Here is a 268,858-nt window from a genome sequence, read left to right as displayed (position 1 = left end):
TTGCCAATTTCTCATTAGTACTATACTTATCTATCTCTAAAGCTATCCACCTGGCAGGCTTTTTCTTCTTTTTTTTCTCTCTTCAGCATTTAGCAACTAGTTAACCACACACTGGCCACTACATTGTATAGAAAGTTATTTATATCAGGTTATATAGGTATAAAAAGCAATGATTCAGGTTATCTTGACATCAGATTATATAGATATATAAAAAGTCATCATTTAAGTTATATTGATATCAGGTTATATAAACATATCAGGTTATATTGATATCTTTTAACTCAAGCTATGTAAGCACCTTGTATCTTTGATCTAAGTTATATAGGCATCCTCTGTTTTGTGCAAAGAAGCAGTGTATGCTCACAGCCACCCTAATTTTGGAGCTATTTAATAACTTTAATCAAAAGCACAGTACAGATGTACTGCTTTATTTATTGATGTTTCCTGCACAGCCTCGCACAGACAGAAGCTATATTCCCTCTGCCTCCATGTTGATAGATTTTCTTTTTCTTGCATATTTCCCCTTTTTTTTTTCAGAATAAATGTGGACTTATTCAGGAATCATGAATGCTCATATTGATTATAAGATAAAGTCACTACAATTATAACAAGTTAGACCAGTCTCAACTGTCTGAAAGTAAATACAGTTTTATTTTTTATGTGGAGTTATTGGCCTTGTCAGACAAACGTGCTGTAACTAAAATTCTAGTTAATTTTTAGGAGAGACAAACACACGAGAATAAAAGAGAACTTCAAGTATTTTCACGTTTGACAAGCTTTGCGGTCCTTTTGGGAGTGTAATGACTGTCTCATTGTGTGTAACATTGGCTTGCCTGTTGCATTGTGCTTAGGTGTTATGTGCACACCAAAGCTTCATTGACCCCGGCCTCTGTGCAGGAGGGTAATCTTGTCTTCTGATATGCTATTTTTAATTGTTTTCTAGACATTTGTTAGCAACAGAATGTCATCTATATATCCTAGACATGAAAACATGAAAGGAAAAAGCAGGTAAAAATATTGTTTTCCTTTATATTCACCACAACAACTTAAGAGATAAGTTGCTGTTATTTGCCAGTCCACATCTGGATCTCTTTGTGAAAAAAGAGCACACATGAAATAAGGAACTAATTTTTCAAGAGGGGGAACTATATGCTTACATGAATCATCTCTGAAATTAGGGGATTCTTCTGCCACGAGTGTAGTAAGGAAGCTAAACAGAAAATTTAAAAAGAGAAGTACTGACAGCAAAAGTTTTGAGGATTTGGGATCCTGTGATTCTGTGATTTGCTGCAGGATGTAATCGCTGATAGCCAGCCGGAGTCATGGGAACTCAGCACACAGAGAACAAGGCCACACTTCAACTACACTGATGAGATAATGTAACAGATCAGGGATAAATGCTGGGGCACTTCAACTTGTCTAAATGACTGAGATAAGAAAGCAGCAGCTTCTAAAGTGAATCAGTGTTTCCCTTGTGTAACTCACGCTCTGGCAAATGACACTGGCCAACAAAGAGCATGATGAATACTTTTTATTTGGGGAAGAAGAGACTGGGCAGTAGGTACGGAAGAAACATTATTGACCTGCTATTAAAGCAGGATCAACCCTTCTTACTGTCCGCATTTACTAAAGGAATCCTGAAAGAAGAATATCTAGCCTTAATTTGGAATGTGTAATCTTTCAGTGGATCCCACTTAGGACATGTGAGTTGACTGGGAAGGCAATTTCCTCACCTCATTTTCTGCAAGGAATCGCTCATGTTCTCCTGCTAGCAGAATACTGCCTATCTCCTTACTTGGCACACTTCTTGTCGAGAGGTTACAGTCACAGGGGAGGACTTGAGGAATGCTGCAGTTCCTTGTGCCAGCATCCAAGTAGAACCTGTGGAAAACCATACCAAAAATTCAAGTGCTTTATATACTTTAGATGCTTTACCATAGAATGGAAATATTTTCTGGCTGATGAGACAGTTACTTTTTAATGAGAAATTCAGCAAGGCATTTAGAAATGAGGGCAGAGTGAGAAGCTCTGGAGAATTTAGGATTTCTGGGTAACTGGAACTTCCAAACTGTCAAAATTCAGTCAGATGCTATTGCATAAATAGTATTATACTAACAAAAACACCATAGCACATATCGGCTTCAACGACTATTTTGACAGCAAACCTCCCTTGCTGTATTTAAGGGTGAGAATGAAAGGCTGCATGTCATTAAACATGGGACTGTCTCCTCCCATTTTTGGATGACTATGGCACATCAGACTGTTTTCTGTATTAGTACCAGAGCATTAGGCATGTTTAAAGGAAACACACATATACTGTGTTCCAACCACAGGGAGAGATGAAGTTATGTGTACCTCTCTGTAGCAGCCTGGTGTCTTCAGTCAGGTTTCCCATTTTAGAAGTTCCTTATTATTAACCCGAGAAGTTCCCTAGAGCCCCAAACGTGTTAGACGTTTCAGTGAAAGACAACCAGAGTTTGGTCTGTAGCCATTCACGAGCCTAATCCCTGTAAAGCACAGCTTCTTCCCCACTGATGCGCCTTGCGTTTTCCTTACATTTCCCCCACTCCTTCAGCTGCTGCTGCGATGCTGGGCAGGGACAAGGTTCGGAATGGGAGACTACATGAGACTACAAGAGAAGGGTTTTAATCTGACCATAGGCCAAGGTGTGATCTGGAAAACTGTATTTGATTCGGTCAGAAAAGCGCTGGAGCCCGGCAGGCAGTACGAGAGCACGGGACAGTCCGCGCCGAGCGAGGCAGCGCCTTCCCACGCCAGCAGCGGCCACTTTCCTGGGGGGGCAAAGGGCCGGGTGCTGGGTGCTGGGTGCTGGGAGCCTCGGGGGCCGCAAAGGGCCGGGTGCTGGGTGCTGGGAGCCTCGGGGGCCGTAAAGGGCCGGGTGCTGGGTGCCTCGGGGGCCGTAAAGGGCCGGGTGCTGGGTGCCCAGGGGCCGCAAAGGGCCGGGTGCTGGGTGCTGGGTGCCCAGGGGCCGCAAAGGGCCGGGTGCTGGGTGCTGGGTGCCCAGGGGCCGCAAAGGGTCGGGTGCTGGGTGCTGGGTGCCCGGGGCCCGCAAAGGGCCGGGTGCTGGGTGCTGGGTGCCCAGGGGCCGCAAAGGGCCGGGTGCTGGGTGCTGGGTGCCCAGGGGCCGCAAAGGGCCGGGTGCTGGGTGCCCGGGGCCCGCAAAGGGCCGGGTGCTGGGTGCTGGGTGCCCGGGGCCCGCAAAGGGCCGGGTGCTGGGTGCTGGGTGCCCGGGGCCCGCAAAGGGCCGGGTGCTGGGTGCCCAGGGGCCGCAAAGGGCCGGGTGCTGGGTGCTGGGTGCCCGGGGCCCGCAAAGGGCCGGGTGCTGGGTGCTGGGTGCCCGGGGCCCGCAAAGGGCCGGGTGCTGGGTGCTGGGTGCCCGGGGCCCGCAAAGGGCCGGGTGCTGGGTGCCCAGGGGCCGCAAAGGGCCGGGCGCTGGGAGCCCGGGGCCGCGCAGGGCCGGGTGCTGGGTGCTGGGTGCCCAGGGGCCGCAAAGGGCCGGGTGCTGGGTGCCCAGGGGCCGCAAAGGGCCGGGTGCTGGGTGCCCGGGGCCCGCAAAGGGCCGGGTGCTGGGTGCTGGGTGCCCAGGGGCCGCAAAGGGCCGGGTGCTGGGTGCCCAGGGGCCGCAAAGGGCCGGGTGCTGGGTGCTGGGTGCCCAGGGGCCGCAAAGGGCCGGGTGCTGGGTGCCCAGGGGCCGCAAAGGGCCGGGTGCTGGGTGCCCGGGGCCCGCAAAGGGCCGGGTGCTGGGTGCTGGGTGCCCAGGGGCCGCAAAGGGCCGGGTGCTGGGTGCCCAGGGGCCGCAAAGGGCCGGGTGCTGGGTGCCCAGGGGCCGCAAAGGGCCGGGTGCTGGGTGCTGGGTGCCCAGGGGCCGCAAAGGGCCGGGTGCTGGGTGCCCGGGGCCCGCAAAGGGCCGGGTGCTGGGTGCTGGGTGCCCAGGGGCCGCAAAGGGCCGGGTGCTGGGTGCCCGGGGCCCGCAAAGGGCCGGGTGCTGGGTGCTGGGTGCTGGGTCCCCGGGGCCCGCAAAGGGCCGGGTGCTGGGTGCTGGGTGCCCAGGGCCCGCAAAGGGCCGGGCGCTGGGAGCCCGGGGCCGCGCAGGGCCGGGGCGGGGCGGGGCGGGCGCGGTGCCGGCGCTGCCCGGGCCGGGGCCCGCCCGCACTACAAGTCCCGAGAGGCGGCGGGCGCGGGCCGAGCCGGCCCCGCTCCCTGCGCGGGGCTGCGTCCGCGGCGGCCGAGGCGATGCCGGCGGCGGGCTCGGAGGGGGAGGAGGGTCCGGCCGGGGAGCAGCCCGGCCCCGGCGCCCCCAAGCTCTGCGGGTACCTGCAGAAGCTGTCGGGCAAGGGGCCCTTGCGCGGCTTCCGCAGCCGCTGGTTCGTGTTCGACCCCCGCCGCTGCTACCTCTATTACTTCAAGGGGCCGCAGGAGCCGCTGCCCCTCGGGCACTTGGACATCGCCTCCGCCTGCTTCAGCTACCACCAGCCCGAGGCCGGCGCGGCCGCGGCGGGGGACGAGCCCGCCGCCTTCGAGGTGCACAGCCCCGGCGGCGCCGTCACCGTCCTCAAGGTAGGCCCGGGGCGGGCGGGACCGTCCCCGCTCCCGTCCGGGCCCGTCCCCGGTGCCGTCCGTGCGGGCCGTCCGCTGTGGGAAGGGAGGGGAGGGACTGCTTGGCAAACGCCGCGGGGATCGGCGGTACCGACCGCGCCGGCCCCCGCGCTCTGTTCGCTGCGTCTTTCTCCTTCGCGATGTCGTGTTTACACTGCTCCTCTGAGGGGAAGGAAATGCTTCTGAGCACGGGTTGAGCGCGTTCTTTGGAATCGTCTGGGCAGAAAAAACATTTCCGAAGAAATCTGGTGGGTTGGGGTTTTGGAAGTGTGGAGAGAGTTGTCGGGTTTCAGTTTTGGGGTGTTTATTTTGAAAAGATAATGCGTGGCAGGAGTCTGCGTCTAGGCTGCTTTGGGAGGAAGGAAGAGGAGGGAGAATTGTTTCCTCAGAGTAGCAGAGGCTGCTTATCGCATTGTCTGTTCAAGGACTCAGATTTTCGTAGGACGAGAGGTAAATGTTTGGATTATTTAACATATCTTTCCTCTATTGCCATGCCTAGGGGGAAAAACCCGAACAAACAGGGAAACCATTTTGACTCAGTAAAGAAGAAATAAATTCTTCCGAGTATCCATTCTTTTTGAGTTCTGTTAAGGCAGATTTGTGTCCTTCAGGGAACGTTCTTCTGCATAAAATGTAACTTTTCACATGCACTGTGTACTTTCTGAGCAACATTCTTAGTATTAGAGCATAATCCGTGAAGTGTTAAACAGCAGAACTTCCCATTGAGTACTGGAAAATACCTCTTACGCACCTAACAGTGGAGATGTGAGCAGTCATAACATCTGCTGGGACTGTGGAGCGCGGTTGTGTCAAGCTCTTCAGCATTCTGTTTTGATGAGTAAAAATGTCAAAATACAGACTTGTTAACGCGATTTACTAGAGAATAAGAAATCTGTTTACCTAGAACACTCATACAATAATAATTTTAACGATATTTGCTTAGGTAAAAGCAGTGTAATCAGTTGCATGCAGTCGCATATAAGAACTACCTTTGTATAGCTGTGAAAGATTTTACTGCTCTCGATGGATCTGCCTTTATAGCCCAAGTGTTATGGACATTAAAACTGCAGACTTGGTTTAAGCTTTGGTTTCAGTAGTTGGAGGATGTTTTGTTTTAATTAGCATCCAGTGAGTTGTGATTTCACATGGAAATCTTCAGAAAAGTTTTGTGTCGAGGGTGCTTTTTGAATGGGAGGGTTTTTATTGAGAAACACGGAATTTGTGATTAAGATTGCAGTGTGAAATGCTGTCTGCCACTTGTGTAATAAATAGTCTGTCAGACAGTACTTTGGCAGCAGCCTTGGGTGTCTTCTGCAGTTGTGAAGACACAAATCATATTCAGCACTGATGCACAAATGTAAGACATGGGAGGTTTCTTTTTCACGTTTTTATTGGTATCAGTTGGTCTGTGATGTTACTACTCTGCCTTTATTTTACGTGTTAATTGTTTTTCCGCTGCTCTCTAGGAAAGAATCTGCACAGATTGGAACTTTTTTCATGTTTCCTTTATGGGGATAGAGAAAAGGTGCCAGTTAAGAAAGTCAGATTTCTGCAATTAGCAGAAAAAGATCATTTTGTGTTGTGATGCCCTAAAGCAGCCAAGTGATTGTCCGTAAGAATGATGTTATGTTGTAGGTGTTTATATAGTAAGGAAGGAGTTAATGAAAATCTTAAGGGATATTGCAGGACCAGCTGGCATTTTGTGGCCATATCATTCACCAAGGAATAGGGTTTTTGCAGCTGAAATTAATTTTCTTCTGTCCAATATGATAGTTCTTTAAGGCTTTTAAAAGCATCCTTCAGCTGACTTAGGTATATGTAGAATTGCAAATTAGTTCAAGATGGTAAATGAAAAAAACCCCAAACAACCCAACCCCTCTCCCTCCCCCTCCAATCCAGCCCCTGTTAAAAACAAATGTGATTTAGTCTATCAAGAAAACAGTACACACGGAGCACGAGGAATAAAGTCAAGTCAAATGTATTTATTCTTCAGCCTGTAACTCACATGCTTTGTTTTCCTCAATTTGCTGCTTGTTCAAAATTTCCGTATCTTGTGATCTGGCCTTTCCCATTCAGTGTTATAGACTGGGAAGAGCAATAAAAAATTAGCTCCTGGAATTCCAGATTGAAATCGTGATGGTGTTGAGGAATGCACTATTTCTTATAATGCCTCAACTTCTTTTTAGTGTAATTACTCCATCATCTGGATTGCTCAGCCTTTTGTCAGGTAATGGGAGCTGAGAACTCTATGATGTACTCTAGCTTCGTTTCCCAGATAAGAATTTGGAAAAAATATACTGCAGCCTTGACAGCAAATAAAGCAAAATGTTCATATTTTAGAGCTGTAGATAACCAACCTGCCACTGGTGTTATTATGGTTTTTCTGTACATTTCCAGCAGGTACAATAGAGCAGAAGAAGCTAAGTGTGTGTAAAAATCTTTTCCATTTAAATATATATAAAAGATACCATCCCTTTAGGTAAAGGAGCACAGAAAATTGTGTCCTTTATGAATTAGGGATAAATTACATTTGAGAATATTTTCATGGAAAGGCATGCAAATACTGATCCTGCAGATACATGCTGTAACACAGAATGCTGCTAACTCAATCAAATGAACATTTGGCCGTGTCTGCACAGCAAGCCCTCGCATTAAGGGGGGAAATAATTAACATTATGAATATATATAAATGAACAAAGGCAGCATTTCTCATTTATTTTTAAAGCAGTGTCTTGTAGTGATACATTTTGCCTGCTTCAGAAACAAAGGAGCTCTGGCCAGTGATGCTGGGCTGTGTATCTGGTCACTTACTGTGGGTAACTTCTCTGTGAACAGTGGTGGATTGGGAGGGGAACAGAAGTTGCACAGAGTTGTGACGGAAAACAAATTCTCTGGCCTGTTGGCCAAGTGTGAGCATTCCAGACCGTGCAGATTTCAGGGCCCTGATGCTTGAAGATGCTGCACGCCAAACTTGCCGAGCTGAGAGTGCTTAGGAGTGGCTGCTGTAATTTGTCAGTGATCTCAAAGGGCGCAGCAGTGATCAGTGATGTTGAGCTTGAACAGTTCTGCCGCAGGGCCTGACACAGCACAGGAGGGAGCTCAGCACTGAGGGTGGTTTGTTGTCTGAGCTGATGCTTTTTGCTCTAAACTTTGCTGCTTAGTGGTTGGAGTGCTTTAATTAAAAGCTGGGCTGCCCTCCAGAAGAAGCCATTTGGCTCCAGATTTGGTGTTTGAGCATAGCAGGAATAGTAAATCTGAAGAAATGCAAACTTTCTGGTGATGTTCCCTTTTTACAAAGTAGCTTGAGGGAGAGTTTGTCTTCGTTCAGAAACGTAGCAAGAATTTTCATGAGATTTCTCAAAATGTGAGGTCTGCTTGTTGCATTTCTTTCGACTCTTCCTTTAAAGTTTTTAATGTTGGCATATGTGTTCCACCGGTGGGTCCAGACAGAGGATGACAGTGCATGGATGTTTTCCCCAAGTCATTCTCTGTTTGTGTCATTCTCTGTTTGTGTCATGTCTGCATCAGAAGGTGACAGTTCTACATCATTCTTAGTGGGAGAATGTTATAAATGCTTATTATGTAGTTGGCTTTTCGCAAATATTAAAATGAATACTATATGTATAGTTGTACTGTATTACCTGTTATTAATAGAGTTTAAAAAGATGATAATTGTATATTTTCTGATTGTAACATAGTGTTAACAGTAAAAAGACTAAGTTTTTTTCTCTTTGTATTATCTAAACTGACCAAACCAGAAGGTATGGAGGGTCCATACCTGCGTTCCTGCATAAAGACTGCTGTTTCTTATCCAAATGAGGATAACCAAAAAGCTCAGGAGAAGAATTTATGAGAACCATGTTACCAGACAAAGTGGAGTCACCTACAGATGGATCGACCAGATAAAATGATTGGGGGAGAACTGAAACGGATCAAACCCGAAGAGAATGTTTGAATCATGCATTAGGATCTCTTGAATGTGTAACTCAGTGATCCTTAAAACATAGCATTTAGAAGAGTAAAGGTGTGCTTTCTGGTGAGGCACCCCAGCTGGAAACTTTTGCTTTTCTGTCCCCTAATTGTCTATTTTTTATTTTTATTGAACGTAAACATTTTTTTAAGAAAATGAACCTCGTTTTTCACAGAGAATATAGGGGACTATTTTTAATTAAATTATAGTAATTTTCCATTGTTTAAGGTGCAAACTACGTGGTACTGTATGGCTCTTCACTTCAGAGCGTCTTTTACTCCTACTGTGGCTGTAAATCCGCAGCAGTATGCTTACAGTAATTCCTTATTTCTCACCAGTTCGGGTGACATTCAGGGTCGTTTTTCTTCTCACAGAAGTGCATCCATTGAAATGTGACTGCGTGGTGCTGCAGTAAGAATGGACCTTAGCAATACTTTAGTAGCTATAAGGATCTTTTGTGGGATTGATTGCTGCTCTCCCTAATTAAACGTTTTGGCTCTCATGGTGGGCAGTAGCCAAATACTTGGAGAACTCATGAGAAATCGGGCAAGCAGGGAAGTGTTCCTTTCTTTGATACGTTAAGTGAATTTAAAAAAAATGTTTCCAAATTTGTGCTCTTTATGATTAGGGGAAGAGGAAGACTTAAATATTCTGTGTGTGATTCTTGGTTTTATTTTGTTTTGGTTTTTTAAAACAGTCTATTTCAAACAACAGCTTCAATGATTAATTTTGTTTAAACAAAACTAATTTCAACAGAGATTTTTACTTGTAAATAACTGAGATACGTGTAATAAACTCACCTAAAACTGTTCAAAGGGAGAGGAAGAGTCCAGAAGATGAGGACTGTGTTTGGGAGGAGAGGAAGGCAAGGAGCAGCAGGAGGGCACTGAGTAATTCTTGGGGAAATCACTTAAGCAGGGGCTTGAGAACCTTGTACTGCTTTGCCTTTCCACTTTCTGCTGAAGGATGAGCCCTGCTGCCTGTCCCTGTGTGCAGCAACAGCATTTCCCGGGAGCTGAGGGCATCTGTCCAGCTCAGTAGAGCACGTGTGCAGCTGGGAATTGAAAAACAGCAAGGAGCAGCTCAAATAAAATCCATTCACTGTTCTCTGAAGGTGATTGGTGAGATGGTAACAGGACAAATTGTGGGAGAGGTTCATTAAGTTCAAGAAGTCACGGACAGAAGTTAATTGTAGGTGTAACTTAGACTGACTGCAGGTGGGTTGTCTCATTAGCCGTGTTGTGGTAGCAAAGAGAACCACGTAAGTACTGCGTCCTGTGTTAGTGGAAGCTCTTTGAATTCTTGATGGTTTTCTGCTGGAGCACAGTAAAATATTGCTTTACGTGGCCTGTGTGCAAGTGTCTCTAAAGGAAGTATAAGCTCTTGTAAATTTACCAGAAGTGAAGACTTACCACTGGCTAAAGCTCCAAAGGAAATACTTTAGTGCTAGGTGTAGAAGGGGAGACGTTTACTCCTGGCAAGCAGTGACTGTAGTCTGTACACTTAAAAACCTCCTCCTGTGGTGGTCATTCCCAAGCTGCCAGAGGTGGCTGTGGGGATTGGCATTTCCCAGAGTCCAGTTCTTTGACCTTCTAAACTATTCTTTACCCTATGTATTTTTTTTTTTTATGAGGGAAACGGTTTTCTGTGGTTTCCTGTGAGTAGGCAAGAAAGAGTATATGAAGCTGATTTCCATTTCAGATTAGAAGTATCTTGATTACAGATCTTTCTTAGCAACTGACTCTGCAGTGTCCTCATGTATCACTTGTTTGTTTCACTGCTTGATTTATGAATGTTTATTTGATGTATATATCTTGTATCCTACCATATGCATAATGGACTGAAAGGAGCTGGAGCAACAGCTCCAGGAATAGCTGAGGTTTTCTGCTTGATCTCCTTGAATGGTGCTTTGGAGCACTTGGCTCTAGGGTGTCATGGATGTTAAAGCTTGCAGGGGTACAAAGAGCCAAAAGGTAAAATAAAAATCTGTCTCTTTCATTGCTAAACTGAGATCATAAATTGCTGAGCCAGAGAGAGCACCCTGGGGAAGCATCAATTTTTGTTTGCTGTGCTGTTTGTGCTTTGTCTTGTCATTAGCTGCTGTGGGGGCCAAAATATAATGGCCAATGAATCTTCAATTTGACTAGACCAGAAGCTTTCTCTTGTGAAAAATGAAGGCAATTCTGTGCCATTACTGTGCTTTGTGCGCACTTACTATATGCTTTTTAAAGGAAATGTGTCTTGTTGCTTTTCATTCTTTTGCAGCTGTGCTTGCACAGGTGCCCTCCTTAAGTTGTGATGAACAGAACAGAAAACTGTTTGAAATTAGGTTGTCTTTAAAGAATAAACATACTCATCTTTTCCACTAATAGTGTAATCATGCACTTTGGGAGAAGGTAGGAGAAAGGCTGGCTAAGAGATAAGCACTCCATATGCTGACCACCCAAAGGAGTTAGGGGAGTGTCTTCTCATCAGTGTTAACTTTTTGTTACTGAACAGTCCATGGTACCAGGTCAGGTGCTTGTCCTGAGGATGTATGTTGGAATAACAGTAACTCTTCTCTGTGAACATCTGCAGTGTCAGATACCTTCACTTGTCCCTTCTTGATATTTGTATATTGTCATTTGACTTGCTTTGAAATGACTTAGAGCTCTGATTCAAGGTGTGTGTGAATTCTTCCTGACTTACTGCCGTTCATGTTTTTGACTGTAGTCTTGTAGGTTAGGCATTAATGTTGAATTTTGGTGTTTTGTTTTGTTTTAAAAATGATTTTTCTATAGAAGCTAGTTAGCTCAAGGGATCATCAGGAACAGTGTGTAGATTTAGTCATTAAAGTATGAGGCGTTGCAATGAATTATTCATTTGGTGGTTTCTGCTGGTAAGAAAGCAAGTTAAAAGAAAATGGGAATCTTCCTGAATGTGTATGGGATTTTTCCCATAATATGGATTTGTAGTTATATGCTTAAACAGTGTTTTTTTGTGTAAAATAAAAGATACTGATGCACTTTCTAAAGTTTGAGTGTAAAACTGAAGACAGGGAATGCATGAGACCACTTCCAATGAAAAATTCTGGCATGAGAATCATGGATGTCCATGTGAGCACAAGGTGCACCTGGTGCATTGTGGTTATTTCTTTTCAATCACACTGATTCTGAGTGATGATACCGTGGTGACGTGCTGATTATCCGCGTTGGGTTTATTGTTGCCCCTGGAATTGCTGTGTCCGTGTACCAGGGGCAGGCAGGGGTCTCACCGTTGCTCTGTTCCGTGTCCCGCAGGCTGCCACGCGGCAGGACATGACCTACTGGCTGCAGGAGCTGCAGCAGAAGAGGTGGGAGTACTGCAACAGCCTCGGCGCGGCCCCGCGCGACAGCCGCACGTCCCCCACGCCCAGCGACTTCGCCAAAGGTCTCGTGGCCAAAGACAGCCCTGGTACGTTGGAAACTGGGGGAGAAGAGAGGGCACAGCTCTCTTCAGGGTCAGTTCATCAATCCAAGGTGCTGCACTGGGGGAGAGAACAGTCTTAAGAGAGCTTTTGCACATCTGTTTATCAAGTAACTCCATGTAAACCACACATATGCTACAATTACTTAATGTAAATGTAATTTTATATGTGATTTCATGTCCTTTACAAAATCTGTTGATTTCTTGAAAAACAGATTTTTAGAAATTGTCTCTTAGTGGTTGCAATATCTTAAAGTTAGTATGGTAAATATCCTGAGATGTAAATTCCAGTTTTTAGTGGGAACAGGTATATTTTGCATTCTGAATGACCATACTTTGTTCCTGAAAAGATACGGTGTGGTGGATCTATCTGACTGATAAGATTGCCTTTCAAAACTGGAAGACAGTCTGCACAGATATTACATAAGTGAAATTCAGTCTCTGAAATACCTTTAGGCAAGGAAAATGTAATTCTACACTAGTGTTAGAGTTATAAAAATGTCTGTGCATTATACAGTTATTCTGCATTTCTTACTACATTACAGAGGCACTTGTGATTTTTTTTATTCCTCAGTCCCTACAGAAATGGATTTTTTGCTGATTTCTGTTATCCATAAGTTATCCATGAGTAAAATCCAGTTCTGTGCCAAGTTAGGCATTAGTAAGGCTCTCCTGGGTTTAGGCCGAGTCTTGGGGTCAGACAAGTCATCAACAGATGTCACATTTAGTTGGCGTTGCTTTGCTCCTGCTGTAAACCCAGCGGTGTCAAGCTGTTGCTGTCACACCTTGTCCCCTCCTGATGTTCAGGTCCTGTTGCAGTGTTGTCCTCTAACCCAGTTTGCTGCTCTCCTTGGAGAGAATGTGCTGCTTGTGGCTGCTTGCTCAGCACAGCTGGCCGTGCATGTGTTTCCTGGGGCTCCGCTGGGCCTTTCAGCCCCTGCAGGCAGCCCCTGCTGAAAGCAGAGCCCCACTCCTCCCTTGAGCTGCTGCAGGGCTGACCCTGGCAAGTGCTAGTGCAGGGTCGGCAGGCAGCAGCAATCAGCCTCGTCTCCAGATCAGTCGTTTGGCCAGTGTGGTTTCCAGAAGTGGTTTACTGTAGGGACAGGTGAGTGGCAGGATTAGCCCAAGAGAATTGCCGGGAATGCCAAGGGGGATGGTTTGAGAGCCCTTTTTTAGCAGCAGCCAGGCTGGGGAGCAGCTTGTCAAGTCATGTGTTCCAGAGCACATGTATTGGTGGCAAAAATCTAAGTGTTGCTAAAGGGAACAGGCTTTGGCCTTCAGCCTCTTGTTCTCTGCTGCACAGGCTCCCTTTTTTTGTTGTGTTTAACTGACCCTGTGCTGAGTAGGTTGAGTTCAAATGTTAGCCAGAAAGGAGGATCTTTTTTCATTTCTGCTGGGTTGATGAGTGGAATGTGTTCAGAGTACAGTCAGGTGATTGCACAGCTGGTGGACAGGAGGAAACAAGGCACAGTGACTAAATACAGGAAGGCAGAGTAAAGCAGCAGGCAGACTTGCTGTCTTGGCAGCAGAGTGTTGGATCACATCAACTCTAATCTGTAACTTGGCCACAGAATCTGTTCTTGTTTGTGCGGCTTCCCTCGGAGCTTGGTACAATGTGAAACGAGCCTCTGTCACTGCAGCACGTGCAGATGCTGTTCCCTTATGTTTTGCATCACATCCAGTCATTTCATCACTGATCTGGTATTTTTCATTAAGTCATTGGGGGCTTTCTGGATGAGCCAGCTGAACCTCTTCATGTGATTTTTTTTGTTTGTTTTATTAAATTACTGTTGTTGTCATATCCAGCACAGGGAATGTCAACATAACACGCATGGGCTGAGTAGGCCCATCCCTTCCAGGGGCAGCCTGCAGTTAAACTGCATTAGGTAGAATTTGGAGCTGCATCTAGGGTATCTCATTTTGTAGGACAAATCACAGTGATGACTCTTACCATCACATGAAGTATTTAGGTAGGGATTCCTTTTGGGGAAAATGTAAATGGTTAGAATGATTGATGCTTGTTCCTTCTTTTTAGTAAAGTACTCTGAGTTTTTTCTAGAGTTACAAGATTCTGTAAGGCTTTTGTTTCATGCTGATGACTAAGTTATATGTCTTGTAGCTTTTTTTTTCCTTTTTTTTTTTTTTATTTTGAAGAAGTGAATGTGCATGCAGTGATGTGCTTTATACCAGAGCATAGAAATTGTTTTATTTTGCTAGTGCTTTAGTACAGATACTATCACTAATGTTTTAAATGGGGAAGTAGTCTGTCTTCAATCCAAACTCTGAACTGCTTACTGCAGTCTTGCCTGTCTGTCCTCCCCTGTCCTCTCCCTTCCCAGTTCAGAAATCTGAACTAACTGGGGTATGCATGGAGCTAGATACTGCTTTGTGGATCAGCCTTGAAAGGTTTTTAAGAACATTCAATGTAGTGAAAAGTACTTGCAAGTATTTTTCAGAGTGGGAAAGTTAATATTAACAAAAATTGCACTGTAGGATTTGTCATGGAGGTGCCTTACTACCATGGAAGTCAAGTAACTTATTAATTCTTTGTAGGATGTGGGATTACTATTTTTCTCTTGAAATTGATTGAATGTTAATGTAGTTTCTATAATTTCAGTTCTTAATTGGCATTAATAAAACATGCAGTGCCATGCATTTATAAGATTGTTGTGTTTTGAAAGAAGTACCTAAACCAGATTTTTATTTTTTACTTGGGGGTTGCATGAGCAACCACACTCATTTGTTGTGCTGTGTGTGGTGTGCAGTCCATGCCTCTAACCAAGCTCCTGGCTGGTGTGGGCAGGGGATGATTCCAGTGAGCAACCTCAGTGTGCCACATTCTGACAGCTGGCATGTCTGGGAGGGGAAATGCACTTGTTGGGAATTCCGCTCTTGAGCAGTTCTTTTGCCTGGGCCGTCCTCTAAAGAGACTTTGCAAGATTAAACAAGCTGTAAGTGTAAAAGCAGAATGGTAGTATTCCACCCTGGCTTTGAGTATCCATAAGTGTTTGGTCTGTGTGTTGTGGGTTGTTGTTTTTTTTTTTCTTTTGGGATGTTTGAGTTTTCTGGAGGTGAGGAGGTGGTGGTGGTGGTTAGGTTTGGTTTGGTTTTGCTTTTAATTATTATTTTGTAGTTAAACCCTACTTATTATCTTTCCTCTTCATTAGACAGTAAGTGTGATCCCATGTTTAATTTTATCCAGGCTATTTTAGCTGAACTTTGCTCAGTCCAAACAGCCACAGTACAAAAGAACTTGGAATTCCCTTTGGCTGATAAGGCCCTGAAGCATCTGTTCATAAAAAGCAAGGCAGTGTAACTTGTACCTCTATTTGAAACACGATATGATACATTTCTGTGTCAGATACTGTTTTTCAAGGGTTTGAGATTCCTAGTGTCAGTGATCTTTAATACTTCATATTCTTCATTACAGAATGTTCTTTCTACTTTTAATTTTTGATACTTGATAAAAGCAACCCTCTGCTGAGTAACTGGAGGGTATGGTTTGCCTAAAGGTGGTCTTGCTGCTGCTACCATGCAGAGCAAAGGCAGAAAGACTCCCCAGTGACAAGAGAGCATTGTAATTTCCTAGGATTTTATTTAAGTCAGAGCCCATCCAATATGTTACTTTCTAATATAAATAATGAGTCAAGTCTGAGGGTGTTGTCAAAAAATCTTTAATCTACTTTAGTACTTTGTGAATTATATCAAGAGGAATCTGAAAATTGCATTTGAGTTTGTTTCACTTGCCTTTTCGGAGGATTTGTAGAAGGCTGTAAACCGCTTTATGCTTCTCTCTAATGGTTTTGCTATTCACAGTATGTTCTGTATTCTGGATTTTTTACTCCCTCTGCCTGCTGAAGGGAGAAGGCAGCTCTCTGGACTAATGGAAACACTGAGGTAGCACAGGCACTGCAGGTGGTGCAGTCTGTGTTTGCCAGGCTGGTGTGTTGGAGCCCCGGCTGGCTCCTCTGGCTGTTGTGAGCCGTGACTCAGGGCTGGGCTGGTCCCTGTGGAGCCACTGGGAGCCTGTGGGGTTTGCTGGGGATGCAGGACAGTGCTGAGGCCTGCGTGGCCTGGCTGTGGACCCCCTCTTCCCCCAGTGCACAGCAGAGTTGGCTGGGATGGGCTGAGGAGGAGCTGCTTTCAGGAGTCCTCCCTGGTGCAGGAGGTGTCCAGTTCCTGCAGAGCTGTGCCAGCGTTCCTGGTTCTGGCAGTGCCCAGCCTGGGCTGGCACAGCGCTGCCTCAGGTCTGGAAAGCTCACTGACTACAGTAGTGTCATGCTTTTAGGATGAATAACTTACAGGATGAAGCACACCCTGAGAACTGGGTCAGTGGTTTTGTGACACTGTTCTGGACTTAATTCTGATTGGCTAATTCGTAAATCACTCATGAAATAATGCTGTGTGAGCATCACATAGGTCCTGTCTTACCAAAAGTATGTGGCTGTGGTGAGATCTCACTAAGAAATTTGCTATTTTTAAGGTTCATTTGAACTGAATGTTTTATAAAGTTATGTTGCATTTTAAAGTAAAACCTGAACAACGTCACTAGCAGACTTAGCAGGATATGACTTTACATAACCATTATTCTTTTACTTGTTGAAGTTTATGCTTATTTTTTTCTCTTTTTCCCCCTTTTTTTTTTTTTTTCTTTTAATGTAGATTTGAGTATCCTAAGTCAAAATGCTTCAGCAGAGAGAGCTAGAAATATTCTAGCTGTGGAGACTTCCCCTACAGACCTGGTGGGGGAACAAGCAGCTTCCCAGCCTGCACCAGTCCAAGCAAGTGCCATCAATTTCTCACTTAAGCAATGGAGTACTGAGATCAAGTAAGTTGGGAACCTGGGAGAAGGAGTTAGCAAGAGGTTGGTAGTTGCTGGCCAAGACTATTTCTTACATCGATATGTGGTCAGTGGAGCTTCTTAGAATGATGGGAGGTGATGGGGTGGATTTGTTTGTAGTATTGTATCTCTTCAACTAAGCTGTTTATTTACTGTTTGAAGATCTAAGGGAACATCATTGTGTAGCATCACTGATATCTGAAAGGGAGACTTAAGTCTTGTACAGCACTTCCAGTGATGGCTTTGCTCCCTGAGCCCCAGCTGTTGTTGAGGCTGAGTTGTATTCTTAGTCACTGCTGCTTCTTCATGGAGCTGCCAATTCCCAGCATTGTAGTCGTCATAGTACTCAATGCATTGGAACTATTTTTAGTGATGAAAATCAAACCAATATAAATCCTTACTTTTTGTTTTCTTCTTAAAAGAAATGAAAGCATAGGGCACAGATTTGAGGTGGATGTAGTTTGAATTCCTGAGCAAAAATGTGGCAGACCCCTTCTGAACAACATCAAAACCCCTCACTCATAATGAATTTACTCTTTAGTATTAATTACTTTAAGGAAAGCAATCCCGTTAGTTTTCAGCTCTCCTGTTGGGTTTCTTTCTAAAGAATTTTGTGCTTTGCTTTGCTTTGCCCACATAGATGGATTTTCCACTCTTGCTTAAAGCATGTCACAGTGCTAGCACAGACCAGTTCACAAAGCAGAGCTGTAGCTTTGGTTAACCAGACCATGTCCTTCTTGAGTTGGGAGGAAAATGTTCATTTTCATCCGCAGTGCCAAGTTAAACAGATCCCTTTTAAAGCTTTCTGGTTTAGCACAGAGTTCTGAGAGGATACCAGATGATGTTGATTTTGACTTTTTTTCTGGCTGCGGTTTTTGTTTTTTTCCCAGTGTTGTGGTTGATTGTTTTCTTCCCTTCCCCAGCAGTTCTGTGCCATTTGGGACAGGGTGTTGTGCTGGCCAACAGCTGGCCTGAAGGCCTCACAGTTATAATTAATCCCAATTTTATAACTGAAAGGTAACTAGTTATACAAGTACCTTAGTTACATGGCCGGTGAGGATTGTTGGTGGCGTGAACAGCCATTGGCTGTTTGGCTGGGGGTCAGCTGGTTCAGCCAGTAGGGGTTGAGCGCGGCTGGTTCAGCCAGTAGGGGTTGAGCGCGGCTGGTTCAGCCAATAGGGGTTGAGCGCAACTGGTTCAGCCAATAGGGGTTGAGCGCGACTGGTTCAGCCAACAGGGGTTGAGTGCAGCTGGTTCAGCCAATAGGGATTGAGCGTGGCTGGTTCAGCCAATAGGGGTTGAGCGCGGCTGGTTCAGCCAATAGGGATTGAGCGCTCGGACCCTCTGATCTGTGTAAGGAGGAGAGGACTGGGTGTAACGGGGCTGTTACACACAGCCCCTGGTGTGTTGTGTGGCATTCCCCTCTCTGACATCAGAATGAAAATGGGGATCGTCTGACAGCCTTTGGGATACGAGTGCCCTATCCACTGTCTTACTGCATTTGTGCTTAGGTACAGCCCCAGTGTTACGGGATGGAGCAAAGTGTGTCTAAAACTGCAGGGAGTTCCCTTTCTTGCCGTGAGCACATTTTTGTTTTGTATTTATTGATTTGTTTTAAGGTGTGTAGGTGTCTCAGTCCAAGCCTTGTCTTTCCTCCTGAACACATTTACAGTGCGTCTGACAGAGAATATATTGCTATAACAGCTGTATTTGCATCCTAGATAGCAGTTGAGATGTAATAATGAGGGAGAAAAAACAAAAATATGTCTTGGAGTTAAGCAATGCATATATTTATAGTATATACAGTTGAAATATGCTTGTTATTTTTAGAAATATGCTTTCAAATAATATTTGATATATACACACATTTGGGCTTGATTTTTTTTGTTTTTAAATTTTCATACTCTCAGCTACTTATTTATGCAGAATATAGATTTGGAAACATACTGAATTATAGTAACCTCCAGTTACATAACCATAAAATAAGACTTAAACCCCAAACGTTTAAAAATAGAGACTCGTTAGATCATATGATTGGCTCTTGCGTAGGTTGTCCTATTTTACTTAGGAAAATAAATACTATTTTCAAATTTATCTATTTAATCTTTCATCTCATTTTAGTCTATTAGAAAGCAGTAAAGGAATGCTGCATGAGTGCCCTGAACAAACCTGTGCAAAAGATTTACAAAACTCAGCATCAGCCATGATTTTTCGTGGGCCTTACAGCAGTTCTTTAAAGAAGCTTTTCTGGAATTCACTTGATTTGTGGTCTTTTCAAGCTTTAGAAGATGGTGTTCAGGCTTTTCAATGTTGAGGCTGAGAGAGTGCAGAACAGGCAGTTTGGAGTTGCCTGGTAAGGGATCAGCCGCCATTTGGACAAGAAATATAGAGATGCCAGGGTGCACTTCCTGAGACACTCACAGATATTGAGTGCCCAATCCATCATCAGGAAATACATCCATCATCACCCAGTTTGATCTACTTAATTTGCGTGGAACCTCTGATCAAAGAAATTAGGCTTCTTGCCCCCAACAGGAATTGTGATTCTTTCTGGAAGAAAATTAAATCTGTAGCATAAATGAATCTTTGCCAAGCTTGTAAATTGATTGCTGAAATAGTTCTATTAATAACCATTACGATTATTTTAAAATTATAAATATTTATCAGTTCATGAGATTATAAAAGTTGTGCACTGCTTAATGATTGGTTGAGAGTTCATGTTGATGTTAAAACTTGAGTAGCTGAAAGACAGGCTTGGATCATCAAATGGTCTTGAAAGTGTAATAGGCGTTATTTTGTGCTTAAGTTTTGAAGAGAGAATGGTGATGATGGAGTGAAAGCATCTTTGTGAGCTTGCACAGACTGTGTGGAAAATGCCGAGATACTAAGTATATTTCCAGTTTTACACCTAAAGTATTGAACTGGTTCTGTGGGTTGATTTGGAATGTCCTTGTGTAGTTGAACAAAGGCTTTGCAAATACTGAGCTCTGTTATTACTCATGGACATAAGAGTGGACATTCCGTGATGGTTGGGGGGAGCTGGGTGAGGTAATCTCATCCTGCTGGGAAATGTATTGTTCTCCTATAGAATTATCTGGCTGGAATTCAGAGGATGCCCCTGAAGTGTTCTTGCAGATAATTGGCCATGTTCCACCGTAGAAGAGAAAAGCTGCAAAGGAGTCTTGTCATCAGCATTTCAGCTGCAGCAGGTCTCTTGGATGATCCCAAGTTTCCCATTAATCCCCAACATGAAACTATAACTTACATGTGTTTTGACTGCATGCTGTTCAGTTTAATGCTTGGCAGTTACCCTAAAATTCTAAACCACAACTGATAATAAAGAGACACTGCTTGTAAATCCTAAGTTTGTTTTGTACTTGCCCATTGCAAAAACAAGGCTAAAACATGCAAAAGACCGTGGCATTAAAGCAAAATAATTCTTCTGTTCTTGAAATGTAGCACTGCTGATTGCAAGTGCTGTTTGGGAGTGTATGCCTTATTTTCTTTGAGCTTTTATTTGGTGTTGGTTTGGTCTGTGTTTTTAGCCTATTTTTAGTTTGCACTGTTTGAACTGTGAAATGACCCTTATAAAAAGAATGCAAAATGGAGAAATATTTGTCACTTTTTCCTGCTGTCTTTTTCGCAGGAATTCCATGTCCTCCTTAAGAAAAGGAAGTAACGAAAATCGCAGGAGTGTATTTTACACCACAGAGGAGTGGGAACTGCTGGATCCAACCCCAAAAGACTTGGAGGACTCAATGGCTCTGGAAGAAAAGAGGAAGCATCTGGCAGAAGGAAATAAAGGTAGAAGTGGAGGAAGGAGGGGGATCATATGCCTTAGATTGTTTAGCATAGAGTACTGTGTTATGCCTGTCTCTAGGAAGTGAGTGGAAGCTTACCTTTTTCTTCACAAACCACACCCACAGCTCTGTAAACTATTTTTTAAAAGATCGATTCCTTGTCATGTGTTTGGGGTCCCCTGCCGTTCAAATACAAGAGAATAAAGACAAAGCCTTGTTATCCACTGTTTCTGGTTTCCTGAGCTTGCTAACTGGTTCCTTTTGTCACGTGAATTGCAAAGTAACAAGGCGAAGGGAAATGCTGATGTTTGTAATTACTCACTTGAGTGTCACTCGCTGAAGCAGAATTACCTTTAGACTCTGTGTTTGTACCCGTTTACATTGGCTTCCTTCTAAAACGGGGCAGAAACAGGGATGGACATGAAGCAGTAGCTCATCTGTATGTTGTAACTAGTTCTCCGATTTGACCAGTGTCTGGAATAACCTTGTCAAGACATTTTACGTCTCTTTAAGAGCACTTGAGGTGACATCCAAGTGATTTAATCTGTTAGAAAACATCCTGTATGTGGAGGTGAGACTTTACATGGAATCCTCTTACAGGAGCAGCAGGCTGTGATATCAGAGATGCTTTTGCTCTCATTATTTGAAGCAAAGCTTGCTTGGCCATACTTAAGGATACTTTTCGTTTTCTGTATTGAATTGTTAAATTCTCTTCATCTCTTATATGAAGAGGGGAGAAGGTTTTGAGGTTTTTTTTGTTCCCCTCAAAGGAAGCAACTTGGAAAATGAGGCATGTTTGACACTATTGCATTGAGTGGTTTGAAAGCTGCTCAAAGTCTAATGTTAATGAGTATATTTTTAAAAGAAATCTGAATGCTTTGAAATGCCTTTTTGCTAAGTGAACTCAACTAGAAGAAATTGTTTTATGCAGGACTGACTAGTTCAGCTTTTCCATTTGATTTTGGCCGCATTCCACACAAAGCAAGGCGCCCGTTGAAAGATATGATTGGATCGAGCAAAAACCGCAACAGCAGCGACTCTTCCCCAACAGAGTGGTGCTCTGGCAATGGGAACAGACTGGTCTCTGAACTGCAGCTGAAGTATCAAAGCCAGCAGGAAGAGTTGGAGAAGCTAAAGAAAGATCTTTTGAGCCAAAAGGTAATTATACCTTCAGGCAAAGTGCACAAAAACAAATGGCTCTGGCAGGTGATTGTGAGTTTAACCTTTCTGGCCATCTCACTGAAAGGATGGTTCTAAATAAACCTTTGTGAACAAAAACTCTGGAAACAAGAAGGACCATCTTTTACATCTGTTGAAGATAAGATCCCTGAATTGAACTTCCATTTGCACATTGTTCATTCAGTTGGTTTATCTCTCTTCCTTATTCTTTGAACTTAACTTGATCGGTGTCTGCCAGGATCCTGGCTGATAGTCATAGCATCTTCTTCTGTATGTGCATAAAATATCTGAGGACCTTCTCCTTCCAGATTCTCTGTCTTTTGATTCTTTCAGTGCTAGTGCAGTGGGTGGGAAATAGACCTGGCTTCTTTCTCTCCTCAGGAGGGGTTTTGTAAGAAAGGCCTAACCATAATGTTTGTGTAGAGACTGCAGTCACGTGGTGGTCATGCTTATGTGCCCTCATAACTCCAGTTAATTCAATACCTTGGTTTTATCTACAAGAACTTCTACTCATTTTAAGAAGAAAAGTGTTTTAGATCTTATTGGAGCTGCTCCTTCTGCTATTTGTATTTTCCTTTTTGTGAGGTGATCAAAGGGAAACCAAAGAAGGAGTCTGAGCCCCGTATTTTTACTCATTTTAGGTGTTACCTCTCTTAGGAGTACATTTGAGCTTCTGAGCCTGCTGCTGTGAGAAATCTCATTGGTCTAGTGCACCACTGCATCCACAGCTGCTTCTGTTTAAATAAGAAGCAAAAGAAAAACAGTGTCTTAGGTAGTCATTTCTGTGGCATGATTTTCTAAACAGCCTTTCAAAGACTTCCTTTTTGGCAAAGCAGCTTTTGTTTTTTACCTCCTTTTATTTTCTCTGCATCCGTTAGAGAAGAGAGCTCTTAGTTACCTTTGCTTTTTCCATTCTGTAAGGTTTTCCTGTTACCTTTTGGAGCTTAAGCCTCTTCCTGTTCATCCTACAACAGGGCTGCTTGTAAGCAAGGCTTTTTTCAGCTTCCAAGTAACAGCTGAGCCTCAGCTGTCCACTTCTTAACCTGTTGTAGTCATTTCAGGCAGGATCCTTAGCTCAGTGAAGGACACTGAAGCCATCTATGTCGGCCAGTCATTGTAGGGTGTTAGCCTGCTAGCAATCATGTTGTAAAGTGTTCCCTTTTTTCTTTAAAACACCAGCATGGGGTCTCAGCCCATTCCAAAAAACTTTATTTTGCTTGATGTTAGATTTCTAAGCTGTAAAATTTAGAAACTTGAAATTTAATTGCGTTTTTTTTGCTTTTGTTTTTTTAATTGTCAGGAACTTGTTCGACTTCTGCAGCAAACAGTCCGATCTTCCCAATATGATAAATACTTTGCAAGCCGCCTTTGTGAGGGGGTTCCCAAAGATACGTTAGAGCTGTTGCACCAAAAAGATGACCAGATTTTGGGCCTCAACAATCAGCTTGAAAAGTTAAATCTGGAAAAAGATAGTCTCCAGCAGGAAGTCAAAAATCTGAAGTGTAAAGTTGGAGAACTCAATGAACGGCTGGGAATGTTGATGGAAACTATTCAAGCTAAAGATGAAGTCATCATGAAACTCTCTCGTCAGCTCAGCGAATGTGAGGACAGCACATCCTCTCAAAGTGGAGCAATAAATTCACCCACAGCCACCTGTACTAATAAGGAGCTACAGGAACTGGACAGACTAAAAGTAAGAGCACTGTCTCTGTCTTGATGCATAGGGGAATCTCTTCTCCCTGTTAAGGTACTTTTTAGTCTGCCACACTGTTTGAGGTCACTACAGCAGTTCCCCACTACGCTCATCAACAGAGGCTTTCTCAGCTTGAAACCTCCACTTTGAGCTGTTATGTGACAACCTAACCAGAGCTAACTTGCTTTGGGCCATCTCTAGTGCAGGGTCCTATGCTTTGGGTAAATTACTCATTGGTGTGGAGCAGATGGGATGTGAGAAATAATCAAAGGAGCAGCAGTGATTAAGGGTAAGAGGAAAATATAAGCATGGAGGAAAATAAACAGAAAGCTTGCTTTGGCTTTTTTAATTTTAAATATCAAAAGTGAGGCAACAAAGAGCATGTGGAAAAGCAAAGGGAAGCACTGAGGAGACAAAAAAGAGGAGTATAAGAACCTGTTTTATTGAAGCTGCTACAACTCCTGCTAATGCTTTATTTTTATTGTTTAACATATGTCTCTGAATGTGTCACAAGTTCTTAGTGGAGTTACTGAAGTTATCCACTTTGCTCTAAACAGGCTTTCTTGCATTTGGGTAAATGTTGTATTTCAAATTGATTAACTTCCCAAAGAATTTAGAATGTAAGTCAGTCACTTAAAATATGCATAAACATACATAATTTTCTTTCTTATATGTGAGCCTAGTAAGTTTTGAAATACAAAATTGAAACTAGGAGTCAGTGGTCTTGGCAGAAAGCAGACAGAGCTTCATAGATGCTGGTGAGTGTGAGGGTCCTGTGGCTGCTGGGAGCGTGCCAGCCTCATCCCACAGGCTCAGCTTTCAGAGGCAATGTTTGTAGCCAGGATCAGAGTGGATTAGGCAGGGAAGCTCATTGCTGAGGATTTATCTTTCTTTGTGGAGGCAGATATGAAACTTGTGCTTTTAATGAGGGCTGGTGAGGGTAGTGAAAGCCCGGGGCATTCATCCCCTCTTTTTTGTGTTGCTGTGGCCTCTAGGATGGGCTCAGCCTGCGTGTGCCTGTTCTCCCTGCCTGTCCCCTGCCAGCAGCAGGCTGCCTTCCGCAGGCAGTGGAGCACTGGGAGGGATGCAGGTGAGGCACAGCACTACCCCGTGCTCATATTTGGCATGTGTGTTTCATTTACATGAAGTCCAAAAACAAGATTTGATTTGAGCCTGATATTTTTAATTGTAAGTCCTATTAGTAGCTGCTGTTTCTATGCTCTAAGGTAATCTTTGTCTGATACACATAATCCACTTTGTTTTTTGGGGTTTTTTTTTATCAACAGGACAATCTTCAGGGTTATAAAACCCAGAATAAATTTTTAAATAAGGAGATTTTGGAACTTTCTGCTCTCCGAAGAAATGCAGAAGCAAGAGAAAGAGAATGGCAGGCAAAGGTCAGCATGTTCTCACCTGGCAATATCTAAAGCGGTTTTCCATACTTAAGCTGTAAATTTACCCAGGAGATGGAACAATTTAAGTGTATTAAATATGATAGCTTAAAAAAAAATGCTCTCTCAGTCCTTACAGACCAATCTTTCTGAATGGATTCTTGAAAGAAGTACTTGCTTTTAAAATTGTGTGACCCGGTGGAACGTTTTGATAACTTATGAACAAAGGCATGTACATGTCTGAAAACATTGTTTCCTCAGAACTAAGGCTCTAAAGATTATTTTTAAAGGTCAGCGACAGGATGTGTAAGGATTTGATAGGTTATTGAGTAGAGCTTTCTCCTGAGCACGAAGAATGATTATGGTATGGTGTGTGTAATTTCTATCTGGGTGAATTTGAGTGTGGAGATGTTGCAGGTAAATAATAAAGATTTCCAGTGTTTGGGGTTTGGAAAAATGCACTCATCTGTAACTAAGGTTAGATACCTGTTGCTGTGGTTTGGTAGGCTTTGCTTTTGGTTTTTTGGAAGCCATGCACTCAGTGGCCAGGCTTAACTAATGTATTTTTGGCACAGAGATTTGTTTACAATTCTTACATGCTATTACCTAGCTGATATGCCACTTAAGTTGTTCTTGTTCAAACAAGCACAGACTAAAGCTGCTACACTGCAATCATTTTGTTCTTTTAAGGTATTTCATACAATGCAGTGATAATTAAGGTTTGCTTAGATTTTCCATATGCAAAAATACATGTGGTGGAAAACATCTGGTCCACCATGCTGCCTTATGTTTCCTGGTGTTACAAAAATGGGAAAGTTAAGCTGGCTGTTAACATAAACCAGTAGAATGTACAATAAACCAATAGAATAGCATTAACATAAACCAGTAGAATGTACAATAAACCAATAGAATAGCATTGAGCCAGGCTTTAAAAGAAGTAGTACAAAGTAAGTGTCGGAAGATTTATATAATATATTGTTTTCTGCAGTATACCAGCTTAGAAGCCAAACTCTGCCAGATTGAAAGCAAATACTTGATCTTGCTTCAAGAAATGAGAACTCCTGTTTGTTCTGAGGATCAAAGTCCTGCTCGTGAGGTCATCACACAGTTACTGGAAGATGCCTTGAAAGCAGAACCTAGTGAACAACCAGAACAAGCATTTTTCAAACCCCACCTGGTCAGGTAGTTTGGTCCTATTAAATTAAATGTGTGTGTGTCTTGGCCAGTGGGCTCTGTTATAACACTGGGAAACAGACAGTGAGAATATATTTGCCGGTTTGGGTTATTTATTGTATTTTCCTTCGTTTATGAGGGAATAGTCATGGAATCCTTTTAGCTGTATAAATACATTGTGTCCCAGGGGAATGCATATGGTGCAGGTCGAGATGCAGATTGAGCTCTGGGTGGTGTCTTCTGGAAGATAAGTGGCCACGAACTGCCATGACAAAGGGCACGAGGCCCGGCCCGGTGGCACCGGCCAGGTGAGGGACACGGGGAGACACAGGAGGACTCAGGAGGAGGAGCGAGAGGAGCTAGACTTTGGAAGGGTGGACTGTGAGGGGATAAAAGCCCCGGGATTCCTTTGGTGAGGGCGCTTCATGGCACCTGCTGTTTCTGTGTTTCCGCACCTTGAATAAAATGTTTTGTGGAGACCACGACTGCCAGGGGAAGCCTGGGGTGGAAGCTGTGAGGAAAGCTGGCCTGGCTGTGAGGGTGGGGTGTGCAGGAGTCGAGCAGGGACCACCAGGGGGCTTTGGCCCCGGCAGTGACAGTCTCTGTTGGGAGTGTGGCTGCCAGGGAGACGCTGGAATGGTCACACTGGGAAGTTTCACTGGCACGTTTATTCGTTAATTGAGATACAATATCAAACTTAGAGAGGGAGGTATTGCCCTGCAGTTGCTGCAGGCGAGCTGGTGAAGAGATGGGTACATTCCAACTCGACCATGTTATTAAATACATTGCTTAATTTGTGTAGTAATATGTACAGGAACATGGGCACCAAGTCTTTTGTATGTGGAATTGTACAAGTTATTGTTAAATAAATAATATACTTCAGAAAAATGTTTATTAAGAAGAACTTGAGAGCTATGGGGAGTGGCTTTGAAGTAACTTTATGGTGGAAACTCGAGAGCTTCAGGGCTACTGAACGTATTTTTAAAACCTTTTTTCTTCCTCTCCATTTCAGTGAATATGATATATATGGTTTTCAGACTGTCCCAGAGGATGATGAGGAGGAGAAACTAGTAGCAAAATCACGAGCTTTGGACTTAAGATCACTTTCACTCAGTGAAAATCTGGAGATCTCCACAGGAGTGAAATGGGAAAACTATCTTGCAAGCACGATGAACAGAGAGATGATGCGCTGTGTGGAACTGAAGAACCTTATTCGGTCTGGAATTCCGCATGAACACCGTTCCAAGATGTGGAAGTGGTGCGTCAGTCTCCATGTTAAAAAGTTCAAGGACAGCACCGTTCCTGGCTACTTCCAAACCTTGCTTCAAAAAGCTCTGGAAAAACCAAATCCCGCATCTAAACAGATTGAGTTGGATCTCTTGAGGACTTTGCCAAACAACAAACATTACTCCTCGCCAACATCCGAAGGGATCCAGAAGCTGCGAAATGTGCTGCTGGCATTTTCCTGGAGAAATCCTGATATAGGATATTGCCAAGGGCTGAACAGGTAAGATTTTGCTAATCTTGGGTGATAACTATGCAGTAAACACTTAGTGAGCCTTTCAAATCACATGTGTAGCAACATGGCTTCAAACAGTAGTTTGCCTTATGGGTTGTATGCTCATAATTTATAATAATCAAATAACTATCACATTTTTTAAACCAGTGAAAAAAGAAGTTGACCTGGAAAATAAATTTAGTAAAGTCAACTTGGCATCAAAACTGGATCTGGAAAGAACTCCTAAGAAATGAGCTACTTAGATGTAGTTTTACATTGACTTCGTGTCAGTTGTAGGGGATTGTGTTGCTTTTCTGTGCAAGAATTTTTAAAGTTTTTTTTTTCTTTTAAAACAAGCAGAAAAAAAATGTTTGAAAGCTTTTTTTTGTATTGTTAAGGCAGCAAATTTAAGTATTTTCCACTGATGTCTCCAATCAGAATTGCAGAATTTCAAGGGGATTTTTGTGTTAATGCTAAGAAAAATGGTGATTCATTTGCAGTTGGCCTTACCCCGAATAGCTTTGCTGCTTGGAGATCTGTAGTAAAAGAAGGTGCTACTTGAAGCAGGTGTATTGGTCTAACACACCCTCTCTCATACCCGTGATGTAATACTGTAGATATCGACTTGTGCACTATTTTATGTACCAGAATAGGCTTTTGAACTTAGAGCAGCTCTGTCATTTGAGATAGTACTGGAGAAGTAGTGGAATAGAAGCAGTGAGTAACGTAGAGGTGGTGAGGCGGTGGTGGTAGCAGTAGTAGTAGTGTGGAAACCTCCACCTAACACCCTTAGAATAAACATCTCCTTTCTAAACTAGACTGTAGCCCTGGTTTGTGCCTGAGATGTTTGGTTTTCTGAAATTCATTTCCCAGGGAATTGTCTGTAAACAAGAGGGATGGTTTTGTAAAGGCAAATTTGTTTCCATATTTTCCCTGGGAGGGACTTCTTCTTGATGTCCCTCTGGTCTGAACAATGTGATTGAAGAGGTTTGTCTTCTTGTCACCAATCAAACTGGTCTGTGTAGCATAGTGTAAAAGGGGAGGCACATCCCAAGAATAAAGGAGTCGTTTCAGCCTTCTGAAGTCAGAGTCTTTGTGTCATTGTGGTGTACTACAGCATCATCAGACTCTGTGTTTAGAGAGCTCTTAAAATTGGCAACACCACCACTTCAAGAAATTCTTAGAGCAAGTTTTTGTCTTTTTCTGTTTTCTTATTTAGCTTATTTGGTGTGTCTGAGAAGGCATGGCTTTGCCCCATCTTAAACTTCACTAAGTTTTGCTGTTCAGTGCTCTGCTGTTAATACATTTATCTCTGCTGAACAGAAACAAATACTTTACTTTAATGGTTCTTAACATAGTTTGTGATACTATAATAATCTTCTCCTCCAAATAAACCCTGTTTTCAGGTTGGTAGCAATTGCACTTCTGTACTTGGAACAGGAAGATGCTTTTTGGTGTCTAGTAACAATAGTGGAAGTTTTCATGCCTCGTGATTATTATACTAAGACACTGCTGGGATCCCAGGTATGTGCTCTGCTGGGATAAAGCCTGGTCCTGTACACTGCAGCCAGTCAAAAGCTTTCCTCTGCAACTGTCTGATAGGCCTCTTTGGAAGGGGATGGGAGTGGAGTTAACAGGGGTGGGTTCCAGGCACTAGGACCCTTGTTTGGACAAGGACTCTTAACAGTGAGATAGTTGTTCAGTGTCCTGCTTGGAGCAGTCCTTAACCCCCCTTCTCACGGATAGCTTCACAAGCCTGAGCTGTGTTATCATTGCTCACATTTGGGGGGTGGTGGTGCTGGGCTCTGGGGGAGGGCGGGGTGGGAGTGCATTTGCAGTGCTGGGGGCAGCTAGAAACACTCCAGCTGTGTGTGAGGAGTCCTGTGAGGCTGGGGCTGGGTTTGGAAGCCGACAAGGGCAATGCGGGTAGCAATGTAACTGTGTGTGCTTTGGGCGGATCTAGCTTGGAAGTGTGAGCTAGACAGTCCTGGGTTTCCTGGTTACCTGTGGAAAAACTTGCACTTACAGATTGGTAACAGCCTTGCTCCGAATGGTGTGCTGGAAAATTGGGACAATAACACCCTGTTTGTCATCTCTTTAGGTTGATCAGCGAGTGTTTAAGGATTTATTGAGTGAGAAGCTTCCACGACTGCATTCTCATTTTGAACAATATAAAGTTGATTATACTCTTATCACTTTCAACTGGTTTCTTGTGGTTTTTGTGGACAGCGTGGTTAGTGACATCCTTTTCAAAATCTGGGACTCCTTCCTCTATGAGGGACCAAAGGTGAACTGAATGGGCTGAGTTTGTTCATTTGTTAGCTGGTAACAAAGTACTGTGGTGTTACTGAGTGCGGTGTTCAAGGAAGGTTGTTTTGCAAAACTCCAGTTCAAGTGACTGGTAGGGACAAAACAAGGGAGGAACTGTGCATAAATAACCATTCAAAACATTTTCCAGCTTTTGGAAATAGGGACTGGGGCAGGGAAAGGGAGATACAGAGGGAGATGTGATTGGTGGGCTCAAGTGCAGCCTGTGCATGAGGAACTCTTGTTGGGAGTTAATAAAGATGATAATGAGGCTCAGTGTATTGTGTACTTACAAAGTACCAAATGTTGTATGGATCTTTTTCAGGTAATATTCCGATTTGCCCTGGCACTGTTTAAATACAAAGAAGAGGAAATCCTAAAGCTGCAGGATTCGATGTCTATTTTCAAGTACCTTCGCTACTTCACACGCACCATCCTTGATGCCAGGTGGGTAACTCACAGTGGGGTGGCACTGAAAGACTTGTAGTGGGCCATGGGAGATGTCTGTCTTGTGGCTTTGGTGTTGTTTTCATCTAGATCCTAATTCAGATATAAAGCAACTAGAGATGCAACCAGCTGTTAGGATTTGTCATGAGCACTTTTATCCAGCAGGGACGAATCAGAAGTGACGTAGGCTTAAATAGTAATTTTGGGGTATGAACGAGATTGCCTTGCTTAGGTGTTGTATCATGGTAGCATCATGTCAGAATTTCAACCACAGGTGAAGTTTCCCTCTGCATTGCAGATGTAGCTTGTTAGTAAAGTGTTTTATGATAAATAAAAATACATCCTGGCTCAAGCCATAAGGACGTGAGCCATGTCCCCCACGGCTTAGATCTCTTATGCACAGTTAATGCACAGGCTCCTGCCACACAGTTTCAGCTGGTTTTAAGATACACTTGGAAGCAGAGAATAAATACAAATTAGATGCTTTTCTGGTCTTCAGTCCTTGCATAGGACTTACAGTTTGTAAATTAGGCTCTAGTGTTTTTCGATTCCTAGTTTCAAGACTGTAGAGCGGCAGGTTAATCTTAAAAAGAAGAGTCATATTGGGATTGATTTAATGTCTGAAAATGTTCTGCACATCTTTTGAAGCTCACTAATTTTCAATTTAGAAACAAATTGTATATTGAAATGTTTCTTTTTAATGTAATAAACTTCACTTAAATTTAGGCTTATACTTTGACTCCTGCTGCAAGAGCTTTATTATTTTTACTTCTTGTGTTTCAGTTTTGACTGGAGAGAAGTTAAAGCTGAATAATCCTTCAAAGGGATTGATCCAGAGAGACAAAAATTACCTTTTTTATTCTTACCTAATTCAAACAAAATTTTGATATTTAATCAGAGGTGAAGATACGGCTTTCAATTCCTTTTCCACTTACGGAAATGATGTCTTGATTCTCCTGTCTAAACTTTCTCGTGCTGAAATAACCTGCTTTAAAGAGTTCTAAAATTGCTGAATTTGAACAAAATGAACTAATTAGGGATTACTGGGAGATGGGGAGTTCAAGTGAGGACAGAATTCAATACATCAAAGATGTTTGCAATACAAATACGCCCTGTGCTGATCTGTAAGTCTGCCATTTGGGGTTTTAAGAGTGGAAGCAGTGCAGTGCCACCTAGGGAATATGGATTTGCCTGCTAGGACAAGACAGGATTCCAACTGCCTGGTTTCTTACTCTGCCATGTTTGTACACGTTTTACATCATCAGCATTTGAAAAGTACAAAAGCACCTAGAATGGAGTCTTTCTTGATGTGGACAAAAAATGATCCCATTGTAGAGGAAAATTTCAGAAATATTCTTTTGTATAGAATTCATGTGTGTTCTGAATGGGTTAAAATCATTCTGCACAAAGTTTGTAAGTTCAAACTCTGTAGTAAGAGGCAGGTCTCTACAGATACGTGCAAAATTATATTCTAGTTACAGGATGTCATAGCTGGGTTTTTCTAGAGCCATGGCATGTTGTGCACAGGTAGAGAAGCTGCTGGAATATGTTCTGTGTAGAAATAGCAGGAAATCATTCCTTGATCCCTCAAACATACAAACTTACCATTAAATAAACTGTCCAAATAAGTTTTCTTAACATTTTTTTCTGATAATTAAAATAGAGTAAATTAGATATTCCAGTTCCCCTTTTTTCCTTAGTAAGCGATGAGGTGTTTTTGGCTGCAGATCAGCAATAGTGATGTGGTTGGATGCAGTCTTTTTGGACTGATTAGACTGACCAGTTGCTAGGTTTGCTGGGACTGCAGGATGGTGTAAACTCTGGAAGGGGGCTGGATCCTCTGTGCTGCTTTGCATTGTGCCCTGACGGGTTTGGCTTGACACTGGCCCAGGGCTCTCTGTGCTCCAGCCAGCAGAACCTCAGGGCATTCTCACAGTGTTGGAAACTTGGGCTTGTCCGTGTCCTGTATTACCCACGTTTGTGTTGTCCCTGCCTTTTTCTGGTCTCTTTATTGTTAGGTTATCTTGGTTAACTGGAGGGCTGAGTGGTTCGGGATTGAAGGAGCTGCAGTGGGTTCTATGGAGGAAGTTATCAAATCTGTGACGGGTAACTGGATGTACCAAGTATTCAGTGTAGCCAAGGAAGCTCTGACCCAAGCTTATGTCTTCTGCTCCGCGTTTTCAAGGCCGTGATCTCTAGAGCAGAGTTTACAGGGGGCTTGGGGAACTCTTGAGCATTTGATTACACTTCATCACTTGAAATAACCTTAAGCCTGAATGCTTTATAGAAATTTCTTGAAATATTGGTAACATCTCAGATGTATCAAGTGTGAAAGAAACCAGAGCTATGTGACATATGGTAAAAGTCGATGTAGAAGTTTGAAAGTGATTTAAAAGTCCAGCAAATATGAATGATTGTCTTCTACCATTGTGTAATCTTGCAGGAAACTGACTGCTATTGCTTTTGGAGACCTGAACCCTTTTCCCTTACGGCAGATCAGGAACCGCAGGGCCTATCACCTGGATAAGGTGCGCCTGGAGCTGACGGAGCTGGAGGCCATCCGCGAGGACTTCCTGCGCGAGCGGGAGACCTGCGCAGAGAAAAGAGACCTCATCAGTGATGATGAGGAGGATAGCTGAAACTGCTTAATATAAACTGTTCTTTGGGATCATGACCAAAGTGAGTTAACCTCCAAAACACTTTATTAATCCTGTCAAACAGAATGTAAACTTGTTGCTTTTGGAAATATGCAGGACAGATTTCCAAATCCCAGCACTTTCAGAAATACCACTTTGTATGGAGGCCAAACACTTCTGTTTACATTTATGTTCACAGAATCATTTGTAGAGCACTTACTATCTGTCTCAGTTTAGTCATTTAGCTGAATTGACAGTTGTTTTCCCACAGTGCACCATTAATGCCTGGATGTGAAGCAATAAGGAAAGTCCATGCTCTGTTACATTCATTGTCATTCTGAGTTTAGGGGTTTTTGGATGTAATCATGTTTTTTGTAGTGCAGGCTCAATGTGAGAGGGCATCATATTTCTTGGATTCAGGTTGGCTCACTCTAGCCTTTGTCTTTTCCTGAAGTGTCATGCCATGGATCACCAAACAGAACACTTGAATATATGTACTCTAAAGTAAAGATAAAATAAGTACCTATTTTTGTCACTGACTCTCGAAACAGTGATAGCAAACATAATTTCTACTTTTCAGGGCAGCTGTGTTGATAAAGATTCTCATTAATGCAAAGGGGTTTATAGATCAAACTCTCTTTAATCAATTTTATTTGTATTCACTTTTTTGATAGCAATGGTTCAAAAGGGCCACAACCCAACTCCAGATATTATGGAAGAATGGAGTTTGTCGCAGGAGTACCGTGCTTTAGGAGCTAATTTTTTGCATATCTCTTGAAGGTTTGTTTTGTTACGGGGTTTTTTGTTGTTTTTGTTTTGTTTTCTTTTAATGTTTCTTCCTCTTCAGGACCTGAGGTGAAATCTTGCTCTTTAAGAAGAGACACAGCATTCTTTCTGCATGATTGTAGAACTATTGTACAATAATGGTAGGCACTGGGTTCGTAAAACAAATATTTACCAATCAATCAAAGGAACCTAAAGGTCACAGCGTGCACACAGGAGCTGAAGATCCTTTTCCAAAAGAAAAATGCAATATTCTCCTATTCTCCTAATGTACTCAGCTTTAGTGTGAGTGTTGGATGCACTTCCTGCAAGACAGCTGTAAGGAGCAACATCTGGGCTATTGAGCTGTAGTGTTTCTGCTGTGGAAGTGTGACTGGGGACCATTCTCTCTCATTTAGTGACTAGCAGTGCTCATAAATGGTTCTGGGGAGAAGGAGGGTTTCTCTCTCGCTGGCTGTTCTCTGGACTTTTGCAGTGTTTTTTTCTTGAACTGTTGGATCTTCAGAGGGTTGGTTTGACTGTAATGTGTCATGATAAAACTGGGACTCAAATACTAGGCAGTAAATCACTGGGCTCCAGGGAACTGGTTAATTGGCAAAGAACAAAACTAATAATTAGGAAGAATCAAGTACATCAAGCTTGTATTTTATGTGTTTTGTTTTGGTTTTCTAGAAGTAGTAGTACTTTATTGGGTATCATCATGTAATCGTTTTAGTCAACTTAAGTGTGTGCAGAGAGAAATCCTGCTTCTGTTTCACAGCACTTTGTAAAAACTTTTATTTTAGATAATGTAGTTGTAGCCTTCTCCAAGTAAGCATATTATAAGTTAGTTTAGATGGAAGGGAACTATTTAATCGGAGGTGAAGTTGTAACTTAGAGGACTACTTTTGATATAAAATTTATGCTTCCTTTATGACACATAATTTTTACCTAGCCAGCAAATCCTTGCCAATGGGGGACTGATGGTGTGATCATCTTGATTTACATGTTACTAGTCTTCTAAAATGCCCCCTAAATTGTCTGTGGTAGGCAGTAGCTGGGGTTTTTTTCTAATTCCCTAGTTACTTTTGCTTGTGTGCTGGAGGGCAGGGTTTTGATATTATTGCATGTACTGTATTCTTTTCTTACTTACAATCAGTATTTGAATACAAAAATGGGACCAGGTTTTCTAATTTTCTAGTTATGCTGTCTTGGTTTTGAAAGAGCTGGTCTCTAAATCAATATGTAATGTAGGCTTTTTGTTTGTATGTTTGTTTTAATGTTGTTTTCAAGTGTTACATGAATTTTTTTTTTAAGGTGACGATCTTCCTTTCAGTGACCACAAGTGAAATAGTAAGGTGAAGAATTTAGATACTTGTACTTACCCTTGTTCCTATAATCCATTTTTCTTTGGCTTTGAGTCTTCACTATGAACTAGTCCAATGACTTCAGGAGATGTTTTCAGACTGATTGCATTGAAGTATTTGGGTTGTGAAGATAAAACTAACTTCAAGGCAACAGTTCAGGAAGTTCTTTAGCTGACGAAAGATGACCTGCAATATTACAGGACCATTTATGTTAGAGTTGTACTGATGGTTCAGTTTGTGTGCATGTGTTGTTGTGTTTCATTCTATGAACTTGTTTCCAGTTACACAGTAAAAGTAAGTAGCTGTTTCTTCTGCCACCCATGACTGTTAGGAACCCTGTGCAAGTTGTGTTGTCTCTGGGTATTTTTTCAGCTTGCAGATATGAAATGAATCAATGCTGTTACGCTCAATTTCCCAGCAAGCTGTTGGCTTCATTTTGCTAAGCCTTGCTACTTATTTAGTGATGAGCTAAAAGGTCAAAAAATTGCAGGGGTTTCTCACCTCTGGCCACTAGAAGTCTCTGCGGAACAAAAATAAGATGCGTACAGCAGGAAGTAACATCAAGGGAGCTTGCCTTGCTTGCTGTTGCGAATGTGGTTGTGTGACTTAGTTTTCTAGTGGTGCTTAAATCTGGTTACCTTGTAGAGCAGTAACTCATCAGGGACATGCAGGATACACAGGCAGTGTTTAAACCTGATGAAACCAGGCCAAAGTACAGTGTGCCTCAGTAGCCTGCCAAAGCTGAACTGCATGGAGCCCAAGACTTTGTGTCTGTGTGTGAACTTCTGAAGTGGTGCGTGAGGTTTACCATTCACGGCAGCCAGGCAGTGGGCAACTGACCTGTTCATGCACATAACAACTGCCAAGGCAATATTTTAACTTCAAGACCACGTGCATAAGGTGCAAAGAGTTCCTCACCCATGGTTCCCAGAGTATGTGATGTAACCCAGACTGCAAAGTTGCATTGTGCAGAATATTCCTCCAGCTCTGTTCATGTATGCATGACTTCCCGATGAAGCTTTTCATTTGCTGTTTAAAAGGATCTGTTATCTTCTGTTAAGTAAGCAAAAAAAATTGGTGCACTACACCTCTAGTTATTAGAACTGCACAGTATTTCAGCTTGACCTGTACATGTGTACAGGTAGTGTTATCAGTGTTATCACAGTGCTTGGTGGTGTTCTTTTTACCAGCTATGTAATCAATAAAAAGGATTTTTGTGTTGCGCTTTCGGTGTCTTCTGTAAGATATCGTCCCCTTCCCCTCAGTGTTTGTAAACATGGTAAGATATTTCAGCAGAAAGGGAAAGATTTTTTTTTTCTTCCTTCTAAAACATCAGAAATGAATGAATGGTCTTAAATTCGACAGAGTTGTGTGTTCAGACACGTAACTGAGAAATGGCAAATGGGTTAATTTAATGAAATTGTGTAGCTGTTTAAGTGACTGCTCCCTGAAGTGCCATGTTAAAAATCAGCAATATGCGGTACAAGACATTCGAATCACAAATATAAGTCATATTATCTTCATCAAGATTGATGTAAAGAAAAAATAAATTGTTTATTACTTTATAGATTGCTCTGGTTCTTCTTTTTTTTTTTCCCCATAACAGATGGAAGTATCTGTAGGTGTCATCAGAACAAGCTGGTGGTAGAGCTTGTATTTTTGTCTGATAACGAGGTCTGAGAGAATCTCTATAAAGGAACATACATGTAAATTTGGCTTTGAAGCATGAAGATGGGAACCGTAGACATGTTGCATGTAGGTGATACTGACTGGGTAAACTTGTCATTGGCGTCCTTCATTTCTTGGGAGAAGGTGGAGGGGGAGGGAGACAAAATTTGCATGAGCGTTCATGGGAATTTTCTGAGTGCACACACTTTCTGGGAAAGATATTTTACAAATTATTTGTATAATATCTCCTGACCCCAAAAGCTTCTTTAGGAGGCTTGGTACTGTTGTTCTGACACAGTCTTTTGTAGTCAAATAAATAATCTCAGCTGTTTTAAAATTTAACTAAGTACTCAATTAATTTGGAAATCAAGTCTCAACATCTGTCTTTCAGATAGGAATTTTTCATTTTGGAATTGCTTGATTCCCTTAAAGAGGTTTGAATACCTCAGCTACTTCAAATATGTTACTTAATAACTAAATGTAAGGGAGGAAAAAATAAGAGTTAGGACATGATTGTAATTGCATATCCAAGCATATCTTTCATAGCAGAGGTGAATAGTGCACAGTTCTTGTCCTCTGGCTCTGCTACAGAATGGCAAGCTGTTATAGGAGTAGATACTGACACAGCTGGAAATCTGTTCAGAGGGGTTACAAAACAGGATAGAGATCAGCAGCTGAGGCAGAACACAGCTATGGCCTAAGGACCTCGTGTCCTGTATACTGAAAATTTTAAGTCAGAGAAATAAACAGAAAATTCTGGGAAGAGTGCATGAAGAGCAATGTCCTCACTTGGATACTTGGCATGTTTAGCTTGAGTAGGTTGTGTTGCCCTAGGCAGCTGCTGGGGCCTATAAAAAACAGCTGAGACTCCCATTTGCTCCTTAGAGCGAAGCTTGAAGCATCTGCTCTCAGTGGGGTTGCAATAAGGATGTGAGTGTGGCTGATGTGTGTTAAAAACCTGGTTCCTAAGAAATGCGTAACTTCGGATAAACACAGCTGGCCTACCCTGAACTGAGATCAAATCGCTGCAGGGTCTCACTGTGCTCTGGGTGCCTCAGAGATGCAGAGAACACACTGAATCTGCTATTACAAGGTATCAGGTGTTCCTTCTCTGGGATTTTCAGAAGTGCTAAACATAACTTCCTTATCTGCAGCTCCTTGACCTCGACAGAAAGCAGAATCCATGTAGTGCTGAAGCTTTAGGAATTCCCACACATGAAGTATGTTCCCTCAGATAATGAAAAGGAAGGGTGTGCTCTGCCTTGGAAACTCCTCCCCCCCACCCGGGTAATGAGGTAGAAAGTTCAGTCAGAAGTTAGCAGAGTGGTGTTTTCACTGTGATGGTCTGCTGTAAAAGCCACGTTTGTCGACAGTTCAAGGATGCCCACCTGTAGCGCTTACTTTTCAGAGCATGAGACTGGAAAGCAAAACTCAGGACTATATACTGAATGTGATTTTAAAAAACACAATTATTAAAAATATACATCTTCAGTAATTAAAACATTCAGTACTAGAATATGCCTGGTAAATTAAGGTGACTTTGGCCAACTAAGATTCCCCTGGTCTTGGGCTGCTGCATGCTGGCTTTGTCTCTCAGACACCACGTACCTTTGGTGTGTGCAAACCAGCTAGGTTGTGCAGTGAGTTGTCCCTAAGATGTCAGGTTTGAGCTGATGAATGGAATCAGTGATGCCTTCAGGCACTGTGATTGGTGATTAAACTCTGGAATAAGCTATTTGCCTGTTTTAAGAAATGCAGGTGGTGTTTTTCTGGTTTTTTAATCCTGGAACTCCCCCTTTGGAACAGAAGGTATGGGTTTCCTACTTTGTCACTTCTAAAGGAGGCTGGCAAATGCGTGGCTGCAGTGTTTGCTGGTGCTGCCTACTTGAAACTCTGCTCAGGTTGGAGTTTTCTTTTCTGTTCTTGTCCTGTATGCACATAAAGGCTTATACCTTCATCCAAAGATGTTACAAAAATGTCTTGAGATAGTGTTTTAAGGGTGAATAACTACAGAACCATGAAAGAGCAATATCCTACCTAGACGGAACCTGTATTTGGGCTTACAAACAAACCCCATGGACATGGCAGCAGGGGTGGGATTCAGTCGACCTTTGCTGCTCTTGGAAACCTTTATTCAAAGCGAGGTTATTCCGGGTCTAGGGAGAGCTTGTCCCAATTTCAAAAGCAGCTGTAGCCTCTCGGAGTGTTTTGTTCCCTTCCTTGCAGCTGGGAGCAAACAAAAGCAGTGGCCTTCCTCCTGTGCCCTTTGCTCTAGAATTTTGTAGCATGATTGCTGTGGCTTCCATGTGATCATATCCCATTGCAGAACTAAAGGTGAGAAATTAAATATCTTTATTTCCCTTTGAGGGAGTTCTGAATGCTTCCACTGCCCTTTGAAACATTTACTGTAGCTCCCATTTCCTGTTCTCCACCCCGCGTAGTATCAGATGCAGCCACTTTCCTTTTGGAGTTGGAAGAGCCGGGTGGAACTTACGGGCTGTGAACACCACTCTCAGGGTGGACAATCAGGGGCACAGTTCAGTCCTCTTGACTTGGGACAAGACAAGTTTCTTCTTAACTGCGATAATAAAAACCACTGCCTTTTAGGTACTTGCCTAGAATAAAATCACTCTTACATTTATCTATCTTCACACCTTACTACAAAGGAAAACATCCGGCTTATTTATGTATGATAACTTGCCATTAATATTGAGTTACCATGATCACATAGAGGATTGGAAGTGAAGGCAACCTGGCACTTGTAGTTTATTTTGAAGGTGTGAACAGTCCCACATCATTTCTCATTAGCAAATGATGGATATTAACTTGCCCGGAAGAGATTTAAAGAGACCTAAGAGTGTTTGCTGCAATTAATGTGTGCCAGATAAAGCCGGAGAAAATCTAGTTTTACAGGTTTTGGGGATGTCTTTATGATAGGAGAGTGAACAGATGAAGGATGTCATTGTTGGAAGCCAAGACTTGGGCTACGGCAGCTTGGGAGGCAGGGACGGTAGAGGTTTGTGACAGTAGTGCCTGTGAATGCAGCTTGAGGTGCCCGATGAGGTCTGGGAACCTGCGCTCTTCCTGTGTCACAGTGGTTTCTGGAAACAATGGGCAATTTCACAGGGTAAGGGTGGGGTTCAGACCACGAAGTAACCAAGCGAAGCTTGTGTTTCGGCTCGTATAGAATACAGAAACAAGGCTTGTACAACTTAAGTGCCTCTCCATTGGATTTGCCTCCTCAGTCTTATTTTCTTGGTATTGCTTTTACAAATCTACTAAAGCAAGGAAATGGGATTCTACATCGGAGCTGTTTCCCAGTCCGCCTGGGTGAGCTGCGTTGGTCTGGAAGGCTTTGGACTGGCCCAGCTCGAGATGCCGGCATCCCACGGGGCCGGGGTGTGCCGGAGGCTGCCATCACCCCGCACACACCACTGGTAGGGCCGGAGCCATGGCTCCGGAGCCCCCGCGCCCACCCGCCGCCCTCCCGTGACGGGGCTGCCCTGGGCGGAGCTGGGGCCGGGCCCCTCCCTCAGCCCTGCCTCCGGCTCGGCCCTGCCTCCGGGCCCGAGGCGGGCCGGGCCCCGCGGCTCCTCCGCCCTGCCCGACCCTGCCCGGCCCCTCGGCCCCGCCAGCCCCCGCCCTGCCCGGCCCCTCGGCTCCTCCGCCCTGCCCTGCCCGGCCCCTCGGCTCCTCCGCCCTGCCCTGCCCGGCCCCTCGGCTCCTCCGCCCTGCCCTGCCCGGCCCCTCGGCTCCTCCGCCCTGCCCTGCCCGGCTCCTCCGCCCTGCCCGGCCCTGCCCGGCCCCTCGGCTCCTCCGCCCTGCCCTGCCCGGCCCCTCGGCTCCTCCGCCCGGCCCTGCCCTGCCCGGCCCCTCGGCTCCTCCGCCCTGCCCGGCCCGGCCCCTCGGCTCCTCCGCCCTGCCCGGCCCTGCCCTGCCCGGCTCCTCCGCCCGGCCCGGCCCCTCGGCTCCTCCGCCCTGCCCGGCCCGGCCCCTCGGCTCCTCGGCCCTGCCCGGCCCGGCCCCTCGGCTCCTCCGCCCTGCCCGGCCCCTCGGCTCCTCCGCCCTGCCCGGCTCCTCGGCTCCTCCGCCCTGCCCGGCCCGGCCCCTCGGCTCCTCCGCCCGGCCCGGCCCCTCGGCTCCTCCGCCCGGCCCGGCCCGGCCCCTCGGCTCCTCCGCCCGGCCCTGCCCTGCCCGGCCCCTCGGCTCCTCCGCCCTGCCCGGCCCCTCGGCTCCTCCGCCCTGCCCGGCCCGGCCCCTCGGCTCCTCCGCCCGGCCCTGCCCGGCCCGGCGCGTTCCGGAGCGGGGGGACGCGGTAAGTGCGCGCTGCCCTCTCAGCCGGCGGCGCTTCCGCAGGTTCCCTCTCCGTGTTCCTCTGGGTCCGTCCCTTGCGCTGAGCCTCCCTCACGGCGCTCCCGCTCCGTTTGCCGCCCGTGCCGCGGTTCGGGGGCTGGGGTGTCGCGGCTGTGCGGCTCCCCTGGCCGGGCAGCGCCGGGGCCGGCGGCCGGTCCCTCCCGCGGGGCTGGCGGGTTGCGGCCCCTCGGCTCCTCCGCGGTGTCTGCGCTGGCTCAGTGTGCCCGCAGCAGCCAGCCGCGGGGAAAGGCGGCTCCCCGCAGCACCAGCAGCTGTCCTTTATCCCCGAGCAGGTCCCTCGGGGCCGGGCAGTGCAGCGGTTCCGCGGGCGCCGCTGTTGGTGTTACACGCCGCTCGGTCTGGCGCCGTTCTGTCCCAGGCCGTCGGCTGCGCTTGGTCCGGGGCTCGGGCTCAGCTGCTGATAGCGCTCAGCGAATGCTGTGCGACTTTCGTGGTTTGTCCGCAAGGTTATCCGCCTTTTCCCTCACTTGGCTTTCTTTGCACCTGTTGCAGAGCCAGTGAGCCCGGGGGGTCTTGGAGCAGCACACCACGGCGTAGGGGGCTGGCTTGGCTCGGCCTGCATCCTTGTGCAGGACAGTCGGGATGGAAGATGTGAGTTAGAGGGCAAAAATCTGTGGCGATTTCTCCTGCTTTGGCTGATCAGTCACCAGCTGCAAAAGGACCGAAATCACGGTGCTCACCTGCTTAACGCGTGAGGGAAAAGCTCAATCCTGACCCTCTTCTGAAACATCCGCTGGTTTAAGACTTTCCTGTGCCTTTCCATTGTTCGTGCAAGAAACGCGGATCGCGGAGGGAAGGTCTCCCTTGACTTCGGGGCAGCGATGTGCGTTGTGTGCGGCAGGCTTGGGTCGTTCGCCACGCACGTAGTTACTGCAGGGCAAATTTGGGAGCTCCGAAAAGGAGCCCTTGAGAGTTAGTGGCGGGAGCAGTGATTCCGTAATGGGGCTGAATTGCTTAGGTGCTGGGTGTGTTTTGTGGTGCTTTTAGAGACGCACAGGTAGTAATGGTTGCCTCAATTTCCTGGCAGAAAAAATTTTAGGCTGCCTTTGTTTTCTGACAGGAAAATGTTTCAGTGAAAATAAGGGTCTGCTGAAAGTAATAGAACTTTTAGGAGTCCTCTGCTTATTTGAAAGCAGAGGGTAAAACACATTTGGGTTGTTTGGGATTTTTTTTTTCTGTTGAAATTGCTTAGTCTTTTGTGGGATAAAAGAAAAGAGAAAGAAAGGTGAAAAAAAGTGAAAGAAAAAATACTTTAATGCTTATAAAAATCTGTTTCGTTTTAGCATAAAACTAGAAGACAATGTAACTTTAATTTGTTTAATGGGTTTGGGGTTTTGGGGGGGGGATTTCCCAGGTCATTAATTTAAAACAGTCTGGTTTTGATTCTAAATTGGGTTTGGTGTTTTTTCAGTGTTATAAAACAGTTCATGTGGGAAGTTTTTACTTTGATCTGTTCTAATGGGTTTGGGATTTTGGTTTAGTGTAACTAATGTTTTGTAATACAAAAGCATGCCACAGGGAATGCTTCTGAGTTTGGCAGAAGATTTAATGATTCAGCTCATGTCAGGTGTACTTGAGAAAGTCAGATTATTCAGCTGTTACTTCAGTCACTTGAAATTGGTTTCCTTAGGACAGAAGAAACCCTAAGGAAAAAAAAATGCAAGGCTGTTTGGCGAGGGAAGTGGTCCAAGGGTTCTGTTTTCACCTCTGATTTCTGTATTCTGCTCTTGTTCATCGGTGGGTGGACATTTATTATGGGTTTGGTATGTATAAACCAGTCACTGATTGTCATATAATTTGGTAATCACAAGGTAGTAACTTACCTGTGCAGGGAAAACTTCAGTAGAGGAGAGATATAGAACTTTCTTCTGCTCCTCTTGAGAGGGATTGTGTCACTCTCTACAGAAGAGTGGGTTTCTGTAGATTGATGTCCTTTGTATACAGCACAAGCTGCACCAAAAAGGCCCTTCTGTACTCCACGTAAGAATGTCTTTATCCAGGGATTGTACTGATGTAAAGTATGTGTGTGTTAATGTACGCCTTAAATCACAGTGGGAAACTGTGATTTCTTAGGGTAAATATGATCCTATTTTATGGTAGGACAGAGTTTAGGAAGAATGTGAAGAGATGAGGCAGGACATGTTTCTAGTGGCTGAAACTGCCATCTCAGAGCTTGTATCCTTTTTCTGGGTTTGTTGCAGCTTTGTCCCACGTCTGCAGTAAAATCATTCACACAGGATAAGCAGTGCTTTGCTGCCTTGTGGTGTTTGGCCTGCATTAAGGAGAGTTGGATACAGCAATAAAAGGTGAAGTATTATGTTCTTATACTAAACTATATATACTCTACTGTACCATGGAGTACCATTATGGAAACACAGCAATGTAAATGCTGAGTAGAAGTTGGCCTTCATATGAAAGTGCTCACTGTGACGAGGAGGAGGGGAGATGCCCCTGAAGTGTTAGCATAAGGTGCGTGCATAAGGAAAAAGTGTTGGTTGTTGCTCTTTCCTCAGATCCTGAACAACTTCTTTGTCTGAGCCCGAGGTGAATGTCTGTCCAGCTCTAATTCTGCCTGCCTTCACTGGCTACCATCACAAAAATCACTGCCTGACTAGAAGGCAAAAATTAATGCTCTCATTCCTGCTGTGATGTACTTGTGCTCTGTACTTGTAAATGGTGTCCAACAAAACCCCTGTAGTATAAGAAATCTTTGAAAGTGGAATTACCTTAGTTTCCTAAGGTGAAGGTATATTGTCTGAGGAGGGTAACATTCATGCTTGTGAATGGCACTTCTATTTCAGATGAATTTTAAGCATGTGAAGGCTGTCTTTTGTGGGCTTTCCCCCTTGTGCTGTGCCAGTGGCAGTTGCTTTGTGTCATCAAGTGTATGATCTATTTTTGGCCTTTGCTAAGTGTGGCTGCTGGGTGAAAGCCAGGGAGAGATGCCTGTGGAAGGCAGGATAGGATAACATGGAGTGAGAGACACGGAACACCAACACATCAGAGGTACCACCGGGGGTCTGAGCCCTGTGCAGCAGTTTTGTCTTCAGCCTTCAAAAGCGAGGCTCTGGGCTTAAATGGGTCCTTTGTGGGTGATTTAACTTACCGCTTTGACCTCTGCAGAAATGGGTGTAAGTTGAGAGATCAGCAGAAGGGATGGGAATTTCCTGGTTATTTTTGCATGGATTCTATGCAGAATCAGCTGTGTTCTTTGCAGGATGCTGGGAGATGAGTGAACTTGTCAATCAGACATTAAGTGACTGTGTTCACAGGTGCATTTCGGGTGCGTTCCCCACTGCCAAAGCGATCTTTTTAACTTGCTCTTCTAAATGGCAATGAACTCTTTCTTAAAACAATGACTTTTTAGGTGTGTTTGCATTAATGTTGTTTATGAACATGTACCTTGGATTCTGATGAAGGGAGTAGTCAGCTTGAGGGATTTAGAGTCTTTGGGCAAGTCTCAGCAGCATCTCTTATTACCGGGGCATTTACTTGTACTTCAGTTTTGTATGTGCTCAGAGTGTAATTTTGCAGTTCAGGGTGAGCGAAGGGTTTGGGGTTTTCAGCAAGGCTTGGCTTTGTCCTTTGCTTGCTTTCTTGAAGTCTGTGAAGGCTGAACGCAGCCAACACTTCAGAAAATTCTGCTTTGAACAATAGCAAGCAATATTACAAAAATCTAGTAAGGAGCAAATAGCTCAGAGATGTCCTCATTCTTGTAAATATGACTCAAGTGTTTATTGACTGTAGTTTCAAGCTCTGAGCAATAGTGGTCAGTGATCTTTCGATGAGATTATGAAAGGTTACTTGAGGAATACTTCAAGAATTCTTCACTTTGTATAAATTGCTTTGTAATTTGCTTACAAAGTGAAATTTGAGTTGCTTATTTTCATTGAGAAGTAAAATAGACATTTTCGTCCCAGGTACGAACGTGGTTTTGGGAAGGAAGTTACTGAGCAACAGAGTTAACAGGACAGTTCACCTGGCTTCACCTTGAAAAACTATGAAAACATCAACAAAGCCAGGATAGGAAGTGGAAAAATAATAATACACATTGCAGTGCATCATGCTCACCGATGCGAGTGTTGGTTTCTGCAATGAATTTTAACAGTGTGGTGGTTACCGTGGGCTTCAGTGTCACAACTTCTGTGGTTCCTCTCATTTGCCTCGGGCAGCCCGACAAGAGAGATCGTTGCTAAAGCTCTGTTACACAGGAGGGCAAGGGAGGCACGTTTGTCTCCGTGACAGTTTTGAAACTGGGGCTTGAGCAGGTTTGTTAATAGAAATGCAGCAGCCTCAGAGCTCTTGAGCCATTTCATCTGCAGTGCAGACCTCCAGCAGTGCTGTTCTTGAGAGCATGTGAGGGATGCCTTTCACCTCCCCCTCCTCCCCTGGGCCACCTGCAAGTGTGTCACGAAATGGTCGCTCCTGACGTGGGCAGAAACAGGTGTGTTTGGGTCGTGTGCCAGGTGTGTGTCAGTCACGTCACACCGCAGCGTGCCTGTCACCCTGGAGAGGCACATACACCCCAACAGAGCACAGGTCGCAGTCCTGATGTACGACTGAAATGCTCCTCACCATCTGACAGCGGTGAAGCTGTGGCTGTAAGCGCTGATGTCGTAGCCTTTCTGCTTGACTTCAAGCAAAGAATTTTTCTCCTGACGTGTAGGTTTTGCTAACATCAACTAAAAATATGTATTTATGTAGAAATGCTAAGACACTTTCTGTTCCTTGAAATAATGGGAGTGTATTTGGAAAGGAATTGATACTCAACATGCCACCCATGTATTAGAAGCCAGTGGTTTGTAAAAAGGGCTGGGGCTAAAAAAAGCAACCAATCTTTTTTCTGAGGTGAGTGAATGATGACAGCTTGGGTGTGTATTGAGGAATTGTTAGATTTTTACAATGTATTTTCTGCGTACCATACCTGCTTTTGTTGGAGAGAAACCTTCAATTTGTGTGCCTTTCAGTTCGACAGGACTACTGCAATTGCTCTTTGACACTTAGTCGTGTTTTATAGGTCAGCTGAATCTTCTTGCAACACTGAATTGAACTTATTTCTGAAGGATCAAAACAGAGCTTTGTTTGCTTGTTTAATATGCGTCACAATATGCCCCAGTCAGATGCCAATGACTGCAATTTAAAAATATGCAGGAGTGGTATAGGGATACAGAACTTGGAAGTCCCCAGTGCATCTGCAGGAAGCAGCATCTGGGAATCATAAAGCAAAGCACATTACAATGACACGATAGGCTGTTGAGTGTAGAGATGTGTGAGAATAACTGTATGTCTCAATGTAGTTAGGTTTTATTGTGGCACTAGAAGCCTTACAGCTATTTTACATGTTCTGATCTAAACAGTGGATATTTGGGGCATTGGGCGTAGTGCCAGTGTTCATCTCCACAGAGAACAATAAATAGGTCATGACCTGACTGGCCAAGTATTTTGTTCACATCTATTCTGTTACCATAACAGACATTGTTGTGGAGGTGTATCCCAAGGAATGGTGTGAGTTCTCATCTTCTCCTCATCCAGAAGCAGCCCAGCATAATGCACAGATGCTCCCGCTGCACCCGTGTGAGGCTTGTATTTTCAGAGCTCACAGAGATTATCAGATTAAAAGATTGCGTTCAGGAAACAAACTGCACAGTTACACAAAGTAACACCTGCAGCAGATGCTGCTGCTGTTCTTCTCATTTGAAACACCTACTGTGCCTGATGGAGAGCTCTGGAGAGGGAATCACTGCACTTTTTTCCAGCAGCAGTTCAAATGTCTGTGTACTTCAGGAGCACTGCCTGACCTGAGAAAAAGGAAGCTCTGCCTCCTGGTCTCCCTGGCTAGGGATCTGTCTGGGGGAGTCTGTAATGCTAATTCCCATGCTGGTTCTCTTTAGTGTAGTGTGGAGGCCTTCTTGTCCAGAATTTTGTCAAATTATTCATTAATTTTCCTTTCATCACGTTTGTGTTTCTTGGTGTGTTCTGTACTTCTAGTTAGGTGTGTTCTTGGGTACATCAGTGGTGGCCAGGAATCTCCTTTATTTAAAGGTGCTCCTCTCTTTCCAGATTTGAACCCTCACTATTTGACTGCGACTGATGGATTAGTTATTTTGATTATCAGTGGTGACTTTGGCCATGAAGGAGCTGCAGTGGATCCAAAGTGCCTGTACCACAAATGTGTATTACTGAGACTTCGCCTCTTGCAAGATGCAATGAATGTTGTTCTTCCTTAATATTCTAGTCGCATCATCCTTGAGCATCAATGAAAGACCAAGTATGGCTTTCTTCAAGCAACAGAAGGTGGAGGACGTTTACGAAGTTGGTGAAGAGCTGGGAAGGTAAGGTTGTACTGGTGACACCACATGGTTCTAAAGCTGACACATATAGGGATGATTGCTGCTTCCCTCTGTGTGATAGCCTAGATCAGTTACAGTGTACTACAATAGCAACACGAACCTTAACATAGACTGCACTTTGGTTGGGAGCTTTTTGTAGTTTTTTGGGGCTTTTTCTTTAGATTAAGTGTTCTTATTCTTTTTCCTGTTTCTTTCCTTGCAACTAGGACAACCAAAGGTATGTTTGCATTGTCTTACGTAGCTAGGTGTCCCCTGTGTCCGTGCTTTAGACTTAGGTTCGGGTGCCTGTTCTGGGGGCCCCCTGGGGAGCAGGAGCCTGTGGTGCTGGCACTTTGGCTTGTCCTGGTGCTTTGAGCAGCACTCCACAGCGCTGTTTGCGGCTGGCTCCGAGCACTGACATCTCATGTTCGTATGTGCCTACAAAGAAACGTGCACGTATTCCTGGAAAGCTTTGCCTCTCAAATCTTCAGCTGGACTGGTTAATGCTTGTATATTGTTTTTAATGTATAAAGTCTTATCCGCAGGTATTAATTATAGCTGTAATTACCAATTGTTACCGTGTTTAACCATGAGCACCTGCTTAAGCACTGCTGGGTTTGTGAACTGGATACCACAGGACTCCCCCGGTCACTGAGCAGCATACAGCGCTCTGGGTGAGGATGGCTGGTTTCCATTCAGTGTCCAACCCTCTGGTGTTTTCCGTTTAAATGTGCAAATAGCTAAATTAGGGCTATACACAGGTTGGCTTCTCTCCCAATGTCTGGCAGTTGGTCTTGATAAACGACTGTGTATGTGCCATCACCCTTTCTTAAGGGCCAGTAATGAGTTCCATTAAAACACTTCAGTTGATGCTGTGTCCCCCCCCCCCCCCCCGAATTATTCTTTTTCACTCTCAGCTATTTCATCCTTAGAGAAGAAGACTTCTTTTAAGGGGAGAGGGGTTGAGGTTGTTTTGAGTGTTTTCCATTCCCTTCCCTCTCAGGAAGGCCATAACTATTAAATTTCCTATAACTGCTGACTTTCAAGTATTGCCTAGTACTGAGAGTATCAATCTGACAGTGAAAACCTGACACCAGTGAGCAGTAAAGAAATTCAGTGTGTGTGTATGCAGGGTATAAGAGGTGTGGTTTTTAACCTAGGAGGCCCTAGGTTAAACAGTAAAATGAGAAACCGAAGACTGAGTCGTTTATTTTTACTTTGGTGTCTGAATTGGTTTGGGGAATCTTTTGAGATGATGAACATCATTCTCCAAGCTGATGGATATTGGGGATTTTGACTGGAGAAGCGTAGCTGAAAGAATCTGGCAAAGGCCGGCCACCGCTGCTTGAATTAGCCTGAGAGGCTGCTCAAGGTTTGTATGGTCACGGCAGCCCTCCTCCTCTTCAGGCTGCCTGTGAAATGTCACACCGTCTTAAGTCAGGGCATTTTCACTTTCAGGTTTTGTGTGTTAAATGTGCAGTGTCAGCTGGGTTGTCGTGGCTCTTTATCTCTGAGCAGTAACTACTGATAAGAGGCAGTGACAAATGGTATCTTGCCTTGCTAGAAGGAAGTTAACATGCTGGACGGATTGCAGTGACTTTTCCAATGCTGACTGATGCCCTTAGAACCTGTAGATGTCTTTTATTAGTTCAGTTTGCAACAAGCTGTTAGTTACTGACAGGTAGAGGTGAGTTAAAGGATTGGTGTTATTATCGTTCTGCCAGCAGAAATCACAAAACAAATGTTTCCAAACAACATCTGTGAAGAGTCTGTCCTGTTCTTGTCCCCCTCACTGAGTTTGTTACTTCTTAAGAACAGAACTAGTTGTTAACATAGGCCTAGCGCTCGTTCTAGCTGGGACTCAGCCATGAGATAAAATAGAGGCTGACAGAGCCAGCACCTGTTTATCTGGAAGTCTTTGCACAGCACTCAGGAAAAGGATGCTCCCACCACAGCCTGCGCAGGCTGAACTCTCTGGTCTGGTGATGAAAGGGGGTCCTTCCTGTCACTGTGCAGCATCGAGGGTGACCAGAGCCGAGCTCCCCAGCTGCAGCCGTGTAAAACCCTGCACACGGGGAGCGTGGGTGGGCCCTGCCCGGCCAGATCATCCTCAGAGTCCCTGCAGAGCTGGGGGCAGCTCGCAGGGGGTTGTCAGTGCGGTTGTCTCACGGGCCGAGGTGGCTCGTGTGCGAGAGAAGGCATTTTGCAAAGAGAGCGGGTTTTCCACGGCTGTGGCTGTGTGCTCTGACCAGCTGCTTGGCTCCAACATTCCCTCCGTCTTTCAAATGTTAATCTTATACCAGCCTCTGTTGCTCAATTTCTCCAAAGGGTACACACAGGGAGCAATCTGTTAGGCACGTGGCATTGGGGACAGCTTGCTGATGGCCTTGTTCATTGTAGCAGCTCTCTTTGGGAAGCTTAGCATGGCCTGTGCTGAATGTGTGCAATACTTCAAATGTACATATATGATTGTGTTGCTTCCCTCAAGATAGTGTCAGTCGCTTTCAAGTCTGTGGGGACTGTGGTTCTCTAGCCAGAGCTGAAAGGAGGCTTAAAAAGAAGACTCTCTAAAGTGAATTTAGCAAATTTCAACCTTATAAGGAAATAATATAGCTTTAATAATTTGGGCTGTTTTGAGGAGGGTCCTGGCCTAAGCCATTTGCAGGGATGTTAGGGACATGCCGAATCAGTGGAAATACTCCTTGAAAAATGTGAAGAAGTGAAGACTTACTTGTCTTCTTGAGAATATGCAGCAGGCGGAATAACTGCTGGTTCATGTGGCAAGGGAGGTGCTGGCTGGGGGCAACTAAGAATGGAAAGTCTTAAATCAAGGGCAGAGTAGGCCCACAGAAAGAAGAACTGCCCTGCTGAGCTAGGGATATAGTTTCCAGGGAAGTGGCAGCAATAAAGCTCACTGGAAAGCCTTTAATATAATGTTCCAGTTGTTGTGTTTTGGGTGGATAGTTGTGGCTCACTGAACAAAAAGTGTTACATGAACCTGCAGGAGCCCTTTCCTGCTCTAGTAGCAAACACTGATGGTGGTGGTAGGTACTGGAATTTGAGATCTGCAGTGTGATTTATAAAAGGGTGTACCATAGAGTCATTAATCTATTACCTAAATGTGGTGCCAGCCGGGCTGTGAGAGCTGTTGACATTTGTGACTTCTGGGCAGTGTCACTGGTGCGTATCAAGTTGGGGCTGAGGCTAGGAAATGTCATGAAGCTTTTCCCAAAGTGTTCTGTGACAGTGCCCATTGAGAAAGTGTGCTCCTGCAGGGTGGTGTGGGCCTGGCACTGCTGTCCTGGACCACTGTCCTGCTCCTGCAGCTCAGCTCTGCAGCATGCAGGGACTCACAGTTGGCAGAGGAAAACAGACAAACCTTGGAGTGATATTTCTGGTCCTGGAAGTCTCCCCCTTTTCCTTCACTGTTGTCCTTTCACTGAGGGAAGGGGCTCTGCCTTCCTCCACAGTGTTGGCCAGCCTTACCACCTGCCACTACAGTTTCTTGCCTGTCTCCATAACTGGGAGCTGTGCTCATCCCTCATCTCCTGGGCCAGTCAATGCCTTCATGCAGAAAATAATCACTGGGATTTCTGTTGATCAGTTTGGGCATAATTGAGCCTCTGTTTTCTTAGCCCCTGCTGACCTGGGCTGGGTTTTCATGGTTAAAGCCAAGCTCTATCTTTCCTCAGTGGCTTGTTTTGCTTCCCTGTAGTTCCTCATCTCCAGCTACAAGTTCCTCCTTCCTCTGTGCTTGTGTGTGGAGGATCAACTCTGAGAGAGGAGGAATCCCATTTTCTGTGTGAAGCTTTAAAGGACAGCAAATGCAGCATTTTACCGGTGATAATGGGACCTTGGAGCCTGGCACAAGTTGCTGTTCTGACAGTGTAACTAGGTATTTATTTATGCAGTGAAAACAGAAAGCAGAGATAACCCAGGTAGTCTTTGTATGGCAGGAACCTGGAAATGTAGAATAAAAAAGTCATGGGCCCCAGCTAGTTGGACCCTCCCTGCTAAATGGAGGGCTGTGGGTGCAGCTGGGAAAGTTGCCCTTAACTCACACCACGCAGTATCTTCACATCAGGAATGGTTTTCTTACTGTAGAAATTGCTCAGTACTGTGCTTTCTCAGGCATGAACTTTAACTCTGTTCTTTGATTAGTTTGCACTTTGAATTAGTCCTTTAAATTTTGAAGAATAACTTTGGATTATTTTATTTTACAACACGCACAAAGCAGATCTTTGTGTTTGATGCAAAATGTTCATTCAATTCCTGAGGACTACCCAAAACTTCTGGTAATGTTTCTGGTTACAAATCTTCTGAGTCATGTTACATTTGTGTGAATCTTCTGCTGAAACAGTTTTGGCATGTAGTACTTGGTCACAATCCCTGTGATTGTTATCAGCTGTCTGACACCGTCAGTGTTCTTGAATTTTTTCTTTTTAATCTTTCTAGGAGGTTTCCCAATTAGTTTTCAATGCTACCTTAACTGTTTCCAAAATAAAATGTTTGTTACAGACACTGCAGAGAAGATGGAAGGTTTTGTTGTTCGGTTTTTTCCTAATAACAAAGTTTCTCTACCTACAGGGACCCAGAAGAGCTGGCCTTGGCCTTACTTTGTAACAATGGCACACGTTCCTTATTATCAGCATGCGCCTTGATTATGGAGATGATCTCAGTGGTTCTCCTCAGTCCATGTCTGGCTTTGAGAGTATAATTAGAGATGAATAACCTCTGTGGTAGTGCTCACAAAGCTCAAATTCTAACCACTGAATATTAAGCAGGATATTAATCCCAGGAAAAAGACATTGAATATTTATCCCAATCTTTGTTTTGCCGTTTCTGTAAAAATAAAACCATTTTTTCCATTTTGCATTGCAGTAGAAAGCAGATGGAAATTTCAACAGCTGAGAAAATATACTCTGTATAGTATTAATTCCATGCTTTTAAAATGAAGAATAATACTTACGAGTAAAAATGCACATGAAATAAACATAGCACGGCTCAACTTCTAACGATGATAAAGCACTGGACAAATTGTTAGCGTCTGATGCAAAACAGAGCTCGCAGGTACTTGTCTGATGGTCAAGCTCAATTTGTCTCAGGTGACATCTATTAATCCTTGTTAACACTCTACACCAGCAGTTTGAACCGGTGTGAGGACCTGTTGTAATAGCTGAGCAGTGAAATGGGAGTTTCAGCAACCCTTTGCAGTTTTGGCCTTACAGATAATTTCCTAAAATCTTGAATGAAATGCCAGCGTGGATTCTCTCTGTTTGATACATGGGGAAGGATTAAAATCCTTTAAGTATTTGACCATAGTACTGCTGCCCTCTCACAATTTATGTGCTCCCAGGTCTATTACTCTCAGTCTGTATCTAGGTGGATTTGGACCTTTACACACCCAGGTGCAGTCTAATCTTCCTCATGCACATTATGTCTGCCCTGCTGCTGCTCCACGTGGCAAGAGGAACAGCTTATCAGATCAGCTATTCCTGCCAGCATGAGTCAGCTGTGACCTTCCCTGGCTCTCTGCACTCTGCTCATTGCCACTCTGAGCACTGATACTCAATCCAAAAGCTAGTTCTGATAAGCAGGGAAGATTTTTCATCATGTGCATTTTATTCTTGAGCTTCAGATTACACAAAAAAGTTGCCAGGCTATTGGGAACTTGCCAGAACTGCTGGGCTCATGCTGACTCTGCACCTCCAGTCTCAGGAGGAGCTGATAAGGGCCATATTGATGGCCACTGCGGGATTGGGAAGTTTCCAGAAGCATTGAACAGTTTCAGGAGATGCTGATGATGGTTCAGCAGGTGGCACAATTTCTTGTGACTCACGGCTAAGGCCCCCACAAGGTGTTTAAGGTATTCACTGTGTTACTGAACTAGTAGCTTGTAATAATTCAGAAACATTAGATTTATCAAACTTTCTTTGAATTTCAGATGAACTGCTCTCTACTTATTCCAGTAAACCAGACCCTTGTGTTAGAGATCATATTCTTCTACTCTTCTGACTCTTTTCTGGCACTGGACATAGAGATCACCGTTGGGTCAGGGTGTGTTGGGTACCTTTGTGTGGGTTAGGGAGATGTCGATGAAAGGTGCCAGACGGTGGCTGGATCAGAGACAGGATATGTCCAAAGGTGCTCAGCACTTCCCTTCAGGAATATTGAAACTTATCTCCCAAAGTCACTGTGCTCTAGGGCACTACACAATCAGTAAAACATGAGCTGTGAGTGAAAATGCCAGTGTGTTTAAGAGTTGCAGCTGATTTTTTTTTTCTTTCTACTACTTTTTAGTAGTCCAGCAAAAATTCTTGTTAAATGCCCGATTTTAAAAGGTTTTGGATCATTCTGTTATAATCTGGCATCTGGTAGTTTAGGTTCTGTGTAGCTGCTTTAGAAGGTAACCACTTCCTTTGCATTTTATTTTGGGGGAAAAGAAAAGCAAACATGTAAACCAAGCCTCAGTTTTATCTGAAACTTAAACAGAAGTACAGTGACATTTGTGACGGTTTTATTTTTAGAACTCTTTGTGAAGTTACAAGAGGTGCCATCAGAGTATTTAACAGAAGAAGATTTTGGTTTTTTTTTTTTTTTTTTAGTTTTATTCCATAAAGCCTTACAGAAGCAGTGAGATGCTTTCCCTTCCGTGACCTTGTCCTAGAATTGCTGATTTGCTGTTTCAGTTATCCTACTCTAATTTCTTTATAAATGCTGTGCTATTTGACATCCTATTTGTTTACTGCTTAGGTTAAATTTCTGCTGTACCAAAATCCTGGTTTACTCTAAAACAAAAAGTCCATTAAAAATGTACTGTAAATTATTGTCATTTACAGAAGACTTTTATGTGACTACAGAATTCCTGCAAAAACCCTCCAGCAAAGCGTTTTTATGCATATGTTTTGTGAACCTTGCTTGGCCTTTGGTTGATCTGTGCTTCATAAATGAATTGAGGGCATAAAAATGGATTTTCAGTGTTCTTCCAAGCAGACTCCTGCCCTCTCTGCTGGGAAGAGCATCAGTGCAGTTACAAATAGCAGAAGTCATCTCTGAAGTGTAAGCAAAGAGGGAGGAGAGTATCTAGTTTAATAAAATTGTGGTTGAGCAATTGCTCTAATCACTTGAAAAAAAATAAGGCTGAAAAATATGTTTTCCTCAAATTCAGCAAGAATTCTCCAGGGCTTTGCTTTGAAAGTTAGCAAAAAATGCAACCATAAATGGATAAAATTATTAGTATATTTGTTCCAAGAAAAAGAAATAGGAGTGTAAAAGATGGAAAAGTAGTAAGATGCACCAATCCTAATTTAATAGTGGCAAAAAGGCATGATGAACAAAACTGTTGATGTAGTAACAATGGCTGTAACTGAGAATGAATTAGCCTCTGTGCTGAACTGAACATGCCAGCCTCAAATGTAGAGAAGCCCTGTGTTCAGGTTGGCTAAACACTGTTATGGTGGTTATGTTTATGTCTATTAACTCATGCATGTACACACAATGATTTCATGATATATTTTTAGTATTTTTAAAGTAACGTGCATTCACAGTACTGCCTGTGAATTTAAGCAGTTAAAAACTGTCCTAGGTGCTGTTTGGTTTTATTTTAGCCTCCTTTCAGGTCATGAGCATGAACACCTAGTGAATGAAATATGAATTACTATAGTTGCACTTCTAGTGATATTTAGAGGCATGAAATGAATTTGTATCCTTACCCCATGTAATGTTTTTTCATTTTCCAGTAGCATTACCTGTATTTTACAGACTTGGGGAATTTGGAAGGACCAAGGTATTACTTTTTATCAAGTGTGTAGGAACCTTATTACTGTTAAAGTCAGTGGGAGGCTGCCTAAAATCCTTTGTGGATCTGTCCCTAAGTAAATTGTCCTGCCTCACATAGGGAGTTGTGTCACCTCTTGACTGGCAGCATGCCAGAGCTCTGACCTTTGCCGTGTTCATTTACTTTTCAAAGAACTTGTTGAAAGCATATTTCAGTCTAAAGTGTATCTGTCAACGTGTTCACATATATCATGTCTTCTAAGGGAATTTCAAGTTTTAACAACTAAATCATCATCATCACGTTTTTTTAGAATTCTTTAATGAATGAAATTAGGTCGAATATGAACAGGACATAAAGAAATAGACTGAACGTGCCGAAAGGGAACATATGTTTGGTATTTGGGGAAGAAATAGTTTGCTCTTCTCAAATGACAGACACAATCAGCTTCCTCACTTCTCCCCAGACAGGCCTCAGAAAGCCTGATTGGAGCCAGGTAACCTGTACTGTCATCTCAGTACTTTGCTTACATTTATTCAATGTTTTGAGAAGAGCTCCTGAGCCATGCAGTGTTTCAGGAACATCAGAGGAAGACTGGAATAAACCTATGCCTGTGCAAGCAGTTGCTTAAGGGCTCTCTTTATTCTAAAGCTGTGGAGCAGCAGCACTGCTGGGCACTGGGGCATTCCAGGCTGGCAGCTGCACTGCTCCTGCTCTCCGGTGACATTCTGCCCCAGAGCATTACGCTCCAGAACCAGCATTCAAAGGCAACTTTGACAAAGAGCAAGAAGTTGTCCTGTTATTCTGGATTGTCCGGCTTCTCTCTTCCCACATCCTCTCCCGAAGTGCACGATGATTGAATGAGCTGAACTTGTGCTCTTCTAAAGCATGCTTCTGAAAATAGCCTCCATAACCAGCCAGTAATATTCTCCGTGTTCTTATTCAGTGACAAACCTCCTACATGATCGTAGCAATGCAAATGATAGGTTGTGTTTATTGCTGGGATAAATTCCATCGTTACTGATGGACAGATTTGATATTGTACCTGATTATATTATAACTGACGGGATGCAGCTGCTATTGTTCACACTCAAGAGCTGTGTCCACAAATGAGGATGCTTCAGTGTGTGACAAGGCTGTTGCACAGCTGTCCAAAATATTACTGGAAGGGAACAAATGTAACTTCTTGGAAAGAAACATTTTAGAAATTAGGAATCGTAATGTCATTAAGTTTGGAAAAGACTTCAAAGACCAATGTCAAAGCCATGCACAGCCAGTTTCTCCAGGAGAATGCTGTGGGGGACAGTTCCAAAGGCTTTACTGAGGTCCAGGTAGGCTCCATCCAGAAGTGTGTCTGCCTCTGAGCTTATTCTGTGTGTTTTGTAAATACTGCTGTTCGTGAGCCAAGTCGTCTTCATTTCAGTGCTGTAATTCTGTAACCCATGAATTCTGGCAAGGTGTCTCGGCTGAAATTTGGATAGCTGAGCCGTGAAATCTAGTTTCAAGTCTAAGATCAGGTAAAAATGCCCCATGTGAAATTATCTAAATGGCTTAATTTCTTAATGCTGTCGTCTTAGGTGTCAGGGAGACATGGTTTTCTTTCTTCTGGTTTTTTCCTAGCCTAGGTCAAAAGTTTTGGAAGCTGGCAGAGTTTGATTCTTACGGTCTCAATGCAGATGCATGAGAAGGCACAAAACCACTGTTGTCTTGCTCCTGACCTTACAATCTCTGTAGCTGACAAGAAATCCAAAGTGTCTGACTGTGATTGTAAAATGCCTGAGAGGCATCCTCTTGTTTCATAACTGAATGAGCCTCCAGGAGCTATTAATTGGTAACTGCCTTGGAACGGTCTTAAATGTCACAGGCTTAAAAGTTGAGCGTTTGTGTCCTTCCCTGTGGCTTGCAACCTCTTCTCCTCAGTCCCAAACTGTCCCACTAAAGATTTGTCTGCAAAAGCCTGTTTTTAAGGGAGATGGGAAATGGCATGAAGACTGGGACAGGCTCAGCAACAGTGTGTGTTGGTGGCCACGCAGGGGGGCAATAGCAGATTACAAGGGAATTGGTACTGTAGTAGTTACAGTCTGGGACAATTATCTATGTCAAAGGAGAAGACAGGAATTCCTATGCTGTGACATTATTACTTTTGTAAGCTTTTGCATAAACAGAAATGTACAAAATCCACAGTGTTACTGGAATTTCTAAATGCAAAAGTGACTGTGTTAGTTCCCATAATCAGTGCTTATAAAAACATTTTCTCCTGAACTTGGACAAAATTTGTCCCTAGTGAGGATTCAAGGAAACAAGCACAGGAACATTGATACCATGTTTCATCAGAAAGTCTGAACCAAGCAAAATGCATGTCTTGCAAAATATGATCAAACAAACAAGCAAAACATGAAACCTATGATGTTTTACAGAAGCAGCTCTCAGCACTACAAAACAAACTCTTTTAGTAGAATGTTGAAGGAATATTTGGGGATTTTGTAGTGGGAATTTCTCTAGGGTTTGCGGGTAATTATAAAAGCAGGAGAAATGTGAATCAATTAAAGCATGTGACAAATGGCCACAGTCTCGATTCCATTTGTGAGTGATTATTCCTAAAGGGATGATTACACTTGTCCCATCTGTTCCTGCCTCTCTCCTGAGAAGGGTTTGGGATATGTATGAAAATGAAAGCCTGAAAGAAGTGTGTCGGGCTGCCTGGCATTTGTTTGAACTCTGAAATGAGAGGCTGCCTCTGCCATAGGGTGGGAGCCTTTGAGAAAACAATTGAGCACCAAGTCACAGCCTTAATTTTTAATTTCCTCGCCTCTGTATGTTTAAGACAGACTCCAATCAGATGTCTGTGTTGATGAGGCACTAAACACAGCATCTAATGAGGTGCTGAATATAATTGCTGTGTATGCTGCATATTTTAATTATCAACTGTACTTGCATTTCCCGTTTACCAAGCCAGCGAATGATATAATAATATTGAAAGCAACAACATCTCAGTGCTCACACAGTGTAGTCGTGGGGGGCTGCACTTAATGAGTTTGTTTGTGATTCTTATGAAGAGATCCTGTCTGATAAAATCACAGCAGCTGAAGGTTATGGTTACCTGTAAGATGATTCTTTTCCTTCCAAGTCTGCATATAATGTCCTGAAGAAGGAAGTATCTGATAATAAATGTGTATTCTGGGACTGGAGATCTGCCAATTCATAGGAGATAAGGCGGGAATTTTGCAGTTGGGTTACATTAGTAGCCATGGTGAGGCAAATTTTATTAGCCAATTGCGAGTACCTGCCTTTTAACCTTAATTTGGTACAGTGGGAAATTCTTTGTCCTCGAGGTCCAGTGGGAAACCTGCACTTCCTCTCGTTATATTTACAGCCAGATTATCAAGTGAATGCATAAATATGAATAAACTTTTTTTAAAAAATTTGATAGTTGGTTACTGGAAGCCAGTTTTGCATATCCAGAGTTATCATTCCTTTGAGATCTTCTCTAGGAGCTATTCTTAAGACAAATATTTTAGTGTGTGTGTATGTGTGTGTTCTTTCAGAACACCCAGTGGTGTGTTGTAGACTTGAATGTCTTAAGCATTACCGAGTGAAGCAGAGGTAACTTGAACCTTTTGAGGCAGATCTTACTCATTTAAACATGAACTGTTTTTTAGAGGTTTTAACTCCTTTTGTCAGTCATTGTTTGGTTTTGCTAAATTTCAGACACAGCAGGAGGTTACCTTGTTATTGCTCCACTACCTTTGACTGTGGAGTCCAGCCAGTCCTCACTCCTGTACCCAGAGCAAGCTTAGCAGTGCTCAGCAGTGCTGCTCAGGGCTTGCTGGATCAGCCTGTGGATAGTAGGACTGGCTTATTTGGGAAGCTGTCATATAAAAGCCCCAAGACGATTTCCGTTGTCTCCTTGTCCTTCCAGTGGGCAGTTTGCCATAGTGAAGAGGTGTCGAGAGAAGAGCACAGGGGTGGAATACGCTGCCAAGTTCATCAAGAAGCGGCAGAGCCGGGCCAGCCGGCGCGGGGTGAGCCGCGAGGAGATCGAGCGCGAGGTCAGCATCCTGCAGCAGATCCTGCACCCCAACATCGTCCAGCTGCACGACGTCTACGAGAACAAGACAGACGTGGTCCTCATCCTGGAGCTGTGAGTAGGGGCTCTTCCCTGCAGGGATGCCTGAGAGCACTGCAGAGGACAGGGGCACTGGTAAATGGAGCTGTTGCATTCTCAGGCTTCACAGGTCTTGGCAGGAGCACTGAGTGAGGTTGGTGGTAAAGAGGCCCCCCAGCTCATCCATGTGCCCTGGAGATACAGGTTCACCTGAACATCAGCTGAGGTCATTTGATACCGAGCCAGGGAGTCTTGTCAACTTGAAAACAGTTTACTAAGGGAGTGATTACCTCGTGTCTGCCTAGGGCTGCCCTGACATGAACCTTGGAGGAAGTACGAGTGGCTGCTGAATGCTCATTGTTCAAGAAAAATGTTTCATTTTTCTTCCTTCTTTCATCTCTTTCAATACACGTGAAGCCATCAAGCCTTTTCCAAAATTTGCAGCCATTCTCACTACTCCCTCATTTTCCTTATTTAGATCAGCTAGAGAAGAAAAGGGGAAGAGGGCAAGGGAAGAGGGTTTTTTAATCCTTAGGCATTGACTGTTGAGGATGAATAGCAGCAGGATGGGAATGAAAAAAAGCTGTTCACTCTTGTGCCACCATACGAGGGGGCAACCACTGCCATTTAGGTCCTGCTGACAAGTGGACTTCCTCACCCCTACGTGCAAAATGATGCCATTTTTCAGTGTGTAAGGGGCAGGAAATACAGTCACTGTGGTTGAAGTTAAGTAGACCTTGTATTCCTTAGGACACCAGCCTGGACTTTGTGTATGGAATTCGGGCAATGAGGCTTTTATCCCTGAGGGAGCTGTCCGGAGGAGCCAGCATTTAGGCCAGGGAGCTTTCCTGGAGATTAGTGTGACTGCTGGCAGATGACATATGAGTGATGAGGAGCATCTGTTGACTTTGAAGTATATGTCTGTGGCCAAATGTTGGTCTCTGTAGCCAGGCTCTGGAAGACAGGGAAGGAGCTTGCTCTTTCTCATTGGCGACTACTCTGAGCTAAAGCAACCTCCTGTTTCATTACCTTCTGCTTTTTCCTGTCCTCACGTGGCCTGAAACATTTTGTGTGTCCTTGTGTCAGGCTGTAACATATTGCAGTTTGTAGAAGTCTGCATGCAACAGAATCTTGACCTAATTAAGGCCTCTGCATTCAGCTGCTGTATAAAAATTGAGGATGATGGTAATTGCTAATAAAGATAATTAAATTCTCTCTGTAAATAGATTATCTCTTCCTCTCTGACACCCTGCTCTCAGAGTCTCATATTCCCTGCTGTTTATCAAAGTAAGTGTTAAAGCACCTGGCCAACCAATCTTATGTTAATCTACAGTGAACATCAGCTTCAAAAGAATGGCCCCAGTGTTGCTGGGTAATTCAAGAAGCTGCCCTGGTTTTTAAAAGAGGATTAATCTGAAATGTTCACCCTCTCTCATACTCACGGTGCTGGCAGAACCATCTCCTCTTTTCAGAGGGGTCAGTTCCACAGCGGCTGGTTCTCCTGTTCCAGAGCAGTGCCAGGTCCATTGCTGTGAGGTGCAGTTTGGCAGGTGCATAGCTTCTCTTTCCTTCTGAGCACTGTCCAGGGACTTGCTCCCCACAGCTTTCTGTGGGGTTGTTGTTCCCTGTGTCCTGGAGCCTGCTTTCCCAAGCAGAAGCAGTCTGGAGGCAGGTTAGATTGATACACCAGTGTCTCCTCTACAGGTAAGTGTCAGGGTTGTGTACACAAAACAGCTCTGTCCAAGAAGTTAAGGCAGAGTTGTTGTTTGTCTTTCTTTGGACTTCAAAGGAAAAGTAAAGGTATGATTTGCTTGCTTCCATGTTGACATGGTAAAAGGGAAAGAGATGGAACCAGAGGAAGGAATGCTGTAACAGCTGAGAAACGAGCATTTGCAGGTGATGATTTAGAAAACCAACCTCCCTGGATGTTCAAATGTAACTTGATGCAGTTATGAGTGTTTTACTGCAAAGGAATTAGTACTTGAAGTTTTGTTTTTTTTTTTTTTTTTTTTTTTTTTTTTTTTTTTGTTTTTTTTTTTTTTTTTTTTTTTTTTTCTGGGATTCCGTACTGGCTGGCTTTTGGGATTGCTAAATCTCTTCTGCTTGAGGGTTTCTCTGAATTCAGGTGTATAACTTGGATAAGCATGATCTTGCAATAAACTACTTACCATTCTCCAGGTACAGTTTACTGAGGCCTGGTTTTAAAGCCTGAGTCTTTGTTAATGGGAAATCATCATATCTCTTCTACTGAATTTTCCTTTAGATTACTCTTTTAAGATCTCGACAGCTTAGGCCAGTGTTTTAGGCTACGCCTCAAGAGACTGGAGATTAATATAGTGTTTTTCATATATACCCATCTCTGGTCTTCAGAAAATGAAATGCTTATGTGGTTATTGTAGAAGGGAGTCTTTTGTTGATAAAATAACAGAGACTTTGAGCTCTCTGAATCTTCTTCTTTGTTTGTTTCCTTTACTTTTGTGTTGTATTTTATGTTGTATTCTGTAGCTTGGAAAGCCCCCTCCCTAGCCTCATTCTAGGTTAGTGTGAACTAAAGAGAAGTGGAGAAATACATCAAGGAGCTCTCAAGTAAATATCCTGTGATCTTTGTTCTTGCAGGCTGCAGTTTCTCCAGCCGTGCCTTGGTTGCCCAGGATGTTGGTGTGGTTGCCACTGGGGCCAGCTCCCTGGTGTGTCCTGAGCAGCTGACCCAGCTGGTTTAAGTGCCCACTGTTGAGGCAGCTAGAGAGAATGGGAATTAAGTAGCTCTAGTCTGGGCAGCTGAACTATTTTCTGACATTGCTCGTGTAGCAAAGGAGGCTGCTCTGAAGGGAGTTGCCAGTCTCCTCCAAGCAGTAGGGCATCTTCGAGCACCCAGAGCGGAGCAGAAGGGCTCTGCCAAAGTGCCTCAGCCTGAGAGCTCTCCTGAAGTGGAACCTGCTTCTGCAGAGCTGGGGCTGGGCTCTCGTCTGGCCGCAGGGAGATTAAAGAGTCCAGCTTAAGAAACAATCACCAAGGAGGTTTTGCAGGGTAAAAGAGGAAGAGAGAACAGTGTGCCTACACGGTTACATTCTAGGAAAATAAAGAACATAACCCAGTCCAGCTGGCTTCCTGATGACCGGATGGAGTGTCTGCCAGGGGTGATTGCTTAAGTGCACTCTGAATAGAAATCATTAAATAAATGGGACTCGCCTGCTCATTAGACACAGATTTCACCAGGAGGCTTCAGGTTTCTCTTACAGATTTCTGTACTGGTTTGTCACAGTAGTCTGTGGTAATTGTTGCACTATTGAACCAAGGCCTCTAAGCCTACTACAATATCGAAAGGAGACAGTGTTCTCTGTTGTACAGGGTACAACAAACCCATCCAGAAAGGTTGATGGCAGTGCTGAGACCCTTGGTAGGTATCACCTAGAAAAGAAAATCAAGAGATCAAGCAATAGTCTCACAGGTTGAATATCTGAGATTCATAGGAAGGAGAAAGTGGCAGCCAAAGACAGCAGTTGCAACATATTTCTGGGTCATATTAGCCTATCTTTGTTTGCCAGCCATTTAGTTGTAACAATTAAAGCATCAGGTGACTTTTGCCCAGGTGAAGAGTCCTGCCTGACGTTGCTTAGAAAAGTTTCCGTGGTGTGAAAAAAATACCCAGTGATCAATGGGCAAGTCACTATGCCCAGTGTAAGTCCCTGGATCAACAAGGCACGGTGTCACCCACAGGAGCAGCAGGGGAAGCTAAGGCACAAATGTCTTTGTGGCTTTTGACATGCTGCCCTTGCTTGCAGTGGACTTGTCCTTGCAGGTTTTGTAGCTGTTGACGGCTTCCTCTGAAAGAGGCAGAGTAGGGAGTCACCATGTTGTCACCACCAGCGTTGTGTAGGAGCCTGGGGTCGGAGGAGCAATTCCCCAGAGACCTCTGGCGCACCCAGTGTGGTCTGACTTGTTTGTGTCTCACAGCACCCGAGGAACTCAAAGCATTTCCACCTGCCAGTGCTCTGACGGGCAGTTCACTGGGCAGCAGAGCCAAGAGCTTGTCTTCCAAAATGACTGGAGTGTCTCTCAGGTCCTTTACTTGCACTCTGAGTGCACGTGGTGGTGCACCAACAGTAACAACTGTTTTGTGGCTGCCCCCAGAAGTGAATCTGAATGAGAATAAAACAACAATATTAATGACTATGAACTGGCAGCAATAAATGTAAACATAATAATGAATAATAGCTGCAGACAATGCCTAATTCAATATTTAGGTCATCTTGTTTCAGATAATCAGAAAAATAGCACTGGGACTCTCAGTAGAAGGCGCAGAAATGAAAATAAAGTCTTATATACTAATAAGGGTGGAATGGATTTCAGTTTTGATGTGAAAGCTCATAGTAATTTAGAGCACTTCCTTGATTTGGGAAAATTGGTTTTGGTACCTTTCAGCCTGCTACAATCTGCTTGCTTCTTAAAAAATTCAGCACCAAAAAAATCCTTTCCTGTTAGTTATGTCAGGCAAGAATTTCTAGTAGAACAGGGTAAAGGCTGTTCTGGAAAGAAGAGAGATACTGTTGGCACATTTTACTATCTCAGGCTCTGATGGCAACTGCTAAGAAAAGTAATTCTTCAGCAGTCATTGACTCTTACAACTTGTCCATACAAAACAAAAAAGTTGAAAAATTGCCATTGAAGTGGTCAAGTTGACCTGTCGAAATAGGTGCACGTCGGGGGATCCAGCAAACAATGTCACTCTGGTTCTGGTCCTTTGTGGTCCTTGCAGCATCGATGGAAAAGCCAGTCCTTAATTTACAGGGAAGAGAGCTGAAGTCGAAAGGAAGTTTGGGCACACCTGGGACTAGAATACAAAACTCGTGATTGTCTGCAGGAGTAGACTTTTTCTAACTGTATTGAAGTTCTTTGCTGCTTTAGTTTTCTGTGCTTACACTCACTTTATGGATTACAGTGCAGGAGATAACAGGATGTTTTTTGGTGTATTTTGCAGGGTTTCTGGAGGAGAACTTTTTGACTTCCTGGCACAGAAGGAGTCTTTGAGTGAAGAGGAAGCAACCAGGTTCATTAAGCAGATTTTGGATGGTGTGAATTACCTTCACTCTAAGAAAATTGCTCACTTTGATCTAAAGGTAAAGATGTTGATTTAGGCTTCGGCTGATCTGTAGCTGCTAATTTTGGTATTTAATACCAGTAATGTCAGGTGGCCAATGAAAATAGTGCAAGAATTGCAAGGTATAAATCAGAAAGTGTAAGTAAAGAATCATTTATCGGATAGCGCGTCGCGGCCTGGTCCGGTGGGAAAGGTGCTGCGACCTTCCCCAGGTCACTTCCTCGGTCGGCCGAGACACAGGCACTCCAAGGTGGAGAGTGAACTCAGCTCTTCGTGCGCCCTGAGGTACAAAGTGATCAGCCTTTAGGTGCGCTGTCAAGTGCAGAGATTTGCTCTTTGTGAGGCTGCCTGAGCAGCAGAGCCGTGTTTGCCAGCGCAGGTGACGCAGGAGTAAAAGCGAGACGGGGTCTTTCCGAACTCCAGGAAAGCTTCTTCATTCCATGAAGTCCACCGGGAAAGAACCCCCTGCTCCCAGGAGACAGGGATTATGTAGGGTAGCTAAGGGTGGGGTTTCACAGTTTGGCCAGTGGGGAGAGGAATTGGGAAAGGGACCAGTCAGGGGAAGGATCCAAAATGGATCGGGTAAAATTGGCTGTGGTCAAAAAGAACCAGTGGGGTGTAAGCGATGAACACATTTCTTCACCATAACATAGAGAGCTGTTTGCTAGGGCTCCTCCTTTAAGGGGTTGTGTTTATATTCTGTCTGGCCTAACTGCTCTCTTTCTAAGGGGGCACGTTTATGTTACTGTCAGGCTTCTCTCCAGGGGAGCGTGTTTGTGTGAACAGTGTCTGGCTTAACAGCCTCCACTGTAGTGACTGTCAAATAATATATCCCTTCATAACTCCCCTGGGTTTCAAAGGACTGGGTGTGGAGTTTAGCAAGTGTTAAATTGGACATGTATTTTTAAGCAGTGATCTGATTAGATAGAGTATGGTTCATCATTATCTGGTCACTTGACAGGGCTCCATTGGCTGCAGTGGAGCTACAGTGGTTTATACCACTTAAGGAATAAAACAGTCCTCCAGGAGGTAGTGATAGTGACTTTCTCCACTTCAGTCTGTTCTGTCTGTTGTAGAGAAGCTCTACAACAAAAGAATGTAAAGAATGTGTCTGTGGTGAACATATATGCCCTAGATCCATGGAAGAAAACCAAACGTGTTACCCTGAGGCTAAAACATGCTTGGTCCAATGACTGTGAGAGTAAATTATTCATATGCTCTGCGTCCCAGTGCAGCTCTGACTGAGAGCATGTGTTGGCAGGAGCAGCTCCCACGTTAGATTCTGCTGTGGAAAGGGCAGGCAGCTGCCAGCAGGGAATCAGACTCTCTCACTGCTGCCTTTGAACCTGTGATTAAGTTGTGACAGATCGTTGCAATAAAGCTCATCATGGGAGATAAATTGAAACCTGTGAATTTGGGCCATGGTAGGGAGTAGCTAAGGCTAAGAAATTTAGTTGAAAGAAGAACTTCATGGAGTATGTTGTATCTGGTAAAAAGGTAAAGTGTGTGGTTAAACATGTTAGTTTTGATTTCATGGTTCAAGCCTCAGCTTTTTCTTACAATGCTGTGAGGAATGCCATATGTTCTTTTAATAGCTTGCTATCATATATGATCTAGGACCTCTGATCCCAACTCTTCGCATTTTCTGGACTGCTCAGCTGGTAAATCCTGAATCTTTCCTGGCCTTGCTGCAGCTGTGAATTTAGTCTCATAGAGAAGTTAGTTTTTCCTTCCGTGAATAGGTTCAGCATTTAACAAAACATTTTCCCTTGGCTTGCAATACGGTATGGAGTCAACTGGGCAAATGTTATGAAGTGTAAATTCCAAGAACGGATTGGTAGAATTGTTGTCAGCAAAAATATTGTGCTGTGCAGCTGTCACTCAGGGCCAGGCAGTAGCATTCTGTCTGCAAACACCTGAACTGCTTCAGCTGCCTGATACCTCTGCCAAAAGAACTGTAAATGGTTAACCACAGGTATGTTTTGCTTGTTCTGTGGTGATGTATATGCAAAGGAAAAAAAAAAAGCACTTGAAAACTCTGTTACTTTTCAAGATATTAATATTTTAATAACATAGATCTATCATTTGTTATTTTTAGCCTGAAAATATTATGCTTCTAGACAAGAATATCCCTATTCCGCACATCAAACTCATTGACTTTGGTCTGGCTCACAAAATAGAAGATGGAGTTGATTTTAAAAACATATTTGGAACTCCAGAATTCGTAGGTGAGTTACATGGTCCTTTGTCTTACATTGCAAACTCCAGAGGAAATTGAGACATCTTGTCAAAGTTAAAAATGGAGGGATAGAAGTAGTTTAAATCTTACTTCTGTCAAGGCCACTTAAATCCGGAGGTTTAGATTATTTTTCTGGAATAGGCAAAGGTGCTTTCTGTAAACCAGGTCTGCTACTCCTATGAGAGTTGGCTGCTGCCAAATAAATATTTAGAGATGTAAATTCAGGATTGAGATTGTGAAACTCTGCATATACAAATCATAACCTTTTTCTGTTGCCTGGGGTAAGTAGATCTCTGCATTGCGGTACATGAGTACACAATTACATGGGTATCCCTGCCATGGCTTTGTAAAAAAAACTACCTCACACTGTACACCTACTGAGTACTCTCATCTCCCCTTAGATTTTTCCATGTGGGTCTCTTTTTGTTCCCCACTGGTCTAAATTCTGATCTGTCTCACTTGAATTTTAGGTTAATCCTACTCCTTTCCACTAGTTTCTATTTTGGGGTTTGTTTGGGGGCTGGGTAGAGAATTGTAAATAATATTCCAGTTAAACACAGCTGTCACAGATCTTTTCTTCAACTTGTTTCACCCTTGCTCTTTTCTCTTGCATGCAGTCTTATATGGGGATGTTTTCCAATGAGGAAATGTTTCTTATAAAGATGATAGAGTTTGACATGGATTGCAATGTAGTCTGGCAAATAATTTCAGTCTCTTGCTCAAAGGCTCATTCTGACTGGCCTTTACAAACTTGTTAAAAAGCAAAACAAAAGCTCATACTTAGGGGCAGCAGCATTCTTGGGAGGGGAAATAATTTGTTATTTGTTGTAATTTGCAGTATAATTACTATATAATGTCTGTTTTACCCTTCTTCTTGAGTTGCATTATGCTCCAAGTTACTCTGCATAATCTCTTCTGAACAGCTGTGGACTTGAACTCCTGTTTGGGCTGTAAAATTCTAAATTATGTGTCCTGTAACTAACTGTTCCCTCTCCCCCTTTCTTGGCCTGCTCCTTCAGCCTGGTAAAAATCCGTTACCTCAGTTGCTGCTGTTTGATTAAATATTTCTTACAGCTCCAGAAATCGTAAACTATGAACCACTGGGACTCGCTGCAGACATGTGGTAAGTTTTATAATGTGTTTGTACCTTTTTTCCCTGGTTACTCTACAGTTACTTTCTCCTATTTTGTTCTTTATAGAATCCATTGCACCACAACAAATGTAATAAACAAAACCTTAAATGTAGTTAATGAGTCTTTGTTCTGTCATTCCATTTTTAAATTAAAATTCTTTTAAATGATAAATACTTATTTTTTGCAAAATTACATTGAAACACTGGAGTGGCAGCAGTTCCAGAGTTAACTGTTTGCCACTGTCCACGCAGAGGAGCACTCTGAGAAGGAAACATGTTCCTGCAGAGCTTGTGTCAGCTTTATTTATAAGAGCCCTTCATGCAGGGGAGACCTGCATACTCATGTTGCCTGCTGGGAAGGCAGGCAGAAGAGATCACCCCAAATCAAACATCCTGCTCCTGGTCCTCTGTGTGTCATGTGTGCCCACCGAGTAGAAATACACAGAGACTTCAAATATCCACATTACTTGATGTTATATGTAAAATTGTTTTTTTACCCAAAGCTCCATTCTGTAAGAGATGTTAGCAGTTACCTAAAGCCACAGTGGCTCTCCTGCCTCTGTTGCAGCTGCTATTGACCTTTGTGTATTCTGCAGATCAGGAAGGATACCAGTCATGTAGAACCCCTGCAATTAATGTCTTTTGTTTTTTTAGGAGCATAGGAGTCATCACCTACATACTGTGAGTACAACAGATTCACTCCTGTAGAAATGTTCCTAAAGCTCTCTTGCGCTGGTACAGAACAGTTCTTCCCTTCAGTCATTTAGGGACCTGCACACATGGGATGGGGCAGGGGTTTGTCTAAAGAACAGGGGTTATCCCGCAGCCTTTTCAGTTTAAAATAAGGAGTAAAAAATGAGGGGCATTCTGAGCAGAAGGAAAACAAATGCCCTCGGCATCGCTGGGCATTTCCGCGTTTTATGGGATCTCATCAGTTCCAAATGGTAGAGGATGGGAAAGCCAAGAGAATTAATTGCTCCTGGGATGACTGTGAGCTACCAGCGTGAGAGCATAGAAACAGAAAGTGTAACAGTCCGATTTGCAAGTTGGGTTATTTCAGGTGGAAACAGAGAAGTTTTTATTTGCTTGGAAAAGCAGCAGTCTAGATTATTATGCATAAATAAGGTCACCCATTTTAAAAAGGTGAATTTAAGCTGAAAGAGGAGCAGAGAAGTTGACCCTGGGTGCTGAGAATTCTAGCTACAGGACAAAAAAAAAAAGGGTTTGTTAAAGCTAGTAAGGCAAAGGTTGGTTGGGGATATCATTATAGTCAGGAAGCATAAAGGGAAAATAGATCACAGAATACTTGGTAGATACAGATTCTCTTTAGAAGAAAAGTGTGTCAACTGGTGATGAATAAATAAAAGGAGGGAATTATGCTCAGGCTCTCCAAGAAATGAGTTTCTGTGGGCATCTGGGGACAAGCCGTTGAGAGTTCTAAGGTGGAGCTTGACAATTTGGGAAACTGCTCGTGCGACTGCTTGTGGATGCATGCAACAGAGGAACGGCACTCCTTGCTGTTCCTCTCACTTGACGTGAGAATTGCAGGAGTGGTCAGTGATCCTTGACCCTAATGCTTCCATTGGAATCCTGTGAGCAGGGAGTGGACGCTGCTTGCTGGGGATGTGGCACCCTCGGCTTTGGCAGTTCCTTGTGATACTCAGAGGAGTAACATGCTGCCAGACTTGAAGAAGGTGGGAGTCTTGTATTAGATGGATTTGCACTACATGGCTCAGGGGTCAGGAGAGGTACAGAGGCTTGAAGGGGAAGGATTGTCTTTTCAGTGTGGAAAATAAATTTTGGCCTGTGCACAAGGATTGTACCCCCAAAGCTGTAAAAGAGAGGTAAGGTCTGAGGAATCAGAGTCAGTGCAACAAATTCCCTTCTTTTCTGCAGTGCAAAGAAAAGTGTGGGGTATTGGTTGAGCCAAACTCTGGTAAAGGGATTTAAAATACTGTCCAGACCCTTGTTTTTTATCAGCACTCTGGTCTGCACTGACCCACCTGTACTTGCCAGGACATTAAACTTTGTGAATTTGTAAAATGGATGTTGGTGTTTGATGAGAGAATACTTTGAAGTTGAGGTTAAGCAGGTGGGAATACTCAGCATGTGATTTGTGATGCACAGAGCCAGCTGCTTCTCAGGTCTTCCTGTTATACGTTGTACCGTGCTGGGGCAGAGTAAGGGAGCAGTTCCTGTACTGCATCCAGCACAGGAGATCTGTTTTACCTGCTTGGCTACTAATGATTGCCATGATCATTAAGGTAGAAAAATGATCAGAAAAAATATCAGAAGAAAAGAGCACACTTTTTATGGTGGGAGGGATCAGTTTGCACGATAGAAAATATAGATAAAAGATAGAAATTTGCATGCCTTCAACTTGGATCCTCCTACTTTTAAAGCCTTTTGCTCAGAAGTGTTCTAAGTGGGGTGTGTCTATGATACCACCTTCTTTAGCAAATGTGTCAGCAATCAAATGAATGCCATCATCAGGTGTAGAGATCAAAATGCATCCAAGTCCTCGATTCAGTAACTCTGGAGTGATTCACTGAGTTGTAAGGATGTTATTACTGCGGTCTGCTGGTTCATGTTTGCAGGCACTGAGTCAGGTTATGACAAAAGTCAATTGCATTGGATATTAGGATTTGAGAGTCCTCCCATTTCACAGGTTTCAAAACTGAGTCCCAAAGAGAAAAAAGAAATTGGAGCATAGAGCACTGTTGATTTTGGCTTCCAACAAATTCCAGCAGGTGGAATTACAGCTGCTTCACGGCATAATTTGGGGAAAGGGAAAAGAAACCAAGGCCCTGGGGCGGGTTTCCAAGCTTCAGTTTTGGTGCAAAGCCCATGGTCTGTGAAGAGATGCCTGCTTGTAGCCAACAGAAATGGAACCAAGGCTTAAGAGGAAGTACGTAAAACCCCTTAAGAATTGAGACTGACTGTGGTTTATGGGATTAAATTTACTGCATCAGAGACAACTGGACCTCACTTATGCTCTCTTGCTGTGTCAGATGCTTTGGTGGTGGTGTGTGATTGTTGAGGGGTGAGAAAGCAGTTTATGCACTTGAGTGTTCATTCTGTGCATAAAACCACACGTGGTAGCTGGGGTTTGGGCTGAAAGGCTCGGGTGGTCCCATCGAACTTTCTGCTTATCCCCCAGTATTCCCAGTCAACCTGGTGGTGGCAATACAGACCAGGTAAAAAGTCTGTTGAGAGTGGGATCGTTTAGTTTAGTTCCTTGGAGTTTGCTGCAGTCCTGTTTTGAGCCTGCTGCATCCTGAAACTATGTTATCAAAGCTGGACATGATAGATAAGTAAAATAATAGCCCAGATGATTATAAAAAAGGGGTGAGGTCAATCTCCTCGGTATAAATAACATTTCCCGTAAACCAGACTTTCTGCAAGTCAGCATCCCTTTGTGTTGGGGGAGGAAGAGCCTGGAGGAAAGGCAGGGCAGGAGGGCTCTGGGATGACTCTGTTCTGACACGAGTTTTATGGAGCAGAGGTGCAGAGTCATCAAAGATGAAGGTCAACAGTCGCAGCTGAGGGATAGGTAAAGCAGGAGGAAAGCTTTTTCTTGAGTCAAGATTGCTAAATGGCATTTTATTATGATGCTGTCTCCATGATATCCTTGCAGTCAGAGCAGAGTGCGAAGAGAATGAAATTTTGTGTTCAGAAGCAGTTGGATTTTATTGCAGCCAAAGCCCTTTTGCTTGTGGATTCCTTTTACTGAGCAGCATGGCCCTGCCTCTCCAGCGGAGCTGGCTCCTAGGCGAGGCCACATGCCTGGCTTCTGATCATACACTGCATTTCGCTTCCAGCTGAGAGATCCAGTCTCTTGGTTGAACCCACTGTGCTGGGAACTCATCAGCATCTTTGCAGAGAGAAAAGAAGTGGGGACAGAGCTTTTCCTTCCTGAAGAAAAACTATAGAAGTGCTACATTATCCGCTTGATGGTTATAGAAGCTTCGGCCTGGTGGTCTTTGTGGGCTCACAAGGATAGAGACTCTCCTCAGCTGAAACGTTTTCTAGTTTGATTAGCAATGACTTAAATGAGACACTCAGGAGAGGAGTAATCTGTGTGCATGCATTAGTGCTGCACTAGAGACTTTCAATGCAAGTTCGGCTCATAAGCACAGCTGTAGTGAGCCAAAGCTGGTCCTGTTTTTTCCTACATGGCAGAACTGCTTCAACACCATAGCCACAAATGTCCTAAGAGTATATTCCACAGTCACTGTAATTTCATTAGGGGACTTCTGCTGCTTATTTTTCCAACTGATTGCTCTTTCTGGCTTATATAGGCTTAGTGGTGCATCACCTTTCCTTGGAGAAACTAAACAAGAAACACTTGCCAACATCACAGCTGTGAATTACGATTTTGATGAAGAATTTTTCAGCAATACTAGTGACCTGGCAAAAGACTTTATTCGGAAACTACTGGTGAAAGATACACGGTAAGAAAATATTCAGAGAGACCTATTTGTCTCTAAAATAAACCTGGTGAAATGCGGCACTGCAAGTGAAAAAGCTTTTCTTGCAGTGTGTATTGCCAGTTAAGCACAAGACGGGAGGATGCTGCTGTGCCCCTACCTAGTTAATCACTGCACCCAGAAACCCTGAGGAGAGGAGCCAAATCTCCTCAGCTAAATGCCATGTTCAGGAATGAATTCTCACCTGAGTCAAGCTGGCACAGTAGGGTGTAGCTGAAAGGCTGAAAATGGCGTGCACAATCTTGAGTTCAGGGTAAAAACTACTCCACCATTTCAGTTTCTTATGAACAACATCCAAGGAGGTGATACCATCCCAGAATATGCCCCCAGTGGTGCAATGCCAGAAAAATCACTACGTGTGCTGATGTGGAGCTGTTCTGAGTCTCTGTGTCTGTGGCAGTCACCTGGGGTTTGTGTGACAGCTATGCAGGTCTTTGTTCCCAGGTTACAGGAACCACAGTCTTCCTTTTTCCAGTTTTTCTTGCTTTTAATAAAGTGCCCACAGAAGTAGCATCTCCTTCCCTGTAACCTTCTTTCTCCAGGAGAAAAGTCAGACCATTGTGGTTCTTTCTAATGGCTTCATTAGGGGAGAAAATAGCTACAGGAGGGAAGGAAGGAGCTGTTCAGGGAAGATTTCTGCAAATCATCAGGCCTCAGCGTGGGGTAGAGTAGGTGTTCAATGAGAGTTTTGCACAGGTCTAGCAGCTCCAAGGAGAAGTCAGTGCTGTCGGTATTTGTCCCGTGTACAGACATGGTGCCTGTGCAATGCTGTGTTTCTCCATGATTCTCAGTGCTCTTAATGTGCTGTTCACCAGACTGCTACAACGCAGAAGGAAGTTAGGTTTGATCCACTTTGATTGCAGTATTCCTCTCGGAAATGTTGCTTTCAGGAAACAACAGCTTCTGCAGTGCTGTAGTACTGTGTTCCAAAGGACAGCTTTGGTATAATTACTATTGATTCAGACACAGTCATATCAAAGTTGTATAGCAAGAATGTATTTTCTAAGCATGTCGGATGAACAAAACAAAGGAATCTTGTATTGCTTTGTACGGAAGGGTGCACAAAAGTACAGGTAGATTTTGATGAAATAGGAATGAAAGTTGTGTGCAGTAAGGACAGTTACCTACTGAAGTTTAGAAGAGAAACTAAACTACATGCAACTGGTGTGCCTCAGGGAGAAACATAACCCTGAAAATTTTGAGGATTTGTCCTGGAATTATCCTGATAAATGCTTCATAGGAAGCCTGGGAGGAGTGTGGGTCAATGGACTTGTGCACCAAGTATTTCTCATTCGCGTCTTTGGGGTTTTTTTGTATTGTTGTTTAGGAAGCGCCTTACGATTCAGGAAGCTCTGTCTCATCCATGGATAACGGTAAGACTGAATAAAGAAAAAGATCTTAGTTTTTTCCGTGAACAAGGCAGAGATCGTGTTCTCACTCTCATTGGTGTGTTAAATGGAAAATTGCCCCCTAAGTACTTTGTGATGCTGGTTGACTCAAAGAGATGTACTGGGAGGGAATTGGTTGGGTCTCACCAAATCCCTGAATTTCTGCAAATGACTTCCTTTCTTATCATAACTTTCAAAAAGAGAGTAAAAAGCTCTGTGTTTATTGCACATTACAGTATCCCATCTTGGACTGAGCTCTGCATTTTTCCATTCTTCTCTGTTTGCATGGGCATATACTGTGTGTTGGCTTTAGTGCTTTCTTGAATTGAGAGTTGACTGCAGTCAGTATGGAAAATATAATTTCTCTGAAGAGAGAACTGCTGTACCCCACGTTCTGGTTTGCTTACATTTGTGTGTCTGTATGTATTTTCTCATAATAAACGTTGCTTGCTTATGTGGATAAGTCTCTTTTTGAAAATACATTTAGCTAGTCTCAGCATGACTAATGAGGATTTTTGAAATTCAGTTTTTGCTTTGCATTGCACAAAGCGTTAATTGGAGTGGTTTTAGGGTTGTTGGTTTTCCTCATACAATTATTGATAGCTTTAACACTGTTAATTGCTAAAAATTAGCATGAAAATAAGTCGCAGCAGTGTTGTTTGCACTTATCACATTGGGATGAATGCACATCAATCGTCACATTCAGTTCTGGGCTTGGGTGTTTGGTGTTTGTTTCTTTTTATCAAATGCATGAAGGAGTATCTTTGTGAGCAAAGAATGTCCCAGCATTGTGGAAGCCCAGGCTGCATGCTTTGTGTAGAGCTTTTGAACTGCTGCAGTCCGGTAAACATTCAGTAATATTGGTTCCTCTGTCTGATGACTCACCAGCTGAAAGATGAAAGCAAAGTCCAGGAAAACAAGAAGGTGGAGAACACGCAGCTGAAGACAAAACGCCTGAGGGAGTACACCATCAAGTGCCATTCGAGCATGCCCCCCAACAACACCTACATCAACTTTGAGCGCTTTGCCCGTGTTGTAGAGGACATTTCCCGCGTGGAGCAGGGTTTCAGCACCTTGGCTGCAGCCCACAATTCCTTGCAGGAGGACATGGATGCTCTGCTTTCCATTTATAATGAGAAAGAAGCTTGGTATAAAGAAGAGGGTGAAAGTGTGAGGCACAAGCTGTCCCAGCTGAAGTATGAATACCGTAAAATGGAGTCCCTGAAAAGGCATTTGCACAATGATATCCAGGCTGTTGGCGCCAGTCTCACAGGCGTGCGTGGGAAATACACTGAGCTGCAGAGCCAGTATGAATCCCTCAGACAGGAACTTTCTGGGGAACTCAAGTGGATGCAGGATTTAATGAGCAGTTTTCAACCGGGAAAAGAAGCTTGTGTGAATGGAAACTTTGACTCTGTTTTCAACAAAGATATTAATGAATCACTAATGGAGCTGTTAAATAGATCTTGCTGTGAAGAATTCCTTGAAGGGTTGAATCTTGATGTGACAGAATCCCATCAGTAACACAGGGATCAGGCTAAGTGCGGGGTTTGTTGCTTGTTTCAATGCACGTCAGTTTAAAAAGATTCCAGTGCATAGATTCTACAGAAAAACATGACCTAGGATTAAAGTAGAAGTTCTGATGTTTGCACAAGCTGCTGACCAAAGCCATAATCTCCCAGTGGTTTGTAGTGTTGAAGTTGTTTGGGTTTGTGTTTTTTTTTTTCTGTGTTCAGTGTCTGAACTTGCAGGAACAAGATTATCACAGTGGTATGGACACATCTAATGCCAAAGCCTTTAGGATTGCCTATGTGCTGCTCTGCATCACGTATTACAGTTCCTAGAGATTACTAGGTAATTAATGTGGAATAAAGAATAAGTCAGTCTATACTTACTAGAAACTGGGTGCCTGGAAAGTAATAAAAATCCCCTGATCGCATCTTCGGTTAGCTGAAGGAAAGAGTTGGGTAGCCCTGCTGCAGGCAGTTCTGTACACCTTACGAGACAAATATTTACAAAGGTTGAATCTGTCCTGTAAAATAAAGCAAATGGTGTAGTAATTTAACATTTAGCTAGTACTGTGGAAATTCTCTGTGAAACGGCTGCCAATGAGGAATGTTATGATTAAAGTTTAGGCCAGTTGTGCAGGGTGAACTCTTTTACCAGCAAAGGTAAGGTGAATTTTAAACGAAAGGATTAATCAACAGCTGAGTTTCCTGTCCTATACCAAAGCAATCCTATTCAAAAGACACCATTGGGAATTTGTAATGATCAAATGACTGTGTAATTTGCAGTGCAAATGTCAATTTGTGAGTAAATGATAACAAAGTCCTCTGGTTTGTTTTCTACAGTGAAGATTACAAAGCTGCAACTAACTTAATCTATGGTGTGGCATTTGAGACTAGTGTTCTTGTTATAAAGATTTTTCTTCTTAGGTTTTAAAAAGTAAAAAGAAAGTTGACCCAATGTTGAATCATGCCCTGCTGTCATGTATTTCAAAGAAGTCGTTTGGTTGTACTGTATTAATATGCACAGATGTAGCAATCTCGTTTTTGAACACAATAAATAATTATGTATGCAGGACGCAGTTGTTCCCTGATGGTTAGTGACTGAAAAAGATGCCAAGTTTCTGTGGGCATTTGCTGCAAGGTGACTGTTTGCATCTGCAAGAATCAGTGAGATAATAGCTCAAGTCCCGCTAGAGTGAGTCTTTATATATATATATATTAGCACCTATCTTTCACTGCCCCTCCTCCCTCTTCCTTTTGCAGAGAAGTTAATGACCTAAATAAACTGAATTGTTGTTCCTGACACGATTAAGAATAATGTTTCCTACTTTGAGATAAAAAAGATAAAAACATGCTCTCATTCAATTTGTGCAGAGTACAGTGAACCCATTAATGCCATGTCCTCACAAAGATGCGCAGGGGTTGATGCAAATACGGAGTTGTGAGAACAGTTGTTCACTTGGGATGTTGTTGCTCCCATTATTGTACTTGAAGGATGATGGAAACTGGATGTGCTCTCCGTGGCATTGTTCTTGGCCACGTATGTGGCCAAATATGTGAAATTTTCAAAAGCTTCAAAGCAGTGTAGATAGCCAGCACGTGACCCTGGTGAGCTGGCGTTGATGGCTGGGGAGAACTGGGCTCTACTGTGACAAACAGTATTGAGAATTTTGCACGTGTCCATTTTTTATTGTTTCAGAATGCTTCTGCAGGTTCCTTTGAGCTGGAAGACCCATTAAAAACTGTCCAGGGGAACTGGAACACAGGATTTTATTGTCAGGGGGAGAAAGCTTTAATTCCTAAAACGTAATTTAAAGCCTAGTGAGAGTTAGAATTTGCAGAAAGCACTCTCAGGAAAGAGTCTTGAGACTCCCCTCAGCCATCATCTCATATTCCTTGTTCATATTGATTTTCTTTATGAACAAATGCACTGGCACGATGAGAAGGAGCATGAAGTGAGGCCACCTTGTTCCTGAGCATGTTTGGGTGAGGGTAATGTCGTTGTGACTTGGTCCTTGAGGCTAGTCACACACTGCCTTTGAGAGGAGATCTGATGATTGAGATAATGCCAAGGTCACTGGGTTGCAGGGTGCTTAAAATGGAGAGGTGGTTATTAGCAGTCTGCAGTAAAGTGAGTTATTTAGAGTCGGTGATGGTTCTGCTGCTGAAAGGGCACTGGGAAATTTTTCATAATGATTGTACAGCTGACATTTAGCCAGTGACATTTTTTCCACTTCAAATTGATTTCTGCTTTCCTGTTGCACCATGCTGGCTGTTTGCAGCATGAGGAAATTATATTTAATGCTTAACTCTCCCAGTTGTGTTGAATGCAAATAGTGTGTACATCTAAGTGAGAAGAAGGTCCACCTGATAGCTTGGCTCCTCGAAGTGCTGCTGAGATACCGGCAAAAATGCTAAACCTCCAGCATTTGATGAGAAAAGTGAATTTGTTGTCTCAAACATTTTAAACTATTTTGCTGAAAAAGATGTTTAAATCCTCACTGCTATGTTTTCCATTCTCCTTTGGTACTCTTGCTGTTTCAGGTGCATGGTCTAGTTGCATTCCTGTCCAGTTCAGTACAAGTATTTCTGTGTTATCCACCTCGTACATATGCAGATCAGAACAGCTGGAATGGTTGTCACTCCATACTCTTTGAAGGGCTGATTCCTGGCCTTTCTCTTTTCACTCTTGCCTGATCTGATTTTGAATCATTTTTTCTCTCAATCTGTCAGGTTTGGTTTTATGGTTTATGCAAATTTTGATGTGCTTTTGGAATTGAAATGTGCTCCATTTTCAGCAGGACTGTGTCAGGATTTGTGGAACATCTGTTCCTTAACACCAGGTTGACATCCAAAATGCTAGGCACATGTCTGAATTCTGATCTATTTTTTTTGTTGCCGTTGTTCCTATTTTTCCATAGTCAGATGTTGCAATTATTTTATTGCCAGGGTGTCAACCCTTGTGCTCTCATACTCTGGCTATGGTTAAAGGACAAAGCTGGAGTTTTTTCAGATAGCATGTATCCTTGTCACTTATACTACATGACAGCTACATTTGTCCCATATTATTACAGTGATTTCATCCAGAGAAAAGGGAGATAGGGGCAGGTGTGCACAAGAAGCACCTTAGTAACTTCATCAAGTGAAAGCATAGCTTTAGCACTCACTAGTTTTAGGATTTTATTTGTGATCAAAAGGGTCCTGTCTAGGCCCAGAGTGGGGTAGATTTAATTCTATTTCTTCTGCTTTGACCTCAATGAATCCACAGCTTCCCTAGCTTTCTTTCAGCCAGCTCCACATGAGGTATCTTGCATACTTTATGCACCAGAGGGACCTGAACAATAAAATTGCTCTTTTATCTTCCAGCCCATGGACAAGCAACAGGCTTTGGTTCGGAAATCATCTGTTGTTAACATGGAAAATTTCAAAAGGCAATACGCTAGAAGGCGATGGAAGGTATGACAGTGAGCCTTTAATCCTCCTCACTTGTGGCTTCCCAAGCCTGGTGGGATCAGAGGGCAAGACAGAGATTGAATGTCAATTTTTAATAAGCAGTAAATTAATGAAATGTGTTTGGATATGTCTGCAGTGGCTGTGTGTGGTCAAATTGGTTTTCCTCCCTCTCTGCACAGCTTTCATACCGGATTGTTTCACTGTGCAACCACTTATCCCGCTCGCTGGTGAAGAAGGTCTGGGCACAAAATGAGAGTTCGGTAGGTACATTCCTCACACGGGAAGAAGAGAAGAACCAGTCTTACTGTGCAGTCATTTTTGCTGTGCTTACATGAATGCACGGCTCAGCAGGACAGCAGTGGCTTGGAGTGGGAAACCAGATGGGACCATGGCATCATTTGTGTCTTTAATACTGCTGTGTGTTCTGTTACTGTGACAGGAATCTTGTGCAGGGAGACCCAGTGGCTTGGTAGACTTCCTAAGCACATTTATTGTGTAAAGGAGCAGCACGGAGCCTGCAGATGATGTCTGGATGGCAGGCAGTGACCACTGGGGGTGACTGAGATCCGAGCAGTCACAGGGGAGCTCCGTGCTCTTGTGCTCAGCTCTGTGACGGAGGGTGGGGGACCCCGGCACTGCCGGGACCTTCTGGAGTGAAACTGTGAGGGCTCTGTTAGCTCTGCTCTTCTCAGTAGATGATACTGATAATATTGGAACAGTATGTTTAAGAACGTGGTATCTCATTTACACAACAGAGACTTTGTGGCCTTTCTATTTCAGAGAAGCTGTGAAAGTGACAGTGAGGATCTTTCACAAAGAAAAACCCCTCTTCAGAGGAGAAGCAGCATATCGTAACAAGATGAGAATTCCACGGGCAGGAGACAGGAACCTTTCATCCTTGCTGAAGCAAGCAGCCCTGGCAGCAGAATTCGACTTCTTGTCTGAGTCCTTGGTATGATGCTTCTTGCTTCTCAAGCTACATAACAACTGGATGATGGTCTTAAGTACCTACTGAGCATTTTAGAAATTGGGAATCAAGATTCCCATGGAAATGCAACAGCACAAGCACCAGTTGAAGTGCTTTTATTTGTTGAGTGTTTCAGTGATACTTCAGTCTATTTCTGACGTCGACTGCACTCAGGGTGTAGGGTTTCTACTGATAATCTTTTACTGCAGAATAATTCACTTTCCGCACAGTGATTAAGACTCTCTACATTATTATTTCAGTCAGGGAAATTGCTAGTGAGTCTTAAAGATTTTTGTAAATGCAATTTTTATATTTGTTAATAGCATAAATATTTGATGGCAGATATCTGACAGGTTTTGTTAGCTGTGCGCAGTACTCTTGTTATTGCTGTCACTGAAGAAAAAAATCACAGTGCCATTACATAGAATAACCTTGATTTTGTGAACCTGGCAGTAAATAGTTCTGAAATGCAACAAGAACTGTGCTCTGGCCATTGTCTCTGACAGTCTCTGTCCTCACACCTCTGGGTGAGGATTAGCAGAACACCATTGTCAGTGTGAGTACAACTGACTGTGGCACTGAGGTAGGCCAAGGCAATTTTTGGATGACAAAGCGAAAAAAAATTCTGCAGTGATTTACATGCACCCAAATGCAAAACTTTCACAGAATGATGACAAGATGCTTCACCAAAAAAAAAAAAAGGGCATTTAGAAACCTAAGGCATGTGAAGAAATAGTCTTTTTTAGACTTTGTTATTGTTGTCAATATTATTTATTGCCAGCAAATTGGAGACTTGTTCACGCCTATTTGTATAGGTGCTGTTTACATGTAACCCAGACTGCAGACATCTGTTTTTTATTCAGGGAGTTGTATCCAAAATTGAGGAAATAAGCACTTTGATATTGATGTAACATGTTTGCACAGGGAAGTTGCATCATTTCAACTATATTAGTTTCTACGCCAGCGCTGTTCAGTTGGTACCAAAAAATATGCATTGACTAGGGTGGTTTTTTCATTGAATGTATTTCCTGTTAGAAGTTCTTATTTATTTTGCCATTTAATGGATTAAAAATTAAAAAGCAAGTCTATTAGAAACAGCTATAGATGGATGAGGAAACTGATTTTGTTTGGCTTTACACTTGTCACCTCTAGGCTGAGGTTTTAGAGTAGAAAGCGTTGAAAACTAGTATCAGCTTAATTTTGATGGCTTCCAGTTTCCAAGAAATAGAAACATGCTACTTTTATTTGTAACTTTGTATCCTTGCTTAATTAGAGACTAAAATGCAATTGATAAATTACTTCTGTGAAAGGAAGGAAATGTATGAGAAGCTTGGGAGGAAAGAGGCAGAACGTAGGATTTGATGGAAGAAAGATAAAATGAAGGAGGGGGTGGGAGAAAAAAGGAGTGGAGAGGAATGAGTATGAGAGGGACAGGGAGGTGATCCTGGACTGGGAAAGTTGGAGGAAAGGAAAGAGAATGTGAATATATGAGCTGTGGAAGCTGGAGAGTGAATGCTTCTGCAAATATGGCACTGCATTTTTATACTACTTATTTAATTTCTTTTTATTTCATATCTTGGGTTGCCATAGCCCGTCACGTGTCCTGGTTAAGAGATAAGGTGCAGGGCATGGGCTTCTCCTCATATTCAATTAAAAGGTGTATTTCTGAACTTTCTGTGTAATTCTTGAGACAGAATTCTCAAAAAGTGTTGCAGTAATGTCTGTATTAAGAGGGAGCAGTAACAGGGAAACATGAGGTTTCAGTGTATCCTAATTTAAGCTGGAATAGTAGCTGGTACAGTGCTTTGTTTTAGATTCAGTATGAGAATAATGTTGATAATATGCTGATGTTTCAGTTGTGGCAAAGTAGTGGTTACCATAAGTCAGGACTTTTCAGTTTCCCATGCTCTGCTGGTGAGGAGGTGCACAAAAGGCTGGGAGGGACCCTAGCCAAGGACAACTGACCCCAAATGGTCAAAGGGATATTCCAGGCCATGGAATGTCAAGCTCAGTATGTAAACTGGGGTGAGTGGGCTGGGAGCCACAGGTCGCTGCTCAGGGGTGGGCTGGGCATTGGTCTGTGGGTGGTGAGCAATTGTATTGTGCATCACTTGCCTTTCCTGGGTTTTATTCCTCTGTTTCCCTTTACATTATTATTAATTATTATTATTATAATTATAATTATATTTTGCTTTAGTTCAGTTACAAAACTGTTCTTATCTCAAAGTAACCCTCGAGGTTTGCTTTCCAATTCTCTTCCCCACCAGGGCCAGGGGAAGGTGAGCAAGGGGCTGTGTGGGGCCTAGTGGCCAACCAGGGTTAAACCATGGCAGTGTCTGTTCTGTTCATAAACAGAACACTAATTTATATATATATATATATATATATATATATATATACATATAAAGCTGCCCAGCTTACCTACCGCATTTTGCTTCCTGCTTTCCCAAGGATGTGGAGAACCAGACTCCAAGTCAGTGGTATTTTTCTGAATTTCTGGACTTTAAAAACATGTTTGGTTTTCAAATTTGAGATTGTGGGGTGTTTATGTAAATTACACTTCTGAGAATTAAGCTCTGGTTAAAATAGGTGTTAGGTTGTTGGATCAGGTTTGTCCTCTCATGGAGATGGGGTCATTCTCATGTAAAGTCCTAGCAACTATTGAGAAAGATGGGACACAACAGACAGGCAGACAGGAGTGCAAGGCTGTGTGAAGCTCTGGCTTATTAATTCTACCTTTAGATAAAGATGTAAGGTGGTGTTATAACAAAGACATTACAGACAGCTCAGTGTTCAGTCTTCGGTCACCTTTGTGCCCAGGTGAGCTAAGGCCAGGCCTTTCTCTCTGGCACTCACTCACTCTACATGGCTCCCAAGCAACGTCATTGCACACAAACCACAGCATGCAGCACTCGTGTCCAGCCAAACCGTTCCCTGACTTTTCCAGGTAGGAGCAAGCCGCGAGTCTTGTTCTCAGGACCAATGTTGGGGGTGCATTAGGAAGCTTTAGAGTGTCCTGGCGGCTGTGGTGTTCTCTGTGTTGGTCGCCCTGCGTGTTCCGTGAGGTGAAGCTCAGCCCTCTCAGGGAGGCACAGTGCACTTGTGCTGCTCCAGCACCGGCAGGACTTGCTTTGACATTCACCACCGCTGCGTTTTGAGCAAACACCTACAGCTTCCTTTCAGTGAGGGGCCGAGAAAAAAAAAGAGAAAAAGGACATTAAAAGAATTTGTTTTACAAAATCTGCTTTGCTGGGAGAAAAAGAATTATTTGCTATGTGTTTTTCTGTTTTGCGGTAGGGAACCTGGAGAGAAATGAAGTCATAGTCTGCGGGGGAAAAATAAAAAAAGCACAATTATAAACCCACAAAATCCCACCAGTATTTTTATTAAAGTACGGCTATCTGGCTATTTTTATTCTTATTTTAATTGTGATGTTTTTTTAATCTACATCTATTTTTACTCAGAGAAACACTGATTTTTTTTTTTTTTTTAAATTTTATTTTTTCTTCGGTGCCTGGAAATAATACCGACTGTCAAAACTAGCAGAGATGTTTGTTACCGTGATTTGCTAATAAAATGTTGGAAAGCAGGACGAGCGCGCGTGTGTGTGTGTGTTTCCCCGGGGCGAGGCTGGGGGTGCCGCGGGGGTGGGCAGCGGCAGCAAGGTACGCCCGGCGGCCGCTGAGCCCCGCAGCTCTCTACTGCTGCCCTCCTCGCCTCTCGGCCGGCTTACTCCCTTTTACTTTCGCTTGCTCCTTTTTTTCTTTTACATCAGGACCCCGATGGAGTGAGATAGCAAACCTCATCCAGCTGGGGCACAAGGGGCAGGGGATGTGGGGGGTGGCCAGAGCTGTACCCCAGCTGGAGTGACCAGGTGTGTTGCTGAGGCTCAGGGGCAGAAGTTTGGCCCTGAGGCAGAGCTCCTGATGAGTTCAGAATCGGAAGGTTTCAAATGGACGAGAAGTCGTGGTCCTTGTCACAGTGAGTAACTTTGCTGAGGGAAGGGTGGATTGAGGAGAAGCCTCGAGGAGCCCTGATGGAGTGGAGAATGGGCTTTGGCTGTGTGAGAAGATGGGAAGGAGTGGCTGACCTGGCTGTGTGTCTGGGGCTGGTGTGTGCGCAGGGGTCAGTGACCATGCCCTGTGCACCCTGTGCCCCATATCGGAAACATGGGCGAGCCAGGAGCCTAAGCATGGCCTGGGCTCTACCTGCAACTCCTTGTGCCAGACACTGCTCAAGTGTCTCCTCCTTGCTGGTGTAGTTTGCCGTTATTTTTGACGGTAGGTACGGAGACTGTCACTGAGCATTAGCTTTTTACAGCAGTTTGCCGCAACTTGTGACCATCTATCTCGGAGATGTAACATTTTCCTGTTCTCCTCGGAACTGTGCTCAGTCATGGCCTTTTAAGGGTGGGATGTATCTGCTCAACAGAAAACCTAAGAAAAATAGTGCCACATCAGCATTTCCTAAAACACGTTTTTCCCAAGGATGGACCTACATTGTGAGCTGCATACAATGCTTTGTTAAAAATAATTGTTTGAAGTATCTTGTGTGCATGTGAATTGTCCTAATATAACAACTATTTGGTAAAAAAACCTCTTAGGTAATTCTGTTATCTTTTAAATCTTTTTACTCTATATACATAAAATATGCTGTAATGTATTTGTATGAAATTTGAATTTAATTAGATTTGCTGTTTTGAAGTGTGGAAAAGTCTTTCTAATTTTTAGCTTGGAGCCTCTCATTCAGTTAGCAAAGGATGGGAAATGCTAAATTCAGTTTAGCCCTAGTCATGCAGTTCAAGAGAAAACAACATAAGGATGGAGTTTTGGTCTTGCTGCTGCACCTTTAATCCTGTCTTAGTTCATGCTGGGCATTTAAAAGCTGCAGCATGTAAAGTTAAGTCCTCAGAAGTCTGCAACAAGTGAAGTCTGATTTTGAAATGCGAATGACTCAAAGCCCATCATGAAAAGTTGGGAAGATGTAATGCTACTTTGTCATCAGGAGTGCTCCATTTCCCTGCATCTGCACCTGGATCAAAGCAGGAAGAAAGGCGCTTCTGAGCCTGGCACAGGAGCACTCTGCAAGTGGTAGTGGAAGTCAGTACTTAAAAACGCAGTGTCCCCTGCACAGTGTGTGTCTGTGCCTGGAGTTGTACTCCTATGAGCAAATCGACAAATTAGAGATTCCAGATCCTTTCCTGGAGTTTGGTTATTCTGCCAGGAAGAAATTCTGCAGGAGCCTGTAGACATCTGGAATGACATAGAGCAGGCAGCTGTGTAATTGGAGTAGATCCAAAGGCAGCTGGTGGGGGCAGATCGGTTACCAAACACGGTGTGTCATACCAGGAGTCAGAAGTTGACCCTGCTCGTTAACAGACTTGTGACTTGTGGCCCGAGGTTGTGCTGTTATGCAAATGCTAACCTACATTTGGTTTGTTTGTTTCTTGGGGCTTTTTTAATCCTAAAGACTGAATTCATAGAGCTGTTCCATTTGACGTGCACGAGGTTGGAAAAAATATGATGTGCAGGAGAATATATGATCTCCCAAAATTATTTATGCAGAGTCACTATAATGCCATTGTAAATGGAACCATGGTAAATGAAGTGACTGATCAGTTAGCAGAGCAAACTGTATAAAATGATTTAGATCTGGAGTTTTAGGCTTTCTAGAGCATGTAAGACAATTTATGATTTTCTTGAGGAGTGTCTCCTGGTGTTACTGATGGAGAGGTAAAAATAGTCATGTATGTGAAGCTGCAAGGACCTCAGCTTTTGCTGTAGTTGGTAAATACAGATTTTCTTCAGACTGCAGTTAGAGGAACCTGGGTAGTGCTGCTCACAGGAGGGACAGCTGTGTTTTCTGCACACAGACATGTCTCAGAGTTGCACACAGTGAGGTGGAACCAGTTCTGTCCTTCAGAAGCCTTTGCTTTCTGGAGCAGAAGCTGCTTGTTTCCTTCCTGAGAGGAATGACAGGCTTGTCTTTACAAACAAGCAGTGGATCTGCTGGTAGATAAAACTAACACTGAGAGATAAAGGAAATAATGGGAAGGACTCCACTGATTGAAGAATGGAAAAGAAGATATTAGACGAGTGGCGGACTAGGGGTGTCCGTGAAGAGTCCGCAGGGAAGGACCATTGAAAATCTCACAGGTGAGTAAAATGGGATCTTCAGGGAGCAAACCTGGGAGGGCACCCACGGAGGGTAGCACAGGTAAAACAGAGCACCCATGGAGGGTAGCACAGGTAAAACAAACAGAGCACCCATGGAGGGCTGCAAAGGTAAAGCCGGGACGGGGCCCTGCCAAAAGGGATGACGATGCCTTAATACCCCCAGAGAGTCCCTTGGGGAGAATGCTGAGGTCCCCTGTATCCTCAACTGCTGGAGCAAAGGGATCAGGAAAATGTTGTTCCTATGGCCCCACCTGAGAATAATAATGCTGTAGGGGGAGGGGAGCAGCGTATCATATCACCACATAAAACTAGAAGAGGGCCTCAATTTAGGACATCAGAAGCCCCCCAGACCCCAGAGATGGGTGCACCAGATGCCACTCCGCCAAGTTCCTTTAGGGAGTCAAGGGGGAGGGTTTGGGTTTGTCATTGTACCACTTACTACCCAGGATGTAAAGGCGATGGGAAAAGAATTACCCCCATATTTGAATGATCCCATAGGGGTGGGGATATAGAGGAATATTTGGGAAATGTGGATTATACATGGAAAGACTGAGATTTTCCTTTGGGGATTTTGTTTGGGTCATCAGAGAAGCGAATGATTTTGCAGAAAGCTCGGCAGCTGTGGGAGGATGAACATCCACAAGCAACAGGGGGGCTGGACCGAATGTACCTACAGTGGCTTGTCTTTACAAACAAGCAGTGGATCTGCTGGTGGATAAAACCAGCACTGAGAGAGAAAAGAAACAGTGGGAAGGATTCCACTGATTGCTGAATGGAAAAGAAGATATTGGCCTTTACAAACAAACTGTAGGTTTGCTAATAAATGAAAATGGATATTGAAAGATGAAAGAAACAATAGGAAAACCCATAAATTCCATAAGAATTAAAAATTAAAAGGTGGGTTATAAATTAAAGGGGAATTTTAGGTATTAGGCACTCCGGGCAGTCTGTACCTCTCAAGTACCTCAGCCAATGGGGAAAGAGAGAGGGAAATGGGGCCGGGAAATTAGGATAAAATAGGAGGCTGCATCCTCCAAAACTGGAGAGACCCCAGGGGAAATGCCCCATGGCCTCTCCCTTTATTCCAATAAAGTAAAAGGACTCCTCTGTCTCCTTTCTGGACATAAACCTCTGGCGTTTGTGGAATAATTTTCCTAACATTCCTGCAGTTTCTCTTCCTAGTTAGCTGTAGCAGCTCCAGCCCAAAAGTGATTTCTTGGGTTTCAGTGTTTAGAGCCAATGGGTGTCACCGTGTTTTGCTTTGACAGCTGAGGCCGTTTAGTCTGCGATTGTGTGTGCCTAAGGCATTTGAGCTAAAATACAGAAATGGTCCTTGTGTGCCTTGTGGCCACTGGAAGTCTCACCCCTTCTCACATGAGAGCCCCCAACGCCAGGGTAGTGACAAATGCTCACTCCCTGTGCTCTGAGCAACCTCCAAGTGTTGCCAGCGAGCAAAAGAGAGGCTGCAGCCCCTCTGGTGTCCGTGTTGAATGAAAGGCTTGGCTGTCCCCGCAGGAGGAGCTCGGTGCCTTGTTCCAGGTGGCATTTCAGGGCTGCCTCCAGAGGTAGACACTCTCCCACACGGTCCGGTACAGCACTGAAGGAAAGAAGCCTTGAAGGCTTCAGGGATGCATGTTTTATTCTGTCAGTTATCTAGAGCCCATTAGTAATTATGGAAATGTTTTTTCTATTATGTGTAGAATGATTTGAGGGCTATGATGATGTGCTGGAAAGCACTTGAAAAGATTTTAAAATTCTTTTTAATGGTGGGGAAAAGCATCTGCAGCTGTTTAGTTTAACCTGGTATAGTGGCTCCCTGCTCTTCAGTCTTTTTTATAGGGATTGAAAGCACTTCAGAGAGCAGTCAGTTTGTTGGATATGCTAATTACTAATTGTAGAGTCACACCAAGGGTTGTGTACATTAGCACATATCAAAGTTGCTGGTTTTAGTGGAAGAGTTCTTAGAGCCTGCCAAACATGGGTGGGATGCACCTGAGGTGGCACAGGCTGCACACCGTAGCACAGACTCCGTGCTTGAGATAGCCTTATCAGTGAGATCCATATGTTCATGGGGAAAGTGGCAGCTTTCACTTTTCATAAAATACTGGGGGAAAAACTGATGCAGTTTTCATGAAAACGAAAAGTTTGCTTTTTGCATCTGTAAGTGCCAAGGAGGCAGAAAACGTAAGTTCAGTGCATATATTCTACCTGGGAAAGTATGGTTTGGGGCAGATAGGACAGGGCAGGTGGGGTTTCAGTCACTTCAGAAACAGCAGTGATCTTCTGGAAGAATACCTGAAAGGGAAAGACCTCTGAACAAAATCTCTAGGGAGAAGAATGAAGATAAATGTGCTAGCACACCTCTCTAAATTGTCAGACAAGGGGCTATGTTTGCGAGAGTCTGTGGGTTCCTTTCTCACTCTCTTTTGATGCAGATTTCTTGCTTTGCTCTCCTCACCCCAAACTGTATTTCCACTCAGATTTTTCATTTCAAGGAGCACTGACTGTTTATTTTAAAAGTCACTGTAAGAATTCCAGATGTTCATTCTGTTTGTTTTGAAAATCAACAGGCTACGGACTGTTGGAAATGGGACTGAGAAATTTTTTTTTTCCATTGATAATGATGAACATTTATTCTGTTTAATTGCTTAGGCTCCACTGCGTAAAGTAAAACCTAATGGAGTGTTCAGATTGGTTTCATTTTTGATAAGTTCAGGTAACAGTTACATGGGCCAAAAAGCCCTGTGGGGAACTAGAGGCTGTTTCACCACTGGATGTCATGCCAAGCCCATGTGTCTTTAGAACTATCTGTACAAGTAATTTATGTCTAGTGTTAAAGGTATACAAAGCAGGAGCTCACACCACTGAACCTGTGTGCTGCTAGAAAACTGTTATTAACAGAAGAGGGCAATAAAAATCTCTTCTGTCAAACCAAAATAAAAGCACAGCATCACCTGAATGTGACAAAAATGGCAATGCTGCCTGCAAGTTTGGGACATGACTTTCAATGCCTTTTGGGACAGGCTCTTCATGACAAAACCTGCACTAGCAGTCTGCACGCCTCAGCTTCAAGCAATTTCTGTAACTGAAATTAATTAAAATACTTACGACCCGCTGTGATCTGAAGTGTCTGTATCTACCTTTGTTGCTGGTGTTACTGCTCACGTAAAAGGGGATGCCTGATCTTTAATAAACTACGTGATCTGCAGGAAATATGAAAGAATCTGGCAGAACAATGGTAATTTGGGAGACACAGATCAGCAGTCCAGCAGGCAAATTTTAGCAAGGAAGAGGATTAACCTGTCCTTGTTAGTGTTTTTGTGAACAACAGAGCTTCTTCAAAAGCATGCTGAAAAACCAGAGGGCCGAATTTTGGAGGTGGCTGCTAGCTGTTGAGGAGCTGCTCTGTGTATCTTAAGAGATCCATTGCACAGAGCTGAAGAGGCCTGATGGGTTTTTTAGAGTGGTGATTATTAGGGAGACACTTTCTTTGCCTCCTTAACAGATATCCAATGGACAGTATGTTAAAGGGGAGGCTGCTGACAAGGTGCTACTTATCAGCAAGTGGCAGATAAATACTCTTCTGAGGCTGTGGTGGATGTAACATTTCCTTCTTCTGTTGTCACTTCTGCAGAACATTGCCTGGAAGCAACACCCTGAGTGATAAAACCCAATGGCACTGATGGGAATGTGGGATTGCCAGTCCCACCAGGTAACAGGGCTGAGGAAGGGGATCCTTTGGGCTCCAAAAGGGTCACTAAAGGCCTGAAGGAGACTCCTTGAGCAGTCCCCACATGGTTTGGCCTATGTTCCTGACTCTGCACCCAGAGAACATCTGTGAAAAGAATTGGACTATTTTCTGTGATAAATATTGTAGGATTAATTAGTGTTTTCTTATTTTATAACATTTTATAAAACCTATATAACTGTAGTCTGAGAGTTAGGTTGTATGTTACTGTATAACATTCTTAAGCCTAAGGAATGCAGGGTTCTGGGAAGACATTCTTCTGCCAGAAGCAGGAAATCACCCATCTTCGAAAGAAAAGGAGAGTACCACTCATGGGTGATGGAGCTGAGCACCGTCATCAGCGATCGTTGGCCGAGCGCTCAGCACCCCATATCCATCATCCCAATCTCCTCAAGGATATACATCTCAATACCTGGTTCCAGTAAACCCAGACATAAGCTTATGTCTCCCCAAAAAGACTATTCACCGAACTTGCAACCAGAAAAGAAACCAGACGAATATGAATCAAGGACCATATACACAAAGAATCGATGAAGTAATCGGTTGCACAAGCCCAAAAACTGTATAAAAACAGGCCCTGCACACTCCGAATTTGTGAACCAGAGGGGGGATTCTGTGCCATAGGGGCAGGATCTGCGGTTCACCCAGTGCCAATTCCCGGGATTGGAACTGTACTTTGGTTGTGGTTTTATCGGGGTTTTTCTATTTCTAAAATTCTTGATTTTTGGTTTGTATCAATAAATTTTGTTATTAATATTTTTAATTCACGGATTCAGCTTATCATTTATAACATTTTCCACTCCCTAGTAGAAGAATCAGTGAAAATCCCTTTTCTGAGACTGCAGCAAACAAATTTTCCTTCAGAAAAAGTTGTGCTCTGTGGGACCTTTCAAAAGGCACCTCTCAAACAGGTATTTCTAGTATGTTTGTTCACGTCTCCTACTTGAGCATCAAATGAACCTCAGTGGGGCCTTTCTGGCAAACTGATAGAACATGTGCCCCTAAATAACTAAATCAGTCTGATTCCATTTCTCTCCACTGCTTGTGAGCAGCACAGATGGTTCTGACTCAAGTAAATACACCTCACATGGCAATGCTTGCCATGCTATGCGTTACACCTGTGCCAGGACCTGAGTGTGGGTTCTGAAAGATGGTTTCCCTATTGAATTTCTGCACCTGAATTTAAGGCTGATAAAGCAGTTGGCAAAATAAAAAAAAATAAAAAAATCAGAACTTGTTAGGGAGATCAATTAAGCCATTGTATAGTAAGTATTATTAAGAGGCAGCTGAAATGTTATTTCTCATGGCTTTGGTTAGTACCAGTGTCTATCTCAGTCTGCTTTGAAACTAATTAAACCTAAATCCAGAAGGTGATGTGCAGTAATTAAGAAAAATAAGAATTAGTTATTAAGTTAACTAATAAAATAGAGAAAAATCTTCTTGAAGATCAAAACGCGTGACTTGCTTAGTTTAAGGCTGTGACAGCTGCAGCTGGTCTGAAGCTGCACAGATAAGTTTGGCCATAACCAAACCCAACTGGACTAGCCTAGCTCCTTAAAGAGTATAAGTAAACAGGTCCATGGGAATGATGATGATTGGTTGGATTCGAACTCAAACAGGGGCCCCCAGCCAATCCCATTCAATCCTGAATGCAGACATGTCATTGGCCAGGGAGCTGGGTGGTGCTGAGACCTTGACCAATCAGCTGTTCAAGCGCGGGAATTTTGAACCCCCTATAAAGGAGGGCAACCATCAATAAACCTTGGCTGTTGTCGCGTGACCTGTGGTGTGTTCAGTCGTGTGCCTGTCGCCAAAACTGCCACCCTAATGTAACGTAGGGCAAAAAAGCTATAACTAGCTGCAGTTCTTCAGAATGTATTTCTTCTCAGAAGAAATGGAAACTCTGTATGGAAATTGAGCAAAATGAATTTCCAACATTGTCACGGGAACCTAAGAATCAGTTGAAAAGCCAGTTTTCTGTATTCAGTCAACGTTAGTGTTGGTTTGTTAGCAAGCTGAGACATTTTATTTGGTAACAAAGGAAAGCTAAGAATGTCTAAATGCTTCTTCGCACAGGTTTCCTCTTACCCCACCCAGCCTCTTACACTTTTTCTGTACTTGTAGCAGCTTTGTTTAACAACTCCTTAGAGAAACAGGGAACAAAAGATTACACAGAAGTTTTGTAAAAAAGAAAAAAAAATCTAAAATGACCAAGTAAAAAAAATGGAAAAGTTATAAATTCTTATGTACTTTTCAAATCAATTTTTATGCAGCTGCTTTTAATCAAGCTTTCATAATGTTTATGTACAGTAAACTTTTCCTGTACTTAATAGCTATGTACAGCTATTGCCAGCCGAAAGAAAGGTCATGTTAACGTCCTAGTATTCTAATTGCATGAAGTAAAGACTTTCTCTTCTTACCAATTTTTCTTTCTAATGACTACTTGCGGCTTTCTTATGCGCTATTGAAATACCATATCACTGAAACTGTTCTTAGGCAGTACGGTTCATGCCAGACGTGTGGTTTGCACCCGAGCACTTGTTAAGTCTTAAGTACTTTGGAAGTGACACACTGTTTACTTTTGAATTTTGTTCAGTAAAAATGTAAATAGGACAGTGATTTTGAGGGCAGTGACTTCAGAGGAAGTTATGTGTAGAGCTATAAAATGTTAGTCAAGATCTCTTCCGATCCAAATGCTGAAGATCAGCAGAATTGAGAAATAAGGTGATAAAATTGTATCTGGTCTTCAAATGGCTTACCTAATTAACACATAATAGAAACTAGGGAATTTGTTACAGTATTCTATGTAAAATCCCTTCTCATGTTTGTGGGTGGTGTCTGAGCACCGCCTAGTCGTGGGCAGCTTTCAGAATGGTCTGAAATATCCTCTAAGGCTTAGCAAGACACTAATCAACTTAAATCATTTTGTCATGTGGGTTTTTGCTCACAAAAATTGAGCATGTTCATGAAAAGACTAGATTCATGCTTATTTTTAAATATAGGCCTAAAACCTTCTTAACATCTCACTGAACTGTAACTGAAGGGGTGTTAAGCATCTGAACACTCCATAGGCAAGGTACAGAAATTATGACTCACTACTGTGAGAAGTTGCTGGGCATTTGCTGGGCTAGGTAGTATTTTTTTTGTTGTCTGACCCAGTATCCCAAAATACGAAGTGACATTGTGTGTTTGGAGGTGCCCCGTGGTTGGCAGCATGTCAAGCTGCAGCGCAGATGCCCTGTAGCTGTAGTGCAGGGATGGCTGCTGACTGGGGCAGGCTGGCCCCTTTCCCGTGGCACTAATTGCTTTCAGCATGCCTGAGCTGTGCCCTTCTGCTCCCCTGGGATCCAAGAGCTGTCCTTTGTTTCCTGTTCCGTATTGTCCTGCAGTCCTTCTCCCATGTCACATTCATATGTCAAACTATTGAGCAGCACAGCCTGGTTTCTCATGCTGTAAAAAGCTTTATTTTCAGATAGAGGAGAACATCTAGAATTGAATTAAAAGTCTGACCCTGAGCTCTCTGAAGGACAGGGTTACGCATCTCTACCAGATGCTCTTCTGAAGGAGCTGTAACCTCTGCTGCACTCTTTCTCTATTTCGAAACAAGCATTCCTGTCTTTGCAAAATCTGAAAATCCTTTTCAGTGGCCTGCTTCAAAGGAAGAGGCCGTGTCTGTGCTCTTTTCATTGCTGTAGACTTTCTATTTGTCCTGCCTCAGTTTAGGCATGGCTGTGGACCCTGGGGCATGTTAGAGCAGCCAGGAATGGAATGAACTCTGGTTTGAAAATTCAAATGTCCCATATGCCTGAAAAGATGGACAGGCAGATACCTGGCCTCCCTGTTATTTCACTGTTGTTTTGTCTAATTGTCTCCCTGCTCCATGTTCTTGACAGCCTAATCTCTTCTCCAGTGCCCCACTCTGGCAGAGTTTCATCCCCATAATTCCCTGGCAGGGCATGGGATCATAAGACAAACCCTAAGGGTGGGGTGTGTGCAGGTATCCTGGCAGAGGGGCTCTGGAGAGCATCACTACAGCTCTTCATAGGGTTTCTGCCCAAGGATGACCAGCCATGGATAATCAGCAAGCAGAGTGCTCTGGCTTGATGGGTGTTGTGTCAGGGAGCTTCCTTTTCGCCCAGGCCACTGGGACTACACTTCTGCTTTCAGAAAGACCTGGTGTAAGAGGTCACTCTCCCTTTCATTAATCGTACCAGTGTATGTATAAAGATTTCCTGCTTTATACCTTGTCCTTGGAATTCTGGGGGCAAGATCCAGCAATGTTTCTTCACGCTACCTTCTCTTTCAAGTCCTGAGCAGGGTTTTCCTCTCAGCATTCTCAATCCATATGTCCCAAATTACTTTCCTGCAAAACTGCTGCAGCTGTGAACAATACTTCTGCATTACCTTCCTGTAGAGTTGATTCCTTGTTTTCACAGGAGCATTTCAGCTTTTGATTCAAGGAGGACACCCTTACATGAAATGTGTAAATATAATAGAATGTGTTATCCATGTTGCTTTAACTGCCTTGCTGCTTTTGGTTTAGCAGGGTCGTGACTGTTGCATCGTTTCTAAACTGTGGCTAAAGTAAATGACTGGGTTTTTTTTCTTTTGCCTTCAGTCACAAACTTTTAAAATCATTCTTCCAGCAGCACATGAACAACAATACTAATCTGTATTGTTTTATTCAGCTGCTCATGAAAGGATGACATCAGTTTTGGTTTTAATTCCTTTGGTGTATTTTTCTTAAGACACCTGTTACATGGAAGAAGAGCTAAAGACATTTCTTGGAGTGGCATCTCCAAGTATTAAAAAAGTTTGTTCTCTGTTGTGTATGGCTACGCATCCTCCAGAAAGCTTGTGAATGATGGCGGGCCAGTCAGAATCCAGGCATTGAAAACGCTGCAGACAAAATAAAATACCAAAATGTGTCACTCCTGTGCTTGCCCCAAGATCTGTTGTACCCAGCCAGTGCTGGAGCCCCTCCTCTGCCCGAGGCTCATGCGAGCAAGCACGGAAGTGGGACGTGTTGCCCTTGCAAGCACTGGATCCCAGTGTTCCACTGAAGCTCTGCTGTGCCAGGCTGAAGGACACAGGCCCCTCGGCAGTGTGGGGGAACGACTGCGGCACGGGTCGTGTTGTGTGCATGAGCAGGGGCCAGCTGGAGTAAAGTGTATTTGCAGGCTGGCTGGCCTTGCAGTGCAGTGCACTGGGCCACGTGTTCACTTGTTGATGAGAGAGAGACCAATTGGAAAACGTCCTTAAAAAGGGGAGAAAGGGTAGTGGATGAGGGCAGCAGGGGAATGACACTGAGGAGAAGCTGGGAGAGGTGGAAACGGGTCACTGTATCGCGCAGTGCGGGCAGCAAACATTAGGGGAGGTGCAGGAGATGGCAGTGGGTGTAGGCCCACCCACTGTCCTCAGGCATTGTCCACGTACCATGTCCTGGTACCTTCCACTGTAACAGGAGTTTTTATTTCTGTGACACCCTACAACAACAGAAAAGAGGTGCCTATTGTCATTCCTGTGTCACCTTGCTGAAATGAGCAATTCTGGCACCCGTCTTATCAGTATGTTAATCCCATAGCTTGGACTTTGTTCTTAGCACCAATATTCAGCACCGGATAACCTCACTGAAACACAAGTGTGAGAGCAGGACCAAAAAGGATCCCAAAGCCTCTCCTTGCTCAAAGGCTGGCATAGCAGGTATTTAATTGTACATTGATATGGTGAACTCTATATATGACAGCAGAGAGTAGGAACTTAACGAGTGCTTCAGCTGGAAGCAGAAAACCGACATAATGAATTTCTAAGCTAATTCACAAAATTATCCAGAAAGTTGAAACAGGGGTAACTTACATCCGATCCTAAATATGCGGATTACTCAGAGGATGTATTGAGGGGCTGTTCTTTAGGACACCAGCTTAGTTAAACAGGATGCTCTTTGCAGCTCCTTTTGTGCCAAGGGCAGAGCTTTCTATTCATCTAGCCAAACGTTTCTATATAATGGAACTGCTTTCCATTTCAAGGCAAAACTTGGGGTTATTTTATGTTTTTCTTTTTCTGTTAGGAGAATTCCAGGCTTTTTTTAAACAAAAGAAAAAAAAAGAAAACTACTAAGGTGTGTTGGGTGGTAGTTTGATTTCACTCTTGGGAAGAGGAAATGAAAGGTTTTTAATGTTGTTTTTCCATGTGATTCTGTAATTAAATTGATTTAACACTAACTACACAGAGCTTGATATAGTCAATTTGGAGAAAAATCAAAAGTAAGTGTAGGATGGGCTTTTAAATGAATTGCCTGTTGTGTATTTGCCTTGCTCTTTTTTTACTTCCCTATTTTGTTTTTCTTTTAATCAGTTTTATCATCTCCTACCTGTTTTCATAATTCTCGTTGTGGAATTGCCTGAAGTGTTAGTTAGTGTTTCATGATATAAATGTTTTAACGCATCTCTTTTCTGGGTGGTTTAGGACTGAATTAGCTATGTCAAAGAGGAAATGTCTGTTGGTCGCTCTGTGATTCTGCCTGTCAAGTCCAGGACTTCATGGCACATACAAATCCAGATACGTGCGGAAGGAGCTCTGGGCTTTTGGGTTAAACCCTGGTATTGGAAAAGTTGCTCCATCTGCCTAGGCTTAGTTTTTACCTCTCTGAAATGAAGATGATGATAGCACTCCAAGTGAAAGATTTCTTTCCAGTATTCATTTGGAAAGTGACCTTTACACTTCTGAGTCCCCATTACGAGCGGGCACATTCCTTGCCCAGCGGCAGCCAGGTGTTGTGGTGGAAGCAGCCCAAGGAGCTGTGTGGGACAGGAAAAAGCAGTTGGGAACTTTACCAGTCCCTTCCACACAGAGCACTATGAACAGGGGTTTTCTTGAAAAAGGAGAATATTAGGTAACATGCTGACGTGAAATGCAGCCTGTGCTAAACATTTTGGGATGAGATAACTCCATCCTATTTGTAACTTCCCCCCCCCCACCCCCCCCATCTAAGGGAAAGAGGATTCTTTTTGAAAAATATTGTGAGATCTCAAAGTGAAAGCTGTGGGAGGATATTATCTGTCTTGTAGTGTTTGCTGGAAAAAAGAACAAATGGGATGAGAGGAAATGTGAAAACAGTGGGAAGAGAAAAACTGCTTTTAGCCTTACAGAGTAGTCATTGATTCATGAAAGCACAAGGATAATTCCTCATTGTACAACTTTCAGACAACAGCTAGAATATTCACTTTGAGTTAAAGACTAGAAAAATGTTAATGAACTGACAGAAGCCAAAGAAAAGTCAGTTAAAAAAAAACAACAAACACAGTGGTTAGAGGACTAGACAAATAGCTGTTAGGAAAAGAGAGGGAAAAGTAGTGAAATGGTGGATTGGAGCCTGAGCAAGGAAGAAACATAGTTGTCAGAACTGAAAAGGAAGATAAACTTAAAGAAGATCAAAATTGCTTTTGTAGCTCAAATTCAGAAAGAGGAATTCTGGGACAAAAACAGAGTTGTAAGTTTGGGTTTTTTCCAAAAAAAATTTTTTTTTTTTAATCTGATTTTTCTAATTTTTATCTGGTTTATTCTGACGAATGATCTAGATAACATGAAAAAGAAATTCTTTCCAAAAATGCTAAACATATTTAGAAATGCATTTGAATATGCTGTACTGACAAAAGGTTTTACAGTATCTTTCAGGGCTTCAGGCTTCAATTACCTGAGTACTGTATGTAATCATGGTTTTGGAATGTTGCTAATTTTGAGGGCAGCTCTTACCTTTTTTATGCATTTGTATTCTGCAAAGAAAAACTAAATCACAATTATTAAAAAAATTATAAATTATAAAGAAATGCTTTTCCTAGGTTTAATATTTGTTAATGCCTTTTCTAAGATTTTTGTATATTCTGACTTACAAAATAAAATTCTTGATGAAAGAAATGATGCATAGGATCTTGCATGGAACAATTGTGGTAAAGGATAATAATATTTTGCATTTGTGCAAAAAGATTAGAGTAAGTTAAAAGCAGGCCTGTGCCAGTAGCTAGATGTGTAACTTATTTCAGACAGAAATAACAAGGAAGGGGACTTACTCAAGGTCAGATGGCCTCAATGAAAAAAGTGGAAGCTTTTTGCTTAACTGAAGCCCTCTAAAGGGGTTTTTTCTTGTTATGAAAATGGGGACTGCATCAGTGCTGTACTTATGAATTGCATAAACTTCAGTCTTTCTTTCCCAAATGTTTCACCTGTCTTGGATTCCATTGGAGAAACCAGAACCGTGCTCGCTCAAAACAGCTCAAGCGTTCCTTTGCCACTGAGCCCAGTCTGACATGATGCAACTCTCTGTGAATATTAACTGGGGCGACCCTGCGGGTGCTCCTTTTGGGAGGGCTCTGAGGTTGCTGGGGATGGGCACACAGCTCTTGCCTGCTATATTTGTCAGAGCTTGGGTCCATCCCCCTGTGTCCTGCCAAGAGCAACTGGTCTGTTTGCTCCTGTAGCTCCAGGGCCATGGAAACTGGATAACCTCTCCACTCAAAATGCAAAGGGATGGGAAGCCTCCAGCAGTAAGCAAAAAGGGGTTGTTAGAGCTCTCTCCTGCCTTTTTTTCCATGTTTTCATTCAAAGGAAGTCTTAGTAGGAAAGACTGCAGAGTGTGGTGGAGGAAAGCAACTGGGTCAGGCACTTTTCCTGACTGTATTGCTAAAAGCATGGGAAGTGGGGACACACTACAGGGTAGAGCAGCGGGGGTTTTTAACGGACAGCATAGCACCAAAATTCAGTCATGAGACCCCAAAGCAATTGTGAACAACCCACAAGAATGCAGCTGGGAATGGCAATCCTATGAATGGTACTTTGACCATTGGTCATTCTCTTTTGTTGTTTAGTTCTCTCCAGTATCTTTATATAGGTATTATTGTGACACAGTATTTCAGCTGCAATGTGGCTGTGCACTGGCTGTTACCATATTGAGCTAAAGAGAATTACTAATCCTCTTCAAGTCCTAGTAACCTGCTTGCCACATATGCTCAAAATGTTTCATACCCACAAATAGATCGGTTTGGAATTAGTCTTGTGTATGGATTCAGTTGTTACTTAGTTGTTCACATAGAATCCTTTTAATTTCCCCGGTAGATTATCATTCATTGTCTTTCAGTGCAAACCCCTCTTGTTTCCCATGTGTTTTCCCCAGTTGTCCTCTGGTATGTTTGCTGTCTTGGCTTGGCCAAGGGCATCTATGAGGTGTGGAACCTTGACACAAAGCGAGGCTGAGCAAAACAGTTTGAAAAAGTTACCGGAGAACCAAAGAAAGGGAGAGATGGCCACGGCTTGAACTAGATCTTAAATTTGAGATTACTTCAGACTGACTGGTTCCTACTCTGCATTTCACAGTTGAATCCAACAGTAGAAGTGACATGACTACCTGCAATTCTGAGCTCTGAAACTGCTGATTATGTGGCACTGATGATTTGTACTGGGGTAATGGCCAGCTGGCCATGTGGCTGTGGCTTTAGATTGCGCTCTAATAAATAACACTTAGTATAGCTCAGCTTGGTATGAACAGGAAGTGCCAGGCACAGGAACTACCACTCCAGAACATGAGTCAGAAGATGAAATTAAGGACTGACACAGATGCATGTATTTCAGTGCTTTCACATTTGGCATCCCTGCACAGGCAAATGATCTAATAACAGTTCCCCTCCCATACCTAGGATCCACAGGAGAAGAGCCAGTGTTGTCTGAGTAATATATAGAAGACATAGGTGAATGGTATTTTAAGCCTTACTAAAAATAATTTTTCCATGCACTTCATAGATTGGTGTAGGTTGGCTTTAGTGCTTGCAACTGTTCTGTCCACACCTCTTCAGTGACTGCCACAAGCTCCTTTCCTCATCTTTTAATTGGCAAACTTACTCTCTTTTGCCTTATGTAAATTGTGAGCCATGAGAAGAGCCTTGCCTTTGAAGGATCCCTCACAGAGATGATGGCTTTGTTACTGTTTTTATTGGGATAATTCCACAATACAAGGCTCCTCATATTTCTAAACGCTAAGAACGTAAGCTCTTTGGGCAAATCTGGGTTCTGTTCTGGTTAAGTAACTGCCCAGGCAGATCACTGGGATTTTAGTTACTCCTAGGGGTGATAAAACTATACCCACACAGAGACCTAAATGCAAGAGAGGGTCAAAAGTAATAATAATTTGATGTCTTCTGTCCAATCAAGCTTTGTTCGGTATCATTTGTTCTGATTTGGGATTTTCTTTTTTTTCCGTTGACCATTTATTAACATAAATAATGGCACAGAAACATTCAATGTCCTTTGTTCTAATTGTTGGCCCATATAAATTTTTTTCTGAGTCACATCCCAAACCATACAGACTCCTTTTATTGCCATGACAACAGCAAGGCATGCCAATGTTAGCAAAGTCTGCTGGAAAAAGAGAAGTCAGTAAAATCAAAACACAGTTAATTGAGGTATTTCAAATATAAATTCCATTTTCTGAAATGATCTAAAATTATCCTGCATTGTGGAAAAGTACTTAAGAATAAGCCCTAGATAAATAGCATAGCCTCATGGTGGATGTTGGGTCTTGTGCTAGGCACTGTGTTATAAAAAAAGACCTTAACAAAAATATTGAGAGTGGAATTGGTCACAGCCCTAGTGAAACGTTTGGATCAGAAGAGAATGAAGAGCTAAATGTGGTTACTAAAAAAGTAAAGGATAATTACTAACAGTTTCAGGAAAACATTTGATGTTAAATTGTGCATTGTTCTGTCATTATCATGCTTTTCTCTTCACTGCTTAAGATTAAAAGTACATTTGACGGGGTTACATAACAGTACATTTTAAACTAATAAATAATGCAGTAACTCATGCAAAGTAATAGGGAATCATTGATGTAAAACAGGTCTTGTAGAGCGAAATGCTGGAAGAAACCTGCCTTAGTCCAAGTGAAGCTGGGAAGGAGGAAAACTGTAGGTGGGACTTGAGAGGTCTGCAGTCATCATGAAGGATTATTTCTGTTTTAAAGAAGAGGTGAGAGCACAGAGAGAACAGAGGTAATATCTACAGTCTCCTTTCCCTTGAAACCTCCATGATCATATGGGCTTTCTCTTGGCCTCCCTCTATGCTTTGAAGCTAAGACGGAAACTATTTTGGAAATAGAAATGGAGGATGAGTGTCCTGCCGTCAGGAACATTATGGGATGAACTCTTGAGATTTGTAGTTTTGGATACTTCTGCTTATGCCTACTGTGAAGGAGGGGGAGAGGTCGAATGATGTTGCCCACTGAAAAGCTGTGATTCAGGTATTCCTAGATTATGTCTAGGGTTGTCCCATAAAACTCTTCTCAACTTTTTTTGTTACTTTCACTCTGTTAATGTATAGCTGGAGGCGGCTGGAGGGCTCATCTTTCCTCTGGTATGTCCTCAGGGTACCCAAATGAGTTTCAGGAGCCTCTGCAATTTCCAAAGGACGCAAGTGCTATGTTTTCATTTAATGATAGTTGACTCTCAGATGAGGTGGCTGAATTGTGGTGACAGCCATTGGCAGTGTCAGAGCAAATGGAGACTTGTTCCCCATATTTATAGCCTTATTTTCAGACCTACTAGAGCTACTAGGAGGCCGGAATGCTGTTTGCTTTGTTTGGGTTCTCAGCAATTCTGACAATACTTGCCTGCTCAGTACAGGGTGATGCAACAGACCTCCTCATCCTGCATCACTTCCCACGCTGGCTTTTATTCCAGTTCAGAAGCTCCTGAGTCCAGCTGGCTGTAGATGCTGACACTAGGTCAGGCACTGGGAGTCCAGTTCTGAAGGAGAAACTGTGGAAGTGACTTATCAAAGATTGTAGTTAATATCAAATATTAACAGTTGCTATCTAATGTCACCGGTAGGGACACGAAAGAACCACTCACTCAGGTTCAGAGGTGAGCAGAGAAAGTTTATTATCATTTGGGATTTAAATAGGATTTGGAGTTTGATCAAAGATTGGTAGATGAGAGGAACACCTTTCTGACCCTAGCGGTCAGTTCACCAGTCCATCACAGACTGGAATGAAAACAATCTACTTGTTTATGTTACATTTGTGAGAGACTCCACTAGAAATATGTAAACAGTCATCAGAAGGCTAAAGAACCAGGGCGACAATCTAATAAACAAGCTTCCTGTGAGAATTCAGGAAGATGAATAGCAATGGTCCCGCAGTGTAAGGTGAATTCTGACATCAGTGAGTCTCCGGGAACAGCCCCCACAGCCACCTGCACCTGCATCCAGGCAAATGGCAAGGGGAGAGCCTTTGACTCCCAGTACTGCACAGTGATTGATTGATTGATAGATGGGCTGGGTCAAGACTTGACAAACAAAACAGAAAACCGTTTGGTGAACCAAATATTTAAACGTTCGTAACTTAAAAACCTTAGACATTTGCAAATGAAATAGGAATAAGAAATTCCTTGAGACTTGTAGAATGCTTGGCTGCAGCCATAAAAGCTGCAGTGAATGATAAGGTTTTGTCTTCATGTGACTAGTGTGTGTGGGCGTGGGGCATGTGAGCATGGAAAAGAGCACACACTGCTGAGCGTGTCTGTCTATTCTGCTTTCTCTTCTGTGCAATGGCAGATCTGCTGGACATGTCTGCAGTGAATGTGTTTTCGTGCACCTATTGATTTTTTAAGGTTTATCTTTTACACAGCATCCTTTAGCTGACATACTGGAAATACTTAAGGAATGCTTTAAAATGGTTTTATAATTTACCCCATTTTTGGTGGTATTTGTTAGCACAGGTGGTCTCATCAACAAAGAAGCTGCTCATTCACAGCAGTTTGACTATGACTTCAGACAAAAGATAAGCTGGTGTACTTAGTCTAACTAAAACTAAAATCTTACAACTTATTGAACAAAAATGGGTTATCTTGACCATCATCCTTGATATTACATAGGTAAATTGCTAACAGAGACTTTTTTCTTAGTCTGTGATTTTTAGCTTGGTTGGGTCAGACTTTTCAAAGCAAGGCATTTGGGTTTTATTCTGATGCAAAACACTGTGCATCCCTGAGTTGCCTTTTAGGGGGCAGAATGAAAAGCCATCAATCCCTGGGATGTGTCTCCAAAGTGGCCAGTGACATTTAGTCCAGTTTTGGTTGGAACTTATGTCACGAAACGCAGCAGTCCCTCCAGGGAGCTGAGCTCTACCCTTAGGGACGTCCTGTAACACTTCATAACTCAGAATAAAGCATTAAGGCTGCTGAGGAGAGATCCAGGAGACAGGGGCCGCAGGACAAGGACGTGAGGATGGGATCTCTGGTCCACTGGTACCATCCCTGAGCCAGCCACCAGCCCACGCCTTGGGAAGGAGAGGCAGGAGCAAGCACAGAGTAAAGTGTCCCCAGATACTGTAGGGCTTTCTGTGGGCTGGGGCATTTTTCAACCAGAGGAGATGTCTTTGGTAAACTGACTTTTTTTCTTTCCTGTATTTTTCCAGTCTCTTTTTGAGTCCAGGTATATTCTTCTGCTATATTTTGTCCTACATCAAGGTGTTCTACAGTTTAATTATATGCGAATGAAGAAATATTAATTCATTTCCTTGTTCTGAATTTTTCTTCTATTAGTTCCTCTTGTTACGCTCTAATTCTTGCACTGGAAGAGTGTAAACAATCATTTCCTGTTCCCCTATTTCACATCACCAATCTTTGTAAGCTTCCATTGTATTTCCACCTTAGGCTGATGTGCTGAAACATGCGCAGTCCCTTCTTGCACAGTTTTCCGCTTGCTTCTTGTCAGTTTTCCCACTTAGTCTATGAATGCGTACTGATTCAGTCCTGACATCGCTAATATTGCGTGGTCTTCACCAATTCCTGCGGGCACAGCCGCGATCCCTCCCTGCGCTGTTCCTCGCCGCCGTGGCCTCACTGACCGCGCTGTACCATTGTTGCCGCCGCCATCTGAGCCGTGACAGCCTTCACTGGATCCTCTGCCCTTCTTTAGACTTGGAATTTCATTCCTCGGTGAGTTTTACTATTTGTTGCTCCGCTGTTCATTTTCTTTGAGCGAACCTTTTAACATGCTCCTGCTTGTCCGCTGATGTGATTCGTTCTGCCTTTTCTGCACTTTTTGTCCCCGCATACAGCATCCATTTCTCTTCACCGACCGTCCAAGGCATCAGTTCTGTCAGGATCCCCCCTAGATTAGGTGCTTCGTTCCCCTGACCTGTTTTTTCTGGTCGTTTGGATGCAGAAACATCTGTCCGCAGCTCCTGGCGCTGCAGAGGCCCGGTGACCCCGCCGGCCCGGGCGCCGGCCCGTTCCCAGCGCGGCGGCGGCTCCGCGTTCCCGGGACGGGCCGTGCCCGCCGGGCGCGCCCCCGCCCCGCCCTCAGCGCCCGGCCGCGCGTGCTCGCGCACGGGACGCGGCGGCGGGGAGCGGCCGGCGCTCTCGCGAGAGCCGCGCGGAAGCCCCGCGAGAACGGCGGCTCCCCGCCCGCGTCATGTTTTCCCAGTGACAATCCGGGCCGGGAGGACGCGGCTCCCGGCGGGATCTCCGGCCCCGCTCCCCGGCCCCGCTCCCCGGCCCCGCTCCCCGCGGGGCTCCCGGGCCCAGCGCCGCCGCCGCCCCGCCGCTGCCTGGTGAGCGCGGGCCGCGCGGGGCTGAGGGGCGCGGGCAGGGGCGGGAGGCCTGGGCCGGCCCGGGCCGGGGGCTCTCCCCGCGCCCTCCCCGCCCGGCAACACCGCGGGGCCGCGGCCGCGGGCGGCCGGGAGCGGGGGAAGGTGCGGGCCGCCGTGAGGGAAAAGGGAGGCGAGCGGGGCCGGTCAGGTGTCACTGCCCTGTTGCTGAGGGTGGGAGAAGGACGGGAGTCCTCCGGCAGCTCCTCTCCCTTCGCTGGGGGCTTTTTGCGTCTCTTCAAAGCGGTATAAATTGTAAGGATTCTGCACTGTGCTTCGGCTGAGGTCCTGGGAGCCTGTGCTTTCCCCCATGAGCCTCGTGGATGCGGTTGTAGTGTGGCCGCGCACTTTCCTCTAAGTGTTAAATGCATCTCTGGCTACGGTACATCCCAGGTAGACCCGCAGGTGTCACAGAATTTAGTCTGAAATTTGTCACGTTTGCCTTCATCAGCTGTGTGCATGACTGTAGGTCGGTGTTCCTTGTATCTCCAGACCTGTCATCTGAATTGCACCATCTTCCCGTGGCATATTGGCTGGCTTTTGCTGCGATATTGAAACATTATATGTATACTTTTACTTAGAAATGATTTTTTTTGTATTTCAGGGTGAAGTCCTAGCAGGTGTTTTGTTGTTGTATTTCAGGGTTTTGGTGGGGGTTTTCTTGTTGTTTTTTTTTTTTTTTTTGTTTGTTTGTTTGTTTTTTTTAACTGCATATGGCTAATTTCATTCAGATGTTGCTGTACACAAGCTGCTTTTCATGTTTCTTTTAAAGGGCAGAATTCATTTGTTATGCCCTCTCCCTTTCACAGTGTATATAGGAGAGGTTTAGTGCAGGTGAAACATTTCCATTTCTGTTGTCAGGTATCTAAGCTGATTGTTTCCTCATGGATGGTGTCATTTGCTGTAGCTGGAGCCGTGTGCTCTATGTCTGTGTATACCTATCCCAGGTGTATCTGCATATGTACACATGCCTATTGTCTCATGAGGTCGGTCACATCTGTAGTTTAGTGGAGTGTTCTGTGCTGGTATTTCATAGTGAAACCTCCGAGCTCTAAGTTTACATGTGCTGAATTTCATGCTCCTTGTTGGAGACCCCCTATTTACACGTCTGCTCCACTGGGATGTGGGGCTGCGGAGGACTTGGATCTCAGGGTTAAGTCTCACGTAGTTTTGGGGAAAGGTCGACTGCACACCTGGTCAGTCTGCTATTGCTTCCCCATTCTGAGAGGAATCTGTTTTTTTGCATGGAAGATTGGAAGCTGTACAATGTTGTGCTACAGAACAGAAGGGCTTTGCCAGTCTCCTGTATCCTTGCACCTATGAGGAATTTGTTAGGTGGCTTTAATCACAGTCGGTTGTGTTTTAAGGTGAAACATCTTAAAGCTTTTTGTCTCTTGAGTGCAAATCCATACTGAGGTTTCCCTCTCTGCTCCTGTGTTCTCATTTAAATATGTCATGTATGTTTTGTTCTTTGAACATTTAGACTAGATGTGTTTTTGTGGTTGGAAGTATATGAGTTGAAGGGGAAGTAGGAACGCTGAAATTTTTTTTAGAAACTGTGTAAAGGAGGTGTTTATGTAATTGTTAATTAAGTGTAGGGGTTTAAAGTCTGACTTATTTTTGCCAAGAGACTCCTTGGTGTAGTAAGACTATAACAGAGCATTTTAAAATTCATTTAATCTGTGAATCGAAACATAGTTTACCAGTGAAAACTGGTTGTTCTGCTGTTTCAGAACTGAATTAAATGGATAGTAGTTGATTAGGAAACAGTTTAAGAGACTTGACTAAAGATCTCGGTTTTGCCTTTAATTTACCAATCTGAGGTAGCCATAATCTTTATTTTTCAAAGAAAACAGTACAGGGGTGCTCTGCATATTTTAAATTATCAGTAGTGGCTGGAGTAGGACCATTTTTAAAGATGGGGAAAGCTGCATGGGAAATAAGCAATATTTGTCTTTGAGTAGTAAAATTTTGTACGTTTAAGTACTTTTGTTTAAGACATTAAGACACGCGTAGTATTCCAATCTTTCTTTCTGGTTTCAGTGTAATTATTCTTGTAATGCTCGTGGGGTAGAGATGCACTTATCCCCATTTTAAAAATAAACAATGGAGACATAAATTATATGTGTTTCAGGTAGGCTCGGTGGAGCAGGCGTTTGATTTCTGGTCATAGGTTGTTAGGAAGTCATTAGCCTTTCAGTACGATGGTCTTAGATCCTGTACAGATACTTAATCTTCCTGTGTTCATGTAACTCGGGAGATTTTTATCTTGCACTGGTGTGTTCTAGTTAAAAGTGGGAGGCAATTCTCTACTGTTGTTTTGACTTCCTGGTCTCAGAGTCGTGGTAGTGAATGGTGAGTACTGTGCTGGTTGTGTTTCCCGTGGTTGGCTCTCAGAAGTACTCAAACTCTGAAATTGCTGCCAGGTTTTCTTTTTGTCTGTCTTCCTTGTGGTGACTGACGGTCTAGTGGCACATTCAAATCTAGTAGGTGTTAGCTCTTTAAAAACATCTGAAGTAGCCCTCAGAAATCGAAGCTCTGCTGTGACAAATAAATGCCAGTGTGCTGCAGCTGTTTGCTGCGCCTTAAAGTCATTCAGAGTAACCCTTGTAAATTCTGGATTTTTAAAAAAAGAAAACAGAGCCCCCCTGGAGCCCAGTGCCTACAGGATTTGCCCATCAGCAGCAAACATAACTGTGACCTTGGAAGTGGCCAGGTGTATTTCCTGGCCTGGGCTGTCTGTTGTGATTGACCTGATGTCACCAAGCTGGTTGGGAGGATGTTCAGGTGGCTCAAGCAATCATCTTCTCTGCTGGGAGCTGGAATTAATTTACTGCTTAAAGAGGAGCCTGCAGTTTGAGCCCTCCTTACTAGTAATTTTTTTTTTTTTTTTTTTTGTCAGGACTAGGTAATATTGAAATGTCATCCTCAGAACATTTCCTTACAAATGCATGGATTTACACAACAGAAGTTTCTTTTTCAATTAGTTATACCAGGAGTTCTCTGAGTCAAGAAAAGCAAATATTAACAGGGAGTGTTTACACAATGGGGCATCCACAACTTGGCTGGGTAACCTGCTTCACTGTCTCACCACCCTCATTGAGATTTCTTTATATCCAATCTAAACCTCCCCATATTCAGTTTAAAACCATTTCCTGTTATCACAGGCCCTGATAACAGGTATCTGTCTCTCAATTGCTCTTAGATGTCCCCTTTTTGTCTGTCTATCTTGGCTATTTATCTGTAGGCTGCAGTCCACCTTTCTGCTTACAGACAGCTAACTTGAAAGTTGAATGGGTTTGAATTTTGTCTGTCTGTACATATTGCACTCACCTGTCCATTGCTGAGTTTCTCAATTTCAAGTCATGATTTCTAGTAAATGCATCTGCAAGATTTTTGTAGTTTTTTTGAGAAAATGTCTCTTTCTATGTGTTATGGTGGTTGAAAATACTGTAACTACACAGCAGAAGTACAAGTGATTGTACCTTTTTTGGGAGAGTGGTAGTGCTAAAACCTCACCAGAGTTTTCATCCCTTTTCCTACTCAAGATCAGGCACCTTTCTTTGCTCAAACTGTTGGGATGTTTTTGATGCAGGGGGATTTCTGCTTCTCAGCTCCTCTTCACAAACTGCTTTTGATGACTGTGTATGTGGAGCATCTTGCATTCTCAGCTTTTGTTTCAGTAACCTTAGAACATCTGAAGAAGTAATGGATGAAATTGATTTTTCTAAGTTTATCTGCTGAACAATAATGATAATTTGTATTGTCTGTTTGGGTAGATTTTGTACAGCCTCCAGGAGTTTACGTTGACAAACCATGATTAAGTTTTTGTGTCACTTTTCTTTTTAAGCCCTAACGGCAAAAGGGCAAATAGGTTTAATTTCATATTCACTTAAAAATAACTTTGTCTTCCTTTAGAGTGTCTGTGAAAAGGTTTTTGGAATGACCAGTTGTGACCAGCTGAAATCATAGGGTTCTATTGGTTTCAACACTATACCTGATAATGAATAAATAAATAATCCCACAGGAACCTAAAATCACGTAGGAAGACTAAAACTGGAAAAATATCTGGCAGAACCTTACCATGGCTTACTTAACAAATACAAGGTTAGGTGGAATTCAGTATTTGGAAAGAAAAGTTGAGGTTGTTTGCATAATTAATCTTATTGTGAATGATGGTGTCACTCATTTGGGTTCCATATGCTGAGCAGGAGGCCAGTGCAAGGAGGAGAGACAGTAGCCACTGTGCTCAGTGGAGACAGATGTTCACATGAATTAATGCTGGTGTGTATTTCACTGTAGTGTTTCAGGGGTGAAGAACAATCTGCTGTAGCTGCTGTTCTTTCTTGCTTTTTTCTGAGTTAGTTCCTTTTGTTTCTTGCTTCCCATTCCAAATCTGTAGGAGAGCACAGCTCATTTTTTCTGCACTGTTTCACAGTCCATCTCCTGTTACTAGTGCTGCTGCCTTTTTATCTTTTTTTTGTTGTTGTTGCTTCTAATGACACTTTTTGTCCCTTTGCTTTCAATTCTTTGTGAATTTGTGGTAATTTTTTTGCAGTATCAGTATTTTCTAATTTGTTATTTTCTCTTTTTCTTTCCTGTGACTGTTTTGGATGGATTCTATTTACCTTGCATCTGTCATGGCAGTGTGTCTAGACTACATGGGCAGGCCAGAAAGAACCTTTGAAGATTCCTGTCTTGCACAGTGACCTGCAGTGCTTTATGGCACTAGTGAACTATTGGACAGATAACTTTTCTAGGCAACATTATGTCCTGTTGGTTTCAACTGTCCTAGTGTCCCCTGGCCATGAGCAATATGAAATGTCTTGTGGGTTTTGCATTTCTGTACATTTCATATTTTTGGCATGTGGCAAGGCAGGATTTTAATTACTTTTATATATATTCTTGGTTTCTAAATCACTTTTCAAAAGGCTGTAGATGCTGTTTGGGGCTCCGGTACCTGCTGCTAAATCCTGTACATACGATCCCTTATTTATGAAAAAAGGGAAACAAATCAGCTTGGTTTAGTTGTACTTTCAGGTTGTAGAATTGAAATAAATATCGCAAAAATTGCTGCGCTCTACCGGCTGGCAGTATGTGAAGCAAGATTCTTACTGGGACTTCGTGGCTTCTTTGTAAGAAGTATGAGAGACTGGAATGATAAAAACTTGAGGTAAACTGTCATTTTATGGAACGTCAGGAACTGTTAGGAGTGGAAGTTGGCAAAACCAGAGAACGGGCCTTCTGTTGCATAAAAATAAAGGTACAGCCGTATCTTGAATTCCACATTCAGGTCTGGCATCCTACAATAGGGTGGGAATCCTGGGTTAGGAATTTGACAGAATATTGAGATAGTATTTAGTAGGCTTGGATACAGACTTTGGTTTACTGGTAACAATGTTACATGTATTTGAATGAACAAATAATTTGGAAAGGTTCTGAGTGCCCTTTGCTAAGAAACTAAAGTATTGCAACTTTGAAGAGATTCCACTTGTATAATACAGCTGTAATGCTGTCATCAGTGGGGCAGTATATAGAAACATATTGCATTAGCTTTTCCAGAGTTGTGATTGGCAATGAACACAGAACTTACACTATATCAAAAATTATCTAAAATAACGTCCCGGAATAAAGTTCTTCAGTAGTCAGTGAATTTATTGAATTATATTCCTAATGAGCTCATAGAATTACCTGATTATTCTGATTGTGAAATCTTTCCTGAGTTTTGCACAAGCCACGAAATGCTTGATTTTTCTGGCCCATCACAGAAGTTAATTTCTCACTATTGCAAACAAAGCTTTAACTACTTGTAGCAGCATCAATAGCTGTAGAGTGATCTGACTGCCGTCTGTTTAAATATTAAATTTTCTGATCCTTTTTAGAACCCACCCAGGTGACATCATGCTGAAGGGACCTTGAGCACAGGAGGTAACCTAGGAGCCCCTCATGTTGAAAATGATAAATGGAACTCTTGCAGGCTCCAGGAAGTTTATTGTGAATGAAAACGCAGTGGAGAGCTCTGTATATGTGTGTGGTACAACATTGCAGGCAGGCAGTGAATAGAATTCAGTTTCATATCCAGATCTTCATATTTAATTTTGGTGTTTGCTGCCTGTGATTTGACTGTACAGACAGACTTTGTGTTACGGGCTTTTGTAATTAGGTTCCCATAAAATAAATGTAGTCAGCGTCTTACAGAGGTTGCTGAAATTGCTGATTGCAGAGAGGGAGAGAGTAAGTGCTTGTGAGGTTTATTTTTCCTCTGAGGAAACTTTTGATTTTTAGGAGATACAATATTTATAGCTTTACAAGTACAGTTTTTGAACAGCTTTTCAGAAAATAAAGCTTTCAGCTACTTTTGCTGGAGTTCTAAGAGCCTGAGCACTTGGCTTCTGTCAGAATAATTAGTTTTGTGTGTGCTTGATTTCTGCTGTAGTCAGGCTAAGTTAAATAAAAACATGGTTGTAGCTTTGTTAGTAGTATGTAGCTTTGATAAATTCTGTCATTTTTATATCTTCACTGTGTGTGCTAGTGTCACTGATTTAGGAACACGGACTTTCTTCATACTGATTTAAGATACGTATTTAATTTTACGCATTTTATATGTTTGAAAATCTCCATGGACTGTGAGAAGTTCTGCCTAGCCTAAAGACTAGGTTAAAATACATTCCCCTTATTTGCTGTGTCCATTTGACAACATCTTATAAGATCAGTTTTTCTTTTTGTTCCCTGTATTACAGTGTTTACTTCTTTGGACCTTGTACAGGGGGGAAAGCACAAAGCTGTAAAATAACCATTGAGCAGGGAGATTCAGGTTTGTACAAGCAATGGGAAATCACTGTGCTTCAAGATTTACCTATATTTCTGAGCTGATTTTTCAGATTTTCCTTTCCAGAGCCTGAGCAGCAGTTGCACCTTCTTCCTCTTTATTTTTGGACTTGTATTATTCTTGCTGGAATACTAGTGATTTTCTGCATTTGGCAATGTGGTGGAGCTGCTGTGTTGGAGATGATGATGTCTTGGGGAAAAGAGAAAAAATTAGCTCCTCACTTCCACATGTTTTGGTGGTTTCTGTCTGTTGATAAGTTGAGTGTGTGTGCTAAGGACTAAAAACTCGTTTTTTGGCAGAATTGCACTGTTACACTCTCTACTTAAAACAGCAGGATAATAATCCTACCTTCTGCTTTTTAAGGATCTTTTCTACAACTTCCTTTAAAACAAAACATAAACCCCTCTATTTTTTCTTGTTGTGACTTTCATACTATATCCTTTCCTGCAGGAATTTTGTGTTACCTCTCTGGAATTGCCTAGAGCTGTTCCTGATCTTCCTGCTCTCCTCAAGGAGCTACAGAGTGTAATGTAGCCACACTGTCCAGCTTCTGCCCAATCTCCACCTTTCTTTAAATTGTCCCAGCATTCCTTCTATTAGGTGTACATGCAGCAACTTCTGAGGAGCTTTTCTAAATTCTAAGCATTTTAAAAATCTAAACTCCAGAAGGGAACTTCCTGTTTACTTATATTAGGATAAATTCCTTGGTTGCATAGAGGTGATTCTTGGGTGGCAAATTCAGGTATCTCCTATAATTTCTGAGCTGACATGGAAAGGGAAGACTATGGGAATTCCTTTGGGAAGTGTGTGTATTCTGTCCAAGACCTGTCTTTCCTTCTAGACTCAGAAACAGGATCTTCCTAACTCCACAGACTTTAACCTTCAACCCCATGCTGAAGTCCTTTGTAAATTATTCTCGTCTCCCCCTGTGCCCTTGAAATACAGGAGTATTTGGGGCAGTTTCCAAAGTCCTCACTCCTCTGACTGTGTTGTAGTTGAGAACTTCCCTTACCAACTTCTTCAGTAATGATTTTTTCCTCCTTCATGAGTTCTTATTCTTGCATTTGAAGGTGATCAAAGCTGTCCCACTTACCTCAAAGTGAGAAGACCTAAAAACTTCTTGGTTTCCTGAAGCTGTAGTAAAAATCTGAAAAAAAATATTTGTACTTGGAGGTTTGACAGTCTTCATGTCTGAGCCAACTGGATTTATGAGAAATCTTTAGTGTTTGCTTTGTTCCCTTTCTAGAAAAATCTCTTTCCATAGCTAATTTGGGAGATGCTGGTAAGTGGCTGGAAAATCTACTGTTACTTCTCAGTCCCATTTTACCTTATGTATGTCACTTTTTATGTAAACACAAAAAAACTTCTACGTAATTTTCTTGATATTTTCACTTTGATGTTAACTGAAATGCTTTGGAAGAATTATTCCCCTTTGAAAATAAATAATTGTTGCAGAAAAATTACTTGTGCTTCATATGTATATACATGAAACACGGATATTTTTAGTATCTAATATAAATACCAAAATATAAATATATACATGTATATGTATGTATGTATGTATATACAAAAATATTGAAAGAGTTGTAGTGGAATACTTGTTTTGCTGTATCTCCTGGTCAGTTATACGTTATGCAGTCAGTGACTTGGTATTGTATCTATGAAATAAGCAAGCTTGGATTAATGACTAGATCAAATTCCTCTTTCTGTTTCTGTGATTAAATTCTGCTTGTGGTAGCAGAGAGAAGGAAGGAACAGCGTTCATAGTTTATCCCCTCATCATTTATTTCTGTTTCATGGAAATAACTTGTAAATGTAGTTAGATGCATCTCCAGTCCCTTATTTCATTCTTGTTTGAGACAGGGGAATAGTTCTTTTTCCTTAAAAAAATGCAGTTTTTCTCATTGAAAGAATTCACTGTTTGGCCTATTCCATTAGTGATCCAAGCTTAATTTTAGTTTTAATATGTCCAGTAGTGTGTTCTATTTAATAATGACTTGCAACAGGCCAGTCGCACTTTTAATACATGTAATTTATTAGTTATTACAGGCAAGCTTCCACCACAAAAATTAATATTTTAAGTGACCTGTAAAAATTCACTGGTGGTTTCAGTCTGAATTGATTCCTATTTAAGGAAAAAACAAACTCTTTAATAACACACCGTATTTTAAATTCTTTAACATTATTTGCTAGGCCACTGAAGACGGCGTGCTTTCCCCGAAGTATGACAACTTCCCTCTTTTTCCCTATTTTTACTCAAAAGGGAAGATCTTAAGTGTGTCAGTTATTATTAGAGTTTACTCTGCCTTTCTGACAAACATTTGCAGGCTCTTGGTTTTGTGTTTATTTTTTCCTTACGTGCAACAGATGCATCTAAGCCAAAACTTCTTAAGAATCATCATCTAACTAAATAGATGAAGAGAAATAAAGGGGTAGAGGGGTAATGAAATTTGTCATCAGCTTTCTTTCTGAGTTCTTGGCTGTGTGGAGATGCATGCCAATCATTTAATTATTGTGGTTTCACAATCATTAGCGCTGCTTGTAAGTTGATTTCTTGGAATTTGAAATGCATCCTGTTATCTCCTGTCCATGCTTACTAGTCATTGCAAGATGTGGAGACTCGATTCTGAGTTAGAATTCGAGTGGTAGTTTGGCTCTGTGGTGTGTTTGTTTACATGATGGGGAAAACCCTGGACAGACCAGAAGAAGTACCTGGTGTTGACTTTTGAGCTTGAAGAGACAGAATCTGAAACCCAGGGGTTGCACATTCAGTCTGCAGCTTTGGAATTTTCAGGTTCACCTTTGGGTGCATTTAAAGCAATGGACTGATAAAAGGAAAAAGAACTTTTGTCTCTGCTGCAGGTAATTTCCGTGTTTCTTATGACATTAAAAGAGAGCTCTCTTAAAAATATTTTCTTCCATAATATAATTGTTCTACTCTCCTCTTAGCTCAGGCAAAAGCCTTCCCTGCTTATATTCCTTGTGTTTTCAGAGGTTTCATTTTAAAATTCTTTTCCTCACGTTTCCTTTTATCTGCTGTAAGAGAAACAAGCAGTAGTTGGTGTCCAGTGCAGTGATGGCTAACTGCAGCTCTCCCTGTGCTTGTGCACGTGTTTCAGTGCAGGATTTGATGGACCTCAGCCTTTCCTTGAGCTCAGCTGGAGCACTGGCTCTGGCTCTCAGGGCAAACAAGCTCTGGAGGCAGGCTTAGTTACCTTCACATGTCATCCCCTGCAGCTCAAGTTGCTGCTGGCACTGCTGTTTTGGAAGAAAAATTCTACATCCAGGATACATAGAACTTGGCTTTTAGGGTTTGATATGTGCATTTTGTCCCCACTGTTCCCTTGAGTAAGCTTTTAAAATAGGTGTTAAATTTGGTAACACTGTTGGAATCCTTGTTCAGCTATTTAAGTCCCATTTTAGCTGACTTACCAATAGGCAACAGTAAAACATATGCAAACATTTACTCCCCCGAAATGGTGATTTCCTCAACAGGAACTGTGGTTCTAAAAGATATGACAATTGAGTTCTGTTGCACGTTCTCACAGTTTATTTTTTTTCCTCTGAGGAGCAGGAGGAGAAAGGGAGGAATAAGGGCAGGTGAGCTGGGCTTTTTTTTTTTTTTTTTTCTTTTTTTTTTTTAAAAGTACAAATCCCAGAAAGTTCTGGGTACTTTAGTTTGAAGTGTTCCAGTGTTGGAATAGTTTTATAAAGTAATGCTGTTGCTATATATTTAGACTCTTACACATTTATGATGATGAAAGAAAAGTACTTTTCTCCACTTTTCACTTGTTTCAGACTTCTCCTTTTGTGCTTGGACATGTGATGAGCATGTTCAGAAAGTGTGTGGGCCTGGCCCACCCTGCACGCTCGGTACCTTCCACATGTTCACCTGACCCTGCAGTGTCAGATATAGTGGAACAGCAGTGAGGATTCACTTGTGTTTTCAGAGCCAAATGTATTTTCTTTCTGTCTGCCCTAAAAAGAACTGAGCTGTCTGCATCCAGGCTCTGGAGCAATTATAGAGCTTGTATTTGTGACAATGAGTTGGAAGAAATAAACCCTACCTATGCACTGTGCTACCATTGTTACCTCATTTCTGCTTAACTTCCGTGATCTGTAAGTTACATGCAGAGATAGAGTTCTTCTACATTTGTATTCAGAGATCATTTCCAGGTTTATCAGCAGTGTCTGGTTAAAGCCTTCTGCCTGTCATGTGTAACAATCTTATTTTCAAGGTGGACCAACAGATTTCTTCTGAAAGCTGCAGGAGAGTAGGGCGCTGCTAAGATCTCAACATCAAGCTTCACTCTCTATTTTTCGAGATGCATACAAGGGCAGGAGGGAAAAAAATCTATAATTTTTCAGGAAAAGCAGCAGTATTTGCGCCTTTGAGGTGCATGAGCACATTTTCAAGTTTCAGAAAGAAGAGTAGCTGGTAAAAGCATAAAGCCTGTGACTGAGTCTGTTCAGGGAACTTCTTAATGGAGCTACATCCCCATCTTTTACCTCTTGAGAAGGCGCAAACTTCACATAAGACCACAGTTGGGACGTTTTCATTAACTGGCCTTACAGTTTCTATTAGGATCTAATGGTAGTTGGCAAATCCTTTCTGGCAAATGAGACAGCGCTGCCTGTTCTTAGTAAACAGGGTCCTGGGTGTCATCGTGGCTGTTTGTGTCATGTGGAGGCTGAGCTGCTGGGGAGTTTCGTGGTGTGCCTGGATAGGTGTGTCTTGTGTGAAGTGCAAGGAATGATCCCTGCCCTGGAAGGTACTTAGCAGCTGTGCCTCCAGTTTCTGTGGGCTAGACCCGGCCAAGGGGCTGCTGTAAGTGCAACAGAAGTTCCTTGGTTTAGGCCTCACTGGGGCTCACATAAAGCTTTTTATGAAGGTGTTAATCTATTGCAGGGAAAATTTGGCTGAAATAAAAGCAGGTGCCTAATAGCACACAATATGCTTTTTTGGCAGATATATTGGCAGAATAACTGTAGTAGTTTATATTTTTAATTTATGTTTTCTAAGTGTGAAATGTCAAGACAAAATGAGGACCAAATTGCCCTACAAGCATGGCATGGCAGCAGCACCAGCTTTCACTACATGGCAGAGACACTCTCCACCCCCAGGAGTTTAGTCTGAAACTAGATCAAATAGAGCTCACACTGCCAAAGGACACAAAACTCTCCTTCAGGAAATCATGGTACTTTTTCATGAAATTGTGATACATTAGGACTTAAAGGGTCAAAGAACAGAAAGTGATTGTTCAGAACCTATGTAACCCATGGTTAATGATTATAAAACAGGAGTCAAACAAATCTGTTTTGTACATTAGGAGGTAAAGCATTACTTTAAAGAAATTTCTTTTAAAATGAGCAGTTTGAAAACACTCACTTTGAGGAAGCCTCTTTGCATATTAAGCTGTAAACTACCTTGGCAGAACTTAAAGTGTTGACATCAAGAGTCCTCTTGAAGAAACTGAATTTCTAAATGCCATTGGCATTAAAATTAGTAACTCTAGTGTCTCTTTGGGATCAGAATGTTCTTTTAATTTATTAATTTTTAAATTTTTTCTCAGACATGGACTTAGGAGAACCCTTGGCTCGACTATTTGTGATAAGTCTGTGTTCTTGTAGGTGAAAAATTTTTTGAACTCAGTGTATGTTTTTGGAATTGTGATCCTTTATTCATATAGAATAGCAAAATATCATACTATTACATGGGTGATCCTGCAGACACAAATCATCCTAGTGCTGAGGTATGCTTATCAGCCCTGCACCTTTGTGGTTGTTGACATCTAAATCTTGAATTGCCTTATCTTTTAAATGCTGCTCATGTCACTTAGCAGAATTAAATTTGCTTTGTATGAATTTCTGTGCGTATGGATTTAGAAAATTCAGAGTGACTTGCACTAAAATTCTTACATCATGTTATAAGTAAGCTGCACATACACGTAGGTCAAATGGTGAAACCGGGAATTCTTGGTGGTTAATCTTTTGCTGCTTACCTTCTGAAAGGATTATTGGGGTTTGTCATGCTGTAAGTAATAAGATCTGTAGATAATATTGCATAATATTGACAAGTTTTTTCATCTTCAGGACTAATGGCAAAGAAGTAAACCAGCATGGCAGCTATGGTCCCACCTGTGAAGCTGAAATGGCTTGAACACCTAAACAGCTCCTGGATCACAGAAGACAGTGAATCTATTGCAACAAGGGAGGGGGTTTCTGTCTTGTATGCTAAGTTAGTTAGCAATAAAGAAGTAGTGCCATTGCCCCAGCAGGTTCTGTGCCTCAAAGGACCTCAGTTACCAGATTTTGAGAGGGAATCTCTATCTAGTGATGAGCAGGACCACTACTTGGATGCCCTTCTTAGCAGCCAGCTGGCACTGGCAAAGATGGTGTGCTCAGACTCTCCGTTTGCTGGAGCTCTTAGAAAGCGTCTCCTTGTGCTGCAGCGTGTCTTCTATGCACTTTCTAATAAATACCATGATAAGGGTAAGGTGAAACAGCAACAGCATTCACCAGAAAGCAGTTCTGGATCCACAGATGTGCACTCTGTCAGTGAACGGCCGAGGTCAAGCACAGATGCACTCATAGAAATGGGAGTTCGGACTGGATTGAGCTTGTTATTTGCACTGCTGAGACAGAGCTGGATGATGCCTGCGGCAGGACCTGGCCTCAGTCTCTGCAATGATGTTATCCATACTGCAATAGAAGTTGTCAGCTCTTTACCACCTTTATCTCTAGCAAATGAAAGCAAGATTCCACCAATGGGTTTGGACTGTTTATCGCAAGTAACAACTTTTCTTAAAGGAGTAACGATTCCGAACTCTGGGGCAGATACTCTAGGTCGTAGGTTAGCTTCTGAATTGCTTCTTGGTTTGGCTGCCCAACGAGGTGCCTTGAGATACCTTCTTGAATGGATAGAAATGGCTTTAGGTGCTTCAGCTGTAGTCAACACCATGGAGAAAACCAAGTTGCTGCAAAGTCCAGAAGGGATGATCAGCTTTGATTGCTTTATGAGTATATTAACCCAGATGCGACGGTCTCTGGTAGGTATAACCAGCTTTGGTTTCTCTGCATTGCCACATAGTTGCATTCTTAACTGAATACTTTCTCCACATTGAATGCCAGTTTGCTGAATATGTTAGAAAGTGGGCTTTTTTGGTGAATTTTTTTCCCCTGTATTTCCTTTGTTACTCACCATCTCTTTCTCTCCCTTCCAGCCCACCTGTTTCCTCATAGGTAAAGGTGTAACAGCAAGATAATCTCTGTGTTGTCATTTTTGGTGTTGTGCTCTAACTTCAGGGAAAGAATCGAGGACGTACTTGATCCACTTGGACTTGTACATTTAAGTTCATAGAATAAAAAGTTAGAAAATTCAAAGTTCTGCAATACACTTTGTTTCCTGTTACTTTTATTGCACGTACCCGCTCCCCCATTCACCTAGGCCTTGCTTATACATATATTCAGGATGCTGAGCAGTTTTACTGATGCTCAGAAATTAATGTGGTAGAAAATGAGCTGAATTGGAAGTGTGGCACTCTGCTTTGTATATTGAGTGCTTACTGTGGGTCCTAGATGAGTATTGCTTTTAAAGATATGAAATGATTGCACAGTACACAGTCAAAAACTGTGACAAGCTTCTGCCTCATGGTGCTCAGACTGAAACAGGGAATGACTATTTCCCTCAAGTGGTCATTCTTTTCTTTCAAGTTTGTACTGCTTGTTAATAAACATAAACTTTATTATCTAAAAAAGATCTAAAAAATATTTTGAAGAGTGGGGTCCCTGAGAAGAGCATGGCAGTAGCAGTGTCTGAATTGGATTAAGTGTTGTGATGGGCAGCCTTATTTGTTGTTTGTTTTGGGCTATATATACAATTTGAGACCAAAATATGAGAGACATAAACAGAAAATTAATTATGATTAGTAATTTAAAAATAATTATCACTTTAAATGCAAATAACATGCATTTCATTACAAAATAGTTTTGGGTGAAATGAACTTTGAACCCAGATACTTTCACAAGACTGAATGGGTAAGAATGTTGGACTAGCACTTGTGACAGTTATGTTTTCCTGAAGTGTATGCAGGTATCAGAGCTCAGGAGAGAGGCAGTGTAGTTATGGTTACAGAAAGAGCCATTTGTTTTTGCTTAGCAATAGGAACAAATGCCTAATGTATTTTGTTCAGGTGGTTGTACTGGAAGCGTGTTTCTCCTAATAACGACATTTCAACATTGTAGGGATCATCTGCTGATCGAAGTCAGTGGAGAGAGCCAACCAGAACATCTGATGGCTTATGTTCTCTGTATGAGGCAGCTCTGTGTTTATTTGAAGAGGTATGTCTTGAAAAAAGCTTTTTAAGTTACTGTAGTTTACTTCATCCTCACACATGTGATTGGTATGCACAAGTGGGAGTAGTCCAGTCTTGGCCAGATCATTCTGGGTTAGAGGAGGTGCAAAAAAACATTGAAAAACTAAGGTGCAGTGAGACAGTCATTTGGGCAAACTAACGACATGGTTGTGGTGATTTGTGTTTTAGGCAGTTACCATGTTGAGGGGCAGTTAAAGCTGTGTTAAACACTGTGACTGTATAGGAAGGAAGAAATATCAAATGCTACTGTGTAATAAATCTCTGGTTTGAGCAGGTTTGTCGAATGGCTTCAGACTATTCAAGGACATGTGCCAGCCCTGACAGCATTCAGACAGGCGATGCTCCCATCGTGTCGGAGACCTGCGAGGTGTATGTGTGGGGCAGTAACAGCAGCCACCAGCTGGTGGAAGGAACTCAAGAGAAAATACTTCAACCCAAGCTTGCTCCGAGCTTTTCTGATGCACAGACGGTGAGCGGCGTTTGTTAGCGGTGCATTATGTAACATTCAGCAGCTTCGTAGTCACAGTGCAAAATGGAAAATGGTACTTTATTTCTGAGCGCCGAGTTGTAATGACAGGATGATGGTCAGAACTGGTCACACAGGTTATTTTCCTGAGAATATCTCTTTACTTTTTACTGATGCTTGGGAAAAACATTCTGGTTTGTTTTTAGTGACACACAGAGGTAAGTATCCATGAAACAAGAATGACTGAATCACCTGACTTGCTCTGTGGAAACAAGAGTAGTTGCCTGTAGTTTTTTTGGTGGGTCTGTTTTGGTTTTGGTTTTTGTTGGTTTTGTTTATTTTTATTGCTGGTTAAAAGGTGGCTTAACAACTCCATGTTCTCTTCCACTGATGGTTTGCGCACCCACTATTGCCAAGTTTAAAGCTCCAAACTGGGCTAGCTGCTGACACAGCAACCATAATTAGCTTTCTGGACATCAGTGTACATGCTCTGTCTGCTCTCAGTCACAGATTCTACAGTTGCAACTGAGCACTTCTATTGATGCATGACCCAGAATATAATAGTTTGCTTTTCTGCTACTATATTGGCTTTGCAGTGTTGACTTAAGTAAAAACACTTCTTGGTCACTGGACGAGTTAGGTGCGTTTCCTGGAATTGTTTCTATGGACGTCACTGATGTATTTTATATTCCAATGGACTGCAGGACTGGACATCATAAAGCAAGTTTATGCATTCAGAAAACTTTAAAAACATTCAAAAGACTAATACACGTGAATGGAGTGCATGATCCGAATGAATGGATTATTCTTTTAATTGTACTACATACAACTATACAACAAATTTGTGATTTTCCCACTTAGCCTTCACTGATGATTGTTGTAGGATTATCTGTATGAAGACATTAATTCCCATTAAATAGGGCTGTGGCCACCTGTGTGGGCCTGTTTTATGATGTGCCTTTATGCCTCAGATGGAACCTGCTCTGCACTTCAGCTGTGTTAAGATCCCTGGAGGGAATGATTTCTGTGTTAATCTTATTTCTTTGATGTTCACATAATTAAAGTTTATAGTGTCAAGTGAGTGGATTTTTAGCATTTGGTGTATTTCTGTAATGTTACTGCTTGGTACTGGTTAAAATTAAGCAAAACCTACAGTGTTTTATCAAGCTGTTACTTTGTTATTTTTGCTTTTAAAAAATTAATATTTCCATCCGTGAGTTTTGGAGATTTGAATGCAGCCCAAGTTCTGTAGCATGTAGAAGAGATACAAATAAATAAAATAAAATAAAATAATCACTGTTTACATACTTCATGAAAATAGATTTCTATTATGAAAATAGATTTAATCATAACATATTTCCCAAGAATTTTAGTTTTATTGCTTGCTGAAATCCAAATTATTTTTAATTTTTGCAGCATGTTATATGAAGAACCCCAAAATTCTGTTAAAAAATACAAACTTCTACACCTATATGTAAATTCCAGATTTATCTAATCTCTGCATTTTTCTCTTGTATCCTTTTTTCTCTTTGTAGATTGAAGCTGGACAATATTGTACATTTGTCATTTCTACGGATGGTTCTGTTAGAGCCTGTGGGAAAGGCAGCTATGGCAGACTGGGACTGGGAGACTCCAACAATCAGTCCACATTGAAAAAATTGACTTTTGAGCCTCACAGGTCTATTAAAAAGGTGTCATCTTCAAAAGGATCTGATGGTCACACTTTAGCCTTTACAACAGAAGGGGAAGTCTTCAGCTGGGGTGATGGTGACTACGGAAAACTGGGACATGGAAATAGTTCGACTCAGAAATATCCCAAACTTATTCAGGGTCCCCTGCAAGGGAAGGTATGTTCTGTATAGAACACTGCCTGTTTTTGTTCTGTTCAGCTGGGATGTTGCCTGAAGTTTGAAATAGATAAATCCTAAGAAAAAGTTCTGTCTTTTTTGTAGACTTCTCTTTGAGGCTGGATTTGCTTTCAGCAGAACACCAGAGCTTATGGGCAGTGGCACTGTCAGGAAAGCTTCTCATAGTCTTCAGTCAAACTCGTTCAGGGGCTTTCACTGAATTGCAGTTTCAATTTTGCTAGCTGCAACATCGAGGCTTTCCCATACAGCTTGTTTAGTGTCTTAAAGATCCACTGATGCTGCATTTTTCTCCTGTGAGACTAGGATATCATGATGCTAAAGCTGCTTGATAAATAAATCGTTAGTAGTTTTACATATAAACTTGCCTTTTTAGGTACTAATTTCTCCTTATCAAATAAATAGAAAAGATTGCAAAGATTATGTGTCTACTTAATCCACGTGAATGAGCAAGTTAGTTTACGTAGATTCCTTCTGAAGCTTGACTCTCCCAAACTTTCAGACTTCTCACTTGATTTGTGTAAAAACTTTACCTTTCTCTTTGCATGTAATGTAGGTGGTTGTGTGTGTATCAGCTGGCTACAGACACAGTGCTGCTGTTACGGAAGATGGAGAGCTGTACACATGGGGAGAAGGAGACTTTGGAAGATTAGGTAATTTGAAAATTTCATTAGATGCTTTTGAAAAAATTTCTGTGTCTAGTAATGATTTTATGCATCTGTCTGCCTCGTTCTCTAATTGTCCCCTCTATGTACACATACACATATACTCAGGTGTGTGCATGCAGCTGACACGTGCAGAGGCTCTTAAAAGTTTTTAATGCAGTTAATTTTACAGAGATTTTTTTAAATGATTTTTCATTTTGAGGCAAGTTGCTTTTATTCATTCATATATGGTTGCTAATGCCACTGGAATGTAAACAGTAGATATTTTAAATAAACTGGAATTCTAGGTAAATCTCATCTAGTGTGATGGTAGAATGATTCTTTGAAGAGTCAGGAATAACTGACTAATAATATCAAGGGTCTGATTATAATAAAGATACTTGATGTTAAGTTTGCCAGCATGGTTTAGTGTCTTTTACCTTAATATGTCTGAAAAGTTAAATTTAACTGAAACAAGAAACCCTGTAATACTATTTGCTTGAGGTCACTTGTCTGTTTCATTGTCTTTGCTGTACAGCTGCTATGCCTGGTATAAAGCTGTCCTTCTTGAGCAGATTCAGAATAGGTTTAACTGGAATTTTGTTGGGAATTGTGGAAACGTTCTCCTTGAGTTTTAGATTCTTGTGGAGTTTTGATATCCTTAGCAGGTCTTGGAGTGTACAATGGTGAGTTCCAGAACGTAGCTAGAAAGTCACATTTCACAGAGTTATAGGAAGTTGTTCATGTTTAATCAATTATGGATACCAGTGATACTAATTTTCCTCTCTTCTCCATTTTCCTTCCATATCCACAGAATTTCTGGAGTTCAGTAGGAATAAAACTTTCTGTAAAGTAGGTGATAGCTGTAATGCACTGGGTTTCTGCAGGAAGGACCCGTTAGAGCTGTGGCTGCCTGGAGGCAGCTGAGGGGCTGGTCTGTGCAGTCTGTGCAGTGCGGACAGGAGGGACAGAGGCCAGCCCTTCCTGCAGCTCCTCATGCTGCACAGGATACGTGCTGCCCAGTGTTGGGGAGTCCAGCTGCCTAATCAGCTGATATTGAAGGCAGTTGTACTAGCAATTCTTTTTATTTCTTTTCAGCTAGGTAGAAAATTTTAAGTTTTAGAGGCAGTGAGATATGAACAGGTGTTCTGGAGTATGTAATGAAGATTAAATGTTTAACTTTACAACAGATGTCTTCCAAACCTTACTACGAATCTTTCCAAAAAGTTGGCAGAAGTCAGCATTTGTGGTGACACATGGAATTTGCAAAATCTTATGATTGCAAAACAGAAATAGAACTTTAGTCTTCACAAACAGAAAATACTTTTTTCTTTTTTCCTTAGGTCATGGTGACAGCAACAGCCGCAACATTCCAACTTTAGTAAAAGATATTAGCAATGTAGGAGAGGTTTCGTGTGGCAGTTCACACACGATAGCCCTGTCCAAAGATGGGAGAACAGTGTGGTCGTTTGGAGGAGGAGACAATGGTGGGTAAAACAAATGTTTTGGTAGTAATTTTCCGTCTTATTCCATCTTCCTCATAGTTTCAGTACTCCTTGCAGTTTGGTTCTGGTTTTTATTTGTTTGGTAGCTGTTCAAGGAAGGGATTCTTTAAAAATCTTAATACAATATCTGAAGTTCACCTGCAAGATTATAGGGTTAAAAAAAAGATTTTCAGCAGGGGAGGGGTTTCACAGTGCAGAAGGGTCAGTGAATGGATGAACAATTCTGGAAAAGATGCTGTGCTGATGACTTTCAAATAAGCTCACTCATGATATGGCAGTAGCTATTTAGGTCCTGCAAGCTATTACATATAAACTGCCTTAGTATTTCAATTTTAAAATAGGGTATAATCAATATATATTTCTTCAAGTCTGTAATTACTGTAGTTGAAAGAGAATAGGTTCTATAAAAATTGTAATATGTTTTAATTTAAAAATTGCACTCTGACATTTTTGGAAATCCAAAGAAAACCCTTTTTTGGGGTACGTTTAATTGTTGCTTATCCATTGAAAATACCTACCAGATATGTTTCCTCCTTTTGCAGGCAAGCTTGGTCATGGTGATACAAATAGAGTATATAAACCTAAAGTTATAGAAGCCTTGCAAGGAATGTTTATTCGAAAAGTTTGTGCTGGAAGTCAGTCTTCGCTTGCCTTGACATCAACAGGGCAGGTAGGCAAACCCAAGTATTCACTCAAATTACGGGAGTTGGTGAAGAGGGTCTGGGTTCACGTTATCTCAGCATTTATTATTTTGACTGTTGAGAAAATGTTCAGCTGGTGCTTAACTAGAATTGAAGCTCTTGATTAGAGATTGAGGTACCTAATGCACAAGAGTGTTTCAAAATGTACTGAGTCATCTAAAACACACTTTCCATGATTCATTCTTAGTCATTATTTTTGGTTAATAAATGTAACCAGTGTAAAATCAAATTGGATTCGAGAAACAAACAGCAGTGAAATGTTTGTAATTTTTAATATAGTAACCAACTCAAGGTGGTTAGGTAATTTAATGCTTTTTTAAAATGTATGTCTGTATTAGAACATAGGTGTAAACTGCAAGTTTTATTTCTGATCTGAAAAATCTTAGGAGAGCTTGGAGGTCAATGGCGGACAAGATCCTTTCCTGGCATGATGGATACATGTCATCCCATGAGCATTTCCACACTTGTAACCCAGCTGGCCTCCCCACCCTCAGCTCTGTGACTCAGAGGCAGTGGGTTTTCGAATGGGACTTAGGAATGTTGACATTCACCCTAGTGGATTGTTTTCCTGCAGCAGCATCCCCGGTGCTGTGCTCTGTGGCCCCGCGGTGGCTGGGGGAAGGAGAGCACACTGTACGAGATGTGTGTTCGGTCAGGAAAGCCCTGGGCACTTTGCAGTTGTGCTGAAAGTGTAATTGCAGTCGGTTTGCTGGGACGTTGTTTGCTGTGCTCAGCACTAGCACGAGTGTGACCTGCAGCTGTTCTGTGGTTGCTTTGCTCCAGGTTTACGCGTGGGGCTGCGGGGCCTGCCTTGGCTGTGGCTCTTCGGAGGCGACTGCTCTCAGACCCAAGCTCATTGAAGAGCTGGCTGCTACTAGAATAGTTGACATTTCCATTGGTGACAGTCACTGTTTGGCGCTTTCTCATGGTAAACAGAACAAACTGTAAAAATACATAATCCTCCTCTTGATCTAAAGCAGTTGTATCTCAACTCTCGTTTTCTACTTTATTTATGTTTATAGATAATGAAGTTTATGCTTGGGGTAACAATTCAATGGGACAGTGTGGTCAGGGAAACTCTACTGGCCCCATTACTAAACCGAAGAAAGTAAGTGGTTTAGATGGAGTTGCAATTCAACAGATTTCAGCAGGAACATCCCATAGCCTTGCCTGGACAGCTCTTCCAAGGGACAGGTAACAATGACATTTGGGACAGGTATAATTTTATTCTTCTATGCAAGCCCGCTTTGGGATACGTTTAACTATTTCCTGGAGGTGTTCCCAGGTCGTGTGTGTCAAGCATTCTGGTTGTAGTGTTTTGGTCTGGAAAGTCATCTTCCTCTCCTCTTTCTGCCCTCCTCTAACATGTTACCTATTGCATGTTACAAGTAAAAATGTATCAGCACCATGTGTTTGGATATTTCTTCCTTATGTATGAATGTTTCTTACATGTAGTTAGACAAAACCTACCTCTGTTTACTAAGTATTGACAAGGTAATCAGTGGGAGGTGAAACAACTCAATATTTTTTATTTGTTGCTTCTGAGGGTATTTTTTATGGCTTGGGAAGTTTCTTTTTAGTGTAATAAATGGTACACTAATCTGGAGACTTTGGGAAAGGGGAAGGTCAGATAAATTACTGAGGTGCATTTAAAGATCTTAAAAAAATTTCTGTACATGTTAAACTGAAAATAGGTACCTAAATAAATAGTTTGGTTATTAATATACAATAACTCAAATAATACTTTTACACCAAAGATGTTTGCCAGTGATTGTAGTGAACCAGTCAACTTTTATCTATGGACTAACACAAAGGAACAGAAAAGCTTAATATTTGGAAGATAATTCAAGAAGAACTTCAAATGCTGTGTTTTCAAGGGAGCTATCAACTCAGAAAATAGTGAGACTCAAATAGAACTAAGTGCTACTTCTCCTTTTGAGTTCTCCCTGCATTTTATCAGAGTCTCTGACATTTGTACTGAAACCAGCTTTGTGAGTACTGGTCAGCCTATGCATGAATCAGATTAAATGCCAATGGCTTCAGATTTATGGCATTGAGATACTTTTGTCCATAAATGTGCAGTGTTTGATTGTGAAGAGTTTCACAGAAAAGAGTGCAAAAAATACCTTAATGGGTCAGGAAGTTGCCATAGTTGTATTAGTTTGCTCTAAGAAAGAAGCTGGTTAAGTGTTGAACCTGTTTAAACTATTAGTTTATTAAAGCAGTTAAAGATTTCCAGAGGGTAATTTTCTTTGATATTTGATTCCAGGCAAGTTGTGGCATGGCACAGACCCTATTGTGTCGATCTTGAAGAAAGTACCTTTTCCCATCTTCGTTCTTTTCTCGAGCACTACTGTGACAAAATTAACAGTGAAATTCCTCCTCTTCCTTTTCCTTCATCAAGGTACGTATAGCAAGTACATGTTACAGACTTCTATATTTGTTTTTTCTTTACAGCAGTGGTGCATGGTTTAGTCCTGGTTAATCTGTTCTCTAGCAAGTATAAGTCTGGTTTACTTGCTCATTCAGGTGTCATTTGTGTAGAATTACTCTAATGCATTTGTTTAACAAAGGAACTTCACAGTATCTCAAATGTAGCAGGATCTTTAGTGTGAAATTTATTTTCGTTGTGCAGTGAATTAAATGCTTTACTTCTGAGTTTTCCTTTGAAGCACATTTTTCTATGTTGTTGAAATGCATTTACTGTTTCTGTGTTGTCAGTTTGTACTCCTGTAACCAGCGTTTCAAATTTTTTTAAGAGGACTAGAAATGAATATCCTAACTTTTTGTTTTTAACCTGAATGTTGTACTTCTAAATTTTCTGAGAGAAGATTACACTTACTACTTCTAAAAGGTTTTTTATTTTCCTCTGTATCGTATTTTTGTTTATTTCTGTATTTTGGGATGGCTTTGCCTCATAATTCATGAGACTACATATCTAAAGTAAATGCCTCTACAACCATTGTCCACAAAGACACTTCTCTATTCTGGTTTCAGTTTTTGTTCTTTTAAGCAGGTTGGTAATAAGTTTCTAAGAGGAGTTTCCTTAAACACCCAGTTGGAATTTACTTGCCTTTCTGGTATGAAAAATCAAGGGAGAGTTAAAAGCTTAGCGCGCAAATAAGTGGAAGGGAGTAATGCTAATAATAGGAGAATTTAACAGATATATATTCCTTTTACAGGGAACATCACAATTTTCTTAAATTGTGTTTGAAGCTGCTTTCTAATCACCTTGCACTTGCACTGGCTGGAGGTGTAGCCACCAGCATTCTTGGCAGGCAGGCTGGTCCTCTTCGAAATCTCCTGTTCAGATTGATGGACTCTTCTGTCCCTGATGAAATTCAAGAAGTAAGTAATGCCTTGTTGTTTACATGTGAAAATTGTACCACTTTCTTCTGTTCTTTTTCTGTGTAGTCAGGTATTTATCAGACTTTCTGTCCGATTCTCACTTGGCAGTTTTACTCACTAAAGTTAAAAAATGTAGTCACCATCACTGTTTTATGATCTGAAAGCAGAGGAGAATGTTTGCATAAGAATTTCAAAAAGCTGCTTTATTTTGTAACTTCTAAATTATTCTTCCCTGTAATAATGAGCCTAAAATGTTATTGTTGTGGATTGAGTAATTGACTTGGTTGAGTAATTCTCCTACGATGCACTCTTACAGGAAAGAGTCTTGTTTCACTCCTTCAATGTACTGCACATGTTTGCATCTCAGCATAAAAGATTAGTGTGCTATTGTGTGGTAGAATTCTGATATTAGAAGAAATTTGGCAGGTACCTGTGATATATCATGTGTGATGTACAGTATTTTCTTAAGGATACAGGTGGCTTGATTATTTCCCTTCTCCACTGAAGAAGTATTTTCGGCTGCTCTAATTTTAGGTTGTGATTGAGACACTGTCAGTTGGAGCAACTATGCTACTTCCTCCATTGCGAGAGAGAATGGAATTGCTACATTCTCTTCTGCCCCAAGGGCCTGATAGGTGGGAAAGCTTATCAAAAGGACAGGTAAGGTCAAGTAAAAATATGCCTGAGAGCAGCTGTGGTTTGCTTTGGGTTTTTCTATGAGAACATTTTGAGCTATGAGGTGAGCCTCATTTGCAGAGTGCAGCAAATTTCTGGGGAGATGCAGTGCAAACCCCGGCATAGCAGAGTCGGTAGGGCAGCCTGGCTAAACCAGAAGGGGGTGATGCAGGGAGCACTGATTGTTTTCTCAAGTGAGGGTCGACTACAGAGATCTTAGGAATTACTGTGGTAGTGTATCCAGGCAAGCCTAGAGATTAGATAATTTTGAATACTAGATTATTGAACAAGCCTTGCTAAGGGAAAATTAAGTGTTTCCTGGGATGAATACTTGTATAATGCTTTTCCTATAGGGGTTTCACCCTACTTTGCAAAGATGACTGCAAGGTTCGTTTTTGTATCCCTTTTTCCTATGTACAGGGTAGAGAAATTGTGTGTCTCCCACCTGTCTTCCCAAATAATCAGATAACCAGGACATACTGGAGAAAGTGTTTGGTTCAGTGTCTTACCCTTATTGCCCACCATGTGGACAATCTGGTTTCTGTCTCTCTTAATCTCAAATTTTTACCAGCTATGGTAAATCTAATTCAGTACATTTATCCATTCTCTAATAGTACAAATCTTCAGGAAAACCTGGAGTATTTTGGTAAAGCCCTCCAGCTTATTTCTGTGTCCCATTAGAATATTTTTGTTGGGTGGCTTTTTTTCTTCTTAGCTCATTATTTTATCTTTATTAACAAAGAGTGATTTTTGTGTCTAAACGTTCTTCTTTAGAGAATGCAGTTGGACATCATTCTGACAAGCCTGCAGGATCACACCCATGTAGCTTCCCTGCTTGGTTATAGCTCCCCATCCGATACCACAGAAACTTCCTCGTTGTGTATCAGCTATGGAAACCCTTCTGATCAAGCATATGCTGTCCAGAGCAGTCATCCAGATACTCATCTAGCTGAAATCTTAATGAAGACTCTTCTGAGAAACTTGGGATTTTATACAGTATGTACAGGCTTCATATTAATTCATTTTTGATACTTCCAAGGGTTTACTATTTCCCCCCCATGTTAAGGAAATGATGCTCACTTTGTCTATCTAAAGTAACAGTGCCACGTGTATTTGTCCTTAAGTGGACTAAAGTCAGTTCAATCATCTCTGATGATGTGATTCTGATACTACTGTAGTGGTATTTATTGTTGAAGGTGACTTATGTAAATGCAGCTGGTTTCATATTAGACTATTTTATTGCTCTTGCTTTGGCTTCAGATTTTTTGGGAAGAGAAAATGTAGTGCAAGAAATAAATTGATTGTATGCGGTGTATGTCAGTATAATCTCAGCTACCAGGGAACAGTACGCAGACACCAGGAGCATGAATCTGTTTAATTAACTTTGCTAGGGTACTAACTACCTTGTAATAGAGCAGCAAGTACAGGTCTTACTAAACACACTGTGTCAGCCAGATTGTTGGTCTTAGAGAGTGTAGGGGAGCGTGAGAGCAAATCACTGATTCAGCTTTTTATTCAACCAGCCAGTTTAATTCAACAGTGAGAAGAACTCAGAGATTTGGACTTCCCTGGCATGGTGTGGAGCTCCTCAGGGCAGGGTGGCAGTGTTTTCTTCTCTGTAGACCCCCTTTGGTCAGCGAGGTGGAGTTGCCTGCTTTGAGTTGGCTGCTTGAAACTAACTCACTTTTTCCCAAGGATTCCAAAGGAAGTCAAGCAGCCATCTATGTTCTCCTTCTATTGCCATCCTAGATAGTGCAAACAGGGATTCTCACGTGAAGTATCTTACACATCAGCCCCAAACAGATCCTAAGGAATTTTTCCTTAAAACATTCTGCTTTGGGGGCTAGGTGAGGAAGTGAGTTTTTTAATCTAGTTAGCCTAGTGAGGAATAAAAGTGTGTGGGCCTGATGTTTGTGAATCTGAAAGATTTTCAGCAGCTGCTAGCGGGCTAAAAATCTTTCAGACTCAGAAATATCAGGCCCACATAAAAGCATTGCTGCATGCTAAAGAAACATTTGAAGAAATGTTCGCCTGACGGCTACCACAGTCGCTCCTGTGACATCGTCAACAAATGGAATTTCAAGTTTATTTATCCCATGATCCTCTTGATATTATCCAGTTTCTCCAGTAGTTACCGGTGCACATAGTAAAGATAAAAGTGCTTTTTTTTAGGTGATAATAAAGTATTACAGCGCTTGAAGCAGAGTTAATTGTTATCTTTTCCCCATTTTCTCTTAATAGGACCAAGCCTTCGGAGAACTGGAGAAAAACAGTGATAAATTTTTACTTGGTACATCGTCATCAGAAAACAGCCAACCTGCTCATTTGCATGAGCTTTTATGTTCCCTCCAGAAACAATTGCTGGCTTATTGCCACATCAACAGTGTTACTGAGGTGTGTGTCCTTATTATTACCATTTATTAGAGAAAAAAAACAATTCAGTATTCGTAAGCCCCAGAATGTTGTAAGGTTCTTTTTGAAAATCTTATGAGTATTTGAAAACTGAAGTGATTTAAATAGTAAACCCTTTATATGTATTTACAGAACTATTCTTATGTTTGTTTCCTTCCAGAATTCCAGCAGTGTGGCACTGCTTCACAAACACCTTCAGCTTTTGTTGCCTCATGCTACAGACATCTATTCCCGTTCTGCAACACTACTTAAGGAAAGCTCTTGGAATGGTAGTGTTGGGGAAAAACTGAGAGGTAACTGTCCACTGGAAAATCAGAAGTGATGGCTCTGTAACCTTAGGGCACTTTTTTTTTTTGCTCAGGTTTGAATGTAAAAAAATCTCTTCTTTTTCCTATATCTGCATGAATTAGGTATCCCATGTTTCCTCCCAAAAGTGGAGATGAGGTGTCTACCCAGGAATGGCATCTGGTTCATGTTTTTGATAGGACATTTTGTGTGCAGGGAAAGCACAGCTTGAAGATCGTGAATTCTCCATTCTGTTCACTTTTACCCCAGAATGTGAATGTGAACAGCATACAGAATGTGCATTATTGTTTCAGTTTCATTAGTTTCTAGATTTCTCTTTTTAAAAGTACAATTATTGTGATTACTGAGAAATATGTAACTAAAATAAGAGATTAATAATTATTAAACAAACCCACCAATTCAACTGTTACTGTTTAAGACATTTTGAGATAGCTGAGGTGCAATTCTTTGACTTGTTAAATTGTGCTTACCTAATTCCATAACTGTAACTAATTCAGGTTTTCTTTTTCTCTGCAGATGTGATTTATGTATCAGCTGCTGGCAGTATGCTCTCTCAGATTGTCAACTCACTGTTGCTGCTGCCAGTGTCAGTAGCCCGGCCTTTGCTGAGCTACCTGCTGGATCTGCTGCCACCTTTAGATCGTCTCAACAGACTCTTGCCTGCTGCAGCCCTTTTGGAAGATCAGGAGTTACAGTGGCCTCTTCATGGTAAGTGTAATAACAAACATGCTTTTAATCTGAAAAATAAACAGTGGCACATTTTATAGTGGAATTTAGCTCTCCCTTTTAAGACGGCTATTTTTTTAAACTATGTGTCTTGCTACGTCTCCTTTTCAATTTCCTTAATTCCTTGCTGTGAATTTTTTTTTTCTGTTTTGGGTTCTGTTTCTGGTTGTATCCTTAATCTATACATGTTTATCAGAACACAGAGAAGTATGTATTAGAACAAAGCAGGTTCATGGGCAGAGTTTAAAAGAGCCTTTACTTCGTGAGCAGCTGTGCCATGAATGGTGGTGGCCTCTGCTGTGCTGTAGTTCCAACATTCAGCGATGTGTTTGTCCTAGCTGCTGTTTCTTCAGTTGAAAGGTTGCTGATTGAGAGGCAAATCTGTGATTAACTGGGAAATACTAACAAGATCTGGCATTAGCTTTGGAAATCTGGATTTGTTTGTAGCACCTGAGCATGGGTGACTAACCTGGCAGTGCATACTTGCAGGTGGCCCTGAGCTGATCGACCCGACAGGCGTTCCCCTGCCGCAGCCGGCGCAGTCGTGGGTGTGGCTGGTGGACCTGGAGAGGACGGTGGCCCTGCTCATCGGGCGCTGCCTGGGGGGCATGCTGCAGGGCCCCCCCGTGTCCCCCGAGGAGCAGGACACAGCCTACTGGCTCAAAACCCCGCTCTTCAGTGATGGAGTGGAGATGGATATTCCTCATCTAGGTGAGCTGCTCCGTGCCAGTGCCTAATGGTCTGTGTAAATATGTGTTCAGGTGTGAAATTTCTGATGATGTTCGAATAAGTCTCTGTACTTAAGGTTTGCCTTTCGGTGTTCTTGTCTGTTTGCGTAGTAATACGAAAAGTTCCGAAGTAGTATTTAAGGTTATGATGTAGTTTATAAAGAGTCTTGGAAATGCATATAGGAAAAAAAAATCACAATTTCTCAGTAAAAACTACAGACTTCACGCAGTTATTTGGAAATGTTTTACTCTTAGATGCTCAGCATTTAACAGGACACTCCAGGAACTAATTTTTTTTAATATTATTTATTGGAAAATGTCTTCTATTTTATTCTTCTTGCAAAATGAATTTTTTTTTAATTAGAAACAATACTATCAATAGCAAACTTCATTCTTTATGATCTACCAGAATTATCAACAACTCAGCAGTGGAGTTCCAGTCATCCCTTCCTATCTGAATGGAGCATTTGCTTCTTTGTGCCCTGTTCCTCTTAGTTCACATCTCCTCCTCACTCCAGTCTGAGTAGGCTACTACTACTTGAAGTAGGCTACTTCAAGACTCAAAGGACAGAGTGTTTTGAAATGGGTCCAAGCAGTAGCTGCACCTTTGCAGTTATAGCTTTGCAGTTCAGGTGGAATTAATGATACAGATTTATGCTCTTGAAGAAGAGCTGCATAATGCTTCTAAATCTCCGTAGGTTTTATGTCGATGGTACTTTAAGTCACTTCCCTATGTAAGGTGAATTTGTGGAGGGACAATATGTCTTGGTTTTTTTTAAACTAGAAGGAAGGTGAAAGGTGGTTTAAATGCTTTCAGATAGATGTATGTAATCCTCAAAATTTGCAGAGTTTAATTTCTTTGGTGTTTCCCTTCTGTTAGACAAATGCATGAGCTCCTTGTTAGAAGTGGCCCTGTCTGGAAATGAGGAGCAGAAGCCCTTTGATTATAAACTGAGACCAGAGATCACAGTCTTTGTTGATTTGGCCTTGGGTTGTACAAAGGAGCCAGCAAGGAGCCTCTGGATCAGTATGCAGGACTATGCTGTCAGTAAAGGTAAGGTGTTGAAAATACCTGTGTATGTTGAAAGTAAGTTAAATCCTCCAGCTATGCTCCTAGCATAATTCTGTATTTTCTTTGGCAATGATTTTTAATTCTACAACATGATAGACTTAATTTATTATTATGTTCTATGATCTTTCTTTTGCTTTTTCTGTTACGTACTTTTGATGCTGATTTCAGTGCTTGGCAAACATGTAGCTAGCTCAATGTTGTTTTTCCCTCTGAACTGGTAAGAAGAAACTCTTGTCTGCTTACTCAGTTGTTGTTCTTTCTATTTTCTGAGTAGAGCAGGGTGAAACTTGCAATTAAAAAGAAAAATTAAAGGGGAGGAGATGGGGGAAGGCAAAGTAACTTGCAAAATATGTTAGGAATAGAATGAAGGGGTAAGTCATCCTTTGTTTTTCAAGTCTCTGGGTGGCTGGTCTTACAGTAGTAATAGTTTTTCATGCTTATTGCCTAAAATCTGTGTTTCCTGCTCAAGCTTTCCAGGTTCATTTTAGTGGGATCCGCTGAGCATTGTAGTTGTACTTTAACTGCTGTATCCAGAGATCATTTTCTGTAGGTGTGGCCAAGCTGAGCTAGATGAAGAAAAGAGCAAATGGTGTTGTGTGCCTGTTGAGAGCAGCACAGGGAATTTCTATTACAAGATTCCACAGAAGTGGGAGCTCCAGTTCAAACAGTGCAAACAGAGTTGAATGGGCTGATGTGTATAATTGAGGCTGTGGAACTGGGTTCCTTAGAAGCTGCTGTGGGTCTGCTCGGTTCAGCTGACTGGAAGCGTTACGGTCACATTAGCGCAGCGTCACAGGCAAAGTCATGGAACTTGTGAGGAGCAGGTGTGTTAGACTAGACTTACCTATGGCCAGGTACGTTTTGTCATTTCTACAGCAGTTCATAAGGATTTATAGATAACATTTAACAGAAAAATGTATTATTAACATATGCGTAAAAAAGGGAGACAGTAATTTTTTATTTCCCTGTGGAAAATTTTGGTGCTTTGTGAAGGTTTGCTTGGCAGTTTAGTTATTTCATAGTGGAGCAGTATTATTTTCATAGTGGTTCTTTTTAAAGTGGGGAAAAGTGTTTTTGAAATTAAAAAGTCAGTTGCATTAAAAAAAAGGAACTTAAATGGCTCAAGATATTGAATACAAAATTGAAAAAACAAGTATTTTTTGATTTTTGGGAACAGTAGCCAGTTTTGATGAATCGTTTCTATTTTCAGATTGGGATACTGCAACTCTAAGTAATGAATCACTCCTAGACACTGTGTCGAGATTTGTCCTTGCAGCTCTTCTGAAACACACGAGTTTACTTAGTCAAGCTTGTGGTGAGAGCAGGCAAGTAGCTTAAAGCTGCTTTTAAAAGTTCAGCTTGGCATTTTGAAAGGAAGTTTGTGTGATTTTTTTTCTGGCTTGGGTGTGATTTTCTGTAGGTACCAGCCTGGCAAGGCCTTGGCAGAAGTTTACCGCTGTGTGTATAAAGTTCGGAGTCGCTTGCTTGCCTGCAAGAACATGGAGCTTATTCAGACCAGGTCATCCTCCAGAGACAGATGGGTAAGGCTGTGCATCTCTTTGCAGTTCTTCTGGCTTTACTGGCTATTAAGAAAATATTACGTAATTGCCAGTATTTTTTTCTATCCTGGTGAAAAACCTTCATGAGTTTCCAAATGAAAATGGGCAGGGTATAGTTAGGAGTCCATTCGTCTGGAGTATGTGATATTAAATCAATTAAAGCAAATGATTGGTTGGCATCATTTGACCCAAGCCCAGCCTCGAGCCTGGCTTTCCTCTCTTCCCATCTCTAGAATGCTGGGCCATAGAGACCCTATGGCTTAGCTGGAGATGGCTCAGCTGTGTTGAGCAGGCCCCAGCTTTGTCTGGCTGCTGTTCCTGGATCCAGCTTCGTTATCTGGGCCTCTGTTCTCTGAACCTCTCTCTTCCCCTTCCTTGCCCACGCCTTCTTCCTTCCTGCTTTGCCACATTATCTTCTTAGTCCTAACATTACTTCAGAGCGACTTGTCAGCCCTGTGTGAATGTCTTACACAAGAGCACTGGGCCTGAAACTGGCGACTTCTGGAAAACTTTATGCCGGGTCGGCATTACTGGTGGAAGTGTTCAGTGAATGACAGCGTTGGGGACTGTTTGGCAGTACAAAGCAGTCCTTAAAGCAGGTTTCTCTGACAGGATTTTTAATTACAGCTTACAATCTACAAGCAAGATATTTTTAATGAACAAAATCCTCATGTAACATTAGGATTAAGAGGCTTTTTAGATGTATTCTAAAGCACAAGTGGGGCTCTTTAAAATAGTGTAGGTATCTGTCCTGCTTTTGGTTTATATTACGTGTGTGTCTTGCCCACTTCCTTTCTCAGGGCAGGGGTCTAACAAGAGACTCAGCACTTCTGGAAGCATTGGGTGTGCATGCAGTCAGTTGTGTTACTCCCAGAAATCCTCAAACTTACAGATGCAATACAGCTAATCTGACAAATGCAGTAGATTTGTTGCTTCAGGTTTAATGCCATTTGGAAAAAAGTACCTGGTTTGCTTTTGCACAGTGTACCCAGGCTTATGGTTTGTAAAGGCTTTGGTGCTGAAATGTCAAAGTTTGGCTGTAGTGTCTAAGTAAGCACTACAAGGAGACATTTTTCTGCAGATCATCTAAGTCATGGTTACAAAAGGAAAATTAAAATTTCCAACCTAAATATTTAAAACCTTGAATGTTAGCGACTATCATTGTTTATTTCACGCAGTATCGAAAGTATTTTTTGATAGGAAGAAGCCTCTTATTCAATACCTGTGCCCTTGTACATACATCTTTCATTTTGGTGAGAATTAATTTCACTTCATGTGTGTATTTTTTTTAATCTAGATGCTAGATAACCAAGAATCTGCTGATGTTGATACTCAAGAACATTCTTTTACTCGTACAATTGATGAAGAGGCAGAAATGGAGGAGCAGGCAGAACGTGACAGGGAGGAAGGACACCCAGAACAAGAAGATGAAGAGGAGGAAAGAGAACATGAAGTTATGACAGCTGGTAGTAAGTACTATGTGTGTCAATATTACGTCATATGTGTCAATAATGCCATGTCCTTTGGAAGGACAGTCCCTTTTTCTCTCTGAGGTAAAATTGAAAAATTATTTTAAAGATTCTGGAAGATCTGTCTGCATAAAAAGTTTGGGAGGTTTATTTTTATACAATGATACAGTGTTTTTTGTGGTTCAGGAAGGTGTGTAGGTACAAAGGAATGTGAATACTAAGCTAGATTGCTGCAATTCAGGGCATCTGACATATACCAGCACTTCTATATGCACTGTCTACAAGACTACTTGGTTTCATCTTGTTTTCTCCAAGGTTCTTGTCATTAGATCTCTGAGTTTTCATCAGTATTTAGATACAGAATTTTGGCTTTGTTTGTATGTGTTGTTATTTTACGTAGTAAGCTTTGAAGGGTAATGTTATTCTGAAGTTTGGAAATGAAACTGTGTGTTGATAATAGTGGACTATGTTGGAATTCACTTCTGCCTTTGCATATCTCTGCTGTTAAAAATGTGGAGGTTTTAGTAAGAGTTTGGTATTTTTAGCAGTATTTGCCATATTTTTTCCTGGGCCTTATAAGCATCTTGTTTAATTCTTTACAAGATAGCTTGAAAAAGGTCAATTTCACAAACTGTTGTTACACTGATTGGGGCTTGTAGTCCAACTTGATGGGGTAGTTAACCCTTAATTTTTGCAGTTTCAATAAAGCACAGACAGTCGCACAAGGTTGGTTTTTTCTCTGTTGTGCACTGAGTGCAAGACAGAATTTATGCTGGTCTTGGAACATTTCTGTAGAATGCATATTGCTTAAAAAATGAAATTGGCTGACTTGAAATATTTTCCATAGCTGCACAATTTTCTTTTTCAAATATTGTTCCTCTGGATACTGTTAGAATGTTAATCTTTTTCCAGTCTCTGCTGTCACCCCTTGTTTTGCTCATGGTTTCCTGTTAGGACTCCCACATTTCTCTTTGGGACCTTATTGACCAGAACGTATGTTACACCTTTAGTTTTTTAGGATGTTACACCTTTAAAGGTGTATGTTACACCTTTGGTTTTTTAGGATTCCATGGACAGTGCAGTGGAGCTGAAGTGAATATTCATGAGCTCATTCATGGTTCTAGGAGATTTACACAACACCTGCTTAGTGCATTCAGTATGTTTGGCTGCTTGGTTTGCAGTTGTTTTGGGCAAATGCTCAGAGCTCTCTAATTCCACCTGGACAGGGCTTCTGGGTACAATAAAGGAAATGTATCCAGAAACATCCAGACAGACAATAGTGTTACATGCACAAATAAGTAGGAAGATGACTCTCTGACTTGTGCTCCTAAGGGTTACTGAACCTCACTTGTGGAGTTCTATTCATATCAGTGAAGGGAGTATTTAGTTTTACCTTTGCCTTTCCAAAGGGGACCTGATCCTTTAAAATTAAAATGATTAAACCAAGACAACTTTAGTTCTTTGGACACAGATGAGGAGGTCTCTCACACATGCTCTTCAGAAGACTCTGATCCTTTAGACTGCCAGCCAAATTAAGTAAAGTGTAAGCTAAGAATTTTGATAGGATCTTCATTGTACTGCCCAAAGCTAATAAAAGCCTGAAACTATTCCAGCATCGAATTGGAGATATTCTGGTGTCTGCAATACAGATTTACAGAAGCGTTATTTTATATACATCTACTAAAAGGCAAACGTGAAATAATCTTTCTCTTTGATGCTATTCAAACAGAAGTTGGTTTGCAGTAAGACACTCAAAGTTTTGGTGTTCTGTCAAAGTGCATTGTCCTTCATTTTCAAATTAACGTTGTGTAAATGCTTCATTTAACTTGTTTGCATGACTTCTTTTGTGGCACTGTGTTATTATCGTGTTCTTTTACTGTTAGAAAAGTGTTAGTTACTCTTTATAGTGGGGCAGTTTTGACCCGAGATGTAGATGAATATTTTATTCTCTGTAGCTTTGTCTAGAAGTTAAGACTTTCTTTTTGTGTTGCATGTTACAGAAATATTTCAATGTTTCCTATCAGCCCGTGAAGTAGCTCGCAGTCGGGATCGAGATAGGATGAGCACGGGGACGGGGACTAGACTTGATGATCCGCCTGCTCAGTCCCAGCAGGAACGAAGGATCAGCACTGATCTGACAGAAGGGCAGGACGTGTACACTGCTGCCTGCAACTCTGTGATCCACAGATGTGCCTTGCTGATCCTGGGCGTGAGCCCTGTCATTGAGGAGCTGCAGAAGCCAAGGGAGGACGGGCAGCTCCAGCAGCCTCCCTCCACTGCTCCGGAGGGCATCGGGCTCATGACCAGGTGGGCTTTGCTGACTCCACACCGTGGTTAACTCTTCTCTGCTCTGTTTAGAATTGGTTCAACAGCGCCAGTTTTCCTCTGAGGATTATTGTAGTGTTTTCAGAAGAAAATTCCTGCGGAGAGCAGTGTTATGCTCCTGTTAAAAATAGCGATTTTTCTCAGTTTTCCTAGGCCGTGCTAACTAAACCTGAAGAGTTTTATTCCGTGTGGATCCTATTTAAGTTTCAAAGTTGGGCTCAGTGGTAAATAGTTCAGATGATCAGATGTACAGATAGCATGAGGCACTTGGAAAAATAGTTTATTTTTCCTGTAATTTTGTTTGTGTTTGGATTTTTTTTACCATATTTGTGGGTTTTTGAACTGTACCAATGTCCTATATAGGAATGTTAAAAAAGTATATGTTTAAAACAAAAGATTCAAACCCTATTATGACAAAAGTGTTTTTCATGACTGGTTTTTATAAATATTCCTATCATAGGCATGGGTAAGACTTGTTAGGTGTCCTGTTTTGATATTTTAAATTAAGATATTGATGGGAAAGATATTAAGATATTGGAGAGGAAAATTTTATATATTCAGTACCCTTTAATTATTTTTGCCTCTTCTTGGAAATGCAGTCCTTAAAGCATGGGTGGCTGCCTCTGTTATTGTCAACGTAGCTTTTATCTCCAGCATATCAACTTTAGGATGCATTTTATGGTTTTTGATAAGTTCAGTGCTTTTTCACCCGCTTACGCTGTTTCTTGTCCTCTCAGCTCAGTGTTTCTGTTTACTCTGAGCAATGCTTACCAAGGCCCTAGAGCACTCACTCATTTGAGGTTGTCATTTGTTCAGTTGACCAGTAAGGCTGTTAAGTATCAAAGTTTACTAATCCCCTTTTATAAACATAATTGAAGCCATCATATCACTCTTTTCCTCTTTATTGTGGTCTTGTGATATTCTGTGATAGCCTCCTTCCCAGTAGAACTGTGGCACCTACTAAATTTGGCTATCAACTCTTACCTTTATGTAATATCAGCATTTTTTTTTTTCTCTGTGTGTGCGCACCTGAAGCAGGAGTGAAAGTCTTACAGCAGAAAGTCGCTCAATCCATGCAAACTCAAGCTACAGACTGATGAAGTCAAGAAGTGAATCTGATCTGTCTCAGCCAGAATCAGATGAGGAAGGTTATTCGCTGGTAAGTAAACCAGCATGATGTATTTAGGGATTGTCAGCAGGCTGTTTAGATGGGAAGAGCATCTGAAACATTTGTTTAGCACTGTGTTTTGGTACATGATTTCATTATTGTTAAGAGAAAGCACTAATGGTAAAAAAAAATTTTGAAGTAGTTATAGCTCTGTAAACTGTCTCACTTTTATGGGCAAGGGATGAAATGTAAATGCTCTAGTATTATGCTCTGCATATGATCACCTGAAGAAATGAGGCTTTTATTAATTTTTTAATCTAGAGTGGGAGACGGAATGTTGATTTGGATTTGGCAGCATCACACAGGAAGAGGGGTAAGTTCTATTGTTTACCTAGTGAATACTAACCTGATAAATGTTAGAGTTTCTTGAGTTAAACTATGTTTGCAGTTGCATACAGTTTACAGTTACAACAGGTGTTAAAATTGAGCATTTAAAAATAGCATTTAAAATAATTGTTACCTACTCTGTATTGTGTGAAGTTCTGTTGCTTTGTGGCTTGCTTATAGTAATTCCTTGGTTATAACTCTTCATTCTGGTTCCTAGAATTGTAATGCTCCTTTGAAACAAGTGAGTTTTTCTGTTAAGAGAGTCAGAAACATGCCTTCTGTTTTCACTCATGTGACTTCAGGAATAAAATATTGTGACAGAAGTTTATGTGGGACATTCTATTCTTGTGCTAACAACAAACATTTACCATAAAATGTGCTTGAACTTGGAGAACTTCCATTCAGAAGACACTGCTTTACTTTGCATCCCTTGAACAGCAGCACGCCTACAGAACCAAGCAACCATGCTTTCTATTGCTCTGTTACTGCTTCATACTGGGGAATCTCAATGAGCTCCTTGATAGAAGGTGACAGGGGGTCTAAAAAGTCCCTTTTCCGTCTGGGTGATGCACAATCTGTCTGAGAATCACGGCTCAAGTCTGCTGTATCTTGAAAAAATGTGAATTAGGTTGGGTTCTGATATGCCTCAGTAACAGAAGCCTCGATACTGTTGGGTAAGGTAAGAGTTCTGGTTTAAAAGGCTTCATCGTTGAGCAGAGTACTCAGAGATTTCATGCCTTTTAAGGTCTTTTGGAATTGCTGAGGGTGCTGTCAGTGGCAGCACCCATTAGATTTCAATATTTAAGTAGTGTGGAAAGAGATGCCTTGTCCATGCATAATCATTTGAAACTGTTGAACGAATAAAGAAATGTACCAGAGCTGCTTTTACTGTGTCAGCAGATGTATCATGGCATTCTCAGGGTTAGAAGATCTATCAGAAGGCCTCTGTCAACTCCTGATCTGTAGGACATTCTTTGCAGTCAGCATTCTTAGCTTTGCCATTACTCTGACACGGAACTCTACTTGTTATCCTCTGTGTCCTAAAAGTAACCTAGGAAATGATCCTGGATTAGGTCTCAAGTACAGTATGTCTCATGGATTATGGTTCCTGGGCTGTTGCTTAGGCCGACGTTGCTTTGATCGCTTTGAACCTCAGGAATAGTGCGAGAGTAGACTTCATCAAAACTTTTATTACAGCAAGAAGATTCTCTACCAGGTCTGAACACTGAGGAGAAACAGGAGAGACAGTGAGTCTGTCCAGAACCTAAAAAAGAAGCTCAAATATCTCATTTGCAAACTGAATACTGTCACTACATGTACAGGTGCTTCTGTTTTGGTACTGGAAGACTTCCTTGGGAGTTAGCACACAGTAATGCAAGCTTGTCTGCTTTGTGCTAGATGATATATATATGCCAGTTTTGATTGATAACCAATGCCAGAGTAAGAGAATGTAGGGTGAGGGTGCACCTACAGGCAAACATTGTTCCTACAACTGTCAAGGTCAGGAAAAGATCAGCTCAGTGGTCTTCTTTATGGTCTTTTGTCTCTTGTGACCTATCTGTTTTGTGAATCCTAGTTATCTCCTGGAACTGAAGCGTGTCCCAGTGTTTGGTGAGGGTGTAACTTGCTTTTTTTGGATTGTCTCCCCCTCCTTGTCCCATGGCCAGCACAGTGCAGTGCCAGCTATGGATGTTTGTGAATCCCTTTCAGTTTTATCTTTATTCTTGTGGTGTGCTGTGACTAATAAAGGGCATAATACTTCGAGTTCCTATGGTCTTGGAGTATGAGTATGGAAGGGAAAACATTCTCTTTTAATCTTAGCCACTCAGTCCAATCTTTATTCTAATTGTCTTCTTAATTTATTCTGTCTATTCAGAAAGAGAACTGGGCTATTCCTGCTTTTGCCTGAGGATCCTTTTGAGTATCTTGTTCCTTGCTGTTGTTCAGTTATTTTTGTATTAGTAAACTTTTCCTTCTGTCCCTGCAGAAAGTCTTTTTGAGTAATTCTGCAGTGAGGTATGATGAGCAGCACATGGTTGTTTTCCCCTTGTATTTAAGCCCTTTGTTTTTTCTGTTGCTTAGATCAATTTTTTCAGTTTTGCAGATCGAGAGAGTGTGCCTGCAGATGTTGTACATGCTGTGTAGAGTGCCTGTGGATGCTGTACCCCACTTTAGGTACACAGCAGTAAGGAAAGCACAGCCAGCAGAGCAGTCACAAACAGCCACAGATCAGAGAGCGTCCTCCGCTCTCAGCTTTTCATCACCTACAACTTAACTCAGTGAATTTCAGTGTACTTATGTGTACTGCTGTGCCTTACTGACACAACTGGGCTACTCCAAAAAAACCAGCAACTTAACTGAAATCCAAATGGAATTGAAATATTTTAGTGTACTTGCAGTAATGAATTCTGCCTTTGAAAACTGACAAATCATGCTTAAGGAAGGGACTTGAACATACAAGAATACACACATGAATGTATACAGCTGTGCTACAGGGGATTCTTTCTTTTTTCCTTGAAGGTGGAGAATTTAGACTGTGTTCATGCCAAACGAGTAAATATTTTTTCCACGTACGCTGGTGCTTGGTGTATTGTATTGATTGAGATGAGACTGATTGTTTAAGTGAGAATAATATGAGGCAGCGATTTTATGAGTATGTTACCTTCTGTTTCAAATGTCTGCTTTTGTCTTCTGATTCTTGTGTGGTGTAGTGTACTTACTCCTTTTTGGCCAGTTGAGCCCCAGAAAAAAGAAGAGCTTCAAGCAAGTAACCGATGGCATGTTTATTTTTTATCTCTATAGCTTCCCTACATATTTTTTGTTTTATAAAGTGTGCATTGCAGCTGTGCCACATTCATTTAGAACACTCATTATTACAAGCTGGCTTATAAGGACAAGTAAACTTCCTTTTTTACTGTAAGCTTCGGGTTTATTCATCCATGCAGCTCTGTTCATATGATTGTAGAGGCTTCTGGAAGCGCTGTACCGCAATAGATTCTGTGTGATTGATGTTACACAGAATCAAGCTGAGCTCCAATGTAGTTACACGTTTGGTTCTTCTGCTGATATGTAATATCTTCAAGAGGGAAAAAACTACTTTTATTTCTCTGTGCCCTAATGGTTAAACATTTTTAGTTCTGAAGTATGCTCCTTTGATTTCTGACATATTTGTGTTTAAACTCCTTTCAGTTACAACTTCTGTTGTTTTACTTTTAATCTGTAACTCATAATCATTGCACTTTTCTCCAAATTAGAAACAATTTTACGTAGGTCTAACATTTAAACATTCTTGCTAAGGTCTTAATTAGCTAAGACCTCATCCTTTCTTCAAATACGAAATAATATAAGGTTTTATTAATACACGGTTGGGTTTCTTATGAGGTTTGTTGCCTGTCAAAACTAAATTTTCTTCTGATGTTCAGTAAACCTGTTAAAGGTTTCCTTTAGCTTATGATTTAAGCCACTGGAATAGTTTTTTGTTTCTTTACGAGTGCTTTGATTCTGTGCTGTTGCATAGTGCAGTGTGGGGCAGGTGGAGGGGAGGAAGCTGAAGTCAGTGTGGGCTGCTTTGAGCTCTGGTGCTGTACAAAGGCTGAAGGGCTTATGGGGCTTTTGGAAAGAGCTGCTGCTGTGTGGCCAGCGTTTGTGGACTTGGAAATGGTTTAGCTGGGCTTCCTCTGGGTAGTCTGAGGCTTCATTTATCCTCTCCCACGGGCTCTGTTCACCATGCACTTGCCAGGAAACCATTTCCTACAGGAAACTGAAATTTTAGCACCTATTCATTCTGTTCTGTCTTATTTATCTTATGTTTCTCACTGGCCACTTCCCCATAACTTAGATTTTAAAGGAAAGCTTTAAAGCAACTATTCTAAGGATTGATGTTAAAATTAGAGTAAGGTGATCTGTCTTTTGTTTTAAATATGATTGCCAGATATAAACTGAGGTAAAATTGAGTAACAGAATTTCTTTAAATTTTTTCATAGTAAACATGATAAAATAGGTTGTTCTTTGTAAACCGTGTAGTCTTACTGTGTTATGTAAAGCAGCAGAGATTTACAGATTAGATTGCACTTTGAAAAGAAGTGTTTGAACATGATCTTTGCATTATCCAAAATAAACATGAGTCCGAATGACTTCAGTACTGTGGTGGTTCTTTCTGAAACCGTAGAAGTCTGCTTAGTAGGAAGTGTAAGGAATACTATGGAAATGCACATTAACACTATTTCTTGAAAACAAAATGGGATGTGAACAGGTTTTCGTAGTTTATAGCCCTGACAATTAAATTTTTTGGCAACTAAGTTACCTGGTTGACAAAAGAGAAGGAAAATTTCACAGTATTTTGAATTTGTAAATTACATGAAGGTGCAAGTTGTGACCTGCAGGTGCTGACTCATTGGAGAATAACAGCATTTTGCCTTTACTTCAAGGAAAAAGTTTTGTAGGTTGCTAGGAAAGTTAGCCCAAGTTCAAAACCTCTGTGTCTGTCTTTGCTTGTTCCTATGAGCAGCTGCTGTAGGTCGGCAGTGTTTAAAGGAGGCCCTTCTGGCTGTTACCATTGGAGCTCAGCCTTACTGATGAAAGCAAGCTTTGGACAGATGAATTCCTATGAATTTGTGTAACTTTTCCCTGAAAATGCCTATGTTTAATAATGTTTGAAGCTGATACCCTGCAGAAAGGTGTTTAAAACTGAAATAGTAGAGATTTGTACAAGTGCTGTAAGCAGGTTGTGATTCTCTAAATTATAACTTACTGTACACAAGGTAAATAAATATTTAAACATTTTTTGTACATTAAGTAAATAATCCAAACTAAAATTTCAAAGTGAGTTTAAATACAGTTTAGGCTTCTACAGAGGTCTCCAGACACTATCTCTCTGTACAGATGGGAAGTTCTTCTGAGCAGAGTTTGCCTTCTTGTAAGACTTTGCAAGTACAAGTGGACAAGCAGCACTTACAGAAGGGGGAAAATGCTGACCAATGCCTATCAGTTAGCCGCTGGTGAAGTTATGACTTGAGTGGCATTGCACTCACTTATGCCAGGGAGAGAGTTCTAGCAAAATTCTCTTGGAAATGAGATAGAACCTGTGGTGATAAATTCCGGTGCTGCAGACTGATGACTGATACTCATTTGAAGAAGTCCGTTTATTAGTGGCAGTAAAGTCTCAGGTAATGACATGTGGATGATAGGAAAAACTTGAAAATACACTTGTGAAACTGCCAGATGAATGAGATCTAACACTTACTCTAGATAGTGTTTAATATACATGTATCTGTCTTGAGTCAAAGTAAATGTTCTCCATTGGTCTAAAAAAAATTTCTGTTCTCTTCTGCAGTCATGAATTCCATAAATATTTCATTCAAAATAACATTGTGCTATTTCTAAACTACGAAATGCAGTGATTAAAACTAAAACCACTCTTGATTTATGTTTAAACCTCAAAGTAAATATCCAAGTGCCTAAGTTGTGTTGGTAGAAAATCTTTTCTTTACTGTTTTGTCATTTAGCTGCCAAGCATTTTTATTCAGTGTTCTAGCTTTAAGCTGAGCAGTTTGAGTGGCTTCTTTTTGTTTTTTCACGTGTCAGCTTGTTGCAGTAGCGCTTAACATTTAAAAGAAATACAGCCTTTTCTTTAAGGAAATTGCTGTAAATTTAAATCAACTGTTTTGCTCTAAGTTGCTTAATGCATGGTATAATTAACATGAATATTCATTTTCCACCTGTGTCAGTAGCAGCAGCTCAGTCTTTACCTACTGCCAAAATGTGTTGCCTGAATTGGAGCTGATGAGACTTCCTTTTGTGTATCTTTAGGAGCAATACACAGTCAAGTGGAATCTCTGAGTGACTCGTGGGTTCGACTGAAACACAGCAGAGATTGGTTATACACATCCTCCTACTCATTTGTTGAGTCTGATTTTGATCTCTCAAGATCCCTTGGAGTTCATACTTTGATTGAAAATGCTGTCAGTTTTGTAAGTGGAGATGTGGGAAACTCCCCAGGATTTAAGGAACCAGAGGAAAGTATGTCCACCAGTCCACAAGCATCGATAATTGCAATGGAGCAGCAGCAGTTGAGGGCTGAGGTAAATTTCAGCTTAATTGCTGTTGTTATTCTTTATACGTTGTGCTCATTATAGGAACTTTTTTGAAACTGTGTCCAAATCCTATCTGTTAAAGTCATTTTTCCTTCTTTTTTGTTAAATATCTTAATTGGAATTGGGAACGTTATGTAAACAAACCAAAACAAAACTGTAAGTGTTCCCTTTTTAAAAAAAAATACTTGAAGGAGAAAACAGTGACCTCACCCATCCTTGCTTACAGTTCAGTATGATCCAGTTTCCATTTCTAGGGGTACTGGCTACTTACTTAGTATTGTCTTTTGCCTGCCTTTATTTTTAGCTTCGTCTGGAAGCACTTCATCAGATTTTGGTGCTTCTATCAGGAATGGAGGAAAAAGGCTGTGTGCCATTAATGGGAAGCCGCCAAGTACCGGGATTTCAGTCTTCTTCACTGCTTACTTCTGTTAGACTCCAGTTTCTTGCTGGCTGCTTTGGTCTGGGCACTGTAGGACATGCAGGGGCCAAAGGAGAGAGTGTAAGATTGCATCACTACCAGGTGTGTACTTCAGCAGTTTCCGCTGCTTCAATAGCCCAGGGATAAAAATGTCTTGTTTTTTATAATAGCTATTTGTTTGTTTGGCCCAGGATGGTATCAGAGCAGCCAAGAGGAGTATTCAAATTGAAATCCAGGTGGCTGTGCACAAAATTTACCAGCAATTATCTGCTACCTTAGAAAGAGCTCTGCAAGCTAATAAGCATCACATAGGTAAGTGAAAAGCAGATTTGCAAACCAGATGTTCTCTAATGTACACTAGAATAGCTTATATGTTTTCCAAGGCAGACTTTGATACTAGTGACCAGAATTCACTGAATTACAATCTGACTTCTTTTCCTAAAAGAGAGAAATCTGCTGAGAATTTGTTGGTAGAACCCAGTGGCTATTCTTACATGGGTCGTTTTGGTGTTTTGCTTTGAGAAACCGTGTGACACAAGTACCAAATGAGATATTTCACTCAGTTATCCTTACCTTAGAGAGAAGATTCTGGTTTGAGATTTAGCCTCAGAACATATATATCACAAACTAGATCTGCGTGCTACTCTTTCTTGGACAATTTTGACACAGAGCTGCATTGAGTTAAACAATAGTGCGGTGATTCATCGGAAAGACTACCTCAAAGTGTCTGACAAGGCTCACTTTTTCTTTGATAATTTTATTAATTAAAATGTATTTAAAAAATAATCTGCTGATTTTCTGTCTTAGTACTCTTACTCTGAGCATCTTATTAATTAAAAACAACTTTACTTTAATCTTAGAAGCACAACAGCGTCTTCTGTTGGTGACAGTATTTGCTCTCAGCGTGCACTATCAGCCAGTTGATGTCTCCCTGGCCATTTCCACGGGGCTGCTGAATGTGCTGTCCCAGCTGTGTGGCACAGACACCATGCTAGGACAGCCCCTGCAGCTGCTGCCCAAAACTGGGATTTCTCAGCTCAGCACAGCTTTGAAAGTAGCCAGCACGAGACTGCTGCAGATCCTGGCTATCACCACAGGGTAAGTGTCCCTTGCTTTCAGGAAACTTCATCACTGAGCTTATCAGCACCCTTGAAAAATATGTGAGGACAGTAAATGTTGCTTAGAAATGCAACAGTGAAGGGGGCTGGGTGGAAGAGTAGTCACATTATTCATAGGAGAGGTGCATGTAAGACTAACAAATACTTTTCAGTTGGGAGTGTTTGTACCTGAAAAGTTCAGGTTCAGTCACAACTTTGTATTGTAGAATACGCTGTATTCTAGTAATGCCCACTTCACTACTTCAGCTTTGTGTGGAGGTGTGTTCAGTTGATAGCATAAGACTTTCTGTTGCTGTGTAAAAATCATTTGTGTAAAAGCAATACTAATAACGTGGAAATTCCTCAGAGCAGGACATTGTGCTTCTTTCCAGAATATGAAATAATTTTCTGAGAAATAGTGAGCTCTGCTAGACCAAAGTTCTAGCAATATTTAAATATTTAGTCTTACTCAGTAAAGAAAACACCAGTGGAGAAAGTATTTTCTAGTTGAAGTGAGACTATCGTTTGGTATTCAGTACATGCATCTTCCTTTCAGTCTTTGTACAACGCGTTGCATTTACCTGCCAAATCTGTTATGTAAAAAAGCCCAATAATCCTACACCAAAAAAATCCCCCAAACCCATGGAAACAGCACCCCATCTTTAGAAATTGCAGTGGAATTATGATTAATTAACAGAGTTGTTCCTTTTTTACCCAGAAAAGACTGGAAACTTACCCTTTGACTCCAAAGATTAGACCATTTTAATTTGTTCTAAAAATAGGGTTAAAATAATAAAAATAATCTAAGCCTGTAGTGGAGGATGAGGAAAAGTACCTTGCTGCAATTATTGTTCCTCAGATCAGCTCTCAAGTACTCTTACTTCTTCTGTGTGTGTGTGTGTACAGAACCTATGCAGATAAACTGAGCCCAAAGGTGGTACAGTCTTTGCTGGATTTATTATGCAGCCAGCTGAAGAACTTGCTATCACAAGCTGGCGTGATGCTGATGGCTTCCTTTGGAGAAGGGGAAGGTGAGGAAGGTGAAGTGGAATCAAAAAAGGTGGATTTGAATGGGGATAATGAGAAGAGAGACTTCAGAGGTAATTATCTTACATAATTTCTGTTACAATTGTAAAATACCAGGAAACATAACAGAAGAAAGTACTGCATGCTGAGATCGTCATTCACGCTATTGTGTACTGGTTTTCGTTGGGTCATTTTTAATTCTGTAAATTAGATTAAAGTCATCAAATGGTTTTGTGCTCAGTTCAGATTTATATAGAACTGATCCACAAAACTGCAAGGATAGGAGCAAGCTGAGAATAAGAATTACTTCATTGGGTTTGGAATTAGGAAGAGAGTACAGTTTTCCTTGAAAAATCCATTGGTGATTGTAGCGTTTTTCATAAACGTCATAGGAATTTAATTATCTAAATTTCAAACTATAAATAAATACAGCTTTATTCAGGAACTTAACGTATTTGCTTTGTATTACGCAGTTTTGTAGTCTGAGTGGGTGGCAGGAAGGTCACTCTACTGTGTCATATGGAAAAATCTGCAACAAGAGATTTTCTGGAATACTGGTACCCTCACGTAGCTTGCAATCCCTTAATGAGCATTTTGAATTTTGGTGGAAATTGTGCTTGAAGAATTTTTAATTGCAGCTGAGTTTTAAGTGTACATATATTTTTGTTCATGCTTTTAACTGTCCTTACTTATAAATAATGCAATCTCTGATTAATTAATAAGATAATTATTCAGGAATTAGAATATGAGGTCTTCCCACAGAGGTCTCCCTCCGTTACCTTGACCCACAAAAGTTTAATGTTATTTTCTCTCCGTGTCTTGCTGAGGAGCAGGAGTGAGAGCACTGCTTGGTGGGCACCTGCCAGCCAGCCACGACGTAATAACTGATCATTGTGCTTTTACCTGCAGAACAGGTTGTTCCCAGTAACCAGGACTGCCATTCGAATTGTAATATTAAGGCTGTAAATGAAAACTTTGCTTTAACTTCCTAGCTGCCCTCCGAAAGCAACGTGCAGCAGAATTGCACCTGGGAGACTTTCTTGTTTTCCTGCGTAGAGTTGTGTCTTCAAAAGCAATTCAGTCCAAGATGGCATCTCCAAAGTGGACAGAAGTCCTTCTTAACATTGCTTCCCAGAAGTGTTGCTCAGGTATGATCATGTCAAAGTGTGCTCCATGGTTACTCTGCATTTCTGTAGTGCGGTTCTGGAAACTAAGCCCTTGTAGAACATGTATTACATAGTGAGGGTTCCCAGTTAACAGTTCAAACCAACTGCTGTACAGATGTACAGAGTTTGCACTCCGGGCACCTGGGGCGTGGAGCCAGGGGCAGGCCTGAAGCAGAAGTAATTTTAAGATTATTGACATGTTGTTCCATCTTCAGGAGTTCCCTTGGTTGGCAATCTGAGGACTAGACTGCTCGCACTTCATGTACTCGAAGCTGTGTTACCTGCTTGTGAATCTGGCGTTGAAGATGATCAGATGGCTCAGGTCTTTATATTTTGTTATAAACTTTCACATTTCCTCAAAAAGTCTCTTAAACTTTGAAATGTTTCATAGGTTTCAAAATCCAAATCAAGCAAGGCTCAGTGTAGTTGTTTGTTAATCTGAGAACACTAAATATTTTGATGTTTGTACCTACAAAGCAAAGTAAAACTCTATAATGTTGCTGTTGTCCTCATGCTGGAGTTAAAATGATCTGAATTCTGTCCCAATGCCCCAGGTTGTTGAACGATTGTTCTCACTTCTGTCTGACTGCATGTGGGAGACTCCGATAGCCCAGGCCAAACATGCAATTCAAATAAAGGAGAAAGAACAAGAAATGAAGCTCCAGGTAACAGTGCTTGTACTTTGTCTCGTGCCTGAATGGAGCTGAATTGCATTTACCACAAATGTTTTGTCCTATTTCTGGTAGAAGCAAGGAGAGTCTGAGGATGAAGATGAGAATCTTCCCATCCAGGAAGTGTCCTTTGATCCTGAGAAAGCTCAGTGCTGCATAGTGGAGAATGGGCAGATTCTAACTCATGGAAGTGGAGGCAAAGGATATGGCTTAGCGTCCACTGGAGTTACTTCTGGGTGCTACCAGTGGAAGGTGGGTTGCATAATTGTGTATTTCTTGCCTTCTCTCTCATTGTTTGGTAAATGTGCTATGATTTATTAACAGCAGCTGCCTGTGCTTTTCACTTATGACATGATTCTTGAGTAAATGGTATGTTAAGTTTATGGTTGGACTCAGTGATTGTACGGATCTTCTCTGGCCTAAATCATTCTGTGATTTTCAGTCCCAAGGGATGAGTTCGTGGCTGTTTTTGAGTGGTGGGATGTGAGTGTTTCAGCATGCAGATTTTAGACTGTGAACATGTGTTACGTGTTATTAGAGGTAACAGTTCTTGTCCCTAAGGTCCATAGTCAGCATGCATGTACCGTTTTGCAAAACACACCTGCTGAATTATGTAGGTTTAGGATTTTTTTTGTATAAAAAGATTTTTACAAAGCATGTTATTTTCGTGCAAAAAGACACATCTGCCTGACTGACAAGAGCAGTGTTTAGTACATCACTTGGAGGGATTTTTTAATGGTGTTACCCTATAAACTTACTGTTTTTCTCATTAAAGGCTTCTGTGAAAAACATTTAAAAGTAGACATGCATATGTGTAAGGAAGATTTTCATTGCTTTGTTGTGTTAGTGTATATTCCTGACACTTCTCCCTGTGTGTTTGTTTTGCCTGTTAGTTCTACATTGTGAAGGAGAACCGAGGCAATGAAGGCACTTGTGTGGGAGTGTCTCGCTGGCCTGTGCATGACTTCAACCATCGTACTACCTCAGATATGTGGCTCTACAGAGCCTACAGTGGCAACCTCTATCACAATGGAGAGCAGACTTTGACTCTGTCAAGCTTTACCCAAGGAGATTTCATCACGTGTGTGTTAGATATGGAAGCAAGAACTATTTCCTTTGGTAAAAATGGAGAGGTATTTAACATCAATTAGTTTTTTGGTGGCTTTTTCTGCAATGGTAATATGGCATGGATAAGCATGAGAGTTAAAACACGTGGCAGTTTCTGTACTTAGTAGATTTATAATGCAGACATAACTTTTTTATGTTTCGTATTTTTGCCTGTTAAGGTGTTCTAAGATTGCAGGCTTTTTGTTTTGTTTCTTCCCTAGGAGCCAAAACTAGCTTTTGAAGATGTGGATGCAGCTGAATTATACCCTTGTGTTATGTTCTATAGCAGTAACCCGGGAGAGAAGGTAACTTAAATGTTCATCTGTGGAGGTTTACTGGTTTAGGCTTATATAAAGTCAATATTCATCAGAGCAGCCTGTATGGTGCTGCTTTGAGTTACTGACCAAAATGCATTGGTAATACACAGTGTTTAAACTATTATAATGTATTGTAAATTTAAGAAGTATTTTACTATTTAGAATAGATTTAAAGGCTTCATGTTCTACACAAAAAATTCTATTCTCCGGAAACCAGGGAGAGCATAGTATTAGGATTTCTAGATAGTTTTGTGTGAGGCACCATTAAATATGTAGTTGCAGCATCCTTGAGTCTGAAGGCTGGAGGTTTTGCTCAGTGTTAAGGTGGATTTCCTAGGGAAAAAAAAAAAAAAGACAGTGCTAATAATTATTTCTATTCAGCAGGCGTCTCCAGTATTTATAAGAAGAGCTTATTGCGGTATGATGGGAAGATAACTTGTCCACTCTTCTCTTCAAACAGGTGAAGATCTGTGATATGCAGATGCGTGGGACCCCAAGAGATTTGCTGCCTGGTGACCCCATCTGCAGTCCTGTTGCTGCAGTGCTGGCAGAAGCCACGATCCAGCTCATTCGGATCCTGCATCGCACAGACCGTTGGACACACTGCATCAATAAAAAAATGATGGAAAGACTGAATAAAATCAAAACATGTCTTAAGGAGGCAGGTCAGAAACTGAAGAAAAGTCGCTCTGTTCAAAGCCGAGAAGAGAACGAGGTGAGAGAGGAGAAGGAAAACAAAGAGGAGGAGAAAAGCAAGCACAGCCGGCATGGCCTGGCGGAGCTCTCGGAGCTGCAGCTGAAGATGCTCTGTGTAGAGGTGTGGCCTGTCCTGGCAGTGATTGGTGGAGTGGATGCTGGGCTCAGAGTTGGAGGTCGATGTGTCCACAAGCAAACGGGCCGTCATGCCACCCTGCTGGGGGTGGTGAAGGAGGGCAGTACCTCTGCCAAGGTCCAGTGGGATGAAGCAGAGATTACTATCAGGTATGCCCGTTTCCTACACTTCTCACTATCTAGTAGTGGTTTGTGGTGGGAAATCGTCAGAAGTAACCTATCCTTTATATTAGAATCATGCTGATCAATTACTTTAAGTGTAGACTTCAGTGGTACTGAAATTTCTGTTGCCTTGAAGTAGTGTTCATTCTCCCACCTGCCTCTGAGTGCTCAAGGCTGGAAAGAGATGCTCCTTTTCCCACCTGTCTTGCAGAAAAGCCTTCAAAGGGAAAGCACTTGGAAGGAAGCTGAGGTGAAGCTTTTTTGAGCTTCTTGGTGCTCTCACAGGAATTGCCTGTGTTTTTGAGTGGAAAAGATTTGATTAACTTGGTTTCTTGAACTCCTTCTGCCTATAGCTGAAAGAAGTCTTTTGAAGAAATTGAGCAGGGATTTTAAATTTGTTTTTTCCCTGCCAGTTACAATTTCGTTCTGAAATAGCCTAGGTCACTTTACTTTTCCAGCTGTTGCAGCATCATGTCCGTTTTGTCTTCGCAAAGGCTGTTGTCACTTTGACTAAATATACTGAACTGCAATTGATTTAGTTCCAGATATTAATTCTTTCAAGTATGCCCATGTGACAGTGTAGCCTTAAAGAGTGCCCTTAAAATAATTTGAAGCCTTATTTGAGTGATGTGGAACTGCACTTGAACATAAGCAAGCTTTTGGTAAAGCATTTAATTAGGTTCATTTTATACCTTTTTAATTAAAACCAGGCTAAAGCTTGCTTTCATTTTTAGGTAGAAGTTTACATTGTAAGATGGGAAAACTTTCTGAGATAATAAAAGGAAGATGTAAAAGTCATTTATCTGCTGGATGTATGGAAAATACAAGGTGTATGGAAATACGGGCTGATGAATTTTTGTCCTGTTTCAAGTGAAAATTAGTCAAGTTTAACAGTCCTAAATAGTACCAGAAAATATCACTGAATATAGATGGACAAATAGATAGCTGTGTCTGCTAGGTTTTCTGACCCGTGCTTTTCAAAGGTCGCTGTCCGCACCAGGTGATCTGTCCTGACACACCAGAAACAGAATTGTCCTGAGCTCTCAGTAGTGTGCTCATGGTGATGAATAGCTGACATCAATCAAAGCTTTTCCTCAATGTTTAGAAGTTTTCTTTATAAGCTTTTATATCTGGTAACATTCACATATGATGATAATGTTTACCTTCAGATATTTTTTCTTTATAAAAGTCTGTTACGTTTTTCTGATAAACAATATATCCAGAGCCTGTGTCAGCACAGGATTGATAGCTTCTGTGGGGCTTCTGGGTTTCAGTGCTTGTTGTTGAAAACCTGTGTATGCTTTGTTGCATTTGCTTTGAAACCATATCTCCCGTTTTCTGATCATAACTTCATTTCCCCCTGTTTGCATTTAATTTATAGAATTGGTTTGTTTTATTAAATATATTTTACATCTTATTTGCTGACATTATTTCCTGTACGTTCCTCCTGTCTCTCCCTCACTTGCTTTTTCCTGTGTCATTCTGATCTTTATTAAAGCTTCCCAACTTTTTGGTCGCCTAGTGATACTCCATTGTATAATCTGGAGCCCTGTGAACCACTGCCTTTTGATGTTGCAAGATTTCGTGGGCTGACAGCTACTGTGTTGCTGGACCTTACCTATCTGACTGGCATTCACGAAGATACGGGAAAGCAAGGCACCAAGAGACATGAGAAAAAACACAGACATGAATCTGAAGATAAAGGGGAAATGGACCAGAAAATGGAGGGCGACGTCGGATCAGATACGCGATTAGGCCAAAGTGCTGATGATAACAAAGGACACAGTGCCACAGCCTCTAAGTCGGAAAATGAAATTGTTTCCTTTTCTTTAGAACCGTCAACCCTAGGTATGGAATCCCAACACCAACCTGCTGAAGGAAGAAAAAAGAATCACGAGCACACCCCACGAAGTCATGATATAGTGCAGTCAGAAATCCGAGCTGTGCAGCTGTCTTACCTTTATCTTGGTGCTATGAAGTCACTTAGTGTTCTTCTTAGTTGTAGTAAGTATGCTGAGCTGCTGTTAATCCCCAAAGTGCTGGCAGAGAACGGCCACAACTCCGACTGCGCGGGGTCCCCGGTGGTGCACGAGGACGTGGAGCTGCGCGCTGCGCTGCAGTTCCTGATGCGGCACATGGTGAAACGCGCTGTCATGCGATCGCCCATTAAGAGGGCGCTGGGGCTGGCAGACCTGGAGCGGGCACAGGCCATGATCTACAAATTAGTGGTTCATGGGCTGCTGGAGGATCAGTTTGGTGGCAGACTTAAACAAGGTATGTTTTCAAAATGAGATGAAAATGAATAGTAACAGTGATTATACAGTTAACATGGTCTTGTAGATTTCTAGTGCGTGTACTTCGGGGGAATCTTAATCAGACAAGGAAATTCTGCAAAATACTGTTTACTGTTTTATAGATATAACACTGATTGTTTTTTGCCTGTTTCCTAATTCCTTATCCTAATAACAAGTGAATGCATATCCATCAGAAATAAGATTTTTTAATATCTTTGATACTTTTAAAAATGAGCAATACTGTATTGTAGTTGTCAGAAGGATTTGCGCTTCTAAACCAGCAGTAAAAATCCCTTAAAAATGCTACTTGCACAGGTGAATTAAAAATAGCTTTATAGTTCGTCAGCTGTATTTTTGTATCTACGCCCTCTCCCCGTTTTGTGTGTTTTGAGAATAATCCAAGCTGTTACAACCATAAATGTGATTATCACAAACTTTGGCATAAGTAAATTGTTTGTTGTTTACCTTGGATCGCCATGAGAATAACGAGCTCCTGGACTGATTTACTCAAGCCCATCAGTTAGTGGCAGAATCTGCACTCTCCTTTCTTCCTCTGGGGTGAATTTTAAATAATGATAGTTATTTTTGAAAGTTGAAAGTTTAGCCATAGCTACTGTTCCGATCTACACAATTACATTAATGTTGCTGTAACATCCTTATTTTTCTGTTGTAGAAGCGGAGCAACAAGTAGAAGAGGGGGATCAGTCTCAGCAAGCCCAAACACCGGTTACAACCAGCCCTTCTGCTTCTAGCACAACATCTTTCATGAGCAGCTCTCTGGAGGATACCACTACTGCTACTACTCCAGTAACTGATACAGAAACAGTTCCAGCTTCAGAATCGCCTGGTGTTATGCCTCTCAGTCTCCTGAGGTAAAATACCCTCTATCAGCATGTATGATTCTCTGGGTGTAGGGAACCAGTTGTGTGATTTATGTAGAATATATGTCTTTAGCTACCTAAGCCTTTGAAAATGCTGCCAAGAGCTGCCTCTGCAGAGGGACATAGTTTAAATGTTACTTTGCCTTTCAGGGTTTGTGGTTTTTATTAGACAGCTGTTAAGCTTTTGCCATACACTGTATAAAATGTGACATCCGAATTCTTTAAGAAGGAGAAAATGTTCTCCTTAAGTTGTCCTTCAGTTGTCATGTTTATTTGGTTTACTTCACATTACAAGTCTCTGAATTTCTGTATTTTTATTGAATGTTTGATTGTCAAACTAGAATAGATCTTGGTAGGTATCATTCTGCAAAGCTAAGGTGTTGTTTCAGCTTACACTGACATAGTGAAATGAAAGATAAACTCCTAAATTTGCGGAGGCAATTTGTGCCATTGAAGGAAATCTGCTTTACCTTACATACTTTTCTAAGTTTATTAATTAATAGAAGTTTTGCAGACATCTTTCGATAAAAGCCAGAGCAATGTTTTCATACTAGGACAGTGAAAATCAAATACTTACCTGATTTATTAGTCAGTCTGAGTTCTGAACAAACTGTGGAAATGGAAAAAGTGTTTATTTATATTTTATCTCTTTGGACAGCTCCTGGTCTCTGAGGGTTTTTTAATGTCATGCTTAGAACTTAACTGTACAGATAAAGTTGGTAGGAATGAGCTGTTGCCTCAAAGTGTGTGTTGTGTCTTACCATTTTCAATTGCATCAAGTAGGATTTGCCAAGTGCACTCCAGTTGGATGTTCTTCTTGTGTCAGACCTTTTTCAGCTTGGTTCTGTTCAACATAAATGTATATTTTTCTTTTTTCAAGGCAAATGTTCTCCAGTTATCCTACTACAACTGTGCTTCCAGCACGACGTGCTCAGACTCCCCCAATATCTTCTTTACCAACATCTCCTTCAGATGAAGTTGGAAGGAGACAAAGTTTGACCTCTCCAGATTCCCAGTCTGCAAGGCCCGCCAATCGCACGGGTAAACTTGTCAGTGGAGTAGAAATGGGGACACGTTAGGAAAGTCACAGGAGCTATGGGGGCCCTGTTTTAAGAGATTGAAATCCAACAGAGTTTATTCTTAAGGCAAACTAACATGCAAAGCATTGTTGAAAACCTTTTAGTTGCTGTCTTAGGGAAAAAAAAAAGGTACAGATTTTATAGCTGTAGGCATTATCAAGCAAACAAAATAAGTTTTTAAAAGCTGTGTACTGGATACAAAAACAACAGTGAAGCATAGTTGGAAACTGCTTCAAAATGTTCATCTGATTTGGGCTTGTTTCCTTGGTTGTGTGGTTCAGATAAGTGCAGTAATTTTCTAGCTTTTGTTAGATCGCATACTACACAGAATACAAGAATAGGTGTATTTTATGGTACATGCACCGGTGTTGTAATAAGTCAGCCGAGACTCCATTATCTTCATTCAGGAAAAGCCCAAATCTTCAGTCACACAACTCATTTTACACAGTTTTTACAGACTTCATGGGCAGCTTGGTTAATAGCTTTCTTGCCAGTTATTCTGTTGGTTAGTAAAAGGCATTCTGCTTGTCCATCAAGTATCTCTATTGTTGGATTGTTTACATATTTTCTTTACTGATACTCACGGGACAAATCCCTTTTTATTGCAGGTGCATTTGTTTTTCAACCCAAGAATAGGAGGTTGTGCTAACGAGTTCATACACCAAGATTGTTTTCTCATACGAACTCACAAATTACTCAGAAGAAGTGTCAGGCTAACTTTGGCAATTTAGCAGAGCAGGCCTGATTTTATGAGGCCTTTCTTTCATAATTCTTCTACCTTGTCTACAACACACCAGTACTTTTTACTCTTGCCCTTATATCTGTGCTATTAGTTGTGAGGTTTAGTGGTTCGTGTGTTGCATAGCAACTGGTCTGCTCAGTTTCATGTCTCCTTGTTTTTTCCTTTTGATTTAATTATGAGATGACTTGTTTCTAGTCATGATAGTGTCTTTACAGCAGTGTTTATTTGTTAGTGCAAGTCAGAAAGAAACTCTGGGTTTGGGGCAGTAACTGACCTCTTCAGAGTCCCTTGAGTGACCCTGCACAGAAATACAGCCATCATCCACAAAGAGGTTTTTCAGATACGTTCCCAGTTCAGCTGAGGTCTCTTTCTGTACCTTAAGAGGAATGTATAACAATCTCACTATTTGGGAATCTCAATGATTTGGACAAGGATAACTTTATCTAGGCTACCTAAATATAAATCAAATAGATTATTTGATACAGTTCAAAATGAAAACAGCAGAAATTTCTTAAATAGTTCTTTGCATATCATCAGTATCCTACTTGATCAAACAGAGTCAGTCAGCGTAATCTATGTTACGGAGAAGAGTGAACTCCATAAAGTATCTTGCTTTGAGGAAAGTAATTGTAAAAAAAGGTGAGAGTAATTATTTCCTTAGTTCAAGCTGATATAACAAAGTAAGGTGTAATAAAGTAACACTAGAGAAAGATTTATGTGCTTTACATTTCTTGTTTTCTGTCTTTTTAGCTTTGTCTGATCCAAGCAGCCGACTTTCAACATCCCCTCCTCCTCCTGCCATTGCTGTTCCCTTGCTAGAAATGGGGTTCTCCCTCAGGCAAATTGCAAAAGCTATGGAAGCTACAGGTAATCTATAGCGATAATATCAGTTTAACTGAAAGATTGGATGCTTATGAAACACTTGTTTTCCAGTAGAATACTTAATTTTTAAGTTCTATAACCATTTCTGTGGAAGAACAGATTTTTTTGTTTTTGTAACCATCAGTGCTAAAATACAGTTCCAAAGTGTGATTTTCCTGCTTTCAGGTGCCAGAGGAGAAGCAGATGCACAGAACATCACAGTGCTGGCCATGTGGATGATCGAGCACCCTGGAAACGAAGATGATGAAGAGCCCCAGTCAGAGGGGACTGCAGAGTCACGGCATGGGACTATTGTCTCTGGCAGTGGTGGGAAATCTGGGGATCATTGCTATTTGCAGTCTCCTGGTGATATCCCTTCTGCTGATGCCACTGAAATGGAGGAAGGCTTTAGTGAGAGGTCAGATAATTTTCTTTAATTGCTTGTAATCTGTTCCTGAAACTGGAAATCTCACAAATTCATTGTTGCTGACAGAGAGTTACTTTATAATGCAGCTTTTGAATTTTGTTTCTGCATGAGCAGAAGCAAAGATGCAATTAAATTAGGTGTATGTGGTGCATTTATTTCTAGTGCTGTTTGTGTGCAGAACTGGGGCAGAATGTAACTGAGCATGTTCTCTTCACAACAAAAAAAAAGAAAAGAATAAAAAAATGAGGGCTTATAATTGCATTAACTAAAAGACCAAGTAATAAAGCAGAATTACATTAAATTCATGTGTAAGGCCAAAGGCGAATTGCCTCAGCCAGGAACAACAGGGATGATTTTATTTCTTTGAAAGAGGAGAAAAAACTAATTCAAGCTGATTAATTAACTATTCAAGCTACAAATTAACCTAGTATAAAATTGAGTGCTCTCTCAAAATTTCTGCCATGCTGAGGTGGTAGGTGTTGACTTTGCTGCATCTAATTTGTTTGAGGTAGCCCTCGCAGTCAAAACAGTATATATGTGCTCCTTGAAATTAAACATTCTTGAATCCCCAATTCCTTTTTTTTATCCGTTAAAGAAAGGAAAAAAATGCTAATAAATATTGCTTAAGTCACTCTCTATGGTTTCTCTAAAAGTTGGTTTGATTGACCTGTAAATTCCAAATTCCTGTAGCCCTGATAATCTGGATCATGTGGATAATGCAGCTGCAGCGAGTGGCCCTCCCTCACGAAGTCGGTCGTCTGTCACACGGAGGCACAAATTTGATTTAGCTGCCCGAACGTTGCTGGCACGTGCTGGTAAGGAACTGAAAGAATTCCAAGGGCTTTGCTTATCCAGGAAATCAGTAGGAGGGGGGACTGGGACTTCACTGTAGATAAAATGATGTTTGGAAAACTCCTTCTCATATGTGTACCAATGTACATTTAAGAGTTTTATGGGGTGATAAGTAGATTGTTTAGCAGAAGAGTTAAAACAAAAAGGAAATTGGAAGTACAGCCATCATTCTGCTGTGGAAAATAAAAGTCCTGCTTTCCTGTTTCTCTCTTTTCCCACCTTGAGCGGGATTGTACCGCTCAGTGCAGGCCCACAGGAACCAGAGCCGCAGGGAAGGGATCTCCTTGCAGCAAGATCCAGGGGCACTGTATGACTTCAACTTGGATGAGGAGTTGGAGATTGACCTTGATGATGAAGCAATGGAAGCTATGTTTGGGCAAGACTTGGCTAGTGATAATGATATTCTGGGAATGTGGATCCCAGAGGTACTGGATTGGCCTACCTGGGTGTGTGTGACTGCAGCAGGGGCTGCTTTGACTTACTGCTTTTTGCATGCTTGTATTTTTAAATTTCAAGTAACGTGTATGTTTAGAGCCTCTTTGAAAATATCTTACTAAGTGCCAGCAGTGCTTAAAATCATCTTGTATTCTGTAGCATCACTTCTAGTTTAAGAATAGTGATTTCTTGTGTTTCTTGCTCTGCACTTCCACATGTAGTTTCCTTCTCCCTCCCCTGAAAGGTGAGAACAGAACTCATATGGTTGTTCTGGTGATAGCAATTAGAAATCAAGTAGGTGGTCCAGATGGCATAGCTGTGTGAGATAACAAACACAGTTGTAAATGTTCCTTCTCCTGCTACTGCTAATAATATCCAAACGGTAGCAACATAATTTGCACTTAAATCAGTTTTTCTTAATTTCATTGTGTCATGTATTCCATTCTCTGGGAAGGATGTGGTGACAGTCCTCACTGAATTGTTGTATAGAGCAATAAAAAAACTATTGCTGGAAAACAAATATAATAGGAGCGCTTTGTTAATCTTTGGATTGTCCATGTCAAATTAGACAATCAAGCCATAAGACTCAGCCTTTCATCTCCTAATGATGAAGCTTTGATATATAGCAAGTTTTTGATAGCAAGTTGCAGGATGCATATTGAATTTTTCAGAGCACTTGCTTCACTGAAATATCTCAATGAAATTACTGATTTAGCACAGAAATCTAATTATGAAAAGTGGGGTTCCTATTGAGATAAAACCGTGATATTTTCTGACACAAACGGTGATTTTTGTTGCTCAGTAAATGTAAAATCTGATTGTCTGAATGCAAAAAAAGGATTCTTTTCCTTTGTTAGATCTAGTTTCAGACAAGTTCTGAGGAGAACCAGATAGAGACAGTGTTGAGTGCAACACGGTTACAAATGAAAAGTTAGGCTGTCAAGAATTTTTGAGTCAATCTAACACAAAATAGGAAATTGCCTCCTCTGAAACTTTACTTCCAAATGTTTTCCCTGTTCTGAAATAGTCTTCATTATGTCATAAGTTGTATGTTTCTGCTTTGCTTTTGTACAAGTCAACCATATAAATCACACTCGGTGGCAGAAACACGCAGGGACACCCAGCTAAGGATATTGGCACGTTTTATATCTAAGGTGCAGACATTATTCTGTACAAATAACGTGACAATCTTGCTGTGCAGCACGTCTGTGAATCTGAAGACAGAGAAGAAGTGGTGGTGTGTGAGCTGTGTGAATCCAGCGTGGTCAGCTTCAACCAGCACATGAAGAGGAACCACCCTGGCTGCGGGCGCAGTGCCAACCGCCAGGGCTACCGCAGCAACGGCTCCTACGTGGACGGCTGGTTCGGGGGCGAGTGCGGCAGCGGGAACCCCTACTACCTCCTGTGCGGCATTTGCAGGGAGAAGTACCTGGCCCTCAAGAGCAAATCCAAAACATCAGCCTCGGAAAGGTACAGAAATAGGAGACGGCGAGCAAAGAAAGGAAACTGAACGTTGTTATGAGCCAGCAGCGTTTTAAGAATTTGATTTAGGAGAGAAGAATTCTTAGCAGGATTTTCTGATGCTTAAGATCATTCTGTGTATTTCACAAATGCATATTTAGAAAAAAAAAAAAAGGTTTATTTGATATTTCTGGTTTTTAAACTAAGAACGAGGAATAATTTCTTGGGGTGTTGCCTCCTACTTAGTGACTTTTGAAAACCGTATCGGTTTTGTCTGATAATTCCAGTGTTTTTTCTATGGACACATTAGTACTGCGAAATGCTTCCCGTCTCCACACACACTTTCAGAAGCCATTTTGTCTGTTTCTTGGTTACTAGGCTTTTCTGGAATCATTCATCATACATGTAGACCTAACAATGAAGTTAGACTTTAACAGGGAACCAAATTTAAAATTGTAATGTATAGTTATAAAATAATAGACCCACTCAGTAGTTTTCTTTGTTATTTTTTTCATACAGGTACAAAGGCCAGGCTCCTGATCTAATAGGTAAACAAGACAGTGTCTATGAAGGTATGTTCTTTAGTTAAAGGGGGTTTTGCTTTTTCTACTTCCGTGCAAATAAACCTGAAGATGTATTTTAAAATCTTTTCCTGTTTGATGCAGTATTTTAGTTTTGGGGGTTTATTTAGTTCAAATCAGAGAAAAGAAAAAAATCTGTGGCTTCTTTCCCCTGTCTTTCATGTAAGCAGCTGAAAGGGCAAACACCTAACCTGGGGTTGATAAGGTCTTGTGAGATGTTGCATCCAGAACTGCACGTACAAAATCTCAATGTTAAAATATATTTCTGAAGCTGCCTTTGTGGGAGAAATTGATTACTGTATGTTAGTGTCCCAAAAGTCTTGTTCTTAACTTTTCTCCCTTTGTCCAAGCTGAGAGCATCCTGGGGGTGGCTTTCACTTTAAGCAGATTATTTTTGATGTGTGCAGAAAACCTTTCCCGGGTGGTTCTGTAATTCTGGTCCTTTCTGTAGCTTCTGTGATCACGATTGTGTGATTTACCACATTTTTCTATGTGAGACTAAATGAGTGCTCCAGTACTTAGGGCAAGTCTGTCTGCTATAGATCAAAGGTGTTCTGATTCTACTGTGTGTGGAGTGAGACAGGGAGATCAGTAAATATAATCTGACTTGTGTGTGAATGGTTGGCAAGTGAAGGAAGTGCCTCACTGAATTGCAGTTAAAGTTGTTATTCTTTGTTGTTTGGGTTTTTTTTTAATTCCTTGGGAATGAAAAGCAAAGACCTGGGTGCTCAGTTATAACCCACGAACTAATGCATGCTTTTTTGATAAATATGAAGACTAGAAATTTCTAACATTTGTCTTTACCACTCAGTCCTTTGGAATACGCCCTTATTACCATGATTTAAGGCACGACTGTATGCCTCCACTTCTCTCTGTACTCCAGGTTTTGGAGCTGTCTTGTGCTGTATGTGATGGACCCCTAATGTCTGTGTTTTTAAAGAGCAGCTAGTTTGATACTTGAGAGAATCTTCCATAAAACTTTTGTGCAGTATAAAGATCAAGTTGAATAGAGAAGGGCAAGAACAGGGCTTTGTTTTTCTGATATACTTGGTTGTGTCTATGCCAACGTCAGAAGATGAGTTTTTAATGCTGTGCTGTAGATTACAGTACATGTTTCATACCTTCTACTGTTTAGGTTTTGTTTTAATTAATTGGAATTATTTCATATTTAAGCTTTTGTAACCAAGTCCAATCATATTTCTCCAATTCTAGAAGACTGGGACATGTTAGATGTGGACGAAGATGAAAAGCTGACAGGAGAAGAGGAGTTTGAACTACTGGCTGGGCCTCTTGGGTTAAATGATCGACGCATTGTACCTGAACCTGTTCAGTTCCCTGACAGTGACCCTCTGGGTGCTTCAGTTGCAATGGTGACAGCCACCAACAGTATGGAAGAAACACTGATGCAAATAGGTACATCTGAAATCCATTTCATTTAAAGAAAGAATAATATCAGCAGCAGCAACAACAGTAATGATAGCAATAGTCGCCACCTCCTCCCCTTCTCTTAGTGGGGCTTTTCTAGAGGCAAGACAGGATTATCCTGACAGTATTTCCTGCCTGCCACCATGAGGAAGTGGAGAACATCCCCGGACTGTCCTTTTATCATAAGAAAATTAGAGAGAGGAGTGTGAGGCATTATGAATTGACAGAAGGATTGAATTTTGCCAATAGAACTTGTGACTATTGTCAAACAGTAGGTGCCAGTAACATGTTTTGCAGAACCCAATGAATGGATTTAAGTTGGGACTTAAAAATAGTCCCCTCTGATGGAAAAGGGGATCAGAGGAATTAAGACTGAGTATGTCAGATTGTGTTCATGTCTTTTTAAAAATAAGGAATAATTAAATGATGGAGTGTATTTGAGGAGTGTATTTTCCTCCTGGTCATTAATATTGTAGTTCTGTATGTATGAAATACTGAAAAATGAATCAGTAACTTAGGCTGATTTGCTTCTGTGCGTATTACTACATGATAATGTTTTGGTTTTCTCTAAACACTAATGCAAATTATCATTATTTCCAAGGCTGTCACGGCTCAATAGAAAAAAGTTCTTCTGGCAGGATAACCTTAGGAGAACAAGCAGCTGCCCTGGTAAATCCTCACGACCGTGTCATGGCTCTCAGAAGAGTGACAGCTGCTGCCCAAGTACTCCTGGCAAGAACAATGGTTATGAGAGCGCTCTCACTTCTGTCTGTCAGGTTTGTGGCATCTTTGGCAACGCTTCCACCTTTCGTTTTGTAGCCCGTTACCCAGTTCTGTTTGATAAGGATGCAATTTCAGTCTAATTAGGGAAGGGATTCTCATGTCTGTACTTCCAGAATACTGCCAAGAGAAAAAGTTCTGTTGGTTTTGTTCATTTGAACCAAGGGCTTTTATATCCATTCCCCAACAGTGGTTCCAGTTGTAGCCTGGCTGCCGGCCTTGAATCCCTGGGATTGACAGACATCCGCACTTTGGTTCGGTTGATGTGCCTGGCGGCAGCAGGGAGGGCAGGCCTCTCCACGAGCCCATCCACGGTGTCCAGCTCCACGGAGAGGTCCAGGGGCATCCACGGCAAAACCAGCAAGCCCATCTCTTGCCTTGCCTACCTGAGCACTGCGGTTGGCTGCTTGGCATCAAACACTCCCAGTGCTGCAAAGCTGCTGGTGCAGTTATGTACACAGGTAGGACTTCAGCTCTTACTTGAGACTACTTTGATTACTTGTGCTTTTACCTTCTCAGCTGGGAGGATCTCATTAGAGTCCTTTATGGCTTTGCATCGGGCTATGCTTGATTATTGGCAAAAATCAAGTAACTGTATGTGTCTTTGCTGAGTACTCTTTTCAAGTGGGGAAAATGGATGTGCTTTTTATGTTCATAGGGTTTTTCTGTTAAGGTTTTATTATTTTAATTAGGTCAATTATATGTAGAGAACAGGGGAAAAAATGAAAATCTGTAAAACTATGCAGAATTTGTGCAACTGAAAGTGTTTCTGAATCTGATTGTTCTGTTTGTTCTGATTATTTTTCACCAATTATTTCTTTTCAGAATTTGATTTCTGCAGCAACTGGTGTGAACTTGACAACAGTCGATGATCCAATTCAGAGAAAATTTTTGCCAAGTTTTTTAAGAGGAATTGCAGAAGAAAACAAACTTGTCACATCTCCAAATTTTGTGGTTACTCAAGCGCTTGTAGCATTGTTGGCCGACAAAGGGGCCAAACTGAGGCCAAACTATGATAAAGCTGAAATTGAAAAGAAAGGTATGATACAGCTTTGTTTTTAAATACCTTTAGATCTTCAGTTCCTCATTTGTATGTAAGGGAGGGACTTGCTAGAATGATGCATAAATAGATACACTTTTAAAAATATACAAAACTTGCTTTGATCAAAGGAATATTACGGTTTATGACACACATTTTACTTAGAAATATGGTCTTATTCCATAATTGCATCTTTCACCAGTTCGAAATATAGTTGAACATGTGTGTAATCAAAGCCATAGAGCTGAGACATTGAGCCTGGTTATGCCTCCTGATGAAATTGAGGAAGGTAACAGCTGATTGCCACTACCCAAGTGCTGTCCTGTGTATGTGGCAGAAATATGTGCTGCCTGTGCTCTGAGATGTCAGGGAGCCGCAGAGCATCAGCAGTGCCTCCCGCCAGGCTGGTGCTGGGATAGAGAAGGAAGGACAGGCAGTGACAGCGGGCAGGTCTCTGTCAGAGGAGGCTTCTCCTGTTTAGAAAGCACTTACTTTTTTGCCAGCCATTTTCATATGGTGGGAATAAGGCTCTTTGGAATTCTATTCTTAGGGTTCTTTTTGTGAAAACTGAACTGGGGTTATTTTGGTCTTAGTATCAGAAGAGTGTTTTTAGTATAGTTCACGTGATTGCAATGTTCTGCGAAGATGCTAGTTAATCTCTTTCTGGAAATGCTGGCTGTTGCTGTGTTGACGTGTGTACTCATCTAGGCATCATCTCACTGTTTTGTCTAAGCAGGTTTAATTGCCCATTTGTATGCCCATCCTTGCTATGATCCCTCTGCTGTAGGCCCTCTGGAGCTGGCGAACGCGCTGGCCGCGTGCTGCCTGTCGTCGCGCCTGTCGTCGCAGCACCGGCAGTGGGCGGCGCAGCAGCTGGTGCGCACGCTGGCCGCGCACGACCGCGACAACCAGAGCGTGCCGCAGACGCTGGCCGACATGGGCGGAGACCTGCGCAAGTGCTCCTTCATCAAGCTCGAGGCTCACCAGAACAGGGTAAGCCCCTGCTCCTTGGCAGAGTGCAGGAAAAGGGAAACGGTGTCGTTTTACAGTCACGCTGACTGAAGTGTTTTCCTGTAGGAGGTAATTTTTTGGAGAAAAAGTTGCTGCTTGAAAAGTTATTGCACCTCTGATGCACGAGAGTGTTCAGCTTCTTGGAGGCTTCAGTTAAAGGGGTCATGCAAATGTTCTCGTGGTATATTAAGTCAGCAGAATCGCTCTTAAAGAATAATAAATAAAAAATATTTCCTTAGATCTTAATTTGCATTAATTTTTCTGTCATAGTAGCTAACGTATTTGTGCACTAGTTAACATATTTGTGCAGTATTCTGTGCAGTAATGGCCTATGGAACTTGGGGCTGTATGAAGTGTGGCATCCCTATCAAGCCTGCTTAATTGCAGTAAATAATGCTGTAAAAGTAGAAAAGTAAATCTAGTTTGGTTGTTACAGGGTATTTCAATCACTGTCTCATTGGTTAGTGTTTGTTTAACATTAGTGAACAAACATACCCAAGTTTTAAATTCCAGTTTTGCCATGATTGTTTTGGTATTTGCAGGTCATGACATGTGTTTGGTGCAATAAAAAGGGACTTCTGGCAACAAGTGGGAATGATGGCACCATCAGAGTGTGGAATGTGACAAAGAAGCAATATTCATTGCAACAGACCTGTGTGCTCAATAAGCTGTAAGTTGATTCTTTTCAGCTGCCAGGTATTTAATTTAAGCTGTAATTGTGCAAGATACTGCAGGGTTGACTGTTCTCATTATCTCCTGCACTTAAAATCTCTCATTTGTTTTCTGTTGCTGTGTTTATGGCATGCAAAATAAATAAAATCGCTTCAAACTGAAAACAGAACTTAAATGTCAGCCAGGTAAGAGTCTCCATAAAGAGATCATGTCAGTGCTGTTTAAAAACATCTTTAATTGATACAAGGAGACGTGGGTGAAATAAAAATGGTATGGGACTGTCATATAGCAGAAAAGTGAATTCAGTGGGTTCCAGTGGACAGCTCCAGCATATAACATGATCATTGCGAGTCTGATCATTTGATTCAAGTGTGAAAAAGAATTTTCACTTCTGAGATACAAGAATTAAATGTATTTCTACGTGAGTGTCTTGGAAGTACTTTTTTTGTCATTTAGTGCTGCTGCTCTCCAGGGCTGCACAACACGGAGCTCCCGGCATCCCATCCATCAATTTGGGTGTGTCCAAAAAAGAAGAAAGCAAAAGGAAAGATTAAAATATAACTCTTTAGTGAAGCATAGATGGGTTGAACTTGGAAGAGTGAAGAAGCAATAGTGAACTGCTAGGTTGTTCTGTGACAATTTTTTAGTGGTTTGCTTAGTTCTTCTTTGCTTGCTGCTGTTAGATGTGGCCTTAAAAGGAACAACCAGATTGATATGACAATATTGCATGCTTCATTGTTCTGTACTAAAAGCAGTAAAAAATGTGGCCGTTGTGTATGACCTTAGGGGCATTTAAAGGTATCTGCGTCCCTGTTACAGTTAGGCAAAGCAGGCTTTAAAATGGAGTTTTAGAACAGTGTAACAAGATTGTAACTGGAGGAAGAGTTTAAAGTAGAATTGATCGCAAGATGTGCCTCTTTTATTTCTTGTCCAAGCTAGTGTTTAATTTCATGACTTCCCAGAAAATTTTGCCTTTGCTGAAGATGTTAAATTCGAGAAATAAGTAGGTAAAGGTAAAGAGTTTCCATTTGAAACCTAACTTGAAATTTCATGGAAATAAGTAGTATCTCATTCTGTAATTTGAAGTGATTTTAGAGGGAACGTAGTATTGTGAGCAGAAAAATGTATTATGTAAATCTGCTGTGATGGCAGGACTGTGGCTTCTAGCTCAGATATTTTATGAGTTCTAGGTTTTCCTGTCTGCTTAAAGGAAATGCCCTCTTAATTTCATTCTTTTATTCTGTTACAGAGAAGGTGACTCTGAAGAAGGTCTGGGATCACCCAGTGACCTTAGTTTATCTGTTGTCTGTTGGAGTATCAGTGGCAAGTACCTGGCTGGAGCTACAGAAAAGATGGTGAACATCTGGCAAGTCAATGGTATGTTCTGAGTTGCCTGTGGGCACTTCCTGGTCCAGCATATTTCTGGGGGAGCTGCCAAGTCACTGCATGTTTGTTTACCCCGGTTTAAATGCCTTCCATCTCCCTCAGAGCCTTGTGAACCTGTTTAGTTTGAGAAAGGCACTAACCCCAAGTGGATGCATGATATACGTCTTCAAGAGGAAGACTTTTAATCCCTGTAATTTGTGGTATTGGAAGGTTCATTTTGTTGCTTTGCACTTAAAAAAGTCACCAGTTACCAGGCCTGTGGTAATAGATAGTCCCCAAGGAAAGGATAAATTTACTGGGTACTGAAGAATTCAGCTTCCTTCCTTAACAAAACTAACTACCTTGAATGATAATTGAGATTTGTTACCTAGATTTTGTGTCTGCGTAGATTAGTGAACCATTGCTTTGTATTCTTGTAACTTAGGTGAATTTGTGGTGTGTCCTAGCTCTCAATAAGATCTCTTGATTTTTTTTTTTCTCATGGCAGTATTATTGCTTTCTTTTCTTTATGGTGTTATTTTAACAGACTTTTTGATCTCCTAGGAGGAAAAGGCTTATTAGATCTTCAGCCTCACTGGGTATCTGCTCTAGCCTGGCCAGAAGAAGGGCCAGCTGCAGCTTGGACAGGAGATGCTCCAGAGTTGTTGTTAATTGGGCGCATGGATGGATCTCTGGCTCTTATTGAAGTTGTGGATATTTCAGCCATGCACCGGCTGGAACTGGAGCACTGCTACAGAAAGGATGGTAAGAGACAGCATCAGTATTTGTGATTAAAATTGTGAACACACTCCCACTTTTTATTAAGGAAGTATATAACCAGTGTTGGTTATTGTTCACGGGATATGATTTCTGGTTCATGGGAGCAGAAGAGTCTGTGGGATCTCTATATGCCCCCTGATTTCCCCACAGCAGAGGGCCAAGAGTTTGTAGTAACTTGGTAAAATCCTCCCATTCCTTGCCATTGTGGAAAATCAGTAGAGATCCCCTGCAGTGTCTGCTCTGTCTGCAGATAGCATGCACAGTGTCATTTGAATTCCTCAATGACCACCCTTTTTCCTTTATAGTTCCAGTTCCAGAGAACATCAAGTAGCATATCTTTGGTGGTATTGTGTGGTTTTGCATATTGCTTCTTCAGGAGGCCTACAGATTTTTTATTTTTCTTTTCAGAATCAAGTGAAGCAATATCTTCTTGCTAAGAAAGCAAGTTGTTTTCAGAGCATTATTTAGAAGCCTATCTCAGATACATGAATAAGATTCAGTCTACCCTTTTTCTTTGACCTGGTATAGTTCTTTCCACTATGCCAGGAATATAAATTCCATTATTTTCATAAAAAGGAGAACGAGAAAACTAGTACAAAATATTCTCAACAACTGTCTTTACAGTGGCACTCAGTTTTTATCTTTACCATATGAATTCAAGAAAATTTTCAGACCAGAATATGTTAAGTAGCCTTGGTGGTGGTGGACGTTGTTATGCGCTTGATAGTTTAGACAACTGCACTGCAAAAACCTCTTTGGTATGAGTGAAGTTCGGTTTAGTTGAATGAATGATCTTCTTGTCTGCTCACACAGTGTCTGTCACGTGCCTGGCCTGGTTCAGTGAAGAGAGACCATTTGCTGTTGGCTATTCAGATGGAAAATTGCTCCTAGGAACAAAGGAACCAACTGAGAAAGGAGGAGCTGTTCTCATCGATGCACACAAGGTAGAGCTGGTCTTAAACTAATGTAGAGATTTTGTAGGAAAAATCTGTTTAAGCTGTTGTGTCTATTAGAAAGCTATTTATAAGGACAAGTGCAAATTATTTTAGAAACTCACACCTATTTCTGGTACACATATTAACATAATGTACTCTAAAGGAACAGTCTACCAAATGTTTTAAAAAAAAAAGGGAAGATAAACTTGATTGCCTCTTTGCTGTCAGAGACTGTGAAGTGTATGTACATACAGTGACAGAAGTGAATTAAGCACACAACTGTGCATTGACAGGATTTTAAAGACTTGTTGTTTGACTTGGTAAAAGTTCTCATAATAAATTTTAATCTTGATCATGTCACGTGTTTTTGTTTAGCTTCCTGTACAAAGCAAAAGGTATTCTTGTAAATATGCACTTGCAAAGGTCTAGAACTTTTGCTTGGTCTGTATGTACTAATGAGTTAAGAGCGAATTCCTTAAACGAAATGTAGGTGTAGTAAGAGCATGTTGAGTGCTTCCAGGAGCTGCTCTGGGTGTGTGAAACAGGGCAGTTCCAGAAGGGAGCACATTGCGGCAATAGATCTGTACTTGCCTTCTTACTGTGGGCTGTCTTCCTTTCCCACCTCAGACTCAGAGCTACATCTGGGGAAGGATAACCAGGAAGGGTTTGCAGTGAAAAGAAAACATCTTTTCCTATGTTTCCCGTTTAGTTTCTTTCAGCAAACTTTTTAAAGCCTTTTTAATTTGATAGTTCTGAAATATGTCAATATGGCTTTATAATTGCAACTGGCTGTCTGTGATTTATATGAGAATATTTTTTTTTATTAGTAATTAAAAGTTACATTAGCTCTGAGAGTTAAACTTCCTCCACACTATGGTGTAACTTCATACCAACTTTTCATATTTTTTTTAATCCTATAGGATATGGTTGTTAGTATGAAGTGGGATCCAACTGGTAAAATTCTCCTGACCTGTGCCAAAGAGGAAACAGTGAAGCTCTGGGGGTGTCTGGGGGGCTGCTGGAGGCGCCTGCACTCCCTGTCCCACCCAGCCTTGGTGAATGGCATTGCCTGGTGTGCTCTGCCAGGGAAAGGACCCAAGGCCCAGCTTCTGTTAGCTACGTAAGTCATGGTTTTGTTGTTGTTTCTGCAGTTCTTTTGCAGGTCTTTTCTACCAGTCTGTAGTGTCTATAGCAAAGCAAAGGGTTTGTTTTTTTTAAAAATAATATTCCTTCGGTAAGTCAGTTGCTATGAGATTCTTGAGGTTCCAGAATGCAAATAAAGAGTGACCCTGGTTGTGTTACCAGCTGTTTTCTCCATGACTTGTGGGTGCTGGTCCTGCTTGGACATTTTTTGCTTCATCCAAATATTTTTTCTGAGAATATGTTATTAGTAGAAATGGAAAAGCTACACGGTGTGAGGAATAGGAAAAAAAATGCATTTACCCATTGGGGACAGGCCTTTCTACTTTAGATCAATTGATGCAATGTAGTTTTATAGGAAGGTGGTGAAGACTACTAGTATATAAGTTAATACCAGACCACTGATATTTTGTTAGTTACTATCTTCATTTTGTTTTTCTAATGTCACCTGACATGCTTTAGGGGATGCCACAATGGTTTGGTGTGTGTCTGGACTGTTCCCCAGGACATAGTAATCACACTGCAGTCCAGCTCAGCTTGCTCAGAAGGATGGTGGGAACAGGAAACAAGTGCCAAGGTAAAAGGAGGAAATTTGGGGTGTAAGAAATTCTCTTTGCTCGTTGTGAAGTTGAGAGAGGAGGAGAATGGGAGCAAGTTACTTGAATCTCAGTATTTCCTGAGAGAAGATATCTGCTAAAATGTTTACATTGCATGTGTGTATGCGTAGGCATTTTCAGAACACAAAATTGAAAAATTTATTTAAGATTAAGACTGAAGATTATATTTAGATATGTTTTCTTTCCTATATAAATCAATCAATTTAGGCTAAAATTTAGTGAGGGTTAAAAGTTTCTTGTAGATAAGAGTTAAGATTATTTTTCACCTGCATAAATTGTAATGTAGTCTTTGATGTCGATGGCATTCTGTAAGGGGAGGAAAGTTGTTAATGTGATCAAGATATCTATAAAATGTTGTCATGGTCCTGGGGATTTTTAAAATCATTTAGTGGAAGTTCGCCATCTGTCTGGATGGTCAGTATTTACTGCAGAATAGAGATGCCGTCAGGCTGCTCCATTTCCAGGAAGTAGTGCAGTGTTCCATAAGTGTGCAATTGCTTGCAGGATGGCTACAGGAAGGCAGTGGAAGTGAAGTGTGTATTCCAGCTGAGAGGACACATCACCCCTGTCCGCACTGTTGCTTTCAGTCCTGATGGGCTGGCACTGGTGTCTGGGGGCCTTGGTGGCCTCATGAATATCTGGTCTTTACGGGTAAGATCATCTTTGGTGTGGCTTGGTTCTCATTCTTAGCAAGAGTATCTGAAACGGTCAATGTATTGGACCAGCTTCCACCGCACCATGTGTTAGATAGTTTAGCTAAAGTGTGGTGTAAAATAATGTTCATTAATAATAAAATATAAATACAAATTGTACTTAACATTGAAGTACTTTATAGTTCAGTGTTGATTGACTCTGTAGCTTTGGTCATGTTAGTTAGGCTTTGCAGAACCAGCCACTTTCTTTATAGTTAAGAACAATATTCTCTTGTGTGGAGGACTCTTTAAAGAGCCAGATAATGTCGATTACTAAACACTTCTAAATCCTTAGTTATATTGTCTTCTTAATAAGATAAAAATGTAGGGTTTCTGCTTTTAGGTTAAGCAGTTCAGTTTTTAAATAGTTGTTGAAAGCGTGTAAGAATTTCATCCCTTAGGAATGTGTGTGCACTTGAGGAGAACTGTATCTGTGTCTACACCTGGCTCCAACCCCTTCTCTCCCTAGGATGGTTCAGTATTGCAAAGTGTTGTGATAGGGTCTGGAGCCATCCAGACTGCAGTGTGGATCCCTGAGGTTGGAGTAGCTGCCTGCTCTAACAGATCAAAGGTGAGACAGAAATGTTTGAACCTGTATGTTTTCTGGCCCTTATGGGCCAAGATGGTTGGTGATAAATCAATGGAGCTGAGTGATCCTGCTCTGTGAATTTTTAATTTGTCACGTGGCTGCTGTTGAACAGGACGTGCTGGTGGTGAACTGCACCTCAGAGTGGATCTCTTCCAACCACGTGCTGGCGACGTGCAGGACGGCGCTGAGGCAGCAGGGGGTTCTGGGCTTGAACATGGCCCCGTGCATGCGCGCCTTCCTGGAGCGCCTGCCCGTGATGCTGCAGGAGCAGTATGCCTATGAAAAGGTAGGAGTGATGCAAATGTTCAGCATTCATGGCTGACACGAGTGCACTGTTTAGATCTCAGCTTGTTTCAGTCTTTCACCATAGAAACCAGAAGACTTTGCTACATTCTACCTGAAATATCTTTGGCTATTCTCAAAGCTAGTAGTCTTCCTAATCTGAAAATATTTAAAACATTAGAAGAACTTTGATGAAGTGTGGAGGAAGGTATTGTTCTACAGGATTAGATTTTAAGGACTTGTGTTTTGAAGTGATTGATGTGTGTTTCTAACTGGGTGTTCCCTTTCTCTCCCTGCTGCCCTGCAGCCCCACGTGGTGTGTGGGGACCAGCTGGTTCACAGTCCCTACATGCAGTGCTTGGCATCGCTGGCCGTGGGGCTGCACCTGGACCAGCTGCTCTGCAACCCCCCCGTGCCCCCTCACCACCAGAGCTGCCTGCCTGACCCCTCTGCCTGGAACCCCACAGAATGGGCCTGGCTTGAGTGCTTCTCCACTACCATAAAAGCTGCTGAAGCCCTGGCCAAGGGAGCTCAGTTCCCCGAGTCCTTCACTGTCCCCGACCTGGAGCCTGTTCCTGAGGATGAGCTCACTCTCCTTATGGTAAAAGTTGATGCATTGTCTCAACAGCCACGTGTGCTGTTACTGAGCACACCTGGTATGATGCCGTGAGCATCTCTGAACTGTAAACATTTATATTTAGTAATGTAAGCACCAGCAATAAGTGTGTTTTTTAATTAATTGGTTAGAATATACTGTCAAGATTGCTCTGTGTGTATGTGTGTGTGTGTGACAAGTGCAAGTCAGTTGCATATTAAAATACCAAACAACCCAAAATGATGACAGTAATTTTCATATGTGATAGGAAGAACTGTAGAACTTTCTAGTGCTATTTTAAGAGTAACATTTTGTCACATTTCCACACCAAATTGTTTCACTGATGTCAATTTTCTTCATGTAAACCAAACCAGAAATTTTTGATTAAGATTTTTTTATAAGCAAGCTTATAACATTTCAAGCCCAGTGTTTGCAATTGAAACTTCATAAAGCCCTATGCATCAGTAAGTGGAAAAAGATTACTTTGTCATAAATTTAGTTTCTCTTTCATTGATTTGGATTGCACGTCATGGATAACAGTGTCATTGCTATCTGCACACGTTTGTAATTATTGCTAAATTGTTTAGAAAAATGTAAATAGTGTTCTTAGGAAAATCCGTATTGTTTAACAGAAAAATAATGTGCGTCTCTTGAGCTGAATGTGGTAAATGTGGCTTTTGCTGTGTAGGATAACAGTAAGTGGATCAGTGGCATGGATGAACAGATCATGTCTTGGGCAACATCAAGGCCAGAGGTCAGTAAAATTGATGGTTTGGAGGGTTTGGGGTGTTTTGGAGGGGTTTTTATTCTTTTGAAATGTGGCAAGCTGTTGAAAGTGCTCTTGTTCTAAAGCCTCCTTTCATGCTCTTCCCTAGGATTGGCACTTGGGAGGCAAATGTGACGTGTACCTGTGGGGAGCAGGACGGCATGGGCAGCTGGCAGAGGCTGGCAGAAATGTCATGATCCCAGTGGCAGCACATTCGTTCTCCCAGGCCCAGCAGGTGATCACTTAGAACCAGTCGTGATTTCATCATTTGCCATCTATTGTTTGTACAGGTTGTCAAAATCCCTCTCCAAATGTCTTTTCAACTTGTTGTTTGAATTAACTCTGAGTGTCTCAGAACATGAGTTCCACTGGAAGGGCAATCTTGAATTATTTGACAAATTCAAACCACGAAGCCACTGAAATCTGACCACACAGAATTATTTTACATGAGCATGATTTGAAAATACCTGCACAACTTTTACACAATAAACGTGCCGGTTTTGCTTTCTGAAATAACATCGACTTGACAGAATATTGTCTTGGTATATTTACAAAGAAAACAAATGAAAAGGAAATGGTGCACTGTAATGCAAGTATTACAGCATTGCTGCATTAAGTGCATAATTTGTTAACATTCCTTCATGTCTTTCTCACCTAGGTGGTTTGTGGTCAGAATTGTACTTTTGTCATCCAAGCTAATGGCACAGTTTTGGCTTGTGGTGAAGGGAGCTATGGGCGACTGGGACAAGGAAATTCTGATGATCTTCATGTCTTAACTGTGATTTCAGCACTGCAAGGTAAAGCTGTTAGGTTTGAGAGGAATCCAGCGATGAAGCACAAATAAGCATTTTGGTAGTTAGTGTAACTGTTTCTGCTGATGCTCATCTGCAGATTTGCTCATTGAAATACTGTAGTTTCTAGTTAAAATTTTGAACAAATAAACAAGGTCTTCATATTTCCTTAAGATTTACATGGCATTATGTTAAAATTCCTTTATTTTAAGAAGGCTTCAGGGAAACCTCTGCTCAAATTAGGAATAAGTAATTTCAAAAGTAATGGCAGGACAGAAGCCCAGGTTCTCCATAAGAAAACAAAGGTTTTGCTCAGAATAAAAAGAAATTAATTGCTATAAGAGGAAGCCTTATTGTGGTTTGTTCCTGTCTCCAGACCTAATTGGCTGCCACAAGGCACCCATGAATAAATGTAAGAGTCTGTTATACGTGATGCTAAGCTTTGTTTTCTTGCTTGTCTTTGCCAGGCTTTGTTGTGACGCAGCTGGTGACCTCCTGTGGGTCTGATGGACATTCCATGGCTTTAACAGAAAGTGGGGAAGTCTTCAGCTGGGGAGACGGGGACTATGGCAAGCTGGGCCACGGGAACAGCGACAGGCAGCGCAGGCCCAGGCAGATCGAGGCTCTGCAGGGAGAAGAAGTTGTGCAGGTGTCAAAATATTTCTGTCTCCTTCCAGCTGCAGGCCTGGGAACCCGGTAGAGCTGCATGAAAACAGGCAGCTTCTTTGAGCTTTATGAGCCAAGGTGCCCATTTCCAGTTAAAGGATGTCAATACCACAGAGATATTAATTGATAGTTGGTACTGGAGAGGACTAAAAATACAAAGATCACAAAGATCGTGGAAGAGGGGAGTGATTTAAAGATCATCAAAATGCCAACGATTTATAAGCTTCTCTTCCTCCTTGTCAGGTGACTTTGACCTACAAAACAGGTCACCAAGACGTCCTCCTAATTATTAACAATGCACAAAACCATGTTTGCTTTTGGCTGGAGGTTTCTTTATAAGAAAATTAGGTAATTGCACAGCAAATTCTTCATGCAAATATCCTCCAGTCCCTCTCTGTAACATTGCCACTGAAAAGAGTTAAGAGATGAGTTCTTGGAAAAATCGTTTCTACTAAATGTCTGTAATTTAGCTCTTTAAAGAGGAATGTAGTTTAGGGTCAAGAAAGGTATTACATATGTATATATAATAGTCAATATAAACTTCCGCCCAAATCTAAAATGTGTGTAAAACTAATGCTTATTTTACTTCTAGATGTCGTGTGGCTTCAAACACTCAGCTGTGGTGACAGCAGATGGCAAGCTTTTTACATTTGGAAATGGTGATTATGGTCGATTGGGGCTTGGAAATACTTCCAATAAGAAACTTCCAGAAAGAGTGACAGCGCTGGAAGGTTACCAGATTGGCCAGGCATGGTTTATCTCAAATTAGCAATGTATCTTAGTTTAAAGCTCGTGTTTTTAACATTTATAAGTGTTCACTTGCGGTTTTTAACCTTGGCTTTTGTTTGATTATGATGGCAGAATTTGACTATGCATGATTTTTTAAAATAATTACTTTCCTGACTCTTTTGATCCTCTTTGTGCAAAACTGCCCATGTTTTTAACATTTTAACATTTCAAGATTTAGGCATTTTTAAGGATGAGTTCATGTGATTTTCTGTATTTTTAAGAAGGGAATGTGTGTGCCATAATACTATCCTTTGGTTCTGTGAGCTGAGAGAAAGCAAGAGTTGAAAAAATACCGCTGCATTTTTTCAGTCCTAATGTCTTGAAGACACTCTAATAAGCAATGGAAGTTTTAGTGGTTTTGCAGCGATAGTTCAGTTTTTCTTCTTAAAGGTAGTTGGTGTGTTTGAGGCAGTAAGTCAGCAAAAACAGCGGTAATAACATTGTTTCTCTCACCCAGGTGGCCTGTGGCCTCAATCACACTGTGGCTGTGTCAACAGATGGCTCAATGGTTTGGGCTTTCGGAGATGGAGATTATGGTAAACTTGGTTTGGGAAATTCCACTGCAAAGTCCTCACCACAGGTTAGAATCCCAGGGAAATGATTATTTGTATACTTTCAGCAGTGTTAAAGGTGTTGCACAGAGAGAGTGTGATTTCCAGTCGTTATTAATTCCATGGTATTGTTACACAGTCTGGCACAAATAATTCTGATAACACCATATGCTGAGCCTAGTACTCTCAAGCATTTTGTGTACATCATAGTGGCTGTGTCCCAGTAGCAGTACAAATAGTGAAAATCTGAGGCTCGTCGTAGAGAAGAGAGATTTTTTTTCTTTTGGAAACTCGGGAGAAGTTGTTTACACAGCCATCTACTTCTTCCCATGCCACTCACCTTCAGTCCCAGAAAAAAAAGAAAAAGTATTTTGTATCATTGTACATAGAATAAGGTGTTCATTCGATTGAAAAAAAAAAAGTGTTTCTGTTTCCTGTATTAATTTCCAAGTGTTAATTAAAATATTCCTACAAATGTTTGTGCTGCACAGTGGGAATAAAAAAAAAATTCATTTTTGGAAGCAGGAATTGCAGATTAAATTTGTGTTTGCTTTCTACTTATATCCTTTTGATACTTCAGCTGATTTTCCTTTCACTTTCCCCCATAGAAAGTGGATATTCTTTGTGGAATTGGAATAAAAAAAGTTGCCTGTGGAACTCAGTTCTCCGTTGCACTGACAAAAGATGGTCACGTGTATACTTTTGGCCAAGGTAAGACAAACCGCTCTTTGAACATTTCCATATGTAGGCTTGTGTATGTTGCAGGGGAAAAGGAAGAATATTAAGACATATTTCTGAGACTGACCTAATGCTACATTTTAGAAACATGCTGGCCTAATCTGAATTTTGAATCTTGAACAATGCAATTTTAACATACACTTGAAATCCAGATTTGTAGTTCTGATCTCAGAACAACCTTTCATTTTACTTTTTGAAGAGCATTTTTCTAAAACTTCATTGAGTTTCACACATCCAAAAACACTGGGTTACTCCAGAGTTTCCATTGCCTAATTAAGTGCTCATTCTTACACACGTTTAACAATCTGGCCAGGAGGATTGCCATGTGTGCTGAACGAAACACGCAGAAACTTTTGAAGTCAGTCAATTCATGTTTGTTATAAACCCGTGGATTCAGATCTAGAGGCCTTGGTTTGGTAGGATTTGGTCTTGCTTCACGCTGACCACGGACACAGCAGCTTTAGCAGTGTGGAGGAGCGCTGTCGGCAGCAGCGGTTTGCAGGGAATACCCGTGCCCGTCGTCCCTGCAGGGTCCCCCTTGCGTCCCAGCCCCAGAGTGTACAGAGCTGCTGTCTGTCCCTCCCCTGCTTGTGGCTGTAGTGAACCCCCCAGTGCTGCCTGCCCCTGGAGCCTGGTGCTTGCCCTTGCAGATCGCCTGATCGGGCTGCCCGAGGGCCGCGCCCGCAACCACAACCGGCCGCAGCAGGTGCCGCTGCTGGCCGGGGTGTTCATCGAGGACATCGCTGTGGGCGCCGAGCACACGCTGGCCCTGTCCTCCACGGGGGACGTCTACGCCTGGGGCAGCAACTCCGAAGGCCAGGTACGCCCTCTTCTCTCTGCTGACCTCCTCCACAGCCGTGCTGGGCGCAGCTTCCCTTGGGTGGAAAAGAGGGCTTTGATTTTCCCTCCTTCACCCACCCCTCAGCATTATCGTGTTTCAGGCAGTTTCCGTTATTTTCTTGTTTTCTCTCTGTGCTCTTCCATGGTGCCAGTTTGGGAGAGCACTCAAAACGTGCTATCCAAGTTACTCTAATCCAGGCTTTTTAAAAGAGTTGCAGGTTGTCTCCTAATTCTTAAGCTGTCATCAATCTTTTCAGTATAATAAAATTTGTGGTTGGTGTCAGATTTTTGAACTCTTCAGATGCTTTTTGTTATGAAAATATAAATGAACCTTTTTAAAGGAGTGATTTTTTTGAAGTCAGGAAAAAATTAGTAAATGAGAAATTCTTCACCACATGTATTATATAAAAACTCAGATTTTTAAACTGCAGGCTACAAATTTAAGAAAGAGTCTCTTGATGTATTAGCTACTGGTGTTTCAGGAATTTGGGCAGACTTGATTCGGTGGTGTTGTAGGACAGAGTTTTTGAGAAGGCTGGTTGAGCAAGGTTTATGGAATAATTTTTGAGGAACTTCGAGGTGTTTTTTTTAAAGTTACTTTTTTTTCGGATTTTTTTTTTAAATATGGTACTTAGTATTTTTGGAAGAGAAAAAGTAGTGTAAAAATGTAGAGAAATTAATTCTGAAAGCTGTTTATATGATTTTCCTTGTGGTTCAAAATACTGGTTTTATATGAAATGAGGAAAAAAATTACTTTGTTGATACAAAATTTTTAACTCACAGAATATGAAAGTAGGGTATGATATGAAACTCAGTTAAAAGTCACAACAGCTTCAGTAAATGTTCGCTTTACACAAACTGTATTTTCCTAAACCAGGATTTACATTTTAGAACAAAAATGCTGTTTAAATAGCAGAGGAGATACAGGAACTTTGTTGTCTGTGTATGAGAGACTGCGATACAGGACTTAGGAGCGTGGATCAGATCCTCAGTCTGGGAAAGATTTTTCAAGAAGTCTCCAGCTGTTTTCAGGTCTCCTTGAACTCCTGGATCTGTAACTCTTATTGGGTGGAGGTGCAGTATTCTGTCAAAAATAAAAGGTGAATATATATATATGTGGCAGATATTTTTAATCACAATATATGCTGTAAACAAATACCATTTTCTTACCATCTGCTGTGAATTCTTGCTCGGCACATTGTAGAAATGTGATCAATTGTTGGTTGTTGCCTTTTGGCAGCTGGGGCTGGGCCACACCAACCACGTGCGGGAGCCCACGCTGGTGACGGTGCTGCAGGGGAAGAACGTGCGGCAGATCTCGGCTGGCCGCTGCCACAGCGCCGCCTGGACAGCTCCTCCTGTGCCGCCTCGAGCTCCAGGTGAGCAACTCAGCTTTTGTCTGGCCTTCTCTTTAGCCCTGGTGTCTCCTGGGGTGTGAGCGCGACAAGAATTTCTGAACATTTAGGACAGAATTGGTTTTGTTTTATATCTCTGCCTTGTTTTGTTTGATATCCAGATTATCTTACTCTCAGTTTGGCTTCTGTCATGGTTTTAACCCCAGGAGGCAGCTGAGCAGAATGGAAAGCTACTGCAAGGAAAATCACCTTCATCCCAGCCGGTGCAATACAGCTCCCCTTTCTCAAACAGTTCTTGGTGTTTCTCTTTCCATGGCAGGTGTTTCGGTGCCTTTGCAGCTTGGTTTACCTGATGCCATTCCACCCCAGTATGGGGCACTGAAAGAAGTGAGCATTCACACAGTGAGAGCAAGGCTGAGACTGCTGTACCATTTTTCTGACCTCATGTACTCTTCATGGCGATTACTTAACCTCAGTCCCAATAACCAGGTAAAATTCCATCTGAAAGAACTGGCTTGGCTGTGTTACTCTTCTAGAGTTTCTGGTCAGATCTAGATGGACCTTAGTAATAGGCTCTGTAATTTTCTGGTAAAAAAACCTTTAAAATAAACAATTTTGGAATGATGCAAACTTTGTGAAGGTATTGCTTTACATTTTCACTCACGCTATCACTGACAAGTCAGTGTTCTGGTTTCCAAAAGCTTATTAGCCTCAAAACTAAAACCAAAAAATGTTGACCTGTTTCCTGAAACACTGAAGTGCTAGTCTGTCGCTATAGGACACGAAATGAAGGGCACACGCGTGGTCAGTTGTCAGGGTAAAAAGAGGGCGTTTATTTTTCTACCTCGATTTATATAGATTTTGGACAATGACTAGGGATTGGAGGATGAAGGTTTCCACGTCTCCAGCTACACTGGTCAAACTAGAAGTCCATCAATTGTTCCTCCTCAAGAGAGGAACGATAAACAGAAAAACCAGTTTACAGTAACATTACTTTTGTTTACATGAAAGTCTGTGAGAAACTCCACTACAAAAATGCAAACATTGGAAGGCTGAAAAAAATCAGGGCGACACTAGTCAGGGTTTTATTCTGTAAAGAATGGAATTATATCCTTTACTGATACATTTATTGTCATTTTTGCTTTATTGCAGAACAGTACATCTCACTATAATGCTGGAACGTGGGGGATAGTGCAGGGACAGCTGAGGCCCTTGCTGGCACCGCGGGTGTACACGCTGCCCATGGTGCGCTCCATAGGCAAAACCATGGTGCAGGGCAAGAACTACGGGCCCCAGATCACTGTGAAGAGGATCTCCACCAGGTCAGTGCTGCTCTCACAGGCCTTGGCTTACACCTCGAGTGCATGCTGAGATTCATACGTTGCCTTCTGTTTTGGCATTCTGAGCTCTCTCTGGGCAGCTTTGTTGATCGAGTGGCTCAGAGTCTTTGCATGATTGTGAGTTACATTTGTGGCTGTCTCTTTCCCCCAAGGGGTCGGAAGTGCAAGCCCATTTTTGTCCAGATAGCAAGGCAAGTGGTAAAGCTGAACGCATCAGACCTTCGCTTACCCTCCCGTGCCTGGAAAGTGAAACTAGTTGGAGAAGGAGCTGATGATGCGGGTGGAGTGTTTGATGACACCATTACAGAAATGTGTCAGGTATATCTGTGAATATTTTGGAAACGTGTAATGGGAATGTATCACAGTGCAGTCACAGGAAAAAAAAACTGTAGCCTGGCATAAAGACAGGTCTTGAAATAAACATGTCTTTACTACTTAAAATCATCCTACCATGTTTACTTTCTCTGTGTTTCATATTAATTTGTAAGGAGTAATCATCACTGAAGTGAGATATTCTGTCTTGTAATGCTATAATGTCTTAGAAGAGTTCTGTAATAAGTTTTCTTTCCCTCTTTCTAAGAAGGCTTTTTTGTTGTTGATTTTTAAGGAACTGGAAACCGGAATAGTAGACCTGCTTATTCCTTCCCCAAATGCTACAGCTGAAGTAGGCTACAACAGGGATAGGTAAGCTGTCCAGGACCTGCTTTTATTGCAGATGGTAGTGGGTGAAAATCCAAATCTTCTATTGACTGTTGTATACCAAATGATGAGACTTCATGACTGTCTCTAGTGTATTTTTTCCTTCAGGGTGTGTTGTCACTTCAATCCCTGGAGCCAGGGCATGGCTTTAATGTGGGCTTGCTGGATTGCTGATGGCAGAATTCAGAGTAACAGCAAGATGCCGGGCTTTGTGCTCAGCACTTCTGCCTCCCTCAGCCTCCAGTGTTTTAAAAGCTAAAGATAACGATAATTTTAGTTGGACAGCCTTTGCTGCTAGGTGTGCTGGTAGTTACTGTGCCGTGCTTAGAAGTGTTTTCCCTTTTTCTTCAAAGGAAGTAGCATAGAAATAATACTCTTTTCACTGCTTCTTTGTCCTTTCAGGTTTCTCTTTAACCCCTCAGCATGTTTAGATGAACATCTGATGCAGTTTAAGTTCTTGGGCATTCTCATGGGTGTAGCTATTCGTACAAAAAAGCCATTAGATCTTCATTTGGCTCCAATGGTCTGGAAGCAACTTTGTTGTATCCCACTCATCTTGGAGGATTTGGAGGAGGTAGATCTGCTCTATGTGCAGACCCTCAACAGCATTCTTCACATTGAAGACAGTGGGATTACTGAAGAAAATTTCCATGAGGTAAGATAGAAAGTTGGCACTTTTAGATTTATTCTGAAAGCATTTACTTTATCAGCATGACCTTCACATCAGTATTCCTATAATTTCAATCTCCATTCTTGGGGTAACAAGCACTTTGTGTGCATTTAGAATAGTTTGTGATCTTACTATATGTAGTTCTAGATGACTTGTAGTAAAATGCTATACTTGGATCACTGGAGTGACTTACGCTTTTCCTGTTTTGCATAACAGATGATTCCTTTAGATTCTTTTGTTGGTCAAAGTGCTGATGGTAAAATGGTTCCCATAATCCCTGGAGGGAACAGTATCCCACTTACCTTTTCAAACAGGAAAGAGTATGTGGAGAGGGCAATTGAGTACAGACTCCATGAAATGGACCGGCAGGTAAGAACTTGGTTGTGACTTGGCCCCGTTGTTAGTGGGAACAGGGAATTTGTGCCTATTTCCATTACATTTTATTCAAAGATAAGGAAAGCTTGGCTATCTGCGTCTTTCTGGGTCTCTGTGTGGTTTTCTTCCCCACAGACTGTTTTGGCCCTTTTTTTTTTTAAAATTTAGTCGTGTTTTTTTCTCAGTAATTGCTCAGTTGGCAAAAGAGTGTTAGAAATCAGAGCTGGTCTTCCATTTGAGAAGAAGCCCTGCAGTTTTGCATGCTGGTACTCTAACTGGACATGTGAACAACACAGAGACTGGCTAAAGTAAATATTATTGACAAACATTTGTTTAATTTGGAACTGTTTCTCTTTTGTTACAACACAAATCCTGCAAGTATTTCATGGTTTGTTTTGGGAAGCGCTCATTACGTATTTGCATAGTTCTGTGTTTTTTGTCATTTGTATAGGGACCCTTGTGAAAGCAGTATTATAAGGTAAAAATGCCTGTGTGATATGATCTGCATTAGAAAACAGCTTCCTCATCAGAGGCACCAGATCCCAAGTCTTGCAGAACAAGTTCAGTATTTCTCACCATGCATCTGAGCTGGAACAAAGTCTTTTTTTGTATCAACATAGTTGCTTGGTTTAGCCATCATTATTTGTGCTGCCAACTTGTAATTTTTTAAAATAGTTCTGTTTTGGATTAGGAGGTGTTCTTTAATGTGCAATCACAATTAAAAATATCTGTAATATTCTCCAGGATTTTGAGAAACAGTACAGCCCTTGCAGGGGCTGCGTGTGTGGGAGGCTGTATTTGGAAGGCATTGGTAATTCTGTCTCTTGATGCCATTTCTCAGCTGAGAAGTTACTTTTGTGTTTGGATGGTCCAGGAAGTGGCAGAGATCTGACAGTTGCACTTCAAACATCTCTCCCATTTTTGGCCAATAGGTGGCTGCTGTCAGGGAAGGAATGTCTTGGATTGTTCCCGTTCCTTTGCTGTCCCTTCTGACTGCCAAGCAGCTGGAGCAGATGGTTTGTGGAATGCCAGAAATATCAGTTGAGGTTCTGAAGAAGGTTGTGCGATACAGAGAAGTTGATGAGCAGCATCAGCTGGTGCAGTGGTTCTGGCACACCCTGGAAGAATTTTCAAATGAGGAGAGAGTCCTTTTCATGAGGTTTGTGTCAGGAAGATCTCGATTGCCAGCCAACACAGCTGATATCTCTCAGCGATTCCAAATAATGAAGGTTGATAGGGTAAGACACTATTATTATTATTATTATTATTATTATTATTATTATTATTATTATTATTATTATTATTATTATTTCCTCTCTAGTATAGTCTGTGCTTTGGCACTAGGAGACAATTTCCATAATTATAAGTTTACAGAAAAAGTATGGGACGGGATATGCTCTGAGTTAATAAATTCAGACCTTTTCGTTGTGTAGAAGGACATAGCTGCATGAATTGCATTCGTATTTAATTGGTGCAGTTGGTTATTGGAGATCAAGACAAGAAACAAACCTTTGTCTACTGTAACTGTTCCAGTATCTGTTCATTTAGTAATTTTCTTTCTGGTTTTAAGTTTTAATTTTGTGTAAGTGGCAACATATGACGACTAGTGAACTCTTAATGTCTTAAAGCCACTGCAAGGAGTTTAGTGTACTGTTTTACGTACAGGATGCATTTATTCGGAATTACTTTGCGGTTTTGTGCAGTGAAAGCACATTCTCTGTGAACAACACAAACCAAAAACTTGACAAAATCTCAACTAACAGGGGTTTGTCTGTCATCTTTGGTTAGGTGTCTCTCAGATTGCCTTGTGCTAGGGCACACTGTGGTATGTAGTTTGAACACTGTTTGGTGTCTTGCACTGGGCTGCTAAACAGCAGTGTGGTCAACTTCTCAAAAGGCTGAATTCAGCCGTGGGTTGAGTTACTTGCAGAGTGGGGGCTGCAGTGGTTTTGGACATGCTGAAGGATCGAACCAATGCTGTAAACAAGGGAAGTCAGTCTGCTTCTTAAACAGGAATTTGAGATCGAATGTGAAAATGATAGAGGCGAGGAGCAATGAAATGTGGATGTGTTGCTTTTTTAACTTCATTCACAACTTACCAGTGTCCCACCTTTTATCCATTTCCACAGCCTTACGACAGCTTGCCTACCTCACAGACTTGTTTCTTTCAACTGAGGCTCCCACCTTACTCCAGTCAACTAATCATGGCAGAACGTTTGCGCTATGCAATCAATAATTGCAGGTCTATAGACATGGACAATTACATGCTCTCCCGGAATGTGGACAATGCAGAGGGCTCAGACACAGATTATTAACATTCTGTGAACAAAATCATCTTCCTTTTACTACGAATATTGCCCTAAGTCCAATTCATCGTTGACATAATTTTACAGTAACCATAGATGTTTTAGGAGTATAAAAACCAGATCTTAATAGATGGTGGCCACATTTTAGTTACTCTAAATGTAACAAAAAATTAGATGTTTTTATTTTTTTGTGATTGTAAAAAGAAAAAAAGGAAAAACAAAAAAGTATGATCGGTAAGTTTTTTCTCCTTTTTTGGTCACTTTTGATAAGTTTGCATGGAGACATTTTGGTGCATTTTTGTTGAGAATAGTACATTTGTAAGCCCTCCCAGTGAACATGAAGAGTTGTACATTGTGTATAATTGTTCATTAGCCAGGACAGTTTTACATGAATATTCACATATTTATTTTGTTTTAATTTGAATTGCCTGTGCAGGGTTCCTTCTGCAGAGAAAAATAAAGCAAATTCAAGACTCGGTTGCTTGTATGCATTTGTGAACTCTGGTTGGTTTACTCAGGCTTCATACTTTTATATTTTTTCTCAGGAAATTATCGTCTCACAGTGTTGAGACAGGGTGTGACATGTGAAGTATCTTACAGTGTTTACCCTGCTGGACTGTGCTGTGTCGCCCTGTCCTCTGCCTTCTCCTGGCCTGAGGCCCTGGCTCCTCAGGTGTATTGCTGTTCATTCCTCCTGCTGCAACACAAGTTCATGCTGTGCTTGGTTCCTTCTTGCTTTTTGTTTAAACATTTTGCGCCTCCAGAGTAGTTGTTGACAGTAACAGCGTGCTGCCTTCTTGATTCAGAAAACTTTAAACATTTTGAACAAAATGATAATATTTTTAATGGACATATTAATGTAGTTGATTCCTGCTCAGAGTACACAAAAATTAAAATGGAAGAGGCAGGGTAGTAGTCAAGGCTGTGGATTTTATTCACATTTTGAGTTCTGCCTTTGGTCTCATTTTGTTGCAGCTGTAACTGTTGTAGTCAGCATGGTTTGGCTTACACAGTGATTGATGTTCCTGTTTGGTTAGGACAGCAGTGTACTGCACAAGGAGATCTCTGCTCTGTGCCTGAGGAAGGTGCTGGGCAATAGATAACTGCCCTTTGTCTCTATAAAAGGCATCACTGATGTCAAGCTACAAACACTGCTTGGTGTTCCGAGCAGGAGGTGCGTGGGGGAGGAGAAGGGGAGAGGCTGTCCCCAGGTGAGTCAGAGCTGCTCTGCTCCCATTTCCCCCAGCCTCTTCCTTCCTCACCCCCTTGGGAAGATTCTGTGGGGACTGAGGGCTGGTGAAAATGTTTATTAGTGTTATCTCACCTGGGGCAAGACTGGTCCCTGTCTGGAGTGTAGGATAGAAATTCCTGTTGTTTTCTCTTGTGTCTGTTGTACATTAGCGAGGATTGATTGGGAAATTTCCTGGTTGTCCAAGACTGAGCTGCTCTATTGCTGCCAGTGCTTCAAAGGGAGGGCTTGGTAAGCTGTAAAAATTTGCAAATCCAGGTTTTATCTAGTGAAGTTCTCTCAGTTAGGACTATTTGTTGGCTCTTGAAAAAGGCAAAAGCCTAGCTATGATCAAAGACCACACTGCAGTGAAACATCTGAGGGGGATCAGGAGTTGGGGGAAGGAGTGTCTCAGGGCTCTGAAATCATGTGGATTTGGTTTCCTGCCTCATTGTGTATTCAGTTTCAAATTGGACTGAGATGCTGGTGCCCCATCACTGTGTTATGAGGGTGTATAGTCACATCTTGGCCTAAATGTGGAGGTTTAATAGGTAAAAAATACAGTGTTTAAATAAATGGAGAAACTACTCTATGAAGTCCTGTATTAATGCCTTCTACACCTCATGGGTGTGTCTGACTTAGTGGCACTGATTTGTCAGCCTGTTCCAATCAGCACAGAAAGTAATAAAACTGTGCCTAAAAATGACAGTTTTATATGGTCTGTGCAGTTGGCTTTCTGAATAATGAAGATCTTTTTTGAGGCAGTTTACAGCAAAATTAGAGGGGATGTTGATTAAACGTTTGTGCTTGATGGAACTTTAATGGCTTGGAACTAAAGAAAACCACAGACATGTTTCCATCCTTCCATAATACCCTAAAGTAAAATGTCATCGTTTTCTATACTCAATTTTTAAATTGGATTGTGAAGTAAGAAGATTCATTATTGATACTGAAAAAATGTATTGATACAATGGTGTTCAGATTTTACCATGTCATGAACAAATATCCCCATTCAAGGAGGGGAAGAACAAAGCAATAAGTTAGAGCATTTCTATACAAATAGGCAAAGAAATCAAGTGGAGAGTGTTCGAAAAACATTTTCAACTCTATAAAAGAAAACTGAAAAACAAAACAAACCACAAGCCCCACAAAATACCCTGCCAACCCCGCCCCCCACCCAGTCCTGGTCGAAAACAGGCAAAAAGGCTTAAGTAATGTGTAGACAGATGCAAGTGTGCTTTCACATCTTGTAGCTGCGTGAAAATCTGTTCCTGTTACACCTACAGAGACGTGTCTTTCACCACAGAGTGCTGGGAGAGCTGGTGGCACGAGGAGGTCTTTGCTTGCTGCCGTGACTGTATAAATTCATACCTTGTTTTGGCTTGTCAGCAGCGTGTGGAACTGCTGTTGTGGATCCAAGGTAGGAGCTGTGTCAGCTTCCCGATTTCACAGCACGGTAAATTTGTTCAGCTCAGCAATGTCCTTTGGTAGCTGTCAGTGCTGGGTGAGGATTGCTGTTTGCCCCTGTCCACACTTCAGTTTTCTTCCTTACACTGTGGTGTGTAAGGGCCGTACTTAAACTCTAGGAAGGAGTTAATGAAATGCCAGTTTTACAGTGTCCATGCTGTTAAATATCTCTAAGTAAGGAAGATGCAATAATTTATTTTCCTTATTGGTTTTCTGAGTGTTTCTTACAGATGCTCATACTGAGCAAGTATTTCTCTAGAATTGCAGCATTGTCTGACTAAGTTGCTGTAATGCTGTGATTTATTTCTTAGCTCAGCCAAATTAGAGTGTGCCAAGGATATCTGTGGATCACTTAACCAGGATTGGAAGGAGAAGGAAGTACATTCAGTTATGTTGAGAGATGTAAAGTCCTCTTTGGTGTCAAATTTTGTAGACGGTGGCATTGTGTCAAAAGTATGTAAAAAAAAAGTTTCACTTCCAGGTAGCAGAACACTGTGCAGGAAAGGAACAGCCTTGTGCTTTGGGATGAAAATACCTACTGGTTTTGCACTTTGCAGTTAGAAATGGGTGTTTATGTAGAGCTGGTCTGTAATGTGTTCCTAATTTAGCACTTAAAGCTACAGGCTGTTAGTCCCTGTCTTTTCTTGTGGGGTAGTTCTCTGAACTAGCACTTGTTCATATTGCACTTCCTTTAATGTCAGCTTTAAAAAATTACTTGGTGCATCTTATATTATGAAAGTACATCATGCAGAGGGTCAAACCGTGTTTTGTGTGCCTTGAATCCATGCTTCCCTCATTAAATAAAAAAGCCTGCTAAATTAGCTGCCACTGTTTATCATTGAGGAAGTTCTGGTCATCAGGACTCTGCTTTTGCTAGAAAGACCTTTCAGGGAGTGGTCATCCTCCTTAGTGGATGGAACGACTGTCTGGATATGCCCTTTAACAGAAGTTTTTTAATCACTCTTGCCCTGAAATTTGTGGAAATCCAACAGTGACTCGGGCTCTCTCTGCTGTGGCTTCATGCCCTTGCTCAGGAGTTTTGAAAGTGCAGGGTCCAGTCTGAACCTTGTGACCCAGTGGGAGGCTCTTCCTTAATGTTTGTGTTCTCAGGTCCCTGAGTGACTCATTCTGCCTCAGTTCACTCCATGCAGTCAGTGAACCTTGCCATCAAACTTACTGCACCACGTCAAACTGCTGTTAAACTTTCTTAAAAGCCCATAAAATTTATTGAACTCCATCAAATTATTTGGCCTTAATAAACACAGTGCTGCTTCCCTATTCTAAGTGAGGTGCATCTGCAGCAGGAGGGTACCAGAACAGCAGTTTTCAGCAGGTCTGGCATTTTGTGACAGCAATGCAGTGTTTTCCAGTTTCAAGGAACAACAGAGAGCAAACAGTTTTTTCCTGAAGCCCATCCAGGAGGAGATGCATGCATTTTCCCAGTACACCCTTTACAAAACCACCATCTGTTTGGACTTGACCAGAATCCACGGAAGTAGCCACTTCGGTGAGGTAAAATACCACACTGATTATTTTGCTGCATTTAAAGCTGAACCCATTTTCTTGATGCTTTTTCAAGCATCAGCTTTTTTTCTGGCTTACTGTCTGGGATCATGTTAGCACTTCTCTCTGCTCTCAGCATTACTGAAGGACACTTTTCCCTGACTCTGTCTAGCCCAGCTTGTGTTATATTGCGGCAGAAATCCACATGGAGCGTTCGCAGCGATGCCCCGTGGAGGGTCACTGCCTTCAGGGTGTGGTCCGTGATCCGCACACAGTTCTCCAGTTTGAGGCTCTTCAGGTTTGGGCAGTTCTTGAGAAGCTGCAAAATGCAGTCGTCTGTAACGTGGCCACATCCAGAGAGAGTCAGAGACAGCAGATTTGGACAGCTGAAAGCAGGATAGTGACAGGTGAGATGGGAGAAATAAATCATAAGAGCTTGCAGAAGCAAATAGCATCGAGAATAAATTCTGAAGGCTGGAGAAATGCATCATCTTCATCAGGAGGGGCAAAGAGCCACAATTAGGTGAGTGCACATGTGGGTCCTAATGTTCAACGTAACTAAAGGCAAAGCTTACCTCCTTTGCTTTTTCTGTTGGTACTGTAGTGGTTTGAAAGCAAAACAAATGAGAGGCTCCAAGTCAGAGATACAATTTAATAGGAAAAAAAGGAAAGAAAGTAAAAAAAAATAGATGCAATAATACAAAAGACCACCGACAGAGTCAGAATACAACCTGAGCAGGGTGATGGAAGCAGTCTAGGTGAGGTGGTCTTCCTGAAGCAGTGATCCCGTAGAAAGGTCTGGTAGCTGTATTCCTCTGGGAATCCAGTGGGTAAGGGCCCCCTGTACTGTCCCAAACCCTAGATTATATCCAGGAGGGAATGCTTGGTTCCTCCCCCTGGGCGGAGCATCTCACAATGGGATGATGGGTCATGCAGGGGGTCCTTGATGGCCCATTAAACAGAGATAGCTCCTGGCAGGAGTTATCTGTGAGTCATGGGCAAGGAATTTGATGGGCCATTAAGAGAAGATAATGGCTTAGAGGGAGGGGGCCTGGGAAAACACTGCCCCACCTGGATTCAACACTTCATGAAGATGGTGATAGAATACCTTGTGCACATCCTGTACTACAACCCAAGACAGGTAGCAACATCTCTAGCTCAGCTGGCACAGGGGCATGTGGAAGCCCATTTAAATTGCAGCTGCACCATTTTTTCTTAAGGAGTTGGATGGTGCTGTGCTTCTCCAGGCACAGACAGGAGACCCAGCAGAGAGGAGATTCATTTCAGGATGAAGTGGAGGACAACTGTGAGAACAGACTGCTGTGCAGACATGCTGAGCGTGAGCAAGAAAGGCACTCTCACTCTTCATTTTCAGGAATTACAGATATATTTTATCTCCTTGGATTTACTGAATAGGTGCCAGCTGCTTCCTAAAGAGTGTTGATGTCCAAACCCCACACAGCTCTTAAACTTCCCTTTGAGTCACTGAAACTAGTAACTCTACTGTTATAAACAATGATGCAGCAAATGAAAAAAGCTTTTTCTTGCTGCTTGAGTAGGCCTGGAGCAGTACAGGAAAGGCCTGTCCCCGGTGGGGTGTTGACGCTGTACAGGAGCTGTCCTGGAGCAGCTGCCGTGCTGAGCAGGGCCTGTACAGCAGCCCGCAGACTGGCTACTGGTCCAGTCCCCTCTCCAGGCAGTAGCAGTTCAGCAGCCACCTGTTTAGCTAAACAGAGCATCACACACAGGTCTGTGTTAATGTTGCTTTCCTAAGACCTCTAGACAGAATTTTTTAAACTCTTTACTGTTAGGAGTAGCTGGAAGAAAAAGCTGGCAACACTCAAGAAAGGCCCTAACAGAATACAGTTACTTCAAACTCGGGAAGAAAAGCTAGATATTTACTTTGCATTCTTTCTACACAGTGCTAGGAATTTTGACTGGGAATGCGTTCAATGGGCTGCAGCAAAAAGGGGCAGGACCTTGTATTATCCTTCCTAGGCATATGTATCCTGATTCCTCAGTTAATCCAGATTTTTATCAGTTGTTCTCGAACATTTACTTCAGAAATCTGGCACTTGCAGTTTAATCCTTTTTTTGAAGCTGCTTTTCAATTCGTGTTTTGAGATTGCAATGCTGCCGGCCCTCACCAACACATTCTGTCCTGTCACTATCCCATAATTTATTGGCTTTTTCCAGTTGTTCCAAAGCTGAGGGCTGGCTGTGGCACAGGTGCACCGTATCAGGGAGGCACGGCCATGGGCCCTTGGCTCTGCTTTGGGACCAAGGCAGCCCTGGTGTTACCCCCACACTGTGGGACTGGCTCTACCCCATGAGCCTCTTCCTGTCATTGCTCTGCTCCGTTCTCGGAGCTGCCTTGCAGCAGCAGAGCTGGGAAGAAAAAGCTGTGCACCCAGAGCTGCTTTTCCGTGCTGGCATTTCTCCTCCCTCACTGCAGTTTAGAAGCAGGTAGAAATTTAAACTTCAGTGTAATAGCAATATTTATTTCTTAGACTGAACTAAAGCTGAGACTTGGTAACATGTTAATTGAACTTGGTTGTAATGAGGTGTGTTCACTCTCTGAAATCAGAACTCTGCTCTAGGCAACCCCCCAGACTCTGCCAGAACGGTGCAGTTCAGCTGAGCAGCAATGTGGGAGGCAGGAGTGCACTTTCCCATAATAGTAACGAATTCTTAAAAGAAAAGAACGGAAACACAGACTTAAGGGAAATCTATATGAAGTATACACTATTGCCACTGTAAAATGAACTTATATTACACTAAAGTTGTAAAGGCAAAGCAGTCAGGTACTTCATGCTCCACTTCAGACAGGGGCTATGGAATATTTGAAATAACTCACTTCACTCATCTCAAGGCAGTTACTGCACACTCACACCCACAAAACATACCTGTTGCAAACGTCTAGTAAAAAATCACTGACAGTGTTCTCATGCCTCTTACAGAAGTCTTTCTGGAAACTGTTTTTCATCCAGTCCTCAGTGTTACACACCTTGACTCTCTCTGAATACCAGCAGATGGATAAGTGTTTTAAAGCAGGTCCCAGGAGAAAATTATCCTTCTTTAGTTCCACTGGAGAATGAAAGTTCAACAAAGACCAGAGTAAAGGATCCTGAAACACTTCTAGCAACTTGTGACATGTTTTTGCTAGATTTTTCCTACTGTTTTTGTCCAGAAAAGAGAAGAGGTGTAAAAGGCATTCCCGGTTGAGCTGGGTTATGTGCATTGCCTGGCAGCAGTGGGCGAGTCTCTTGGCCTTGTGGAGTAACAGCAGTGCTGGAGGGAGCTCGCACTCACCAGGAGCCTATTGCACATATATGGTTGTGGAATGGGGTTTATTTTTGGCTAACTGGTGCAGAAGCTCAGAACAGGGAAAGGAAAAGAACCACGTATGCAGCTTGTGCTTCCTTTGTCCAAGGAAATGGAATGGGCATGTACACTTTGACTGTTGTGAAATGCTTCCTTAAAAGGGATCTTTTTTCCCCCCTGGTAGACTCTCCTGAGGTTTAGCAAAGTTCTTGTGCTGAGTTACTGGAGTGGGGTAGGGCTGTAGCTGCAGCTGCCAGGCGTATTATCTTTGTCAGTGTTTCTCGTTTGGGAGATTTGGCTTTCTGAGCAGCACTTACAAAGTAGAAGTGTTGCATACTGCAAAATCAGTTTGTTCTTTCATTTTTCTGAGGTTGCACATTTGGTTCATGTTCAAGGACTGTTACATGGATAATGGAACTTTCACAAACAGTTTTTTAGAAGGAGCTGAAACATTCTGTGGGTACCCTGAAGCACACACACAGGCTGCAGTTCAGTTTACAAGCCTCAGAGGCAGGGGCAGTTTCCTGCCCCGTTATTTGAGGCTGAGCTGCGCTTCTATATACAAAGCTGGCTGTGTCCCTACCTTCTGCAGGAGGGAAGCAATGACACAGAGGCAGCCATGCATGCACACAGCAAGGCTATGTTTAGTTCCTTGTGGGCATGTGCTTTTAATAGATGTCTTCTGTTGGCTTGAGTTTTACAAGTTTGGCTGCTCTGATTTCGTAGGTTTAGTTCCATTACCACAGAAACCTGTTTTCCACCCTTTGGTGGAAAACGGAGATACGAAAGTGGTTTTCCAGGTAAAAGTATCTGTTGTACAGTAATTGGAGAAAGTGTAGCAGAAAGTTGTTTCTAGAAGAAAAATAAAGCTACAGCAAGGGCAGGTTGGAATTAAAAGCAATAAGCATCCCTTTAACGTTCCTGCTTGTGAATTAGAAATGCTTGAGATGAAGGCATATTTTAGCCAACTTCTGCCTGGTGAATAAACGAGAATAAATACATTCAACAAATCCATAAAAAGTTACAGCAAACACGACTGGGCGAGTTTTTCAAGTGGCCTGCATACAAATAGTAGCTGGGAGACTTTATGCACCTCTGGCATTTTAATTTTGAGTGTTTTAATACAAGACAAGGTTGAGCGGGACCCAATTTTACCTCTTCCTTCTTACCCTGAGAACGCAGTTTAAAATTCAGCGCTGAAGAACAAGATCTGAAATTTGTTTGTAGCCTGCAACAATCATAGCTTGAGAAAGTGCTTGAGTAATGCGTGTGTCTGAAACATAGCTGACATACACAAAGGAATGGCGACTCTTTCCGCTTCATCCTTTAGTTAGTAACTTTCTACTCTTTACAGTAAGCTGTGTTAAACAACCGCTGGTCTTGGCTTTATTTGCTTTGTCATTTAATCTTTTCTTTGAAATGATAAGGAGATTCTCCCCCCTCTCCCCGAAACAGCTCTGGTCAGTGCCACAAAAGGGACAGACCAGGCAATGCAGTTCACTGGAAAACAGCAGCTTAAAAGGTGCGCCTGCAGGTGTTGTTCTTCATTCTCATATTAGCATTTTCAACTCTCAAGAACTTACTTTTGTTTTTGAGCAGGTTTAAACAGTTGAGACTTCTCAGAGATATACATTCAGGAATACTATTTTTAAAAATATTAATTAAAAATCCCCCCAGATTAACAACAAATCAACAATCCAGCAAAGCTGAATGACGAGGATCTTAGGATGGACTCTTGGCAGATAGAGGGGACACACCACAACCTGACATAAAAATCTACAGCAGTTGGGTGACAAGGCATTTAAAATGGAATGGCATGTCCTCTTCAGGTCCTCCTTGGGGTTAGGTGCTAAGTTTGGTAGAGGTGTTACGGAGTTAGGAACACTGCAATTGCTTTATTTGGCTCTATTTTCCCAGAGCAAGGTACAGGACTCTGCCATTTGTGTTCAGAGGACATACTGCAATGTTCTGCAAGCCTGTAGAAGGACAAGAGAAGTTTCATTTTCTAAGGAAAGGAGACACTTTAATGGCACATTTTCCATAAACACACTGTGTGATGAGATATAATTCCCATTCATCCTGGAAATGCTCCAGAAACACACAAGATGAGCAGAGTCAGTAATCCTCACTGAAAATTACACACGAGATTTTAATGGTAAACAATTACAACTATGGCACTACAGTACTTCAGAATATCCTAAAGCACGTTGGAATCAGCTGTCAAGGTGCCCAATACCTCATCAGTAAGACACAGACACATCAGAAATGAAACATTGCTGGGGGAACTTCGGAACACCACGTGTTACTTTTCCCATCGAGTTAGTAAAATCTTCATAAATGGCCTCCTGCTTTTGATAAAAGTCCACTGTCCCTGCCTGTCTCAAACTTTTAAACTCTCTTGCTGACATTTAGGAACTGGACATTCTGCAGTTTTGATTGACATAAATCTTGGCTCCAGTTGTATACGTGGCTAAACAATCACTAACAAAAGACAGCCTTTGATTGGACACATTTTGGTGAAAAGGATGCAAGTCTCTGAACTGTAGAGAACAGATGCTGCTTGCAGAGCAGTCTCAAGCAAGAAAAAAAAATTCTTGCCAGCTAGTGTGTACTATGATGAGCAGTAAGTAGAAAAGAAACATTTGGCTTAAATGAAAGAGATATTCCCCCCGCCCCAACCCCACCCCCAAGCTAGTAGATAAATATAGGATATACAAGCTAGGTTAAAAATGTAATACTAGGCCAGGTGCAGTATATGTTACTGGTTCAGTGCTCAGTTACTTTTTTTTTTTTCAGACACCACACTGAATAGAATACAGTGGATAAGCAAAGTTCTCCACCAGGAAGAGAAATACTTGTGTTGCCACAACAAACTGTTCATACTGTCCATCAGGGTTTGCAGTGGGAGAAAGTTAAATTAGGAAAGGATTTACAATGTACTCGTTCCAGCAAAGCATATGGCTGGGTCCTGAGCAGCACCTGCTGCAGGGACAGCCTGCTGTGATTGCGTTGTGTTCCCAGGCTGGTCACACGGGGCCCTGCTGGAGACACCACTACCCAGGAGCTGCGTGGGACACAGCAAATGGGACTGAAAGAAAATGCTCAACTGAGAACATAACTCTGACCCAAACAATTGCTGACAAGTAGAAGTTGATTAAAATAAGTGAATGTTGCTGAAGATTACAAATTTAAATTTCTAAAAATACAGAAAGGCACATTTACATCACTGTTTTGCAAGAACACTGCATACACCTGACTATTTTAAGTTCAACCACTGCTAGCCCAGAGATAGTTGTGTATTTTAAGCTTGGCATTCTCAAAAGTAAATTCTAAAGAAATCTGGTTCAAGCAGCATGCAGAGAAAACACAGCTAGAGGCGGCATCTGCGCAGCTCCCTGTGAGCAGCAGGAAGGGCAGGAATGTGGTACACTGCTTTACCTTCCCTGCTTTCTGCTTGTGTAAGTATCAGCAACCTATTCTTGTTTATTAGGAGAGGCTCTGCCTGTAAGGAAGGGAAGGTGACTACAAGTTTAAAGCAATGACACGTTCTATTTATTGTTCAACTTAAGTAGAAGACAACATCCTTAAAACTATGTCACTGTATCAGATTACTCTCTAGTCTTAACCTGTGTGCATACTCAAAACTCATTAGCTATGCTGAATGATTTCTGCAGTTTTGGACGAAGCCAATTTTTCCCTTTCCTGGTTTAAGATGTTGCAACAAAGCTCTCAAGAATGGCCCTGTACCAAACGCCTGACTGTGATTTGTCCTTACTCTGGCCTGTGTACAGCCAGCAGCACCCCAGGCAAGGCAATGCCGTGCACTCCCTGTGCTGCAGGCTGCTCTGGGCTCCACTCCAGCCCCCCACTCCCCACGTCCTTCAGGACTCATAGCTGGAGTTCTTGTGTGTTTTCAGACAACTGCATTTTCTGTTAACACAGCTAAGAGCTGCGGGTTGGTGGTGGGACTCTCCATGAACTGTATTCTCCTCTTAATGAGCTTTCAGAAGAATCCAGCTCTTTGTTTGGCACAAGGGAACCAAAGGTCTAGCCAAAGCTAGAAAAGGTAGACTGAGGAAACAGAAATGCAGCATTTCTCAGATTTCATATCTTCTGTCAATTCCTGGCTTTTGCAGTAGTGGTTTTCCTGTCTGCCTTTCCCATCATAGTAGCCGACTTCCACTCATCAACAGTGGAGCTAAAACCGGTCTGGGGTTTTTTTAGCATAGTCTTTCTCCATTACATAGGCAGGTTTTAGGAACTGCACCATGCCTCCGGTGTTCACCTACAGACTGAACAAAAATGCCACCCTGGGCCAGTGTGTAAATGCCACAGGCACTGCTCGAGCTCCAGCTCCCTGAGCCTGCTCCAGTCACAAGCACACTTGGCTCAGCACCTCCCCTCTGCGGGCTCTGCTGTGAGAGACTCAGCATCCTCCCTTGAGTTTGCGTTTGAACTGACAGAACAATTCCATGCAAAGCACCTGCAACACCATCTGTCGCCTCCTGCTTCCTACTGTAGCAGAGCGAAATTTAGACCTACCCCTGTTCTCACAAACCCCAGCCCGGCTGTACTTCCAATTCCCACCAGGAACTAAAGAGTTCTACTTGGGGTTCTACTACCAGGAAGTCGCCCCACTTTCCAAGCATGTAAGTGTTCATGATCAAATTTCAAGATGACAGTCTAAACCAAGAGATATCTAATGCAAATTCAGGTTCAGTTAAAAAACTGTAAAACTAGATGTAATTTAGACAGGTACTTTTAAGATAATTGTTTCAAATTTGCAGGGGGTAGGAGGCAGGGCATATCTAAGCAGTATTTAAATTCAATTGCAGTATTTGATACAACTGGACTGACTGTTTATTTACAATGATTCCTGAAATTCACAAGCCTGAATACACACCAAGATAGCAGCAATTACCTGGTCTATTTAATGATGCCACATCGCCTCTCCTGTGCAGACAAACAACATTGGTCAGAGGTCACTGTTTAGGTTTCTTGCACGAGGGAAAATAGTACGTGCAAACAATTCCTTGATTTAAAGAGATTAAATCGTATCTACATAACAGGACTGGAAACAGCACGAAGTTGTATTGCTCTTCATGATCAAAAGCACATTTATCTTGCTTGTTTGGAGGACAGAGTTTTTTTGATGTAAATGTGCCTTTAGAAAGTGAGAACTGAAAACATTAATATAAAAAAGTCAAATAACTATTTCATTAAACTATATATATATAAAAATTGAGTTATCACAACTAAAGCAGCAAATCAAAATCTGCTGAGGTTTTCTGGTATAACTAAAAAAAAGTTAGTTTGTGTCCAAGTTCAGTAAGTCAAATGCTACCATTGACACAACAAAACAAAAACCCACAAGAGGAAATTGCAAAGTGCACAATGAAATCGATAAGTCTTGGATCAAGTATTTACGGAAAAATGGAAATGTTTGTCCGGTGGACTTGATAAGTAAGAATGCAAAGGAGGTATTAAAGTTTCTCTGCTCCAGGCTTGGCTTGGCGCTCCACGTAGAAGAGGATGTAGGCCTTGGCCTTGCCCACGGTCTCCTCGTCAGTCAGGGTTACAGTACTGTCGTTGAAGTGGAACCAGCGGCCCTCGTGCGCCGCGTATGCCGTGTAGTGGCCAGAGCCAACGCTGTGGGGCAGGCAGAGGGACAGCAGTCAGGGACACACCTCACTGAGACAGCTGCTCTCTAAGGGACTGCCAGCAGCCTAAGGAAGGAAGGTACTCACAGCCCTGCAGAGCAAATGCTTCTCTTCTTGAGCTGTGGGGCTCAAAGTTCTCAAAATTAAAGTTTTACAAGAACACATTGTCTCGTCCCTTCTACTGTTACTCTCCACAATCTGTCCAGGGCTGGGAAAAGTTAAAAGACTCCAAATAACTTAACTTCAAAATAAAAAACATGCCCAGCACCAGCCCCGGGGCGTGCCTGTGAGCCTTCACTGCTGTAGCAGGAAAGGTAATGGTGATGATCTTTGGGCTGCAGTTGTTCCAAGCACGCTCACACACTTCTGTAACATAAATGCAAATGTACCTTCCAACGAAAAAAAGAGGAAAAAATAGTCCTGTTTTGTAGTAAGAATTTCAACATGAGGCATTAATTTCTGGAAGGCCTCCTGACTCCTGCTCTTGGTTAAGGGCTTTTCATTTGTAGAGGCTCTGGAGTATTTTCATCTCACACATGCAGTCATTAACCCCAAAGACTGCCAGGGAATAACACAAGCCTGACTCTTATTGGATCTATTGAAACAAATTCAGTTTAGCTCCCCGCTGGTTTATAAACTACAGCTTATTTCCCCCAATTAAAATACATGCCCTAGGGACAGAAACTCCTTCATTAACTCCACATGTACCTTAGTGGGAGAAGGTGTGTGCCAGGAGGACAGGCTGGTTCCGTGTACTCACCCTGAGCCATGATGCACAACCACAGCCACGAGGTCATACAGGCAGCTCTCTGGACCACTGTTTTCAGGCTGTGGTAGGAAAAAACCCCAAAACTCTTCAAATCTCAACAGCACCCATTGTGATTTGTAATAAAGACAGATGTCATGGAACAAATTTGTATGTCATGGAAAAAAGTAGGTTTTCTTACCTCTAACAAGTAGCATTTCATGTCTAGGCCTCGCAAGGGGAACTCAACGTAGGTATCAACTTTGTTTCTCAGATATGCTGTCCAGTGAAAGCGTTTCAAGTGTAAGCATAGCACCTACAGGGGGACAGTTACAAAAGGTGTGTTAGAGGAGGGGGCTGAACTTGATGCTGGACACTGCAAGAGCCATGGAAGGAGGAGGTCTTGGTTGAGCCATTATTTCCTTTGACATTTTGTCATTTCCCATGCTTTTACAAACCTTTGGTAGTTTCTGAATCCAGAATTTTTTGGTGGACTTCTGTTTCTTTTTGCATTTGTGACACATGTATAGCTCTGTCTCATCAAGTTCTTCCAGGTCTGTAAAACTGCGAAGACAATCTAGAAAAAGCAGATACATTGATTTTTGTGACACGACAGTACAGCAATATAGGTGTGCTCATCTGCTGCAGCCATTCCAGTTATATCCGTCTGAGCAGCAAAAAAGCTGTGTAATGATGTTTTAATATAACAAGTTGTAACATGCAACCTTCCCTGTTCCTGAAAGCTGCTAGAAGTAGTTTGAAAGAAAAAAAAAACCATTCACAAAATCCCCATCTTCCAAACAACACTCCATCCAACATTCAAGCACAACTGCTTTCAAACAAAGATAAATTACTTTCTAACATAGAATATTCAACTTTTAAAGCTTCTTTGGCTTTAGATACAAAGCGAACAGACACAACAACCAGGGTTTTGTTGAGTATTCCGTGGTTTTCAGCAATTCTGTTCACAGATCCGTAAAAATGAACATCCTGTATTAACCAAGGTCAGTAACGGCACTGCTGGCCAACCTGCTGGACTGCATTGATGTGGTTTAAATGCAGGAGCCCCCAGAGCCACCCTCACTGTGGGCATGGGCACATACTTTCAAGGACAGAGCCCCAGCAAACACCCACAGGCAACACTGCAGATCAGTGCTGGGAAGAGTGAAGTACATTAGAAATGCTCCCACTACAAAGAAAATCCTCTCAGGCCTGGTATGATTTCATCAGCCAGGCACTCTTACCTCGTAGTGTGCACATTGGTCCACTCTCTTGGTTTTTAGTACGTTTATTTCTGAACTGACTGGGAATATCTAGCGAAAGGTCTAGAAAAGCAACGATTCAAAAAACAAAATTAGAGCTGAATAGAACAATGTCTGGTCTTTTCAGGCTGAAACTCCAGGTCTGTCATCTGACATCTAAATTTATCAAGCTTGAGATTTAATTTTCTGCTCTAAGTCACACAGTATTTGGAACACAAGAGGCAGCACCTTACCTAGGAATGGGTCAAACTTTCTAGATTCAGTCCCACATATTAGGCAGTTGACTTCATTTTGAAGAATGCCTCCAAAAATGGCAGTGACAACAGTAGATGCTCCATTTCTAGACAAACCACATCAGAGAAGTACAGTCAGCCAGAAAGCCTGAGCTGAATTCCCAACACCTGTCCCATGTTTGGTGCTCACACCTCCCAGTGCCCAGCCAAGCCCACGGAACAGGGACTACAGCTGCCCAGGGCACATCACACGTGTGTGGTCCCTACGCTGCTTTATCTTGGACCTAAAAAAGGGTGAACTGGGGGACCCTAAGCAGATGCTCAAACTGTCAGTGTTGTGGTGCAGTTGGCTCCATTTCTATAGTGGAGCCGTACCTGATGCTCACACAGGTCCAGGATTTTAACCCTGTAATTAAGATTTTATCTGAAACAAAAATTCTTTCTTCTTAGGTAAGTCAAGCATATTTTTGTTTTAACTCTAAAAGCACATGTAAGAAAGGGCGTAATTTCTTTGAGCACATTTCTGCACTTCACTGCCAACAACACCTTAAGCTGCATTAAGACATGATAAACAATGTGCAACATCAGCACTGTTCTCTAAGCTTTCATTACTCTCCTACTGAACTTTTTTAGCAGATTATGTAATGGGCCTGTTTTTCATAGTCCAATTCAAAAAATACATAAAACAAATGTTAAGTTTCATTATTATACAACACTAAGGCTTGCAGAAACCTGTGTTCCTTGCCTGTATTCCACCTTTACAGCTCATCTGAGCGCTTCCTGAGCAGGAGGAAATAGCTGCTCAAATGGACTGGTGCACAAGAAGAGAGCGTTCACAGCCTATTTGTTATTTTACTGGAAGCATTAAAGTGCCCTCACCAGAAGGGCAGCTTACATTTGAACAGCCCTTCTCAAGACAAATTTACAGTAGATAGGTGAACAAAAGTTAAATTCTCCTTGGATTCTGACATCCAAAATACAGACAAAATCAAATCGGTTTAGGTGTCAAATACATGTCAATTCTACAAACATTTCAGGATTCTTCTGAGGGATTTTTAAGCATCAGCAACACAATATAAATGCAGTAAAGGGCACAGTCTGAACTCTACACTTTCCCTAACAAAGCATCTATAAAACCCTGCATCTCAGGCCTGCTTACTCTGTCCTAATCAGCATAGAAGGGAAAACTTAAGTTTGGTGTAGGGAACCAAGGACTTAGGGGCCAAATGGTTTTCTCTCTTGTGAGAGTTTCAATCTGAGAGAAAACACAGCTAGAACAGAGGTCAGAAAAAATATTTTGAGAAGTACCGAAAGAAGAGTGAAACACCCAAATTACACCTGTTTCAAGGTACACAGTAGCATGAAAATCAAAATTTTGCAGATAAAAAGGCACCAGCTGTAACTGTCAAGTGATACACGAGATCATCTGCAGGAAAACTGATTTCAAGCTCTAACTTCACTACTCAGTCACTAATCCAGAGGTCTGCTGACAATTTAAACATCAAAATCCTTGGCCATCGTTTTTGCTCCTGCATCATTCAGCCTATCTATCATGCTAAGAAAATTATACTGTCTGGGGAGATGAAAGAATTCTATAGGGTATAGAAAATACAGTTCCTTATTTTTGAAAGAATAGTGAATTATGTCTTTACGACTTAGCCTTTATGCTCACACATATGAAAAATGCTGACATAAGTAAGACACTGCCTTTTGCAGGGACACAGGTCCTACAGAATGCTCATCTTTATAACCTGCAGTTTTGCACTGCCTCAAGTTAGAAGCACTGAAGAAAACTTAAAACAAGGAACCCTGAATCTGAAATTTCAGAGCCAGCACACACAAACCCATGCTAAGGCATGAAGGCTTTGAAGAAACTAAAAACCACTTCTTACATGCAACATTTGTTGCTTGCAGACAGGTTAGAACTTTCTTGCAAGATTACTGAACGTGAAACACCGTTGAAGCCACCCTGGAGTTCCAGGTGTAGATGGTCCAAAAGGTAACGCATGAACTCGTGGGCATCCTGTTGCTGGTATCCCCTTAAGAGAAAAGAAACAACAACAAAATTGCTTTAGAGGCAACACACAGCAAGCACCGGGGTCACAGGAAAAAACCTTTGCTTGTTTAATCATAGTGAGCAGACTCTCCATATGCGCTTGGTACCAATAAAGTTTTCCAAGTAGCCTCTGGAAAGGTGCGGCAATGTCCTGACAAATTAGGTGATTTTTGACTTTGCAGCTCGTGCTCTCTGCATGCCTCTTGTGAGACTGGAGAAACCTTTAAGAATATACAATTCAGATAGGAAGAGAAAGCAGCAGGGAGCAGCAGACACCTGCCATGTGCTCACACACTGGACCTATGGAGCTGCCACATTGTTACCTGGCCTCACCAGCCCCACCTGTGCAAGGGGCACCCCAGGACTGTGTCCCTATTAACTGAAATACACAGGGGATGACAGCAGTAGCTTCTCTGTCTTCTTTGATACTATGATTTGTGCCTCCGCAGAACTGCTTTGAATCTCATTCAGACAGGGCACTATTTGTCCCTACTTTGAATCAGACACAGATTAGGGTCAATATATTGTAATCTCAAACCTGGTAAGATTCAAAAGAAAGACACTACAAAATGTATTTTTCATGTGGGCTGCAGAGTCAGTATTTCTCTGAGTGGTGCTCATTCAGTCACTGATCCCACACACTTTGGCAGGTAGAAGTGTTTATGTGTTTAGTCTCCTCCTCACCAAAGGCAGGTATTTAGTCTCTAGGTTTGTTTTCCACATGCATCTCTCAGCATCAATATGAAGTCTAAAATAATTAGGAGGAGAGCCCTATTTCTTCTAGGATGAGATCTACAGCCACGCTTGGAGTTTCACACCTCCCCTGCATAACTCATTTTCTGGGAGAGGGAGGTAATGGTGGGGTATTCAGAGCATCTCTTGAGCATTTGGATTTGGTAGGACAGGGCTTCAGTCTCCTATAAGCTGTGCCACCAGCAGTAATGCTGCCCAATCACCATTATTTCACTACTAACAAACCTTACCGAAAAGAACAGAGAGCCATTGGGTTAAAACATGCTTTGTTTTAGCTTAATCATGCATCAAATTCAACAAACAACTGCTGTTCCTTGCCATTAAGCTGCACACTGAGACAAAGCAGGACAGGATACACAGTGAAGCATTGAAAGCTTTGTGCAACACTAACATAAGTGCGTGCAGGTCACTGTAGGCCTAAGCTACAGAAATCGCTACACAGCAAGAGCTGGCTTCCCCTCCACCTCCTGTCCATTCTCACAAGCTGTTTTATCAGGCCTCCCCTTTTCCACTTCACTACCTCACCTAAGTGCTGGCAATAACTGTCAAGCAGGAACATCTGGGAGAGAAGTACAAATGGGTTTTTAATGCAAGTGCTCAGGGGAGGGAAAATCCTGTAAGACTCACGGCAGAGTACCCAGATGTGGAGAGAAATGCTAATGGACTCACTGCAACAGAAATATGCAACGTGAGGCTGATGTGTTTAGTGAGGAACACAGATGTGTCCTATGAGAGTATTGCTAAGAGATAATAGAATAAAAATTAAAATTTTCACCCTGTAGGATGCTTTCTTCCAAACCAGCAGCATTAATCAAGGATATAGACACATGGGCAGCACTGCCTACCTTTTACAAGAGAAAACCCAGCACACAGAAACACTGCTGTGCTTCAACAGGCCACAGTCCTGCACAGCCAAAAATAGGACTAATTGTCCCAAAGTTGCAAAGTAATTATACATTTGTTAACACAAAGTAGTAAAACTGAATTTTGCTTCAAAGCTGCACGTTAATTGTGCATGGCTTTGAAGTTGCTAAGGCACCACAGGGTTTGTTTAGTTTACTGAATACAGATTTCTTCAATAACCGCATAAGCAATCACATTAAACAGCCAAAGATTAAATGTATGGAATGTCTTTGCTCCAGACACCTTTTTGACATGAAATTCCTCATAAAAGAGCTTGGCACACCTGCTCTGCAACAAATAAACCTCTGGAACTGTTCCACATTGTTGGCTGTGCTCCCGGTGCATGTATTTATACTCGCATGTAAGTATGCTAATTATACATGGAAAATTTTTTGGATTTGTTAAGAAGCATAATTATAGACATAGATCTTTAAAAGGACACGATGATATGGACAATGCAGTGTTTAAAATAAATTATGTTAAAGCCCTTCAGCAAAGTAGCTGAGACTGTTACTCTGATAGTCTGCTTGTTTAACAAAACCGATGTCCAGCCACCAGACGAAATTCAATTCAAGCCCACCTCCAACATTCTTTCTCCCAGTGGCAAGAGGATAGGATATAAAGAGGATTAGTTACCAGGAAAATAGAGCCCACTATTTATACAACAGTAAATCAGCAAAATGCACATCTTGCAACCTGGCATGCGGCTGCAGAACTTCCCTGGCATGCAGCACAGCAGCAACCAGGGAGCAGCAGGACTTGCACAGCAGCAGAAGAGCCCAGAGGCCCTGCGGTTGCGCCTGCAGTAACTACAAATGGCATTCTCCACTGCCTGCTGCAGTGTGAGGCACAGGGACACAGAGGGCAGCAGCAGCTTCTTCTATAACCCTCCTCAGGGAGCGCAGCACTCACAGTCCTCCACTTTAACAACCAAAATCTCATTGGACTAAACTGAACCAATTTCCAGCTGCTCCTCCCCTGCCCCACTACTTCAAGCTCCATAAGCACACCCCAAAGTGGCTGGTGTGCTGCTAGCAGGCTGCTGGCTCCATGATTCTTCCACACATCCGTCCATCTGCCTTCTCCCCATCTCCCAGGGAGCACACAAGACACAACTGTAATTTCAACACTGTTAGCTTTTACAAGGTTCAAGTAAGCACTGAACAAATTTTCTCCATGGATCACATGGGAGTGGGGACCTGCTAAAAGCAGCTGACTGTATTCTCCTTTTGATTTTATGAGCAGATTTTATGCTCCCAGAAAACGGAATAAAAAGGGAGGAGGGAGAACCCAAACAAACAGCACTTTTTCTTTTAAAAGCTGTGGTAGAAAACACAGTGCTGAAAATTTGCTTGAGGAACTTCAGGGAACACGTTCCTCACTTGGTCTAACAAAAACTATAAAGACTGTAATAGGGAAACTGGCCACAAATGTAATGGATGATGTTTGTTTGCCTATAATGTTTTGGTCACTGCTTGCAACTACTGGTATTAAACTTCCTTGATTCTCATAAACCAAATGAAATGTAACTGGCAACGTGAGGAACAGAATAAACAGACTCATGTCGTTTGGGTTATTCAATGAGCAGATGTTTTCACAGCATCTTTTCAGCACTGCTGGAGATATAACAGGTAAGAGAACATCTTTACTACCTGAGAACATGGAGCAACTGTAGTGGTTTTGGTTCACCAATCTGAGCTTTTCAGGTAATGCGGCAATTAATTAGTGGGTTTAGCACTGGCCAAACTCCAGTGTACTCAGCAGAATTATTTATTCATTCTCTACTGCAAGATAAGGATTAGGAGGAGAGCAAAACCTTAAAGGGTACAAAGAAAACTTTATCAACAGAACTAAAAGAAAAAGAGTAAGAAAAAATAAACCTTCAGAACACTTCTCCCTCCAACTCTTCTTTCTTTTCTCTCTGAGCGTAAAGAGACAAAATTTGGTATTTTCAGTCGGTTTATTACTTTTAAAATAATTTCTCTTCAGTTTACTTAGGGAGAGGAGTCTTTTCCTGCCATGTCACGGAGACTATTTCACATGAAATAGGTCTTTTGTTGTTTTAATTTTCATGAATAGCAGCTGCCTGGAAATTCACAATTGTGAAGTTTCTCCTACATTTGGTAGTATTTTCACAACTACTACTATGGGCCATTTCAGTTTATTGGGGTGAAATTTTAAGGATGGCTGTTCTAGTGTGCAGACAAAAGTTTTCTTCATCTGTTTTTTGGAAACAGAGGTCGTCTTCTATCCGTGGGGCAAGGTTTTTCATCTCTTTCCATTCTCTCTCTCTATTTAAGCTTTTCATCAAATCACAGTATTGGTGCTTCTGCTCATGGCTGTGGTTAGAATGCTACAGCTCTCCAATGCATTTTGTGAGTTATAGGGAAAAAGAGTCTGATGTATTAATTATATCTTCTTCATAGCTTTATAAGAAAATTTTAGCTTAAGACTAAAGCACTTATTTTTTCCTTATTTGGGCTTTGGCTCTTTTTTTTTTTTCTTCAATGTTTGTGTCTTTATGTTGCTCTTTTCATGTTTTTTTGTTTTGTTTTTTAGGGGGGAGGTTTGGGGGTTTTTTGTTTGTTTGTTTTTGGGGGGAGAAGTGGCACTGGCAGGTTTGGTTTAAATGGAATTTTATAGCACTGAAAGGGTTAATTTTATTTGGGCTTTGGATTAGGAAATGGCTTTTTATTGTTGGTCACATGATTTCTGCCGGGCTTGCAGCATTGATTTCAGCTGTTTTTTGTCAGGTCTGAAGGAAGCTGTTAAGGTTTTTATAGGGAATTACTCCCATAGCTGGATTTTTTCCTTAACTAAAAACCAAACTATGTTAAACTATGACAGCAACTTACCTTCATCACAATATATCCTAAAAGGTTTCAGTGCTCCTTTGAAAGAGGTTCGGGGGCCAGGACAGGGAGACCTTGGAGAGGAACAATACTTGGGTTTACTTGGGTAACCTTCTTTTTCCCTTTCTCTTTATTGTCTGTTTTGTCAGTAGGGGCCCAAAATGCTTATAATGCACAGGATTTTTCTCTTACAGTCCTTATATCACATCCAGCTGGTGACTACTATATTTTGAGAGAATCAAGGAAGTTTCAGTCACTATGTTTGCATTTAGGCCTGTAGGTGCTGTATCTTTTTAAATATGACTGCATAATTTTCTTATTGCAGCCAAGACTGGGTTCTGCCAACACCCTGCACTTGGCACTCACCTACCAGTCAATAGCTTGATTCTTTCGGAGCACTAGCTCAAAGGTACAACTACCACTGTGTCTCATTGAGATCTCTGTCCTCTCTGACACTGCTACATGTGGTAGGAGGGCAGAAGGAAAAAGCAAGCACTAATGATGAACAGAAAACTGTTGATCAAAGCAAAGATCCTTTTCAAAGCACATCTGCAGGCATATGGAAAGCTGCACAGAGTGCATCCTGTGGATGCAGCCCATTTTAGAGTAGGACACCAGCAATATGTGGTTGCAATCAAGAATACTGTTATTTTTCAAAAGGACTTACCTAAAATTCGGCATTATTTTCCAAACAACATAAAATAAAGACTCTGGACTAAATGCAGTTTGGCTTCCTTGCCATAAAGCACAGAGTGTCTTTCTGAATTCTTCCACAAGTGAACTGTAAAGAAAGTAAGAGCTGGTGTTTAATGTGGGTTTGTGTTATAACCCTTAGAGGTTTACTTGTTCAGTGGTACAGGTACCAGAAATTAGCTTGGTTAAGACTATAACGACTGGGTAAATATCCTTTCCAGTCGCTTCAAAGACTTTATGTCCAAAATTGTACCCATAATGCTAAGACACGCAGCTTTGGAAAACCGTATTTGAAATGTTCAGGACTCATGTGAACACCTATGTACTGTTTGCCATTTTAGTGCAGAGTCTGCTAACATCATCCCTTTAACACTTGCTCAAACAACCTACAGATTCTTAATCACTTACTCCTGAATTTTTTGTAGTAGGTTGACTATTTTAGCTGGAATTCAGTGGCATAATGTCTGCAGCATGTGTCAAGAGGACTTCTTAACATGATGTAACACGTCACATTCCAGCACTACCTCATGTATCTTACTGCCTCTTCCTGCAGCACCAGACCTGTAACGGGAGGCTGCAAGCGATACGAGTTTCTTTCTTTGTAGACAATTATATTCTTCTGTGCCTCTGTCCCCTGTGAATTGTGCCGTATCAAGTGTCCCATATCCCAGCAGCCCAAACGCGCCGTTTCCCACACAGCTCAGAGCTCCCAAGGCACACACAGCTTACACATTGTTATCCCCCTGGCTCCTGGTGTGGTAAGTTCGCCGCCCTGCCGTCTTCCCATTCCTCAGCTCCACCGCAGGCAACTCTTTGAAGTAACAGCAAAACTGCTGAATGTTACTAGGAAAAAGGAAATAAGAATGAAATCCTTAAAGGGCAGAGAAAAAGGATATTATGTGTTCTGGAGGTTGTTCTTTGAAATGCATAAACACCACTTCATGCAGTGATAGAGGATGGCAATCACTAACAGTTCAAGAGACAAGAAACACTCTAGCAAATACCTTTTGTCAGTAACCAAGCAGATCTGCAAATATGACTGGCATCCCAGCTTCCTAAAATAATTACATTTTGGCTCTGCTTTGACTAAGAGATACCCTGCCAGGCTGAGCTACCATTTCCTACAACCCAGACCTGCATTTGCTGAGGAAGTTAATATATTTCACTGGCCTTGGCAGTGAAGGGCCACTCTCCTGTTCTGCCCAGGACATGGCAGGTTTCCTCTGGAATGCTGCACCACGGAATGTGCCTCACACCATGAAACAACTTCATCAACCCACGCACACCCACTCCTTCAAATTCAGGAACACTTATGTCCTGTGGGAACTTGCCAAATTCACCTGCCCAATGCTACAGCACGGAAGCTTCCTGAGAAGGGTGGGGGAGCTGCGGAAGGTACCTGAGCGACTGAAGGATTGCGTTCATGAAACAAGTGTTCCCCAAGTTCCGAAGGCCTGTGGCACAAAGGGCAGTGGTGCTTCCCTAGAATGACAACAGTTAGGTTAAAGAAAGATTTATCACTGCTCCACCAGGTCCCTCTCTCCAGGGTCATCACTGTTGGATCAGCACATATCTGAACAATAACCATATACACCGAGTGCAGCTGCAAAGCCAAGCAACCACCTCAGCAGTTCAAACTTCCCTGAAGCTCCATCTTGACATGAAAGCTGTTTCTTACTCATTCCTGGCAAGAGAAAATTGTACTACGTCTTTTCCTGTGCAAATAAATCTAGAATAGGACAACACAGAGTTAATCATAGGCTCTTATTGCCAAGGATTTGTGTGTATAGATGTTAAATAATCACACTTTAGTAGTGTTCAGTGAGAACTGGACAGCAATTTCCCTTACAGTGCCTTTGCAAAATGAAAAGTTAAAGTACCAATCCTCATTCATCAGCTCCCGTGTCTGAAGTGCACAGTGTGGCCACCTCCAGTTTTTAAGTCATGAGCATTAGTCTAAGTCTCAGTGGGGTTCTGTGGTGGCCAGAAGGGTTTTTGAAAAAGACAACAGCATTTATTTGGGAAATAAACAGTCAAGTTACACTGTGCAAAGAAAAGGCAAAGACTTGGGAAAAGAGAAGCAAAATACACACCATTTACAGCCTAGAACAATGAACCCACAGATGAGCTTGCTTTTTGTCAAATTATCTCCGGGGTGCGTGGGGAGGAAAGGGAAGAAAAATGTGGACAACACTGCATTTATGATTCTAGAATCTGCAACACTTGGACACATTCCACTGTCTACAAAATACCACACTGGAAGTTCATCAAATGTCTGGGCATTCTTCATGGTTCTAACAGACTTTAAAAGCTGAGCTATCTAGTATCTCAAAGTGCAAACATCACAGTGTCCTTAGCACATTTGCTTCTCACTCTTGCCCCAAGTGCTGCAGCACGGCACTAATGCACACAGCATTGCCCCTGCAGTCCAAGAGAAGATTCAACATGCTGACAATAAGAAGATAATCTGTTGTCAGAGGCAATACTGAAGTATTAATAAAAGTGGCAAAACAGCGGAGTAGGAAGAATAAAATAAGCGTTTAGTTTGTGCTTTCTAATTCTGTCTTGTCCTTACCTAAATGTTGCCTGGAATTTTTCTTCTGGTTTTTACTGGCTTTGAGTTTTCCAGAGAATGATGCTGTGTACTGCCATAGAAAGAAAGCCCCGCTATTTGTCCCAGGCTTCCTCAATCTCTGCGAGATTTGGACAGTACGGGAAGTGCAGACAGCACATTCAGACAACCCTAAACTGACCGCAGTAGTGGATTTTTTCAAGTAACTAAACCCCTCCAGACTTTGCCAAACAGCAACCAACTGCTTTGCTCCACCCCAGGCTCTTATTCCCATTCGCATCCTCTCAGGCGGTTGTTCCTATGGCTGAAGGAGCTGCTGCTCCAGCTCCCTTTGATGACACCACTGTCCCACAGCCCAAGAGCTCTGCTCCATCTCTCCCCCATTTTCCCAAGGGTGAAAATGAAGCAGTTGAACACAGCTGGGTCAATATCTCCCCTCTCCATCCTCAAATTCTGGGAGAAATTATGAAAATGAGAAACTCCCTAAATCCAATATGTGCAAATGAGACATCTGACTTGGGACATTCTTTGTTTGGAAGAAACAATGCAGCCCTTTAGCCATCTAGCTAGAGCTGGATCTGCCTCTCCTGGGTGCTATCCTGATCTGAAGCTAAAATAGCAGAAGATGAAATGAGGAGAAGAAAAGCTTAAAAAAAGTCCATAGTTCCTCTTGAAAGCAAGTTTTACTAAGCTCTTTTAAAAAACTGGTAATATTTTTTACTTTTTCCTAACAATTACTCTTAGCCTTCCTCAAAAGCGTGCACCTCCTCCTTTGCCCTCTGCACCTGGGAGAAAAAAAACCCCAAAAAACCAACAAAAGCCCCTTGCCTGCTCAGAAAAGCAAAGCTCCATCTCGACATGAAACCCTTCTAAAGCCCAAGAAAGCTCAGTCTCCATCAACAGAAATGCAGCAGAGTATGAGTTGTGCTTGTGTGTGAAGGTGTACGGCCAGAAGATGCTAAAGTGCACCAAGCAGAATTTGGGTCTATGCCAACTATAAACCTCAGCAGGTTTACAAAAACCCTTTAAACTCACTGTATCAGATGTGTTGTACTTACATTTACTTTCAATAACTTGCTGTTCAGAGATGAGTTTTCCAATAGTTTTCTTTTCCTATGTCTGTCTGATGTAAAGGCTGAACTGTTGGAAAGCAATTAAAAGCCGTTATTTACCACCAAAAACAACGTACTGTGTGGAACGGACCAGAGAAAATCAACTCGTGTTTAACAAAGTGATTCCATCTCTCACCAGTTGTCACTGACAGCCAACAGGCTCCCCATTGCTGCACTGAAATTGCCTGCACCTCCCTCGGGGTACAGCCCCACAGCCCACCAGGGAGTCAGTGCAGGATGTTCTGCCTAGGGATGCGTGCCCTCAACAGCGGCCTTATTAGCAGCTCCTTGTCATCTAAAATAGTCATCCTTAAGTCAAAGAAATTAAATACTTCTGTCAGGAGAATCATCTAGGCTTTTACTCCAAAAAAAATCAGGACAAAGTTAAGTTACCAAAATCAAGAGCATGTGGAATGTTAGCACTTGCGTATTATAGCTGACTTCTCTTACTTAAATAAAAATACACGAAATTGTAACATTTGTGTAATACTAAGTTACAAAAATAATCCCTTAGTCTTTCGCACATCAATGGAAATTAATGCCCCCTCAATTAAACCAGTCGATGATAGCTCTCTAATTTGATCATGAAATCGCAGCTTGTTTCAGGGTTTGGTTGGTAGTTTTTTCCTTTTTCTTTCTTTTTTTATTAAAAAGCCCTCCTAGCATTCAAAAACCACCTTTACACAGAACACATGCCTGCACTGTATCTTTTATCTCCCATGAAGTTAAGATTGCTTGGATGTTTCCAATTCATTTCTCATTATGTTTAAACATCTTTACATCTCACTATGTACCTGACAAGGTCATCAAAAGAGGATGGAAAATAATGAAAAGAACCTACCAAGTAATCAATACACTTAACTCAGGGAGGATCCAGACATTTCCCCAGATCACAGCCATTTCTTAGCAGGAGTCCTGTGTGAGCTCAGGGGCATTCTGATGTATTTGGATGCACTGAATGCACACGTGTTTCTGCTTGGCATTAGGTAAGATTTTCAGGCCAACTGTGCAAGCACTCTTTGCTCTCTAGGACTGGCCACAGCACATACATGTCCAGAGCAGATTATCTGCTTTCCAGTGAAACAGCACCAGACAGAGGCAAAGGAAAAAAATGTCTCTTCTGTGCAGTTCTAAGTTAATAAGACTTCTTAATTTTTTTACTACCAAATCATACTGTACAATTAATATGAAGACTATTTCCACCGGTATGTCTTGAATTTCTCTGATAAAAAAGCTTATTCTGTTTTTTTGACAAAGATCTGACAACACTATTTGTTTCATTCTCAAAAATCTCTCTCATTTATATGGAAAAAGACAGGAATTATCATTTAGGTAGAAATTCCTGCATCATCATATGCTGCTGCTGCAAGATTCACTGTATAAGAAACAAGACATATGATCATTATCAATCAAATCCATTTGCTCTGCATCTCTGCTTCTCAGTGATGAGAAGGTTTTTAAATATGGTGTCAGACACATAGAAGGATTAAGATGCACGTAATTAGATACATATACACACATGAAACAAATACCACTTAAATGATGCAGTATTATAAGTCTGCCCAAGGCAGTCTGGATGCAAACAACCTACTTACTTTTCCAAGTTCTGTAGGTGCTCTCTGACCTTCTGTACCAGGCCCAGCTTGGTATCATTGACTACAAAATCATCACAGCGATAACTGCAAAAAAACATTTTTCAGGATATGCAAAGAACCTCAGTGAAGCAGATCAAACCACACAAGCCTAGATGTGGGAAGCACCAAAGGGATCCAGTGAAAGATTATGAGGAGAACTGGGGAGCACAACACCTCACACTGAGCTTGGTTCCCTCTGAGAACACCCCCTTCAGCAGAAGAGGGTACAGGAACCATCTTATTACACAGGTTTTCTTCTAGCTTAGTTCTCTATTAGAAATCAAAAGCACGATGTACTGCCTCGCCCAAGGCAGAATTCCAGTCCAACAAAAACTGAAACAGTGTAACCAAAACCAGACTCAGCAGTCTACCCACAGATTCATCAGAAAAGACCTGGTAAACAAGAAACAAAGCTTTGATTAATTTTTAAACTCTTTTAACATTGTATAGTTACCACTGAAACCTGAAGTGCTGAACAGATACATACAAAACATTAAAGTCTGTCCTACTGAAAAAACACCAGGGAAGATGGACTAAGAGATCACTTGAGTTTTCCAAAGTCAGGCCAGAAGTCTGTGGCAACTTGGCCCTCGTACTTAACCACAAATATCATTCCATCACTCATCAGTTTCTGTACGTACTGTGAAGTGTCAAATTACAGCTTTAAATTTTGGCAGGCAAGTAAACTTGTCCTGTGAGGAAAACTAAGTTTGGATACGTTTAATATCAGAACTGTAGCTATGTCTCTCCTTTCCCCTTGGCACAAGAATGACTCAAACGCAAAATACATCGTCATCACCTCAGGCTATTCCTCTGCTGGAGCAGATCCACATTTGCTTCCTAATTTAATGAAGCTACTGACTTCAGGCACAACTGGAATTCACAACGCTCTGTCACATAAATCTGCAGTACTGCCGGCGTTACTTCAAACCCTACATTCTTGAAAAGGCTACAGAGTTGAGAAAGTAAAGGTCCTTGCCACTGAATGGAGTCCCTAAGATCAGCCTGTTCAGGACCTCTGATTTCTGCCTCTAAGAAGAAAAATTAACGTGACTCTCGTGACATCCAAACAATGCACGCAGCAGTTATGGGTACTTACACAAGATCTGGGAATTAGTAAGATTACCTGGTTTGTTTTTGTTGGTTTTTTTCTTGTTACATTTTTAAAGATGGCCACAGACCAAGTCAGTTTGGGAGGGGGAAGAAGTCTGTAATAACGTGCTTATTATTCAGCCATGTCTTCGGTAGTCCTTGTCAGCTTTTTCAGCCATCTACAAAGACCTAATGAGGTGCTCCTGCATTTGCCACTCCCACAGAACACCCGGGCCCCAGGCAAACGATCAGAGCACAGGAGCCCAGCCAAGGTGGGAACACACAGCGTGGGACCCCTGAGCAGGGGCACCGCCACTGCACCAGCACAGTCACACTGCTACTAATGCTGGAGTCGCTCCTCTTGAGAAAGCAGGGGGTGGAAGCAGAGACGAGCTCACTGAAAGCCTCTATGAGAACTGAAGGCTGAAAGATGATTTCATTGCTCCCATGCCCTGAAGATCACATTAACCTTATTTTGACATACTAGTTTAGCACTTGCCCCAAGATGGAAGAATAAAACCAAATACATCATTAAATGTCAGGGTCCTTCCAATACTGGAAAAGTAATTGTAAGCCTCACGTTGAATCAGGACAGACTTCTATTTCTCTTTTTAATGGGCAGGTTTTTTAAACTACTTCTCTTGCAACTCTGAGGATTCAGCATTACTATTCGAAATAACAGCATTACCTCCAATCTATTTTGAATAAACCAAGTAAACAGATTTAGAAGTAGTTTACGTTTTAGTAACTTAAATTTGCTAAGCCCATACACCTTAAGGGTAATCTGCTGAGAAATTACATCCTATATGTGAAGCTGGCATTCAAAAAGCTGCTTAATTTGTGATCCTCAGGATTGTCACAAACTAACAAACACCTTTTATGGATACAGCAGCTCTACAATACGCTTTAACAGCAACAACATGGAACAAATTCTATACCTTGCAGAGGGTCCCTTATATGGCTTGGCACAGTGTTTTCCTCTATAAACTCTATTTTTAGTACCTATGCTACCTCCAAGGCCTGGCCTCATTTGCTTCTAAAATGGCACTGAGCCTGTGAATGTATGCACTGCTCTGGGAACACAGTGCTTAGTGCTGTCACAGTGCTTAGGAGGGACAGAAATTCCTGCTGTGTTTAAAAGCCCTGACTAGATTTGAAGAATTCGAAGGATAGAAAAAATTAAGAAAACCCAGGTTTCCTTAGTTATGCCAACACCTTGTATGAGTAAACAAAGAGCTCAAGTTCTACTGTCTGGATAAAAGGCTTTTCACTCTTCTTATTTTCACTGATTGTAGAATGCAAAATGATAGTACTAAGCAATCTCATTTTCCAGTGCTCGTGGCACCAGTACAGTAAGTCTGGTGTGTTTTTTAAAGAGAACCATCTTCACAGAGACTAAGAAAAGGATTTTTCCTTGACACTTGGTTATTTTTACACCAGCCAGGAAAACACACACGCCCCTGACACAACTGTGCCCCTTTAAGGGATAACAAGGAGGGTAATGGGTGAGAAATCTGACCTGCAAACTGTGTCTGAGATTAAATGAACAGAGGAAACATATTATGCAAATTTATAAACAGGGGAGTCTTTCTTCTTCCGTGCCAACTGTCTGTGTACTTGCACAGAGAAAACCAATTTACAAGAGACCTCTTTCAGGAAAGCAGGGTTCTTACACTTATCATTTTACTTCTCGTGCACAAAAAACTAACACAGAATGAGAAAGCACCCTATGACAGTTTGAAAACAAAAAAGAACTGTACTTCTTGGACACTCTTTGTATGTAGTACTTTAGAACTAACTTAAAGGCTGATTACCTGAAAAAAGTGTGATTCATGACTCTCTTCTTCTCAGCAGCTAAGGTCTCAAATGTAATTTAGCCTGAGGTTTCGTACTGCATCTATTGTCTCAAAAGTGACTAAAGAATCGAGAGTTGTACTCTCATAATAAATAAAATATTTTAAAAATTCTCTCAACTTTTCCACTGGTAAGACTGAGCAATTGAATAGGAGGACTGAGTAAGCCAACAGCAAACCCCTCCGGGAAAGACTGCATGACAGTTATGGCACAGACAAAGGAAAGCAAATTATCAAATTCAGCCTTCTTAGAAAGCCCATACAGCCCTATCTATTCACTGCTACTGTCATGCGAGCCAAGGAACACAGTAAATTGGAATCCAGAGGATAAAAATGGAATAAGAGCATCCTACTCAACTTTGAGCAGAACTGCAAATAAAAATATAAAAGCCAGCACTGCATCAAAATATCTGCATTATTTTAAAAGCAGAAGTAAAATTCAATTAAGTCTTAGGATGGTATTTTATTCACTTTCAAATTACTGAGGCAGCCCACACCGGTAGCATAAAATATTCATCTTTACATAAAAGCTCACTTTAAAGAACGACCATGGCATAAACTTAGCACTGTCTACTGGATTCATGTCTACACTGCAGCTCACAAATAGCCTTTTCAAAGCAATTGAAAGCCTATTCACTCTCCACAATAGCTAATTATGTCTCAAATTTACCCAACTATTTGCTTAAACTGGCAGCACTATTTGATGGCAGCCTTCACAGTACTGTCCAAAATTAAGAGGGAAAAGTTGATCTGGGTGCCTTCTGCCTCATCTTTAAACTTCTGTGCTCATTTCAGTTGGGTGCAGCAACAAATTCAAGTACCTTTCCCTGATTATCATGCAGGAAAAACCTGAAATATCCTAAATGAAAGCAAAGATAAACTGCTTCTGAAACTTGTTCAGCTTCACATTAGCACAGGAGCTATAATCTGCTGGTGAATTACCCACAGCAGGAACTCCCTAAGGCAAAGCTGACTACAATTAGTTCCAGTTCATCCATAGATGACTCAGGCCTCGACTACAGCAGAAAAGACAGAACATGCTGAACTGCTTCCCTTCTGTGCTCCCACAAACACACACCTCCCCAGGTGCAAGTCTGCCTGCCCTCCCCAGCACAGCTGGGGTCAGTAACAGATCTCACAGCCCCCAGCCTGGCTGCTGGTATTTTGCAATGCCCACACGGGGTTTGGGATAAGGTCAGCAGGGTGCTCAGACTTGCTGCTGGAACTCATCAAGCTGCGAGCACTATTTGTCATAATGGGGATATAACCGACGACTTCAAATTCCCTGCTCAAATTCCTCTGAAAATTATTGCCTTCAAAATGACTGGAAGACAGGGCATAATTCAAACAACACAAAAAGCCACAACACAGAACTCAGCTCCTATCAGTATTAATTGGGAAAGTGAAACTACTTTCCCACAGCTGTTGCAATGCTGATAACCTGTGCACATCCCTCAGAAAACTTGACTGTTTTCACATGTATTCACAGAGGAGCATACAAAAATGCTGGTCATTAAAATAAAATGCAAACAAAAGCAAAATTCCCCTACATCACAAAGCTACTCAAATCCTTCTCCTATGCTTAAATGCCTACAGCTGCTAGCGCCATCTGAGCAGTTTTTGAGATGCTCCAAACAACATTTCTTCCGGTGAAATCCCATAACTGGGGTTTTACTTGCAGCAGATAAAAATACTTGTTAGAGAAGCATTCCTCAAAAAACTGGATACCCAAACTTCATCAAAGAGATCATTTTCCCTAAGGAACTACCCAAAAGACACCCAACTATTTGAACAAAATATCCATTAAAGGAGCCGCACATCCAGTAATTTTACAAGACCATAACAAGGATTTCCCTGAGATTTACGCTGCTCAAATATGCACTGCCATGCTGCACAAGTAACAACACACATGGGAAACCACTGAGCAGCTGCAAATGGGGAAGCACCTGTCAACAGGTTCGCTTAAGAGGCAAGAGGATGAAGGATGCTAAGGCAAAAAGCAGTGCTTGCCACTGACTCCCAGTCTTTGCCCTCTGGGGAACAAGGACAGTCCGGAATCCAACACTAGCAACATTGATATTAAGGTTCCTTAAACAGTGCTTATCACACTGCAAGAACCCTACAGAAAGTAATCAGCCGAGGCCACTGTACTGTTTAAAGAAACATTTCTGATTCTTTTCCTTACTCTCGCCAGAGACTCAAGGTTGCTTCCCAACAGGATTTGTCACTTTCCCAGACTCACAGAAGGTATACACACAATCAACTCGAGTTCAGATCTCTTCAGCAGGAACTACAGTGTAATAATGGTTTACTTTCTGAATCCTGACAAATAAAGGATATGTGAAAGGCTCACCAGCTTGATGGAAGGAGTAACGACAACCAAACAGCTTTTGCAATTAAGAGGTTTGGGTCTCCACATACCCCAAAGCAAACAGAAGCAACTCCAAACCCCATAGCACTTACTTCAAAAAGTTTCTTCTGTTTAAGACATTTGACATGTGAGAGTTTAGTTACAGCCAGTGCTACAATAAACATGGAAAAGCAGAGTTCCAAAAAGACAGGTCTGGAAATCGAAAAATGAAATGCTCAGAAATGTGTGTAATATGCTGCTGCACAAGAGTCTGATGTTTTCACCCTCTAGTATATAAAAAGTTGTCAAATTACAGTGTTTAAACCCTTACCAGTATGTACTGTAACTACTGCAATCCATACACACAGTATGCTGAACTTTCTCCTGTTTTTCTGTTTTCTTATGATTGGTCATAGGAATCTGTGCATCTTCGTAATGCTTTTTTGCGTGGCCATTCACATATCTAAAATAAATGTAAAAGAAAGGAGTTTATATTTCTATCAGCTCATCAACATTCATTAAAAAAATAGGAATAAAAAAAGACATCCAATATTTACACCGGTATTAAAAAAGACAATTCGCCTGTATGAAAACACTGGCTAAATTTTCCAGTGTTTTCTCCCTTTACTCTCTCCTGTGGTCCAAATTAGCCCCTACATCTCCTTGACCAGGATCTGTGCTCTTAAGAGACCAATGCACTTCCGCAACTGAGAAAATCCTAAACCCTCTTTTTCCATACATGTAGTGCAGTTAGTTGCCTGCACTGCTTTTCTTGTTCTTACAGCTCTACCTTTTCCCCCAAGCACTTGTGTTTGGGATCCCTTTAATGGAGTGCTGACACCCATTTTCAGCTTTCCGATTCTGCAGCATGTTTTAATGTTACAGTCGAGTTCATGAACTTGAAGGGCTCTGGAGCTTGTGGTTACATAAGGGAATAAGAAGTCTAAAATCCTGCAGCTCTTTTCCTGACACAAGGAGCATTTTCATGCTCAAAGTTTGAGATACAGGAAATTAGGCACCTTTAATTAAAAAAAAAAAGTCATTATAAATGCAAGAGCCCTAAGGTACATTTTATCTTCTCATTCAATTACTTTCCATTCTAAGAATGGGAGCAATTTGGAAAGACAAAACAACTCCATAAATAACTGACTCAATGTCTACCAACTGCACATAAAAAAGGCCATTTGTAGACAGTAGTAATTTTTTTAAGATTAGTAACAATTAAAATATTCCAATTCTTTATTGCACACAATTACATACCATGAAGTATTTCCCCCTCTCTTAGCTCTCACCAAGTATAAAATTGTTAAATAAATAGACGGGAAAAGGATCGGTGTTAAAAACTCTTAATAAGACACATTATTAAAACTGTGACACTTGGTGCTAACCAGATCAAAGAAAAACCTGAAGTTCATTCAATCCACTTTAAAAGACAAAGTCACTAAGTTTAATGATGCTTTCCCAAAATAAAAGCACACCAGCACAGATGTTACTCAATAGATGAAAACATGTTCACATCTCAGATACTGTCTAAATGTCAACACTAACTGCATTCCACTAATATGTGCATCTCAAACATTTACGTAGCAGCACATTTTCCAAAATTATCCTGACATACAAATAACAACATTGACTGTATAAATCCTCTACAATTTATTTGGTGTACTTCAAGTAATACACACATCAAAGTGAAGCCTGAAGCAATTCTGATGGCAGCTATGTCTTTCATGCTATGGCTTTAGGTCCAAAACTACACTGCAGTACATTTAAGCTATTTTCAGCTGAATAGTTGCTGTTTCTCTCAAAACAAGCTATGCCAACTTGTGGCTTTGCAACAATTCTTATTGTGTTTATCTTATCACAAAAGAAACCTCTTCCACAGAATGGAACTTTACAATAATCTACCAAATTATCAGTTCTCCACACACTTTTTGAACTAAGCAATCACATTTACTGTCCACTTTACTTAAAAATTTTAATGAAATAAACCCCCCGTATCTTGAATATAATCTCCAGACTCTCATAAAGTAGCAAAGAACCATGTTAAGCATAAACATACAATATTAAATGAGATAATGAAAGGTTTATTTCAGGGAAATTTTGAATGAAGAGAGTCAAGCAACAAAGGAGAAAGATGTAGGTCTGATTAAGAGATTTGCACACTAACACTGTACCCACCTTCCACAATGGACACTTGAACACGTCAGACAGACCCAGGGACTTTTATTTGACCGGCACACTGTAAAAGATTAAAAAAAAAAAAAAGTGTCAAATGAATGAAGTCTACCTGATTTTAAAATACAACACTAGAAGGACAAAAACACTGGTAAACCTTCCAGTTTTTACTTTTGGCTTTTAGTAACAGTCCAGTGAACACAGGATAAAAAGCTACTAGCACTTCTGTTACACAAAACTAGTTCTACAAGAAACCATCGAAAGAAAGCCTGGCAATCTGATAAGAAGTACACAGAATAAATTACTATGCAATGCATGATAATACACACCATTTATATGTGTATTCCTATGCTGCAGTGCTGGTAAAAGAATTTATCCATAATGATTTTACCCTCAGTCCCGAACAAGCAGTTGAAAGGTTAAAATGCAACACCAGTGCTGTGCTTCACAATCTATTCAAGACATCAGAAGAGGTTATCTGAGTTTCTGACTCTCAGATTTTAAGTCTGGAAAATTTAAAACATGGATGTTTTAAGCTAAAGGGCTTAAACAAAACAAAACCCACAAAAAAGATCCCAAACAAACAAAAAAAGGCAAACACTAAAAAAAGATGACACACCATCCCAGGGTAGAGCCATAGAAAACTAACTCCAACCCAGCAGGTCACTGAAAGAGGGATGCAATGAAATATAACACTTAGATTTAAATGAAATAAGCTTGTTAACAACTATCCATTACCACAGAATTTACAAAAATAGTATGACACTTTCAAATACCCAACTAATATGATGAGAAAATTAAATGCTAAGTGCACTGCTATGAGGGCAGAAAACAAAAATAAAATACAACTTTGATTATCCCCAAAATACAAAAGGGTACAATACCAGAACCATACATTTTACACACTATGAATTTCTGCTGCTTGGAGCAGCCAGTGAAGAGTCACAGAGGAGAGAAAAGGCCTTGGGAACATGAGGGTCTGCAAGGCCAGGGGGTAGAAAGACAAAGAGAAGAGGATCGACTCTGGTTGTACATGTAAATTACTTATATTGTTATTTATTGTGGGAAAGCTTGAGAACAGCCCTCCCCTTCTGGAGTCACACCTTAAAACAAGAACTGAAGCAGCACAGAAGCTCCTCCAGGGTAGGATCACGTGAGCAGGCTAATTCAGGACTTGTAGCAAAACTCCAAATACAGTCCACCAAGCTACAAACCATGGTACACAGCAAACTGTTAAGATCCAAGACTATCAGAGAAAACCAAGCTAAGAAAAGTAGTTTCTTTATCAAATTAAATGTTCATTAAAAAGGGTCAATTTTCATTCCACAGAGAACTGACAAGCTTAGCTATTTGGAAGAGCTAATATATTTTTCCACCACCAGATTTTACCTTTTTGATTTCAATCAGGTGATGAAAGAAAGAGTACACAGCTTTTTAAACAACTGGTTTTTGCATTTGAATTTATTATTACAAATAGCGGCTGTATTTCAATTCAAAAGCTAAATCCAAAGCATGTTTAAAATGAGAATGCTACCATGTTACGTGGGGGGGGGAAAAAGGCACGTTCTCCAGAAATATTTTATGAAGTAATTTCTTCAAACTCTTTAGTCAAGACTCCAGAACTGCTTCCTTCAGCTACTTTACTTGAGAAACAGATTTTCTCACGTGTCTCAGTTTTTCTGCAAAACCCAATTTTTCTATTTCTAAAGCTGCTTATTCCCACAGCTGTGGCGATCATCTTGCAATAGATAGAGGGCACCCAGGTAGAGCTGTTTAGCTTTACAATGCAACTCAGGAACGTGGAAGAAGTTTGTCTAATTTGACCAAAATGTTACCAAGAAGCCCAAAATTTACAACTGGCAAACAGAAGAGAAAGGGAAGATTCTTAAACAGCCGTTATCAATTAAAAATGGGCTAAGGGAACCACTGCTCTACCCTGGTACAATATTATTTGCTTGAATTTACAAACTGCAACGTAAAATATTAACCAGAAGGAAAGAAAAAAGCCAAAACCACTAATGCACTTAATCGGTGTTTAAGTGCTGTGTGAAGAAAGCACTACCCTACACTTTCCATGCCAGGAACATAAAAAGGTGTTCTTAGCATTAAAATCCTAGCAGAAATTTCCTACTGTGAAATGGCATGTTTACTTTCACTATGTTATCATCTATGCATGGAACTGGTTCTCAGCTGGCGGGTCAAAGCATTATGATGGAAACCATTACTCCTACTTTCCACCCCTACCAGACAACTGCAATTTCACATTCAGCTACTTTCAATACCTGTACTGCTTGTTTGTCAAGTGTTAAATTATACTGAAGGAGTGCTCATTCTGCAGGTTTAAATGTTCTGCACAAAGCCGCAAAGCCAAATGTTGCACAAAAAAGTCCAACCTCCACACAATACAAAAAAAATCACATACACTAAAATTTTCCATCTTTCGTATCAGGGAATAGGAAAAGATGGCTCATTTGTTTACTTTAACTTTTAGGAAGAACTTTGCTCCAATTGCATCACATCAGAAATGTGTAGTTTATCTTCTCCACAAACATCTCCATCCACAAAGAACTCACACCACATGGAAGTGACACCCATTAAGATTAAACACAGAATGCAGTGTTAAATCTGTGACCTCCAATTGCTCTGTTCTCAGAGAATTATCCAACTGATTTTTTTAACACATTGCTGGAGATTGCATTCTGTATCTCTCTGAGGTTGGCTCCGCAGATAGTTGCACTAAAGCCTGGCTCTCCAGGCATTCCTCAGTTCAGATCCTGAAGCAGTTACAATCCTGCTACATTATAAATTAGATTAAACTGGGAGTTTCCAGCGTTAGTCAGGATTCTATCCATGGAATGCACAGCAAAATCACAGTGTCTGTCCAGAACTACTTAAAATCTAAACTAGAGGTAGACAGTTTGGCTTCATGTGTAAAGACACTGCACATTATGCCTTTCAGACAGGGTACTGACATGAATGCAGTAAGCTTCAAAGTAGACCAGAAGTGAGAGGGAGAGATCCATAGCAAATGCCTTTTCAATTTGAAGAACTTTTACACAGCCCTGGAAGTTGACCCCTAAAACAGACTTGGGTGTTCTGACTTTCAGGTCAGAGACTGAAATCATAAGAAATTACTTTCAAACACATTTGTATAGGTACAGATATATTCGCTCCATAATCAATTTTCCAATTGGGATTTGGGTGTTTGGCTTGTTTTTCTTCTAGCGCTACTTAAAAAAGAAAAGGGAGCATTACATTAGCATCCCTTACTTTGGACTTAAATTATGTTCAAACATTGTAACCATATTAAAAAAAAATTATGTCTTATTTAGTGGTATACAGACCAAGGAACGCTGGCTGCTTTCTCAGCTTGAATGAAAGTGTGGCTACTGAAAGAGTTACCAACTGCCTCAATTTGCTCCACTTTTAGAATAGATTCAAGTGGTCAGGCAAAGACAACACTAACACGTCAAAAGAAAAGGGAAAGCAAAGCTGCAATGCCACAATCTTATCTGAGGCCATTTGCTACTTTACATCAAAATCATCTTAATTCAGAAGCTTAGAAATACAATTTTTCATCGTGAAATAGGAAGAATTCTTTTACAGAATTATTTCTCTAAGTAAAACCTGAATACTGATGTGTTACACAGTCTGCAACGCCCTCTCTAAATGAAGAGGAATATCAATCCATCCCCAAGAGAGCAAAGACTCACACATAACTTTGGGAAGACTCAGAGATGTCCACGCAGTTTCCACTCTTTGCAAATCACCCAGATAAGGTTCACTGAGTTATGCCAAGTAGAATGAGCAAGATACAGCTAATCCATTTGGAGTTCTCACCACAGGGTCCCCACCCCATCCTACCCTCATAATCGTGCAAATACGTACTTCTGGTGCTTGACTTTCTTTTCGTATTGAAAACTGACTCCAAGTGCACTCATGTGAAGCATGACTGCTCCTGGCAAACGCTGCATTTCTTACACAGCAAAGATGCAGAATGTCACTGAAGGAAAGTTACAGTTATGTAAAAGTACACAACAGACCTGTGGAACGAATGGGTTTGTTTAAACAGCACACTGCATAGCTGAGAAACTGGCAACAGAAAAGAGCAGCAGGAAGAGGAAGAGACAAACAGGAAGCAGTTTTTGTAAAGCAGCCAAGTTCAGAAACCTGCAAGATGCACTGTCCGCCAGAGATCTGGCAGCAGCCATGCCATCGACACAGCAATTGACCCGGGGCCAGAGCTGCTACAGAACTGTGCTTACAGCCAGGGTTTAAAATAGCCCTTCACTGCTACACTACAGAAAAGGTCACCAAACATCAGCACATTGAGAGCAATACTTTGGTCCTTCTGTTAAAAGCACATCGAACAGAAACAAGATTAGGATCACTAAAAGACTCCAAATAGTCTCCACAGCCTTGACCAGACAGCCTGGGCTAAGCTCTCAGAAGGAGCCGTAGCAGTATCCCCACGTTACTGGCCCAATTATACACCTCAATAACACAGTGACCTGCACAGAAACATCTCCAGAATAACTCACCACTGGTCAGTTCACTTTGGGTTCACACAATGGATCAGCTATACCCAAACAAGCTAAACTGAATTTAAAAAACCCACTGGCGCTCCACTCAGGAACAATATACTAAATATAGGAACTAAATATAGGAATATAGGAAGAAGGAACAATATATTAAATATAAACCTGTGGTGCCAGTGGTCCACCGACACTGTGCTGAGGAAATCATCCCGCAAACACGAGCACTTGGTGACAAACACATACATACCTATGCTACATAAGTGCAGCATGCTGTATCATGTGACATGCATGCGCCTATCCAAAAAACCCACAATATTATTACAAGAAATGGACTAATTTTCATTTCCCATACCTCTGCCTTAATTTTACCTTAATCTCTCAGTGTCCTGTTTAATTATGATTTAGTAGCAGGACTCCCATTTTGCTCCTTAAAGAACCTGACAATTGCAGCAAAAGAGAGTTGGGCAGTCTCCACTAACAACGTGCAAAGAAAAAACCAGCAACAATCCACACACCAAAATGAGAAACCCCTTCTTTGTAAAACATGACCCTTCTGCTGCGACACATCAGGCCTAAGGAACCAGACCAAAAGCTACCTTTTTCAAGAATCTGGAAGTAAAGGTGGGAGAAATTTGCAAGCAAAAATCCTGGTGACAACACAAAATTCTGTACAAGCATTTAACCAAACTTATAAAAAACCCTTTAGTAATAGCAATTCAAACAGAAAGATTTTCAGTCACAGGATTCAGAGCATCTCAGGAAGCCCACTTCTATTTTACAAATGAGAACAAGAGATTTACCAAAATTTATCATTTACCAAAAGAATTTTACCAGGATAGATCAGAACTGAGCCTACTGGCCCATACACCTTAGTCATTTAAATAACTGTAACTGGAGCCAAGGGGAAGATATCCCAAAAGCCATCACTCTGTGCAAAATTTTTAAGGTGATTTGCCAAAACAGCTCTGAATTGAACACATAACACTTCCCATACACAATATACAACAGACATCAGTTGTCAAGAGTCACCCATGAAAGCTGGTGTTCTAAGCAGGGAATCACTCACGTTATTAACCTGTGAGAAACATCAAGGAGACAAACGCACTGGATATGGTCCCTCCTCTGGGCTTACACGCTAGAGCTGCAAAAAGGTTCTGCCCACTGCTGGAATTCACAGCTCTGGAACTCCCTCTGGATGCAGGCACAAGTCTCTTCAAAGACTGAATAAATCGGCAGAGGAGTTTTCTCCACAAAATCCCCTCTCAATCAAAATGTGAACATCTCAAGTTTAATGCATGTATCTCCTACCCTTGAAAGATCTTCTTTACAGACAACTTCTAAATGCTGAGGGAGGACTTCATGGGACATTCCTTCCCATGAAGAAGCACTTCTTCAGGGGAACAGTGAGACAAAGCAAGAGACAGAGTAAAACTTTCCCCCAGCCTTTTGAAAGCAGTTGCAGCATTCACCTAGGCTGCAAGCTCCCCTGCAAGGAATATCCACGCAGTCTACATTCAAAATCCACCACATGAAACACTCAGGATTTCCCACCAAGATGAATGGACCAAATCAGAACATTTGAGATCAAAGTGCACTCTTTCCTCCTGGCCCACAAACTCAGTTAATAAACCAGCATATACAATAAACAGCATCTCAAGGCAAAAACTACAAGTCTTCTTCATCACAGACCATCAGTCAAAACTGCAGGGTATGTGGATATGTGCTGAATCAGGCACTCTGGCATGGAAAAAAAACCCTTTATTGCCAGAAACAAAGAAGCCTTAAAGAATATAGGCATCCTCCAAAGTACATCAGTAATTTTACCAGCAGCACTGTAAAAAGCCCTAACAAGCAATATAAGCTCCTTACTACTAAGTACAAATACAGCAACACAACTCCATTGTGAAGATCAGGTTCCCAGCTTCTGACATTCCCTTGTGTATTTTAAATGGCAGTTCCTTCAAGAGTACACACAGGCTTTATAATTATCTGACCCTATTGTAAAATTACATTCACGAGGAATCAAAAGTACCAAAAAAGACAGGACAGGCCTTAACATACCCAGAAGTGCAGGAAGTGCAGAAGTGCTACTACCACTATCTTATAATCTAGGAATAGGCTCTTAGAAGTTAAAGACAGAGTTAAACGTGCATGGTTGTTTACTCTGGGTTTTTTGTTGGGGGAGGGGGGGGGGGGGAATGTTTAAAGCTAATATGCATTTGGGAAAAGCATCTGCTCAACATTTCAGAAGGCCACTCAATTCCAGGTAAATAACTAATGAAAGTCAGGTGACTGAAAAAGGAAGTAAATGTTGCAAAAGTATTTTTCAACCTCTGAGCAGAAAAAAGCCCCATTCTAAACAAAGAATGCAGGAAAAAGGAACATTACAGGCTTTGAAAACTAGAGACATGTTCTACATTTGTTTGAAAACAACTGGGAGTATTCGTTAAAACCTGGACAGCCAGCTGGTTTTACTGTCCAGGTTTTAAAGAATACTCCCATTTGTTTTCAAACATAATTTCAGAAAGTTTTTCTTTCTCTCCTTCCCTCTACCCCGTTAAAAAAAAAGTTCACATGTTCACTGAATTTGCTCTAAACTCTTTACCATTACAAAAAAAATTCTATTTAACAATGGTTTATATAACTTTCATTTGTAAGACATCTTTAATGCACGTTTTAAAAAAAGAGCATTCTAGTCAAAACGAAATCAGAAGGGCAAAAAGGTTTTCAGTTATACTATTTGAAATGCTTTATTTTAAAATGAGCTAACATACACATAACTAAAGTAAAAGTTAAGAAAATATTAAGCAAATTTCAATTACATTTATATCAAAGCAAAAGAATTCACAAGGAAGCAAGTCTCCTGGTAAGCATTACTAAACACATAAAAATGTTAAAGCCTTCTTTCACAATGAAGAAAAGTCTCAACAGTATCAAGTCCTAGCCAGATTCAAATCACATTCAAATGTAAAAGAATTCAAATAAACCCCCAAAGAATGTTCAAAGAAAGAAACAAATAACCCTCACTTGCAGCTATGGGAAAACCCCCAAGTTACTTCCTTTGTACTTATCTTTCAGCCAAAATCAGAAAGATTGGGTCTCTAGCAAGAAGAGAAGTCATTTAGTGATAGTTTGTGTTTATGCATACCTGTACATGTAGTTTCCTCCTCCTTGTGGTAAATAAAAGCATTGCTTAGTCTCATAGAAGAAATTTCACAGATGGCTACAGTGAACCATTTACAGTGGAAAACCATACATAATTTAGATATACTAAACAACACCTGAGAGAGAATATAAACCAGGGATAGGTGCACAACTTTTCACAGACTAAGTGGGTCACTGAAGTGCTCAACACATTCCTAACGCTGAAGGATGTCAGAGAACAACGTGATCTGCCTGGAATGCCCCTCCTCTACACTCAACCCCACTGGCTTCAGTTCGGTATTCTGATTATGTAATCAGAATTCCACTCTAAGAAACGGGGATGTTATAAAAATGCAGGCGGTTTTGTTTGCCTGTATTCTAGCGCAGCGTTGGAAAAGCAGACAGGGAGGTCAGGAGAACTTCTCAGCAGTGTGAACAGGTCCCAGGAAGCGGCTGAACACACTGCGGGGAGGAGGTGCCAAACCAAGGTCAGTCACTCCCAGCAGAGACACCCCGAGCTCCCCACGCCGCTCCCCGGGTCAGGGAGGGACAGACAAAGAGCCAGCGCTGCCAGGCACACACAGACATTCGGCTCCCAGCCCACATCGCCACCCTTTCTTCTGAGAATTTCGTGTTTCTGCACGTCCAGCCAAACTTCAGGACAACGCAGACATGTCAGCAGTTGATCTTCCTGCATATACCACAAAAATCACACCGTGCCTGAAAGCAAAGTGAAAAGTAGGGGAAGACAGACAGACGGAAAACATCAGAGGCACTCTGATCTTAACAGGCACGGCCAAAAGCGTTTTTATAGAAAATACTGCCTCTATTTCTCCTTTACACCCTAAAAACATTTTTTAGTTGTTTGGCTACTTTGATAACTAATTAGCACACTAATTTAAATACACATATTTTAAAATTGAATGTTTTTAGCTTTCACAGAAAGACAGATACTGTTCCTCAGTGTAGCACTAGCAACCACAAAAAAAAAAGTTAGTCAGCCTTTCTGTTAGAGTAAGACACATAAATGCTCATTTTCAGACAGCAGCCAGAAAAAAATCACAGCAAAGGCAACAGTGTAATGTCATTTTGAGTACGTTGTCAATTAATAGCAGGTCAAAATATTCAAGCTGGGAATAGGAGGGAAAAGAGGGGAAAGACAGACAGAAGTCTTCTTGCTTTATTTACATAATATAATAATAATCTGTTTGTTTGTAGCTGCCACTACTACATTCCTACTTTCCCGATACTAGCAAAGACGCCTTAAACCATCCCTGTGACAAAAGAGAGAGAGAGAAAGAAATGCATGGTGGATGAAAACATTACCAAATCAAAACATGAACTGAAGGGTAAAACCCCCCAAAAGTTAAAAGGTTCAAGGCAATTTTGAGAAAAGACACCTATTTTGGCACAGACAAGCAGATGGTCATATTCCCACCTAAAATTACCTAGAAAAAATCAGTACTTCCCTGTTTGATATTGATCAGGACATTCAACCCCCATGGTTGGGGTATCACCTTCCTCCACAGGCAAAAAGCTGTCTGCTTGCACCACCAGGGCCAGGCCAACTTCCAGAAACACCACCTTGTTCTGCCAGGCTGCTCGGGGGGATTGGGATTAGATTCCCCTGGGTAATTAATCTGCCACAGAAATCTCAAACTACGTTTACAAGATCCAAAATTATGCAAGATATTCCAAAGGGGGTAACCCCAGAGGATTGCTTTGACATACCAGATAAGACTGCTAAATGCCAAGTGTAGTCATCGTGTCAAGTACCATTTAACACATCCTCTTACAATCGAGGAAAAGGATTTTTAAGGACAAAACCTTACACTTACACCCATAACAAGGGCACCATATAGCAATTCCAATTCACTCTACAGTAAAATCTGTTTCCTCCAACAATACTGAAGTATAAATCAGAACAACCTAAACAAGTTTTCAGATCCAAATTTTTGATTAAATGGCACTTTCTAATCTTCACGGAATATTTCACTTAATGGCCTTAATCACTTTTTATCTAGGTAAGAAATATTAGTTAAAACAGCAAAGCACAAACAGGTTATTAAATGAAGGAAGTGCTACCAGTCAAACGGGAAATGGCTCAAAGCTTAATTTCATTCCAAATATTGGGTCTGAAACTTTCACTCTGCCAACCTCAGACACACGTGACAAAACAAACAAACAAAAAAACCCCCAAAAACCCGAGTCTAAGTGTGTCAGCCTAAGCACCTTGACATGATCAGACAAAGTCTAATGTACTGATACTGTTTAACACCTGTATTTCCTGAAAAGCTTGGGAAAGGCAGGTGAAAATCATCCTATTTACATTAAAACCAGTTGTAATGAGATTTGCCCTCATCTGAGGTAAATCAAGAGTCCGCCATGCACACACAGGGTCTCATCCTGCTTCCACAATGCATCAGGAGATCCTGTCTCCTTACGTGCCACACTTTGAAGAGTCATTTCAAAGCACTGAATACTCAGAACAGTCAGTAATAAAATTTGCCCTTCAAAGGTGATCTTCAAAATCATCAGGAAGATTAGATCAAGTTTCTCAAAGGCAACATATTTTTTTTCAAATAAATTTCCATCTAACTTATGAGACGACAATTAAGACGTTTATCCTATCTCAATAAACGTGCATCTTCTAACAGAACTGGTTCCCAAGCAGTGTGCTCTATCTCACAGGCTGCTGACCCCAAGGTCAGTTCACACATCAGTAACCAATACAAACAGGAAAAAAAACCCAACAAAAACAAAGCAAAAACAAGGAAACACACAAAAAACCACCAACCAACCAATTTAAGGAAAACAAGACTGAGTCTAAAACACCCAAATCTAACAAGCTAACTTAAAACAACAGTCAGGGAATGAATCTAAGAAAATATAACAACCTACAGAGTTACAAACAAGCATTCTTGCATAGCAGTGACCCAGAGAAATGAAAAGGTGGAAGAGTACCCAACTCTGAAATTAAAGCGACTGGATAAAAAGGGGTAATTCAAAAAATATATTTACTTTGTCATTTAAATTTCAGAATAAATCTGGCAATTTCCAGGCCAAATTAATTTTCCAGATGTAGGGTGACAAATAGTCCTCAGACACACAATACAGACCATTAGGTCCACACACTGTCCATGATCTTACCCTGAGTTTACACGCAGAGAACTGAAGTTTTCTTAGGATTAAGGTCCTACCTACCCCTCTCCAGTTCCAGCAAGTTTCCCTCCTCTTATATTACAGTAATCATGAAAAGACAGAAGAAATCAGGACCTCTAGTAATAAAACTGGAAAAGCAGACAGAGACACAAATACTTACAGAAATGGAGAACCAACACTAAGAAGCAGCTGGGATAAAAAAGAAAGCCAAGAGGATGAAGTCTGTACCTGTGCTTTTACACTGTACTTGTTTTGGCACTGGCTGCAACGGTCCAAAGCCAAAAATGACAGTGTGGCAAAATGGTGTTACCTACCCCAGTGAACGCAGAACAGTGCAACTCATTTAACTGAGAAAACAAAACCTGATGGGGGGCGGGCGGGGAAGCAGCAAACAAAAAAAAAACATCAAAAGCAGTGTGACCCAGTGCAGTCATGTTCGTGAGAGTTCTACTCAGCCCAAAACATTTGATCTCAAATCTAAATAAGCACTCGGGGATATCTGGGCTTATTCTGAACAAACTGAATTTACCAAATATTTTAGTAATTTAAACACACACAAAAAAAGTCATTAACTCAGCATGTGGATTTCCACTCTAATCACTGTTCACTAGGCCTCAAACAGCTTGCTCGTACTGGCTCTTTGATACTCCCAGTGTCATTTCCAAATCCCACAACGTATGTTTCTGACCACTGGTGCAATTACAACTCTTATACAACAGAATCAGAATGCAAAACACTAATGCCAGGCACATACATTCAGCTTTTACAGGAAACACCAGTCTACGGCCAGAATTGCTCTTCAATACCTAACAAAATTATGTTATTTAAGGGGGAGGGGGGGAGTATTAGACTGACAGTGATCTGAAAAGCAGGTTTTAAGCATCCTTCACAAGCACAATCCCCCTTTAAAAAAAACAAAAATCACAGAATCTCGACTTCAGCAGATGCAATCCACAGTTGTCCTTCTAAAGGCAGAACTTCAAATTCTACACTGAACAACCAATGAGCCCAGTGAGAACAATTAATGAATCCTCAACCACACAGAAAAAAAGTTGGCAAACCTCTCCAGACTTCCACAGGTGTGCTCAGAAGATCGCAATCTCACTTAGGTGAGACAGGGCTCCCCGTGGTTTGATGAGTCTATGAAAAGCTGTTGAGAAATACCACATCTGAGCTGTTCCAGAGTACTTTTCATAATTACACGATTTGCACAACAGTGCTGAAGGTGTGGCACATCATACTAAGGCAACAGCTTCAGTCTATGACACAGACTGCCAATGCTTCCAGCTACTCTGCTTCCAACTTCAGCAGAAGTTTCACAAATTAAAGCCATGGAAAGGCCGACCTCCAATTGGATTTAGCAGGTATCTACCCCACATTATTTCACATGACAGCACTAATTAAAAGCAGTTTTCAGTTTCTACTCCATTTCTACTTCACATATATATCTCCTTCTAAATGCCCAATCACAACAACAAACTGGCTATAGATCTGCCAAAAAAACCCCCAAAAACCAAACATTCTGCACTTTCTTTTGATAATCTTGAAGCTTTTCACTTCTGCACTGCTTATTGTACAGAGCAGGCCTCCGTGGATTAAATAGCCAGGGAAAGCACACCACTTTCTGAATGGGGAGGCCTTAAACTCTCTGACTTCCAAACTACCTAACAGGAACATAACAGAAGATGTAGAGACACCTTAAAATGAACATACTGCATGACTGTTTTTTCTGTTCGAGAGGGGGGAAATGTGGGAAATGGATTTGTAGAGAATTCTCAAAGCCTGACAGAAGGCTCCCATAGTGTGTATCTGTATGCAGACTTCGAGACAGAAAATGCTGACTTAGAAATTCCACAAAATAGGATAGATATTGTTGAGAGAAATGGAACTACTTTCAAAGTACCTAGCTTTTTTCCTCTAGCCACTTGTTAAGACTTCAACGGTTATCAATGCGAGTAGTGCATGACTTATCTTTATTTTCTTAAAAAGCATTACAAACAAAAAACTCCCCTGGATACGGTGCCATCATTATTCAGTTCCCAAAGAGCCCTCGAACCTTCCTCCTGCCCCAGTGCTGTAAAACGACTCAGGTGACTGCCCGGCAGCTGGCTCTCCCTGTAAGTGCTGGTTTGGGAGAAACTCCTCTGAACAACAAAGAACGATTTGTTCAAACTGCTAAACTTTTTTTTGAGAAGCAGAAGGCAGAAGAGGGTAGCCATAAACTGGCTGTTATTTTAAGCTAGGAAGTTGTATTAATATCTTAGCATGTATTTTTAATTTTGGTACTTTTTTAAATGCTCTGAAGGGTGGTTCCCTACTGCCATATGCTCCTTGTCGACAACTCTGCTTACCCTTGATATTCTGAAGATAACAGAGGGACTTAACAGAGTTAAACTTCTTGACAATTTTTTTTTTTTTTTTGGGAAAAACCATTAGGGACAACAATTTTTCCCGTATTCCCTTCCTTCTAATCATTTCTCCACATGACTCCACTGTAAAGTGTACAGCCTCTAAATCAAAAGCATTACAGAGAAAAATAACCGGTTTTGCAAAAGGAAGCTGTAACAGTACCACACCTTGGCTCCCGGAAACTGCAATCAGGGAAGAAGTTAAGCAAGCAGCTACAAGGCTACCCACAAGAAGGCAGTGAAACTACGAGACAAAGGAGAACCATCTTTCCGTGAAAAAAATAAAAGGAACACGTTAAAATACATGCAGCCCTTCAGTGCTCCTCGGTCGGTCATTCCCAAAGGAGGCTTTCTCTCCCCTCTCCAGTGCCCACAGGCACAAGTCCCGCCGCTCCTCCAGGCGAGGCCTACTTCCCACGTTACACCGATGCGGCTGTATCTGTCTTCGTACGGAGCACAGCTGAACGCAGCTGCAGCAAACAAACCGCCACGGCAAACGTCGGGGCTTATCTGAGTAGAAAGCTAAATTTAAAACACCTGGCGCACAGCACATTTAAAGGGAATGCCCCTGAACAAACAAGATCATGCGAGGGACAGCAGTGACGCCAGGATATTTGCATTATTGAGTCAAAGAGCAAAGTACTAAAAAAAGACGACCTCTATACTCCTACCGACTCACGGGCAGGTGAGCGTGACTCAAAAACTCCCACAGACCACCGTCACTGAGATGCTCCTTGGCCTGAAGGGGGGTCCCAAGCGACGCCTTCAGCCGCAGCAGTCCTATTAAAACTACACTCCCTAAAGTCCTTCCAAAAATGTATATTTTTAAAAAAGGGAAAAAAAAATAGAAAAAAAAGGAAAGTAACCTCAGGCCGATTTGAAGAAGACGCTGACCCTGCAGTTGCCGGCGGCTGCTCTCCCCTCAGCCCCGGTCCCGGGGCAGAGCCGAGCACGCAGCTCCCCCGGCACACAAAAGGAGCGCGGAGCGCAGCCCCGCAGAGCTCCACGGCGCCGGGCCGGGGGGCGCCGGCCCCGCCGGGACAAAGTCCGCCGCCCGCCCCGGGCCGGAGAGCGCCGCGCTGGGAGCCCGGGCCAGGTCCGGGGCCGGAGGAGCGGCCCCCGCTCCTGCCTCGACACGCGGCTCCCCCGCGGGCGCAGCGGCGGCCGAAGGCGCACAGCCCCCCTCAGAGGGTCCCGGGGCCGGCCCTGGCGGGTGGGGGCCGCGGCAGCTGCCCTCCCCCGCGCCCCCAGGCCCTCCCCCGGCCGCGGGACGCCCTCCCACCGCCGGGCAGCGAGGACAAAGGAACGGCCGGGCCACCTCGAGCCGAGAGGAGCGCGCAGCGCAGGCCGCACTCACCGCTGCAGCACCAGGAGGAGGGCGAGCCCTGCGGGAACTTGGCCGAGTCGGGCGCGATGCAGACGCTGGAGCCGAGGTGCGGGCACTCCATGGCGGGCGCAGCAGAGCGGGGCGGGCGGGCGGCTCCTCGCGGCGCTACAGCGCCGGCGCTCCGCGCACAACAGCCATCTTAAGGACGGCCTCCCGCTCCGCGCCGCGTTCGCCCGGGCCGGGCTTTACGGACAGCCGCCCTCCTTCCCGTCCGCTCGGCGCGGCTCCACCCGCCGGGCTTTGCGGGGCGCCCCAGGCCGGCGGGAGCGGCCCGCCCCGGCCCGGCCCCGCGGGCGGCGACCTCCGGCGCTCGGGGCGCGCTCTGCGGTGGAAGGACCTCCAGGAGCATCCGCTTCCAACCCCTTCCACTCGATCAGGTTGCTCCAGGCCCCATCCAACCTGGCCTTGAACCCTTCCAGGCATCCACAGCTTCTCTGAGCAACCTGTGACAATGCTTCACCACCCTCGCAGTAAAGAATATCCTAATAGCTAATCTAAACCTGCTCTCTTTCAGTCTGAACCCGTTCCCACTTGTCCTCTGTCACTTCATGCCATATAGCCATGCCTCATCTTTCCTGTAAGTTCCCTTCAGCTGCTGGAAGGCCACAGTTGGGTCACCCCGAAGCTTGTCCTCTCTCGGCTGAACAATCGCCGATTCTTTCCGCCTTTCCTCGCAGCAGAGCTGCTCCACCGCTCTGATGAGCTTGGTGGCCCGCTCCGGGCTCGCTCCAGCAGCTCCATATCCTGCCAGTGCCGGGCCCCCAGAGGTGGGGGCAGCTCTTAGGGTGAGGTCTCGCCGGAGCTGGGGCAGAATCCCCGTCCCCGCAGGCCGGGACAAGTCTGCCTCTCTGGGCTGCGTGTTCTGATCTCCAGCTCATGTCCATCCTGCCATCCAGTGTTCTGTTCTGTAAGGTGCACGGCCTGAGGTACGTGCCATCTTTTTGTTTTAAGAGTTACCTGGTCTCAAATTTAGCTTGTTGTTGAATTTCCTAGTCTTTGTTTGCGGCATTTCAGTGATAATAAAAGTACTGATGTTGTGTTACAGCTTTACCAGACAATGCAGAATATCAGTTCCATCACTTAGCAATTTGCAATATCAATATACAGTTCCTTTTCAAATAGAGAAAATAAAGTCCACCAGCCTAAAAGTGGGGTTTTTTTTTTTAGTCTAAGGAACTGTGACAACGGCTGCTTCTTAGGAGTTTTAGACCCTTTCACTTACCATAACTGATGTGAGAAACACAGTTTTGTCACTGGTTTTGCCTGTTCTGTGACCTTTGTGTAGACATGGAAAGCATCCATCTCAATGTATTTTATGTGGCACTGCACTGTTTCATGGAAGAATATTTTAGAAACTGACAGTTCTGTATGGATTTTCAGATGAGATACTTTAAATATTCGTATCAAAGATGTCCTGGTGGTCACTAATCTCCTTGGCAAAATGCCATTCTTTACCCTTTGTTCTTTTTCATCCTGTTTACACAAGGGGGAAAAATTCAGAGCATGAAAGATCCAATTCTTCACAGCATCACAAACTACTTGGACTACACTCCATGGAATTAGTTTGCATTTCTAGCTGTGTAGCTAGAAGCAGCATTAGGTCATAGATACCCAACTGTGAATTAAATGGCTGCAAATGTTACCTTGACACAAACCCATAGATCTTCCTCACATATCCCCCACCCTTCAAACTTGTAATATTTGATCTATTAGGTAGGTAACATTCCCATCGTATACTTTACAGGTTATATAGAAAGCATATATTTATATACTTTTTGAACAAGCAAATACAAATAGAGAAAAAATTAACTGGGAAAACAATATTTAAATTTGCTTCATACAACATACAAACCTTGATATACATCTAAGAATTAAAGGAGCTTTTAAAAAGGTGATCATGTTAGCACGCTTTACATTAGCCAAAGGGTCCTTCTGTTTACTTTGCATCCTTTGCCACAATGTGATGAAGACAATACATTAAATTCAAGCAGCAGTTTGAGCACAGTTGTTGTCTTTTCTAACCAGTGCGTACATTTAATCCATATGTTGTGTCCCACCCATCCTTACACGCAAACAATGAGTAAGAAACTTCAGTTAGATCTGCTCTTCTCACTTTCTTCTTGTACCAGCATCACTTGGCCGCCTCCAAGCAGTATGAACCAGAGTTTATACTGTATAAACCAAAACAGTTTAACCAAAACAGTCCGTTCTTACCTCTGTGTGGATTATGTTAGCAGTATATTTAGTCCTTCAAAGTAAGGAAACAATATATTAACAAGATTAAATATAGTAAAATAAACTGTTTATATGCTTTTGGTTGTCTACTTTCACTTTAGCACTGCTATTACTGACTTTACACCTTGTTCCTTTGCAAGATAATTAATGGAGTTTTCTTTCTTTTTTCATTTGTGGGGTGACAGCCATTCAATGAATCTTTGAACAGTGTAATTCTGTGCAAAAATGTGCTCATTTCTTTGTTTTAGTTGCCATACCCACAGCAAATATGGTAGCTCTTAATTTTTTTTTTTTTCCTCTAGCTGCCAAGATAAGTAAGGATGATTTTATCTGTTAGGGAGTCATGATGCATAGCAGTTATCACAAATGTAAGGATGCATAAGGACCAGTATAACCATGTTTGTAATCCAGCCTCTTTGCTACTGAAAAATAATTGATCACTAATGCAACTCTCAGCACTCAGATCTCAAAAGCTTTGCTTACAGGAAGGGTAGTTTTAAGTGGCTTACAGTAAGATGTACGTGTTGAGTGTAGAGGAAAACTGGAGTAGGAGCTCTGGGTATAATTTTCCTTTTTGGTTAGCTTTTACAGTAAGATTTCTTCAGTACAAATCACTTGATTTGGAACAAGAGTCTCATCTCTTGCTCCCATCCTTCCTCAGATCAGAGTACTTTAGATGGTAGCTAATATAAATCCTACAGGCATGTTCATAATGGGTGCAATCAGTGCAGAACAGGAGCTTGTGATTTAGCACTGTATATTAGAAATTTCTATTTAATATAGCACATCATCATCTCTCCTACAACAGAGATATTTCACACAACATCTTCTTCTGAGATTATATATATGTCATCCATCTATGCTATGAGCTCCACCTGAGAGAATTTGTTCCTGAATTGGTATCTTGCATTTATAATAAGAATTTACGGTGGGAGTGGAGAAGTTTGCATGGGGAGTTCTTTTGTTCTGCTGTATTCCTAAGAAATAAAATTGGTGGTATTAAATATTTGAAAACATTGAAAACATTGCCTGCCGCGAGTATGTATTATCATATGATCTAATGATGCAGTAGCAGCATTTTTCCTTGTGCTCTTTGCTTCCTTAAAAACCACTAGATGAACATCACTCAGTGGATCAAGTGAAGCAGATTTTTGTCTTGGCTGACTTCCACATTTGCTGTGGAAATTGGAGGGCATGGAATGAAGAAAGGATGATGCTGTAGAAGTGGAATGAATGTTGACCTGAAGAACTGTAGTTCAGTCTTTGCCAGACAGTTCTTGCATATCACCTGGCAAATTATTTAAACCAATTTTTTTAAAAGTAGACCTGTTTGCTTGTTTGAAGATCAATGTCCTTCTCAGCTGTGAAACTACAGCTGTGGAAAGAGGCCAGCTTCTGTTCAGAGCACACACACTGGACTTTTCCTATCTCTAAGGATACACGTCCATCCTCCACTTCTAGATTAAATGCATAAACATAGAAAGAGTATCTCCCATGGCATGTTTCTTTTCATTGAGAATGAGGGAGATTGGCTGATGCCCTGAGCACTCAACTGAAATTAATATTAGCAAGCCTTTTGCTCTGAGCACTGGATTTAACCCCAAGTGGCAACTAAGCTCCACACAGCCTCTCACAGTGACCATTCTGAACACACTAAATGCCAATCCAGACCTAGTAGCAACTCGATAGATTTGGCTTTCACCTCTAATTTCCCAAAGGTATGGCACTGAAACAGTCAGGTACGATGGCAATAGTGATAGAGATCACAGAAGCCCATCATAAGGAAGTGAGTCCTTTACTTGCTGCAGATGCAGCACTGAGGCAGATGTTGGCAAAATATCAATAGAAAGCATCAGAATATAGGTGAGTTGTAACACAAGGTCTCATCTTAATAAAGTCTCTGCTGAAGTTGGCCAAGCAGCTCTCTAAGTTCTATGTTTATCTGCAGTGGACAGAAGTTTAGCTGCAGGTGGCTGTGTATGAAACTACACTAGAGCACATTAAATACCACAAGCACATTTCTGCTGGCACATTGTTTCATTAACAAATCTATTTCCATTTCCCGGATGGCCTCTGAAAATAAAGCTCACACACTTTTTCAGTGTTTGATCATGAGAACACAAGCACCTCCCTTTACAAGGTTCAAGATTCTTCTCTAAAGTGCGAGATCTCCAAGGTGAAGGACAAAGAATTTAAAAATAGGCAAATGCCCAGAGAAAGCATCTGTGACAGAATTCGGAGCCTGGGACTGAAGCGTGTAAAGGGCCAGGACTCGGTTCCAGCACGCCCAGAGCATTGCCGAGCACACCCCTTGAGGGCGGTGTGACACAAGGCATTGAGCAAAGGTTCCAGGGCCGAAGGACGAGTTCTGCACTCTCCCTACTCCCACCCGCACTGCAAGAAATTCCCGGGACATCTGCTGCCACGGGATTCATGGTTCTCTCCGGTAATATGGAGGCATCCCTCATTTCTTAATGACTTGCTTCCCGTCTTAATGACTTGCTTCCCGTAGGGAATAAGATTGACTTTTGGCAGTACAAATGGCATTGGGCTGATACAGATTCCATCAGAAGAGAAGATTGTGGGTTTGGTTTTTTTTTTAATATAATTCAAATATGTATCTGAGATCTAACTTCTTTAATTTCTAAGAGCCTATACTAATTTTACATCACTTTTCCAAGGATTCCAGAAGCATCTCATTGAACAAAAAAAGGCAGTGCTTTAATTCTGCCGCAAACTTTGCCTGTTCTGCACTATCCCAGCTGGGGCACAATGTACGGGGATAAATAAAAGTGAATGTGAGTAATCTCTGTGGTAGGTTTTCTTGAACAAACCAATGAAGATGTGACGAACAAATGGTACAAATAAACTTAATGGTTTTCACATAAGGTATTATTTGTACAGACAGAGTTATTTTTCATTTGTGCTTTAAACAAATACCTGAAGGTTCTCATGTGTCTGGCAGCTTTCAACATCAGCTTCATCAATTGTTTGCTGTCCTCCAGTGCCTGCTCAATAATGCAAGTGCATCAAGGTGACATCCAGAAGTACTAATTCATGTCACTGGCATTTAGCTTTTACTGTATTTGTTATGTAAACTTTATATTACATTATTCCCAAAGGCAGTCATGAAAATAATGATTCTGTACTTCTGCTTAAGCTTCTTTAAAGATCAGCAGATTTTATTTCATCCCAGCAGAACAGAACATTCTATAGCCAAGATAACTAATTCCTCTTCCTCACAACTGAACATGGCTTACTCATTAATTTTTGGCAAACAAGGGAAGTGCAAGTATATTTAAAAAAAATAATAGGCAGCTCAGCTTACGTACTGGATCAGAGCACATGAAAGAACTTCCCAGCATCCTGTTGAAAGAAAATCTAGTGGTTCCTATTTGCCTGGAAAACATCATAGTTGGGACCAGCTCATCCATTTGATCAAGGAAGGGAAAACTCTTCAAAAGCACTCAAGTAACTCCAGAACCTAAAACTCACTGGTACTATTTCTTGTGTCACACAGGGCAAACCCATAGCTATTTCTAAGCCACAAGTACTTCATGTCTAAATGACATTCAGATTTTCAATTTCACCGCTATGATTAGTTAATTAACAAATCTAAGAACAACAGACAATAATCCAGACACAAAAATATGTAAGAAATATTACTCTGGTAATAACCTGGGAGGATTAGGAAGTTAATTAAATAGTATAGAAATATACTATTTCAGATAAAATTTAAGAATCAGAGTGCAAAATCCACTTGCCAGTGAAAAAAGAACATGTAAAGAAATCATTGTAAAAGAAATATTTAAATTAATTTCTCAAGTCCCGTCTCAACTACTTAAAAATGGAAAGTCCCAAGATGAACTGGGTGATCTAAAATGATTTTCTTTTCCTCTAACCTCTGTTATAATATCTAATTGTATATACTAATTACATCTGTAGAATATTACTACAGCAGAAGTATCATATGTATCTGTAAACTGTAATTCTACACAAGTGATATCACTTTTCTGCTATATTAAACAAGATTGTTGATAGTCAAAACACTGTACAAGCTATTTCTGCTTGTTTACTGTAAGCTACAAAGGCATCCCACCTGTGTCTCTTCTGCCTGTACTTGCTTCCAGTTTTGTACAAGGAATTTTGTACTGTACTGCACACATATTAGATCTTGGTTCTACTTTACTGTCCACAAAGGACTGTAAATGCTAACACAAAAGGTGCCAGCATCTCAGAGCGTTTTGGTTCTGAAATGTTTTGACTCCAAAGCAAAGTATCCCTGGAAAAACTTGTCATTATACACAAATACGATATGCATACTTCACTGATAAACTAAGTTGAATGAGACTTGTGTTTGCAAAAGGCCACATTTTATCCTGTTTGGAGAGCAGAAGATCATTACCAGGGAAACAGGAATTTGCTTGCCATGTCACTAGAATTACATTATTTGTAATTATGTTACTCTTCAGGCCCAGTTATTCACAATGTTGAGTAGCAATCTGAATTGTGAAATAGGAGACCATTGGCCCAGATTTCCTTTCCTCACTCCCTTCACTTAACATCTCTGAATTCAAGGACTGAACAAGGCCTTCTGAAATGTTTCTGCTCTAGCTGGAACTTGAAACTTGAGATGGCAAAATCTCAAGGGAGAGGGAGATGTTCGGCTTGTTCTGAAATAAGAAGATGTCGGGACCTCCTGTGAGCAGAGCTAAATCTTTAAAAGCGGTCTTGCCGAGCTCCAAACACACCAAGTTCCTGGGCCGCTGATCAGGCTGACCAGAAACTCTGCCATACCCATCCTGCCATAGCTTCCTCCTCCTGCCTGAACACCACCCATAGCCAGAGCCAGCCTGGCTGGCTGGGCTGGGGCACTGGCACTTGTGCTGCCAGTAGGGTGCTGTTCAAGGCAGGTCTTTTGCCAATGCCCAGAGTCACCCCTGCGAAATATTTCCTTTGCAGTCCTCCCCTGGAATTAGCTCTGGAGAGGCTTTGGAGGAATATCTCCAAAGGGACAGGACAAAAGGTTCTAAAAGAGGCTCTTACCCCTGGTTCATTCCAAGCTGTTTATTCCTCGAAGGGTTGCAGGGGCTGAAAGAGAAAGAACAAATAAATACGGGGGTCTTATCTAGTCTCCCTTTCTGGGAGGACCCTGGCATTCAGCCAATTAGGTATGAACATGTAGGGAGGAAATTCCAGGGGGGTGAAAAGAGGAGAGACCATTCCCCTAAAGAATGACAACACCCCTGGTTGTTCCCACAGAGAGAACTGTCCATCACCTCATCATGGGAAAAGGAGCGGATATTGTTGATGGTGTTGTATAAGCATTACCAATATTAAACCACAAGATATCTCTGTGCAAGGAAGGTAAGGTTTAGGACTACCTGCAAACGTCCTCCTGCAAGGGTGTGCACTGTGTACCTTTTGTGTCTGTTGTTGGCACATGCTGATTACAGTGTTTACAAATTATTCTGTTCTCAGAGACACCTACAAACATTTCAGTAGTTTGAGATTAGATTTACTCAGCTGACTACAAGTTTTCAGGGGTTGTGAAGATGCATCACGAAGGGCTGAAATGGAAAGTGAAGTTAAAGAATCCATCTGACTTGCCGTCATCTGGACACATTTGTGGAAAATGTGGAAATGCAGATCATGTGGGAAAACTCTTCATGCATTGCCTGTCAGTGCAGAATTCACACCCATTCACCTCTGTAAGCAAACAGCTGCAGCATTTCTTGGTTCGTAATAGGAGAGGCTATTCAGGGATAGCCTCACTCTATCAGTGTACCCACTTTACAGTGCTGGGTTATGCTGGTCCCTTTGACCCTATCTACTGTGATAATGTGGTTATTAGTGTGCGTGAAATATTACATTGCAGCTCTGGACACAAGACTGCTGCAGCAAACAAGCTGGTGGGACAACTCCAACAGCTCCATGTTCCAGGAAAAAGCCTGAAAAAAGCTCCTTGTGGGGAGGTTTCAAACCAGCAGCTGCACCACTGGTGCACTGCCTTCCCAAAGGGAACACAGGCCAGCGGATGGGGACTCTGCATTCCTAGAAGACAATTAATATTTTGAAAGATTTTGGGGACATATTATTAAAATGTAATCAGAATACATTTAATTTAAAACTTTTTTGTGCCTTCATGCAAAAAATGGCCCCCATTTCTCTCTCTCCCCACTCCTAACTCCCTGGCTTGGCAGTCACTATTAAGGATTTACATTTCTGGAAAACTACAACACTGACTCCTTTCACATTGGCTTTTAAAGCAAACATATGACTAGCAAAGTGTTTACCAGCCAGACAAACCGAGCAAGCTTTTTATGTCTCCGAAGATAATAAAATAGTGCTTGGAGCAGAGCCTGCCTTGAGCTTCGGCATGAAGCTCCACAGAAGATGGCTATTTTAATCATCCTGTAGTTTCTTAAGCATAGGTTCTCCTGTTGGTTTAGAACAGGCTCAACCAGAACACGAAGCCATGAATACATTTGGAGCTGAGGCTGAAGCTAATTAATATTAATCTCTCTAGTTTTGTAATAAAATATACCTTTAGATCTCTTGATGTGTAGCAGAGTTAGTGAGTCACTCCAGACAATTAAAGATATTTTAGAAAACGATGTAAAGTGAGTTTTTGGGTGGTTTGGTTGGTTGGTTGGTTTGGTTTGGTTTGTTTGTTGTTTTTGGGGGTTTTTTTTTAGGGTTTTGTTTTTTGTTTTGTTTTGTTTTTTTCCTCCAGTCACAAGCAGACTTGGCTTTGTTATTTGCGGGTTTTTTTGTAATGGAAAAACTAGGAGTTAATGAGCACATAACCTCCCTCAGTGACACACACACTCCAAGACAAATGGAAGGACTTCTGGTTGGACTCTAGCCAGCCATCCTGTGTTGATGGAGCTGGTAGAGTAGTGATGAGGGGCCTCTGTGTCCTGTTGCAGCAGCAGCTGCAGTGAACCTCAATGCTCAAGAGCAAAGGGCACAACTGGAAGGAGGAAACTGGCCATTTTTCCACACTGCCTCAGCTCATATTGCCTTGTGGGCCTGGCTGGCTGCAATGTTTGAAAGGATGCAGCACCTACAGATACTTACAGACATGCAGGAACAGAAATTAGGCAGAAGGAAGTAATTTCCCAGAATCAGAAAGTGACAGCCATCATGGGGACTCCCGGCATCCTGCCCAGCTCACTTTCTTCTAGTCTGCCAGCTTAGAACTGAGACAAAGCCAGTGTAATGCCTCTGTCTTCTCTATAGCAAGGCTTTAGCCTGGCTACTCCTAGCTCAAGCCAGCACCATGACCATATGTGGTGAACGAAGCAGACAGCAGAGGCCAGCAACAATAATGATCCTGTTATTCTGAGGCGTATTTTTGGCAGGATCCAGGGGTGCAAAGCAGTGAGGAGAAAGCTGTGTTCCATCTTTAGCAGAATGCCTCACTTTGCTGTACTCTCTTTCGTGACTTGTTTGCTTGAGCCTTTTTTTAACCGCACTTTAGGGCTTTTCAGTATGTACAGACAGGACAAATATAGTGACTTACAAGCATATACCTATTATTTAGATGTTATATAAAGCCCACCTGAGCACACCATGAATTCACATTTTAGTTTTGCTGGAAACTTCTGCTGGAAATTTGTTCTGGGCTGTTGCCACCTGGCAAGGATCCTTTCTCGTCCCCTCCACACAGGCAAATCCTCAGCTTGAAATTACTATATAGAAGCCCTGTTAGTCACAGCAGTGACCACAAAAAACATTTTGTCTTTGAAGCTCTTATTTCATGCAACTTTCCTAGGTAACCTTTCCTAACATAGGATCCCATTTGTGCTTGTCATGTGGTGGCAGGGTCACCATCCTGGTAGGTGACAAGGAAATTTGTTGGAGCCCATTTTAAACAACTAATCTTCTTGCACATCATTCATAGTCATCACTATGAACAACACAGCCCAGTCTCCTGTGTGGGCCTCAGGAACACACATCTAAGGTGACCCTCCTGCCCTCATCCACAGAATGAGCCATGCCCTTGCAGAGCATGCAGCCACCATGGCCTACAGGCCAAAGCAGCATATCCACCTCATCCCTGTGACTGAGAACCTCTGTTAAGCCATATCTATCAGCACCTAAAAGCTTCTTTTACTTTGTATATAATCAGTTTGTTATTCACTACATACCTTCCCCACATGCAACTAAGCAGATATTTAACAGGTCTTCTTCTCAGAAACTGAATGTAGTGCCTTGAAATTAACTGGGAATATATTTGTAGTTTGGACTCACCTGCATGCCAAGATGAGCAATATTTCTAACTGGTAATAGTCACAGACACTGTAAATACAGTCTGCTTCTTTTATGGGTGCTGTTTAACCTATTCTAAGCACCGTAGTTTAGTCTACTCTTTAAACACAAGTTGGGTTTTCCCAACAGCTGAGACTTGAAGTCAAGTTGCTTTACAGTCAAGTTTTACTGTAATAGGTTAACTTCAGTTCAGAAATGCAGGAGAAATTAATCCTTCTGAAGATATACACTGAACAAAATCTATATATGCACTCAGAGGGAGCTTTAGGCCTGTGCCTGATGTGATCTTACATGCTCCTCTAAATCTGTTTGAGAGCTAACTTCAGGGGAGACAAGCACTAAATCTGAATATTAGTTTGAACAGAAAAAAAATGTTGGAGAAATTGGTTTGAAATTTGTGCAAGTGGTCACACACAACAGTGGCTGACCTTCTCTTACAGAAAATCCTGGCGTGCTCCTCTGCTCAGTGTGCCAGTTCCAAGCCCATTTAGCATCTACTTCAGGACATGCAAGAACTCTTGAATATGGCTTCATTGGGCTACTCTGCCACACCAGAAACTTCTTCCAGAAGGGCATAATATTTGGGGGAGGGCAGATGGGAAATTGCTAACATATAGGGAATTTCAAGAGGTAGAATAATTTAGAGGGCAGAGCACTGGATTTATGAAGTCCTGCTCTAACTCTATAGCTTGCAATGACCAGGGAACAGTATCTTGGTTTTTGCATCATCTGCAATATGAATGGGTTTTTTTTAAAAGCAGTTCTTATCTTGAAAACTTGCAGATGTAATGAAAATGAGGAAAAACCAAAATGAAAACGCAGCAGAAAAATATCTACCATTATGCACCTCAGGATGCACATTCAGATGTGATATAAGCAAAGATACTGGACAATTTCCTGAATTTCACAGTAACTTAGAAATGTTGTTTGGAAGACTGAAAGGCTTGAAGGAAGATCATGTCAAGGAAACAAGGAACTTGCCTGAGATACAAATCATAAAATTCCATAATTTGGAAACGGTTAGTTGAACAATAGGGTGTTCTTTCTAAGTGAACCAGTGTCAAAAAGAAGACAACAAATGCTGCAGCTCTGAACAATATATTTTATGTACACAACTAAAGACTGCAAGAGAATGGACTAAATGGCAGCATGCACTAACATTTCAAACATAGACATCAAGGCTTATATTCCAGCACAGTTCAAATGTGAAAGTAGGGCTCAATTTCAAGGCTGTCTGATGTCCCTTGTGCAAACTTCCTGACACCCAAGACTCCTCAAGCACTGTTAGGATTTCTGAGACAACTGTGCTACATCTGTCAGTCAGTGCTGTGCCCTTCCTCAGACAGCTCTGGGGTTAAACTTTTTGCTTACAGACAGCAGTTTCATGGGTTGGTATTATTTGAGCCCTGCATCCAGGCACTCTCACTGGGCCCCACTGCCAGCAGTACCCCCAACCCACCAGAGTCCTAAACTGGGGAGCTCGTGAGACCCCATGAGATGGCCCCATGACCCAGACTGATTTTAGTTGCTGCAGATAGTGAGGTAATTGCTTCTTTTGGATCCAATGGGCCCTCTCTGCTTTCTGTTTACAGTATGCAAGGGGCTCCATAGGCTGTTTGTTATAAACATTTATCCATATGTTTGCTAAAAGTTTTTTTAAAGAAATGCAGTATCAGCATCTCCTCCAACCTTTGACACTGCTCACATCACAACAGAATACAGAATGGCAGAATGAACTAGGCTGGAAAAGACCTTTGAGATCATCAAGTCCAACCTATGACCTAACACTTCCTCATCAACTAAACCATGGCACTGAGTGTCTTTTTTTAAACACATCCAGGGAAGGTGATTCCACCGCCTCCCCAGGCACACGCTTCCATTCCCTAGTCACTCTTTCAGTGAAGAATTTGTTTCTAACATCTAACCTAAATGTCCCTTGGTGAAGCTCAAGACTGGGTCCTCTCATTCTGTCAGTGGTTGCCTGGGAGAAGAGCCCAACCTCACCTGAGCACAGCCACCTTCCAGCGAGTTGTAGAGAGTGATAAGGTCACCCCTGAGCCTCCTTTTCTCCAGGCTAAACAACCCCAGCTCCTTTAGTTGTTCCTCGTAGGGCTTGTGTTCCAAGCCCCTCACCAGCCTTGTTGCCCTCCTGTGGACGTGTTCAAGTGTCTCAACATCCTTTCTAAACTGAGGGGCACAGCTGGACACAGCACTCAAGGTGTGGCCTTTGTTACCCATGCTGAGTGCATAAGTGTACATGCACTTCAGCTGGGCTGCTGATTTCACCCCTGACTCTGGCTTATCATCCTCGGGCTTGTTCCTGGAGAGCCTGGTTGCACCCCCTTCTCCCTTTGTACCTAGTTTAAAGCCCTCTCAACGAGCTGGGCAGATTTGTGGGCTAGAATCCTTTTGCCCTTAACAGATTGCTGGAGCCCAGGTGGCTTCAGCAGGCCAGATGCTGTAAAGTTGCCCTGTGATCAAAGAACCCAAAAGTCTGCTGATGGCGCCAGACCTTAAGCCACTTGTTGGTAATGCAGGTTCTCCTGTTCTTTTCATCATTTGTTCCTGCCACTGAAGGTACTGAGCAGAAAACCACCTGTGCTCCTGCCCCATCAACCAAGTGACCCAGAGCCCTGAAGTCCCTTTTAATTACCCTGGTGCTCCTCTTTTCAAGCTCATCACTGCCAGCCTGGACTGTCAGCAGTGGGTAATAATCATAGGGCTGAATAAGCCCACGGAGTCTCTCGGTTATATCCCGTCCCCGAGCCCCGGGGAGGCAGCAGATCTCCCTGTGGGATGGTTCTGGTTGATATATGGGGCCCTCTGTTCCCCTCAGAAGGGAGTCACCTACTACCACTCCCCTTCTTTTGTTTTTAATGCTAGAGGTAGTAATCTGACTGACAGACAAAGTGTAATTGGGAGGCTCTCCAGGCAAATTATTTTCTTCTGTGTCATCTGGCGGACCCTCTGGATCCAGGGCCTCATACCTATTCTGTAGTGGCACCTGGGTAGGTGATGGGGGTCAGGGGGAATTTTCATTACCTCCCTGAGGAGGGACCCATTTCCACTCTCCTTTATCTACTAGGTCTTCTCCTCCTGCCTGATTATGGGAGGCATGGGAGTCCTCTGACTCCTGGTGGGCTTCTCTAAGGGATGGAAGGGTGAAACTCCACCAACCTATTTCCTTCACTTTCCCTAATACCTCCTAGTCTTTCTACCTCATCCTTTAGCTCGGCCACCAGACAGATCAGATCATTCACCTGTTCTCACCACAGGCAGGAGTGTTTTGCACTGCCCCCTGGTGCTAGTGACAGGCTCAAACACTCCTTACAGGAAGAGCTCTGGAGAGATGCGTCCTTCTTGGTGGGTTCTGCTTGGGTTGGTACACTTTTACTAGCTATAGCTTTTGATCATGGGGAGACCATTGCTGGAAAAAACCCAAACCCAACCAGCCAATGAAACCCCAACACAAAAATTAAAAGCCCACTAGCAGGAGGGTGACTGCAACCTTGCCTGGGTGAACTGCTGGGCAAGCTGCCATGCCACAGCCTCAAAGGTGTACCACGCCCTCAAAGACATGCCACGCCCTCAAAGGTGTACCACACCCTCAAAGATGTACCACACCCTCAAAGATGTACCACACCCTCAAAGACATGCCACACCCTCAAAGATGTACCACGCCCTCGCACGTGCCATGCTCTCAAAGACATGCCATGCCCTGGGTCACTGCACACCCTAGAGCCTTCTTTGAATCACACTGTGAGGGCCGCAGGAAGCCTCACCCAGCACCTGAATGGCTGGCAAGAGGACATTATTTTCTGTTTTATTACAGCTTCATCTCTGAAGTTAAACACATCAGGAAGGGGGATTGAGTGTGGCCAGTCAAATGCTCACAGAATTAGCAAGTAAAAACTCCAAATGTACTCTCTAATGAGAATGCCTCATCTCACCCGTTTGCCTTGAGCTTGTCTTGTACACTTTACATTATCACATCTTTGTGTTTGCATTACTACTGCCTTGGCAAAACACCACTAAGGTTAGGGGACAGTGCTGATAAGACTGATAAACCCACACTGCAGAATTTCAGCTTGACCTTTCGTACTCGGGATGCAAATCTACTACTTCTTATCAGCCCCCTCAGGCGTGAAAATGCTGCTCTGTCTCTACCTTGGCCTGGTGCAGAAATAAAAATCGACTGCTAGCAACCTAAAATTTCTTAAAGTCAGAATAAAATGCAATCCCTATGTTGTTTGTGCAGAACACAGGCAGGTAACTGTGTCTTTTTTTTTTTTCTTTTTCTCCCATGGCTTATATTTTGGAAGCAAAGAGATTTCTCTCCATCCCTTGAAAGCACAAGCACTGCCTGGAACTTCTCTCACAGATGTGAAGCCAAAACGGCTTCTGCTATAGCAGGAACTGGGGGAGGAGAGTTACAGAGTGTGAAAAGGCAAGAGTGGTCTGAGGGAGATTCTAAGAGTCAGAGCATACTTCACCATGGTGAATGTTTCAAGAACACTGGCAGGAAAGATGAAGGAAGGAGATAAGAAAACACAAGTTGGCAAATAGCACAGTCCATACCCACCTACACAATGCAGTCCTTTTGTAGAGCAGGTAATTTTCAGCTCTTGATACCAACCTTAGCAGCTTGTCAGACAGGTTGCCAGCTATCGGCAATTGATGGAGAGACGGGAAGACTGATTCATGATCAGAACTTGATTTTACTCAGCTTTTCTAAGAACTTACATACCATTTCAGTAAGGTTAATAATTTCTACTACAATAATTAGGTTAAAAGATCATACAAGCAACTTATGCATTTTACAACATCTTTATCATAGGGAGTTGATTGAATCTTTTCCCTTAAGCAGGCTTAATCCCATCTTCTCATAAGCTCGAAGTTCTGTTTGTCCTTGCCATGGCATCCTAGTCACCAGACTAGCTATGCTAATTAAGTCTGTCTTGTGTATTCCCACAGCCAGCTATGTGAAGGCTGTTGACAAAACCGCTTATTCTACAGAAACCAGAAAACAGTTTTTCCAAATTTCCATCAGGTCAGGAAGGTCCTGCACGCAGCAACAGCTCTGTGCTGATAGCTCTCACGCCGAGCACATTCAGCATGCCTTTTGTACCAGTGTGGTAGACAGTGTCCCTCTGCTTTGGACAACGGCACTTGCAAAGTCATGTTAAAAAGATTTTCTCTATAGCTTACACCCTCTTCCTCTTGATTACATCTCTCTGAACCAAAACGAGCAGAATTACAATCTAGGTTTACAAAGTGCTAAGGAGAAGTATGAGAGGAAGTGTTCTCAACCACAGCTGCTTTCTAAAAGGCTACAGGACATTAATTAGTTGCTGCTGCTCCCTGCAGACTCCCTCTACTTAGACTGGGAGGGCTGGGCTACAGATGAACAGCAGCAATAGACCATGCTGTACAGCCCTGCCTGGGATCTAGACAGAAGTGAGCCATGCTTCAGTCAACTTTCCTTTCCCCTTATCAACTCATAAATGGTAGGAAAAAATAATCACGTCTAGTAACACTGAGCAATTACACAGTAGCTGATAAATAAAGATGTTGAAAAGAAAGTTTGACCAATCAATACTAATACATGATAAAGCTGTTACTGATAATGCAGCAAGCAGTTAATAACTATTATAAATAATAATGTACTCAAATAAAGCCAACAGTCTCTTCAATCCCACCTTCTGCTCCTCAGCCATTCTCCCTTTAAGAGCTTATTCCTCAATCACTGACAGAAGAAGACATTAACTTATACCCTGTGCTCCTCTTTACACCTCTCCATAATGTCCTGAATAATATCAGATTCTGGGACTGTTGCTTCATGCATTTTCAGTCCTCCCTACTTCACGAGTCCTCCTGGTTCCAAGAGCCTTCAGTTCAAAAAAAAATCCGTTCCTGAGAAGTTGGCTGGTTTTCATGGGAAGTGTCCATGATCCCTTTGAGTTATTACCAGTCCCACACAGAGCCTCACTTCTCCTCCCTCCCCTCCTGTTCTCACAGTGGGCCATTATATTACGTCCGACTGTTCCAAAAACGGGAGCTGAGGGACGCTCTATGAAACAGGCTAGAAAAACTCTATTGTGATATGGCCCACAGGAGTACAGCTTTTTAAAGCATTTTTTTCTCTAAAATAACTTGTCAAGTTCCATGTTTAAATTCCCTCTCTAAGTGCTGGAGTCTGCCCTGTGAGGACCTCACTAAAACTGAGGTAGTGAAGGATATGATCAGTTTTCTGAGGGTGTTGTGACATGGAGGCAGATCTGATTACATCATTTGTTTGGGGTTGAGTCTCAGGAGCTTTATAAAAAGCAGTCCCAACGGCAAGGAGAGAGAAAAGGGGAGAGGGAAGGCAATAACTCATTAGCAGAAGCTCTGTATATGTGCATTCTGCTATTTGCCACATGTCTACAAGGGAATTTCCTCAGTGCAAAGAAACCTGTGAACTACTGGAATATTATAAGTCTCTCCTTGAGATGTCAGCCAAGAGCTTCAGTATAGTCACAGTGGCTACTGTGCTTATTTTCTTCCTAAAGATACAGCTCTCAATGCAAGCGCCGTTGAATGGTAAAGTCTTTCAGCTTTCTATTTTATTGTCTCTTTTACCTTAGGGCAGCTATTTATACAGAAAATCACATCCTTTCACTATTACTATTCAATATCATGCTCAAAGTTGTATACTGTTGCAGTCTGACATTGTTTGGAGTTACTGTCTTTATTTCTATTTCTCAGAATAGGTATTCTGACATATACAGGGAAGAGAAATGTGTCCTGTGGTTTAGAAGGCGTTATAGACTTCTTGCATGTTCAGTATATTTTGCTTTGTGATCTTCTTATTTCTCATAAAATGGAGCAGAGACTGGCCCTTTCAGAGTTAGTGGAAGCATCACACCTTTCCCTTTGCCTGTTTATTTTTACACCAGAGAGAAAAAAAGCAACCCCTGTAAAGCAGCCCATACACTAGAGGTCATTCTCATATTGAAACAAGATTAGTTTCAGGAGGTTGGCACTCCTCACTCTCGTTCTAGGAGTCAGTGTTCATCTATTCAAACTGATTATAGCCAATTTTCATTTTTTCAAACTGATTATAATCTACCCAGTGTTATAGGATATGAGGGGAATTGTAAAGTTATGTGTGAGAACACTTACTCAGCACGTATATTCATGGGACAAAAATCCAGGAGGTTCAAACATAATCCAGAGCTGTTGGTTCCTACAGAGCTCTGTCAGGACAAGCATTTTACCAGTTTTTTTGCATTAAGCAGCAAAAGGCATGGAATTCAAACTTTTAAGGTCATCTTCTTATTTTGTGCGTATGTCCTCTGAAAAATGCCTACATTCAATACCAGAATATCCCTCCTGAAAGCCAGAGGTTCCTAGAGCTTGATGCTTTCCAGAACATCAGAATAAATAAAGCTTGATGCTTTCCAGATGCTTTCTGTGACCATACAGAAGGTTTGGAATTGAAAGGATGTGTTGAAAAGATATGATACATCCTGAAGGGAATTCTGGAGAGTGCCTGTCTCAGGAACCTAGTACCAAGAAATGGCAAGAGCTAGAGTATGTGCCTGTCTCAGACATCTTTCCAAGTAGATTATCACACCTACAACCATTCACAGCTCTCAAGTGACACTGGAAATGTATTTTTTCCCTGGCTGTTGATCAGTCAAACACAGGTACACTGGCTCGAGGAGCCTCCTCTGCCACGCATGGGCATGTAACTTTGTCACTCATCAATACTCATCCTAACAGGAACAAAGAGCCAGGACAGCGTTCACAGACACAGAGCCGTTGAATGTTCACTTCTAGATGTGAATCTTCCAATCTGACACTGTGTGACAATCTGCCTGACTCTCGTTTCATTATCAGGCAGAATAAAAAAAACCCTTGCTCAGGTAGGACCAGGAAAAATTTTTAAAAAGAGCATTTGATAAGTCAAGACATTTCCAAAACCATGCAGAGATACTGTCCCAAGTTCAGTCCCTTGAGCAGTGGATGAGTATTGATCATTTGAACACTCACTCACCCTCCCTGGGATTCTCTGAGTTATATGGGTTCATGTGTCATACTCCCTTTTTTTTTCAAAGTCCCTTTGTTCATTTCTGTCCATCACTTCTCAGTGTAGCAACTGGCAATCCACTGATATTTGTTAAACTCAACAAGGTATAGGAGTGTCTGTAGTTACATTCCACTTATATTCCTTAGCTTCCTAACCAGAGAAAAATCCCAGGGGTATACCTACAGACAAAGTCTGTGGATATTACTATTAAAAAAAAAAAAAAGTACCGAGAGCAGTCTTGCCCCAAAATTTAAGAGACCACAAGAAATTCACCCCTATGGGCAGGATTACAGGGATAATAATAGTTACAATTAGAGTGAGAAAGGTTCATTGTGTCAAAAAGTGTGAAAGTGTCTATGTTTTTCTATGTTTTGCTCAACATCTGGGACTAGAAAGACAAAAGTATTGCAACATTAAATACATGGGTTTAAGTAGCAATTTGTTTCTTTATAGAGTAAGATCAATTTCAAATACACTAATATTTCCTTTGTCTTTAAACAGGGTCCAGTTGGTCTTACATTGGTAAGTACTAATTCATACAAAGTTATGGCTGTCTTCTGTACTTTAAGAACAACCTGCCAAACGGTCACAATCCTTACCCAGGTTTGAATCGGGTCAATTTTCTTGAAATCTGTTATTCAGCCATCAGGTTTCATATCTAGGTGACTGAGAGTCAGTTACTGAATTCTAAATTTCCTTGTGGAATGACAGGAGTTTCAGCAGAATAAAACTGGCCCTGCAACTGCAGAGGGTCCCCGAAGCCCTCTGTTCCCTCGGCACAGTCACAGGCCAGCAGCACATTCCAGCCTAGTTCTCCAAAGAGCATTCTCTCCCTACCCACACCAGTCTTCTTCTTCTTCAAGTAGAATCAGAGTTCAGCAAGTCACCTGTATTCTGTTACTGGAGGCTCAGGTCCCTGAAGATCCCCGCGCTGGCAAAGCAGAATAAATAGTCTTTAGGAGAGCATTGTTAATTTGTAACTAATCCTTTTAGTCATCTATTAACTCAGAAGGACCTGGTGCCTGCTAAGGAAAAAGTAATCTAGCATTTTTCTCTTAACTGATCAAATCCTTTGGCCAGGTAGTTCCTCATTCAGAGCAGCATTTTACATGCCAGATACCCACACAGAAGTAGGCAGTATGGAGAATCGCAGAAAAAAATGCTTGTTCTTAAGCTTTTGGTGCTGGTCCAAGACAACACAAAGAACCTCTGAGACTGAACTTGCTGCTAGGAACTCCTCCCTTTGGCTGTGCTCTAGGTTACCTGACTCGCTGCATATAAGCAGAAGGAGAACTGTCAGCTGCGTGTCTGTCTGCCAGTGTCCATACATAGACCTCACATTCCCAGAAGGGAAAAAGCTTGGCACAGCTTTAATAAAAGCCTGGGCTTTCCACTTCGACAGCGGCCATCAGATAAATTTAACCTTGCTGGGTAATGAAAACAAGACCTTTTTAACTACCATGAAAAAAGAAGTTTTGCCCTCCTTCCCAGGGTAATCCTTGTTTAAATTAGTTACTTCTCCCTTCCTAGGAATTTGGGTACTAGTGTTGATTTCAAAGTGCATTATTCTCAGTGCCCAACTTCATCAATTCCTGTTAAGCTCTTTCTTACTGCAGTCTGATTTCTACATTCTAAATGTATGGAGGATAGAGAGAAGGTTCACAAAACAGATTATCTTTTCCCTTCAACTACTGATTTCAAAACATATCTAGAAAAACATGTAAAAGCAAATATGTAAAAGCAACTTCAAAAAACTGAAATGGCAACTGAACTTGTACAGAATAGTACAGAAAAGCAGAGGTAGAGCATGGATCCCCACAGAGAAAAACATATATCAGAGAGACCTAAATCTTTCACTGTTTACCTTTGCCCCTAAAACACCTTGCAGTGGCTCTCACTGAAATTAAGTCAACAGGAATGGAAAGGAAATCAAGCCATTATAACCACAGTGCAGACTGATATCAAGATGAGAGTCAAGGTACAAGATAAAGGGTGGAGGAGAAATCTGAGTGCTCACTGTCAGGGATTTCTATTTGTTGAGTATTTAACATCTTTTACAACATGTAAAACTGAACATTGATGCAGTGTTAGTACCTCAGGCCATAGTGGCAAAGCAAGATGATACTGTACGTGATCAGGCCTTATCTATTCAGCACAGGCTTTCCAAAGAAATGTGAGTTTGCCTTGCTTATAATCGAAACTACCGCATTAGATGCATCAAATATAAAGGCTAAACCTCTCCTATGATTGCTTCTTCCTCAGCCAAACTGCAACAATGCTATTTGTTCTTCCTGTTTTTACTACCCTTGTACGTAATTCAAGAAAAAGTGCCTGGAAGAAAAACCACAGAGCAGTGAAGCCTGAGCCCTCCACCCTCGGTCACACAGGTTTGCTTTGTATTCTCTGAAGGGCAGCTCCACCTTCTGTAAGATGGACAAAGTAGATTGAGTGTATCATAAGGAAAGTGTTTTCAGTTAAAGAACTAAAAGAGTGGTTCCAGTGCCCCATAGCTCAGGACAGCACATGCAGGCAGCTTTTGGCAATGTGTGGCTGTGAGGTGCAGGCTGAAGTATTCTGCCCCAGAAAAAAACCAAAACAAACTGGTGTAAGAGGATGTTAAGCTTTAATTCTTTGGATTCTGGCTCTGTTTCTGTAGTGTAAGTGGGCTGGAATGAAATCAGAGAACCAGAATGATCCCTCCAGAGTGGACAAGAAGCTACAATGGAGAAAACTAGCTTTGCAGACAAGTTTAAGGTAATAGTGCTAACAGAAATATTAACATGCTTTAGCAGTAATAGTGCAAACAGAATTATTAATGTACTTTAGCATGGGAAGAGACAACTTCATGCTGCAATGCAGACACAAGAACTGTTGGTAACAGACATCTGGCTAATTGTACTTGAAAAAAAATCTTTTATTCTGCTGTTCCTGAATACTCCAATTCAGTGAGGTGCTGAGAAGCTGTGCTAAGACCCTTCCACTTCCCCTTCAGAAACGCCAGCTTTAGTGAAGACACTAGAACATGCCCCAGATTTCTCATACAGCACTTGAATGCCGTAACAGCGACAACTACAGCCCTTGGCAATTCCTCTATCTCACAAGCTTCTCTCTGGACACATGTGTGGAAGATACACACATATTGGCTCTGTGTGCACAGAATGGTATTACCGAGCACTAAGCAAAATGGAAACCACATGGTCACGTCGCCATGGCAGGGAGCCTAGACTCAGCCTTCACCACCACCTCAGCCCTGGGCAAACAGCAGCTTCACAGCTTCCAGCTGGCTGAAAACAGGGCAAAGTGCTCTGCCTGGCTGCAAAAATACCACAGGCATTCCCTGTGTTACTGACCCAATGCATTTTACTGCATTGCTTTATTCAGATCAGGAGAACTTGCATAGACTGTGAGAAGCTGGAGCAACATGAATATTAATTGGTCAGCAGACCAACAGCCTGTCGCTACCACTGGTGTCTCATGGGGTTGTTTTCTCCTCATTTTAAATGGGCTAATGTATAAATCCTGGGAGCAGACACCACTGTTCATGAAGGAACATCTGTAGTGCATTGCCCAGCAGCACCAGTGCTGTGGGGCAGGCTGGAGAGCGCAAAGCGGTCAAAGGAGATGGAATGATGGGCACGTGCAGCTCTGGTGCTGAGGGTGTTTTGCTCAGCTCGTTGGGCAGTGGGCAGCCAGATGCTCCTGAGAATTATTCCCGCTTTATTTACAGACAACTTTTATGAAAAAGCTGTGAGGATACAGTCAGGCTCAGGGATATTTTCAGTGTGGTAAGAGAACGTGGTCCTGCACACTTGTGACAAGCAAGAGCAGTCCACAAGCTGGATTTGAGCAGCCGGAGTTTGCACTCCCTAGGGCAAGGAGTGTTCTCTGGGAGCAGTGGGAGCAGGAACAGTCCTACTTCCACCAACACCGGCAGCTGCCTACCTTAACATGCTCATTCCAACAGCTGAGTTATTGTGTTGAGGGGGTAGGACAGGCCCATGGCACGAGTGCTCTGCTGGCACAGGCCTGGTGGGATCCTCATAGCAGCAAATACTTCTGAAATGCCCACGCCACAAATGCCTCACACAATAAGGAAATTAACTCTGAAGATAATTTTGCAATGCTTCTTATGTTAATATCTTTTGGGACATGTAGCACAGGCCAATCTTACATGCACATGCTGTTCTTTATTTAGTGGTGATCAGACAAAGCCTTTGTAGCCACAATGTGATTTCTACTGAATTTATCTGAGTGTACTGCTACAGAAAAAGGAAAATCTGGTTCACAATCAGTCGTTCATTTTCAGCAGACCTCGCTGAGAAATGCCTTCCAGTTGTGTGGCTTATCTACTTTGGAAATCTCAATTTCTCATGCAAAACTAAGCTGCAGTGAGCTCAGCTCTTTGAGATAGGGGTTTTGAGGCACTGAAAGTAGAAAGACTACGTGACAAAAGACAGAATTTCTATAAAAACTGGGTTCATACCAAAAGAGAAGTCTTGTTTGGTTCTGTTGGGGTTTTTTAATTGAAATTAAGGAATGAGAAATCAGCAAAATGTTCTGTAGCTTAAAGGCCTGTGAGTGGAGTTGCAGATTTATGTCAAAAAAAGGATAACTAGTAAAGGTCAAGGTACATAAAGACTTTGACAACTGCATCATTTTATAGAAAAGACAAAAGTTTTCCTTCTGAACTGGCAACATAGGTGTGAAGTTTCTGTATTCTGTTGCCAACTCTTCCAGACATTCAAGTCACCCAAACACAGTACTGAAAAAATGATCGGTACTTCATGACTCCCTGGCTGGGACTAGACTTCTATTTTATACACCAATCACCTATTTAATTATCAGGTCTCCAAAGCTATGATTTGTAATATATCAAAATCTTCTTGAAAACTCACTACCTTATCAAACCTTTTAAAATAATGGAAGTCTTTCTACAATAAAGGCTCCTCACCAATTTTCTGACATTGCTGTAATCTTAGCTCGTTGTAAAGTGTTAAATTTCAGTGTCATTGTCTTTCACGGCAAGTTTGAACCTAAGAGACTGTCATTTCTTGGTATATCCTAATGCACATTTTCCTGGGAAATATTCGTTGGATATTTCATAGTATGGAATTTATGCTCTTCTGGATGTGTTTGTTATGTGTCAAAAATAGGTAGAGGAGAGGCTTCTATAATGTCAGCATAAGATTTATTTGCTTTTTAAAAGAATTGCAGCAACTTTAAGGTAGTATCACAAAGAAGTAAGAAGAAAGAAATTGATGTGATTATCAGTGAACTGAGTCAAAAATTTAAGTCACCGCAACAGTAAGGCCCATTTATACTGAAAAGCACTGATTGAGTCTGAGTATCCACACTACAAACACTGTCACCTGCTAACCTGTCTTGAATAATCTTAAACAGCTTTTACCAAGGGAGTAAGTCTGTCTTTAGGCACCAGAATTGATCTTGTTGATTCTGTCACCTGAACTATGGTTAAGTCAGATTCACCTCCACTATCCATTTACTTGGCAATTGTCTTTCATGTAAATAAAGTGATTAATTTCCTTCAGAAAATATCTGAACTTGCTTTGCCACTGATTTTCAAAGAAGTCATTGGGAACATAATAGTTCTGGAAAAGAAGCCTTCTAATCAAAGACTCAAGGGACTCGATCTTTGTAGTTTAAGAGAAGTGAGAAACTATATCCTCTATATTATAAGTACTTCATGAGGAGCAAAAATATGGGAACGGCAGGCTCACAGTGAAAAGCAAGCTGCCAAGGGGAGTAATTATCCATTGGGCACTAATGAAGTATCTTTTATCTGCAATGCTTAAAGGAAGAGTGGATGTTTATTCCCTTCAGAAAGAAATGGCCTCATTTTGGCTGGGTGATCCCTAAGGACCTTCCTGCCTTGGAAAGAATCACGATGAATGTTCAAAGACAAGAAGAAACACAAGTTGCAAGTACCTCTTCTGGTATTTAAATCCAAATCATCTCATCTTACGGTTTGCAAACAGCTACTAGCTGTTCATGTGTAATTAAATTGAAGGCATAATTAAATCTCTCTTGATATTATCTATTCGTTGCATATCTTACCACATGCAAAAAGCTGTGATGAAGAAAAGCTTCACCAGAATTTGAGCAAATTACTGTAGATCAAATTACCACAACACCTTCCATTTTTGCAAGTTAGCTTTTCACCGTGGGTCATGCAATCCTGTTAGATAGTTTGTACTGTCAGACAGTTTATACAGTGAGGAAAAGTCTGAGGGTCCGATATAATCAGACTTGTCTCTAGGTCACAACACCCTCAGAAAAATGATCATATCCTTCATTACCTCTGTTTTAATGAGGTCCTTAAAAAAAAATTAAAAATTCAGAAAAGGCTTCTTTTCCAAATTTTGTGTGAAGGTTGACCCAGGACAATTTTGATGTTAATTGTATAGTAAAGATTTAACAAACGTGACTCTCTTAATTCACACAGGTCCTGACGGAGAGAAGGCCTGGCCAAAGAAATACCCATTTTGTGGAGGAGTATTCCAATCACCAATTGACTTCCACAAGGATATTCTCCAGTATGATTCTAATCTCTTGCCTTTAGAGTTCATAGGCTATAACGTACCCTCCACTGACCAGTTTACACTGATCAATAATGGCCATTCAGGTAAGGGAGCTCACAGACAGCAAGGAATGGTAAAAAAAAAAGAGGAGTTGTAGGAACTCAGTGGTTTTTTACTTCATGGGTGGACTACTTTGATTATTAGATGAAATTAAGCTGTTAATCAGATAAGAAAGCCTTTACATCAGCATACCAACATCTACAGAACAGGTTAGAGAAACCTGGGAATGTACTAAGTACAAATGGATCCCCAGTATGCCAAATTTTAAATAAAGCAGATGAAGAGAAACTCTAAGCATGTCAGAATCAATGCCCAAGGTTTTCTTATTACTTTGGTTGTGGTGCACTAAAACGAATCAGACTTTGTGATTCTGGTAAAAAGAGTTTAACTGATAACATATGAGCAATGGGTCTCTTCTATTCCTCAAACCAGCTCAATTGAATAATGTGGGGGTGTGGGAAAGAGGAAAAAAAAATGTAGGAGCACCATTCTTTTCTTTTGACTTGAGATAGAAACTTCTTTAGTGTAAGGTAAGATAGACAGTGGTAGGTAGTGATAGGTAAGATGACAGAAAAATAATTAGAGATAATGTACAAACAGGCCCTCCCCAAGATAGCACTAAATCAGTGTCAGTACAGTAGGCAAAGGCAGAGATGATGCTGCCTCATAAAGGTCTCCTGTAATGACACAATACACAATATCAGTGAGTCATCCCCACCATTTTTCATTTCCTTCCTAAAACACTTGAAGACATAGAAATAACAACAGTTATAAAATGCTCCTCCTTTGTATCCTCCTTTATTACATAAGTATCAAAATAGCCTGCATTATGAAATGGTCTCTGCTCTCACATGCTTGGTTATGAGTTGACCAACATGCAAAAATCTCTTTTTCTATCATTCTTTCAGTGAAGCTTACCTGCTCAATTGAACATCATAAGCCTATTCTTCAGTAAGGGCCAGCCTCTTGGGACAGATTCCTGGTTTTCCTCTTGATCAATTTCTCCTTTAAAGCCAGGTTGCTTTAGACTACGAATGGCTGGAACATCCTTTCCTTGCGAGCCTTCTTTTCCTAAAGTCCTTCTTGGTCCTGAGCGAAAGGCTGGACTGTCACAGTTGAATGCACCAGGCTGATGTGACAGGCAATAGGTAGAGAAGGAAATCTTGTCATTGTGTACTTTAAGGGTGCCAGAGTGCAGAAGGAGCCAAAAGAACAGCACTGAGAGCCTGTTCTTCCCAAAACAGTCACACACGTAAAAGCAAATTCCTTGGAGAACTTAAGTCACTACCACTGTCAGATCTCACCCCTAAAATATGAAGTTTTGCTATTGCCTGAAGACAGCCTAGACAAAAATATAACCATCTCAAGAAAATGGGAATTAATTTCCAAGGTCAGTGCCCTCCTAGAAAGCAGTAGAGATGCATCCTACTCTAGAAACATCACTTAGATACAAATTATTTTACCTCTGAGTAACAAAAAATTAGCCTCTGTTGGACTGATCATTATACCATCTGCTGCAACCTCCTCTTTCAGCTATAGGAAACCAATAGAATGCTTAGAATTGTGCTGTCAAGTCATTTCTATATATAATTGATGTTCTTCACCAGCCAGTTCATCCAGACACAATTACTTACTTCAGCTAGACTGAAAACAGTAGAGCTCAAAAAACCTCTTCAGCAGAAGCCTAAAAATACATAGGGTCAGAGCTGTTACTTCACTATGGTTTTGAGCCTCGTTTCCCCTGAAAAACATGTCCAGGACAGCCCAGAAACAAACTGTATTCATTCTGGAAAATAATACAAATAAATTGCAAAGAAATCGATCTTGACATAAGCCATTGCTTTATGAAGTACCAAACGCTCCAAGTGAACAACTGAGAAGTTTATGCTGGGTTGAGAATTACTACTGTAATTTCTATGCAAAAAACCCCCCAACAAGCCAGCCTGCCTTCCCCACCAGACAGCCTTAGTGAGCAGAAGGGAGGGTCATGCAAACAAAGGTCTCCCTGCAGCGTGTCAAGAGAGGAAATGCTCATTCTTAAGGCCTGGGATTATTTTGCTGCTTGACATCAGTGTTCTGGGTTTTGGGAGCAGCAAGGAAAAAGGGGAATTTATTTGGTTTTGTCATGCTCCCCTAAACGAAGACTAAGAGGCAGCAGAGTTCAGTATAACAGAAGATGTAAATTACCACGAGAAATATTATGTTATTAAGCCATTTTCAACCATTATAAGAGGATTGAAAGAAGGTATATAAGCCAAAATTTTGCTTGGACATATCTCTGAGATAAATTCTCATTCTTCAGATAGAAGAAAGATTTCCACTAGCAACAATTGTCACATTCAATTCATGTATTTAGGAAAACAGAAATGGTTATGTTCTAAATCCTGATCTACCAAGAAAGGTTAAAGAGAAGTGTTTGTCTCCTACACAGAATGAGGTGGATTTGAATTAAGAATCCGCTTTCTTCATGCTCTCTATATAATATTCATTATATTTTTCATGCTCTATATATAATATTCTTAGAGATGGTATCTTTATTTGACCTGTTCTTGAGATCTGTGTGTCATTTGTTCCTATCTGGTTTCGGTCTGCTTACAGTGAAAATGTATCTGTCACCTGCTATGTCCATCAGAAACCTCCCATTTGAATACACTGCGTCTCAACTTCACCTGCACTGGGGAAGCCGAAACAAGTCCGAGGGCTCTGAGCACACCATCAGTGGGAGGCACTTTGCAGCAGAGGTAAGGCAGGCCAGATGAAGTCAGGCAAAGAAGCAAAGAAAGTTGGGCAGGTCTCATTGTTTCAGAGTGGGAGCTGTCTCATGGGTAAATGACTGTAAAAGGCTGTGAGGTTCTAAGGTTCTTGACATAAGCCAAGTATTTATGATCTGGGGATATACTAAAAAAATGGATAGTGCACCAAAAAAAAAAAAAAAAAAAAAAAAGGGATTCAGATATGCTAAGTCAGGGAGCTGGAATTTAGATTCTAAACTCAGAACTGGCACCAGGCCACTTGAGGTAACTTTTAGCTGGATGACACTGCTGCTCTGTTCACCTTTACTCACTTTCTTCTATACAGTGATGAACTGTTTACCTTTTCCAATTTCTAAATTATGGATTTGGGAATAGATTTTGATAAGCAGTACCAATCAGATATTTACCTCAAAATTATATTAAAAAAAAGTCGTCAGAAGAATTTTCTTGCATAACAGCAGTTTAGGAATTCATTTCTCATCTAGTTATATTTAACACTGGGGTTTGCATTCCAAATATTGGAGTGCTAAGGTGGTTTTTTTTCAGAAAAATTTACTACTAGTCCAGTCAAGATGCCTCAAAGCTGAAGTCATGAATTCTCTTTCTCCCCTCATTATAAGGGGGTGTGTGGGCTGTGTGTAACTCAGCTACAGCAGGGCTGAGAGTCCCAAGACCTTCTGCCTTTCTCTAAAAAGATATCTTACTGCTGCACACAGCAATCACTGAAGGACCCTCTGCACTCTCGTATCCTCAGGTGGCTGCATGGTCCTTTTTAACTGTGAAGCATAAATGTGAGTACGACCCAGACGTTATTGTAACAGAGCATCTCCTCTGTTGTAGCTGCATATTGTACATTACAACTCTGAGAAATACCCAGATATAACAGCAGCAATGGACAAAGCAGATGGACTGGCTGTTTTGGCTGTTCTCCTCGAGGTAGGATGCAGAATCTTTTTTTTTCTGTTTGTTTAGGTTATGCTGTCAATCATTCAGTTATGAAAGACCTTTAATGTACAAAATTACCTACATTGTTTAATAATACAGTAGCTGAATAAAGGTTCTTCCTTTCCTCTTTCACAGAAGAAAAAACAACACCCCCCCAAAAAAAACCCACTAAAAAAACCAAACCAAAACAAAACAAAAACCAAAAAACCAAACAAAATCCTAAAAAACCCAAACAAACAAACAAACAAACAAGCAAACAAAAACGCCAAAAAGGGTTAGATTCTAGCAGCACATACCAAACCAGGAGCAAATGTTACAAAAATAACAATTCTGAGTCTTTTCTCATGTCTTTTAGTAAATTAACTTCAGCTATGTTAAATCCATTTTTGCATTCATTTACAAACAAATGACTGGTAGTGTTTATCAAACAAGACACAGTGAATTTCAAGCTCATTTAATCAAAGCTGCCTAGTGTAGCATGAAACAGTTTGAACGCATCAGAGAGGCACAGGCAAGCACAACCCTGCCTTTGACCATTCTAAGTAATTAGGATTTAACCACAGTCTTCTCCCTGCTAACTTCCCAGATTCTTTGAATTGTGGATTACAGAAAACGAATACATTCAGTGACATGTTAAGATGTCAGGACAGCTTTCCAATTTTCCTCTCTTAAGTCCCACATATGAAGATAATGTAAATCTTGAACAAAAAGAAAAAAAATTAGTAGCTTCTTTTTCTTGAGGATTAAAACTCATCAATAAAATAACTGTAAGGATAATTTTTAAATGGGAGGATTTTCTGCAGCATAACAAACTGAAATCACAAGTTTCCATGTTTCTATCAAAAAGTAAAATGTCCCTGTTAGCAAACAAAGCTCTCATTTATATTACCTAGGCTCACTTCCTAGCATCTCTAAGATTCTGACAGTAATTTTGTGTTAAATTTCAGTTCATTTGGAAGTTGTAGCTGTGAAAAGTGCCAGAGTATTGTATATTATGCTAGGGAATAATACTGGGATTCTGGTTATTTCTAAGCAATGGCGTGACAGCTGCAGCTGGTCTGAAGCTGCACAGATAAGTTTGGCCATAACCAAACCCAACTGGACTAGCCTAGCTCCTTAAAGAGTAGAAGTAAACAGGTCCATGGGTGTGATGATGATTGGTTGGATTCGAACTCAAACAGGGGCCCCCAGCCAATCCCATTCAATCCTGAATGCAGACATGTCATTGGCCAGGGAGCTGGGTGGTGCTGAGACCTTGACCAATCAGCTGTTCAAGCGCGGGAATTTTGAACCCCCTATAAAGGAGGGCAACAATCAATAAACCTTGGCTGTTGTCGCGTGACCTGTGGTGTGTTCAGTCGTGTGCCTGTCTCCAAAACTGCCACCCTAATGTAACACAATGGTGTTTGAAAATCGAATTAGTGAACAATGGAGATATGGTCTTGGAAATCCTTTTGGACAGCTGGTGGTTGTTACAGTTAATGTAAGGACACCAGTTTATGATGTCTGGTTGTCAGAGGAGTTGCTAAGCACCAGCTCTGAAGAGTTCATAAAAAAGGCATTGATTATTAGACTGAAAAGCTGCTGGTAGCAGTTGAAAAACATAGTCTTGTGTGATAGATGAGTTATAACCTTTGCCAGATAGTTGAGTTGTGGCTCTATGGTACTCAACAGTGTCATTCTTTACCTCCCTGGACTGTGAGGAGCAGCAGATTAAAGATATTTGTGGGTGGAAAAGTGTGTCTTTGGCTGGAAGCCCGGGGATGATCTGAGAAGCCTGGCTGCTGAGAACTTCTGCCTGCAATGTTCTCAGAGGAAAGGGCTTCTCTTCGTTTGCACAACACTCTGAGCAGGCAAGGGCAATAGGGTCAGTGCACACAAAAGTCTGTGCTGCAGTTGTAAAGGCAGCAATACAACACAGCAGCTCAAATAGCCCTGGAGCAGGAATATTATCATGGCTCTAAGGACAGAGGGAATGTTTTCAGTTGTAAAACATGTCATTCTAGTACATGAATATCTGGACGGTGGAGGCTCTTTCTTTAGAAGCACAGACCCATATTCAGACTGGTGATTTGCACAGCTGTTGATAATGTGATCATTGCAGATTGGACCCTTCAACCCATCCTATGAAAAGATCTTCAGGCACTTCTGGAATGTGAAATACAAGGGTGAGTGGATAAGTCAATTTGAGAATGGCTGAGAGCATCAGATGTCACCCTGGGAGGGATTGAACTGGCTGAAGAAACAGTCCAGAGATCCTAGGCAAATCTGTCATAAACTCTGAAAGGCTTCCAAATGCAGTGCATTCCTGGGAAGAGCCTATGGCTAGCATGCCCGCCATGATTCTGACTGGGCCTTATTTCTTCCACATGGTGTTTTTTAGTTAATATGGCCACAGTTTATCTTAGAGGACTCTGATTTGGTGTCTCAGACAAGATTTCTACATAAAAACTTAAAAATCTGTAGTCCTTATTAAACTGGGATCATCTCTACTCAAAGGTATTTTTCTTATCCTAGTGATATGGCACTGAAAATATCCTACTTACCAAAAAGCAAATTCACTTCTCTGATGCACTACCTGTGTAGTCACGATGCAATATTCAACACGAAACCCCTTTTTTAGATCAGAAGGTCCTGGTCCCCGGTTTCAATATTCAAGATCTGCTGCCTGACAGACTGGATGAGTATTATCGCTATGAAGGATCCCTGACAACTCCGCCCTGCTACCCAAGTGTTCTCTGGACAGTTTTCCGACACCCCGTTAAAATTTCTCAGGAGCAGGCAAGTTCCAACAGAGCACTTTTCCCTGACTGGTGACTGCTAAAGAACAGTAAATACATATTCTCATTTCCTGGA

At 41.9% G+C, this 268,858-nt stretch overlaps 6 protein-coding genes across 19 annotated transcripts in view; 4 read left to right on the top strand and 2 right to left on the bottom strand.

Moving 5' to 3' along the window:
- The first annotated feature begins 4,254 nt into the window (after positions 1–4,254).
- On the top strand, positions 4,255–36,689 carry TBC1D2B (TBC1 domain family member 2B). Of its 3 annotated transcripts, none has more exons than XM_066196119.1 (13): positions 4,255–4,578; positions 11,866–12,019; positions 16,694–16,859; positions 20,518–20,675; positions 21,603–21,829; positions 23,151–23,543; positions 24,830–24,940; positions 25,923–26,116; positions 27,120–27,614; positions 29,012–29,129; positions 29,707–29,892; positions 30,238–30,359; positions 32,803–36,689. In XM_066196119.1, exons 1-13 carry the CDS (start codon positions 4,255–4,257, stop codon positions 32,996–32,998), a joined length of 2,844 nt encoding a protein of 947 aa, XP_066052216.1. In that variant the 3' UTR covers positions 32,999–36,689. The 3 variants fall into 3 exon arrangements, with proteins under 3 accessions (XP_066052216.1, XP_066052217.1, XP_066052218.1); XM_066196120.1 differs by having other exon boundaries at positions 4,510–4,578; positions 21,654–21,829; XM_066196121.1 differs by lacking the exon at positions 4,255–4,578 and adding an exon at positions 4,967–5,067.
- Positions 36,690–41,022: 4,333 nt separating this feature from the next.
- Positions 41,023–83,241, top strand: DAPK2 (death associated protein kinase 2). 9 transcript variants are annotated; one of them, XM_066196785.1, is made up of 13 exons: positions 41,023–41,107; positions 43,368–43,472; positions 47,227–47,498; positions 59,189–59,410; positions 64,353–64,491; positions 66,571–66,700; positions 67,786–67,834; positions 68,498–68,524; positions 72,145–72,297; positions 73,661–73,706; positions 78,596–78,685; positions 78,862–78,942; positions 79,463–83,241. In XM_066196785.1, the coding sequence occupies exons 3-13, from the start codon at positions 47,377–47,379 to the stop codon at positions 79,535–79,537; spliced, it is 1,134 nt and encodes a 377-aa protein (XP_066052882.1). In that variant the 5' UTR covers positions 41,023–41,107; positions 43,368–43,472; positions 47,227–47,376; the 3' UTR covers positions 79,538–83,241. The 9 variants fall into 9 exon arrangements, 8 of the variants coding, with proteins under 8 accessions (XP_066052882.1, XP_066052877.1, XP_066052874.1 ...); XR_010723093.1 differs by lacking the exons at positions 78,862–78,942; positions 79,463–83,241 and adding an exon at positions 74,610–75,575 and having other exon boundaries at positions 78,596–78,679; XM_066196780.1 differs by lacking the exons at positions 78,596–78,685; positions 78,862–78,942; positions 79,463–83,241 and adding an exon at positions 74,610–76,532 and having other exon boundaries at positions 47,402–47,498.
- Positions 83,242–104,055: 20,814 nt separating this feature from the next.
- HERC1 (HECT and RLD domain containing E3 ubiquitin protein ligase family member 1) lies at positions 104,056–187,500 on the top strand. Its single transcript, XM_066196370.1, has 78 exons — positions 104,056–104,169; positions 117,128–118,083; positions 119,279–119,374; positions 119,684–119,878; positions 121,411–121,722; positions 122,297–122,393; positions 123,728–123,871; positions 124,432–124,559; positions 125,374–125,518; positions 125,613–125,784; positions 126,860–126,994; positions 127,773–127,938; positions 128,473–128,598; positions 129,388–129,609; positions 130,855–131,007; positions 131,186–131,318; positions 131,848–132,039; positions 132,547–132,768; positions 133,666–133,839; positions 135,068–135,182; positions 135,278–135,398; positions 136,714–136,885; positions 138,886–139,192; positions 140,249–140,369; positions 140,640–140,691; positions 146,514–146,785; positions 147,102–147,317; positions 147,407–147,527; positions 148,076–148,313; positions 149,219–149,412; positions 150,331–150,486; positions 150,720–150,826; positions 151,059–151,169; positions 151,251–151,427; positions 152,069–152,308; positions 152,504–152,587; positions 153,060–153,580; positions 155,091–155,866; positions 156,560–156,758; positions 157,648–157,808; positions 159,339–159,455; positions 159,636–159,867; positions 160,567–160,691; positions 160,954–161,174; positions 162,365–162,633; positions 163,144–163,196; positions 164,418–164,618; positions 165,232–165,406; positions 165,601–165,871; positions 166,236–166,449; positions 167,237–167,442; positions 168,003–168,130; positions 169,382–169,509; positions 170,062–170,262; positions 171,091–171,221; positions 172,133–172,332; positions 172,815–172,929; positions 173,474–173,620; positions 174,131–174,232; positions 174,363–174,536; positions 174,840–175,133; positions 175,816–175,881; positions 176,003–176,128; positions 176,552–176,690; positions 177,152–177,333; positions 177,943–178,098; positions 178,597–178,719; positions 179,299–179,401; positions 180,079–180,248; positions 181,509–181,647; positions 181,943–182,112; positions 182,776–182,945; positions 183,116–183,281; positions 183,571–183,647; positions 184,065–184,317; positions 184,549–184,701; positions 185,640–185,945; positions 186,837–187,500. The coding sequence occupies exons 2-78, from the start codon at positions 117,154–117,156 to the stop codon at positions 187,020–187,022; spliced, it is 14,592 nt and encodes a 4,863-aa protein (XP_066052467.1). The 5' UTR covers positions 104,056–104,169; positions 117,128–117,153; the 3' UTR covers positions 187,023–187,500.
- Positions 187,501–189,181: 1,681 nt separating this feature from the next.
- FBXL22 (F-box and leucine rich repeat protein 22) lies at positions 189,182–195,058 on the bottom strand. The gene is made up of 2 exons (XM_066196371.1): positions 194,118–195,058; positions 189,182–191,597 (listed from the first exon to the last, which is right to left on the bottom strand). Exons 1-2 carry the CDS (start codon positions 194,450–194,452, stop codon positions 191,252–191,254), a joined length of 681 nt encoding a protein of 226 aa, XP_066052468.1. The 5' UTR covers positions 194,453–195,058; the 3' UTR covers positions 189,182–191,251.
- Positions 195,059–196,664: 1,606 nt separating this feature from the next.
- Positions 196,665–237,292, bottom strand: USP3 (ubiquitin specific peptidase 3). Of its 4 annotated transcripts, none has more exons than XM_066195888.1 (15): positions 237,090–237,292; positions 222,484–222,544; positions 220,637–220,768; positions 214,972–215,055; positions 213,323–213,404; positions 211,092–211,174; positions 210,422–210,535; positions 209,667–209,780; positions 204,328–204,474; positions 202,436–202,542; positions 202,185–202,265; positions 201,399–201,517; positions 201,143–201,256; positions 200,956–201,023; positions 196,665–200,184 (listed from the first exon to the last, which is right to left on the bottom strand). In XM_066195888.1, exons 1-15 carry the CDS (start codon positions 237,178–237,180, stop codon positions 200,019–200,021), a joined length of 1,563 nt encoding a protein of 520 aa, XP_066051985.1. In that variant the 5' UTR covers positions 237,181–237,292; the 3' UTR covers positions 196,665–200,018. The 4 variants fall into 4 exon arrangements, with proteins under 4 accessions (XP_066051985.1, XP_066051986.1, XP_066051987.1 ...); XM_066195889.1 differs by lacking the exon at positions 237,090–237,292 and adding an exon at positions 236,599–236,623; XM_066195890.1 differs by lacking the exon at positions 237,090–237,292 and adding an exon at positions 236,037–236,227.
- A 16,758-nt stretch (positions 237,293–254,050) lies between these two features.
- The window catches only part of CA12 (carbonic anhydrase 12), a 22,709-nt gene continuing 7,901 nt past the window's right edge, over positions 254,051–268,858 (top strand). The window contains exons 1-7 of the mRNA XM_066196271.1: positions 254,051–254,213; positions 256,207–256,227; positions 262,169–262,348; positions 264,903–265,045; positions 265,898–265,993; positions 268,107–268,170; positions 268,626–268,783. Of these exons, the coding sequence (XP_066052368.1) occupies positions 254,051–254,213; positions 256,207–256,227; positions 262,169–262,348; positions 264,903–265,045; positions 265,898–265,993; positions 268,107–268,170; positions 268,626–268,783 (825 nt within the window). The remainder of the gene's footprint in view (positions 254,214–256,206; positions 256,228–262,168; positions 262,349–264,902; positions 265,046–265,897; positions 265,994–268,106; positions 268,171–268,625; positions 268,784–268,858) is intronic.

The sequence above is a fragment of the Chamaea fasciata genome, unplaced genomic scaffold (genome assembly GCF_029207755.1).
Source record: "Chamaea fasciata isolate MVZ Bird 193981 ecotype frontalis unplaced genomic scaffold, bChaFas1.0.hap1 SCAF_14, whole genome shotgun sequence".
Lineage (NCBI taxonomy): Eukaryota > Metazoa > Chordata > Aves > Passeriformes > Sylviidae > Chamaea > Chamaea fasciata.
The sequence above is the reverse complement of the archived record's forward strand: the minus strand, read 5'-3'. Positions and strand labels throughout refer to the sequence as shown.

What these genes read in the sequence shown, in the direction of transcription:
- TBC1D2B (XM_066196119.1), top strand. Translation starts at nt 4,255, where the DNA reads ATGCCGGCGGCGGGCTCGGAGGGGGAGGAGGGTCCGGCCGGGGAGCAG. An exon ending in AAAGAGAATGGCAGGCAAAG is followed by an intron (nt 24,941 to 25,922) that starts GTCAGCATGTTC and finishes TGTTTTCTGCAG; the next exon opens with TATACCAGCTTAGAAGCCAA. An exon ending in AGACACTGCTGGGATCCCAG is followed by an intron (nt 29,130 to 29,706) that starts GTATGTGCTCTG and finishes TCATCTCTTTAG; the next exon opens with GTTGATCAGCGAGTGTTTAA.
- DAPK2 (XM_066196777.1), top strand. Translation starts at nt 47,377, where the DNA reads ATGTTGTTCTTCCTTAATATTCTAGTCGCATCATCCTTGAGCATCAAT. An exon ending in GGACTCGCTGCAGACATGTG is followed by an intron (nt 67,835 to 68,497) that starts GTAAGTTTTATA and finishes TTGTTTTTTTAG; the next exon opens with GAGCATAGGAGTCATCACCT. An exon ending in CTACTGGTGAAAGATACACG is followed by an intron (nt 72,298 to 73,660) that starts GTAAGAAAATAT and finishes ATTGTTGTTTAG; the next exon opens with GAAGCGCCTTACGATTCAGG.
- HERC1 (XM_066196370.1), top strand. Translation starts at nt 117,154, where the DNA reads ATGGCAGCTATGGTCCCACCTGTGAAGCTGAAATGGCTTGAACACCTA. An exon ending in GGACTATGCTGTCAGTAAAG is followed by an intron (nt 133,840 to 135,067) that starts GTAAGGTGTTGA and finishes TTCTATTTTCAG; the next exon opens with ATTGGGATACTGCAACTCTA. An exon ending in TAAGATTGCATCACTACCAG is followed by an intron (nt 147,318 to 147,406) that starts GTGTGTACTTCA and finishes TGTTTGGCCCAG; the next exon opens with GATGGTATCAGAGCAGCCAA.
- FBXL22 (XM_066196371.1), bottom strand. Translation starts at nt 194,452, where the DNA reads ATGCACATAACCCAGCTCAACCGGGAATGCCTTTTACACCTCTTCTCT. An exon ending in TTACTAGACGTTTGCAACAG is followed by an intron (nt 191,598 to 194,117) that starts GTATGTTTTGTG and finishes TCCTGCTTTCAG; the next exon opens with CTGTCCAAATCTGCTGTCTC.
- USP3 (XM_066195887.1), bottom strand. Translation starts at nt 230,272, where the DNA reads ATGGTTTTCCACTGTAAATGGTTCACTGTAGCCATCTGTGAAATTTCT. An exon ending in AGTAGTTACAGTACATACTG is followed by an intron (nt 215,056 to 220,636) that starts GTAAGGGTTTAA and finishes GTTTTTTTGCAG; the next exon opens with TTATCGCTGTGATGATTTTG. An exon ending in GCAATCCTTCAGTCGCTCAG is followed by an intron (nt 210,536 to 211,091) that starts GTACCTTCCGCA and finishes CCTTTTTCCTAG; the next exon opens with TAACATTCAGCAGTTTTGCT.